Consider the following 257,500-nt stretch of genomic DNA (forward strand, 5'->3'; position numbering starts at 1 on the left):
TAAGAAGGAATCTAATATGTGATACATTGCATTTGTTCTATAATCAATACAAACAGCCCCAGAGCAGCTTCCATGTCCAGTGTTGTGTTGTGTTGTGTTGTTGTGTTCCCTCTGCGTCAGATCATGTGGTCATCACAACCGTAAGCTGACATTCACCCTCCCTCTGAACCACTAATTGGTTATTAGACCTAACTGGGTGTACTGGGGGAGACACAGACGCTTCCCTCTCACATCACGTCTGACCACTGATTGGTCGGCTCTGTTTCCATTGTGTTGGCAACTGGAAATATGAAGAGTGGGGGGGCGGTGACTCATGCTGGTCAATACTCATTTGAGGTTGTGTTGGAAAAAAACCTGTCAAACCTGTGTTGTGTTTACGTTTTGTTTGTGTTGCTCTTCATGTCGACTGTACGTTTTATCGATCAGCTGCTCGACAAACGTTTCAACAACACTAGTTCGATTTGATTGAATTATGTGATTATTAAAGTTGCTTGTAAAGAAATAATGACAATTTTAACCTCTTAAGAGTCAGGTGAGATTCGCCTAAAATGCCTGTCTGAGGAGTACCGAAAGTAAATTGAAAGCTGTTCTTGAACCATTTGGAGTACATGCATCTTGGTCTCTTTTGAAAGGTAACATTCTGAACTTTCTCCCCCAACAGTCAGAATCAGTCTAAGTGCTACTGACATTGAGTCATAGCAGATGGAACACAGTGAAGTAGAAGTTTTTATTTCCGCCTGAATATTTTTTGTTAAACAGATGCCTGCAGATGACTCTAGATGGGACTTATGAGCTGGAAAACACACTGGGACCCGAGGCATGAAGCCTTGACTAGCCCAGGTTCAAATTTGATAACAATACCACAGAAAATGAATATTTCACAGATTTTTTCCTAAGGGCATGTCGAGGCGTTTTCCACAAAGGCCATTTGGAACTATGGTAACCACCTTGGCTAAAAAGGCTACTTTTACACTCAAAATCATACTTTTATATAAAGGAGGCAAAACCGGTCATATGGTTTAAAATGTATACAAATAAACATCTTTCATGTTGTTTACATCTTGATGCTGGCTGCGCTGAGATTACGCAACAGCTGACTGTGGCTATTCTTTGATGTAATAGTGTGTTTTGGACTGATTATGTTACTGGATTGGATCGTTTGGACCTTTGTACCAAGACTGTTTTCGTTGGAATGTTATCGATCTGTGGATTAATATGAAGCTTCTTAGGTGAGTGACGTCGACTTTGTGATTGTTTTTTTTTGTGTTAGTGTCTTGACTGAGACGTTAATTGTACCGGCTGTGGTGATCGGATCTTGAAATGGTTTACATCAGTCGAATCGGAAAAATCTTAGCTTTCTAATGATATGTTGCATCAGTATTTAGCGGTACGAGGCAGTTCTGAAAATAACAATGTTTGAGGCTTATCGGCAGCATCGGCCCGCCCGTGAGCTGGTGCTGCTTAGCAGGCTAAAAAAGGTTGGACCTTTGTGGAGGTATAGAGCTCTTCTAGTGATTCGGAGGAACCAGGTTATAAATACACTGCAGGTCAATACAAGACGAACTGAGGCAGAGGATCGAGGAAGGAAGTTGAGTTCAGTGGATTTCACATGGTTTTCCATGGTCGGATTCACTCAAAGCTCGGATCTGGTGGACAGGGACGTCACAGGCCCGACTGTCCCAGCGTCCTCATAAAAGCCTCCACGTTAATCTGCTCCAAATAAAGCTGGTATTAGTCCTGCTACTATTCCTGTTTGTCTCTGTGGACACGGACAAAACCACCGCCGCTCGCTTTAATTACATTTATTATCTGAACGGTCCTGAGGTGGAACAGAGTGGGCTGGAGACAAAAAGACAGCTAATGGCAGCTGAAGAACAAAAAACGTGGATCACATCACACAGAAAACGATTAACACATCGATGGTTTGATTCTCAAACATGTTTGACCCTCTTTGGAATATTTGAGTGACTCTGTAAGAACCTGACCTGCAGTGGAACCTGCACAGATCAGCACGTAAAAGTGTTTTTTAAGTGATGAACTTTGTGTCAGTGACTGAAAACAAATCACATCAGGGTAAAGACTGATTTGTGTGAAGCTGATTTAATCTTTAAAGTCGTTTAAAAGGCTTCAACATGATCACTATTCAAGCTGCAGTCATGTGAGGTGGAAGTGAAACTGCCTCTGAACCAAATTCTCCTTATCTTCCAGTTTAACACTTCAAAAGCTTCTCGAACAATAATTCATCATTAACAGGAAGTAATGATGCAGCAAACCTGAATTTCATGCATTTATATAACCTGCATAAACTAAGAAAGTGCTGACTCATGGTAAAGGATATGGTAAAGGTTTGCTGAACAGCAACAGAGGAGAGAAGCTACTTTATCCTCACCGGGAAGGAGGTGTGGTCCAGTGTCTGGAAATAAAGATGGACGACGATCCTCCATCTCCAAAATGAAGCCAATTTATCTCAGATACTGGTGCCGCCATCTTGGGCTTGGCTGCACCAGTATCTGGGATGGTTGGTCCAGACCTTCTTCATATCTTGCTTTTGCTTTTTGGTCCCGGCCTCCACACATCAACAGAGATCCCCCCAGAGATCCATCGTGAGCCACTCTTCACCGTCATTGAATGAAATAGCATCAAATCAAAACTAATAAAAATCAAACTGATCAGAAACACAAACATCAGTGTGACAAGAATCACCTGAAATGACAGAAACAGTCTTTCTACAAACTATTATTGACGTGTGTTTTGATTCTTCAGTTTCAGGCATGTCCCATCCACTAACATCTAGGAGTTAGGTTTATGAACTATACTGCTGCCAGCCACTAGGGGGCAAGTGAAGACATTACACAGTCTAAGGTCTTGCTAACATCCCTGCTGGAAAATTGAAGACGTCCATAAACTTCAAACATAATCCGACAGGAAGACTCGTGGCCTGGTGAAAAGAAGAAAACACCATTTTACATCTCTTCCGTCTTTAATTTGAACGACCCTCTGAATCCTCTCGGTGTTGTGTGTGTTGTGTGTGTTGTGTAGCAGCCTGTGTTGTGCCGGGGAGGCAGCATCGCAGCGGGGGAGGCAGGCAGCGGGATGAACAAGCTCTGGACAGCCTGGAGGCAGCGGAGGGGAAGAAGAGGATGAGGACTGAACTAAACTCCATCTTAAGCAACATCTCCCACCCCCTCGGTGGTGGGCTGAGAGCTGCACAGCTTCTCCAGCCTCGGCTCTGGTGTGTTGTTTAATAACACTAAACTCTTATCGAGCTCGGCCTCAACAAGGAGCCGCAGGACAATCAACCGATCGATTAGTCAAAAGCTAATTAATGAACAACAATAGCATCTGATTAGCAGCGAGTTTGATTTTGCTTTTGTTTCTGGGAGTCGACTAACGAACGTGACGCCACTTTCACATCTGCACAACATCTGTAAAGCTGCGTTCAGACACTGAACTCTGGAGCGTGTGTGAAGGCAGACGTCCGAGGGAGAGACTCTCTGGAGTTTCTGGCCCTCGAGTATAAAGTCAGCAGGAAGTCCACAGCAGGAGATCTCCCTTAAATGTAAATTTTACACTTTGTATTAATACTTTAAGAATAATGTTGAAAGATCATCTTCAAATGTAGAACTAAACTTGTTTCCTGTACTTTGGCGAATGAAGCTGGGCCAGAGAAGAGCTTATTTTTAATAGTTAAAGTGGGAAAATACAATAGTTTTTTATTTACTCGAATTAAACATATAACCTACACTCAGTTTATAATTATATTCATATATTAGTAATAATATATCAGCTTTTCATAATTTTTTCTTCTTACTTTTTGCTAGAAATACCTGTTTAACTGAACATCTTGTTTGTGTATCCACTGAAAAGACCAACAACCGTTTTTGCTTAAAAGTTCAGAAATCTGATCAATATAATAACAACTTGAATCTATTTTTCATTAACTATAGTTTGTTTCTTCAACCAAGCTCAGTACCAGCTTGTTCCTGCTGGTTTATCAGAACCTGGTCTGGTTCTGCTTCTTGTTGTGTTGCACCTCTGGCTGCTGCATCTGCTTTGTGTCATTGTTGTGTTGCTTCTCTTCTCACCGCGGCAGCTTTCGCAGTGACTGCCTGTTTGCATTGGTGTTGATCATGAATGAAGGATTTCTTTGCGGCTCAGCTCTTGTGTGTGTTTTGTTTGGCAGGTGCGTTGTGTTGCTTCCATGTTTGTTTCCACACTGGAAATAGGAAGAGTCATATTTTGAATCTTGTGGACACAGTTTATTTCCCTTCAGGTTATTTCCATTGTTCTGAGGCTTTGGTTCATTCCCAGCTCATGTCTCCTGTAGAGATGAATATTCCACCTCGTATTTGCTTTAAGGAATTCGAACATCCTGGCTGTCCTGCAAACTGCCTGTTCATAATTATATCCATATAATATCAGCGTGGAGGAAATCCCTACATCCCATCTGTAAATCTTAAAACAGGCATATCTCATATTCAGCTCAATATTACAGGAAAAAGATCAAATCTATTTCTTTACTTGTCTGCACATCTTGATTAAATGTGAAATACTGAGGAGCCGTGTTAAACCTCACTGAGTGTGTGCTGTGTTACTGGTGTGTCTCATCCTGTCACAGGTAGATCACTGGGTTTAGGTTGATGATGGAGTTGTGTTGTGTTGTTTTGTTGTTAGCTGTCAAGTAGAACATTTAATATTCTGTAAACTGAACAATTCATGCGTTGGTGGAATGAGTTGTTTTATATTTAATTTAATTACTAAACGGCTAGTTTAAAATGAGATATCATGAAGAAAATGTAATTGATTCATGTTCAACACACCACATACTTGCAGGAATCAATAAATTCACATCTAATGAATAAACAGACTGTTATAAAACATCAGCTGTTGAATAAACATCTGATTGACAATGAGAAGTAATGCACTTTTAGCATGTTTTCAGGTTTTCAGGTTTTTCTACCAGCCTCACCCACTTCACTCAAACATGATTCTCCTCGGACCCACGGCTTCTCTCGCTTTTTCTCCTTCTGTCGTTTGATTCTGTCTCAAACTTCCTGAAACTTTGCAGAAAGTCCCAACCGTCCAAAAAATGTGTTTTCACCCAAACCCATGCTTCATTGTGATCCAAGACGAGTCCTCCTCTTTCGTTCTGACTCATATTTAGTCTGTTTGGCTCTTTTCACACTTGTTATTTTGGTTCAGACTAAACAGAAAAAGAAGGAAGGTTACGGACCAAAGACAAATTCAGTTATTTAATTTTTAAATGGCTGGGATTACAGTTATTGTTTGGGTTATCTGTTCTATTTCCAAAGATGTTCTCTCTCCTCAATCTTCCTCAGCCACTGTGGTTGCTGTGCTCGACTTTAACAGATTGATTTTATATTACTTTAGCGACTTACAATTAGCAGCCACAGCCTCCCGAAAGGTTTATCAGTTATCATCTTTTGTTACTTTTGTTTATAAGATACGTCAGATAGTGACTTCACCGAAATGTTTACGTGTTTAAAGATGTATAACGTCGACTCTGGTGGGACTCGAACCCACAACCTTTGAATCACTCCCTCAGTGCTGAGTATGTATGCTAGAAGTCCAATGCGCTATCCATTGCGCCACAGAGCCACATGTACCCTGTGACTCATGTTTGAATTAGACGGACACACAGACGTCATGTGACCCCTCGTACAGCAGTGAGAACGTCTGCCTCCAGTCGGCCCCCCCCCTCAGCTCCCTCACATTAGTATTCCTGTTTCCCGCCGCGTGTTCCTTTCACCAGCTGAGTCGACGTGTGCATTTAAAGTGTGTCCACTCCAGTTATCTTGAGCTATTAGCATCTCGACAGCGGCTTTCACACAACATTAGGCCAAACTCAGAAAATCAGCAACTCGCAGCACGATCATCAGATTTAGTTATGATGGAAATTGTTTCATCACAGGACCAGTTCAATTTATTAAACTTGAAGGAGTTCAGTCAACATACTTCTTCATTAGATGAAGCAGGAAGAGCAAAACGGATTAATTACAGCATCTATAGGGAACTGTTAAGATATTAGTGCCTTGAGGTGAATGTCTGTTCACAGGTTTGATTCCCACAATGATTCCTGGTGGTTTACCTGTGTGAACAAACAGGTTTTCATGTGTCGGCACAACTGTGTTAATATCTGAGTCTGAACAGCCTGAGATCTATTTGAGAACATTTGTTTATTTCAGGTTTTCTTAGTCAAAGAGAAAACTCAGCCTCCCTGTCAAGGTTCAGCTCACGTTGTGTAGAATGATGAGTCAGCATTTCGCTGCCGTTTCCACCTTTTTACTCTAAATGATCATTTCACAGACTCAGTGTTTCCCACAGGTTGAAAATGAACTTGTTTTGGTGGATGACATGGTTTGTGTGTGACTGATGAGCAGAGTGGAAACCAGATTATTTTATATGTTCCCTAAATGCCTGCAGCGAGAAACAAGTCAGACAGATGTGTGGCCAGAAGGGAATTGATATGAAAAGGGTTGAATGAAACTGGTTGGTCTTTCCTGTCTGTGTATTTGAATCTGTACCATCTTTCTTTGGGAATGGGAATAACCTCTCCATGGCTCCTTCTCATTGAAAGTTTCCAGCAGCGTCGACCCAAAAGTTTGACATCATCTTGCAAAGCACAACTGTCACAAATTCCATGTTTGCATCATTAAAAAGGAAATTCTACAACTGAACTATAGTTCTCAACTGGAATTTGTTCCCGATTCCTGCAACAACAAACCTGCAAACACAATTTCCCTCCTTCAGAATGTAATAAAGTCTTCCTGTAGCTGCGAGTCTGACAAATAGATCCGAGCGACAGTGTTTTGCACGAATGCATTTGTTGCTCATGTAAAATACATCAGCAGGTATCAGAGATTTTCTAGATCTGATGGAAGTAGTTTTGTGAAACTAAATGTTCAGTCACAGCAAAGAGAGACGTCATCGGCTTCTGTACATAACTCAAGTTTTAATCTCAACCAGAGATACTCCAGCAGTGAACTCTCAAAATGTTAAATCTGAATTTAAAGGGGTTTTATATAAACTGTTGCAGCGTTGAACGCCTGCAGCTTTGAGCATAATGAGGAAAAAATGATTAAACACGGCTGCAGTCTTTTTCTAATGCTCCATAATTATACATGACACAGTCAGTAATCAGGGTCGAGCTGCTTTAACAACTTTCAACTTTCATTGGTTCGATATCGAGTAAAAAACACTGTCCACCTGGTGGCGCTAGTGTGACTCTTAGCTGATTTACCAACCGCGAATGAACGCTAAATAAGAATCTGAAAGTCAAGCGAGGCGACAATCGGCAAGAAAACTGATTCAAAACAATATATTATAACTTCATCTGTTTCAAATCCTACTTTCCCATAATTTAGTTTTCTTACTTGAAAATCTCAATGTGCGATAAAATGTGATTTCCTTCATGTTTCAATATCTTGCTTTGTCTGACCAGGTAATAACAAACTCTACTATCTATTGCAAAATGTCATTTGTTTGATAAGCTGACTGAAAAAGTGAAAATGTTTATTCAGTATTTATTGAAATAACAATTACAGATTTGTTTATTAGCAATAGATAACGCAACTTATTGACAAATCACTTCAGTTGCTATTTCTCCCTGAACGTGTTCTCTCTTAATTTGATTGATTAGACATCTGACACGTGTGTTTGGAAGATTTACATAAAACTAGATGACTAATAATGGAAATCAATTGATAGACAAATAACAAGCAACTTGTTTGTAATCAATTAAGTTTCAGTTAGTCAAAGCAAAACACTGAAGCTGATTGGTTGCCTGGAATGAGCCGAGACGCAGGGAATGAGCAAACAAGCAAATGCAGACACACGCACACACACACACAGCGCATCAGAAGACACACACACTTATTCATACTCATTAATGCCACACACACAGAGGAGGAAGTATCTTTAGTGTATATGATCTTAAAACATCTGAAAAAACCTAAATACATATTTGACATTTTAAACACACAGGAACTTTGGACATCAAGTGTTTACTGTATAAACAGCTGCAGGGAAATCAAGTGATTAATGATAAATTCAAAATGTTCTCTTCTGCCTCTTTACTGCGTCGATAAATCCATCGGAGCCACGAGTGCGTTTCCTCGGCAGCTTCACTCGTCCCAGTGAATAAGATGCGTCTGTTTAAATAGGTTTTATTGACACAGACTCAAATTCCGTTATCAAATAATAATGAAGAAACAACGAGGAGATGAAAGTAATGAAACACGCCTGAAGCTGGGAACTTGTTTTAATGTTGCACGGAGGATTATTATATTTGTCTTAACACCTGCTTTCATTACAGTTTCTCTTTCAAATTGACTTTTTAAAAAATCGAGCACAGGGTTGGTTGTGAAATCAGATTTTTTTTTTTTTTTTTTTATTCCTCATGTTCCAGGTCCTTGGCTGTGTCCTAATATTCAGTTTGAATGCTGAGTGGGAATTTTTTTGTGTGTCACTTATAAAAAATCTAACTCTCCAGTGCCCGCAGGTGCAGCACATCACACTAATGTGGCTTTGATTTGTCTGAAATGCTTAAATCTAAAATGCAGCCGAGTGTCACCTCCATTCTGAGATTATATGAAACCCTATTTGAAGCGTAAAAAACTGGTACCGGTTATTACGGTCATGAACAGAGGTGATGATATTATTACCGTTTTGGGCTCAGGTGTTATGACCTTCAGGTTTTCAGTGTTTAATTCATAAAGTCGTGTCCCCATCGTACAGAAGGCTCGGCTCTTTGTATCTAACTGAAGTGCGAGTCTAGTGGTTGTAAAAAAACTTTGTAGATTCCTCGATCTGCAACAAATGAATATTCAATTATTTTAGTTTTTTTTAACATTTGCAGACTTAAATCTACACATCTATAAATATATGATCTATAAATCAAGTGCAACAGTCAACAGGCTGTTAAAAGCTTTCGTGGTTTTTTCATTCATTAATATGTGATTTAAGTATTTATTCTCCTTTAATCTGTTTTTTTGGTCTCTGTCACATGCTGCCCCATCAAATTACAAATCATTCAATCAGTTGATCTTATAGAAATGTATTGGAAGGGGAGTTGCAGGTTTGCTTGTTTAAGACTGAAGCCGGCCTGAAATCCAGCAGCCAACTCTCTGAAGGACAGACAATGCAAAACATGATTTGATTTGATTCCAGCACTATTCTTGATTCTGTCGTCCCTCCCACTCCACCCACCACCCCCCCCCCTCCCCCCCGCTGAGCCCGACCACGTTCAGAGCACATTAGAAAAACACACAACACTTTAGTGCAGACGCAGGCGTGTGGAAAAAAAAGGCATTTCTAATCTTTACTGCTGCTGTCGGCTGCTACCATTAAAAAGAGGTAAATTACACAGAGAGAGAGAGAGAGAGAGAGAGAGAGAGAGAGAGAGAGAGAGAGAGAGAGAGAGAGACCGATAGAGCTTAAGTGTTTTCTTTCTTTAGCTCAGTTTGACCAGTTTCCTGTGGCTGCAGCTTTTCATCTCATTTCCCTTGTTTGTCGGAGAAAAGCAAACAAAACAAAACACACTTATTGATAAGTTTCAGTAGAAAAAGCTAATTTACATGTTTGCAAGTTGCAAATACGTTGGTACTGAACATATCAGTAAAATGTTCACAGGCATTTAGTTTTCTATCATAACAGCCAATCTTACAGTTCAATACAAAAATAAACAATCAGCTTCTTTATTTAAGAGTTGGAATGTGAATGTATTTGATATAATGTAAACACATTACCCAGGATTCCTTGGGACAACAGATCATGATCCATAGGGATTGTGAACACTACATTGTATAAATTTGTCCCAATACATTCATTTCCTTGTTGATTCCCTTGCTGAAGATAAAACTACTAAAATCAAATAATGACGTAAATAATCCCAATATCCCATGGTAGAAGAAACACTTATCCAATGTCTTTCATAATGCATCAATACTAATAACTGTTTAATCACAGACAAGAACGGAGTAGTAATAGTTTTGTGCTCCTCAAGTCTCATCTAATGTTTCAGCCTCTGACTCTTGGACTGTTTTTACGCTAGCAGTCTAAAGTCAAATGTCTTTTCAAATGTCGTTTGTAAAATCCTCTGAAATCTGTAAGAAATCGCGAATGTAAAAATGCAAAGTAAAATGCGTAAAAAAACGATAAATAAACTTCTGTCTATGCAAATACAGCAGTGATACTAAAATGTATAAGGATATTCCCACGTGAGCTGGTTTCACTGTGGAGAATACGTAGTTTTTTCAGTCATATACTATCAGTTCAGGTTTATTATCATTTATTCAACATAGAGGGAAACAAATTCAGGCCAGAATCTGAATTTATTGCACAAGGAGCAAAAACATGGAAGATCAATTTCTACTTTTCTAACCAACTTGACATGTCGGCTGAATTTCAGCTGCACACATGTCCTCTTTGAGGTTTATAAAGGCAGCAGAGCTCAGACATTGTGTGCAGATGATGTCGAGAGATGCTGAAGTGAAATCTACCTCAAGTGTTGCGTGACTCCAGCAGACAGGTGCAGCAGCTTCACCAGACGACATACAGCAGAGATGAGCCTGTAGAGTTGGAATTTGTTAACAGAATATGAAGCTGGTATATTTAATAATATGTATTTCATTTAAGAGCCTTTTTCCCCCGTGTCTGACTTTCACTGTGACATTTAGCCGTTTAATATAAAGCTGTGTGATTACAGTGTGTTTTGTTTTTTTAATCCCGAAACTCATTCACGGCTCGGAGTTAAAAATATCTCTTTGGAGTGTTTGCTGCTCTGGAATAAAACTTTACAGCTGCTTCGATTCCAGGCAAAAGTCATTTGGTGCCACTTAGCCGTTCTGATTAAAACACGATTGATCCATTTCTCTCTTTCTTCCATTTCACATCGCCAGCGCCGGAAAATAATACCACAAAGACATCTGTACAAATGGGAGCCGCGGCTTCTGATTCATTTTTATGTCCATCTGTTGTCAGTTGATAGTGTTTCAAGCCGTAAATAGATCTGAGCTGATGGCGGCTCGCTGAAAACGCTGGCGTCAGGCGCTCGACTGCACGACTGAAGAGGCTCAACGCCCAATAACAATAAGATCAATTTCAAGTTTCAGTTTCACGTGCTTATGTTGATTTTTGACACAGAATTGATTGTAATCAACCAGGACTCAGGACGTTTCCCTGCATGTTGACTGTTATTGCATCAGTATGGCTGGTGACTGACGCTCATTGAAAAGCACCAGATTAATATTCAGTGAGCGGCGTTGTGTTCCGTGGCAGAAAGTGTAAACACACCTGGTGAAGTGAGAGTTATTGGTATCGATTCGTCGCCCCCTGCAGGTACGCTGCGGTCAGCGCGTTCTCCCGTCCGCTCAACATCACACTTATTGATTCTTTAGGGGGAAGAAATGTTAATGGGAACCATTACTGTGTAGATTGAAGGCGTTAGATGCACAAAATTACATTTTTATTTATTTAATCCCATTGGATTTTTGATATAACTTCACATACTGATCCTTGTGTACAAATGCATGAAGTTATGCATTTAATCACAATTTAAGTCTAATTCAAATAAAACTGTGCACAATTTCCACAAAAAAACTCCTTTTAATATTGTTGCTCTTTATTGAATTTTCTTAATTCTGCTGCCGCTAGTTTTCTGACTTGTCATTTTTCTCTCTCATTGATTTGGTAGCTTATCATTTGTTTCCTGAGTATCTGAACATTTTATTATTCTGTCACCAAATGCTCAATATTGAAGGTTATAGCAGTTCAACTTTATCTAGGAGGACAAAAAACTCTACTGGGAAATTTCAAATGAAAGGTAATTGACCATTTTGTGTAAATGTCTGAATTGTCCGTAAACCAATGAGCTGCTCAGCTAATGTAAAATAAATGAACTTTAAATAAAGATCCAAGCAAGTTTGAAAATGCAAAACGATGGCCCCTGAGTGGCGAGCGGGGGTCTCCTCTTTGTGGAGCGGGGGGTAATTATCCATTGGTGCAGCAGCTGAAGGCCACTGGTCTCCCTCAGAGCTGTCGTCTGTTGTTCTGTGATAACATTGACGCGTGGTCCTCGTCGTTCTGATGCGTGCCAGACGACGGGGGAGGGGTGAGGATGGCGAGGAGGACAGTGATGGATGAAGCCAGGCGCTGACCTTCGCTCATTAGTGAAGCGACCTTCTATAACGTGAGTGAAGGCGGTGACACAGACTTGACCACACTGTGACGCAGGCGTCTTTATAATATATTCTTAGGGTCACCCCCCCCCCTTACCTCTGTCATAATTGAGACATTTTAACACCTCTCATCTGCTTTATAACATTAGCCACAATTTGCATAACCACAAACTAAAGATAATATTTAAATATATAAGTTAGGGCCTCGCTTCTTGCTAAAGTCAACTGGGATTATATGGGAAGTGAGATAAATGGATATTTGGGGAAAAACCTTGTATTTTATTTATTTCTCCTCCATGAACTATCTATGGGACATAGTTTAATAGTTTTTATATAAGTTTGGTTTCATGTACAGAAAATAAATAAACCAAATCCTCACGTTCAAGACGCCAGAAGCAGCAAACATTTGTCACTTTTGCTCTAAAACACTAATAATCTCCAATTGCTGCCTGTTAATTTTAATTTGCCAAAAAAAACCCAATTGACTATTAGATTAATTGTCTTATCGTTGCAGCTTCGTGAAGAATCTGACTTCAAATGCATTAAATGGCCGTAACACCTGAAACGTGTGTGTTTACACCGATATGCAGGAGTCATGTGAAGGTGCATCTGTTGTGTCTGACGTCAGGTAATGGACTGAATCATCTCCATGTTAAATGGTGCATGAAAACGAGTGTGAATATTCATCTCATCATGATCATTACATTCAGACGTATTCTGCCTTACTGGCCTCTGTGTGAGGACAAACCAGGAAGCACTGGTGTCTGACCTTGACTCACTGGTAAGCACCAGCAGGGCAGAGCAATGGAAATAACCCTGATTGATTGATTTATCATCTGACTGCAAGTAAAGTCTGTTCAGAAGCGTTGACAGGAGAAGAAGAAGCTTCACAATTGAACTTCTCAACATGGACTCAGCGGTAAAAGAGGCTGAAAGTGACTAGTAGGTCTGAGATGAGGGAAAATAACACGAACTCGAAAACCTGACGAGTTCTTAATTCTGGAGGCAGCTGACGAATTTGAGTAATTTCTGAATTTAACCCAATTCAGTTTCATTCTCGATTTATCTCCAAGTGTCGTCATATTAAAGCAAAACCATGAAAACCAACTCTGCTTCCAAGCAAATGGGTTTACCCCTGATCCATCTCAAAATGTTAAACATTGTATTGAGGAGGCATAATATGTGGTCATTGGTTTGAATTAAGTTAAAGGCCAATCACTGGCCAATCAGAGCAGACTGGGCTGTATCAGGATGGGGTCTTGAAGAGACGGGGGTCAAACCAAGTGTTTGTGACAGAGGCTGAAAAGAGGAGCAGTAGCAATGGACAGTGTTGTTTTCTGCTCATTAGAGCATGTATTTAAACTAATGACAATAAGTGTAACTACAATCTTGCAGGGCAAAAACATTACAAACAAACACCTTCTAAATTTTTACAAATTGTTTACTAAACTTAACTATTTGTGAGTATTATCACTTGTTTGGAATAATGTATCTGGACAGCAATATTTAATATAACTAAATATGATAAGGTTTCCCTGCATGTTAATAGAAGATAATAGTGAATTATTACCTGCCCGCATGTTCAATGATTTATTTAATTTAGTCCAAAGAATCTGGATTAGTTGGGTCTAGTAAAGCCACTATGAGATCAATCTCTATTTGGCCGAGTAAACAAAATCGCTTTGATTTTGAATGAGAATTAAGAAGTTTTAGTCACTGCATGAAAAATAAATCCAGGAGCAGCTGCCCAGTGCCTCGATGCTCCTCCCAGACAGATGAGCAATATCTCAGCATCGGTTGGGAATCCTCTGCAGACAAGGAAGGTCCACCAGGCCGGTGAGGTCCACCAGGCCGGTGAGGACCACCGGGCCGGTGAGGTCCATCAGGCCGGTGAGGTTCACCAGGCCGGTGAGGTCCACCAGGCCGGTGAGGACCACCAGGCCGGTGAGGTCCACCAGGCCGATGAGGTCCACCAGGCCGGTGAGGACCACCAGGCCTGTGAGGTCCACCAGGCCGGTGAGGTCCACCGGGCCGATGAGGTCCACCGGGCCGGTGAGGACCACCGGGCCGGTGAGGTCCACCGGGCCGGTGAGGACCACCGGGCCGGTGAGGACCACCAGGCCTGTGAGGTCCACCAGGCCTGTGAGGTCCACCAGGCCGGTGGTGAGGACCGCCAGGCCGGTGGTGAGGACCGCCAGGCCGGTGGTGAGGACCGCCAGGCCGGTGGTGAGGTCCGCCAGGCCGGTGAGGTCCGTCAGGCCGGTGAGGACCACCAGGCCGGTGAGGTCCACCAGGCCGGTGAGGACCACCAGGCCGGTGGTGAGGACCACCAGGCCGGTGGTGAGGTCCACCAGGCCGGTGGTGAGGTCCACCAGGCCGGTGAGGACCACCAGGCCGGTGGTGAGGTCCACCAGGCCGGTGAGGTGATGGGATCTGCTGTCGGCTGCAGCACCTGGAGCCTGATCTGCAGCAGTTTGGGTCTAACAAGGTGGGAATTATAATGCACTTTTAAACTGCCTTGCAGGATGCCTTCAAGGGATGTCCTCATGTGATGCGGCCCTGGGGAAGAAACCCACCCGGACCACTGGCTACCCCCCCGTCCACAGCTTCACCTGCAGCCACAGCCACGGCTCTGATCTCTGTAATGAGCAGCTGATCTGCTCATTCAGCCTGGTTGGGCTGCTCTGTGATGAGAGGAATATAAACTGAATGTGTCAACACGACCCACTTTTAATGAGCTCAGAAAAAAAAGAAAGCCGGACTGAATCCAGGCGCTGCAACAATTCCTGTGACCTATTAAACTTCTTTTTTTTTATTCCGCTGGTATTTCGCGGCCGTGTCTGGTTTTGAAATGTGATTCGAGAACCGGGGACTTGAATCTATTGACCTCACCCTGTCAAGACGCTGATATTTCAACTGTGGAAAGAACATTCTGGCAGTGGCACTATTATCTCTCGCAGCATTTAATAAACTCCTACGTTTTCGCGCTCGTCGGGCAAATCCACAACGGGCAAAGTTTCTCATTCTCGCTCAAGTATTTTCTGGAGAGGGACGTGTCGAAGGGGAAGAGAGAGAGACGGGGCGTGAAGAGAAAGTGGAAAAAAAACAGCAGGAGGGAATCAGAGAATCAAAAGGAGTCAAGGGAAAGGGAAAGGGCAACGGCAGAATTTCTTTATCCTGGGAAAAGGACAGAGGGAGTGAGATGTTGAGGCGGTCGAGGCGTCTGGCCGAGCAGATTGACGGGTCAGCTGGGGGGGGTTTTGGATCAGGACAGTTCTGACCACAGCAGAGCAGCAAGGGGAGCCAGCTGTTATCAACCACCTGCCACCTTTCACAAAGGACCAGACACCACAACCCACCGTGTGTCTCCCTGTGCCCTAACAAATGTAAACCAATAATCCAATTACAGACCTGATTTGTGGATGCAGCCTCGTTAAATGAGAGGACCGGGGGGGGAATCTGCTCACAGCAGGAAACTATAATACAGAAGGACACCAGGGGGACGCATTGTTTTTTGATACGACTCCTCACATGAAAACTGCATTTGACACAAACTCACTCATCTCAGATTCTTCATTAGTTTGTTCATTAGACGTCTCTGACGCAACAGAGTCGCTTATAGCAGCGACGCTTCACACCCGCCCAGGTGGAACTGTTCATGTTACCTCCTACAGGAAGAGCAACTAAATTAAATAAGTTTGTCATGAAAGTCAAAACTTTCAAAGTGTGATTCCTGAATTTACCTTCAACAGAAGCTCCTGTGAGGAAAATAAGACTGAGACCTAGCGCCTTGGAAACTGAAGCCGTTTTTTCCCGACTTGACCTCTGGAGAATTGTCTGCTCACTTTATCCCCGATGCGACACACAATTTATTTCTGATATATTGAAATACAACTCTTTGAAGAGCATGTTACAAAGATGACAAATAGCCTCATCTTTACTGTCTACAGCATAGAACCCATTACACTTCATCTCACCTCTTCTAAGAAGATCTTGTGTTGTGGACCAGGACGACCTTGTCTCCTAACGTCCTCCATTGTTGTAGCAAAAGGACTTAACGTTACTTCACTGGTAGTCAAGAGGACACGATGCATTCATCTACCTCAGATTGTCTGTTGTGCTTCTGTATATGTTGAATTCACCACAGTTTAAATATGAACTTCTCTCCCTCCATGTTTCAATCGAATTTCAAATAAAAGGTGACAGCCCCTCTAATATTACCACGACTCCTTCTTGGACTCTCTTCTCAAAATGACAAATGCCCGTTCAGTCAGTTGCATGAAGTCAGATCAGGTTAAGCTCCCACATGGATCCAGACGGGAAAACCTTAAATCAACCAGACTCTCACGACTCCGGGGGGCTGCATGTGGTTCGAGGAGAAACGTCCCAACTGTTGGACGGATGTCCATGACATTTTGGAGCAGACATCAAGTCCTCCTCAGGATGAATTACAGTAGCCCTCACCAGTTTGGTTTTTTGGGAACATTCTGCTGGCGTCACTTCAGGTTTCAGTTGAGCTCTCCACAGTCGAAGCTCTCAGAAATAACTGTTGGGATAAAATATGGCTGCAGTTCGATTATAAAAGAGGTTCAAGCTGTTTTCTACGACAGCCTGTTGGGATAAGCGATCCCATCCCAGCCGTGGGAGTTATCGCTGCGTTAACGAGCTGTGATGAGACTCCTCATTTCCTGTAATGACCGACCCATTCAGCGGCCGCTAATTCATTGTAATCAATCGGATAATTAATATTGCAGCGCCGGCCTCAACCGGTCCAGTGTCCATGACTCACTCTTTGTCCCTGTGCGGCCCACCCGGCCCCCCCGGCCCACCCGGCCCACCTGGCAGAGTCTCTGGAGCGTGACGCTGCTTCATTCATTCTCTGTTTACCTGCAGTCATTCTGCCACTGAGGAGCTGTTATCCCAGCAGCAGCAGCAGCAGCAGCAGCTCTGTGTGTGTTCTGCTTCTCTCTCAGTGCGGAGTGACGTTGATGTGAAGCTTGGATTGAGGAGCTCATCACCTCTGGAACGGCCTGGTGTTAACCTCGTGTCATAAAGTGACGGCGGCGCTCAAACTTTACTGCGACAACAGACACGGAGAGAAAGTGGATCTGTTCTCCTCCTGTGGCCCAGACGTGACCTCGGCTGGTCTCATCTCCAGTTTCCTCCTTTAACTTAAACTGGACCTGACACCACATCTGCACAGATCCCAGATATACAAAAAGACAATCTGCTACGCAAAGATATGTTCAGCACTTTTATTCTCTGTTGCAGCAGTTTGTTTGTTTTGGGGAAATGTGCAAAACAGAACTGATGCAACCTCACAAGTGTAATGATGATGCAGGTTGTTAAATTATTACGTTAGAAACATCCCCAATCTATTTATTGACCATCTCATTTTGAATATTGAGCCTTTTACTCATTAAGTCAATGTAATTGGAAACTGGACGTGAGATAATGTTTGGTTAATCTCCACTGTGACTCAGTTTTGAAAGAAGAAACAACATTAACGTACGTTTTCCATATCCGAGATACCATATTGTCATAAAATCATATTTCAAATAACTTCTTCTGTGCAGTCACCATGACGATAATCGGAGTGCGATGACCAGCTGATCCTGGATCTGTGTGGGTGGAGAACTGCCCTAATTAGCGCTGCTTTGTGAACAGTGATTAATGTTCCTGAGTCTTTTGTGAGGAAAGTTTTCTTTTCTGCTGCCTGACATGAAACTTCTCAGATAATTGCCCGTTCGGCTTTTGTTGTAGCTGCGGTCGTGTTAAAGTCGTTTTCACACAGAAGTGAGAAGATAACGAAACAAGCTCTCACTTGTTTGTGAGGTAAAGAAAAAAGAAGAGGAGGATGAAACCAAGAACATAGTGAGAAATGAAGAGATAGAGAATCTGGAACTTCTATCTTCTTGTGATTCTGGATATTGTCTCTATAAAATCATGATAAAAACACGAATAAAGACAAAATGGAAGCTTTAACCTTAAGAGAGAATATATAGATTTAATTTGTATTGAATAGTTTCTCATCACATCATTATTTATTTATTTAACTTGAAGTTGGCAGTTACACGCTGACACCTTCCTTTAGTCTCTGTCTTTCGGTTCAGTTTGTCACATATTTGATTCCATCTGCATGAAGTTGACGAGCAGATTAAGATGTGCTTGCTTCAGCTTTTCCTATTCACACTCGGCCCATTCACTGTACACACACAGAGGAATAGATAAGTTCCTTCCAAACCTTTGTCCTCTACTTGTTTATTTTATTCTTTTGTTCTCTTCTTTTTCCTTCAAATAGGAAAAATGATTTAAATTCAATTTGTTTTAGGATGCTGCACTCAGATTAAACTGGCAGTTTGCCCTTGGAGCTTTAACAGGATAACGAGTATATAAAATACACAGTCGGGCAAAAATAAATATATATTTTTATATTTTGAATAGCAATGCGGTCTTAACTATGAATAAAACAGAGGAGGAAGTGTTGTAACCAAAGCAGCATTTTAGTAACAGCTACAGAGAGAAAGGTTGATTTAACTCATGAGGTCATTTAAAGTCCAGAGTTGTTGTGTTATGCTGAATTGTGTGTAAATATATATATTTATATATTCAAATTCAGCAGTTACAAAGACTAATGTTTATATCAGCCTCTGAAACAGGTAAAGCAGGTGATGAGTGTCTCAGTACAATAAACTTTATCTGGCACTTTTCAAAACAGAGCTACAAAGTGCTTTATAAGATGAAATAATAAACGTTAAACAGTTTAAATGTTGAGCAATCAGTTATAAAAAGACGCCAAATAGAAATAAATACAATCGAACAAAATAAAGTATAAAAGTAGATGTTATAATGGGACTTGATGGATCTTAGTGAGTTCAGGACACAAACCCAGACTCGTCCAGAAATCAGAACCAGCAACTTAACGGTAACAAGCCCACTGCTCATGTGTTTGTGTTGAATACTGCAAACAGTGAACCCAATGATGAGCTATAAACAATGCATCTCCTCTTACATAATTAATAGAAGCATCTCTACGTGCACGAGAAGATGAGCAGCATTCAGTTCTTTTCACTTTTCAACCCTCGGCCTCGAGGCTGGTAACATATTCAGTTTTCTCTCTTATCGTCAACAAATCCCATGAAAATCCCCAAAAACCAACAATGACTTGATCCGACTGAGTGTCGCCCGAGCCTGACACAGCTTATCCCTGCATTGTTGTCCACAAACCATTAGAAACACATAAAGGAGCTGTGCTATTGCACCAGGCGACACATTACTTCGTCGCTGTGTTTTATTTTGAATGCCATGTTCATTGTCCTCCTGATAATCCTCTGCAGCAAATAGTCTCCACCACGAGCTGGTTTTACTATTGTTGTATTATGTCTAAATGAAAGCCACAATATTTTCTCAAAAAAACTCTATTTGACCTGTTTTTAAAAGATTACGACCCCAGTGGGAACCAGTAAGCTTGTGTCCGCAGCCCGGGCATCACAGGGCGGAGCTTTCATAGAGATTTCAGATGAGTCATAAATAAACTGGGGTCCATTAGTGGTCCTCTGGGATTTGATGCTGCATTAACTGAAGCTGTTGTGTGGATTTAGAATCACTCCCACAACAGAGCAACATCAGGACATCACATCTGCACTGCTGTCATGGCTGTCACGCTGTTCCAGTTATTTGTATTGGGTGTTATTCAGATTATTGCTTAAAACTTCCCCTCTCTTGTATCTGTAAAAGGAATCGAAGGGTTTGAGTGTGAAGGTCAGAAGAGAATCAGGAGGGTCGAGGCTGTTTGTACCTGAAGCTGCTTCTGTAGATTGTTTTGTCTTTTGGGTAAAACACAACTCTTATTTTAATGTTATATTCAGACATGTTCAGGTGAGATACATATGCCTTGCACAACGGCACCTGTTCCAGTGACGGAGAGTTTTCTATTACATCATTATTCTTCTCAAAATACTGAAATAAACCAGGTACATGAAAAACAAAGTCATAATAAGGAAGTCTTATACTAAATCATTATTTTGCGATACTCAAACAATGTTGTAATATCAGTTTGAAAAGGGGAAACCTGTTTTCTCAGAATCTTGCTCATGTTTATGACCTGACACTTTATAGTTTATAATAACTGACTGTTTTTTAGAATGTGACTCAACTGGCACAGTGTTGATGTCTAATGGAAAGTGGGGTTCCATGCTTTGTGAGCCAATTTTCCTTTCTTATACAGTGAGCTGTACTGTACTAGCCTGGTTGTTGTTCCTTCGAGCTGCTTTCATTTCACCTGTGCTCAATGTGTGTGTGTGTGTGTGTGTGTGTGTGTTTCTGTTGTTGGCCTTTGGGGATAAATTCCAGACTAAAAACCAGTTAATTGGGGACAAAATCCGTGTCTAAGATTGGAAGACAAGTGAATATTATTGGGTCAGTGTTTAAAGTTAGGATGAGGAAGACGGCGGTCTGGATAAATGTATGCCATGTCCCCAAAGACCCACTGTATGGGTGTGTGTGTGTGTGTGTGTGTGTGTGTGTGTGTGTGTGTGTGTGTGTGTGTGTGTGTGTGTGTGTGTGTGTGTGTGTGTGTGTGGCGCCTACACTCGTGGAAAACTTCCATAAGCAGTTCTTAGCTCTCGAAGATGAAATTACTTACTGTACTTTAAGATATGTTTTTACGTCTCCAACTGACTAATCAATAAAACACAAAAAACTGCAACAGCATCTGAGAACATGATTCCCGTCAACTCACACTCGTCGTATATCGATCAACAAACCAAATATGTGAGCATGTTTCGAGCAAATTCAATAAAGTTGAATGTCTACTCGTCGAGTTAAGTTTCTAAAGAAACAAAAGAAGCACAAACAACAGACTTCCCAGCATGCATTGTTCTCCAGAGGGCTCCCGTGCTCTTTGGTTTGAAGTAAACAGAGGATTTAGTCCTGTGGTGTGTTTCCGTGAATGCCAAGGTAAGTCGTGCTTGTTTCTTCTCTCAGTCCTGAAAACAATAGTCTCCGTGACGAGTGTTGGATTCGGTCCCTGCAGCTGTTTCCTGACGACCTGAACAAAGTCCCAGTGAGCAGCGGCGTCTTTGTGTTTTCGTCTTTGAGTCTCGAACAAAGTGACTTCAACAGCTGCAGCTCCAAGTTCCTCATGTGAAACGGAGACGTGAGACATTAAAGACACAAGACCTGTTTGTAACGAGTATATCTGATAGGGGGAATTAAATTAATATTTCATTATGATTTCCTCCACCAAGGAGGTTATGCTTCCACCTGTGTTTGTTTGTTGGATTAGGCAAAATCTATTGAGCAGATTTTACATCAAGGGAATAATGCACAGATTTTAATTAAAAAAAACGCAGGCAGTCCACTGATATTTAGTAATTAAAACAGCTGGGTATTTGTTTGCCAACTGTTGTTCAACCCAATATATATATATATTGTATATATGTGTTTTCAAGACAAATAGATGATTCATGTTATAGAGCGTGACCTCAGCAATGAGTTCGGACAAAGATATTTTAATTATGTTAACAAACTGTTGTGTCCAGGTCAGACTTTTCTCTTTGGCTTTGTCGGGTTCAGACAGAAAGAAATAAAAATCACATATTCTTTTCTTATATATTTTACTTGTAGACAATCACTGTGTGTTGGATTGTTCTTTACAAAGTTTTGAGTCTTATTCTATCTGAACTTCTCAAGCTCAGTTAATGAAGCTCAGTAACTTTTACAATTTCAATCTCCAAACACTCAGTTAACTCACATTTTTTAAAGTCACAGATGGAACTTGTGTGTTTCTAAATTAAACAAGCATAAAAAGATCTAAGAAAACTGCTTAAAAACATAAGTGATTCAGTTCAGAGTCTCCAGATCAGTTCCTATGAGAATAACTCTGATCGTGCACATGTGCTCCCAGAGGTCCCCGATGTTCTGTCTCCATGTGTTCAGAACACAGTGAAGTGTTGTTTTGTGGGAAAAACACGATCAACACGATTATCATGTTTTTGCAGCAATTAGCTGTAATTACTTACAGAAATAAATAAATATAAATTCTGCTCGTGTACTGCATAACCCAACCGTAACAAAGCAGCAGTTGTTGTTTCTTTCACCCTTTATTTCATAATGCTATTCTCCAGCGGTTGATGTGTGAGTCATCGCTGCCCCGTGTCACAGACGGAAAAAAACAACCGATACTGAGATCTTGTGAATCCGAGCGGCTGCCAGCTGCTCAGTCCTCCTCTTAGGTAATAAGACTCTGGACCCAGCGCCCTGCTGTCTAAACAGCCCAGGGCTCCGGGATGTGTGGGCCCGGTGCGTAGGTGTGTGTCTGTGTGTGTGTGTGTGTGTTTGTGTGTGTGATGAAGTGAAGGGTGCAGGGTCGGTTGCCATCAAAAAGAGACAGTCCGGCTGATTTTCTGCTGTCGCCTCTGGTCAGCGGAGACTGCAACTCATTCCACTTTCTAACTGAGGCAATCACTGCCTGGAGACTTGCCGAGGCTCCTGGGGACCTGCTAATCCGAACAGGATATGCCAGCGGTGCAACCCCCCCCCACCCCCTGCTGGTGTCGAGCACTAGTAAAGGTCAGGGAGCGTCCTCGGGGATTTTCATGCAAATGACTCCGCCGCCGACGCCATCGGCTCGACGGCAGATTAAGATTTTTTTGTTTTCCTACTTTTTACATTTTCAGAGCAGTTTTGCGATTCCCCTCGGAAACATGAATCCTCTGCTGCACGCCGTGTTCTGAATTATAGTTTTGCTCGTTTATAGCAGAAGCAGCTGGAACACACCCACACACCCGACTGCTCACCTGTGACCTCAGGTGTACTTGTGTATTTACTCGTAATCATATTAAACCCATTATCATACTACTGCCACCATGTTCCTGTGGTTTTCTACTGCACAGCTGCTCAGTTATTATTATTCTGTTGTTCAGTGCTCTTCACATTTGACTTCTTGATATTGAGACCAGACGCTGGACGAGAGAAAACGAATCAAGCCCGACCAGAACCCATCAGGCGTTTTGTTTTTTGTGTCCGAGCCTGAAGTTTTCCCTGATTACAGGGACATGCAACTTTAAAAAATCAAGTATGACCGAGTCGACATGACTGAACCCGGCCTGAACCGGGATATTTCTACATTTCTGCCGACCCGATTGGCTCAGGTCGGGTTCACACACTTTAATGTGAGTGCAGCTTGGTCCAAATCAATTAGTTCAACCTGGAATATGATGGATTCTCCTGTAGGTCTGTGTGTCAGTATGTACAAGTTTCAATCAGACGTGTCGGGTTCAGATAAGCTTTTATCTTTTAGTCGTTATTGTCATTTCATGAATCATTTCGTTTCCCACAGTTCCCACAATCAACGAATCAAATTATAATTTCACCAGTTAATGAACAACCTCTTTAAATCTGAGGCACTGAATCCAGGCTGTGTAAAATGCAGAGGAATGTTTTTTTGTTTTTCTCTTCACTTCTCAATAAAGGCCCAGACGTCACTGTGAGATTTCATGAGTCACTGCTTTGAGTCACATGTGATTTCCCAAAATATCCACTTGTAATAGTCATTTACGAAGCCGCTCCTCTTTCCCACTGCACAGCAACAGTCATCTGATCCCACTGAACAGATTCATCTTCCCATTCGCCTGCTTGAAAACTTTGATGACTTATGCCAGCAGATTAAATATCAACAGACACGTATTTACGGTGCACGACTGTGTTTTCAGTTCCCATCGATCAGAAGATAAACCCGTCTACGTGCCGGATGCTGCAGTGTTTGCAGCTCAGAGACCAGTTGATGATAATCTGTTCCCAGTAGCGCTGCACCACTGCTGTGTGGGTAATAAGACGTGTCAAAACAAATCCAGCCAATCAGAGGCCAGACGCACAGGGTCTCCCTCGTGAGTGCATTCGTACCTAAACACCATCTGTGGTCATCGTCTTATATAAACTCCCTCGTTGTGTGTTCCACTTTCACTTTACCTATTCATTCGGAGGAACATTCTTCTACAGTTAACGTGTGCAGCAAATCAACAGCAAACACAATCACAGTTGTGATGTGAAAATGCGAGAAATTCACAACTCAACACAAAGGATCGAAGTCCAGCAGCAGCAGCAGCAGCAGCACACAACTCATCTGACTCCCTGAGACACATGCACCACAGGGAGGTATTTCCAAATCGGTGACACAACGCGTATCATTATGTGGGTTTGGTGGAAAAAATAGACGGCACATTTGATTACTGACAAAGGAAAGTTCTGTTCTGTAACTCACTGCTGTCAAGTGAGCCATCGTTTGTGGGAACCAGGTCGAGGCAGCTGCTGATTAAAATGTGATGCTCGTCTATTTGAGGTTTGGAGCTTTCAGAAGACAAACGTACGTGTGATGTCACAACTTTTAATTAAAATGCATTGATGGCTCACTGAAGGAAATCTGCTCGTTTCATTGGCAACATCCATTGTAGCTCATTTCCTTTGTGGTTGTGTTGGGGTTCTTGTGTTCGCCTCTTCCCCTAACCTACTATGGCCACCGTTCAACTGCGCTAGTTGAATATGACATCGTTTTATAGACTTTCTCTCAACATCCTCAACTAACTCAAGCATGAGTTATCAGCAGATAAACTGAGAATATGTGTAGAACTGAACCTTGACCTTTACCTTCAGTCTAAAACTCTCAGCTCCTTTGCAAATGAGGGAAAACGCTCTCACCAGCTCTGATTGTTAATAACACAGAATTAGTCAAATCACTGATAAACAGAACCTCATTGACCTTATCAGGAAACTTTCATTTATTCTTTTGTTAATGCGATTGAACAGAAAGATGATGTCATCAGGAGCAGTGACCCTGATGACATCACCCTGGTTTCTGCTGGTTTAACTACAACAAACCTGAATTGTTGCTTTAGAAACAGCAGATGCAGGTTTCTCCCCTTTGAGCATAAAAACAGGATTTTAGTGCAGGTCTGTTCAGCATTTGAAGAAGCATGAGTTTGCATTTAAATTTCTGTTTAATCGACAGGGAAATGAGTCTTTAACATTCTGAGTATAAACCAGAGGCTCTTGGGTAGCAGCACCTCAAACCAAGACACTGGCCTTTTAAAGCTAATTTACTATGTTGTTAATTGGGCTAAGTGTTCTCCAGGTTGGCAGGTAGAGGATACTACATGATGTGCCAATTATAAAAAGCGGATTCCCGGCCTGCTCCTCTTAAATCTGAGCAGTTTCTCTGCCACCAACACTTTTCTGCCAGTAATTGCACACAAGCGTTCAGTCAGAAGAGCTCCTGGCGTTTTCCTTATTCTCATAAAAGTCTGAACTTCAAATGTGAACCACTGTCCAAACTTTGAAATCCCAGATGCCTGGAAGCAGAAACACACACAGGGTTTAATGGTATGCTCGCTCACTTGGTTTGTCACTGGACTCCCCACAGATCCTCACCCTGAGGAGTGACCCTGTGCTTTGTTTGTGTTCACACTGGACAATGTGCTGTCAGACTTCTGTCTATAGACACCGGGTAGTACAGCGGTCATACACTGGAGAGAGGCTTTAGAGTCAGGGTGGTGGAAAAAAATATATAACCCTGTAAGATGAAGGGAAGGAAAAACAAGAGAAAGGAACATCTTGATGCTGTAGGTTAAATCCATCTTGAATTCTGGATAAATACTTTAAAATTTATAATATAATGTAATATAATTTATATAAAGATCTGGCTAGATTTTCACCCAAAACAGTTTCTGCCTCTTGTTGTGTCACATATTGTTGAACATGGAGGATTTTATATTCCTGTGGTCACTGAACGTAACAGACAACCTTTAAAATCAATTCACAGCCGGTCGATGGTCAGTTATTGATCATTTATATATAATGTTTTATCACTGCTGCCGTGGAGGTTATGTTTTCACCCCCTGTTTGTTGGTAGGTGTGTTTGTCAGCAGGATTACGAAGTAGGATGAGAGATGACTGGACATTTTTTGGACATTTTCACAAATTTCCCAGGGAATAATAATTCATGGTACGTGTTGAAAAGAGAAATAAAGCGCATTTAGAGGACCAGTATCTACGAGTATCTGCAATTTGCTGCAGCTTCATTGGATTTAAGATGTCTGTCGGGCCTCGTGGATGTGTACACTGCATCTTGGTAGCTTGTGCCTGATTTTACAACTTTATATCCTCAGATTTAAGTCTAGGTAAAAGACAAAAATGCTATAAATCAGTGTATAGGGAGAAAATGGATCCCTGTCCTGCTCCAGACGTGTTGTTGACCTGCAGGGATCGTTGTGTGTTTGTGTGAACGGTTTGTTCACATCAGCCTCCAGTCAAACACAACACTACCGCTCGTTCATCAGCGAGAAAAAGGATGTGAGCTCACGTTATTAAAAACACAGCGTGGACCAGCGTGTGAGCGTGACGCTGCACTTTGTCAGATTCACAGGTCGGATCTCAGACTGGACTTCTCTCTCTGTAACAAGAAATCTCTTCTGTAATTTGTCATCGTGCTCGTTTCAACTGATGAGATTGAGAGACAGAATTTCTCTGCTGGTGTTTAGCCTGTGGTTTTAATCTCCAGTCCCCAAAAAAAACTAAAGAAGAAAGATCGACTGCATTTTTAAAAAAGGTGTTTGAAGCAGACGTCATATTTTCTGTTTAGCTTATTTTAGGTCGGATTAGTGGAGAGTAAATTCACAGTAATGCTCTTAAACACAATTATAAAAGCATGATTAAACATATTTGTATAGCAAGGGAGGGGCCATTAGAACTTCAGCACTTTCCTAAAAACATCTAATGAAAGTGAGTATTTCAACCAATTCAAACTACAAAAGTTATTTTTTCACATTCAGCTCCACCGGCTGCTACAAAACCCATGTGAACAGTATACAAACATATTAACAGCCTCATTTAAATCTATCTGAGGACTATCTACAAAATTCACTGTGCTGTTTAATTCTTATTGCGGCTCCATATCTGTGAGGAGATAAGCACTCGCTAATTGGCTGTTTCTGCTCTCTCGGATAAATGCCACAGATCAGCAGCCAGTGCTGGCTCCCCGGAAAATAATGAGCTAATAAAGATAAGGATCATGGGAAAATTGCAGATCGGGGACCACTCATATTCCCTCTGACTCACATCATGTGCTGTGAAGTCATTGTGGACAAGCGGCTCTTTCTTGGAAAGTCGTCAGAGAAATGAAATCCGTGGCCACATTTCCCAACCTCGAAAACTCTTCTGTTCTCAGCTTGATATCCATCTAATAAACGTATGTGTCTTATATAAGCTTTAACATTTATGTTTTGCCTTTAACACACCTGTTGTGTTACAGAGTTCAGTAGAATATACAAACCTGCAGCAGGTGTTGGAGCAAGTGAATCTGCTTTTTATTCCTTTCCCAGCAGCCTCAGTGCTTCTGCTCTGTGATGCAGGGAATCGCTTTTGATTGTGATACAGAGAAGTCAATATATTGTGATATAAAGAAATGCCTCTCATGTGACAATCAGCCAAACATCCACTTTGAGACCTGACACAGATGAAAGGACGAAACCTGATTTGCTTTTCAGACGTCTTGTGTGTGTGATAACGATTTATTCACACAACAAGGAGGCGTCAATGCCAAAGAAATACACAAATATTCACATTTCTGAAGTGTAGCATCTTCAGGGTTTGATAGGAATTCACCAGGAGGATGTATTTGACGTGCTCGGTTTGTATTATGCTTTATTTATTTTCCAGATGTATTGGTGAGCACTTATAGATTCTCCGGTTCAGTCCCACCTTGTTTGGTTATTCAGTTGTCTTTTATCATACTGTCAACATGCAGTACATCTATAGCCTCACCTACAGTGCATGTTTAAGTGTTGGGTTATATAACCCTGTAATACTCAGTTCTATACCTGTACCTCTAATCTACACCATTCATGACAAATAACAGAACCTCAGAGAACTGCATTAAAGTAGACTTTGTAAATGCATAAATATATTTACCCCATGAAAACACTGGACGTTGCATATAAAAAAATCCAATGAGGACTATCAGGCATAATTGCTTGTTTTCTGTTTGACATTTACTGCTTGTGACTGTCGGGGCTGAGCACAATTCTACCACATTTAGAAGCATATTGGGTTTTCAGGCAGTTAACAGGTTTGTGTGTCAGAGTCGATCCAAAATTTGGAAAAATGGCATAAACTGACATTTTCTTTGAGCTAATGTCAATTAATCATCCAAAATAATGGGAATTCTAAACAAGTAAACAAGCTGCAGAAGCTGGCGTCCAAACACCAGTGAGCGTCGGAGAGGTTGTGTTTAACGTCCAGTAAAAAGTGTAGCCGACATAAACACCGTTGTTCACAACACAAACCATAAAGTTTGAGATATTTGCAGCTAAATGCTCATAAACCAGTAGATTCACTTCCTATCAGCACGACTTCCACGAGGGACACAACAGAAGAATGTCCAATAAAGTATCACAAGACTTTTTAAAAGAATCAAAGTCGTCCAAAGTATCTCATGGCAGATGTTTAATTAAGTCTTTTATTAACAAACCTGATTGATAAAAAACAACGGAGCTTTGGCAGAAAGCTCAGTGGCCTCGTTAAGGGATTTTAATCATGGTGTCGTTTCCGCCTCCTGTATTTTAACGATCATAGAAATGAAGGAATTCATCGTTGTAGACTCATGTAATCAGTCATTCTGTGATCCAGGTTCACAAGTAGAAGTGCAGGGGCAGGACTTCAGGAACAAAGCGATATAGGCGAGTACGTTAAGTCTCCACGGAGCTCATCAGCACCCGGGCGAGTCCTGACCCGTGTAATCCACATCTGATTCCTCTCATTCAAGTCGGGAACTCGCTCAACTCGGTGAAAAACACCTGTTTAGAGTTTTCAGGACATCGTGTCTGACGTGGTGAATCTTTCCTCACGCAACTCAAACGCATCCATATTTAACCTCCGTGACACGGAATCAGTGGAGATGAAAAGCACAGAGAGAGAGAGAGAGAGAGAGAGAGAGAGAGAGAGAGAGAGAGAGAGAGAGAGAGAGAGAGAGAGAGAGAGAGAGAGAGAGAGAGAGATGTTTCATAAAGACGCAGAACAAAAGGCTTGTGAAAGAATAGCAGTAGCATGATGTGGGATTTGTAAGATTTGATATATCCTGATGATGTTTTCTTACACCTGACATCTATTGCACTTCTGTCCGTCCTGAGAGAGGGATCCTCACATGTGGCTCTCTCTGAGGTTTCTACAGATTTTTACCTGTGAAAAGGGGTTTTTAGTAGTTTTTCCTTACTCTTGTTGAGGGTTAAGGACAGAGGATGTCACACAATGTTAAAGCCCTATGAGACGAATTGTTATTTGTGAATGTGGGCTATACAAATAAAACTTGATTGATTTATAAGATTTGATATTGCACACACTATTTTTTGGGTTAAATGGATGATTATTAAAGAGTGTGCTTTTTGGATTTGCCCCGAGGAAGACGTGTAATTACAGAAGTTGTGAATGATTTGCAGTTCGGGGCATCAGCTATAACGATGAATTATTAAATCTGTGAATTACAATAAATGGAGGGAAATGTGCCTCTCACAAATTCTCCCACGACAAGGTGATATCTCCTTATAGCTGCTTTTCATTGAAAAGCCCCAAATGAGTTTCAGTTAACAAAGGCATTAAAACAGAGGAAAGCATTAAATCCTCTCGTCTGATTCGCAGGAAACCAGCTCACGTTTGATAAATGATTTTGGCCGATAGTCGCTTTCCGAGCACTAATCTATTAGTTTGTCTAATTTTGCAGAGTGGAACATTTTTCTGTGTGCGTCGCCTCCACACTCCAGCTCATCGCTTTGGAGATGAAACAATGAGTGTGAGTTGACAGTGCTGACTCGCCACTTTCCTTTTTGGAGCGTTATCGTCCACATTGTGTTGCCGGCCGCGTGAAAAAGAACATCCTCGCACTCTTCTATAGCCGAGAGGCGGCACTTTAACCTTTCGTTCTTTCAGAGCGCTATAGAAAAATGTGTCGCCGTCAAAACACACACAGGAGGCTGCACTGTGGACGCGATTGTTTAGATCTGACCCAGATCTTCATCGCTGTAATGAGGCCCGTCCAGCAGACAACATGGGCCGGCCTGCTTTTAATAGTTTTTCTCTTTTAGCTCACAGTTGTTCCCAGTGTCCACAGCAAACACCTTCTGACGGTGTGAAGCACGCAAGGCTTTCTTGGTCCGTGTTTCTCTTAATTAGAACTTCAGTAAAGGTGCGTTTGGGATTTAGAGATGTGTGAGCGTGTGAAAACAAATGAATTGTCTAGTCAACACAAAACAGCTGCCAACCAGCAGCAGCCTGCGTTTTTAACATTGTCCTGTTTAATATTCAGTTTTACTTTAATTGCTGTGTGCCTGAGTTGAGCTGCTTGGTGGAAATGTGTTTGAAGGACCAACACAGAAGCAAATTGAGTATTTGATCTGCGGCTCTTTGTGTTTGTCATTCAGTCCACAGCCGGAATTATTAGTCGTTTGGTGCGTGGCCCGTTTTAAAGCTGTCCGCTCTGGACTCCAGGCATTTCTGGAATTGGTAGATCATTTTTCAACAGACAATTAGTGGTCAGCTATTTTTATAATTGATTAATCGCATCAGTTGTTTTCTGCAGCGAAAAATACAAAATGTTCTGCAGTACCAGATTCTCTAATGGGACTTTTTCTATGTTCTTGTTCATATGCACCAATTGCTTATTAATTACTGGCTTTTTAATTATTTCTGTGCATTTTACAGACAAATCAACTAATTGAAAAGATAATCAGTTGTTTGATCTATAATGAAATTAAGATTATGTGTTGCAGTCATAATAACTCCCAGCATCGTTCTGTGGATGTTCCCTTGTGTCTGCCACAACAATTTCAGTTAATAACCCTTAAGATAATAACTTTCAGGCTTCAGATGGTCTTGAGCCTTAATCCTGGAGACATTCGATCAGTTTGATTGATATATAGATTTGTTTTTGTGTTTATAAACATCAGAAAACACTGAAAGATGCTTGTACATGTCAGGAGATGCAGCCAATCCTTCAATTTGAAACTCTGTGGTCGTTTCTCTTTCAATCGGTTAACAAAATAGTTTCAGATGAATGTTCTGTAGACCGATCCATTAAACAGCTAATGGTGGCGGCGCATATCTTCTGCTCTTGATTTAATGTGCAAAATAGTGAAAAAGTTCCCAGAGCCAAAGGATTTTTATTGTTTATCTCGGCCAACTGACTAAACCCTGAATCATCCATTTTATTCTTCCACACGTGATGAAGAGAAGAAGGAAATCCTCACATTGTAGAAGCTGAAAGCAAAAAACATGAGTAATGAAATCCTGAGATTATTGGAACGTCAAACTTTTATTCGTCTTTACTGACTTTGTGCTTTAATCTGCAGTTTTACAATTTGAATTTGAGACATAACCAAATACCCCAAAAAAGAAAATGAGGTCCTGAGCTTTTGATGGACAGTAGATCTGAAAAACTTGCATCTTATTACTCTGTGCTCTGCCTTTGGAAAACCTCACCATCCATAATAGATGCTCATCTCCGAGGGAAGTTCTTAAGCCAGTGGAAATTAGTTTGCTCAATGCATCCTCTAGAATCATTAGGACTGTGCAGAGTCACTCGGTTAAATATGATTTTGTCTCTCAGGTTTCACCACAGCCGCCATTACCTCCGGTCCCGTGACGTCAGTTGCAGGTTTAATTCTGTCTGGTTAAATTTGGTCTCAAAATTAACAATCTCCCGACTGCTGTGAACTGTTCACAGAACTCCTGAAGCCTCCTGTTCTGCAAAGATTTAAAAAAACTCATTAAGAACCAAAGCCACGATGTGTCCTCTGTTGCAATTTGTCCTTTTATAGCTTCTCCTTCTTTTTTTTAACTTAACACATTTCAAAGCAGATGGGTTACACCCAAGGATTTGCCGGCTGCTATTCATTCTCATTCTCTCTTTTAGCACCTCTTTCCACTCGGGTTGCTCCTGCATTGGGGTAATTACCATCCGGCACTCTCCTGAAGGCTCTCACTGTAAAATTCAATCAGCAACCAAGCAAGATTTAACTCCCAAACTCCCATATGTTGAGGCAGTAAAGCCCTGTCCATTGATTTAGTGGGAACATCCTCTTTCTTCTTTGGCTGTTCAAACTGCTGTGGCCCTGGCTTTTACGTGATTCAAAATAATATTGGATATAGATGAACTGCAGGAAGGGTTGAGGTATAAACTTCTCTAAACACACTCATCGCCAGAGTTATTTGAGTCGCTGCAGTTTGGCCCCGACTGCATCCAGCACGTGATTTAGTTGAAATATTTTCACGACACTTATTAGTGCTGATATAATAGAAAAATACTCATTATATTGCCATGGAAATTAGCTTTTTAAAGAAACGTTCCTTGGTCGAAAACTTGTCAAACTGTTACTAAAAGCTAATTTAGACCAAATTAAAGACCAAATTCTCCTCAAAGCTCCAGAACTGGACGTGAGTCAGATTTCTGGAGTTCGTTTGAAAGCTAAAGGATCTTCTGTTGCCTGTTGTTGTCACAGAGCATGTTTTCGTTGCAAGGATTAAAACATTCGCTAATGTCACATCGCCCTCGACTCAATTCCCCTCCTCTCTCTCTCTCTCTCTCTCTCTGCAATAAACCACTCGCCCAGGGTGCTGCTCCCTCTAAAAGGTCTTTTATCAATCAGCGTTAACTACCTGCCAAGAGCTTATTACTCCGGCCCATATGTGACACAGTAAACCTTATTACAAGTGAACCGTCGCTGTGCTGCAGAGCCAACTAACATATACTGTAAGCACCTGCTTTAGCTCCAATAAACCTGCAGCTCAAGGTACAATCGATGGTCTGGAACGATGGGAATTATCATTTCCTTTCCTCCTCTTTACTTCTCCGCTCCTCTGATTATTTCCAGGTAATTACAGATTATAGATCTTTGCACAAGCTCAACCTCTCTTACTTTTTCTTTTGAGGAAAGTTTTGAAATGGTATTGTTCCTGGTGCTGTATTCGATGCAGATAAGCAGGAGAGAGGTGGGATGTCATGGTGATTTCACAGCGGAGTCGGCGGTCCGCTCCGAATGTTATTGATGGTAATCTTTAGAATCAACAGAAGGCAGCATCTCTAAGTTCAAACATGCATATTTATATATTTTTCTTTAAACAGACGCACTCCGAGATATAAACCTATCAACCCACGCCCCTGTTGTTTTACTCCCTTGTGGCCAAAGCAATAAGAAACTAACATCCTGCAGAAATGAAACTTCATTATCATCTTCTTTAAACCAAGTCCTGATGAAAGTCAAACATAAAATCGCTCTCCATTTGACTCCAGTTTGGCCTCAACCAGCTCGGGTGGGAAGTTTGGCTTGTAAACTTTTTCACCAGCTTGATATCAACTTTGTTTGTGTTTATGTTTTTTGATTTAACTTTGAACTGTCTGCAGGGAATTCATATGCAGTGGCCAGCAGCAGGTTTATCAACTGATCAGCCGAGAGCTGCTGGGAACAAGGTTAAAGAAAAGAATGGGACAGATCCACGAGCTTAATTTGATTTAATCAAAATATCTAAAAAGGGCTAAAAAACACCTGAAAGTCCAAAAGTCAAAGTTCAGCTCATTATTCTATTGTACCCACACTAAAGACCTTTTGTTTGACATTTGTATTATTTCCTTTTGAATGAGGAAAATGCATCCATAAATTAATTTGGTTAATATATTGGCACAGTAACATAGGTGTGATATCATTATTCCCACCATCTACATTCCCACCAATGTCAGGCTCAATAAAGAAATCACTTTACATCAGTAGATTTAACATCAAACAACATTTAGCAACAGATAAAGTTTTGGGTGATAATTCTCTGCTTGTCCTCTTATCATATTGCTGTTGTTTTAATGTATATAAATTAGGGATGGGCAAGTTAACTTGTTTCAATCGAGTTAACTCGAGTTAACTCAAGTGATGAGTTAACTCGATTAATTATTTTATCTCGCATTCACTCAGGTTTGATTATTTATTGTTTTATTGTGAAAGTCAGGCTTTTATTTTGTGAAAGTCTGTTGCTGACTGCTGCAGAACAGGAAAAAAGAAAATAATGCTGCAGAACAGGAAAAAAGAAAATAATTGGCGGATAAACAATCAAGTTAACTCATCACTTGAGTTAACTCGATTAAAACGAGTTAACTTGCCCAGCCCTAATATAAATATAAAAAACACTATTTGTTCAGTTGATTATAAGAATCGAATCGAACAGTTTTGCTCGTTGTGACATACAACAGAATTTGACAATGATGTACATTCTTCAGAGTTTAGACCCCAGTGATCTGTGGCTGTTACTGGTTTGTCAGAATCCTCTTCAGTGTTTCCAGTGACCACAAGACGCAGTATATTTCTAAACTGTAATAATGTTAATCATCATAATTACTCTCCTCAAAGGCACCGACTGCTGCTTTGAACTGTTTCCCACACCAGCAAACATTCACTTAACCCAGTGGACAACTTCAGGTCAGCAGGCGTCAGCGGCTCTATAGAGCACAAGCCATAGATTTTAATAAAGTCATTTTTCTTTATGAATAGAAGGTCAAACAGGGCTTCATGTCAGACAACTTCACTTGAGTTTAACCAGGTTGGATTTAACACAGGGCTGTTTTATTTGGGGGGGGGGGGGACACATCACATTCGTAGGTGGATCAGTTTAACCAGAGATTCAACCAGTGGCTCGCACACAGAAGCTTCAGTACTTTCTGAATCTCTCAGAAGATCACATCCTAGAGAAAAACTTTAAAGGTGCTTTGAGCAAAAGGTCGGCTGACGCAAGTGAAGACCGAGGCTCTGAAACGATCCAGTTCCATTTCCCAGTCCGGGAGAAACCAAAAGCCAGAGAACAGTTCGTCATGACACCACTTTGATCTTTAATTAGCAGATCTCATCTGGACTCTGCCGTGAATCCTAATGCACAATATCCAGGAACTCTCCACCCTTCTTCCCCCCCAACGTAAAAACACTCTGTTGTCTATATATTTGACTCCCTGCAAAGGAATGAGTCGCGATGGAAATCCACTTGAAAGAGGTTGCAGTGCATCAGATGTCATAGAAGACGCAGCCTCTCCGCAATACAAGAAATGTCAAAAAATAATCAAATATAAAAGATGACATGATTAAAACAATAATATTTAGCATTCGCTCGGAGCTTCACCCAGCAGCCTTTCCATCCCTGACTCCCTTTTAATGAGAGGAACTCCCAGAAGTCAGTTACAAGGTAGAATGTGTACATCACCTCGGCTAATAGGCGTCAAAATGTGTCTCCTGATGCATAAAGTCTGTTTGTACAGCGTCTCCGTGCACGACACTGCAACATAACTCATTAAGATATGGATTTTTTACACTAATTGCTTTTCCTTTTTTGACAGTGGGATGTTTATTGCGGTTGTTATTAATCAGTTTTAAATAACTTACAAACAGCTGAGATTAGCACAGATGGATGAATAATCCTTGAGTAATGTCTCTTAAAATCTTTTTATTCTGTAACCTAGCATCTCCTATATTTTATTTTCCCTACTTTGCATTGAAACACCAGTAGAGTCGAGTGTGCAGCCTGTTTACGGCTCAACTCTCATCAATAATTTAAAAGAGTAACATGTTGATGCTCTACAAAAGAAAACAAGCGTAATGATCTAACCGCAAGAGCTGATCAGGGTTTATCGATCGGCAACAGTGACTCAAGAGATGCTTTGCCAGATTCTGACATTTCTGGCTCCTCTGACCCATTTAGATATTGAATCCGCCCACGAGACTTTCACAACTGCCGGTTAAAGACTGAACATAAACAAATGCATTAAACATGAAATGTCTCTCACGAAGCCTTCACTTGATTATTTGTCTTTAAAAACTGGGATCAGACCTTCATCAGGTGCCTCCGGGTGTAGGTTACATTTGAGAGAAAACTGTCTCGGCCCAATTATAAGAAGCCCACACACTCATCAGTGCAGGTCTTTTGTTATTGTTTTGATTGGGAGACCAAAGAAATCATGAAACACATTAATTTCCCCCCGACACCGATATAAACAAACCACTGCATCCAAGAAGGGGAAACAACTTGGTTTATCAAACATAAATGAATTGGATTAAGCGTCTTGAACCTGAATTTGTCTTTGGCTTGAGGATTACACACAACAGCACTGGGATGAAATTTATGCCATAATGAAGAAAAAATACAGAATTCCTCCAGCCAGGATGTTGCATCATCCAGCATTCGAATTGCAGAGGCAGCCGGTCGGTTTCATTCCCTCCAAAGGAAACCCCGGCCTCCCCGAAGCAATAACGTCTCAAGTACGCCGTGGCATCTGAAACTTGCTACTATGAGCGATAAAAGAAATTCATAACGTCTGATAAGAATCTAATGTCTTGTCATGGGCGACCTTAAATACGTTCTGCTATGCTCAGTGGGCCTGAGTTCATCTGCTGTCGATCCTTCCTGTAACGTGATCGATCAGAGCAGGTGCAGTGCTTTTTTATTTTGTTTGTCCCGGCTCATCGCTGCTTTCATATGTTGTTCTGAGCACGTGGATCCTGGTCATCGATTGTTCCTCAAACGTCCTGACAGTGCATTCAGTTCTGCAGTCTCTTCTCTCATGTCCTCAGCATCCATCCAAACCAATGTCTCGCTGGATTCTTACTAAATAGTGGCTTTTGTTTTTCACGCTCTATGGTTCTGACTGGTTTTAGTGGACGCTGCATCGCCTCTCAAACTGGAGGTCAGGTCTGAACGATACAGAACACAAGGCAGCTTTGGCTCGGTTGTGTTTTGTTGTTGGGAAATTAGACGGTGTCCATGGCTTCTGCAAACCTGTAACCTTTGTTTACCCAGTGAAAGGCAAACCAAATATCCCAGACATCTCTGAGAACAGCTTCAGTTTTATTTGAACCAAATCTTAAACCTAACTGTTTTATCAATGTATATAAACAAGGCAAACAACATTAAACATTAATATTCTTCTCAGCCTTGGCTGCTGAGATGAGGTTTGACACTGTATGTGCTGTAAGTTAAAAGTAATTACTCTGCGTTATCACATCTTATAGAGTTACGGTGCATTACAGAAATCTGTGCCGCCTCTCACATTCATAATTGAGCTACAAATCGCCTCTTCTGTGAAAACAACACAAGCTGTAAACAAGCATTATACATTTTTGCACTATATTTTTTATATCATGAATTTTTCAATTTCAGTTCCTTCGGCGAACATAATGAAAATGTCTGACATCTCCACCTCTGGTGCTACAGTAAACACGCTCATTTAAACAGCAGGGACTTTTTTTGACATCTGGTGAACATTTAGTGCAGAAATATGCACACATTAAATCTGAATTCTCCTTTGAAAGATTCATATCCCATCAGACAGAAAACATAAATAAAAAAAAGAAATCCAATCCCATTATGTAAGATCGACATTCACAGACGCATCCGTGGCATAAATATGCAGACTGCATGTTCCTGCAGGAAATAAATACAGCTGTAATAAAAAGATATAACCCAAAAATGATATCATATACTGGGTAAGTGTTATGAAATCCCATTAGCAGCACATATAGCGCTATCATATTGCACACCCAGCGTGGTTTTGGATTCAAGCTGATTGCTGCATAATTCGCTTTTTCCAAACTAAATTAGCCGCTGTGCATTAGCAGGTAATTGTGGGTTCAACGGGATCCGGCCTCACGGGCTGAGGACCTGGAAGCGTCAGAGCCAGGATGGAGATATTAGTCTCCCGCCAGTCGCAACAGGGCACAAATGATCTGCTAAAAAAAAGGCTCAACGGGTCCAAGTCTCCCTCAGAGGTGAAGATTTCCCGCGGTAAACCCGGTTAATGACCCCCCCCTCCATTCTGACCTTATTGTGCTTCTCAGATTTATGTCTCGCTCAAGGAGGAGAGTGAAACCGTGGGTAGAGTTACTTTATTTGCTGACTTTCCACAAGGCCGATGCTGTTTATTGCCAGAGCTCACCAAAAAAAAAAAGAAGAAGAGTGGCAGTCAACCCAGAGCGTCTCCAAGAAGAAATATATTTATGGGGCAACGGCACCGAAAAAGCTCGGAAGACGAAGAATATTTATTGGCCGTCCCCGTGTTTGAAGATAACAGCGAGAATGCAAATCCCGAACACGGCGCTCCGAGGTCGTAAGAAGGGTTTCTTTAGCCCGGGAGCATTGTTCGTGTAAAGTTAACGGAGCGTGGAGAGGAGGAGAAAAATGTGAATTTGCTTTTTGTTTAATAGCTTACAACAAAAACGTACGCCCTCTACTTTTACAATTGAATGTTAAGCTTAAATAAAGTTGAAGCCAATCTTGCGCCGCAGGTCCCAGAGAGGTTGTCGCCGGAGAGAGGAGCCGTGTTAAAGGTGGAATGGAGGATTTTTACAGTCACAGAGGACGAGCACAGTAACAAGCAGAGTCCCACCCGCTTCACATAAAGAGTAGTGGAGGTTGTCAAGTGTGACCTCAAATCTAAGTAGGGAAGGGAATATCTGTTGAGACACTGGTCCGTTTATCCACCGGCCACACAGGCTGCTTTTCAGTCACAAAAAAAACCTGTAGTACTGTGGAGATGAATTTGAGTTACTGACAAAAATAAAGTGATTTCACAAAGTGTGAGCAGAATAAACTTTAACTTTAAAATGTCTCAGTGAGTAAATAACTTGCATTTGAAAATCAAACAGATATTTATTCATCTGAAACGATCAATATGTCTTCAGATGTTCTTAAACTCGCAAAAATCAATATCAGCGTTTGACTTGGACTAAAATAAACAAATGGATTTTATAGTTATGTTGTATTTAAAGAATGAGCAGCTACATGTGAATGAATTAAAACGACGATGTACGGTTAAAAAAGAAGGTACAAATTCAGATTGTAGAAAAACGACCTTGATAATGGAAATAATATGACTGTGAAAAATAGCCCAATGTAAAGTTTTGTTAGTTGTTAGTTGTTACCTGTTACATTGTGATAACTGTACATTTATCAGTCAGTAAAACGTGTTTACAAGAAAATTCAGTCTTGTGTTAGTGATTAAATTACTCAATAACTCATCTGTCAGGGAAAATGTGGAAGTAGCCCGGTCTCATTATTGAGCCTGATTGGAAAACAATGGTGACATGAAAGAATTGACAGAGCATGTGACTGACACAGTGGTTTTATTTTTAAGGTCCTACCAATGGACATCAGAGTTAACGTCTTTTAATCAAGACCACGACAGATTCTGAACCATCAAAGGGAAGTTGTTAATGATCTCTGCCTAATTTAAAGATTTGTACCTAAACTTGTTATGAATACATGGAGTAATTTAGTGTGACTGAATTTTTTCACATGAATTATTCTCTGATAAATCAAGGAAAATTATGAAAGATCTAGGTCCATTCAGCACTCGAGGTCTGCACCAAAGTTGAATGTAGTCTTCCAAGTCTCTAGGGAAGGTCCATTTAATCTATTTTGTGTAATTATACTTACAAACAAATCCACCAACAAACAAACAGACAGGGGTGAAAACATAACCCCCAAAATATACGATATCAGAAACCTCATGAATCTAAACCACTAACGTCTAACTCTGTGAGCTTTTCATTCGAGATTTGAATGCAGTTGAAAATACTCAGCATGATCACATCATCATGAGTTGATTCAGAGTCAAAGCCCCCGTGGCCCGGAGGCCCTGGTTCTGCCAAACAAGCACCGCTCTTTATTGTTCTTTATTATTCTCAGGTTTGGAGAAGCTGTAAAAAACAGCAGATAAACACGTCTGCAGGTCTTTGTATTACCTCCGTGCAGTCGCCACTTTGCCCTGATGATCAAGTTATTTGTTCAGACGCCTGGTTTCCCCCCCGTACCACAGCCAGCTGTAACTGTAAGCCAGTGTAACCTTCCTGCTATTCATTAAAGCACGAGGGCAGGAATCCATGCAGGAAAAAGAGCATTTGACAGATTTAATGAGAGTGGCTGCGAACAATGAGCCGTCGGGTCTATGGCAGGAGCGAGTCGCACTTACTCAATTTAATGGGGGATTCAATTCAGCGGACAGACAAAGGTATTAGTGAGAGTTTGTCACTCCCACCTCCCTTCACACATCGATAAGATTCTGTAAATGAAGTTGGGAGGGACTGAAAGTTGAGCAAAGCAGAGCGTCCTCAAAAAATTACTGTACGTGGACTTTTGTCACAAAAACGTAAACTCCGACGTCCTTATCGTGCGGTACAGTTGGATTTAGTGGAGGAGGAGGAGGAGGAGGAGGAAGAGGAGGAGGAGGAGGAGGAGGAGGAGGAGGAGGAGGAGGAGGAGGAGGAAGAGGAAGAGGAGGAGGAGGAGGAGGAGGAGGAGGAGGAGGAGGAGGAGGAGGAGGAGCAGGAGGAGGAGGAGGTGGAGGAGGAGGAGGAGGAGCAGGAACTGTGTGGGTGTCATAATTGCGTTTCATAAGAAAGAAAGCTTCTCAGATTACCCTCTTCATTAAATGTTAATTAGTTGTCATACATCTGTTCTCGCACGTTGTGAAAAAAATATTCAAATTTAATAAACACAATTGATGGAGTCATGTATTAGATGAACTTAATTTCCTCCTCTGATCTTTGGTTCTGGCTTATTTTCTTGATAACGGCAGAAATTATGGTTTCATTAAAATGTCAGACAGACAGCCGGCGGTGATGAGATGTTATTGCCTCTGATCTGCTCGTGTTTGATTGAGGAAGTCGACCAGACATTCAGACCGGATTCCTTCATGGTTTAATCACGTTGGAGAGGACAGAAAATGAGTTTCCATCAGGTTTCTATTCATTTTCCTGCTGTGCTGCAGCTTATCAGACGTGATGAAGTCCAAAACTAATACAGGGAATTAATAAAACAAAACATTTATAAATATTCAAATATATAGAAACAGCTTTTGTATTTATTTTCGATGGCAGTGCTCAGTTCCTTAGCTTTGCAAATTTAATTAGTTATAACCTCTGCTGTATTCTTTATTCTATGCTCCGCTCAATATATACAGCTCTTTGACCATTAAAGACCATTTACCTTTTTGGGGGAGGAGTTAAATCATCGAGTGGATTCAGTGGATTCAGTTGAATTAATAAAGTAAAGTAAAAACTTCAACTGGTGTTTAGTTAATCTCCAGGCCCACTGAGAGGAATAGTGTTTCTCTCCTGAAGACTGAGTTTCCCAGTTCAGAGTCCCATGATGACCAGTCCACACAGACACACTATCACTGCACTTGGGTAAAGTAGGCGTGTATTAGCCCCGCCTCCCAGAACTGTGTTTTTTTAATTTCCCGAAAATGATGCACTTGTGTCAAACCTCAGGGGGGAAGTTTCTGTAAACCTGTTTGATTTCACGCAAACTGACTGAACTGACACTTGTCATTAGGACATGTTCTGGTAAATTAATAAACTGGTCCACATCAGGAACACGTCCCATCGGTGTCTCAGAGCTCAACTTGTTTTGCAGAAGTGATACGACAACACTATTAACATAATTGTACGCTTGTTAATCAACGGGCTGATGGATCTGACAAACTGTGTACAGTTCCCTGGCAGGTCGAGCTGACAAAATGAAGATCAGTTGTCAGTGGACGTCTGAAGCTCAGGATCAGCGTCTGACTTGACTGAGGCGTGCGTCACAGGATTTGAAAACCCTTCAGAGTCAAAGGGACTTCAGCTGACAGCTAGTACAGGTCTGTGGGAGAGAGATGAATCTTCTGTAGTAGATAGACGTGACGTTCTTCAAGACAGAATCAAAGATCTGGTCTGGCTGTGGACAGACGGTGTCTTTACTGAGTTAGCAGCTTCAGGGGAGAGGGTTAGGAGAGACAGTGGCAGTTTCACTTTTCAGTCTTCTTAAGTGAAGCAGACTGCTGACGACCCTGAGGACGCTGTTTATCAGTATCACACTGTAGCTGTGATAGACGGGAACGTGAAGGTGTTCGATTGACAGAAGTGTGGAGTGAGAGAAACAGGTTGGTCGAGGAGAGAGGGGAAGATGTTAAAAGTTGATGTACTGCTTTAGCTCACGTCTTTTCTATGCAGCTGAAAACAGAAGCTGCCTAAAGAGACTTAAAGGTTCAGTGTGTAGAATCTAGGGACATCTAGTGGTGACGTTGCAGATTGCAGCTAAATATCCCTCACCCCACCCTTCCCTTCCAAAGATTAAAGAGCCTGTAAAAAACATGGCGGCCTCTGTAGAGAGGACCCGCTACTGATGTAAATAAAAAGAAAACAACAATAAGTACAATTTATATGAAACACACTAGTTGAGACATCACAAGGTTTATTTTATATTCAATGTCTGCCAATAGATCCATTTCACCTAAATCTTCACTCATTTTTAAAACCCTGAACAAATGGTAACCTCTGCCACGGAGGTTATGTTTGTCCTTGTTGTTGTTTTTAGGATCAAGGAATGTTGCATCATTCATTTTTACCTTTTCACCTGTTTTTCAGATATAATTCCTGAAACTTGATGAAAGAAATCAGACCTGTTTATTCTATCATTTCTATAATTGTGTGCAATTTGGTGCAGATCCAAACAAAAAAGTGCTTTTGTAATGTTGGAGATGATGATTGTTATTATTCTCTTATTACCAGAGAAATAAGTATGATGCATAATAATAGCAGCTCTAAAAGAAAAGGTGAAATGTTGCTACACAGCTGAAACACCTCCGAGCGCCGGGTGTTTGCTCATACTGTAACACAGCCTGCATAATTTAGAAGATGAAAATGTCATTAAATGTCAGCGGCAGTGTCAAAAACTCCCAGTGGATGTGAAGTGTTTTTTTATTTTTTGCAGAGTTGAACATGAGTAATAAAACCCAGCACCTCCCAAGAAAATTTTCCTTTTTCAGTTTTACATATTCAGCCACTTCGCCGGCTGCCTTGTAGTTTCTCTTGTTGAGAACACGAATACACAGAAAATATCTTAGTGAGGTTTTGTAGCTCAAGTTGTTGACAATTATCTCTCTCCTTTCCGAGGAGTCGTATCAAAGGTTTGAGCTCACAGAGGAGAAAAGACCAGAAAATGTCTCGTCCATGTTAATAACAGATCAAACATGGATGGATCAAGCTCCTATAATGAAAGGTCAAGGGTTTGATGCCGTAACAAGACACTGGCGACCGTTACATCCATGTGCCGCGTTAAATGTTGAGCACACATCATTTTAAAGACATTGAATACTAAATAAATCATTCCCCTCGCCTGTGCTTCTGCAGCCAACATTTATTATTCATTCTTTATATATTTATTATTTTTCTGCATCGATCAATCTGCCGGTGATTTCTCACTATGGAGAAATCCATTTTTTTCTCGATTAAATGTCAGGAACTATGTAAAATGACCCATCACATTATTCTACTATTACCTTTTATTTTAAAATTATATGATATTTCTAGCCTCTAAAATCGACTCCATTTGCCACAATGACTCAAACCATTGATTGGAATTTTAAAACAGTTTCCTGCAGAGTTTTTAATCCTCTTATTTGAACCAATTGTTTCAGCTCTACATCATTCCACTCAACTTTTTTTCAATTTATGATTCAGGTTTCATTAGATGATTGAGCGAGTGAGTCACCTTGGCTTCCTCGGACTTAACAGCTTCATTATGCCTGAACTACATGCTGTCAAAATTCCTCCTCTAACCTCAAATAGAAATAAAGTAATGTGTTTGGAAGACGAAGATGGAAATTTACGTTTTATATCGTCGGTGTGAAGTTTCCATTTGAGGTACGAGCTCCTTAACCGGCCAGTGTTTGGTGTTTTAATGGAGACAAACTGAGAACTGATTCAGCCTCACAAGGGAAATGTTCCAGAATTCTGCGTCTGTCTGTCACATGTCCAGGATGTTGCTCTCCATGTTCTGGGGTTAGGGTCGTGGATCTTGTGTATTTTGGGATATTAGTCAGTAGATCCGACGTTTTGGTTCAGAATTGTCGTCGTTGATGTTCCTGGTCCTCAGAGGATGATCCCTGTAGACTATGATGATCCCAGTCTTCTCTACTTCGCCCAGCAGGTTGACATTTTGTGTTTGAAGTGAAAATTTGTACCAACAGTTATGGTTCCCTGGGGATTGAGTCCCGCTTCCTCTAGCGCCAACATCAGGTCAAAGACTGACCTCAACTTCTAGAAGTAATAAATTGGCACATTTAGTTACGGACATCATGGTTCATAGAGGAGATATCCCTTAGACATTTCCATTAGCGCCACCTGGAGGTTTAAATTGACATGAAACATTTAATAAATGAATAACAATCTTTCTGGAGTTGGGTTACAAACGTGGACTGTGTTAATGTAACGGGTCCGGCCACTCTATTGTATGTACTTCAAATTAATTGACATTCTATATGTCTGCAAAGAGAACCCTGTGGATTCATGATCGTGTCTAAAGGTTCTACAGGTTCTATAGGTTCTAGTCAAACAGACTCCACTGGCTCATTTTAGTGAACTTCCAATTAATATGTAACAAATGTAGGTGTTTTCATGTAATATGATTATTATACATTCCTGAAAGAACATAGCTCAGGAGGGAGCTTTTTAATTAAAGTTCATGCTCGCTGCTTGTTATTTACAGAAACAAATGTGTGCGTGCTCTTATTATCACAGCTTCCATTCCAGTGACTGCAGACGTGTCTCTCCTTGTGGATTATTTTGTCACTTTTACTTTGGTGAGTGATGAGTTTGTCTTACACTTTCAAATAGAAAAGGCAGAGTGAGACTTTTCGGGAAACCAAAGTAGCTTCAGGCGGTATTCATGAAGCTAAATATTACATTATATCACCGTGTCATTTTTGGGAACATATATGAGTTAAAAAAGGTTAGTTTAGGAGAATATACAAGCATTCATAACAATAGTGTGGTGGTACCTACTCTCGGTTTGCCTCCCTAATCTCATTTTAACGATATTTTCAATGCAAATCATTAAATAATGAAATTAGGGTTTTTATGTGCCAGTAAATGATTAATGTCTTATCTCTGAACGATGCACATCTTGGAGAGCAACTGCTTTAGAATTACACGCTCCATTAAAAAAAGCGAATGGGAGAAACCTAAACCTACAAACTCGTCCTGCTGCAGAAAGTGCTCGACTCTCCGGTGCAGCTCGGTGAATATCCACTGAGCTGTCTGAGAAACAATGATTCCAAAGCACAAGGAGACCACTGCATTCCCCAATTAGGTGATACAGCAGCGATAAATACAGTTAATTCTCTAAGTCCTTTCTCTCAGTTCAGGGAAATTATTACATTTATTCACCTTTTGTTTCCCAGTGGAAGAAACACAGTCGATTCAGCTGTTATTTAGTTTCCCTTTCCACTGAATATATTGACTCATCAATATATAATGTTATTGATTTTTCTACGGAAGCCAGAGATGGGGTTTTTGCGAGTCTCTGCAGTTTTCGGTCCAGTATCTCAATTTGTGACACAGCTAAGCAAAGTATAGAAATAAATTGTCCTTGTGTGTCTCTCCCCTCCTCTGCTGCTCAGTGATGGGTTTTTTTCTCAGGCTGCTCTGTGTTTATATTGAAGTCGCTCTCTTTCGGGCTCTGTGCTGATAGTCCTCTCTCGGTAACAGGTCACTGAAGCTCAGCTCCAAATGTCTGCCTGTCACAACCGGTTATTATCTCTGTTAAACCTTCCCCAACGCTTCCTGGAACGCACTTTATGAAATCATGTTGCAATGCTATGAACGAGGCAACGTTACATTAGCATTTCTAACGTTTCCATGTTCCTTCCCTCCACCAAGGAGATTCTTCTCACTTGTAATATGCAATATTAACCCAATATTTCCACGAAATGTCATGAAGGAAGTTTTTAGTCTCAGAAGAGAACTTGGTCCAGATCCTGATCATTTGAGGAACTGATATCTATGAGTTTGTGAAACTTGGTGCAGGTCTTTCTCCTCTACCGAGTCTAATTTAGTCTGTTTATATTCACGTGTAATATCTTTGTTTAATCTGTTTTCAGCTGCATTACTTCTATGAAAGGTGCTGTGCAAATAAAGTTTATCGTCTGCATTATTTTCACACAACAACAATAATGCGATACATGTTCCAGGTTTTATTCTCGTCGTAAAAACGGAATAGCTACCGTTAAAACCATCTGCTGACAGCAAACACTGTTAAAATCCCAACTTGTTTGAATTTGCCATCTGTTCTTATTTTTTCTTCAAAACTCCCTCCTGAGAAAAAGCTGTCGTCAGATTCTTTTAACACTTTCTGCCTGACATAGTGCAACAGGCATTGCTCCTGTTGTGGACCACCTCAGGATGATGTATTTCCTTCTGACATCACCTCCCAGTCAGGTGTAGCCTCACATGCACCACTGAACCTCCGGAGGGACTTTCATTTGCAGACGTTTCAGTCGTCCATTTCTACTTTCTGATACCTAACTTTCACATTTTCCTGCTCCTTACATCACTCCCAGAGAGCTTTATGGTCCACTTCTCCTCTGCCTCTGTACTCTGGGTTAAGAAGGGACTCAGCCGGAGAGTTTAGAGTAGATCCAAGAGGCTTTTTCATACAAGAGTTACTGCTTATCAAGTGACTCCGTGGGCCACACACTGTGAGGCCGGTGCACTGTGGCTGAAATCAATACCTTTAAAACCCGTAATCATATTTTCCTCCGTAGTGATTCAATTAAATTGTAATGGTGTTATGCATTACAAAACCTGGCGTATCGGTTATAACAAAAAGTGACAATAACGTGAAGTGATCAGATTTAAAAGCTGCTCGTGTTTCCCTCTATGTAGGGAGTGTGTGTGTGTGTGTGAGGGAGCTGCCGTGAGGAAATGTAAATAAAACATGAAAGGTGAAGTCAAAAACATTGGCCCTGGCTCATCCTTGCAGCGAGCGCTTTGTGAAGCCGTCCATCCAGGGACTCATCAGTCTTTTTAAACTCACCGCAGTCAAACATTTATGCTGAGCGTGCAGGTGACAACAATTAAAGTGGTTGAAGGTCACGGACATGGAGGTCGGGCCCCTGACAGCCTCCTTCTGGGTAAGTTACTCTGTGATTTGCAGGCGCTCACGTCTGGCAGCGAGCGCGGAGGCTGGTGTCGGACGTGTCTCGCTGAGAACGGCGACGCGGTGGAACAGAGGTTTGACAGCAGGTTGATTTCACGCCGGTTTAAGTTCAAGCCTGGTTTTGTGTTGCAAATCAACTTCAGTCAGTCGTGTTAAATCAGCGGAGAGACCTTTGTTTTTCAGATTTACGGATTTAAATGATGACTTATTGACATTTATAGATTCTTTCATCCACCAGCTTCATGTTAGAAAGCTGATAATAAAGGACGATTGTCTCTGAGGTCCATACTGTGAAATGTAGTCAGGAAATTAAGAGGAACTTAACTGTCTTTTGTCGTTAAATTCAAAGATATAAAGGTTTATTAATCAACTTTCTTGAATTGAAACTTAGAAGACGTATGAGAGTTTGCTTCCCCAACTAAATTAAGTTTAATGATCAGCAGTTTTGGAGTTTGAAGAAATCTTAGAGTGATAACTTAGTTTTTATTGTAATTCAAATGTATTTCATCAAAACATCTTTGTCTTAGGACATTCAAGAAAAAGATTTTGATTGAAACATAGACCTTTTAATTTCCTAGACAGTGAAAATGTATTATAATACAACACACTAATAATATCATAGACCTATAAAGATATGATAAATCCTGGCTGTGTTATTCCAATTTCTATGCTTGCGTCTGTTCAAACATTTAGTCTTTCTTCATATTAAAACTGAATTCATGAAAATACGCTAGGAAGCCATTTACTTAGAGGAAGTTATTTTATAAAGCAAACAATTTACTCCAGACGAAACGATTGAAACCTTTCAAATTAAGTTCTTCTGCAAAGTGTTACTTTTTAAAATGAGAGTAACACAAAGACTGGGAGTGAAAATGAGAAACACAATCAAGAGGGAATGTCTCGAGAACCGAGTTTATCATAATAACGGAAATGGAGGAATATTGCGTTTTATATTGCGAAAGTGATTTGCTTGTAGGCCCGAGCCAATCACTTTCCGTTTTAATCAACATGTTGGCCGAGACATCAGAGTAAATAAAAGTGAATTTAACTTTAATGTCTGGAGCTTTATTTAAACCTCGCAGTGCTTCATCCATCTGTTTGTGTGTCTGCTGGAACACGCTGAGCCACGGACGCCCGGGACTCCACACTCTGCAAATGCGGGTTTCTCTGGATCACATGCCCGGAGATGAGGAGTCATTATAATTCCTCCCGCCTGTGTACGCCTCAAAAAGAATTGTGTACTTCTGATTGAGGCAATTACAGAGTGATATTGCCTGTGACGACAGATGGCTTTGAACATCGGCTGTTTTAAAGAAATGGGCGCGATTGAATTTTACAAAGCTGAACGATGACTCGGCTCCAAACGCGTTTCTGTTTGAACAAAGGTAAGTTTCAGTTTTTATTAAGAAAAATACAGAATGAAATTGATGTTTACTGCACATCTGGGGGTCACACACCAATCAACCTTCCCTTCCTGCCACAGTTACAGAAGGAAATGACCATGTTCTATTACCATGACGATGATTTGAACAATGAAATGAGTCTGAAAGCGTCCTCCATGTGTTTATGTCTGCGCTGGTTCATCAACTTTAATACAACGTTTTATTATCAGGCAAAAATAACATAACAAGATACAGCACATATCCAAGATGAAAAGTTCTCAGAGCTCAATAAAGCTCCTATTTTCTTAATTTTCTGCCTTGAAAACAGAGAATGAAGTTATTTCCTTTGCTACTAACAGCTGACCACTGACCCTAAAACATCCAGACAGTGACAACCAATTTTATGACAACCAAACCGACCTTAAACAAATCAAAAACCTAAACAAAATATTTCTACATTACCTAAATTTGATTCTAAACGATTTATTAAACGTCTGAAATGATTGCATGTAAACAATGGGGGAAAGATCCTTCCCACTAAAAAACTACAACAGAATAAATGATACCAGCAGCTTCTCTTGTTGTATATTTATGTCGGAAAACCTCTGTATTGTCAGGTTAAAGAAAAAAATATATATTTTGTATTTATTAGAATTCCCTGGAAGTGCTTGGTGTATTATTACATTATATATTTTTCTGTCTAACATAACAGTTCTCAGTCCTCGAATAGAAACATCAGAAAAACGACTGACACGACTGCAGAAGAATATGAACGAGTCACTTCTCTCTCTCCCACTTCCTCTCCGGCCCATAAGCAGGTTAGTGACATCGAGCGTTTCTGCATCGTTACGACCGAACTTCACTCTCGTCTCGTCAAGATGCAAGAAAAAGAAAATCTCAATTATCTGGCACATCACTGGGAGGAGAATTCCGCTCGGCAATATTGCATCGCAGCACTAAATGGATTTCCGAGTACTTTCTCACACACATTACCACGTCTTTATGCGTTTTATGTAGACGGCAATATTACTGCCGTTGGAAAGGGTTGTGTTACATTGAATTATCTATCGACACTTCAATCAGTTTACTGGTAATGAAGTCGCCAGTGGTTGAGTAATTTATTAGCGTGTTTCCCACTATGCTAATGGAGTTTTGCCTCATTAAGCCACACAGTGTAGGCAGATATTTCGTCCTCGGGGTTAGAGGCACAGGTTTCACTTCGGCTCCAGGTGATAATTTCCCTCTATTTTCTCGTGGATTTGACGTATCCGCTCCCATTACGTGTCGTTATGGCGCTCATAATTTGGTTTATAATTCATGTTTATTTTATCTGCACATCAGCAATAACTTACCGCAATGTACAAGCCCATTTTCGGCTCATATCATTATGGTTTTGACAGCGTTCATATATCAGTGTTACACAGCGCTCCCAACGCATAAAGCACGGGGAGTTGATAGTGTTAAAATTCATTACCCTGACAACCCTGACAATCTTTTCCTTCATCTGTAAACAATACCCTCGGCCAACTTCTTCTGTGGCGCTTGAATCACGAGGCAGCTCAACAGAGGTCATTACTTTTAATGGCTGCCCCGATGATTGATGGTGCCGGGGGCAGGTTGATGGGGTCAGGGAAGGATGTGAGTGTGAAAACACCTGTGCAGTCCCAACAGGGGAACAAATTGTGTTAAACCCTCGACTGTATATGTGCGTCTATTGTTAGCTGTTGTTTACGAGAAGTAGTTGGTGTCATCACACACACTAATGACCTCGGTGTACTTCCTGCAGGAACCAGTCTTGGCAGGTTCGTGCAGGAACTGAAAGGTTACAGCTGCTGGGTAAACAATTCTCTGCACTGGTGTTAGAATCTATAATGTGCAAAGGCTAAATTAATCTAATAGCTTTAAATAATGATTTAAACCTGTGTGCTGCCATCTGCAATTAGTCTGAAGTGTTGCACAATTTGTTTTGTTGCCTTGGAGATCTTGTTTTTAACAACCAACGGAATGGATTCTAAATCTCTGCCCCCCCCTTCAGCCTCTGCTGTCGCTCCTTCCCCTGCAGCCATTGTTGTTATTGCTCAGCTTCATTCTGTCACCACTACCGGTGTTTCCCCGAGGTTACCATTAACGTTTAATAATAAACCCCACGATAAGAAAACATTCAATACAAAAGCTCAGTATGAAACTATATATACGAGTTCTTAAATGTGATGCAAATGAACAGAAAAGAGTTAAATTTCTATTTCAACATGCCTTAATATTCACATCTAGCTAATTTAGCTAATGAAAGATAAGGATATCAGGATAAAAAGAATGCACCTCTGGAAAAGAAAGAATAAATGAGTCGACATCCAGCTGTGACGATCTGCTGCACTTGATGTTGTACAAAGAAATCTCCCAGTTCGACATCTTAAGTGCTTCTCACCATGAATGTGCCTTGAGTCTCCAATTCTCAGCCCACAGAGAGATTACTCTGTGAGGCTCGTATTCCGATAATAACCCAATTTTAATCTGTCTGTCTCACTTAAACTACTTACTGTGCTTCGTGAAAAAATTCCTCTGCTTTTTCCCTCTATGTCTGTGTGTGTGAAATCACGCAGCTTCATAAAAACACACTGATGTCGAATGGGAAAATAAAACTGCCACAACGACAACACGCCCGGCTGCCGGGGCCTGAACAGACAATGCATCAGCGGAAAAAACAATTAATGTCCACTTTTGATAAAAGATACGTCAGAGATTAGAGAGATTAGAGAGTGGAGCTCACATGCAGGGTGAGACCAACCGGCTGCTGAGCCTCGCTGACACCTTTTGTTGTTCTGTTTTGATATAATCGTTCCAGTATTCCAAAGAGAATCAAGGTCCAACGACAAAAAAATGGCATTAAATGTTATTCTTACCGAGCCTGGTGGGTTGACCCCTATTGATTCCTCCAACAAAAGAAAATGTCCTGGCGCTCGGCTCTTTTGGATTCTTTTTAAGCATTTCCAAAACTATTTGTCTGCTTATTTAGAGAAGATTGCACAAATGACTCCCGGGGTAATTATTTCTTCTGCTCTTGAAAGCAATCGATTTAGTCAAATACGGAAGGGGGCAGAGGTGGTGGGCTTATGCGGTATTATGTCGAACTGCTCTGGGACACTCAATCAGCGCGTGATAGGTTGTTTTTTAATGGCTTAATCCAAATTAGACTCTTAAACAGAGGACGCTCGATAGACAGGCTGCTCTTTGCATGCGGAGGAAATAACAGAGCGGTGAAGATGTTCCGACGAGACAAATGGCTGTCGATGGATTTGTCGCCCGCCCGTGGGATTTAACCTGTGACTTTCAAATTGGGACGTGGTATCTTTTTACACCACAAGGGCACCTCCCCTCTGTTCCCCCAGAGAGATTAGACTGGGAGGGAGATTTTCTTTCTCTGGTGTTTGGGACACACAGAGATATCCAGTCATAATTTATCTATTTTTTGTCCTTGTCCTTCACTTTCTCCTCCTCCTCCTCCTCACTTTGTGATTCTTCTCCTCCTCCTGCTTACTGAGATGTTTTAGTGCTTCTAGTGTTTGGGTATCCCATGTCCGCTGAAGCTCGGTGAACAGAGTGTTGCACGGACGCTGGCAGGATTAAGGGTTTTATTACATGTGTGGCTCAATAGATATGGCATCGACCTGACGCTGCCAAGGTCAGGGGTCCGTTACACAGTGTGACAGCCCATCGTAAGCAGGACCCTGTGTGGCTGTTTGGATTAAAGCTGCAGAACAGATAAACCTGGATCTCATGGCTTCACATCTTCCCCCCGAATCTGAATATAATAGCGGTATGAACATAGCTGCCAGGTTGCTATAGTGACAGTGGTGAATAGTACCATGGCCATGGGTATTGTATCGTATCCAGGAGCTTTGAGAAACCTGAGTAGCTTTGGAAGAAAGGAAAGTAGAATGCCCTTGTTGTGTTCCACCAAACAAACTCTTACCATAAAGGAGACATATTATGCCCATTTTACCACAGTTGATATGGTTCATTGGGGTCTTAATGAAAAGTCTGAAACATATTTTGGTCAAAATACCACAAGGATCATTTAAAACAGCACCCTTTATACCCTGTCTAAAACAGCCCTCCTCAGATTGACCTGTTTTGAGTGCCCCGCCCCCCAAGGAACCACAACCAATCGCGGGAGTTGTTTTATTCCAGAGTTTTTGGGACGGTAGACATGCCAGATACCCGAATTAACGTGTAGAAGCACTACAAAAGTGGAATTTTCATAATATGTCCCCTTTAACATGTTTTTCTTTTCTTTTTGTTTTAGGAAAACAATCTCGACGTCATTCTCCTGCTCCAAATAGTCACGGGTGAATGGCTTCATAGAGAATTTATCTTCATCATTAAGATATTAAAACTTGTACAGAGTGACACAATCCCTTCACATTTACCAGTGACCCTGTCCTGGTTATTTTGTCAGAACCCAGACCTGTCCACTTTACGATCACGAATCACCCACACATATCGGAAACTGGTTAATGGCTTCGCAGAGAGTGCGGTTACACTTTTCACAAGTTGACATGGACGATGCTGTCTGGAGTTATATGAAATGTGAAATGCAAAGCTGGCCCTTGGCAACACATCTAAACCCGATGAACCTGACCTCAGGTGTGTGATTCACCAGAACCGTATACCAATGTTTAATGATCTGTTAACCAGCTATATGTTGGCTTGACAGGTGATTAGAGGAGTTACCCTGCTCCTGAACCTAAGTTAACTTTATTTAAAGCTGTGGACTTCATGTCACATGTACCGAACTGATGCCAGAACCCAGTCAAGTGAACAACATGGCTTCTTTTCTGCTTTTCCTGCAGACACGTTAATGTAGTGGTGCTTAACTCTACAGGGCCTTCAGCCAAACGTTAGCAGTTAAATGTGTAAAGTCCTCCAGTGTCAGGTTAATTCAACTCAGTCGGACGACCTCACCTGTTGACCATTTGTTGGCTCGTTCAAAAACCAAACTAAATTGAGTTCTGGGTTAAAAACATGTACAGCATTAAAATATCAGCTCTCGTTGCCGCGAGTATTAAAAATGTGTGAGCGCTTCATTCTCAAAAAGGCTTTTTAACTGGAGCACTGCTGAGAGGTTGGCGATTGGCTCTCCTCTCAGGGCTAACTGGGTATTTAATGACCTGCCAATCACACATCACAGGCGACTCCCAGGTAGATGTAGTTTTCCATACGCTGAAATGTTCTGCCTCTGGGGCCAAGGTCATTTGGAAGTGTTCACAAAAACACTGGTGACACCAGGAAAGAAATACTGGTGTGTAAGAGATAATGAGTGGATTGAGTCCAGCGACAAGATATACGTCTATATTGTAATTTATATATTAATCCATAGCTTTGAATTTAGGTTTTGGATCAATCTAAAAACTCAAAACAAGGTTTTTTTGGGTACCAATGATTTTGAGGATGTCTTCTTCGAGTCTGGATATTTCTTTTCAGTATATAAACAATTTAACCACTTATCTTATAAAACCCGAGGCTACACACAGACTTAATCAAACTCAAATACCCAGAACCGCTGAACTGTGAAGTTATTCTGAGACCAAACTATTGTTTCAGAGCAGATCGATTCATACAAACTATGACAGCCCGAGCTCCCTGTTCTTCCCAGTGTCTGATATCAAACCACCTTTCACTTTCTCTCCTTTATCCGCTTCCTCTCCGCTTGCATGTTGGTGTAACATGAAACAGCAAGTTGTCTTCATCACGGAAGACGCTTTGTACCAATGTTCCTTGTGACCTCTACAAACCATGAGAGAGAGAAAACACAGCTTGTGAGGAAGTTTCATCCGGGGATTAACGGAAGGTAACGACAGATCCTGAGAAGTTCATCTCGAGGTCAGCCGCTGTATTTATACCCTCCACCTTAAAGGAAGGTGCTTCAATCAGCTGTTTGTGTGACAGCAGAGTTACACTGTTTACACTGAGTGAGACCCACAGGCTGCTGTGCCCTGTTCTCTCACCTTGTTTACCTACTTCCTGTGAGGAGGAGAATCAAACCCAGGTGTCTTCAGTGTTCCCTCTTTCTGTCCCCGGACAGAAACGTGTCTGGGACCCACTGGTTTGGCTTGAATTGTTATTTTGTTGAGGGTATTTTTAAAGATATTTTCTGGGCATTGGGTCTTTATTGACAGGAAAGCATAATCGTGAAATAGGAAGTGAGAAGGGGGGAAGGTGTGCAGAAAAGGGCGGCTGCAGGCGGCCAACGCTTCCACCTCACACCCCAAACTCAATGTGTACCTTCATGAAGTTGAGTTTGATGTAATTTAATAAATTAAAATGTTGATTTAGTTATGGTTGATCATCTTAGTTGTGGTCTGAGGGAGCTGGTTATTACACCGTCAGTGTTTTTCTGTCAGTAGTAAACAACATGTTCAAACTTCCCTGTATTCTTTCGAAACTCTTTCCAGCTGAATCTATCTTAATGGTTCTATATTTCTTTCCCCTCCTGTCTTGAAACCCGGCTCGCTCAGGAAACGTATCGATTGAGATTACTCGATCCTCAGCACTTTGAAGTCTCCGCCGTGTCCTGAAGGTCGTCTCTGTCTCCGCCTCACAACGACGTCCTCATCGGTCTCACTGTGTTGAGAGATTGTCTTGCAGCTGGTTTCACTTTTCATCCGATCGCACGGACACATTTCTTCCTGTGGGTGCAACACTGCTCCGAAAATAAAACGTGCTTTTCTGTTAATCAGTTTCTAAAAACAGCAATCATCAAATACAAAGAGAATACCCCAAAGAGATCGTTCATGACAGAAGGCAATTCGTTAAAAGACAACTAAATTACAGTCGCTGACATTGTTCCAATTAAAAATTGTTCCAACAAAAGAAAGTCTGGAATTAAGATGGACACATACATTTATCTGCTGAAGCGGGGATCACAAAATCCACAGTTCCTCTTTAATTAGCTAAGTTGATGTGGGAAAAGCTTTCTCCTTTCTCCACTGACGTCTTAAAGAAAATCAGATTTAGGAAATAAAAAAGAGCCGACTTTTAAAACCCTCAGTGAGAATCGAGAGAAACTCTCCCAGTCGCTATTCAGATTCTACTGGGGGAGAACATTAAGCCCTGATTTATTGTTTTGTGTCTATCAGTGAATCAAAGGTAAGTATGATCACGGTTGGGAAATATTCTCAGCAGCCTTGGTCTTGATGGTGTTGGTGTCATCCCCGGCTGTTTTATGACGGGCTCTAGATTGGGTTTTGTTGGCGAGCCTTGATTAAAAGTGCAGCGGGCGCTCATTTCACAAATGAACAGCTCAGCAGACACCACACCCGGTTGTATCATCGGTGACACGCCGCAAACTGCTCCCGCCGCCGAAAGGTCTCCTCTTGTGGAACCGCACCAGCTGCTCTTTAAATCTTCTGTGCATTAGCCGGATATTGAACTGGAGACGTATCGTATCTGGGAAGACGTGCAAATAGGAAACAGGGAGGAATGCACCCTTTGTTGGTTTTTCCTGGTGTAACCGTTCAGCGGCCTCAGGAGATCTTTACTCCAGCGGCACAATAGCTGTTGGACATGTCACCTACAACCTGTGTTTCCTTCGGTCTCAACGCCACGAGCAGCCGGGGGTTATGAGCTCCCTCCGTCTAATCCACTGCTGGGGTTATTTCTACCGCTGTATTGTCACCGTGGATCCAATCTCGCCGGGAGTCAGAGCTCCAAAAGAGTTGTCATTGTCGTGTGTCATTGTCAGTCGGGCCGCCGCACGCTGCGCCTCGGTTCATCTCCCGCCGGCAGAAACGCCTCATCTTTCTCTTTCAGGCCGGGTGCAGAGGGAAATGCTACTTCTTTTTTTTTTTTAAAGCGTCATAAAGACAAATCTGATGAGGATTTGACCTTTCAACCCCCGACCAAAGGTGTCAAGCAATGCAAAGGGAAAGACAGAGAGGACAGCAGAGGCGGGGGGGAGGCTGCAGTCTGTATAGAGAGCGACTTTAGACTCCCAGGCTGTCTGGACATTACAAGTCTCCATTTGTTCTATTAGTCTCCTCCCCTGGCACGTCCTATTTCTTCAGGGAATTAGACCGTCGATAAGAAAGCATCAAACCCCTCGGCAAAGGAGAGAATCCATTTATCCAGCCCCTTTTGTTTCCGATATTTATTTCAGACTCCATCTGGAAAATGTCATGGCAACCTTATCACAAAAAAAGTTACACTGCAGAGTTTCGACAGCCTCGGATCTGACAGACAGAAAAGTGTCGGAGATGATGAGACGTGTCACTTCATGTACAGGATGGGCCAATCACGTGCCGCTTCACTGAGTCGGTCCTAACGAGCTGTGAGTGTTAATGTAGTCAGCAGTGCAAGAACCAGTTGTTGTGTAGTAACTTTGTGTCTCTAATTTGTTGGTTTATTCTTCTCGTCTTTTCCTTGGCCCTTTTGGTGTGTATTATAATCCTTTCTTTCTCTTTGTGGTTAATTTGTGTCTCTTTTTGTTCCTTTTTTTGTCTCTTTATTGGCATTTTGTGTCTTTAAATAATAAATTCTTTCTCTCTGTGGTCGTTTTGTCTCTGTGGATGTGTTGTGTGCCTTTGTACTCATTTGTCTCTGTGGTCATTCAGTGTCTAACTGAGTTTGTTTCACTTGTAAACATGTACACAATGAAGTATAAGTTAAGTCGGTCCCATGAGAATTTCATGCTGTCTGGCTCGTGTTTGCGTTTTCAGCATTGTAGTAATAATACCGACGGTATTGTCATTACTTGTTGTTGATGTTGTGCTATTCAGAGGATATCCAGTGGTCACAGTAGTAGGATAGATGTAGTGTTTCTGTGATTTCTATCGTGTAATATATACACACAATCGTGTGCAGGTGTTTTTGTGGCATTTCTCAGGTCTGTGGAGGAAACCGAGGCAACGCGCTGCCCATCAGATCCCTATCTCCGGATGTCTCTATTTCAAAACAAGTATCTCTTGGAGACAGCAGCCTCTTTATTTATTAAGTGAATCCTCCTTTCAGCAATTGCAGGATGCCACGGTGCAGCCGACAAGCAATTAGTCCACAAAGGCCAGACAATTACTGAGGCCACAGCAACACTTCAAAGAGTCAAGGGCATAAATCCTTCAGGGCGCAGGATGCAGCCTCTCGCGGCTCCGCTGGTCGGCAGTTTGTTATTTTGTCTGCGGCGAGTGTAGAGAGGCAGCTGGAATGTGTCCGTCTGAGTCTCCGCTGAGCCTCCGGCGAGATAACGCAGCAGAATCGTCCCGCACACACACACACACACACACATATACACACATTCAGAGAGGGGGGGGGGGGCCTGTCAGTGTTTCTAGAGGAAGCACTTAGCATTTGCCTTCCTGCCGCCGCTGTGGTGCCTTGAATATTTAGCCCGTTACCAGGTCTGACCTCCACTGATGCTGCAGTCTGAAGAGACATTTGCATCTGAATCAACGGACTCTAACCCGCATAATATTTGGTCCGATGAAAAAATGAGTCAGGGATGAAATCTGCTCTATTATCAGTGAAGTAGCTACATGGTGAAACGTGGCCGGCGTTTGACGGGAAGGTCACAGACTCAAACCCACAGATGCTAACATGCTTATTAACAGCCTGTTGTCGTTTTCTGCTTCAAAGATGAAACCAGATTTATTTTCCCTCGTCTTTACCGTTGAACTCTTCAGTTCTGTGGAGTGAAAACAAAAGCTCGGTGTTGTCTGATGTTTTTGTGAGAATCCGTAGAACTGCAATTGATGGGAAGCTGCTGTGCTCAGCGTCTGGCCAATTGCTTGATTACACTGTTGTTGATTGGAGGGGGGGGGGGAGAAACACCATCATTACATTAAATTACAATGATTAGGTGAAATTGCAGTCTCTTGCAGATTTTCAAGTATATTAAGTGAATTATGTCTCATATTGCAACTGGCGATATTCAGAGCTCAAGATACACTGAAGAGAACGTCACCAAATAATCCTGTGGTTTCACTGGTGATTTTCCAAAACATGTCTAGTGTCTTATTCATGATAATCTCTGAAATGCAGTGAGAGTCTGCTGTTTTAGCAAAGACTGAACCACAATACATCAACAAGTAAAGACTTCTTTCCAAGTTGATAGAATCTTCTACATGTCAGACACCTTTTTTAATATTTTATTACTGAGATATACAATTCTTGTGAGTTCTTGTGAATTATTTAGATATTAACCTGCTTTAAAGACAGAATCAATACAAGGAATTCAGGAAAGTAAGATGCTGCCATTAAATACCAAAAACTCGTATTAAAAAAAAAGAGTAGTCTCCCGACTCTCCCTAAATTATTGATTGTTGATAGGGTTGCAAAATTCCGGGAATATTCAGAGTTGGAAACTTTGAATATGGGAATTAACGGGAATATACGGGAATTAACGGGAATAAACAGGAATATACGGGAATTAACGGGAATAAACAGGAATATACGGGAATTAACGGGAATAAACTGGAAATGTTGTGGGTAATTTATACTAACTGTATTTACCCTGTCATATACAGACATAAATATAAACATTTTGTTTTGTCATAGGCTGATTTGAGTCCTGAGGAAACTTTGGGCACTTGACTATATGCTTCTGCATCGTTGTGTCATTCTTAACATAGGTCTTTGCACAGTGTTTGCAAATGTACACAGCCTTTCCTTCTACATTGGATGGGGTGAAATGTCTCCACACATGAGATAGTGCACGTGGCATTGTTCTGTAGAATAAGATGAGAAAAAAGTTTGTAAAAAGCCACTAATGCAATGCCAGAGATATAAATAGTTAGCCAACCAATTGGAATCGTCTGTAAACATATTTTACAAATGATGGATAAATGAATGGAAATAGGCTAGATGAACAGATGAACAATCCTCAATCAGCATGCTAATATATTATCCCCAGTAATATCATGGAAACTTACCTGACTAGTCCTTCACTCTACAGCAGGCCTCAATAGTGCTGCTGTAGAGTGAAGGATGCTGGGAGTTATCTGTGCATGTGATGGAAGAATGCACAGTGGAGGGTTGAAACTCAACATGCAGCGTGTGCTGCATTCCATACATCTTTAAAATAGAGTTTTGAATGATGTTTTTATTGCTCAGGGTTTAATTTTGCCTAGTTTTTTTTTTTTTCAAAATTCCCAAAATTCCCGAGCTTAGCTTCCCATGGAAAGTTTCCGGAAAGTTTCTGGAAATTTACCGGAAACTTTCCGCCCCTTTGCAACCCTAATTGTTGATAATTAAATTGCGACGCTATGGCGACTCGCTGCTGTTTTGTACCTTTAACAGCTGATTCCTCGGTTAGAGGATTAAATCATTTAGTTCTACTTTAGCTCCCTCTCTGTTTTTTTGCAGATAAAAGCGTCCTCAAAATGAAATTAGCAAATTTAGACCCATTCTCTTTTCTTCCCCCTCCAACTGCTTGATTGGAGCAGTCATCATGTGAAGGAGACGCATCCCAGAACAAAACCATTTAGCACAAATTAGACATTTTCCACATTTAATCCAGCTCCGCGAGGGAAGATAACTTCCAGGAAATGAAGCCACTCTGGAACAGAAACCCCATCCCTCACTCTGTGGAGACTGAATATTGACATTTGGGTGGTCCCATTATTTTGACCTCACCCTGTATGCAATTTATCATACAAGGGCGCCTGCTGATCAGATCAGCTGTCTGTTTCAGCTCTGAAACATATACATCAAAGTGCTTTTCTGAAATCAGCCGAGCGCAAAATTACAGCTCCAGTTACCTGACAGTCCTATCAGCTTTGTGATTAGGTGTCCAACCCGGACGTGAACCAATATCCAGACGCAATTGTTCTCTCGGCCACCGGGCAGCCGTCGCTTGATGATCGTTGAAATACAGATGAGTCGTGTGTGTCGCTATTCATCGACAACATTTCCATCGGACTCAGGGACCTGCAATCAAAAGGGTGACACACTCTGAATATTCAAAACGATCTTTCCTTTATCTGTCGTTACCACATAATCATTTATCCAGCGCTTGTTGGGTTGGAAATGTGCTGCTCTTCATAGATTTCAGATTTTTCGAGTCACCTTTCTGTGTGTGCGCTTCTCAAACCAGCTCCAATCCCTTTAACTCGCATCTCTATCCATTACCCTGATGCTACCATTACCTTGACACCCCATAGGAAATTGACCAGAGAGGCAGAAAAAGGAGAGACTATACTTCCCTGACTCGCTGCTGCTAAAATGAATAGTCTTACATGTGAGCGCAGTGTTCTGCTTCACTGGATTTGTCTGCCATCTCGCCGTGGCTTTTGTGAGAGCTCGACAGAAACCTAAAGAGAGAGAGAGAGAGAGAGAGAGAGATAGGGGAGGCGAGACCTGGAAAGCCGAGCTCCGCCAGATGCTCGCTTGCCACCAAGAGGAGACAAAAGCCGGAGCCAGAGGGGTCACCACATCGAGATCCTCCCTCCTTTCCCTTCACCTCGTGTCTTCCCTTCACGGCCAATGGCGGAGACGTTTATAAGTCGAGGGAGAGAGAACTTGTGGGGGCGGTTGTTTTATTTTGTAATTAAGCGCTGATTACCACATGGGCAGGCTTTTAACAAAACAGGCTTTCGTTTATTTAGTTAGGGAACCATGTATATTAATTTAGCTGAATGCTGCAATGTCAACAGAACACTGTGTGAAGTGGTAAAAACGGACGGCATTAATAATTAGTTTTCCCTGTGCTTTTTTTTCCAAATTGCTTTCATGAAAATATAAATAAACAAAACAAAAAACAGAAACAGTCTCCAATGAGTTAATTTAGAATCCGGAGGAGTTAGAGCATCATCTCCAGCTGCAGGACGAGGAACCATTCATCATCCCATGGCCGGCTCCATCCTGCCAGTTGAAACCCTGAATGTGGGGTTTCTTGCGGGCCATTACTTACAGGCTGTACAGCGGAGGAGCAGAGAGGAGAGGAAGGAAATGGGGTAATGAGAGAATACGGACTAGATGGGAGAACGATTGGAAAGGAGGCAAGCTGGGGGGGGACAGAGGAGAAACCTGGACACTAAAGCTGCTTTCAGATATGCATTGAACCCCCGACATTCTCCTGATATTATCCAGAGGGGCTGTAGCTGAGAATGAGCTACAGCCAAGTCAGGTTCTCCAGAGCTTTACCTGCGAGCCCCCACCCCAGAGTAAAATGTCAGGAGAACGTCCATGTGAGGATACAGCAGGAAACAGTCTGGATAAATCACAGCAAGGAAGTGGGTAAAACTGATGAAAAAAGAGACGTTATACACCAGAAGATGCAAAAACGAGTGTCAAGTCGGAAAGACGATGAGTTTTGGTTCTAAGCACAGATGCTGGTGGCAGAATTCATACCTTATGTTCCGCCTCCTGCTGCTCCACCCAGACGCCGTCCATCATCCGGATGCTTCGGACACTTTCTCTGACAATCTCCTGCAGCGTTCTTCACATGTTAAAAAAGTTTTTAGACCCAATTGTCAGGACATTTTCTGTGTGTCTGAAAGCGTCTCATGGGAATAAAAGGCAGATGTGACAGTGGGTAGTCAGTGGAGAGGAGGTGGGAGGGAAAGGGAAGGGGAAGTGAAGGGGAGGAGAGGATGGGGAGGAGTTGCAGGGGAGACTTGGAGAATTCTGGACGTCTGCGCTGCTGTTGCTGCCAACATCCGCCCCCCCCCCCCCCCCTGGGCCTGGGAGTTCCTGGAGCAGCTGAAACGACAGCGGGAGGTTCCTGGGATGCGGAGCTGAGGGCACGGAAACATCCACAGCAATGATAAAGAGGCAGCTTATCGTTTTCATCTGGGTATTATTAGATTGCAAGTGATGCATTTTACTCAGCCTTGACTTTGTAGTCAGATTTCATCGCACAGGCATGAAATTAAAAGAATCCGTCAGTCGAAAACTTCGCTCTCTTTGTGTGTTTCTCTCCGAATCAATGTTTCTTTATGACGATTGCATCATTGTTAAGAGAGAGAAATACAATATAACTTGAGGAATCCATGAAGATATGAGCTGTTTACTTGGCCTGTGGAGATGCATGGTTGCACATTTCTTTCTGAAACCTGTGAAAGCAGTAATTGAGCCGCGGCAAAAATAAAGACCGGACTCTGTTCACTGAACCAAAAAGCTGTTCACCTGTTTATTCAAAGTGGAGCTCGGTGCTGAATCCCAAACTGGAGAATCATCATGTCATGAAGACAGAGAGGAAACCTATTATCCTCCAACAGTCCATCTGCTATTTGTTTACCAGCAGGAATACAGAAGCCGCCTCATCCACACATATACTCCCTTATTTCCCAACACCCAAGGCCATGATATGGATAAAGGGCAAACCAGTGGTCTACTCTCAGGGACTCATATCTAATTCACTAAAGGAAATACCGTAGGGACCCAACGTGATTGATGTACTCGTGCTTTAGGTTCAAGTCTCCAATAAGATGGAAACACATACATGTAATATATGAGAAAGCCTCTCTAGCTTTTTATGGACACGTTGGAATGGGTGATGCGAACTGGGGAGGGAAGGAGTTCAGTTGGGGTTGATATTGTTTCACCCTCAGGTCTCATTGGTGAATCAGGTGTAAATTAAACTCTTCTGCTTCCATCACAGTCTCCAATCAGAGCAGTACAGGAAAAAACTAAGCCAAAAAAGCGTATTGTTAACACCTTTTTCTGATTATTTCTTTCCCTCATTTAAGGAGAATCTGTACAGTCTCCAGAGCAGCCGGCACAGCTTTTTTAGTTTTTAAAACCTGAATAACAGACAAGAGACAGAAAGAGCATTCATCCAGTCAGGTGTGGGCGGGACTCGTGTGGATGTCTCAGCAAAGGAGAACATACTTTACGTTGTGAGGATGACGTTATCGTCTCTTAATACAAAGTCTCTGTGTTTGCAGAAAATGTATTTTTCCCCCTGGAGGTTTTCAAGAATACGCGTGAATACTCTGCACCTTGGCTTCTCTCTGCATTTACATATAGTCTATTAATCAGTTTGTGCAGTAACTATATCTCTTAATGAATGAGCTCTGTCTTCCTCTGCTTTCCTCTCTTCTCCATTTTATCTGCAGTCGGATCCCGGTGCTTGACTTGCTGCGAGGACACGTTCAGGCGCCGCACGCAGTAATTAGAGAGTTACAGAAAAATATGAAAAATGGATTTCACGCCCGAGTCGTTAAGTGAACTGAGGAGTGTGATTTACATGGCTCCGTTTTTAATTCATAAGCCTTAAATTTAATTAATTCAGCAAATACCAGTCAGTGAATGCAATGTATTATTCTCCCTCGCTCGTTAATACGGCTCCAGCGGATCTTGTGAGGCGGCGGAGTGCACCTTGCTTTTTATTTTTATGGTGATACATGCATAATTTCCAATTCACCTTTGTTCCTTGAGAGAATTTTAAAAAGCCGGAGGCCAACAGATCTGTCAAGACTGCAGCCCATCTTTGAGACTCATTTTGTATTCTTGAATCGTGTTTACTTCTTATTCACCTCTCTGGTATTCTTACCAGACAATCTCCCGTATGAAAAGTACGAAGCGGAGCTATTACTGTCCCACTGAGTAAAGGATTCACTTTCCTTTTTATTTTAGATGAGCGGAGTGAATTGTGAAGGAAGCTGCGATACAGATTCATTATAACTGACAACAGAATCATTCCAGGTGCTTTTAGAGGCCAAACTCAAAGGGAAATAACATCTGTAATCGGCTTCATTATTTATCTTTTCAAAGCCTCATTTGAAGTGGAGAGGACAAGTAGAAAAGTGTGACCTCCCTATTTCTCACCCTGAAACGTCTCTTCAAGACAAAACATTTTTACTATTTACGATGCGTGAGTAACTCAGCGTCTCTCAGTAAGACTGACAGGTCTTACAAAAACATTGGAACAACAAAGAGGATTACCACAATATCCTTTTTATGCTTTACTCTTTTTAAGTGAGAGTGAAAAGGTTTTATTTTTTCACCTGCGATTTCAACAAACACTGAAATACTCAAGATGCTGCAACTCTCGCTCCAAGGAAGAACAAATCAGAAATCACAACCTAATTGATCGGCTCCTAAACCGTTCCCTTCAAGGAGCAATTGACCAAGAGCTAAGCCCCGCCCACTCAGCCTTCTGACCACACTTCCCAGTTGAATGGCCTTCATTTCCTGAAATGGGTTTGCTACCAGCAAAAGCTTAATCCAGCACATTTGTCTCGGTTTAAATGTGATTCATGAACTGGTAGAAAGTCTTTCCAATAACGTTGTAGTTGCACTCACCCCGTGCACATAGTTTCACCATTTCTCCAGTTTATAGATTAAGAGAAAAATGGTGATTACAAAATCCTTTTCCACAAAGGTTTGAGCCTAGAATGTCAGAGTGTATTGAATAGCTGAGCAACTCTAACTACACGCACTGTAGAAATTCAGATTTCTCTTCATGCCCTATCCTATCATTAGACCTAAGTTGCAATTGTGTCACTTTCAAAAATGTTCTCTTACAGTTAAACGAACAAACAAATATGAGCTTGTCAGAAAGTTGAATTTTGGAATGCACCAACCTGTAATGGGCCACAATTGCATTAAATTCCCTGACATCTTTGAATTAAAAGTGAAAGAGCAGATGTAGCAGCAGACTCTCCAGTTGCCTCAGTTCACTGTAACGTGTCAGGAGAGTTGCAAAGCCTTGCTTTACATCAGAAGCCTGAGTGGGGCCTTTCCCACCAAAGGTTACACACTTCACATTAGTCCAATGAAGTGAACAAGTAATTTAAAGTCATTACGAGCTGCCAAGAGTTTTGTAGCACTCTGGCAGTGATTCAGAAAATGATTCTGATGTTGAGGCAATTCTAGAGCTTCTTTGATTCACTTCCATGTGGCTAAAAGAGAAAAATGCATGAATACTGAAAAGAAAAGTGTAAAATGAGGATGCTTACAAAAGTAATGGCTTGAATAGGTTTAATTAATAACACAAGGTCAAACCAACTGCTCCTGTTACACTAGCTCACACTAGCCCACGGCTCCTCTGTGGATCTACACTGTGGGTTCCATCTTTTCATGTGATCCCATGATGTCGGGATCAGAGCTCAGTGGGAACCAGACCATCTGCTGCAGAACTTCTTTGTTCTACTCGTCTCTGAAGATAGTTCAAGGTCTTTTTCATGCTGCAGAATGAATTTGAGAACAATCTGATGTGTCTCTGATGATTGATACAATTCTGAAAATCCTACAACATTTGCAGGCTACTGAACACATTTGTATTTGCGGTCAAACAAACTCATTCAGTTGGTATTCTTTTTATATACATGTATAATATCTATTTGAGACATCTATCTATCACAATTAGACCAATTAGGGATTCTCAGAATTATTTTTAAAGCAAGTGCGGGAACAACCAAACCAAATTCAATTACAGCCCTAACGTTCCTCAGCTTAGTGGTTTAGACTGGTCAGAAATGTCATCCACATTGACAGTGATTGAAAGAATCGTTTGGCTGAAACAATAAAACTCTACTAGTGGACAGAGAAATAAACATTTCATGGCCTATGCAGTTAAATTATGCTGATAACCCATCAATAATGTAAAAACAAACAAACAAACAAAAGTAAAATATGATTAATAATACATCTCCCGTTGAGAAAACTTTGATTTTAATAAAGTTAAGTAAATCATTTCTCTCTGAGACAAAGAAAGTCACAGCTCCTTTCGAACGGGATAAAAAGACAAACGGGCAACTTGATATTATATAAATAAATTAATAAAACTACCCCAAAATCCATTTCTTTCATCTATTCTTAAACATACCCTGACTTTATGTTTAAGCACGATAAATAAATGAAAAATAAGGTTTATGAATTCAAATACCACATTTACCTAAAAAGCGGCAGCTACATCCCCAAATGATGTAGTTATTATTCAAAGCTGTATATTTCTCTGCCTTTAGGCTCAGCAGTCTCAACAAATAATTTGCATCAATCCAGTTCTGTTATATTTTGGTAAATTGTTGCTTAATGCAAACAATTATTTCGGGCTGCAGAGCCACAAACCTGAATGGAATGTGTAATATTAATTTAATGGAAATGAGTCTTGTCCTTTTCTCTGTAAAGTGAGCAGAAGAGGAAATGTGTGGTAGCAACGATCAGTGAAAAACCCAAACACACATTCAGTTTAACAAATTGTTCCAGCATAAAACTGTCATTTCTGCCGTGTTGCTGTGATGGATAGTTGATATTTATATTAAATCAGATCTGGCATTATTTTCATTGTGCAGAGTGAAGGAACAAATCTAATGAAATGCATTTAGCATGTAACCAAAAGTGCAAAATATGCACTATTTACAGATAAATGCAGATATAACACATCAAGACGATTCCTGGTTTGAATCCTGGCTCAGTCTTGTCCTTTCTCTGGAGATTGTGTGTTTTCTGTGTGTTGCTCGTGTGATTGCCCAACAACCTCGTCCAAGGTCAGCTGTGATTCGCTCTAGCCCCCTTGTGACCCTTAAAGGAAAAACGATATAGATAATGGATGGAGGTGAAGTGAGCAGAGTTGGGTCTAATGTGTATATTTATGCACTATATAAAAGTCTATAAAAGACTGTATGTACACTTGGTTGTATTTATATCTCTGCAGTCAGTGCTTGGACTGATATCAGGGTCTTGCAGATGTACTCTTCGGTTGTTTTTTTTTATTCTAACGAGATGTTTCCTGGAAATGGAGCTTGAAATACAGGTTTAATTGGGACAGATCTCTTTATATGACCTTGTTAATGCTTGTCAATGCTCTGCAGTGACCAATTAAGGCTCCTGGTGCTGAAGTGAAGACTGATATTCAACTGCTGAGTTTTTTATCTCTCTTTAAGGAGAACATATGGAGGGGAAACGAATGGGTAGAGTGCTGGTTTAGTTTTTCTTGTATATGGTGTATAATTGCGTAATGGAGACTTTTGCTTGGTTGTCCTCCCTCTCCCTCATTATCTCTGTAAATGGGCTCTCTGTGTGATAATTAAACGCAGTTCTGCGGCGGGAAAATGCAAATGAACGAGACAAACAGAGCAACAAGTCTCGGTGCTTCCCCACGGACATGCCAAGCCAGGAAGGGATTCAGAGGAAACAAATAAAACAGCCGTCATTGTGATAGCAGTAGAATGGCATTTCATTTTTTCCTGTCTGCTCAGTTGTTGCAGAACATAAGATAGTGCACATTGTTTTGTACACAGCGATCCCTCCACATCCCTGCAATTGTTAGAACAAAATCACATAATGATGTGCGACGTCTGACTGGCAACAGAAGATTCTGTCGTGGAGGTTTTTTTGTGCCGTTTTACATTTTTCCCCTTCAAATATCAAATAAGACAAAGAGTCTTTAGCTGAAGGTTTTTAATCTGATCCATTTCCACTGAAGCGCTTCACATGCTGAGCACGGGACTGTAAGTTAGTGCCGCGGCGGATAATTCTTCACATTTCCATACGAGTTAAGGTCAAACTAATAAAGGAAAGATACAGGCATCACAATGCGATCACAAACAATGGCAGTTAATCACAGTGAATGCCTTCCGCCTCCCTGCGGGTCGTACGGCCGCAGAATTAATGTAGACGGCGGCGCAGCATGTGAAGTAAAAGAGACAGATTTTGACAGATGATGCTCATCAAGTGAACACGTCCGTCAAAGCCAAAAATAATAAAGAGTGACGCAGCTGATCTTGCTGTCGGCTGCACTGTCGATGTGGTTTTATGACTAAAGTTTGATTTGCCTCACAGGAAGTTGTTTAATGAAGTACAAATATTGTTACAGCTGCTCTTATCGGTATTGTTTATATCAATAACATCAAAAATAATTCACAAAGACTCTGAAGATGCTGCGATGTGCTCTGCAACAAATAGTAGATGGGCAGAGTTAGCAGTTAGCTGGTGAGCATTCAGCAGATAAGAGAATATTTCCCTGATAAGCTGGTGGAGAGGAAAACGGAGCTAAAAGCAAAGTGATTGCAGGACACTTGAAAATTAATGTTAACGTTGCTTCTTGTATTCAGGGAGGACGCTGTGAATAGTCACCGTCACAACTTTGCTTTTGATTATAACTTATAGTTTTAGTTAATTGTCAAACATGAAGAGGTCAGATCTCTCATTAAGGACCCGTAGTTCTGTTTTAAAGTCAGGTGACCTGCTGTGGTTGTGGTTATTGGAGGAGAGTTGAAATGGAAGTCATAGTTTGGTGCAAAGTGTGGATCAATGAAACACGACCTTTACAAAGCAGTCGGCTGTTTGTGTCCTTTGTGAAACCAATTGTTGTTTTTCTTTTAACAATAATGTTTCCATGGCTTTAACTGCGAAAGTTGTTATTGTTACCTTGTGTCATGGTTTTTTGTCTGCAGACTGTTTATTTTGGCCTCTTTATGAAATGTGTTTTCAGTTTGATTATTACCTCCTTGTGTTTCATGGCTATCTCTGTGTTTATGTTTGTCTATGACTCGTTTCTGTGTGTCATGTTTTCCCAATCCCTGTGTTCTGTTTCCTGTTTTATTTTTGTAGTTCATGCTCCTAGTGTGTCTTCTTTCTTCACTTCCTGTCTTGGTCCTGTTCCTGCCCTTGTGATTGTCTGCACCAGTCCTCATGTGTTCCACCTGTGTTCAATCCCCCGGCCTTCCCTGTGTGTGTAAGTCGTACTCTGCACCATCTCCGTCTCTTGTAGGTTTCTAGTGTTTTCCTTTGTGTGCTCTTTGTTTTTTTCAGATTACACTTTTTGAGATCTCTCTGTTTGTTGTTTTCTCTGTAAGACACTTTTCATTAAAAGGGAACTTTTTGTTTTAAACTCTGCCTCTGCATCTTGGGTCCACCTGCTCCACTGTACCCTGACGCCGTGAAGACAAAGGTCCAAGTTGGCTGCTGCACTTATTCTATGGGTTGTATTCAAGGTTGGAGACAAACGACCTCAATAATTTTACCAACCCACCAACCAAGGCTGAGCTCTGTTGTTAATTTAGGAGAGTACTGGGCCAGTCCGACCATGCACCCTTCCCCTAACATGCTAATTCACCGCTGTGCTAATTAATTTAAACAAAGTTCAGATTTTTGGCCCAGAAAGTCAGAGAGTACGAGTCAAAATACACTTAAATTGGACAACTAATTAGGTGGAAGTTACTCCAGGCCTCCCTTGAAACTCCTCATCATGGAAGCAGCACGTTGGTGTCGACACACTCCCCCAAGCAAAAAAGTGCAGTTAGCCCTGAAGGGAACAGCAGCTTCCAGCTCGGAGGAAAACAATATCTTAAAAAATAAAAAATTGGAATACAAAACAATAAACCCACTCTGTTCTTTCTATCCAATGCATGGGAGCTCACAAAAACACATAAACACCCACATCCTCCACCCATAAAAACGCACTGTGTGCATACTTTTCTTTACATTTAATCCATAAAACGATCCACACACTTCAGTGCAGCTGTATAAAATTGCAGACATTTAGAATTAGTCGCCCGATAAAAGTCTGCTATAGGTGGAATGAAGGATTGTGCGGCAATAAGTGATGAACATGCAGTCTTCTGAGAGGAAAAGCTTCGTGTTCAATATATTCCCAAGAAAAAACTCAAATCCCCAGTGAGGGGAGCGCTGGGTCTCAAGCCGCCTCTGTATTATTTTGGGAAATATAAGCTTGCCTGCTCCATTGCTTTTGAATTGCCTCCAACTCACCTGTGCATAGCGTTCTCCTGCAGGGAATTACTGTTTATACTCTCACCATATGTGGTATTTTTTTTTTTTCCCTCAGGCATAACAAAAACAAATTTATATTGAGCACCATATAAAGTCTCCCTGTTCTCTGTCCAACGTGTGAACTGTTACTTTGGTAGGGGGGGGGGGGGGACGTATGTGAAAGAAAATCAAAACCTTGTTAGAGCTTCAAACATCAGCGGAACATCTGACAGCTGTGTGGCCTGAAATGTAAATCAAACATCCCAGTGGATTTAAATGCGCACTCAATTTAACCACTTTATTGCACAATAGTTTGTGGTTCTGTTTCCTGCTGCGGGTGACAGAGAGGGCAGTTCACCTCACCAGAATAAAATCACAAACAATATCACGTCACTGTGAGCGAAGCATCTAAAGATTTCAACAAATCTCAGGAGGAGACACGGATCCCTCAGTTTGGGCGGGTCGGCAGAATCAAATTTTTCATCTAGGTTTTTGTTTTCCTTAATGGAAAAAGATAAGTAGGTCTTTCTTTTGCAGATTGCAGATTTGTTTTTATTCCTCCATATTCACCAAGTCAGGATATTGTCTATTCCACCAACAGTTTTTAGCCCACCTGCTTTGAGCCAGGGTCTTGAATGAAGCTGATGGATCATTCACCTCACTTTTCATAGAGTTTGTCAGTTATCGTAATGTTGCATAACCTCAGTCAGATGATCATAGATGACAATGACTTTTGAATCATTCCTATTTGATAATGAGCCTGTTTTTGGTCTGGTGTTAGACAGCTGTTATATCTTCTGTGTCTAAAGTCCCTTTAATTTCCCTCCATAGGTTGGTACTGTCTTTAGGTTGTTCCATCATAGAACTTTTTATTTTACAGGTTTAATTTAATAGCTGATTAATGGGCTATTGAATACTAATATTTGTAATCTGTTGTCAAGTGTTGCCTAGCAACAGCACTGCCGCCTAGTGTCAAGCACGAGACCCAGACGAGAGCCGGGAGAACCAACGAAGTTAAGGTAAAGCAGTGAAGACTGGAGATTTGTGAGCAGCGGAGGTATCTCCTATTATTTTAAATTGCCTTCTCAGAAAGATGAGAAAATAACTGAGGTTCAAACTCAGGTCCAGGTCAGAACGAGCTGCTGTCAACTCCACTGGAGTCTGCTGGATTAATAAACCAGAGCTATATTCAGCGTCCAATCATGTACTTTACATTGTGCTACGGAACTAGAAGGATTTTTCAAGTATGAGCCAAAACTTACAAATTGGAACCTCCGTTTTCATTGATTTCCACGGAACCATATTTGTTGAGCAGCTCTTCTCAACTGGGTCGATTTTGTGATTGTTCTTTAGCTTCTGCTCGTATCACAAGTTCTTCAGGAGTTGCACAGTTGCTTCTTCACTTCTAACTGACTTGTAACTGAGATTCCAGGTTGTTTTACCTGCGTGGGTTGTTACCTGTCTTGAGAGTCGTTATGTTGAACAAGCAGGTTGTCGACCCCCAGGGTTGACTTGTAGGTCGTAGGGTTATCCTGAGTCAAGGTGTTAATAGCTGTTGATACCTTGTTGTCTGTGAAGGTCATTGGGGTCGGATGAGTTGGGGTGTGGATGGGGATCTAGCTGTTGCTTCTTGCTTGTATTATTTTCTGTAAGTAAGTAAGTAACCCGCTCTTGTGGGCAGGGATCGTATATGTTTTAAAGTGCTGGTTTAAAACCAAAATGTACTCGTATGGATGATCCTAAGACCTCCTCCTTTGTTGAGTGATTTCAAATTACCTGAGCACTTCTCATCCCCTGTTGGTTTGAAGGTCAAGGGTCAGAGTTCATTCTTCGTGTTGAAAACAGCAGAACACTCACACCAAGGTCGGTGCAGCTTTTGAACTTTCAAACCCACCACATTGTCCTCTATGTGAACATATCTTTCATTTAAATTCATGATTTTGCAGAGATTAAAAAAGGATTAAAAAAATGAACGTGCAGTCCGTGAATCACTCTGACAAAAATTTAAACATGACCATCTACATTTAAACTGGGGATAGAATTGAAGGCTCTGGAGCAGTTACTGAAGAGACTCTGTTTTCTCTGCTGCTGTTCCCAAGGTCAAGAAGGAACTTTGTCACACACAACTGTCATATTTTCTGCTTCTTTACAACAACACACAAACACAATATGGTGTAAACCTTCTGTATATAGTGCAGTGAAAGCCTGGCCTGTATATAGTCTAAAAACAGGACAGGGCTGTGATGTTCGTCGAGAGCTCGCAAAGCTGAAGGTCTTATGAGTCGGTAAAAGGCAGATGGTGAAAAGAGTTTAATGCTGACGTGAAATTCAGCTGAAAAGTGAAGGAAATGAAAAGAGAGTCCTGGCCAAGCTATAATATCTTCTCCTGCCAAAATAAGCCAAAATTCACAATGACTAGAGGCTCCTAACAGCACAGAATGGACTTTCATCCATGTGTTGTAACTATAGCACAATTAAAATGATTATTATTTAAGTTGCAAATGCTGCATGGAGCACAGAGACAATCAAGAAAGTGGTTTGTTGAATGTGTTTATATTCAGACGGAGCTGAAAGCCAAAATGATTGATTTATAAAGTTAAGTGTCAAAAAGTTTTTAAGGAAGTGACATGCATTAAAGGCTAATAGCATAGACTTGTATGGTTGTGGTTGTGTGTGTGTGTTTGTGTCTATGTGTGTAGACAAACTGTGGTACATGCAGCTGCAGGCAGAATCCCAGAGGGCAAACAGAGGAAAGCTTTGTTTGTGCAAGTGTATGACTTCAGATTACAACACGTTGTTCTCGTTCCAACTTGATAATGTCACGCTAGCTTTTTGTCATTTGGTTAATATTGATGTGACACCCACAATCTGGTGTATTATTCCATCAGCTGTCATTTCTCACTGTGAATGGCAGCCTGCAGGTGAGGTAACGTTCGCCTCTGGGGCTCCGAGTTGGATCTCAGAACATCGCTCAGGTTATGGGTGTAATGTATTATTTAGTTGTTTTGGTTTTCTAAGACACTGCATGTTTCTCTTATGCATCAGGTATGAGGATTGTTTGTAATGTTGATTTGAAGGGGGGCCTTAAACCATAAAGGTTTAATTTGAAAGACTTAAAAAAGCCATGTTTATTAGAACAACGTTTTGGAATTGTATATATTTATATAAAGTTTTTCTACCCTGGATGACTACTCAAAACACTTTACAGTACAGGTTATTGTCATTCACCCATTTAGGGTTCAGTATCTTGCCCAAGGGCACTTAGGCATGGAGATGAGGAAGACTGGGATCGAACCACTGACCTTCTGGTTAGAAGACAACCACTCTGAGACAGAAATACAGAATCATGCAAAAAAAACTGTGCCGACTATATGTTCACAACAACAAAGCCTCTGAGACGCAGTGTGTGTTGATATATTTTGAGTTTAGATTTATTTACCACAGCAGTTCGACAGCCTAGTCGAAATACTCGTTCCCAGTAAGTTTTGCACTTAAAATGACAAATAAAAGCTTAAACTTTTGCCTCCTTTCGCTGTAGCATTCTTTAAGTTGACATTTATGTACATTGCTGACTTTGATGATCAAAACAAACTGTATAATTTACAGAACGCAGTGGAGCCAGTGAGAGAATATGCATTCTTCATGACATTACAGAAAGAATAACCCGTCTGCCACAGCAGAGCGTTTGCCCAGTAACGGTGATATATGCCTCTTGGTTTCCTGCCCAGAATAAAAAGTTGTTTACATCCAATCATACAGTTTCACAATAAAAGACGCACGTTGTTTCATCCTGCTGAGGTGCGTGAGGGCTGGGTTCATTTGAAAATCTGCGTGAGAGTTGAACTCACCTTCCTCAACTTGAACGCCCGGCCTACGAAGTACGTGACTTATATGTTCACATCGAACGCTTCCTACGAGCTCACAAACGGTTTTAAGAGTTTGACTGAGACAACTAGTCCTGAAGCAACTCCAGATTTGTTCTCTTGACTAGTCTCAATGTCCCAGGTAGCATCTGTCTCCCCAGAAGGTTTTCCTCCATTAACCTGAATCTTTGGCTGCATTCATCTTTCCCTCAACTCTTCTCTATCTCCCTGTCTCTGCTGCTAACAACGACCCCCATAGCATGATGCTAACACACTGTGATGGTATAAGCGTAGTATTTGCCAGACGTAGCATTCTTGGTTCAATTTCAATCTCAACAGACCTGTGAATTTTTTTTTTCTCATGCTCTCAGACTCTTCTAAATGACGTTTGGCAAACCCAAGGCAAGCTGTCACATGGCTTTAACTCAAAGTGGATTCCATCTCCGGCCTGATGATGAAGTGCTGCTGAGAGGAAGTGAGTAGTGGTGGACCAAACTCCTGATCTATGCCTCTCCTGCTCCCACTGAGTCCCACGGCCTTAATGGTTTGGTTTTTGTTCTGACAAGCAGCATGAATTGTTGGACCTACACAGGCACTTTCTAAACTACGTTCACTTGATTCATTTTGCCACAGGGCGATCGATCCAGTTCTATGCATATCTTAAGCAATCACAGCATTGATGCACTGACCACAACTCGTGGTTCAGAGGCGCAGAACACTTGCTTTACTGCAAAGAAGAGATTTTAATTTTTGATTGTAAGTAAATAAAAACAAATCTATTCTATTTGAGTGCCGACATATTTTAGATTAATACAAAAATGTATTTGCTTTCAAACCCTTTTAGTTCCTCCTGTCTTTCAAATTGTTTTTTCTTCTGGCTGCGATTACCTCACGTCGGCTGATTAAAGACAATTACCACATTAGTGGTCTTTATTCTTAGAAGACGGGAACAATTTTCACGTGTAGATCCAAACATAATTATAATTAGTAAAACAAATATGCATCAACATCATTATAATCTATATAATATGGCTCCATCTCCCTCCTGTTTAACCTCAGAACATGCTAAACATAGAAGCCTAATTAGTGATGCTGCTGAATAACATTGTCACTATCAGCATTGTAGGTGTTAGGGAATAAAAAATGGGGTGAAATGTCATGCGTACAAATTTGTCATGCGTGTTTATTAGCGGGACTTTACTCTCCCTGGTTCCACAGCACAATCACGACTGAGCAGAATCTTGTTCCAAGACGGCAGCGTTCGAATCCACAATATTGTGGCTTTATTTCTGGATGGTGGGTGGTGGTGGTGGAGAGTCGCCATCCGTCTTTATATAGGCCGACAATCTATGAGCGGACAGCCAAGCTAGGACGTCTAAATAACAGGAATTTATTTGCCAGCTTTATATCTCGTTCTAAGCATTAGGCCGATCGAGTGGATGTAAAGTGCCCTCATTCAGTTCTGCCTGCTCATTCTCCAGTCGAGAGCTTTACATTTTGAAGGAGTCCCTCTTGGCGTAAAAACCACAGGCTGCTTCTCCTCTGCTCTCAGACTTCCTCTCCTAACAGCTGGCTCTTTGGCTGAGAGTCGTCAAGCTGGAGAGAGCTGTGTGATGTTTCCTCCTGGCAGTGAAAGAGCTGCTCTCTAGACCGGTTTCCCCTGGTGCAGGATGCGTCTCACTGTGTTTGGCAGCCCAGGAGACCGGCATCACATCTGGTCCGGCACTCGGCAGCGAGAAGTAAATTCTCCTAATGACGTCTGGCTGGCCAATGGCCCAATCCGCCAGGGCCGGTGGGTGAAAGTGGCCTGCTGCTCTAGTGGAGAGAGAAATCTTAAGAAGGGGACCTTCGTCATTTGTGAAACTCTGAAGAGCTTTCACTCGGAATGGGAATGAGGAAAGTTTGATATGGAACGAGCTGCTGCTCCACGTCCCACTGCTTCGTCTTACGTACTTATGATTTCTCCAAGGTCTCCCAGTGTGGTCGGTTGTGTACAGACGAACAGTTGATGGATGCACGACGTCCATAACGGACTCCAGTAATGATTGATACAAGACAATAGGGAGTGAGTTCACAGCCAGTTCATGCAGATAAGCTTCAAATGATATGTTTTAGGTAAAGACAATGATTAAATAAAATATATTGCTGGTAATTCAATATGTAGACTTCATTGAACACCATCAGGATCATCAAGTGTCAGAGAGTTGCACTGTAATTGGTGTACAAATATTTTAAACAGCAGATTATACAACTCGGGAATTGAAGAAATGTTTTTAGATCAGAGTTTTTCTAAATGTTATAAATATTTCAAGGAGTTTTTGAGAATTTTATGGATATGGATGAAAGGAATGACTTTCTAGTCCTGGTTGTCCTCTGGACAGAAATAAACACAACAAGTTTAGAAGTTGTAATAATTAAAAGAAGCTCAAGTAGCTATGGACCAATTAGCAGAAGCCTAATTGATCTGTGTGTCCCATGTCGGCTTATAGGCTCCGCAAAACATCTGAAAAGAGTTGCCATGTTTTCTCTGCCTTCCAATGCACAGCCACAAAAACTGAAGAGCTCCATCCTCCAACCTTGTTTTCAAACCTCGTAGACTTGCATCATGCCCATGGGCCTCCAGGTGTGACTTGCATTGCCTCCACAAGCCTACAGGTGTGAATTGGACGGGGGGCTAGGACCCTGTTAATACCTGCCGGCAGGTCGAGTTATTAATATATCCCTCCGGAGGCTGAGCTCAACCAAACTGGACAAATACAAACTTAAGTCTCACATTGGGTAGGTCCTCTTCTAGCAGGTGGAGATTCATGCCAACATTAGGAACTCGTCTCACGCTCAGGGGGTAACATTCTATCTTGTAGCACAGTGGATCCTCCCAAATGTCGACAGGTTTAAAGGGAGGAATGACTCTACTTGATAATGTAACCAATACTATGTGTGAAAGTTTGTATTTAACCAGGGAACTTGACAGAGTATTTCGAGGCTAAACCAACTCTTAGACGCCAAACCCTGTGATTAAAAGTTAGACGCTTTCATAAACTTGTTGCAACATCACAATAGCTTTCAACTTTATAGTTTAAGGCTAAATTATAAAGAACAGAGAAATTCATTTAAATGGAAAGATACATTTCTGTATCTGTTGCTACATAGGACAAAAGATGGAAGTTTGTAGAAGTGAAATTTAAGATTATAGATAATTATAATGGGCAACAATTTTCTCCATGGGTGAATAAACAAGATTTTCTCTTTGAAGAAATTCTAACATCAGAGACGTCGCTTAACACCATGTGAAACTGCTGCAGTGACGAGAGACAAAAGCACAATGGAGTCATTTCTCCACAGAACTGTTTGAATATGCTGCAGATTGTGTTTCTTCTTCGGGATTATTAGTACTGAAGTCTGGTTTAAAGTAACACATAGTCAAGTACTGAACTAGCAACTTCAAGGTACTTGAAATATTTCAATATATCTCTATCTCTCAGCATGAGCCAGAGAGTTTACAGAGAGTTTATGGAGAGTTGGAACCTTTGGAAACTAAACGTTGTTAATGAGATGTTTGCAGAGTTTACACAAGAGACTTTCAGTCGCCTGCTTTAACAAAGTTCAGCCTCACTGACGACTGCTCCGTCACTTTGGTGTCACTTGGTTTGGAGGGAACTTTGATTAAACTTTCAGAAAACATAAAATAAGATTAAACTCAGCAGTCTGAGTGAGGTTGGGCGAGTGAAAACGGTTTTACCTCATCACTCCTGCTGCCGAAAAATAATGGCTCCATCCTCAGAGGCTATGGAGTTGACACTCTTGTCTTTATCTTTAGATCACAGGCAGTTGTGTGACCTATGAGACGTTGGTCGGCCGGAGCCTTTTGAGCAAATGGAACAATCCAGAGAAAACTGCCCTGTGACAAATTTACATGAACTATACCTGCATCTCTTGGGACGTCTCCATTTTCAACTCAACTTTATTATTGATTTATCAAAAGTTTATATATTCAATTAATCAATTGTTCAGTCGTCTCGAAATTGAGTAGAAAATGGTAAATTACATCTTTTTTTGGAGTCGGAGGTGACTTCTTTGAACTGTTGGAAGTTTCAAGAACACTTCTCAGCGTTTGTGAAATAACAAGATAAAAAGACAGTGGTGTTGCCTTCTCATAAACACAAATAAAACAAAATTTTTTTTATATAACCTGACCTCTGAGTTTATGGAGGAACACAACAGATAGAATGTGTCAGACGTGGATGTGGACGAGCATCTTACTTTATGGTTGTGAAACCTCTATCGGCTGCTACGCTCTCAGTAACGTGCAGAATCCAGCGCAGCACCACACAAATCAACTTTCTTGATATTCAAACAAAAGGTAGCTGCATCGCTGAGGAAGACCTACGGGTTTAACTCCCCAGGCCATCTTCCTCCTGTTGTTTCCCGTCTCTGCTCGACCTTGAGAAGCGCTCCCTCTGCTGCCTCCTCACACTGAGCAGCGAAAAGCACAGACAAGATCCGTGTTAAGTGCAGGTGGCAGCGCCTGTCATGGTCAACCTGGGCGCTATCGGGACGGGGATCATTGGGCTGTGTCTGGATGACAAGACTCTGCCTGCGTCCCCGTCACTGCTGAGTGTCCACAGGCGTCCTCCGGTCTCCGTGTCATGACAGCCATCCCAGCACGACAATAGAACAGCTAAAGGGGACGAGGCATCTGCTGTCAGTGGGTTCCTCCACATCCCGGGCTGCTGCCATCGCCATATGTCCAAAGATCCCAAATATGAAAACTTTAACTCCAAATTGGGACGTACAGTGAGACCACCTTTCTCAACTCTTACCCCTCACAATATATTAAACATGTGTGTTCAGATGCAAGGTGCAGAGATTCACCAAGTGACATTTTCAAAAAGGGATTTTATTTGCAAATACTGTCTCACCGATCCATGAGCTCCAGGAAAGATGGTTTAACACTTTGTAAGACTTTTTAATTAAAACAACAGACAATATATTGATCATGACGTCTTGAACAAACAAAACATGGATTTGGAAATCTTCTGCCGAATAAACTAAAGACATGATTTCTTTCTTTTCATTTCTGTGGAGCTGTTTCACCACCGCCCACAAGTTGCCGCTCCTCCATTTCCTTTGTGCGTTTCATTGTAGGAGAATAATGTCCATCAACATCATTCTCAATTTAAATGGTTTAATTTCGTCACTTTTCCGGTTTTGAACACACAACAAACACAGCCTGCTTATAATCACTGTGTACCAGCAGCATACAAAGCATAAGAAACGGCGTAAAGCTGGTTTAACTAAGAAGCTGAACACGGTAAACATCAGCAGCTGAGCCTGGGAACACGTCGCTCAGATCAGCTGCTGATGAACAAACGGAAAAGGATTTTGGCAACATGTCCCAACTGTTTCCTGCTATTTAATAAACCCAGTTAATAGATTAATGAAAACAATATATAAAGAGATTAATCAATGAGGGAAAATAATCCCCCAACAGAGGAGCAAAATATAAACGCAAATGTTCCCTGTCTTGCATGTCTGTCTATGTAATTGCATTTCGCTCACTGCACCACCATGACAAGTGAAAGAGAGAGAGAGAGAGGATGCAGGAGAATGCAGGATTAGGACCTGCGGCACACGAGCACCAGTGCAGGACCAGTGCAGGACCAGTGCATCACCAGTGCATCACCAGTGCATCACCAGTGCAGCACCAGTGCATCACCAGTGCATCACCAGTGCAGCACCAGTGAATCACCAGTGCAGCACCAGTGCATCACCAGTGCAGCACCAGTGCATCACCAGTGCTGCAACAGTGCAGCACCAGTGCAGCACCAGTGAATCACCAGTGCAGCACCAGTGCATCACCAGTGCAGCACCAGTGCATCACCAGTGCAGCAACAGTGCAGCACCAGTGCATCACCAGTGCATCACCAGTGCAGCACCAGTTCATCCCCAGTGCAGCACCAGTGCATCACCAGTGCTGCAACAGTGCAGCACCAGTGCATCACCAGTGCATCACCAGTGCAGCACCAGTGCAGGACCAGTGAATCACCAGTGCATCACCAGTGCATCACCAGTGCATCACCACTGCAGCACCAGTGAATCACCAGTGCAGCACCAGTGCATCACCAGTGAATCACCAGTGCAGCACCAGTGCATCACCACTGCAGCACCAGTGCATCACCACTGCAGCACCAGTGCATCACCAGTACAGCACCAGTGCATCACCAGTGCATCACCAGTGCATCACAAGTACAGCACCAGTGCATCACCAGTGCAGCACCAGTGCATCACCAGTGCATCACCAGTGCATCACCAGTGCATCACCAGTGCATCACCAGTGCAGCACCAGTGCATCACCAGTGCAGCACCAGTGCATCACCAGTGCATCACCAGTGCATCACATGTACAGCACCAGTGCATCACCAGTACATCACCAGTGCAGCACCAGTGCATCACCAGTGCAGCACCAGTGCAGCACCAGTGCATCACCAGTACAGCACCAGTGCATCACCAGTGCAGGACCAGTGCATCACCAGTGCATCACCAGTGCAGGACCAGTGCATCACCAGTGCAGCACCAGTGGCTTCCATCCGTCCTCAGGTGACTCGGTGTGGACGTGGCAGAGAGGCTGAGCTGCTGTCAGGCCCCGGCAGCGTTAATGAGGAGGCGCCGCTCCACCTTATGAATGGAGTAATAGAGAGATGCAGAGTGAGGTGCTAAATCCTCCTGATGGAGGTGAGTGGGTGTCGGGGGGAGGGGGGGGAGGAGGGTCCTGGGCCGTCCCGGGTGACCAGGAGAAGATAAAGCACCGACAATAGATAATTAAAGAACTGCCGGCTTCTCTTTTTCTATTCACGTGGCCATTTTATTAAAGGGGACTGGGTAAGGACGAAAATGAATATAAACTACCAGCCTTGGTGACTCAGAGGGGAATATAAATTGGCAGCGGTGGTGGTGGGGGGGGGGGGAGATTGGTAGGGAGCGTTTATCAGGAGTGCAGGTGGGGGGGGGGGCACCATTGCAGGGGAGCTTCAGCTCTGGTGACCTCGGTGAATAACTGTGAACATGTCACCTGCAACAAAGGTGCTTTCACAGACCTGCTTGTTCAGGCATTAATCCTCCAGTGTGTTCTCTGACCGACTGTGTCTGCTCCTGAATTACAGAGGCAGACAATGTAGTTCTCACACATTTTACAGCAGCTCTAGTTACTTTGCAGTTTAACCAATAATGATTATTTTATAAAATCTGACTTAATGGGAACATTTCTGTTGAAATCATTTGACAATGACGACACTTACATTCTCTGGAAGTGCATATTAAGTGTCATTAAAACTTGACATTACAGTTTGTACTTTTTCAGTATATAAGTACACACTTGAAGGACTTTTACCAGTGTTACTTCACTATTAAACTATAACTAGCTAGCCTGGCAAGCTCAGTCAGTAGAGCATGAGACTCTTAATCTCAGGGTCATGGGTTCGAGACCCACATTGGGCGCTTATTCATTTAAGGGAGAGTGGGTGGACTAGTGGCAGAAACTTGGACTATGGGCAGAAAAGGTCTCTGGTTCGACTCCACGGAGAAACAACAAAAAGACGAACCTGGATTGATCTGTCCAAAAATCCAAGAGGATTCTCCCTACCCTGTCTAGTGCCCCTGAGCAAGGCACCTTACTCCCCCAGCATCTGCTCCCCGGGCGCCGTACATGGCAAATTTCCCTCCTTGCATGAATGTGCTTGTGCATGTCTGTGCATGTGTTTGGGACAAATAAATGTATCTTATCTTAGTAGTGGATACGAGGTCACTGGGTTTGTCTCCTACTTAGTTTGGCTTAAAAAGCTGGAAAGACTTTTTGAAATGACGTGTTGTCCAACCAACAATTTAAAACCCACATGTATTCATTATTACCTCTGCCTAAGAGTTTTTTTCAGGTTTTTAGCAGCATTATGCAAATATCCCTGGACGGATTACCATGAAACTTAGAGGAATGATGCATTATGGGTCAGGAAAGAACCTTTTAAACTCTAATGCAGATCCAGGAATTGTTTTTCACTTTGTTTTAACAAAGACGTTTTAAGTACGCGAGAATAATTCATGGAGCTTGATGGAAAAAATCAGGCGTTATTTAGGGCACAAATATCTATGAGTGTTTACAACTTGGTACAGATCCAAATAAAAATCCAAATGTAGGGAATTTATATTAGGTTTTTAAAAGGTGGGGGGGGGGGCTGTTGGGCCTTGGCAGAGGTATGCACTAAGTGTTACTCTAAAAATTATCCTTTACACTGGAAAAATTGCTTTCATGCAGTCATTGGTTGAATCTTATCCGTGTCAATCAAGGCCAGAATATCCACAAAATGTAAAGTATTTGCCAAAACTAACTAGATGATAATTTACTCACACTGCTCGGCTCTCATGGTAATTCACTCGTCTCTATCTTACACAACTGCTTGTTCTTTCTTTGCTAAATATAAATATGACCAGATGGGTTTTGACCTCGGTCTCGGAGAATCTCCTGTGAAATGATTGGCAACCGGCGGCTGTAAAAAGGAAGATGTTGGATTGCGTCTTGAAACAAAAGTTTAATTAGGAAGAGTTGACATCATACTTTTCTTGGTTTAGGTTTTTATTGTTGGATAAAATGACAAGCGTGTTTTCTCTATATAAATAACAATCACATGAAGGAACATACAGGACATGGCTATATGGAGGTGAAAGCAGTGTTGGTGATCACAATGTATTTGAGTACACGATGTGGATAATGACAACTGTGGTTTATTTTTCGCTTCTTAAAAAGGAAAATCAACAAAGGAACCTGCGTGAATCTGTACATTCGTGAGACACTAGCAGGGGAGAGAAAGGTCAGAGGTCGTCATCAGCAGTACAGTCGAGTGTAAAGGTCGGAAAAAAAACAAAGGCTTAAATTAAATTAAATTAAAAGCAAAATTATATACGAGTAAGATCTAACAGGAAAGACAGGGTGAGTTTATATAATCTGTACACATCAAAAGTTCTTACTAAAATTGAAATACAGTTGCCCATCGTGAGTCATAGAGTGCTAGGGTGAAAATGCATAGAAATGTGTTCCGGCAAGGAAACGGTTTTCTTTGACTTGCCGGCTATGAATCTACTGCAGGACGTTCTGGAAAGAGTCGTCATTCACATTCAAAGCTTCTCCTCAAAGACCCTCTACCCACACACACACACACACACACACACACACAGACACACACACACACACACACACAACTATCCCACTCCCCAGTGTGCTAGCACGTCGTTACTTCACATTAAAACATCCACAGGAAACACGCTGTCGAACAGAGCAGACAAAGCGTGTTTTCCAATCTTCATCCTATTAAACTCCACTATTCTCTCTTCTCTTTCCTCCTCGTGTTTGATCCCGGGGATATTTAAGTTGCGATTGGGTTTTCTTCACACACAAGTGCTCTATTGACTCATTGCTAAGGAACAGTTTGACATACTTAAATTTAAACAATGTGCAGTGTATAAAGCTGGTACAGTTTTTAAACATCGCCACTGACTTTCATTTCTTCGGCTTTGGACTAAAAAGGACAAAAAAAAAAGAAAGTGTTTCGCTCGGAACCTTCCAGCGCTGGTTTATAATTTGGGAGTCTCTGTCTCCACTTCAAACGGGATGGGATCACAGCAAGCGCTCGTTTTAATTAGGCCGAGTCGGCTGCGTTTGGACGGACGGGCCAGATTCGGGGGGGAACGACGCTCACTACAAACGGGGGGGGGTCAAAGGAAGAGGTGTAGTTTGCAGTCACACTGGGAATAATTACACTAATTCCTCTGATGGAGGGCGCTTTTCCTTGAAGGCACAGGAAAAAAGTTGGGGATGGGTAAACTTAGACTACAAGAGTCAACCCAGACACGTACAGTATATATATTATATCTAGTTCTGCCAATTTTCGCTTGTTTGTTCAGAGATTATCTACAGCATTCCCACACACTGAACACAACTGACTGTGAATATTAATGCAAAGTTGCACATATTTACGGCTTCATACCAAATTTTTCCTGAAAAATGTTACCAGCAAGCAGCGTCATGTCGACTGAAACACAAACCACCCGGTGGAAAACAATGATTTAAACTTGGCTTCAAGACAATATCGATCAATTCCTCCCTCAGCTGAATTTTTATTTTATTTTTTTAAATTTTTTAAGGGGGGGGGGGCTGATGATACTTCTTCATCCAGCGGACTTACAAACGGCCAATTTGGTTTTTCGGGAATCTGTGGATTTCACGTCTGTGCTCCCACAAAATGAAAGAATCTGCAACAGAATTCAGTGCAACAGTAACTTTGACAAAAACAAAGCTTTTCCTCGGGTCTCGCGGTTGAGACCTAAGACTCGCCGACCCACACCACCACGTTGCCCTTGACCACGTCGGTGATCTCACAGTTGAGCTTGTTGAGTCGGCCGTTCAGGACGAAGAGGGACTCTCTGGACGGGGTCATGAGGTACTGGCCGAACAGTCCGCTGCCGGCCATCACCCGGTTCCTCCCGCTCCACGGCCACTCAAACGACTTTGTGGCCTCTTTCAAGCTCTTGATCATCTTGACTTTGCCGGAGCTCAGTTCCACAAACAGGGCGTCGGTTTGACGGCCCGAGCTCCCGAACACGTTGTACTGGTGGACCTCGGTGAAGGAGCGCTGGAAGGCCAGGTCGGACAGGTGAAGGTTCGTGTGGATGTCGAACGGCTCCTGGATCTCCCCCCCATCGGTGATGGTCTGGATCCTCATCAAGCCGTCGCCGTCGTCCACAGTGACCAGGTAGTGACCGTCCGGAGACACGTAGGGAGTGCCGGTGACGTCGCGGTTTTGTCCGATGAGGCTATCTGTCACACTGTCCAGGATGAGCTGGGGCTGCGTGGCGCCGGTGGAGTCAGGTCGGCAATTGACGAAGTAATAGCCGCCGAGATGTGTGTAGGCTATGGACTTGGGGATGCAGTTATACTCCCACAAACTGATGTTTTTCACGTATGACGTGGTCTCCAGGTCGATCTTGTGGAGGACAGGCTCATTTCGATGAAGGATGAGGCCAAATCTGCAGGGAAGAGAAAAGTCCCAAATTTTAATCAATAACACAGCAAAGACTTGTAAACTCCAAATTAAGACGTATTAGTTGTCATGTTAGTGGCGAAGCTGCCGGGAGACTTTCCTCTCGTCATGTTCTGAACACATTGATCCCAAACACTGTGTCCAAATTATATGTTTTGATTTTGTGACTTTCCTCCGGCTCCACAGTGAGGGTGACATTTGTGATTGACATTTCAGTGAAATGTCATTAAACCGGTCAATAGTGTTCCATAAAATCTGGAACACAATTAGTCATAACTTGACTGTTTTTAGTGCAATTAATTCAAAAGCTAACAGAGAGCTAAGAATATTGTACCTGCCTCACATACGCACCTCAATAAACCCTTACTCTGGACGTGTATTTGATTAATTCATGTTATACAGAGGAACCGAAACTAAATCATTATGACCTTTGGGTCTACAGGGTCCTGATGACTCGGACAAGACGGAATACTGAGTAAAACATTTCTGAAAAGGTTGTTCCCTCCAACAGGGAGGTTGTTTTTTATTTGTTAGCACAATTCTGCAAAAACTAGTGCATAGATGTTCACAACTTTCTGTGGATGGGTGGGACATGAGCCAAGGGGCAACCAATACACTTTGATTTTCAGCATTTGCATTGATTTCTCAGAGAATAGGTCAAACAGCAAGCGGTAACCTCTTATAATACAGCTACATCCACATATCAAGAAGACGTCAACCAGAAATACCAAATCCAAACTGATTTCCACCAGGTAAATATTAAATATTTTTGAACCTGCCTCATTTTAAAGAAATAATCAGGAGAATAATAATGTTACTAAGAATGTTTTTAACTAGCTTAAAGGCTTTGGTCCCTGACCGTCTTCACATCGACAGCCCAGCACCATCCATACTTTCCCCTCTAATAGGAATATATTAGCTTTTTTTATGTGGGCATGGATCTGTGAACATGCTTCTCATTACAAAAACCCCAAAGAATCTCTTAATGGCACATTACGTCTTAACAGCTGAACAGGGAAGAGGGAATGTGCACCGAGCTGACAGGCCTCAATTAAATGTGAATACCAGCTGATCGATGCTGACAGGCACTTCAAGCTCGCCGCTGCTCATCATCTTTTATGCGATTTGAAAACCAAGCTGTCGCGTACCTGTGAACAGAAAATGGCTGTTTGAAAGCCACTGTCCCCCCCCCACCTCCCCCTGTGCAGGCAATCATTGATCCAGAGATCTTTCTGTCCACCAGGTCCAGAGACACCAGGCGACACCGAGTTCGAAAAGACCAGCAGGTGTCACGGGTGATTTGTGGACACGAATCAACGGAACATAACACTGAGCTATTTTTAACATTGGTGCAAGGCTGGCAGGCGCGGAGCGAAACCAGATCTGACTAATTCTCAAATTGAATTTCTGCTGGATTTGTTGTCCTCTGATTTGCAGCAGCTGTTGCTTTGACAAATTACTGGCATATCAAAAAGAAAAATCGGTCGGCCGTCGGGCAGTTTGAGTTGCTCTGTAATCTGATTCCCCCTCATGGCTGCGGTGGACCGATCCGTTCTGAGCCAGGGTGAACTTGTATTATTTCACGTTGACCTTGATGTTGTCCACCGGTCCAGAGTTTTATCTCTATTAAATTCAACTCAACTTTCATTTGAAAAACAGCTTTTTTTATGCCTGACAGATGCAATAATAAAAAAAATTGACGCTGAAGACACTGAGGAAGATGATAGTTAGTGTTGATAAGAGCCGATGACAGTTTCTGTGTGATCAAGTGATCTCCGCAGCAGAGTTAATACGTCACTTCCTGTCTCTGTCTGCTGCACCCGGCTGCTCCACCTCTCGCCTCAGTAGCACAGAGCATTTGATCCTGTTGTGAACGTGTCTGTGCAGAAGACCTCCCGCTGTGTGTAAACTCTGTAGACAAATCTCCGGATTATACCCACAGGTCGTGTCTGTAAACGGCGTTGGTGGATTTATAATTTGTCTGGGAGGAACCTGTTAAATTTTGGTGCGGATCTGGATCACGGGGTGGATTCATTTCTTCCTCATTTTGATAATTGATATCTGATTTTGTCAAATGTGATGCAGCTTGATTGGACTTAATGTTTGTGACCTACTGGGTTCCATTGCTGTTTAATGTGTCAGAGCTGCAGTGTTTGTGTTCTGTGTTGAACAGAAAAGCAGAATAACACCTGAAGGGTGAGCAATATCAAAAGAAAAACTTTTTAACAGGAAAATAATTTTACTTGGACATGATGATTATTGCATTTATGTCTAAATTTTATATTTTACCTTGACCAGGGTACTTTACTTTCTGTGTCATTATAAATATATCATTAAAGCCTCAGGAACGACTGACTGAAGACAGAATTCATAGTTGGTAAATAGTTTTAGTCTTCTTGTGACTTGGAAAACTATTTAAATGTTTTCAAACATGTTGGTTGCTGATCTCACTGCGTCTCACCTGCACTGAAAAAAAAGCTCCAAGACATTTTTGAAATATGCAGTCCAAACATTTGCCTTTCTCTTTCCTCCTAGCTGATGATTTATATATTAACTCTCTGCCTGTGAAACGCTGCTGCAGTTGTTTTGCTATTAATTGAATTCAATATTGTGGCTTTGGGCACAAATAAATGAGTCGTGCACATACGCTGGGATATTTATTGGTAACATGCTCGGGAAGCTAAAGGTCAAAGGTGCCTTTCTCCTGCATGGACCAGATTTTTCTCCACCAGCAGCGAGTTGTTCTTTTTAAATTCCACCTTTTGATAAATTAATAATCCGACCTTGTTTGGCGTCGCTCTGATGTGAACGCAGCTGGGCGGCTTCATCGACAGACCCAGATCGCTCTCAGCCAAACTGACAGCTGCTGTCTGTCGTCTGCACCATCGATTAATGCATTAAAGATTCTCCTCGCTTCTGCACAATGGGGTCACGTCTTTATTTTCATTTCATCATCTCCTCTTCACCTCAGTATTTTTTTTCCCAGTGTAGACATTTCTCGGGTCTTAACACTTAACCCCTGATGTAATGTTTAATCTGCAGTTTGGTTAAAGACCCAGACGCTTGAATTCACGAGGAAAACAGCAGGACAGTGAACGCCTCACAGTGAAGGATATCCATAACACAGCAATTCTTGTTCACCCATCCTCCAGCGTGAAAAACATGGAATCAACATCTCGCTTGGCTTGTTTTCGCCGAGAGGAAATCGGTGCAATGATTAGAAATTTGTGAAGAATAGTTGGAGCGGCCCGAGCTGCAGGGTCCTGTGTGTCTCCAGAAAGACGAAATAACACTTTTTTATTTTGCTGACATGCAGAGCTGCCTGACTGTAAGTCGATGGGTCTAATGAATGACAGCCCCCAGAAGTTCCTGGTAGCTTTACAGTGGCTGCTGAGGGAATCCCTCGTCGTTAAACAATCACCAGAAGTTGCAGAATTTATGTCGGCTGCTCACACGCTGCTCATGTTGCTAAATCGACTGATCGATGCTGCGCTGCCGCCGACGGACAAAGAGCTGTGTACTAACAAACAAAGGAAGAGGCGCCAGGCAGTAGTTAACTCAAGGACTCCTTATAACTGCAATAAAAGCAGCTGACATGAGACGTGGTTTTCAGTGTAATGAGGTGGAGATTCTTGAATTTGTGAGGTGTTGAAGTGGCTGGAGAAGTCGACTGTCATAAGGTTTATCAGTCTGTACTTGATTAATTGCTTTCCTTTAGGTTTTGTGAAGGAAAACTTCATTTCTTTTGGTTTTAGACTTTACGACTCATGGAAAATGCTCAAGTAATGTATTACTATTTCTAGTACATTTTACAGGTTAAACAAATAGAGATAAACCATGAAAAATTTAAGATATTAGTCACTTAATCAATTGACATTAAATCATTCAGCAATCTCCATTTTTTTCCATCATCACCTTAGGTTTTGAGAATTTCTGATTTCTGGATAAACTCAATCAAGAAAATAATCATCAATCTACAAACGGTATAGTAGATTTAAGGGTTTTAAACACTTCCCTATCCTGACACCATTTGTACCTGCAGCACTTTGTGTATTTGAACTGCAGCTGTACAAAGAGAAAGCAAGTTTCATGTACAACCAGTGAAACGTGTGGCCTTTATATTTTACGATGGTATTTCAGCATGTAAACAACATCCACAATATGAGGAGCCGGTTGTAGCAGGAACAATCAGAAAGCTGCTGTCCAGGACAATGATGAGTAGGTACCTGGTGAAGACGACTTTCAAACACAACATCCTCACCGGTCTCAGTGGATCTAATTACAGCTGTGCTAGCAACAGAGCCCCCCCCCCCCGTCGCCCCTCTCCATGAGACCATTAACATCCTGAAATCCTCCAGACCTCCCGCCTGGTCCTGGCCTCTCCATGACATCACCCAAGCGTTTGAAAGCAGCTTTTCTCTGTGCACGTTAAGCCCGAGTGTGACAACTACTCATGACTCGTGAAAAACCAGCCCAGCAATTCCATTCCCTCTGTATTCAGCACGTCTGGGCTTTTTGTTGATGATCAACAGAAATGTCTTTGCTGCTTCGTGGGTTTTTTTATTTCCTCATCTGTCTCAAACACAACTAATCCTCCTGTCCTCACACTGTGTGTTTGTGTGATTCGAGCTGTTTCAGAGGAACCGGCCTCTTTGACACCGGGACTCTGGGGACGTCAGAACTGAGGAGGCGGCTGTTTTCTGATGCGTCTGTGATATCATCAAAAAAATGAAACGTGGACAGATACAAACTCTGTAATTGATTGATTAAGTTCATGTTGACATGTTGATGACCGGGGTCTTTTTTTCTTTTTACAGGAGCTCACACAGTCTGTGCGGCTCTGATTTACTGCTGCTCGGTCCAAATGGTGGTCATCAGCATTTACTTTCCATCGCTGATGCTTAGCAACGCAATTACACCGTCTAACCTTGTTTCAGGGACAGAGCCGGTTCAGAGCTAAGTGCTCACACAGAGAGCACATTGACTAATAACTGCACCAGATACGTAACGACCAGTCGATATGGGAAATCTATTCTTTTATATCCTTATTGTTTTACTTTTTTTATAGGTTACTTTAGTTGTGAGATTGAAATACGACGCAGCTACTTAGTGGCAGCATTAGGTAGATGGGTACAAACACAACTGTTATAATAATAAATACTGTAAATCAGCCATGCAACTTTATTCCTGCAGCACTTTTCCAACCAAGGTCACAAAGTGCATTAGAGTAAAAAAACACAGAGCAAAACAAGACAAAACAAGAAAGATGATGAAAAAGACTTCAATGATGCTAATATTCAGTATTTTATACACCAGCATTAATCTGTTTGGCAAGTGTTAATTGCCAAACAGATAAACATATTATTTAATTACAAATTTATAGTGAGAAATTACCCTTATTAGCTTTGAGGTCAAATTCATGGCAGAGCTGCTGTATTGGGTTGTAAACGATTTTACATGTGCGTATAATAAAGTTTCTGAGTGTAAATTAAATAACTATTTCTCTTGAGAAATGTAATTAAAGTATCTTGTTAAAGATTCAGAAACTCAAATTAACAGGAATTGTTTGAGCTGCAAACAGAATCTATTAAAAACCTACACTATATTTCCTCAGGCTTGTTTACCTATTTAATATAATTCTCACCAATATTCTTTGTCAACTAAAATGTTTGCATCTCGGGTGTGAAGCAGCTGCGGCTGGGACTCGACAGCACAAGTGTGGATCACAACAACAGCAGCAGTGCAACTAAAGCGTCACTACAGGCCAAACAATCCTAAACAGGCAGGTTTAGAACGGTCACTGAACTAGTGTTCTTTCGAATTTGACATTTTAGAAAAGCATAAGTGTCTATTAGGACATAATTAAAGTCTCTGTGCTGACACCTAAATTGGGAAATCTAGAATATTTGACCTTTGACACCTAACCAACAGCATGTAGTGTTTTTAGTTTCCATGGCCGAGGAAGCCGAGTCGATATAATAACTTTTTATGCTGTTGAGATCTATTCATTTTTAATCAATTAAACTCAGCCTCCTGCCAGAGTAACTGTCAGAAGACTGAACCTTTGATAATTTAAAAATGATCGGTTGACTGTAACTGGCTTTGTGGATTCACAACAGTCTGATGTAAACTATTAATCCAGTGCAGCTCATGGAAGAAAGGTTACGCCTATTTCAGGTGAGTGTCCGTGAAACTCATCTGCAGCACCAGATGACCACAGGGACTTTCTCCCACAACCTCCATTGCACACTCTCTCACTTAACGCCCATCCAAATCATTATTGTAGTATTGAACGTGGACATCGATAAATAGTCCGTCTCAACAAAAAAGGTTACTATCTCTGACTCCCTCCCTTTCTGATGCTAATATTCAGTATTTTATACACAAGCATTAACGTGTTAATAGACAAACAGATAAACATATTATTTAATTACAAATTTATAGTGAGAAATGACCCTTATTAGCTTTGAGGTCAAATTCATGGCAGAGCTGTTGTATTGGATTGTAAAAGATGTACATGTGTTTATAATAAAGTTTCTGAGTGTAAATTAAATAACTATTTCTCTTGAGAAATGTAATTAAAGTATCTTGTTAAAGATTCAGAAACTCAAATTAACAGGAATTGTTTGAGCTGCAAACAGAATCTATTAAAAACCTACATTATTTTTCCTCAGGCTTGTTTATCTATTTAATATAATTCTCACCAATATTCTTTGTAAACTGAAATGTTTGCATCTCGGGTGTGATGCAGCTGTGGCTGGGACTCGACAGCACAAGTGTGGATCTCAACAACAGCAGCAGTGCAACTAAAGCGTCACTACAGGCCAAACAATCCTAAACAGGCAGGTTTAGAACGGTCGTTTCCTTAGAAAGAGATTCTGTCTTTCATTTGGAATATTTGACCTTTGACACCTAACCAACAGCATGTAGTGTTTTTAGTTTCCACGGCCAAGGAAGCTGAGTCGATATAATAACTTTTTATGCTGTTGAGATCTATTCATTTTTAATCAATTAAACTCAGCCTCCTGCCAGAGTAACTGTCAGAAGACTGAACCTTTGATAATTAAAAAATGATCGGTTGACTGTAACTGGCTTTGTGGATTCACAACAGTCTGATGTAAACTATTAATCCAGCGCAGCTCATGGAAGAAAGGTTACGACTATATCAAGTGAGTGTCCGTGAAACTCATCTGCAGCACCAGGGACTTTCTCCCACAACCTCCATTGCACACTCTCTCACTTAACGCCCATCCAAATCATTATTGTAGTATTGAACGTGGACATCGATAAATAGTCCGTCTCAACAAAAAAGGTTACTATCTCTGACTCCCTCCCTTTCTGATGCTAATATTCAGTATTTTATACACAAGCATTAACGTGTTAATTGACAAACAGATACATTTATTATGTAATTACACATTTATGGAGAGAAATGACACTTATTAGCTTTGAGGTCAAATTCATGGCAGAGCTGTTGTATTGGATTGTAAAAGATTTTACATGTTAGATAAATAGTCCGTCTCAACAAAAAAGGTTACTATCTCTGACTCCCTCCCTTTGTTCCCTCTTCCTCCTCCTTCTCTCCCTCTTCTTCCTCCCATGTGTGTTTTTTTTCTGCTTGTTGTTGTTGTTGTTGTTTAAAAGACGACTGGGTGTTGTTGTTTTTTTGAACTAAAATGTTCTAAAAGGGGAATCAAATGCCGATGGGATGAATTAAACTATCATGATCTCTCGGATCCTGTGGAACGAACCTGACGTGGTTAACGATGAGGCTGGAGGCGGGGATGAAGAAGTCGTCCACCCTGTCGAAGCGCCGGCCCACCGGCTGCGTGTGCACCGTGTGGTGGGAGGCTCGTCCACTGGCCTGATTGATCACCTGCAGAACAGTAGCAGGGGAGATGGGGGGTTTCAACATGAGCCTCGGTCTTATTCGTAGCTCACAAACCAGAAGGCAGTGATTTCTCAAAAGTCCACCCGAGTAAATCACTTAATTTGTTTTTCTATCATGTTTATCTTTGCTTGAGTCGGGATAAAACTGTGAAATCCTCTTATTCCTGAGATCTTCTCTGTGGGAGGTGATGAGCGCTGTTGTCACAGGCGTCTAAATAACCCTCGTTCATGCATAAGAAGCGAGCAGCCACGTGGTTTGTGTGTGGGCAGCATTTGCTTTGATTATACCACGATGCACAAAGCAAATAGCTTCAGACCAAACCCTGCTTTCATGAATTTCTGTGCAGGCGATGACAAGAGGGATTTTCAAATAAAACCCCTCAAGTCTTGAGCTGAATCTGAGATAAATGTCAGAGGAAGCGATAAAAGCAAAGACACGATATATTTGTTGATTGTATTTATAGTAAATGTGTGTCAGGGAGAAATACAGTAAATTCTGTCAGTGTTTGCACGTTTGCTTTGCTGTGTTTCTGTTACGTTCTGTTTGGTTTGTACAAACAATAAATTATATATTGCTGCTGATGTTGGCTTGTTTGCAGTTGCTCTATATCTGTATCAGTATGTAGGTGCATTCGATGGGGAACTGTGTGGATGCTGCACAGTGGTGAGGTGGTGGGAGCCGTTGCCTCTCAGCAAGTAGGCTAGAACCCCAGCGTGTTTCTGTGTGACATTTGCAAGTTCTCCTCGTGTCTCTGTGGGATTTCTCTCCATATTCCAGTTTCCTCCCATAGTCTGAAGAGATGCAGGTTGGAAGTGGATTGCAGACTCTAAATTAAAGGTGTGCATGTGTATTAATTAGTGTGTGTCTGTACGTCGGCCCAGTGTGACCTGGAAACGGCTCCAGCTCCCCCTTCACCCTTAAAAGATAACTTTATATATCGGAAAATTATATGGAGCTAAAGTTAATGGGTCACCTGTAAAGCTACAATCAGTAAAGGTTGTTGCAATGTATGACAAATGTAATAATTGATTAAAGTGCTAATTATGCTTCCCATGGTTTGACCTATTGGCCAATCAAATGTCAGACTGTGTAAAAATCTAAATTTGTGAAACATCTTGTTCAGTCTCACCAGTTGACAACTTAAAATCTATTAAATGATCAATACACAAGAGAAAGTCCTCACAAATGTGAAGGAGACAATTTAACTACAATGTAGTTTTTCTTGTATAAGCGACTCATTGTTTAATCAACTGATCGCTTCAGTTCTATTCTGTTTATTCAAGTTATAAACAAAGTTACTACGGAACAATACGTGAAATGAAATTGCAGTAAAACATAGCAGCCAGTACACACAGTAGTGCACATCCTGGTCCCAAGTCTTATAACAGCACATTAAGGGATCTATACAAAAAAAACATGTGTATCTATTTAAAAAAACAACTATATAATTCCCCGACTCTGATGGTTTTGATTTCTAAAGACAACAGGCTCATCGTTTTAAAGCTGAAAGTCGGCAGCTCTTCCTAACTGTTTCTTTTTCTATTTAATTTCCACTGTGCTCGACTCCAGAGCCCGAACAATTGAAAATGTGTCACTGTCCAAATACCTGCGTGGCGCTCTGTGAGTGAATATTAATTATCCTCATCAGGCAAGACAAACAAATCAACAACTCAAAATCCCAGAGAGGCTGCAGTGATTAATGCCACGTCCAGGACATATTGGAAAAAAGGGGGAGAAACACTTCAAGTTTAAATTCGCATTTAATAAGATGTCGGGTCTCGCCAGGACGGTGATAATAAGGTTGTTTATAATAAACTGTACATGTGTAGCTAAGGGAAAAGGATCTTGGACCTAACAACATGACTGCAGAGGGTGTTTGTGTATTTGTTGCAGGTGGAATAAAGTGTGTCAGTGTGAATGGAGCTGATTTGTGTGAATTGAATTTCACTGGGTTCTTTGCTGGTGGTTGAACAAAACAAAGTTGGAATTTAAATTTGGGGATTAACAGGAAACAAATTCATGTGAAACACAAACTCTGTCCCTTTACCAACCTGAAATCAAATCCTCTCAAATAATGATGATTTACCTGCAGAGTCGGGAAGTTCTTCTCCGCGTCTCCCCAGCTGAGCAGCCACACCTGGTCGTGAGATTTGTCATAGTGGAGCTTCACAGGATAAGGATCGGTGCTGACCGTCTGGAGGGGACACACACGCACACAGACACACACAGACACACAAACACACGCGCACACACACACACAACCAAACCAAACGGAGCCTTTAAAGCCAGCAGGGTCTGCAGAATAACAATTTAAGGGGAATCTAGACTTTGCGTTTGAAGAGATCCCGCTTTGATGTGCGCTGGTAATGCTTTTGAAAAGTTTTCCTGCAGACTAATGCATCAGGGTTGACAGGAGCCAGGCTTCTCCTAACAAGGCGGACCGGACGGGGGGGTGCCTCTTATGTACAAGGTGTTTTTGGTGTTCGGCTGCATTTGAAATCGAGTGGTGACAGAGACAATTGCTTTACCGCAGCGAAGTAATTGCTTTCAGTCTTTATCCGTTCCCTGACGCACGGCAGCAGTTTTCCAAGTCGGAACAAAGGATGAGTCGCATGTGACAGGAAACGGCTCCTCGTGCATTACCTCCGCAGCTCCCAGGGAATAGGGAAGGTATGAGGGAGAAGATGAAGCTGCGTCACGGAGAAAAGCAATCATGCTGTTTTTCAAGGAAATAATTCCACCCCGGTATTCCCACAATTCCCTTTAACTGCAGTTTACTTTCTATAGTATTTGTTTTTTGCTCTGGAGCCATTATAGTATTGTTTACCCAGGCAAAATATATATCGTTTCATGAGAGAGTGAACAGCTCCTCAGAGGGTTCTTGCTAAAAAAGAGAGGGGAAGATGAGAATATCCTCTGAATCCCAACTAATCTCTGAGCATGTAGTCATCGGAGAGAACAGGTGTTCGTGTTGTTCTTTTCCTTCTTTTGCCTTTTTCTCTATCAACTTCTTTCTGGTGGAGGAAGATTATCAAGATCCTCATCCAATATGCTCTTGTAAATTCAGCTGCGACGGCGGATCTGTCGGAGATGAAGCGCGGAAGAAACACTGCGGCGACTTCAAACATTCATCCGCGTGCACTTTGCATCCAATCTGTTCATCAAAAAGTCCTCACCAGATATTTAATTGGTCAGAAGTTTCAAAATACATTTTTCTCCTTGATTCTATCGTGTGCATGTCAATCATATTTTATATTTCAATAGGACGTTGGAACCAGGGAAACCAGAACAACCTCGTGCTATTTGAGACGAGAGACGGCTTCAGGTAGTTTAATTATCAACTGCTGATATAATGCAATGAAGCTAAACCTCCAGGCAACTGGATAATGAGCTTGTGACAGTGCTGAGGACAACAACCTTTTTACCGGCGGGTCCCTGGGAGCCTTGTGAGCTGTAAACAGTTGTTATGCTGTTGGAAACATCTGCAGGGATTTGAACCCCCATGAATCAACCGGACACATCCCAACAAAAACCCCACTGACACTGATCATTTAGCCGAATGCTGCTCGCGGAAAATGTGCTGAATGTTGTCATGTGGGAACGGTTCTATTTCCTGAGCTCGCCTGGCGAAAAATAGAACTCCCTCAGGAGAATAAACGGTGCTGTGAGGTGGCCGGGATTTGGAGGGATTGCCACTTCCACTAGCTGTGAAGAAAACGGCAGGGGTTGCCATGTAACAATATCTGTGAGAAGTTGCCGGGTGACGGTCTCCGTGGAGGTTGGTCTCAGGGTGACTCGCTCGCCACATCGACGCAGAGGTTAAGCGTGAGTCTCGACAGCGGCGGCATGTACGAAACGGAGCAGGTCAGAGGTAAGCAGCTGAGTTAAAGGAGGAAGTGGAACAGAGTGGAACAGAGCCGGGGTGATGCAAAGCTTTCAGACGAGGGAGAAACCCGAAAAAGCGACGAGCAGAAAACTCCAACGCCAGAGGAACCAGACACAAAAGTCTCCTGTCGTCTGTTGCTGTTTTTGTCTGCAAGTAACTGAAATGATAAATAATCCTAACAAATCAAATTGAAATATGTATTCTGGGTTTTTCTGGCAGAGAAGCAGTTTGAATGGCAGCTTGATTCATGTTTACCACAGCACAGCGGCAGGAAGACATGTTAATTCAAAATGTCTGACACATTATTCTTACTGGTACAGAGCCATCACACCTGCCTCCTCGGGTCCAAACCAAAATGAACAGGTGGGAAAGGTGCTGTGACCAACGGGCTATTTTTTAACCTAAGTTCTGCAAAATCGAGTTCAAAGGGCCATATCATAGCATAGTTATGACCCTGGATCCCCCAGTGATGGTTTGAAAGGAAATGACTGTAGTTAGGGGCAACCAGGACGTCTAGATAATTTTTCAACATTATCTAATATTTCCACAAACCAAGAACCGAGAACAGATCAGAATATTTTGAAAGGCACTAATATCATTTGGGCTGTGATTTTATCTTATACATCAATAAACTGACTGTACTTTTTTTCGAGTTGAGCAAATTATGAGATTAAAGTTAAAATCTCAACAAATAAATGCACAATAATTTCAGCTATGAGTCAAATATGAGTCCAGAAACTACAGTTGCATTCATTGCCAGTGGCCAAATTCCTTTAAATCCTCAGCTTGCTGTTCAGTGTGTGGGACACAGGCATTAACGAGTGATTTTGGACTCTACATTTTAAATGGCAGCCATGTACTTACTTTAAATCAGGTCCTTAATTATGATTGGCCGGAGTCTAAAGAATGCCACTATCTGTTCACGTCACTCAGCCACATTGTACGTCCGTTACCAGGCAACCAAGTGATTCAAAGCCCCCTCGTTAGTTACCGTTGCTGTGTTTGCCCCTCAGCCTCGTGTGGCCCACCCGCTGCTGAGCTTTGTCTTCCTCCTGCTTTTGTCTTTTTAACTTCCAGTTATTAAAGTGTGGATCATTTCCCACATCACTGACATTAGTGCCAGTCAGAGTCGACCGACTGTCAAGCGTGTTGTGATTTATTCAGCCTCCTGCCAACACTTGATGTTCGGAAATACACACACCACAGCTCTGCCCCTTGTGTATAAGTATCCTGCTAAATTATTACTCAAGTAGAATATTTGAAATCCGGACATATCTGATAATTCTAAAGAGCCTGGTTGAAGTTTCACAGGCACTTTGATTGAAAAGCTGAGGTCCTGTGCTTTGAAATTATTGTTTCTGGATGAAGGACAATGCACAAACTGAATCCTGAGTCTGTATTGTACTCTCAGAAAAAAACGACTTCTCGAAGGATCTTGTGAAATATGTTTCCTTTGTGTCAAAGTGGTAACACATTTTTTTTAGGGGAAGGTAAAGAAACTCTCTTGCTTCCTTCAACCTTGAGGTTTGTTCTGCCTCCGTGTGACCGTGTTGTCAACTTCCCTCACATGAACTATCTCTCATATATTGTTGTGGTGTCGCTGGCACAGGTGGACGTGAACCCCGTTTTCCAATTTAGCCTGAAAATTACCTGGACGGCCTTCTGAGTCTGGACGTCAACCAGCAGCACTCGATTCAAGGTCGGCTGTGTCACATAAATAAACTTGTCCTTGACGTTGACCGCTGACGACCACACACACCTCTGGACCGCCTCCCCCGGCGAGGTGGGGCACACCTCCTCCTGGGGGGAAAGAAAAGCAGAAACACACAAACACACTGGGTCAATTAATTGTTTTCTCACATCACGGGGAAATACGGCTCGTTAAAAAACAATTATCTCCATCCAGTCATTATTCTGCGTTTGTTTACTCCTCGACCGTCTTATCGCATGTTGGCAACTTGGATAAATGAGATTTTTGCCAGGTCCTGCACAGATCTCGGTAATCGCTCACATTTGTCGAAAACACGTAATCCCCGGGAAACAAAAACCCTGCCGACGATCTGCGGATGTTCATCCTCCAGTCCTGGCAGCGCTCGCCTCCCCCCCCGGCCGCTGGGAGCCTGAACCAGCCTCCCGACTCTGGAGTCTTCCTCCCTTTCACCCCCTCCCCGGCCCAGGGCTGCATTAGTGTGGGATGATTTAAGGAGCCGCTGGCCAGCAAGGATGAATGAAGGGCTCCTGCGTGTCGGGGAGAAACTCTCTCTCTCTCTCTCTCTCTCTCTCTCTCTCTCTCTCTCTCTCTCTCTCTCTCTCCCTCTCACTGTATTTACAACCGCCGAGGCGTTGGGTGACAGGAACCTTCCCACAAGCCAATGTCTTTTAGTTAGAAGGACATTAGGTAATGTATGAACTCCACTGAAGTATGTAAAGGATCGGAAGTGGAGGGGGTGGAGAGGCAGAAACAGTCTCAGAATTTATATCTGCTGCAGTTTCCCGCTCGTCCCCCGCCTCCCGACTCATCCTCTTCCCCTCCTGTGCTTTCTCTCTCCAGGGGCGAGTTAAACCGGCTCATTTGGGCGTTTTAAAACACTGACAGCTCTCTGGCTCTTTGGTCCTCGTGGCACCTTGTTTTTTAATCGGTAGCATCTTTCCAGGTCCAGTCGCTGCACCATCTGTCAGCGTTTCCCATCCAAAACAGGTTAGAGGAGTCCCAGCGACCAGAGCCAGGAATCCAGGCAGTCCGCTGAAGCAATCATCACTGGTATTGAACTGTATGAATCCCCCCACCCCCCCTCGTAGACCCACACAGGGTCATTCTGTGTTATGTGGCTGTAAAACCGTACTTATTGCACCTTTTAGGAGGTGAGAAATCGAACATCTGACGCCCAGCGGAGGGTGTGAATGGAGGCGGTCGTAATCCTCCTCGTGTTTACGTGTGTTGCATATGTCTGTATGAGTGCGGTTACATTGCATTAATGTGATTTACGGAGTATTCGGCAGCTTCAAACGAGTGTAGATATGTTTCACCCTTTGTTATTGATATTCTTACCCTCTCCTGATAATAGACCAGTGTAATGTTTTTTCCATTGATCCGCTGAAATCCCTTAAAAGAGCATTTTATAGGGATTTTGCAGCTGAGCGATGACATTTAAACAGTCCTGCTGAAAAAATACGAGTCCTCTGATAGTCCCTCAGTTTAGCCAGTGGATGATTTGTGGCGTTAATATATTTGTGACACATCATCAGCCATCTGAGGGCAGGGAAACTGCAGGAAGCAGCGGAGCAGCAACATCCAAAGTGTCAGAAAGAGAAATTCTAAAGCAAAGTAGCGGCTCACTTTGACACTTACTGTTCCCTCAAGGTGTTTCTCCAAGGTCTCAATCCAAACTGCTATGAACTGGCAATGTGAAGCAGAGGAGAAAACATCTGGACGTTTGTCTCGCTGCTGCTTTTCAAATGGTTGACAGGTCAGTTGGTCGAAGAATGATATTTATCCCTTCTTCGGATACTTCTCTTGAATATTCAGTCTCTGTATAGTATGAGGCAATTCTTCTGTACACTGGCGACACTGAAACGTCATTAACTTAAAACCAAAGTCTGTCTCTGTCTGTAGCCGAGACCTAGATTAGATTTCTTTATTTATCCACACAACGGGGAAATTCACTTGTTACAGCAAAAAAGAGAAAAACATAATTTAAATAACAGTGCCGAAGCAACAATAAAAAAGAAAGATCAAAATATATACACTACTAAACTACACATAATGAGAGTAAAAATATACAGAAAACAAAAACAACCTGCAAAACAGACACTGTGCAAAAGCAGGTACTGGGGAGAAAGTGGAGTGATGTAAGTGTTATTGTAATGAAAACAAAAGTATTATAAGTAATATTGCAACAGTAGTGACCATGATACAGAAAAAATAATTAAAAGTAAGTGACCATAATATAAATAATACTACAAGATAGTATAAAGGAAAATATAAATATTGCAATGTAACCATTATAAGTGACCATGATATAAATATAGATGTAAAGTGTTGAATATTATTGTGCATAGTAGTGATCTGAGTAAAAAAATAAAAAATAAATAAGAAAAAGAAACCTTTCTGATACCACGGATAGGACAGGACAAATAATTGAGATATTTGCATTACACGTCGTCCTATATATTTTACTAACTTGTTGATGATCACTTTAAAGGAATGAGTCTTCTCAGACAAATTAAAGCGCCTCCAGAGTGAAACACTGAGAGAAACTGCTTTAAGCTGTTGATCATGTTCCTTCAGGGACACGACAGGATTTTCAGATTCTCCTCTGCCGCAGAGGGAAGTCGGCTTTACTGCATTTGGACATTGGAATGTTTTCCCTGATACTGAGCGTATCACGGTAAAACACTCTATACGGTACTTAAGGATAATGGATCGGCCGCGCCATTACCATAAACAAATCAATCAATGCTCCCTGGTGATGGGGGGAACTTGAGCTTGGGAGCGGCCTAGCGTTCACGCAGCAATCCCCCAAGACAGCAACTGGAGCTGGCAGCGCAGCCCTGGCGGTGATTGATACCCTAATACAAACACACCTCTCCCAGGAGCGCTCGGCTGATTGTTGTGCATTCACCGCACTGCATTATGTATAACAGCCGTCCAATCAGTGAGCGGCTGGTGGATGAGAAGCAGCTCGGAGGAAACCTGTCCTTTGGAGAACACGTGTAAATCTACCAGGTATCTATCAACGAGCCTCTTGGAATATTTTGCAGCTTGAGAGGTTCGGTGATAAACGGTGAGTCAGCGAGGGAGGCTCCACGGAGAGGTGAAGCCCCCCCGACTGCAGGTGGTCCGCCAATGTATGGAATTAAAGAGAGTGGCTGTGTTCACCCTGTGTTCACCCTTTGTTCAGCCTGTGTTCATTCTTGGGTTACCTGGGTAACCCTAGATTCGCTCTTAGTTGAGTGCACAGGCCCAATTTTGGTTTTTTTGATATTTTAAAAGTCAACTATACATAAAAAAGAACATATAATTATAGGTGGAAATTAGGGCATTAAAGGTAAAATATTTGTAACTAAAAGATTCAGTTTCTCCAGTGTGAAGAATGGTTGATTTTCATTGCCACAACTAACAACTAGAAGGAGTTATACTTAGTAGAGCATATAACTCCCCCAAGGCCCACAGTCCCATTATGAAACCACATTTAAATTCAATACATCCAGATTTGTATTAATATCTGCACCAAATTGCACACACATAAATATCTGCCCCCTAAACAGACCAGAATTATCCCCTGGGAAATGTTAAAAACTATATTGAAGACAATGAAAATATAAAACCCTGGATTTGCCCCCTAATCTGGATCCAGACAGAAGTTTATTGGGTTCTTGGCCCGCCCCTCCACTAAGTTTGATGGCAATCGGTTCAGTACTTTTTGCGTATTACTGCTAACAGAGATGAAAACACCTCAGTGGAGGTATCACTCGAGTGGCAGACAGCAGATCTTTCCTCCGAGGCCAAACAAGCCTGCACATCTAAGCCACATTGTACTGAATTGGAGACACTCTGAGATCTCAACACAATAACATCTTCTTTTTTCCCTCTGACATCCGATCTATTTTCCAACTAGCTGACGAAAATGGTGGAAAATCTCACAACTATAAGTAAACTTTAAGAAACATTCCTGGATGTGTAAATTTTGGTGTAAATTGGGTTCAGCACTTTGTGAGTCATCCTGCTGAGGAACACAGTGGATGAGAGTTGTGTTGTTTACAATACAGCCTGAGAGTTAGCGGAACATCTGGTGTCAGTCGACTGGGGGTTTGATATTCAGCAGCTTCAACAACACAAAGTTACCTGATCCACCGATATAACACGAGAAGGCATCTGTGAAAACTCTGAGGCCGGCATAACTCAACCTGAGAGGAAGCTCCTGTAAAGCTCCTGATTTGTAATAAACCGACGAAAACATTTAATTGTTTCATTTGGCTTTTCAGTTCATTATTATATGAATCCACAAGTTTAAATTTGCTGCTTCACTGGTTCTGTGACTGTGACTTGGTGCCTTTGCATAACAATGGAGAATTGTAACAAACCAAACGTGTTTCTATGCTGACGATATTAATACAAGGAAATGGTCAAATGAGAATTTACAGTTTGGGGGAAAATGCCGCCCAGCTTCACACCTTCAGCTCCATCGTGCAGATGAAATTATGATCTACAGCAACAATAAAGTCAGAGTGCTCGTTCTCACACAGGAAAAGTGCAGCGAGTCAAAAATAACAAAGCTGTTTCTTCTTCCCCAGCACTCACCTGCAGAGCCAGCAGCTTCTCACTGGGCTTAATGTGTCGTTGTATCTCACACGCCACCGGCTGAATGACTTTTATACCGTCTTCATAGAACACATAGAACATGTTGCCAATGCCGAGACCTACAGGAGAGAGAGAGAGAGAGAAAGTGAGAAACAGCTCCGTTACACACCTGAAGGAGCTGGTGCCTCTGCACAGTGTGAATGTTTGCAACGGAAATAAGCCTACAACACTGTTATCTACTTCCAAAGCATCACATTATTTAATCCCTCTCATCACAGTTCACCAACCCTATTACAAAAATTCAATTAACTCCGAATAATGAATGCTAGAGTGGAGCAGGCGCCGCAGAGACGTACCTTCTTCTCGCCACAAAATGTTCGCCACTGTGAGGGAGAGAGAGAGAGAGAGAGAGAGAGAGAGAGAGAGAGAGAGAGAGAGAGAGAGAGAGAGAGAGAGAGAGAGAGAGAGAGAGAGAGAAAAACAAGGATGAAAATAAATGCAAGAATCAATAGTGTCCCCTTTTGTGAGAGCTAACAACCGAACACTAACTCGTATCGGGGCCGAGAGGAAGGGAGGGCCCCATGAAAGTTTTATGGAAACTGTCTCCCTGACACCGATGGCAACAGACAATCGATGGAGCACTCTGCTTGGAAATAATTTGATACCAAACACTACAGAGTGGAGCACAGTCCACAAACTACAAGCGCTGTAAAACGCCTCATGATTTTTGGAAGGCGGAAACGCTGAATCGGTGAAATAGGAGAAAATAAATATATATATATATAGAAAACATCCAGAGACATCAGATCATCACCCTTCAATACGAAGAGTTTTATGGATAAGCCGCCTTAGACACACATGCACAGGTTTCAGGCTCAGATGATTATCATACATCATTAGCTGGGATTAGTGCGCAGATCCTTCAGTGTTGGCTCCTGTTCTGGGTAATTTCTCGTTAAATTCACTTAGAGGTGACTAATGATGTGAGATGTGGATTGAAAGCCACACAACACCCTGAGTGGTTTAATGGGTCGACCCCAAACCCCCGATCCGCTGGCTTTCAGAGCACTCGGAGAATAAGAGACACAACGGTTGACGACTAAATAAGTGATGTGGTGAGAAGAGAATCTGAAGCCAGTTTGCAGATGGGTCCAGATGTTCGGGAACCTCTAGGGGAACTGTTGACTTTTAAAGTAAAAAAATATACAAAAACAATGAAGGAGACATATTATGCTTGTGTCGTTATGAATGTACAAGCTGTCAAAGTTAAAAAGCCCAAAGTTGGCCTCACAGAAAACACAGTTCTCTGTCAGTAGCCAGACCGATACCACCTAACAAAGCCAGAGAAAGCCAGATTGTCGGCTGAAGTTTCCTACACATGCTGCAGCAATGGACAATGAAAAGTTCATTTTTATCATTTGAAGATAAAGATAGAAAAATGTGGCTTTAGGATTAGTCTGAAATTAGTCTGTGTTAGGCAGATTGAGAAAATGTAAAATGAGGAGAATTCCAGAGCTGATAAATTCTCGACTGACTCTCCTCTGACTCTTGTGCTTTGTGAGACCCCAACCTTGTTTCTTCTATTGTCAAGTCATTGCAACTTCACTTCTTAAGAGATAAAGTCCAACTCAAGTACTGTATTATATTGTATTATGTTTTTGTATAAAATATGTTATATAACACAGCAGTGATATATGAGAGTATACAGCCAGAGATGTTCTGCCTGTAAGGGAAATTCAAAGTCATCCTTCAAAATGTACAATTTTGTTGGAGGTAAAGATGTTTTTCTCCGTAAGGACATAAAAAAACAGCAGGAGAGTTGAAACTTGTTCTCATAACGGAGTGAAAAGTGTGCGTTATATTGCTTGTACGTTAGTAAGAGTAAACAATGGCCAAAATGTTTTGTTCTGAACAAGACTGGAAAAATGATCTGTCTTTAGAGCTTTGGTTATGACCAATTCTTTATTAAATCTCATATCTGACTTATAGTTTGTTATTTCTATACATAGTTTGTTGTGCTTTGTCTCAGTTGAGAACAAACAACTTTGATTGGTATCAATTTCAATGATTAATAATTAGCTAATTTGCCCAGAGCTGCTCACACGTTTGCACACAACTGTATCGTCTAAATACCAGAGCAGATTTAACCACTCAATCAGCTTTATCCTCCAGCAGCAGCAGCTCGATCCTCTCACGCTGCCTTTTTAACCGTGACCTTCTCTCTCATTGTTCATCTGTCACCCAGTCCTCCCTCTGCTTTCCACCCCATCTTCCATTTTCAGGCATTTTCAGGCTACAAACCAATCTCCAGCCCAATTCACATCCGATTCTAATCTCACCTCTAATGCGGCGCTCGTTCCTGCCGCCTCTTGTTCGGGCGGACGGACGCAGAGAGGAAAGAAAGAGGGAAAGAACGAAGGAGACAAAGCCAACGAAACTCCACCGTGCAGTCAGTCAGCCTTAATCTTTCAAAAGTGCTTTGTCATGTGTTTCCTATGCACTCCTGCATACCTTTCAGCTCATTAAAAGTTACACAAAGGGAGTGGGGATCTTAAGATACAGGGACAAGGAAAGGAGGACGTGAGGAAGGAAGGAGGCAAGGAAAGGACACAACAAAAAAAAGGGGGAAAAACAATACCATTTATTTGAGATGTGCCAAAAAATGGAACATGGAGAAAATGGAAAAGAGGAGTTGAGATGAGATCTGGTGTGCCCGGGTCTTTTCCAATAGCCCACAGTATTGATGCTATTCATCACTCTGCAGAGAGACTGTAGCTGCTCTGCGAATACAAGGGGCCCATACATCAACTTCATCATCCATAAAACAAAACAAGCTGCTTGCCACTGTAGGCGGTGAGTTCACTCTTTTCTGCCCGTAATAACTGTGTTTCCACCGGGCTCGGGGAACGCCGATGCGTGTGCACCGGGCGCCGCCGACTCTGCGGTTCCTCCCCGTCAGCAAGGTTACATAAATTCAATTTGTTTACAAGAGCGCGCCGCTGCGTCAGTGGGGCCAAACAGCCGGTGGCGTTCACCGGAGAAGCGTGGCGGGAGACGGCGAATGCATAATATCTGTAGACTAATTGGGTCAGAGAGTGGATGCAAATGTGAAACGTAACGCAAGATGACTGGCGCGGTCGTGCACATTTGTTTGCCGCACTTTCCAGATCCTAGCCAAGAGGGTTTCTGGGAAAATATTGACCCCTGCAGTGTGTTGAAGTTATGCTTCAATTATAGGCCCCGCACAAATACTTTATCACTGACAAACTGCCGCGGCTGTAACAGGCTGAGTGCCGCGCTCGCAGTCACGAGGAAGCCCAACGGAATGACAAATGAAACGGAAGAAAAATCTTTCCCCCCTTCCTCATCTGCATTGATACAAAGCAAATATCCCGTCTCTGCCATGATTGATAACATGCGGAGCTGGTACAACTCATATCCATTACTCTGGCAGCAGGATTATGCTTCCACCTGCCAGCTCCCACTTACAGTTCGTCCAGGACGGAGACGCCTCTGGACCCCTGCGTTGGTTCTTAACTAGTAGACCTGAAGAAACTTTATAGATTACTTCTATTCTGCTTTCTCGAATGAGTTCTTTGTTTGAATACTTCTTATTAACTTGATTTAGAACAACCTCTCATGTTATCTCTATTCTTGTCTTGAAAACAGTTTGTAAATTCAGTAGAATCTGGTGATACTGAATTTCTTTACCCTTTTTCCGGTTAGGCCTCATTCTATAAGTGTTTATCAGTCGTAGAAGGTTCCCTCAATTGACTAATATCAATATTTCTTGTTCATTACTGAAATTAGGAGAGTTCTGTTTATCTTTTATGGGATTTCAGCATTTTTGTGTGTTTTTTTCCCTTTGCTTTCCTGTTGATAATTGGCACCAATATACAGAAAATCAGCAGCAAATCTTAAAAAGATAAAAACTTTCCAAAGAGAGTAGAAGTCAACTCTAATGTGAGCTGAGGTCATGAAGTTGAAACTCTTACAAGCCAAGCAGATCTAAAAAATATATATATTTGTCTTGTATGATTTGAAAAATGGAGAAAATGACAGATTCAGCAGTGAAGGGAAAGTCACGACAGGTCATTTCAGACACTGGCGCGCTGCATGCTAATTCAAAGTGGCGACCAACCGGTTGTGAGTTGCTCTCCGTCGCGTTGAAGGGAATACTGATGAAGGGAAAGATCAGTTTCAGTCCTTTGGCCTCACTCTGCACTACACAGCCATGACTCAGAGATTCAGCTTTTATATATTCACCTTCTTTTCTGCAGCCAGCGAATTTGTCTGATTTCATTTTCTGTTGCCGTGCTGCAAAGATTCGAGGATGATTGATGATTGAGGGCCGACTTCAACAGAAAGTCCCACACACTACGATTTACAGTCAGGTGCAGTCGGAGAGCCTTCAGGATGACAGCTCTGCCTGCACTGGAGTTAGAGCTGGAAGCCTGTGGGGGGGGGACTGACTGAACGGCGTATCATGTCTTTAGGAGGAAAAGTTTCGAAAAGACTTAATCCTTGAAGGAAAAAAATCCCTGAGAGTTTCGAGTTAATGGAGAGAGCATGAAACATCAAAGCCTGAGAAATAAAACTCTCCGTCTGTGCTCAACAGAAACAAAAACTGCTACTGGACACATGGAAAGGTGAATGTCTGTCCGTGCAAAGCAGGTAAGCACTTTTTTGTACGTTTCATTAAATTTTAAATTTTAATTTTAATGCTTTATAAAGACTGAAGTCAATAAATCTGTTTTCAAACGTGCACTAAACTCACAAGAATTCACTGTGAGCAAGAACCGATGCTGGTGCTATAAATAAAAATCCAGATATTTATACGTCTCGTCCTCCAGACAATTTCCTGCTGTTCTGGAAACATCCGACTCTGAACAGTTTAAATGTCTGAAAATGGCTTAAGGGTGACTAAGCCTTTTAAGAATTTCTGTTAATCTTTTTTAGCTGGTTTTCTGTTAGCTTCGTTTTGTAGTGATTCACCTTATTTTGTAAATTAAAGCACACTAGTAACAGGATAACTCCCTTTTTGAAGCACGTCCATGAGGCCGATGAAGATATCCACCTCTTATAGTCACATTGGGATAAGAAGTGAATCTTGAGGTGCCTGGAGGTTCCCACCTTCTAATTCCTATCAATAATATTCCCATTACAACAGGTTTGTTACAGAAAGCATCAGCAGGAAATATCCATAAGCTGTCATGTTGGAACCGCGGCTTTAAGGCATTTAAACTTTCCGCTGGATTTACGATAATCGCTTCACGAGGCCTTCAGCATGAAACCCAGTCGACAGCCACTCGGCTCCTGGCACTGGAGATGGAGTCGCTGCCTGGTTAGAGCCGCTCGCTGCTGGCAGCTCGTCCGACTCTGTGTGAGAACCTGCTGTGATGGGAGGGACGGCGCTGATGGAAACATGGACGCTGTTTTGGCACCAGCTGATCTCTATTCAGGGGATATGGAGCAGACAGTTTGCCAGAGAGCTCAGAATGAAAAGAGCTTTGTGAAGACTTTGGTGTGAAGTGGTCGTCCTCGTCCGTGTGGGATCAAAGCGCAGGAGATTGCACGGCTCAGGTCCAACCAATCACTTCACCCGCATTGATTTCACTTATTAGATCCACCTCTCCTGAACCAGTGTCCTGTCTGATTGGAACCAGAGCTGAGGAACATCTCAATATCGAAAGGTGGCGGGAGAAATAATTTAGCAGAACATAGAATAAAGAGGTAAAGAGAATAAAATAAAGACATTAAAAAGCTGATTAACAAGGTCAAATCAATAGTTCATTGACCCTGCCTCCTGCATGTTAGCAGATGGGACATGGAGTACAAAGTTCAATAAACCGTAGGAAGCTGTTCTCAACCTGATGTATGTGTAAATTAAATTTTTTCGGAGAAGTTTGGTTTCGATAATCTATTTAATGCAATAGCAACAATGTGAAATGTCAAGTTTATTTGGATTGTAGTGACTCCAAATAACGGCAAAAGTGCAAAATCGCGGCTCGAGTAAATATATATAGTGTCATTTGTTAGAAGAAGAAACACCAGAGAGAACAGGGTGATCTACATTTAAGGGAAAGCAACCGACGCAATACTTTAAAATAGCCAAAATAAAGGTACAGTCCATATGGATTGGAAACGGGTGAAGTGACCTCAGCCCGTCTGCAGATGTGTCACGAATTCAATAACTGATCACGACTGAGTGGAGATGTTTTTCAGTATAAAGGCGTAAACTTGCTTCCCTGCCCACTGAAGTGTCAAGATCCCTTCTCCCTGCTGAAATATGTAAAGGTAATTTACAGTGAATCATAAACAGTTAGAGGACAGTATGTAGGAACAGAGAATGCTAGGATATAAAGAACTGACTGTAAATCATGGTAACTAAATCCCTCTTAAGAAATATTTTGGGGCCAGAAGTATTCTGGATTTTGTCCTTCTCGTTTGAGGAGGTGGCAGAAATAATTTAGCAGAACAAACAACTAAGAGGTAAAGTGTCATATGTCGATTTTAGTTAGAAGCAGAAACACCAGAGATAACTTGGTGATCTACATTTAAGGGAAAGCAACCGACGCAATACTTTAAAATAGAAAAAAAGGTACAGTCCATATGGATTGGAAAGGGTTGAAGTGACCTCAGCCCGTCTGCAGATGTGTCACGAATTCAATAGCTGATCACGACTGAGTGGAGATGTTTTTCAGTATAAAGGCGTAAACTTGCTTCCCTGCCCACTGAAGTGTCAAGATCCCTTCTCCCTGCTGACGTATGTAAAGGTCATTTACAGTGAATCATAAACAGTGAGAGGACAGTATGGAGGAGAAGAGAATGCTAGGATATAAAGAACTGACTGTAAATCATGGTAACTTAATCCCTCTTAAGAAATATTTTGGGGCCAGAAGCATTCTGGATTTTGTCCTTCTCGTTTGAGGAGGTGGCAGAAATAATTTAGCAGAACAAACAATTAAGAGGTAAAGTGTCATATGTCGATTTTAGTTAGAAGCAGAAACACCAGAGATAATTTGGTGATCTACATTTAAGGGAAAGCAACCGACACAATACTTTAAAATAGCAAAAATAAAGGTACAGTCCATATAAATGGAAACGGGTGAAGTGACCTCAGCCCGTCTGCAGATGTGTCACGAATTCAATAACTGATCACGACTGAGTGGAGATGTTTTTCAGTATAAAGGCGTAAACTTGCTTCCCTGCCCACTGAAGTTTCAAGATCCCTTCTCCCTGCTGAAATATGTAAAGGTAATTTACAGTGAATCATAAACAGTTAGAGGACAGTATGTAGGAACAGAGAATGCTAGGATATAAAGAACTGACTGTAAATCATGGTAACTTAATCCCTCTTAAGAAATATTTTGGGGCCAGAAGCATTCTGGATTTTGTCCTTCTCGTTTGAGGAGGTGGCAGAAATAATTTAGCAGAACAAACAATTAAGAGGTAAAGTGTCGTATGTCGATTTTAGTTAGAAGAAGAAGCACCAGAGAGAACAGGGCGATCTACATTTAAGGGAAAGCAACCGACACAATACTTTAAAATAGCAAAAATAAAGGTACAGTACATATGGATTGGAAACGGGTGAAGTGACCTCAGCCCGTCTGCAGATGTGTCACGAATTCAATAGCTGATCACGACTGAGTGGAGATGTTTTTCAGTATAAAGGCGTAAACTTGCTTCCCTGCCCACTGAAGTGTCAAGATCCCTTCTCCCTGCTGACGTATGTAAAGGTCATTTACAGTGAATCATAAACAGTGAGAGGACAGTATGGAGGAGAAGAGAATGCTAGGATATAAAGAACTGACTGTAAATCATGGTAACTTAATCCCTCTTAAGAAATATTTTGGGGCCAGAAGCATTCTGGATTTTGTCCTTCTCGTTTGAGGAGGTGGCAGAAATAATTTAGCAGAACAAACAATTAAGAGGTAAAGTGTCATATGTCGATTTTAGTTAGAAGCAGAAACACCAGAGATAATTTGGTGATCTACATTTAAGGGAAAGCAACCGACACAATACTTTAAAATAGCAAAAATAAAGGTACAGTCCATATAAATGGAAACGGGTGAAGTGACCTCAGCCCGTCTGCAGATGTGTCACGAATTCAATAACTGATCACGACTGAGTGGAGATGTTTTTCAGTATAAAGGCGTAAACTTGCTTCCCTGCCCACTGAAGTTTCAAGATCCCTTCTCCCTGCTGAAATATGTAAAGGTAATTTACAGTGAATCATAAACAGTTAGAGGACAGTATGTAGGAACAGAGAATGCTAGGATATAAAGAACTGACTGTAAATCATGGTAACTTAATCCCTCTTAAGAAATATTTTGGGGCCAGAAGCATTCTGGATTTTGTCCTTCTCGTTTGAGGAGGTGGCAGAAATAATTTAGCAGAACAAACAATTAAGAGGTAAAGTGTCGTATGTCGATTTTAGTTAGAAGAAGCTTTTTTAAATAATCTGCTTTCTTATGCAAATAGCTTCTAATAGAGATTAGCCAACGGGTTGTCTGGACCTTAAACACGACTTGTAAACATTAATAAGTGGACTGTAAAGAGGCGGAGATGGAGCCAGATATCCAGAAAACAGGATACTTTCTAGAGTTGATGGATTTGCATGATAATTTGTATTCAAGTCTCCTGCACCAGTACAACCTGTGCCACCACCACATGGAGAACAAAGCATTGACTGGAGATAAAGTGTGTAAAATAGCTGCTGAATATTTCATCCACGAGGATTCGTCTGTTATCTGTCTGTGTTGAACCAAGTTTGCAAAACAAGCCTTTGCCTAAGCTGCCTCCTCCAGCTTCTTGTCTCTCTCTCTCGACTTTGTTTCATCTTTTTCAGAGAGCACCATCCCTGTAAACAACGTGGAGCCAATAATAAACTTTATTTTGAAAGACACATCAACCGTAGCCAAGTGATAACCCATTAAAATATTCTGCGGAGGTATATCGCTTATGATAAAGAGTATGAGCATTTAAACAAAACGTCCACAGATCCTAATAAAGGCTTGAAGGGTTCAAGGGGAACAGTCACAGTCACAGTGAGAACAAACCAGATAACAATGCTCCTGTTCTGTCCTCTATGCTAATGAGCTCTGTAAGGAGAACACAATAAAAGTGAATTATACAGTGAAGTCCTCCTGCCAAGTGAGAGAGACAGGTCTAAATGGAGTTTTCTTTCCTCCTCAAGTCAGAGACTCGACTGACAACGATTCCGTCACCTTTTGAACTGCGGCTCAGCAGCTCGGTGAATAACTCCCGTAATTAAAAGTTCTTTATTTGGTCCAGAAGGGCACTCGAGTTTAAAAAAGGGCAAAAGAGCAGCAGCCAGAGCGACTCCCAGCCTCAGTCCACTGTACGGTCCTCCTGCAAATCCCCGATACCCAGTGGTGGGAAGTAACAAAGTAGAAATACTTTGTTTCTGTACATAAGTAGATTTTTCACATATCTGTACTTTACTTGAGTATTTCTTTTCCTGACGACCTTTTTACTTTTACTCGTTACATTTGAAAAAAATATGTGTACTTTCTACTTCTTACATTCTCAAACTGGCTCGTTACTTGAGCAGGGGAGGTTGGTTCTCTCTCTCTCTCTCTCTCTCTCTCTCTCTCTCTCTCTCATCTAGGGTTCAAAATTTGTAAAATTATACATTATATACATTATATTCATATTGTTGTTATAATTTTTCAGTCAGTTGAGATAAATCTTGAAGAGAAACATTTTGGGTTGTTTTGTGTCTGTATAGGCCTACTATAAAAAGCACTTTGCATTTTTAATTTTGGTACTTGTACTTTTACTTTTGATACTTAAGTACATTTCAACACCAGATACTTTTGATACTTAAGTACTTTTAATATGAGCTACTTTAACACTTTTACTCAAGTCATTTTCTGACGGGTGACTTCTACTTTTACCGAAGTCACTTTCAGGTAAGATATCTTTACTTTTACTTAAGTATGGCTTTCAAGTACTTTATACACCACTGCCGATACCAACACGGACTGCAGCATAATGTGAAGACGTGAGAAAGTGAAGAGACTACAGCAACAAACGCTGGTTCTGAGCCTCGGTGGATTCCTCTGACGCCGCAGAAATAATTGGCCCATGGCGAAGGGGCAGATATTTATGCCAGTTTAGCAGCAGCCTGTCAGAGACGGATGGGGCTCTGCCTGCTGGTGACAGACGGTTAAAGAGATCTCAGAACAGTGACTGCTCAGGTTTCTCCCAAACAACGAGGCGCTTGGGTAAATCTGAGAGAAGAACGATTCCGCCGCTGTGTAGGCGCCCGCGAAGAACAACAAGGTTCTGACCTTCACGCTCCTCTGCGGTGGACTCATCTTAAAGAGGCTCATTTATGCCTCGCTCATCACATCATGTTCTCCTGCTCGGCTCCGGCTTTGCTTCCTTTGACAGCTGAGCTCAGTTTGTTATTCAGCCCCCTCTCTCTCTCTAATTCGAGTGTTTTTGAACGAGTGGCCCGAGGCAGATCATGAATACACTTTCCCAGGAAATTAGATAATTACTTTCCACAAAGTCAGATACAAAAGAAAATGTCATGTACAAATGCAACGTGTCATTTGAATCTGTATCTGCATCAGATCAATGGGACCCCCCGTTTTTTTAATATCAGTGGTACATGTTCGCTGTGCCTGAGGATAACTCAGTTGGCACCAGAGGGTCCGACGCCTGAACACAGGGCCGCTGTGACAGGTTGCAGGGAATCGCCCGAGGCCCCTGAGAACGGCTGCAACAGCAACTGCAATTTCATGAGCACATTCTGGTGGTAGACCCCTTAAGAGGGCCACATGCCGCTATACCTCTCTGCCTATAGCCATGTAATGTTAGAGGTTTGAAGACTAGCACATCTATCATGTAGCATGTGTTTCCATGCAATCTCAGAGCCCATCTGCTATTGTCTGACAACAAATTAGCCTCTTGGGGCTACGATATTTCTGAGGCTACCAGTGTAGACGATCTGTGCCACGGCTCCATCTTCCCTTCATTGTACTGTGTTTCCAGTCCGACTAGTTTCTGTTATCTCGTACTTTTTGAAGGTGTTTTAGGTCCAGATGACATTTGGCTCATCCCTATTAACAGTAATTTGTATGCAAATGCAGATAAATCAAAAGGCTGATGTCGGTCAATGTGTTCTGCTTCTTTTTCTCTCCACACACACTGTTTACCTGCCGGGGAAGTCGACTACAGATGAAAACCAGACGCCTTTCGGCCCCAAAACCTGGTCCCTCATCTTTATCTCCTGCACATTCACATGCAGAGGCTGTTTGCAGAGATTAGGGTTTGATGTAGGGCCTCCCAGATCGCTTTGGCTCTGGAACCTCCAAAGACTGTTGAAGGTCTTCTGCTCGGAGGCGTACAGTACATGATAACAAGCTTCTTTTAGGTTGTGAAGACATTGCTTTCCCCTGAGATATGATCATGATTGATGCTTCAACTCCTGATTGGTCAGTTCGTCTTTAGAGAAAACTGCATGTGTTGACAATACACCCGCAGTATGACGTCCATTCAGCAGCTGCTCAGGAGCTCTTGATTGTATCCGGAACCATCGTCAGCAGATGGAATCGGCCCAGTCACTGAATTGCACACGCTCTCATTTCCATTTTTATGAAAAGATGAGACTGCATGTTCCTCCTTGACCTTGGCAACTGCAAAAGCTTATGTGTGGTTATTGTTTTAGATTCATAATTTGGGAAACAGACTTTGAAATAGATGAACTAGTGAATCATTTCGTTTAGATCTAGAATTGGTACGTTTAAGGTCTGAAGTTTGTTGGTTAAATGATTTCTCTCACATTTTGCCTCTGTCCAGAAACCAGGCTGTAAAGCAAATGTTCTGAGGTAATAAGTGAGCCTGTGAGAGTTTCTTTCTGACCAGGACATGAGGCCATATGGAGGTTTTATGGATTCACACACTCCATGTTCTCCAGTCTGTGATGCAGGATCAGGATTTATACACAAGTGGGCGCACAGATGTTATAAATACATGTGTTTTTAATCACACTTTTGCAGGTTGTTTTGCTTTTTAATGGCATTCATGTACGACCTCAGTTCCTGCAGCTGTATGTGCAAAGTGGGTTTTAGTTTGACTTACTGTACTTAGTGATCGTTATCTCCACCAATCAGGTTGTGTTTACACCCTTGTCCGTCTTTTTCACCGCTTTCTCACGGAATAATTCTTTCTTGATGAAAATAAATCAGGCACATTTAGGGACCTGATCTCTATGTGTGGTGCGGTTCAATTGAATTTAAGTGTGTCTAAGTGGGCTGTTGGGCCTTGGTGGAGCTCTGCTGAGTGCCATTCTAATGTGAAGTGTTTCCTCATGATTTTTCAACAATTGGCCAAAATGTGCTGTAATTACTTTAGAGGCAATATGACAGAATGTAGACTGCAAACTGAACTTTTTTCTGAATAACAACTCCCTGTGCTGGAATTGAACAAACCTTGAATATCTATACACACCTGGTGGAAATACATCTTACTAAGCAAGGTACATGGACAACCACCCACGTACGTTGAACACTACTTTTGCAGCTGCTCGCCTCAACATACACAACGGTGAAAATAAAGTATTTTGTCAAGTTTGTTTTATTCTTGTTCTGTTATTGTTGGATCCGATATTTACTGATGTGACAAAACAAACCTGTTTTCGAATAAAACTGTCTTCAACTTGCTGCTGAGGATTTTAAGACATCAAATATCGATGCACTTACAAATTTGACATATTTTGAGAAAGAAAAAGGCTGTTTTCTACAAATTTATTTTTTTCCCTAAGACTATGGAACCATAATTCACTTGTGGTTTATAATATTTCTCATTTGCAAACTGACTTGTGCTGTCATGTGACGTAACAGGGTCTGACAGGTACTGTGAGGAGAGGCCAATGCAGCACATGGGCCACGCTGGTGAAAAGCTCTTAGATGAAAGACACTGCCAGGTTTGATGTACTCGTAAGAGCTGGCTGATCGTTGATGAAGACGAGTGGTCGAGGTCAGCGAGAGGCCAGCGCTCATCGCGACTCGGGGAAGAAGCGAGACAGTGAAACAAGAATGGATCGCTCGCTGCAGATGAGACAAAAGGTTGATATCGATGTGAGGTGAAGCTCGGCCGGTTGCTTCCTCAAGTTCGTTACTCGTTCATAACGCTGCCTTCTCCCTCAGAGAACTGGGTTATAATGATGGGAGTTCACTGGCTGCATTAAGCATGTACTTCTTTACACGTTAATGCAGGTGACGTCTGCCTTTCACAGATAAAATGCAGGTTATCTCCACTTCATCGAGGTTGAACTCCATTTCCAGGAGGGTGGTTAACGGCAGCAGAGGATGAGAGTTGAGGTATGAAATGAGCTGAAAGGGGAAATGTGAAGAGCAGGACTTTGTAGAAAAAGATGAATACGTCCATACTTTAGAAGAAAAATACTTCAAAAGCACCAATGAAACTAACAAAATTTATCAGAGAGTGCTTTGAATACAGCGAAGGAGTAATTATTGGGCGACCTACATCACAATCAGCCTCGGAGCAGTTTGTTCAGGTTACCTTGACCCAGAGTTGGGGACATTAAAGGAACATGTTCTTATTTGTTATTATATTATATGAAAAAATAATTAACTTGACTTCTCCCTTTTCAATATTTCATATTACTGCTGCCAAGCAGGTCATGGTTTTAACCCTATCCGCATGTTTGTTTATCAGCAAAAACTACTGCAGCGGTTTCTACAAACTTTTGATGGAAGTATGAGACAAAGGCCAAGAAAGAACTCATCACATTTTGGTGAAGATCAAAATGTGAGACAGACTAAGGAGAGGATCCAGGAATACGTTTTTATCAATAACCTATTTTTTTTTATATACATTTTCTGTGGTTTTTCAGGGATCTGAAATATGTAGGGAACTGATGTCAAAGAGTTTGTGCCGTTTGATGCAGCTCTATTAAATTCCAGGGGACCGTTGGGCCCGAGCAGAATTGTTCTTGCTGTGGGAGAACAAGGTCTGTTTTGTACAGCTTGTTATTCTGCTTGCTTGTTGCAAGATAAAAAGGTATTGATTAGAAAAATATACCGGAGAAAAGCTCTGTGAAAAAAACCTAAACTTGCAAATTGTCACTTCTCAATGTGTGAAATGAATTCCCTTTAATTAATGGAAACGCATACTTACATACAGGTTTTTTATCAATTGGAATTCACACTTCTATGAAGTTTGGAGGAAACATGCACAGATAATTTCCCGTGTGAGATTCATAGCACATGTGAGTGTTTTGCATGGAAACATTGGCCGACTGTGTCTCCACGGAGCCTGAGAGCCTGGAGCCGGCTGCACACACTGTGTTGTTATAGCAAAACACACAACAACTTTAATAAAAACCCTCACATGCTCTAAATATTCAGCACAAGATCATCTGTTTGCATTTGGCATTAAACCAAAAGCAAATACACTGGTGCTTTGTTTTTCCGTTGTACATTTTTTTTCAGTAATAACAGCTGCTTGTTAAACATATTAATAACCACAAACAGGAGAAGAATAATAGCTCAGGTGAAAAATCAAAAAACAGCTGCAGTGCACACTAACGCTCGCCGTGCCTGATTAAGTTTGCTTTGTTAGCGCACAACCAGCAGAATACACACCCAGTCGTTCTGTTCTGCCCTTAAACGCTGACGTATTGACAACAGCTGGCAGCTTTCCTAGAAAATATCATCCAGCTGCCCCCTTATTGCAGCGGCCAATCAGGATATCTGTCCATCTGCGGCGGCTAATCAAATGCCAAGACAATGCAAATAAGGACAGAGGGTCAAAACTCCAACCTGCAGCCGGCTCACCGAATTAATGAGTTTGGTGTTTGGTTGTTTGTTTCACCTTCTGACTTATAAGCAGTTGCACAATCAAAAGCAAGGCTGGACTTTAAGCATATGAATTTCTCTCATTTTCATTCCGATGTGAATGATGCGTTCTCCATGTCTGGATAACAAAGCTGTTCACACATCTAAATGTCATTTGATCAAATATGTCCCTCCCAATCGCTGATTAATGAGTGTATGGATATTTCACATATTCGAAATGGTTTAACCTTCAAACGTGACATTTGCAAGTTTTAAAAAAAGCTGAAAATCTGACTTTTTATTTAGGTTGTTGCTTGAAAAGGTTTACCTGCTCTAATGTTCAGAAAACACATAACTTCCGTTGCTGCAGCTCCTCTTTTCAGCCTCTGTCTCTGTAAGGCCTCTCCTAATAAAGTCCAGAATGCTTCAACAAGTAGGACTTGTTCTGTGGCTTTGTTACGAAGCGTTCCAGACGAGCTCTATGATGCATTTGGAAACTCATAAACATCGGGGCCTGACGAGATATTACATTTTTTTTGTGGGGGAGAAAAGCTGCCGTTTAGTTACTTTTATTTTGAAATTCGAGCATTCATTCGAACGTGAGGAAATGTTTTTATTAAACCTGTAATGGCCTGATTGAATTTAAAAAAAGTGAACCAGTGGATGCATTTGTATTGGTATTCCAATACAAATCTTCTCTTTTCTGCGGTCTTTGTGCTTCTTAACTTTTCAGAGTTTTCACACAACTTACACAACTAACCTATATAACACACTGGAGGAAACAGGCTTAAGAATTATGTCTCCTTTAGTTTAGTCTCCTTTGTCACTCTGCTCTCTCTCTCTCTTTAGTCCCTCACACTCAAACACCCAACGTTTGCTGTGAAGTACTTTCAGGTCGACCTGTGTTGAAAGCACTTCTTAAAACTCTAGAACTGCAGAAATAGATTTGACTTGACATCTTGTGTGGATTAAACTAACAACACTTGTCTTTTGTTCCAGTCCTCATTACTGTTTTGTACGTCCTGATGTCTGATGACAGCAGAGCGCGGCGAACATGTCAAACACGTCTGATACCAAGGTCATTATTAGTTCCTCTTTAAACCTCATGCTCTATATTTAACAGAATTACAGAAGGTAGACAAAGTGAAATAACTTGCTGCTGCAGAGTTGAATTATTTTGGATTCAGAGCCAATTAGCAGCATTTTTCAGGCATGAAAGGCGGCAAAGAATTCACACTTTGATCAAATGATTTCAAAGCGACATAAGACGACTCACACATCTCGAGAGAGACTGAATCTCCTCTGATCAAACCAGCAGGTGCATCAAACTCCCCCCAAAAAACTGAAATTGATTAAATATGCAGAGGGAAACAATCTGGAAAGTCATGGCAACATAGACTCTGCACAAAGAGCTGCAGTTACAAATAGGAACAGCTGCTATTAGACGGAATCTAACAGGAACATGATGAGGCTGAAAAATACTCTTTAGCTGGTGATCAAACATAAAGGAAACTGAGGCATTTACATTATTTTAATTATCCCCTGTAGTACTGAATGAGTGTTTAAACATTCACCAGATAATTCATATACAGTATGTGCCGCCGATTATTAATCCTCCTGTGAAAACACATTCGGTATAATTACGACTGTGCCATATTATATTCATGTGCTGTATTATATTCATGTTCATTATCATGTTGTACAGCAGCCTGCACATGAGGGGGCCACAGGAGAAGCTAGAGTTAGAGACGTTACATTTATCTGAATATAACACTTTTATTATGTTTTTCTAACCTGTTTATGGGGCTAAATAATATTTAAATAGGTAACAAATGTGACCCTCTCACACATGCATTTCAATTTAATATCTTTTATATGGTACATTTGTATGCCTTGGCTGAGGAATACACTCCACTCAGTGCTATTCTGCTTTGTGATATAAAACTTTTTAAATCTAAAATCTGTTGCTTTCGGGCTTTTAGTTGGAGAAATATGTTCTAGTGTTAAGTATAATACATAATGTTTGAGTATTTTGTGACATAATCACAAGATTGCGTCATGCAGTACTCAGTACTATCATGTACGTTCTTTGGACAAAATCCACAGCATTTGTAAACGCTGCATGAATCTGACATTATAATCCTTCCTGCTGAAGTGAATGTCTCGTCAGAATGTATATTCCCCGGCGCTGCGTTGAGGGTCTCTAGTATTTCATGGCTGCAGGCGGTGTGACCTAACATTAGCCTCAGGCTCACAGGGAATGCTAATCCATGGAAAATGAGTAGTCGGCCTCTAAGTGACTCAACTAGTCTTGATAAAGGTGATATTCTCATGTGAAGACTAGTCATGGACACAGGGAAGTAAGATTCTCAGGCTACGACAGCGTAGTGAAGTCTGTTTCTTCCCTCTCTCCGTTTGGTAATGTTGTAGTGCAGCCACGTCTGGCTGTCTGCTCATATCCCTTTGAACTGCTGTCCTGTGGGGTTGCTCACCCCCCCCCCAAAAAAAGGGGGGCGGGGGGGTCTGCAATACCCAACTCCTCGCAGCATTTTGGCCCACGGTACGGCATCAAAGGCTTCAAAGGACACAAGTGACATCTGACCTCGCCGATCGTGATCCTCTAATGCGCGACAGGCCGGTGGGGGGGGGGAGTGTCGTACTGCAGGGGTGACATCTGAAGGCGTCGGGTCCGGTGTGAGGTGAGGGACCGAGCGCACCTGGGCTGTGTGACCCGACTGCAGAGTGAGTGGCTGTGTGTGCTGTGTGGGAGCCCTAATTACCCACAGGCACAAAAACAAACACACTAACAACTGGCCTCAAATCCCAAAGACAGATTCTGACATTTCGGAGAAGGTCAAAGTTAATTACGGGGAGAGATTCTAATAAACAGCGAGAAACAGGAGGAGATTGTTTGTGCTGGAAAATGCTCCCAAATTTGAATAAGACGGTTTTTTTTGTGGCACAGCTCCTGATTTCACAAAGACATTTGGAGCAGTGACAGCTTAGGAACATCCCTGATGTGGAGTCTAGCATATGCAGCTTTTATATCAAGATCAGGGTAAAGCATGTTTCTTCTAACACGGTTAAAGCCCCTGATGAAACAAGAAAGTATTGACCTACACATACTTTAACGTGTGGTCAGATACACATACCATGTCCTTTCATTGCATTAACTACACTCTGGAGCATAGTCAACACTTTGTAATACACACATGGCAGCAGCTCCGTGCTGAAGGAATCCAACAGCAGGGGGAGGTGATGCAGATAGTGAATAGACCTTGGCCAAAGCCTTCTCCCCCACAAAGCAAGTACAGTAGGCACATCACACCACTTTCCAGGAGGATGAGACACTGTCCCATGAAATATGAAAAAACCTCTGTCATGCCAAGTATATCAATATATATGCTATGTACGCACTTTGTTTAAGCGCCATTTTTCCTGTGCAGCTTACTGCGTAGGAGTAGTGGTCCATGCATGACTATTTGCTGGACACCGCAGTTTTCCTGAACTGTGACCTTTGAATAAACCTGCTTAATTTTAACTTGAGAACGACGACTCCTGCCATTGATTTCCACCGGCAACAAAAGACAACGGTTTTGAAGTGGGCGGCTCGTAACCAAAATAATTGTTCCTGCGACGATACAGATTAAAGACAGTATCGCTATTTCTTCCCTTGCAGAGGCTCCATCGTTGCACCACAGGATATAAACTATTAAGAACTCACAGGATTAATTATTAACAGATCCATTAGCGTGTACATACGGGTTTTGCGCGCAGAGTCCTCCACAAATAGCGAAGAGATGTCCTCGTCCACGCCGGCCTGGTTCTTGGCGATGCAGGTGTAGGCGCCGGTGTCCTCGAAGTGGACGTTGCTGATGTGCACCTCACTTCCATTAGCTTTGAGGAGCAAGACGGAGAGAGAGACGAGATAAAAGGTGACTTCATGCTACAGTTACTCTGTTACATAAGTGTTCTCTCACATGTTGGGAAACAAGGGGGAGAGGTTTGTTTCAGGGAGAAGTCAATAAAGTGGGAGTTCAGAGGGAGAAGGCAGCACAGGCCTGCCTCACGCTGCGCCTGTCATTTAGTGTTTTTGTGCACAACCTCCCCAAAAAAAAAGCATTTGTCTTCCCTGTTCCACTGAAAAACCTTCAAACAGCCAAACTCTGACTCTGCCTGTTTGATCCTGCAGCTTCACAACACACCAAACCTATCAAAATACAGATATTATGGTTCTGTGGATGACCTGAATACATTCACATCAACATCACCATTTCAAGTCTTTAAACTGAAAATAGCAACAGCGATCAATAACGTCTATCCGGAGGCAGCCAATCAGCTGCGAGGGACATCAGACGTGAGTCGATAAGTCAGAGAAAACACATTCACCATTATCGAAGTGCGTCTGATCCTTATTCTCCATTACTTTGAATTCCTCAGCCAAATGTTATTTGTGTGAAATTAATCTTTGCAAACAGTATTAGTCAGAATTTACAGTAATATAACAGCAATGATAGTGACATTTATGGAGGTGGTAGAGTTGAAGCAATTGCAGGAGGATTTGTGGCAGAGATAGTGTAAAAGCAGTAGTAAAATGATAATGGAAGCAATAGTAGAGGCAATAAAACTGTACAAGTGTACACACAGTGAGCTGTAAACCCTGGACTCCCGTACCTTGCAGGGTGAGCTGTTTGGACAGTTTGCTTGTGATGTCCATGCCGTTCTTCAGCCAGGTCAGCTGGGGGTTGGGTACACCCTCGGCGTGGCAGCGCAGGCTGGCGGTGACGCCCGGCTCACGGGCTTGGCTCTCTGGGTAAACTCGGATGACGGGAGGAACTGAAAACACGGTGGAGAAGACGAGAGGAAGACATGTGAGAAGGGAGAAGGATATGAATGCTGTACAATCTTCAATCAATCAATCAATCAATCAATGACATTTCAATTCTACAGCCCATGGTCACAAATCCCAATCTGTCTCATCGGGCTGAACAAGGTGCGACTTTCCTCGTTCTTAATCCTCACGAGTGAGAAGAAACATCCACGATAAAAACATTTGAACAGAGAAACTAAACGTAGAAACGTTTGTGCAGGATCCCTCTCTCTGGAAAAGATAGTGTCTTAAAGACAGGGAGCAGTTTATCAGTGTTTAAAACAAAGAAAAACTCTGACAGAGATGAATGCAGCAGTAATTGCAATTGTAATTAGAGCAGTATTGGCAATAATGGTACTAAATGTGAGTAGGCGTATTATGTGTATAAGCAATCTAGTTGTCATCACAATCCACAATCAGCTGCCACCACGATCATGATCCACAGTGCAAACAGCACGAGTGTCACCTGAGGAGAGAGGCAACCGTATTAAATGAGAAGTTTTCGAGAAGATGCCGTGTTAGTAAACACTATCAACGGTATCAAGTGTATTCTCAGTCTTACTCAATACCTTCAGATAAGGTTAACACGCTGCTGCGGAGCCAAACAAATCAGATAAATAAGGGAGAGAACCTCTGTTCGGACGTTATCGATTTAGCCTGGTAGTCATTGATTTTACGTAACCCCTCTGTCAGGGAGGAGATGAGAGGATAGAAGCGGACAAAACAAAATCTGTGAAGAAAGAAAAATCCCAGACTAAATGTCCCTTTTATTAAAAAAATAAAAAACTTGCCCTTGTTTACTCTTCCCTGCAGCAAAAACAAACAGAGAAACCCTCCTACTGTACTTCCAGGAACTGTGAATCAACATAAATCAATGAAGCAGACAAATACATTAATAATATGCATTTATGCATTGGCTGAGAATATGCCACAAGTTTTGCTCCACACCCCGGGGGGTGAACTTGTTAGAGTCTTGCTCCGCAAAACATGGAAAATATATCAAAAGACTGAATTTGAATAATCCTTTAAAAGAGGAAGGAGCGTTCTCCGAAATAACACGACAATGATAAAACCTTTCAAAGGGACGGTCGTATCTCTGAGGAGACGCTGGTGACTGAAACTTGGACGGTGACAATGAGCTGTTTACGGAGCGACCGTGAAATAGCAGCTGTCACATATAAGGATGACAACCTGGCGGTGGTTTAAATAGGGCCATCGAGTCTCTCCATCACGCCATCTTGATTAGAACCATCTCTCGTAGCCTGAGTGGCCCAAATCAGTGTCCTCTTTTCAGAAAGAGACTTCAGAGACGCGAGCGGAGGATGGAAGCTTGGCAGACGCAGAGAAAGGCAGACGTGCTGTAGAGACCGTTTCCTGTGGGCGCTGGGTTTGGAGGAAGTCTTCACTCAGCCAGGTGAGTGAATGGACTGGAGATCGCTGCCACGGCCATCTGGTAACCATGGCACTCCTGGGCTTTGGCGCTCGCGTCCACCTGACTGCCAGCGCGGCGCCCACAGCGGCCCGCCGAGGGCTCTCACGGCGCCCAGGTTACTTTACCAATCACAGTCACAGAGACACTCCAGCTCCGCCGATGCCCCTCAGCTGTAACAAGGTTGACTGAGCGGAGCACACGGAGACACTTATTTTGTACGATCTTCTGAGTGAGGATTATTACTCACACTTAATTTCCTCTCACATGCCCACAGAAGCATTCAGAAGCTCCGGCCTCATTCCTGAGTGTGTGTGTGTGTGTGTGTGTCTGTGTGTGTGTGTGTGAAGCTCATGGTCTCACTCCAGATTTACTTCTCTGCCTTTTATCTGTTTTTCAAATGTGAAACAATTTGTTATCAGAAGATTATTTAATGCTCGACTGGAAATCAACCTCCCGAAATGCACATGAAGAGAAATAATTGGTCTTAACACATCTAAAGAAACCTGTTCTTCTTTAATTCTCACCTAAAAGGATTTGATCCAGGTGTTCATATAACATCTAAATATTTATAAAACATCTCCTGATGGTATTAACCAGAATAAAATAATCCATTACTATCCATTGTACGTTAAAAACCTTATTGTTGATTACGTTTTTGGCACATAACCTCCACCAAGGTTTTGTCTGTGTTTGCTTGTCAGTTTAAAGGATAATAACTATACATACCTGATCCCAGTTCATGCAACTTTCTCTTTTGAAGGAAACAGAATGAAATATGTTTTAAACCTTAGATTACGAGTTCTGGTACTTAATCACAATAACAAATGTACAAATTCAAACTTTTGGTGATCCAAACTTGTGAAACATGAAGTTTGCAGCCTTCGTCTGTGAAAGTTAAGTGAATAAGAATAAGGGCGGAAAAGCAATATAGAAAACTTCACGTCTGACTCCGGGGAATTGAAAACCTCATATTGTATAAGAAAAGCAATAAATCGAGGAAAATAATATGCAGCTTAATCAACAGAGAAAACATTTTAGTTGCAGCCGCACTGAGAATTATTGTTGCTTCTGTCTTCCATTACTGAGGATTAAATGAAGAAGCTAAATTCAGCAGAGTGGTAGATGCAGCGGCGTCCGTGCAGCCGGGCCAGGACAGAAATAACATATTGTCTGGATGTGAAAGAGTCAGAATCAAAACCTGCGCTGACGCAGATAATCAGAAACTTGGATGATTAGAATAATGTCTCCAGGTTTCTTTATATTAAATATGAACTTTGCATCCCAAATATGATCCAAAAGACGATACTAGAATAAAGACTGGTGATGGTCTATCAGTAGAAATAAGACACGCCCCCATTTTCATCCATGTTTTGTAGATTCAGGGCAATTAAATCTTTCATTTTGACATATTATACAATCATGAAACTTCTCACTGTGCAGAGAACCAGGTGGAATCACACCCAGGATCTGGGACATATGGAAGCTGTCGATTTGTCTCGGGTGTGTTGTGTCTGACGCTGAACGGCAGGATGTCTGGGTGTGTGTCTGTGTGTGTGTTTGTGTGTTGGTGTTACAGGAAGATTTTGAGGTCATGGCAGACATGGAACGTAACTTTTTTTTTTTTGTCCTGGCACGAAATCACAACAACCTATTAATCAGCGGCCGTATCCTGCGAGCGCCGATGAACCAGGTTCCCTCGAGCGCATCATTAATAAAACCTCTCAGGCAGTCTCACAAAGTTGCGTTGATTAGTGTGTTGTAATTAAAACTTAGGCTGTATCCACAAGCCTTTTTATTCCAGAAAAAAAAAGAAGTGTTACTACAACAGCGGTCAGTGAGGGGGGGGGGACTCTTCAAAAGCTTCAGCAGCAAATGTACAATGCAGCATGAGCACTATATTAGGAACAGCTCAATTCTGTCTCAGTTCTTTGTGACTCCACAATAAGTCGGGAACTTTCCTTTGAGCTCCTGCTCTGTGTCGACAGGATTGCATCATTATTTCTGCAGATCACATCCAAATCCCACAGATTTTCTGTCGGATAACGATGTGATGACTCAGGAAGCTTTAAGTTCCGTTGTTTGCTTTGTGACACGCTGCATTGTATCATTAGAAGATGTTAAATTAGGGTCATAAAGGAAGAAACACATGGTCAGCAACATCAACAGAAAAACGGATGAAAATGATCTGGGTCCACCCGCAGCTTCCCTGAGGGAGAGCGTCACTTATGGTTTAATACATCAACCCACCCGCTATTACTAATTAGAAACGAATTACATTACATAACACAGTTAAATAACATTATAACATCTATTAATATCATTCTTATTCACACTCTAGCCTCACAGAGCTAGAGGTTTCCTCCAGTTGATGAGTTAAATCTCTCCCCCGCTCAGTGTGGGAGCCGCTGGGTTCCTCCACAGTTGGTTCAGCGCCTCGGGATAATGTTTGTGGTGATTTTTCACCATAGAAAAATATTTGAATTGTAAATTGAATTCGAAATGAATGTTAGTTTATGTTTAAGTAGAAGTGACATTGGAGAGTAACCCCCAGCAGAGACTAACGCCTAATCTCAGCATGTAAAGGAAAGTGAAATGAATGTATTGTACTCATGCCCCACCCTTACACGCATCTTTTGTTTTTTTTTAATTAAATATATATATATATTCGTAACTTTTTGGGTTTTGTTTTAGTCTAAAAAATAATTGAAATAGTAGTTGTTATATTGAAACAGGTGCAGAGAGTCAGAGCAAAGATCTTCCTGTGATCACTGGAGTGTTTTTTCGGGGCCAATGTAGAAATATCTTGTGCGGCTGTTCAGACTGATAGAAAATGGACGGCACGACACCGAGCCCACATCTCATCTCATGCACCTTTTTGGGTAAAATGCTTTTTGTGATTTGAGAAAATGGAACTGGTTGTCACTTTGTGCTGAAGTACTCTGCCTATGATCCAATCACGGCTTGTAACACCACATCGGCTGCCAGATGGGTTACAGTAAAAGTGTAGGTGCAGCGAGAGCCGGTGTACTTACAGAGGAGGTAAGTGCAGGTCTAATCAGAGCTGAAAATGGGTGTTTAGAGGCAGAGCAGAAGCTGAAGTCCTCTGCAGGTTTCATGATGGACCTAATTCAGCCAAACATCTGTGATGTGAGAAGCCCTCCTGCCAAAAAACACTCATAACCCGGCCTCGTTTCCTCCAAGTGAAGCTCTTACGCAGGTATTCCCCAAGTTCAGCATGAGGCTGAGGCTGAATTTACAAAGGCTCAAGAAAGTGTTTGACCCTTTTTACATTTTGTATTCTTCCAGTTTCACATCTGTTCCGTTAGAAATGTCAACATGAAACTGCCTGGTGGAAGGAATCAAAAGAATGAAATAGAGAATATTGCAGAATGGAATGAATTAAATGAACTACTACGTAATTAGAAGAAGCTCCATCATCACCGGGAGAATCAGGTACAGTTGCTGAGAGCCCAGTTGCATCCGTTCAGCTCTTGATGACCTGTGTCCAATTGTTTTCATATCAATTAGATTTAATTTGTTGCTCGACAGAGTGAAAGTCGCAGTGAAACACGAGTCAGAACGTCTTTGTCGCCGTTAATGAGACGTCTTCATGAGCGAGTGCAGAGCAGGTAGAAGTGTTTATCTGTCAGTTTAAATCAAATCCTTCAGATTCAATAAATCAACATGACGATGACGGAGAATTAACAAATTAGACCTCAGCAGTAAAACACTGAAAGAAACTGAAAAAAACAAACCTCCTGATATGATCCTGATACTTTTTACAATGTATTTCACCCATTCACACAAATTCATACAGACATTAACATACTGATGATGCAGCGTCTTACTCAAGGACACTTTGACACAGCCCGGAGGAATATGCGTCTCCTGATTGAGGGAAATCTTGTCTATCCCCCAGAGAACAAGAATGTCATTCAAAGTGTTCTAATAGTTCACAGGAAGAGGAATTTTTGATATCGACATTCTGTATCTGGCCCATATCAAGGTTGTACTGACACGTAACTGAGCCCACGACAAATTTCCCCCGAGGTCCGGCAAAGGACATCTTGATCCACCGAGACAGAGCTGAGCGATTAACACAGGGACAAATCCTCACCGAGTTAAATAGGAAACACCCACATCAAAAAAACCTATATGCTTTACATCCCACCCCTGAAAGGCCATGACTAGGGTTGCAAAGGGGCGGAAAGTTTCCGGTAAATTTCCGGAAACTTTCCATGGGAAGTTTAGCTCAGGAATTTTGGGAATTTTGAAAAAAAATTAAAATACGCAAAATTAAACGCTGAGCAATAAAAACATCATTCAAAACTCTACTTTAAAGATGTATGGAATGCAGCACAAGCTGCACGTTGCATTCTAACCCTCCACTGTGCATTCTTCCATCACATGCACAGATAATTCCCAGCATACTTCACTCTACAGCAGGGCTATTGAGGCACGTGCACTATCTCATGTGTGGAGACATTTCACCCCATCCAATGTAGAAGGAAAGGCTGTGTACATTTGCAAATACTGTGCAAAGACCTATGTTAAGAATGACACAACGATGCAGAAGCATATAGTCAAGTGCCAAAAGTTCCCTCAGGGCTCAAATCAGCCTATGACAAAACAAAATGTTTATATTTATGTCTGTATATGACAAGGTAAATACAGTTAGGATATATTACCCACAACATTTCCAGTTTATTCCCGTTAATTCCTGTTAATTCCCGTTTATTCCTGTTAATTCCCGTTAATTCCCGTATATTCCCGTTAATTCCCGTTAATTCCCTAGAAAGTTTCCAACTTTGAATATTCCCGGAATTTTGCAACCCTAGCCATGACCCATCCAGGATTCGAACCTTCATTCCCTGATTATATAAACACTCTTATTTAGCAGCTGTTTCAGTAGATGTTCCATAACGTGGCACTCTTTTAAAAACAGGAGCTGACTTTAACAACAGGAAGGCATCAATTCAATTATAGGGGGCATTGAAAAAAGCTTTTAAGTCCTCAGGCACTATGAATCTGTATCGTTCTCCCGGTCCCTGAACACCTTATTAGCCACAGAGAACCTGGAAACTCTTTTGTTTATTCTCCACCTGAATTGTAAATGTGAGTATTCTGCTTTTCTAAGAAACACCTCACTGACACGTGGAAACCCGATCCCTGCGTGCGAATCATTACTCTTTCCTGTGCCTGGACGGTCGCTGGGAATGAAAGGCGAGAGCCGGTCGAAGGGGTTCTTTCCACTCAAAGCACGATTCAGACAAGATGTGAAAGAAGTTGCATTCTGATGTGTTTCTGAGAGTGTCAGGAGAGCCACTGCCAGGAGAAGGTGACACAGCAGGGATGACAGCTCCATCATACAGCTCCCCAGCCAGTCGTCAATCACTCAGCAAGGCTCCCGACGGCCACGGCGCTGGAGAAGATGAGCAGGCGTTCAGACTCACCGACACACACATGCGACACACAAACACACACAGGCGGGGTACGACACACTAGCGGGAGATTTCCAACTAAGCCTGGCAGACTCGTTGGAACTCTTCAGTCAAATTGAACCCGTGGCTGCTGCTAAACAACACGGCAGTGGATTGTGAAAACAGACCGAGGACCTGTGAACATCTCACAAATAACACGCGTGCTCCTGACACACACACACACACACACTCAGTCATCCGCGGACAGACACACACCATGACGGAAGGCTTCCTCTCTCAGTTGTGATTACACTCTCAACCGAGCGTCATGCCTCCTGTGGAGATTTGGGAGAATCTCCACAGAGTCGTCCGGAGCACAAATCCGTTGCATTACAACTGCATCACATAGCTGCTGGAAGGAGAAGTTTTCAAGGGTAAAACTACAAGAAACACACAAAAACTACAGGGAACGTTTATATAACAAATCTGGGATACAAATTAAGAGGCATAATGAACGTCCAGGGAAAGTGCTGTGCCGTGTTTGTGAGCTTTCTCTGTTTTATACCTCAAAATAAGTTTTATTTTACACAGGGGCTGGGAATTTTAGCATGCAGATACATTTTGATATAATTCTCTTATTATTTATTAAATTATTATAAACTGATGAAAATTGTAATTGCACAGAGTAAGAGGTTAATAATACGAGATTTACAACATTCACTGTTTCTTTTGTCGTGAATTAGATTGGGTTAAGGGAGGTCTTATTTTATTAAACCCAGCAGCAGTAATATTGTATTCATAAACAAAAATCAATACACTGTTATGGATTTGTTTTGGGTCTAGTTTGAGGATTTAGTTTTCTTCATTTTCATTTTATTATGTTTTGTCTCATTTTGTGGCCTCTCTAACAGAGGGTGACAGCACAAAGAGGAAATTCACCACATATTTGTGATATAATACCAAGTCTCTCTATTGCAGTATTCATAGGACCCAAGGTTCAGGTAGAAAGTTAGACAGATAAGAACTGGAGGAAGGTACATAGAATCTATTTGAGAGGACTCAGAGTAGACAACAATGGTTTTGTCTAGATGAACCAATGTTTAGATATATTTTTCAAAAGCTCCACATGTAGACTAAAGGTTCGTGGCCACTGCAACTTGCTGAGATTATAAAACTCCTTTTTGCAAGGGCAGCTCAGATCTGTGAACGGTTAAGTTGTTAACTTCTCATCAGCCTGCTCTCCCTAATGCATCCTGCATTGAGAATAAATACTTATGCTTAAGGCAGTAGAACACAAAAAAATCACTACAAGCACTCGCAGCATGCTGAGCTGGTGGGCGGAGATGAAGTCAACATCCAGGATCCGTCAAAAACCAGAGAAGAGCGCTGTGATCCAAGTAATACTGGGGGGGGAGACGCCTATGAATGCTGGTAATTTAGTGCAGTACACTTATTGTTGACTTGCATTTACATACAGAGCAATGTGGAAACAAGGCGTTACCCAGGTCTCTACAACAAAAAATATCACATCCCAAGGGGGGCGCCTCCCAGAGCCCCAACCAAACCCTGCAAGTCTGCAAGCCTGTCTCCTGTGTCTGCTTAACCTTGCCTAGATACAGCAACGCTACCAGCCATGAAGTCCCATGTGGGCAAACCTCTCCCCAGGGAAAACTGCTGGGGACTTGTCAGAATCCAAACATTCACCCAGCAACTCTGGGAAAAAAGGAGACAGTCCAACCCCGATCAAGGATTCTGGTTCCAGAGCGTCAAGGTGAACCCGACTACATCTACCACATCCAGTTCTGACACCTCCACACTGGAAATGGCATTCCAGCTCCCGAGAGCCTGTTTTGTATCGAGGGATCAGCACATAAAGGCCTCTTCTCCTTCGCCTGCTATCCACTGCTCACCTTGCAGGGGATGGGCATAAATGGAGGCGGTGTTGCATTTCTTCCCGGCAAGGCCCCATGGGAACAAGTCTCTGACTCACTCTCAGTGAGGCCTTCCTGGGATAGACTCGACCAGGAGCTGCTGACACGATGGCAGCCAAGTTGCTTTTACTGATATTAACGTATACTGCATAAGTACTGTGCAGCTTTCCAGGGTAGAAAACTATATATACACAGTTATTATGTGTATATGACCATTCCACAACACCCTTTATTAATTTGCCTCTAACAACAATATTTTCTACTAATGTGGCTGTTTGACTCTAAATCAGACCAGAACACTTTAAATAAGACTTGAAACTAGCATTCGAGACCATAAACTCAGACGTTATAAATCAAGTGAAAGTGAGTTATTTTAATTGGCAACCAGTGGAGTCGCCCTCTGCAGGTTTTTTCGAGAGAAGCCAAGTTTCAGGCACTTCTGCATTGGCTTCACTTTCCAGACCCAGAGTCTATTTTTATAAAAAGTCAATGGTAGAGACCAAAGCTCAGAACCTCTAATGATCCTCCACACAAACTCACACAGTCATTTAGAATCTTCTTCCTCCTTCACAAGGAAATATAAAGTTCCTCTAAAACTCTGTCCCCGTCTAAACTACCATCAGCTCTTCTGAATAAAACTCTGAAGGATGCATCATCAGTCTCTTGTGGCTGCAGACAGCGATTCTCAATCCACTTTCTCAAAAAAGTTACTCTACTCTTTTTTAATTGAGTCGTGGAAAAATCTCAGTAGTCATCGCAGGGTGACAGCCGGTCCTCCGAGGCTTCACCCAGACTAAGAATGTGAAATTCATAGTCTGAAGTAAAAAGGTCATCTGGAAGTTTCAGTATCAATTACGACCAAAAGTCACCGGTCTCATGGGATTCACTCTGTTTCCATTAAACAAAAATCCTGGGTATAATAAGACATGTATATCACTGCAATTAACCCCCAAGTTTCTGATGAATGATAATGAACCGACTGTCTGTCAACGGTAATGCAGATGCTGAGCAATCTGCATTGACACATTGTGGTTTATTTATATTCAGTTCATTAGAGCCCGATCGGGAGAAAACAGACTCATTCCCACTTCACCTCTGCCCTGTCCAGACGGCCCCTGATTCACAATCCACCTCATCGGTTCCCCATTAGAGCCTGGAAGCTGCTCCCCACCAATTAGCAAGAGGAGGACCCAGAAACTCTACAAGGGGTTATTCATATTGATGCTGGTGTGGTAACAGTGGTTTTCAGGCAAATTAACGTGGGACTTGGAGTGGGAAATACATATAAGACAAATATCTCCACCATCCGTTCAGGAGACAACTTTCTTTTATCACACAAGTTTCTCCAAACAAAACACAAACAATGGTGCAGACGTTCTAGGTCCAGACGACATTTAAAGTAATCGCCATTAACACGTATCTGCATGTGAATTCTGTGTATTCCAAGATTATATGATATTAATGTTGTGTCTATGGTCTATATTGATGCAGAGATACCTAGAAAATTGATATTTACTGTACATTTTCTGGCTTCTTTGTTTCTTTCTTTATGAGATATCTTATCATTTGACATTGTCAGATGGAAAATGATACTGATCCAGATACACTTTAGATTGTCTCAATAGTCATTATTTTTGTTGACCTTACCCTCTTTGACAGATAGGCTCCAAAAGTAGATAATCTGAAGATAACCTCAAAATATTCCTCATATTATTTTGTAGAAACACACGCTGGCATTATAAATATCCTGCTTTCAGCCGTAGCATGCAGAGTAGAAACATGGTGGTGGTACAGTGTTTCCATGAAGTCTGTGGGTTGACTATGCAATTCACAATGACATTTTAACAAAAGTAGGATAATTTCAAGACAATTTCAAGAGCTGAAAGTATAAAAAGCATCAGTGCAACCTGAGATGTTACCATATTGCTTAGATCATCAAATCGAAGAACAAGATATAGAAAGCTACTTGGACAAATTATAATAATAATAAATCCGATATAACAAAGTAATGACAAGAGACTCGCAAGTTGAAGAAATTCCAGTAAATACATGTATTTACAACATGAGCAAAGTTTTCTATCTTCACATTGAGGAACCTCCCATGAGCTGCAGTCGCTGATGGATTCCACAACATAACAATAGTTTACTCATCAGAGTTCTAGGAGCAGAAAGAGACGTGAAGTTGATGTTTCGGCACCGACAACCGTGGCATGTATTACACAGAAGACAGGAGATGAAGTTATTTTAATAAAAAAAGTGAGTTGTGTGGAGAGTATGTGCCTCTTACCGTGCACTTGAAGAGTATGGGTCTGAGAGAGTTTCTCATAGCCATCGGCATGACAGGTGTAGTTGCCCATGTGGGTTGTTGTCACCTTGGTGATGTACAACGAGCCATCATCCCCAAAGTCCTACCAGACGGAGACAGAAAAACAGTTTTGACGACTTGGAGAAAGTCCCCGGCAGCTCAGAAGTAGCAGTGACGGTGTGAGAGGCGTTGGGAGATGGGAGTGAACTGTCTGAGTGGGGATGCAACAAGCCCGTGGTGTGCAGATGGAAAATATAAACATGTTTCATAGCACAGGGAATGAGAAACACAACAATAATTCAACAAGGCACAGTGTGGATAAACGTCCAAGTGAGAAGTGGAAGCCATGTGGTGCCAAAGAAAAACAGCTGAGGGACATAACGGCGAAAGTGCCAGTTAAGAAACTGTGTTGATCTGATGAAAGAACTAAAAAACAAAATATGAAAATGCATTAAAACATTGTCCCTGAAAAGGATTTAATGTGAGTTCATTTACACGCATGACACACATGCACAAAACACTGTAATTCTCACGTAGCCAATTTAAACCAAAACAAAGCTGTAATCAAACCAAAACCGATCCACAATATGAATTTAGCACCAACAAAAACATGACTTATTCATGTCATACTTATTTATTATTAAGCCAGCAAACAAGACAAAAAAAGAAAAGATAGAAACGGTGAAAAGACAAGAAAAGAGAGCAAAGAAAAATAAATAATTCAAGCTGTGGCAGAAGAAGAAGCCCGCAAAGCTAATGAGCCCACTGACGGCGTGGCGCTGGGATAAATCCCATCTGGCAAAGAGCAAATGTCGGGCACCTTGTTAAGACCATGTCGCCATGAGATCTTGACAAGACATTGTAATAAGGTTTAGAATTTTAAAGTCTTAAAGGAGGATTATATTTGTCTCTCAAAAAGGGAATTAACTGTATGAAAGTAAGCGTTGATTCTTTAAAATGAAAGTCAACCTCTTATATCCTGGGTTAATATGGTCAGAGGCGTAAAAGTGAAAAAAATCGTACTTTATCCTTTTTCTTTTCTCTTATCAAAAATTAATTTACTGATGTCAGGAGGCTTTTTTAATTTAAGAGTCTCAGACGGCTGCTGAGAGCTGAGTGTGTCCTTGGAGACATGTTTCAGAAAGACTGGTAATTATTGAAGAGTTTGGCATATAAAACAAAAGGTTAAATACATAATGGCGAATGAATAGTGACTTGCTTTATTTTGAAATTACTTGATGTTTGTTTTACCTTCCTCCCCTTGTGTTCTACCTGTGTCTCTTCACTTCTAAACCATGTGTGTGTTCAGTCTCTTGCTGTTTCTGTTTTTTTCCATTTCCATCGATTGTACATCAGCCGTGTTTGATTTGTGAATCTGGAACATGTCAGATCTCCCGTGCTGCTCCAGTGAGTATAGCGTGTACTCGGTGTACTCGGTGTACTACACGTGAATGCACTGACTGACCCACTGTCTCTGTGCGTTCGTCTATGTGTGTGTTATCTCAGTATCCCCTGGTGCATTCACTCCACGTGTTTCCTCGTGAGGCAGCAACCTACACACTGCGTCCTGTTGTCTGTTCCTGCCAGCTCACCTGCCTGTTCACACACAGGCCGGCCCATAAGCCTGTTTACCTCAGGTAACTGCATCAGCATCTGTGGCTCTGAGATTGGGTCCAACCTGCCTGCGATGCTTTAACTCCTACTCAGCTCTACTTTCTGCATTCGTCTTTGTGATGATAACAGCCTGTTTTCTCTGATAAAACCTATCTATATATTATTTTGTATTGTTTAATACATTACCATCGATTTGTATTCATCGTTAATAATGATAAAATAACAAAGTTTGATTTCATATGCTAATATTAATGCTTGAAAATGTTTACATGTTCAGTTTCCTCAAACTCTCTATTGCTGCAGCTCCTCTGGTCAGCCTCTGTCTGAAAGCCCTGGAATTGGCTCCTGTCTCTTTAAGAACCCCTCCTCCTGATAAAGCCCTGTGTGCTTCGTTGTGATTGGTCAACTGCTTGCTTCCCAGCTCATCTAGGAAATCTCAAGTTTTAGGTGTCAATTAGGTGTTTATTATATAAATTGTTTTGTGACGACAACATGAGCCGGAAGTTTCAGCCGGATCCAGAAGATTCAGGACCAGTGTTTTTTGTGGAGGAGACACGTTTGCCATTGATTTGGGGCTTTTTTAACTTTGCAGAACTTTTAAATGAACATAAAACCATATAAGACACTAGAGGAAAGAAAAAGTGATAAAATATCCTTAACCTTCAGCAAATATCTTGTTAACTTCCTAGTCATGTTTCACGTTACATTATACTTTTCACCTAAAGTCACGAAAAATATTATATGACAATAATGATTTTAGCACATTCATTGTATCACATAGATTTTATCACACGTTTTCAGACACTGCTTTAGAATCTAAAGAGCTGCCTGTTCTCACAATAATGAGCTTCACCACTTTCCGATGCATAGTGGCTTTCCAGAAACCTGCCGGACGTGCTGCAGCACTCATTAGACTTTTCTTCAGTCTCCGCTAACTTGATGAAGGCCAAGTGCCAGAACGTGTTCTTTCCTGATTGCCGCCGTGTCATTAAAAAAACATTCAGATATCTCTCAGCCACGTGAACTTTCCCGTGATTCTGCCCCTTGCTCCTGGATTCTTCTCACCGAGCACAGAACATCCTTACAGAATCTGATAAAGCCGTGTTTACCAGAGGAGGGTCACAGTAAGAAAAATGCTTTTTCTCATTAAATAGCTCTTAGCATTTGGATCACATCTCCACTGGCTGTTTACATCGTGGCTTCTCCTTTAAAGTCTACAAACAACTAAGGGGATCCAGCCGTGGTGTTTACAGGCGTACAGTGTGTTTATCAGTCCTGATGTGCTCCGGTCTAACCCACGAGCCCGGTGCCGGGCCGGGGATGAGTGAAGCATCAGAGCCTCACAACACGAGGGGAAATCGATGGTGCGTTTTGGCCCCTTGGGCTGAGAGCATATTGTGTCACCTTCTTAAATGAAAAATGAATTGGGGGAGAAATGAAACTCAGAGGGGTGGAACGAGCCGCGGCGGAGGCTGTCGACATGATTCCTCCACCTCCGCCCGGCTATCAGCGGCGCCCGGCTCTCTGCAGACGAAGCAGGACCCGGGCTGATTCTGCTCGGGCGCAGGGGAGACAAGGGCAGGTAGAGGTGGAGTTACAAATAGGCCATGGCCCTCAAGAAAGTATAATTAATAAAGCTGTCAGCGGGGGGGGTCACCCCTGAAAGGACAGGAAAGTGCCACCTCATTGGGTAACTAACCTCCAGTAGTGACACGGCGTTGTAGAAATCGCCTTTGAAGAAGTTTCCAGTCATTTCCCATGAGACATAGTGAGAGACACAATATGTGGAGTGAAAATATCCTCCAGTGTAGAGCTTGTGAGGAAAACATGTTTTCTTACACTGAGCAGGTAGAGGTTCATATTTAAAGGGGCAGTTCACCCAATTCATGAAACTATGGCTCTTGATAATGAGACCAGTCTGAGCTCACAGATGTTCACAGATGTTTGTGTGTGCCTTTGAATTTGGTTTGAGGAAGGACTTTAATACCAGGTGTGAACAGGCTCATAAAAGAAAGATTCTTCTCTTTGCGTCTAGTTATATCTAACCATAAAATGATGCAGTCGTTGCAAAATCATTCTGCAGCACTACAACCTATTATTTGCATTTGTGTGTTTGTGATATGGATGAAAGCTTCATGCATCCGCTGCAGGCACCTCACTCCATTTCTGGGCTATTTGTGGATGAGATGAAAAAGGAGTGAATGTATGTCAGTTTGTTGAGACATAAAGAAAATATATATCAAACATCATACCTGAGAAGGGATCTGTCGGGGGGGGGAGGAGGGAGGGGGGAACAGATGTTAAACATTTAGAGGTTTAGTTAAATATTAAGGCATTAAAACACAATATTAAGGCATTAAAACACAATATTAAGGCATTAAACATAATATTATGGCATTCAAACACATTGTTAAGACATTAAAACAGATTTTTCAGCTCAGCGGTCAAACCATGTGGGTGTTATTGTCACAAATGAAATCCGATGTTAATAATTTTCACCTTTTAGAGAAAAGATACCCACTGGTTCAGCTTCTCATATTAGCTATTTCTGAGTTTCACACTGTGTTCTAACAAAAGAACGCATTTTAATCACGTTCTTCAGAAAACCGTGAAGGTCATTTAACACCATTTTCTGGTGATAATTAGCAAGATAATAAGCAAATTACTTGATAATTAGGTTCATTATTAGTTGCAGGCCTATGAGAGACTAAAGTACAGTGTAGGTCAGAGCTCAGGACGACAGAGGAGAGGTGGACCGCGTGCTTCTCGGCTCCCAGACCCTGTGATTAATTCAACAGTAAAACCAATCCTGACAGAAGCTGCAGATATAATAAAACAGGCCAGTGTGATTCAGGCAGATTCATGTATTATCTGCCACATGAGCTTGATTTGTTTGTCCTCCTGAAACAGCACGGCGGAGAATTTAAATTGCATCAGATGACGAGGTTCTAACTGATCAAAGATGAATGTGGGTATTAATAATAATCTCGCACATTTAATGTTACACGTCTCCTCTGTGCAGGGATAACATGAAAACAACCAGCGCGGGCCACAGAGAATTATGGGAGATGAAAACACACGTATTCCAATGGACGAGATAAGAGGACGAAAGATTCAGATCAGATTTTACCGTTTCCTGCTTCATATCTATTCCTGTTGTAGCCGCTGCCTTCAAAACACTTTCTCTATTTTTAACAATTCCACCTTTCCAAGATTTTGGGGCCGAGTCACAAATTTTATATTTTAAAATTTGACCTCGCAAGTTCCCTTTATGATATGATACAACTTTAACAAGTAGTTGTTGAATTCTTCGGAACAAACTTCAGCGTTTTAAACCCATTATGCATTTTTCCCATTGTTCAGTCCAAACTTTCTGAGAATTACGAAATATCAAATGCAGTTTTCGTCTTCCAAACTCTATCCTGCACCACTGAGTCATCATCCCCAGACACACACACACACACACACACACACACACACACTCACACACACACACACACACACACACACACACACACACACACACACCCACACACACTCACACACACACACACAAACACACACACACACACACACACACACACACACACACAGCGAGCTCTTGACTGGGTCTTCTGCTCGGCCACTCGGGGAGGATTGAAATACTGACAGCCTTGGATGATGATGATGATGCAATAGCCTGCAACTGTCAACTTCATGGAATTACAGTAAGCTGCTTTGTCAAAATTTAGAGCGGCTCCATTGAACTCCGGGATACAAGCACATCGCTGGGATTAATGCGCAAGTCGGAATGTCCACGAAAACAAAATTCGTAAAAACAGCCGCGTTCTAAATTGGGAGGGCCTGCGAGAGTGGACTGTGGAAACCTCCCATGTGTACTCACAGGAATATGACTCTAATTAAGGCTGGCAGTGGATGCTCACAAATATTAACAGCCAGCAATTATGAAGAAATTGTCTGCAAGGCAATTTAGAATGGGCCTGTGGATGCCAGGTGCGGGCGGAATTCATTCTCCTCTCTGGAAGCAACAACAATGATTGACTGGAAGTCTCAGAGCCAAATATAAATCTGGATTAAGCCGGCGCCGGGTTGTGCCGCTCGCGCTCCAGCGGTAGTTCTCTTTCGGTGATGTGTGGTTTCCACAGTTTCCTGACGAGCCACGGCGGGCTGCTGGTGTTTGTGCTGATTCACTTGCTGCTGGTGTCTGGTGTTAGTGCAGCTGCTCCGAGCGTAATCTCCGCTCTGGCAGAGATTGTCAACTTGAGCTTTGTGAGGCACAAACAACACACACAAAAAAAAAATCAAATCTGACGATTGCAGACTGACAGGGTCAAAGTACAGCGAGTCCTCTCAGGATGAAGAGACAATCCTGCTGGTGGTTTTACTCACTCTCACTTCATGAGGCTGCACTGGCATCAAGCTGTGTGCTGTCTGCACCACAGAGAGAGAGAGAGGAGTCATCTAATGCAGCATTAAACACAGGTAGCATTAAGATCCTGGGGGGGGTCCTACCGAAGTGGTTTAGAGTTAATTAAAATTAAAATACTGTTATTTGCTTCCTTTTTTAAATTCTGCTTCAATCTGCCGAGGAGATTATGTTTTCACTCCTGTCGGTTTGTTTATGAACAAAATACTATTATCACGAAACTTGGTGAAAAGATATGGAAAACGGTCCGAACTGGTTAAGAACTGGTGCAGATCCAGGATTATTTTTCATTAAGGTGATTTTTGTATATACTTTTGGGGAATTTCTCAAGAAATAGTTTAACGATCTTTATGAAAAAATCTATTATAAGTTAAATTTGGTTTGCATCCATTTGCTGATCTGTATTCAGTGAGTTTACAGTAAAAAATATTACTTTCATTTCTGTGTATATGTGTCTGATCTCCGTGGAGGTAAGTTCCCTCCGAGTGTCAAACAACAAAGTTTGAGTTCCGCGGACTGAAATTAAAGTTTGATTCTTTCTCCAGGAGCACGACGGTTGCAAACCCCCGAAAGGCCAACGTGTGATTGTGTTCTCTTCTCCACCGTCTCAGTGATGGAGTAAAAGAAATGAAGACCCAAAGAAAAAGGTGGCCAAGAAAAATATAAACTTCTGATTGAAAGGATGAAAGGTCAAATTCTTCATCTATATGAGGCCATTATCTGTTGATCAACCTAAGACGAAGCATTTTGGGGGGGGGGTTACCGAGTCTGAGGTAACATTTGAATTGAAAACACGCCCGAGTGAGATCATCAGATATTGTTTACGAGGGGAAGCTGACGACGGACCACCTGCGGCCAGGACCCTGAACTCAGCTCTGTGTCCTCAGGCAATGTGAGGAGATGAAACAAAAACTAGTTCCTCTGCCAAAAAGAAAAAGAGGAAAGAAGTAAAACACTTCTCCGAGAGAGTCCATATGAATGATAGATCAAAGCTGACCTCACAGGACCTCACACAGGTATCCGTCCTCCGGTAAATCCTCCAAAAGATATTTAGTGTTGTTCAGGAAATAATCCAACTTGTGTCTTTGTTATAAAACCCAGTTCTTGCATTCAATCTTTTTTCATGAATAAAGAATCAGCCGTGATACATTAACAGGAAACGTCAAACGATTGGAAAAAGCTGTGAGTCTGGTGTTCACGTTTTAAACTTTTTTACTTTTACTTCACTTTTTATAGCTTTTATCTTTTATATATTTTTATATAGATACGTTTTTGTCTAAATAAATGCTACCTTGTATAAATATATGAAAAAGTGAGTAAATAAGAAGTAAATAAGAAGTAAATATAAATTGTTTTTTTTATATTATTACTATTGTTTTTCTTATGTGTGGTGTATTTATTGTGTTTTTATGTTTCTATGTTCATTGTATGCACCAATAACCAAAGCAAATTCCAGGTAGGTGTAAACCTACTTGGCAATAAATACTTTCTGATTCTGATTCTGATTCTGATTCTGATTCTGAAAAAGTCACCTCTGAGTTTCTTTATGTGGAATCACACATCACCAGCAACCAGAACCAGGGCGCAGGTTCAGAGCGGGTTGATGGTGCCAAGGATGACTGGAGACAGCTGGGCGCCTCTTACTCATTTTAAGGGTCATCAACATTTAATGTTACATTAGCGGCTTCGCTGGCTCTCCCTTTATCTACTGCGACAGTGTTGACTTAATTATGCGCAGCAGTATCACACTGATCTCGGCCGGCCCTGACACGGAGCCGAGGAGAGGCAGGAGGCTGAAGGAGCTCCGGCTCCTCTGCTCCTCGCCAGCAGAGGAATCCTCCTCTCTGCTTTTGATGAGGATGAAAGTGACACGGAGCTGTCTGGAGCCGCGGATGTAGATTAATACACACACACAAACACACACACACACACACACAAACAGTCTTTCAGAGAGTTGTTAAAGTAGGTCCTTCCTCTAGGGCTGAACCCCTTTGGTCCCCCCTCCCCTCCCTTTCCTTTATCTTTTCTTTATTTGTCGGAAATCCCCGTCCCCCCCGGCGAGTCTCTAAACACAGACACCAAGAATACAAACTGACATCCTGGATTACCGTCACGCCCGACAATACAAAAGCCAAATGCATCGACAGTCAGATAAAAATGTGCCGGCAAACCGGAGCCACCGCCAAATGAAATAAATCTGGAATATGATGAGAGGGAAATACGGCATGAAATGATCTGAAATTTACAGCTCGTGCTAAAAAGAGAGAAAAGGTGATGTTTCTGAAAGCGTCTCGTTGAAAGAGTGACGATGCTTCACGACGCCAACTATCGGTAATTAGACGTGTTCACGGCATCGTGGTTGTAACTCAACGATAAATCTCATTAACTATTAACATCTCTCCGTTGATTTACCCACGAACATGTACGTCGACCTACAGTATATAAATTAGAACTGCTGACGGGTGGTTCTTACGTTGATGTCCTCCAGGTTCAAGGAGTTCAGGTATTGATCGTTTCTCTTCCACAGGATCGGAGGCCGCCGCTCCCCGGTGATGGCACAGGTCAATACGGCGCTCTGGCCGACAGTTACCGTGGTGACGCTCACTTTCTGGTCGTCAGGCAGGTCGAGCAGGTAGACATCTGTAGAGAAGAGGGAAAGAAACATGGAGGTCAGACGGAAGAAGTTTCCAGTTCCGGGTTAAAAACCTAAAATTCTAGCTAGAACAAGAGAAGAAAATCGTGTTTTTTGGAAATTTGACGAACTCCTTCTGCATGTGATGACTAGTAATTCACACAGCTTCTCACTGAAGTACTTGAAAATTAAAAAATAAACATGTTTCTCCTCTTAATGCCGCTTGAGAACCAGAAAATCAAAAACACGAGAGAGTCTCAATTAGCTGCTGGTGAGCTGAGGCAAACGTTTGTTTAGTTAAAGATTCACTGAGGCGGCACAATTATTGCAATTTCCAAAGTAATTGGGGGGGAATTAAGTTTAATGTTGTGTAAATACTTTGCATAATTTATGTGATGATAATATAAAGGAAGTTCTGCTTTCTCCCGGAGGATCCTCGTCTCTGTACTGCCTTTTTTTTTTTTTTTTTTTTAAGCGAACAGAACAAAACAGGCGCATTTGGGAGGCGGGGGGGCTGCTGCTGGTCTGCTGACTGCTGGGATCCCATCTGAAGTGCGCTGCTTTGCAACCAGGAGTTGGAATATTTTGAACATGATCAGTGCTCTGAGAGTTTAAAACAAGCTCCACTCTCCTCGCTGCCTCCCCTTCAGATGAAACTAACATGGAATCAAACAGAAAGAACCTGTGCTGCCAGGAGAGGTTCCCCATGGAAACGCAGCCCGAGACCTCGATCAGAGCCGGTGCTTTGCTCGCCTCCGTATTCCTGCAGTACCTCAACATCCTTTCAAGCCAGTTCCTGCTAACGACGAGAAGTGGTCTGTGATCGCTTCATTTCTAACTAATCCTGAGAGCAAATACTGGCACAAAGAGAAGCCAGGGGCCGGGTGCCGAGGGGTCAGCGGGGCCACGGTTGGTTAACGTCTTTTGTGCGTCCAGTATTTTGATGAGACAACCAGCACAATGTACACTCGTTCCCGTTTCTCCGGCAGGCATTGTGTAACGTGGCCTGTGAGAGAATGCTTTTTAATCTTTTCTCTCGGGTAATGAGCAGCGGAGCAAAAGGAAACAGAGACTCAATTTGTTCTGCTCCTAAGGGCATGAAATACAAAACGTAATGAAAGAGCGGGTCCAGCAGACAGTGTTCGCTCGCCACGGCCCAGAGAAGAAGGACGAGAGCACCTTCAATTACAGCATGACTCCGGTGGCCCTGTGAACGCGTCCTTAACCGGCCCGCTCATCTGCTTTGTGTGCTCCACTTGTTGCGTCTGTGAACTGTGAACCGGGCTCAGCCATCACAGGTCCGATCGGACGCGCGGCGCCGAGGGACGACACGTGCTTTATTTTTTTCTTGGTGGGAAACTCGGAGTTAAGACTTCTAATCTCCCGTTTGGCCCGAGGCGGCCCTGCTTAAGCCCGGGCAAATCACTGCCAGGATTACATCAAAATTAGAGGATTAATTTCAGCCGTTTCTTCCCGAGTGGAGTATAACTCGAAGTGTAGGTGATTATACTGGAGGCGGAGAGACGTTCAAACTCTCTGGTAGTTTTTAATTTCACATTTCCTATTTTTCTCGCTGTAAAACTGATCAATTTGCTCCTCCGGCAGCTTTACAAGTTTTGGGCTTTAAAGGTCTAATGTGTAAGATTTAGGTGAAAGGGATCTGTTGGCATAAAATGAATTTAAAATAATTCATAGTGATGTTTTCACTAGTGTGTTGAATACAAATTGTACAAATTGTTGTTCACTTTATCCTAGAATAGGCCTTTTATATTTAAATACTTTATATTTACATCGAGAGCAGGTCCTCTCCATGTTTTGTACGGTAGCCCAGACTGGACAAACTAAACACCTTTTGAGCTTTTATGACAACTGAAGCTGCCACAGATTCCCTCTCTCTTTGGAAGGGGAGGGTGAGGTGAAGGGTATTCAGCTGCAACATGCAACCTCACCACTAGATGTCACTAAATTCTACACACTGAACCTTTAAAATGTAAGAAACAAATCTCACGTATCTTTTTCGTATAAATCTGTAAATTACATTAAAAGATATTTCAACCATTGTTAATAAAACCCAGACATACAATAAAAAAGCTGTTTCTGCTTCACCACTTTCTGGAGAGAACAACAGAAACGTCTTCCATCGAAACGTAATTCAACACAACAGAAATAATGTTTCCACCTGGTTGAGCCAAACGTTCTGTGACAAACACCGAGCGTCACCGGCTCCATGAAACCAGTGGATGTTGCCCGGCTGTTGCATCACATTGTGTGATAATATACAGGTGTCCACTTGTCCATGTGTGTTGAAATATCAAGTTGCAGTGAATCTTATAATTAATATGAAGATGATTTTAGTGAGAATTTATTTAAAACATTAGTTTTTGTTGTGTTTGTATAATGCACAATCTTGTATTTATTCATTAGCTATAAGACATTTCTGTGCATTTCTCGATAATATTATATAATCTCCACAAGTGTTTTGATTTAGTGAATGTTGGGATTTGGTGCTTTATAGACAGTCATTGGATGGAAAAAAAAATGCAGTTCATTTGTTTATTTGCACATTTATCCATGTAGCAAAATAACATGTAACCGAGCTTTGCAGTGTATTTTTTTTCTCGCCTGCATGGTCACACTTGGAGTCGCAGTGTTACACAGCACATTTATTCCTCCTTCACAATAAGAGCTGTGTGCATGTGATAGAGGCAGAGCAGCAGAACTGGGCAGGAGCGATATCACAGACACAAAGAAGAGAAACGACTGAAGGGAAATGAACTGTTCTGGTTTCACACGGCCTCATTAGAAGCACAACTGAGGAACTTCTGTCCAAGTTCGGGCAGAAAGTTCAGAAAACTCTCGACAATAACATAATTGTTTCGGGGGGGTCGCAGACACGCTGCCGGCTCGAGCTGTGATTTGAGAGAAAAAACAAACAGAGTCACCACTGGTTGGAGCAAATCGATTAATGAGTAAGTTCTCTTTCCAGCTAAAGGGGAACTACACAGGATCGGTGGTTTGTGTTTGTCCGGTAAAACGTCAGTGGGAAAACAAATGGTCCATCACAGCTTTGAGAGTTTATTTTATGAACCCAGTGATGGTCTGAAAATGCATTCAGGGGATAAGCATTAAACATAAAGGTTTCATAATAACCATGTGTTGAATCTAACGCCTTGTGCCGTTGAGAGGATCAGAATCTGTCAAGATCCGACGAGTCAGGTGATGTTGAAATGATTTAGAGTTTGGGTTAAAATATCTCCTTGATTTTTTTTAGACTGCTCGTTACGTCAGATAAAACATCGGGTTCGACTCAGGTTCGGACATGAAAAATTTAATTTTTGTCGGGTTCGGGTCAGGCTCGGCTGATCGTGCTTGGTCGGGGTCGAACTGAAAACTCCAGTGTGCAGAACTCTTAGTGTCCGTGTCACTCTCTCTCTTTGTCTTTATTTACTCGCACCTGAGGTCACAGTTCAATCTCACATGAGACATTAGCTACAAGTTAGTGGATTTAATTTTAAAAGAGCCAAAACAAACAAAAGCAAGAAAAGCAAATCCTGAACCGAAACTTAAATAATACAAAAATAAAAACTAGAACAACACAGCAAGAAATAATAAAACACAGTCCATCAGTCGTGCATCCTCCTCCTCCCCCGACAGTAATAACAGTAAAGCGTGCAGATCTCCACACCAGGCAGCCACTTGGCGCCCGGCGTGCTGGTGGTGGGCGGATACGCTGACAGAAATCTTCTTCAATAATGTCCTCCCTAACCATTCAATTACAGCCCCCTTGTATCTTAATGCTTTTGGAATTCGCTGCGAGCGACAAACTCGATTTACCGCTGATCCCCACGGGATAGAAACGTGTGAAGTAAGAAGGAGAATTTTTACTGAAGAAAGTGGGCGACAGACGGCTTTAGCTGTTGGATGGAGGGAGTAGAGGGGGGGGCAGGAAGGAAGGGATGGCTGGAATACGACCGGAATGAGAAACTCCTCCGGGAGGCGGGAGTCTGAGCAGTTTGGAGGCGACTCAAACACTTTGAGTCCGGCACCTCTTCTGCGAGAGATTTATCCGAGGAGGAAGTGGCCTTGGCTCCTCTTTCTGGTCTGATTTGAGGCCGGAGGGACTCTGCCTCCCGGGGAGGATCAACCTTCACTGCCCAGCCCGTAATTACTGATTAACGGTGAAGTCCCGGCTTTTGATTTACTCTGCTCTTCTCCCAGACTGGGATGTTGACCAGTGACACGGCAAGAGCTAAATCACCGATTGCACTGGAGGCAACAAGCTTGTCAGGGAGAATAGCCCGGGCCTGCAGGACGGAGCGAGAGGGCCGGGCGCATGAAGACAAATTGCACCAAGGTTGCTCAGCCAACCACCCCCACCACCACCACTCCATCCCCTATCATGCTCTGTCGCTCGCTTTCTCAAACACATGCTCACTTGCTCTGTCTCTCTTCACCAAGTCTTTCATTCCTCCAGCACACTCCCGCCCTCTCTCTCTCTCCATCTCAGTGATGTTCAGTATTACCGAGGCTGAACGGTTGTGTAGCCCCCAATTGCTTTGGCTTTGACACTCTGAAGTGAAGATAAAAGTGCTCTCCGTGATGCAGAGTATTCATAGCCCGTACACAAAGACACGAAAGGCAGAAGAAAAAACATCCCGAAAAAAACAGCAAACACATCCGTGTGAACCCTCTGATCTTGGCTCAGTTGATTTGTGCAAAACTCTCTCCCGAAAGAAAGAAGTGTTGTGTCTCTGCCTTTTTTTTTTGGATCCTGCAAATGAGTGACTCTGTGGACCTCAACGTCTGATGGAGACAGAAAATAGTCTCGACTCTGAAGCTCACAAGCTCCGTATACTTTCTTGAGAGAAAACACTTATGTCTGTTTTTATCGTTGATCTTCTACCACGAGCCACACACACAAACACACACAAACACACACAGTCTGGGTGTATTTTTGTTTTCTAATTGTTCTCTCATTGCACATGGAGCCACTCTAATCATCATCATCAAGCCTTAGCACCACTCCAGGTTGCATTTCCTCTTCGCTATTAACCGATGCAGATTCAGCCTGGTGAAGAGGAGCGGTTTAATATAGTAGATATAACCTGAGGGTGACGTTAATCCAAGGAGACACACATGGAAGCATGTTTCGCTTTATCATTATTATTGCTTTGTGTGCAGGGAAATGAGAAGAGTACGTTGCACACTTTATATTTAGCTCATATGATAAAGAAGCAGATACAACAACAAACATCCAATCTTCCAAAACAATCAATTTTATAAAATACATATGAAAACAAATCAAGAGTTCATTACCTGAAAAGCAGTTATCTATTATAGCTAAGGCCCAGATATGAAACTTTCACAGAAGTATCAGGGAACTTTGTTTTGTTGAGGTTTTGTAGTATTCATGTTTTTTTTTGTAGTTTATAGATATTCAATATATGGTTTATGGTTTAAATATCGTGGGAATAATTGGTAATTAAAAAAATAATTAATAATAATATAAAAAATATTCACTAAAACACTGTGTAGCACTTTATATATTTTTTGAAGTTCTTATATATATCTATATTGATTCGATTTGATTAAATCTGTTCTCATTGAATTTGTCAATCATGGTCTTGTTTTATAAAATTCCTTCATAAGACCATTTGTATTATTATAATCAAAACAGCACTTTTCTTTTATATGACATGTTTCATAGCTTGTGGGAAACAAAGCAACCGAAGCAGCTCTGCTTGTCGTAAACAAGACGGTAAGAAGAGTGTAAACATGGGAGGTTTGTTATCTCGACATCACAGCCGTGTGATGAAGATCCTCTGAGCGTCTTCCAAGGAAACGACTTCAGTCAACATCGTCTGAGTCGTCCTCACGTCTGCCCGAGAGGATTCATCAACGTAGACATGATAGTGTTTGTTGATTTATTTTGGAAAAACTAAGCAGTTCAACTTTTACAAGGTCGAAGAACTTTTAAATTTGAATCTGAGAATTTCCACTTAACTATTATGAATAAATGATTATTTCAAATGGTCCAAATAAATACAAATTCTCAAAGCAAGAACTAATTGTGCTTTTTGCTGCATTATTGCTTTAAGAAGCTTTTAAATAATGCACTGATTTTTATTAGGTAAGGATAATTATCACCTGCTTTTTCTCTCCTACTACAAACACTACAAAACTGCACTCTCTGCAATAAGTTAACCAAAGAGCACTGAAGCCGTAGCATCTATTCTACTGAGGCTGTCGTGTCGAGTGAAGCCTTCACGACTCTGAGACACATCACTTTCAATCTGTGTGAAAGAGGCCAGTATATTTAGCACCTGCATCAACCGAGCTTCACCTGTTGGAGATGCAGAAAGCCTCTAATCGCCAGCCTGCGTGTTCTACTGGGTTTAAACCTGCAGCCGCCTCCCATCCCACTTGAGAAGCTGCACAACTACAAACGGTGCACGACAAACACCTTAGATTGGTTGACAGGGGCAGTTAAATGTTGAGAGAAGAGGAGCGCTGTGTTTATACTGCACTGCTAAGCAGTCCTGACAGCCAGAGAAGCCCCATTGAACCTCTCCCAGTGAGAGGGCATTAGATATTTTGAGGGAAGGTTTCACCGAACTTAGAATTCAAACCAGAGCTGAAGCGTTCGTTTGTTGAATCCAGAAAAGTCTCTGACCTCCAGTTGTGTAACTGTCCTCAGAAGCAGCTGCACTGACGGGCTTGTGGGCCGAGTAGCACAAGTACTTTATTCATTTTACTGTATTTACTCTGCATCATGTTTGTACAGGGCAATAGTGAGACTAAAGATCCCTAGAGATCCTTCTCAAACATAGGTCCAACATCTGCCTGCCTAAGATACTAAAAACTTGTCTACGTGTGTGTGTGTGTGTGTGTGTGTGTGTGTGTGTGTGTGTGTGTGTGTGTGTGTGTGTGTGTGTGTGTGTGTGTGTCTGTGTGTGTGTGTGTGTGTGGTGATGAGTGAACCCAATGTTTCTACTGCTTCTACTTTGCTTTTAGACATTTGTTTGAAGCATCTGGTGTCTTTTGCAAAAACATAATGTAAAGTGACGGTTACATAAATAATCCATAATTCTGATTCTTATCTGTGCTGCAGAATTGAAGGCATTCAGGGTATACAACACAAATAAGTAAGTGGTCTTGACAAAAAGCTTTTTTGGATGAATATATATTAAACGTACTGTTCAAAAATACAATGCGATCCCTTTATCATCCACTTGAATAGGAAAGAGCAATCCCCTGTTGAGAACCACTGAGTGCATTGGCCTGTGCACTGGGGTTTAGGATCATTTCAAATAAAAAAAAAACAAAAAAAGCTAATTCAAGTTCTTTTAAATCTCTCTAATACATTCCAGATATAGAAAAGCTACATATTGGAGAATGAGGCATGAATTATGAAACCATTCTAAGACCACTTGTGGCAGCATGTGAATAGGATCCTCAGCAGGGGTTATGACAAGTAAAAGCCTGAGTATCCATTAATTGTGGCTGTGTCACGACACTTGAATATCACTTAGTGGAGCGAGCCGTCCTGTCTGTTTGTTTAGATCTCGAGTGCAAGAGGAGAGTGTTGGTTAACTCGTATTCAGAGCAAAGCACAATTTCTGCTACTGCGAGGATTATGTCAGACTAAAATTGGCAAAATGATGATTTAAAATATAAATTAAACAAAGGTAAACACATGCTTGGATGAAACCACAGGAGCTGCATGGAGGCATGTTGTGTTTTTTCTGTTGTTTTATTACGTCTAAGGTGTGGGTCACCATCGACTAAAATTGTGTTGGATACAAAGTTTACTGCTGAGACTCCAGAGTTGTTTTTTTGGACACAAACACGTCTCAAACACGACATAGTGGGGAGTAGATAATGAGTTCATTTTCATTTTTCGGTGAACTATATATACTGGCCCAAGGCCCTAGTCAAAAATCTCCTGTCTTTGGCTTGTTTTCATTTGCTGAAACCAACTCAGCCATTACCGTGTTGCCAGAGGCAGACACTGTATACAGAGTTAATGGCAAATCATTGCTGATGTGAACATAACGCTCAGTTACAGATGTTGCTCTTGATATAACAACACAGATGAAGATCCTCTGAGCATCTCCTCACGTCTGCCCGAGAGGATTCATCAATGTTGTCATGTTAGTGTTTATGGATTTATGTGGAAAAACTGTGCAGCTCAACTTTTACGAGGTCAAAGAACTTTTAAATTTGAGAATCTGAGAATTTCCACCTAAAAATTATAAATAAAAGATTATTTCAAATGGTCCAAATAAAAACAAATTCTCAAAGCAAGCACTCATTGTGCTTTTTGCTGCAGTATTGCTTTAAGAAGCTTTTAAAAAATGCAATGCTTTTTATTAGGTAAGGATAATTATCACCTGCTTTTTCTCTCCTGCTACAAACACTACAAAACTGCACTCTCTGCAATAAGTTAACCAAAGAGCACTGGAGCCGTAGCATCTATTCTACTGAGGCTGTCGTGTCGAGTGAAGCCTTCACGACTCTGAGACACATCACTTTCAATCTGTGTGAAAGAGGCCAGTATATTTAGCACCTGCATCAACCGAGCTTCACCTGTTGGGGAGTAGATAATGAGTTCATTTTCATTTTTCGGTGAACTATATACTTGCCCAAGGCCCTAGTCAAAAATCTCCTGTCTTTGGCTTGTTTTCATTTGCTGAAACCAACTCAGCCATTACTGAGTTGCCAGAGGCATACACTGTATACAGAGTTAATGGCAAATCATTGCTGATGTGAACATAACGCTCAGTTACAGATGTTGCTCTTGATATAAAAACACAGCCAACTCTCACCTTGAACTCGAGCAATCTATGGCGGCCACTTTAAAAATTACAATAAAATAGATCTTATTACAGCCCATCCTGGTTTTCCACCAGTACCCTCCTCGCCTCAGCAGAAATCAAAGAGCTGTATCTCCTACAGCCGTGTGTTCTGTCAGGAGGTGTCAGGGTTCAGATCAATATCTGGGCTCCACGGAGCAACGAGCAGGGGCAAGATGGATCCTGAAGTACAGCACCCACAGCAGTTATACTCCACTTGATAGAAAAGTACAATTAAGGTCATTACTGGGAATCAGTTGAATAAATAATGTGTCCTGAATAAATCAAGTTTACAAGGAAGAAACAGTGGAGAGAAGCTGAGAGGAGGGAAACTAATGTACATAGAAATAGGGATAACGTCTTTCACTTGGTGGGTGATTTAAAAAAGTTGCCACAATAATGAATGAGCCCTATGCGGTGGGATGTGGAGTGGGGGTTTGTTGGTGATGTGGTTAAATGCCAAATCAACCCGGAGGGAGCATTCAGACAGATTCTCTCCGAGCACTCGCCCATTCATTTCCATCGATGTCTGTGAAGCAGCACGTCCGAACGCTCGGAGACTGGTTTAGTAGGTTCATCCAAACTAATAACATTTAAACTGTGTGGTGCACAAGCAGAGACCGAGCTGAAAGGGCTCAAACAGCACCGGTCACTGTCTGCCTCACAGTTAGAGGCTTTTCCAGAAATGCAACCCAACCTGACTAATGTAAATCTACCTAATAGACCATGTGCATTGCTTACAGCCTGGGTGTGATAGCAGACATCAAATACACTCAGCGGTAAGTCAAACATCAGGTGCACTACGCTCCAGACGTATTTTTGTACCTTCACGTTGAGATATTACTTGCAGCGAACCGCGAGCGTGACCTTTCCTGAGTTTATTTGGCGGTGATCACAGATGCTGAGCGGTCGGCTGCAGACGACAGAGCTGCCTCTCTGCGCCGACTGAACACAAGTGCTTTTCAGCTATCTTGTTTTTTAGCAGAGTGTGCAGCTCTGGAGGCAGTGGAGAGAGAAGTGGATGCAGAATTGTATTTACAGAGGCACAAATGTGTACAACACAACGTAGCCTGTAATCACTCAAATGCAATAATTGCGGTTCAGCTTCCAATGAGTGACTGGGGCACAGGATGAGGTTGAAGTGCCGAGCGATACTCGTAGTTGTGTTTTGCAGGAAGCTGCTGTACACACTCACATCAATGATGAGTTATTTTTTTATAAAACGTTCGTGTATATACGAGAGTGAACAGTATTCAAGGTCGCCGCCGTGCGAGTTTATACAGTCACATTGAACATTTACTAATTTGTCCGTCCCTGTCTCTCGTCTCGCTCGTGCAAATGAAAGATGTCAGGGTCTGTCAGTCAGTGCCCCCCCCCCCCAGTGTGTCCTGACACTCCCACCAAAAAAGTTGATGACGTGCTTTCACACCTTGATGGACGGCGCCTTATCTGTGTACCCATGATGCACCGGGGCCATCACTCACCAAATGATTCAACGATGACAAGGGGCCGACTCTCGGTAGCGTGGCACACATCCTTCATATCTGTTACATCATCTAATTAAAAGACATCACTTGTGCCAGACAGTTTCCTACGGCAAGCTAGGAGGCAAATTGATTCTCAACACACACACCCCCACCCCCACCCCCCCCCCCCTTCCAGTCCCTTCTAATGCAGGAATGAATAATGCATCGACATTAACGTCTTATCTTTTGTCCTGATAAACACAGTTGCCACACTTTGAGGTGTGCAGCAGCGCGCCCTTATTAGCCCAGCCGTCAGACAGGTGGGGTTTTCATCGGGGGGGGGGGGGGGGGGAATCAGGCGGCGTTTACTGCCGTTGGTTTTTCCAAGCTGCGCCATAATTCGGATTTACTTTATGACGGCCCTCGTTTTGTTTACGACAGCGCTTTAAGTATTTGCATGGATTTTTTTTTTTTTTATAGCCGCCACTCACAGATTATGTCGGCAATGAAGTGAGAAACTATAACTTGTCAGGGGGTGTTAGCCTCAGGCTCGGCCCGTGTTGCTGCTCGGCGCCGCTCGTCTCCCGGCTGCAGCTGCTGCAAGCCACTGTAACGCATGTTCAAAGCCACGGTTCAGGCCATTATCCAGGACGCCTGTCACTGGATTATGTCGACGGCTCCGCACACCCGTCCACTCAGATGAAACAAATTTGGAAAAGAAAAAAAATGCAGCTCATGGGTGAGACGCTACACGGTTGATTTATAAATACATACAGAGGAACCTCAATGGATCGTCCATGCAAAGGAAACCTGAGCAACTACTGTTTTTTAACTTATTGTTGAGAGAGAGAGAGAGAGAGAGAGAGAGAGAGAGAGAGAGAGAGAGAGAGAGAGAGAGAGAGAGAGAGAGAGAGAGAGAGAGAGAGAGAGAGAGAGGGATGCATGCCACTTGTGGGTTAGTGCACAACTGCAGCGGAAATTGTGCAATCTGACTTTCTGCGTGGACGGTAACAACTTTATGGATGATACAGCGAGAGATCACGCTTCATATTGGGGTTGGAAATAATGTTTAACAAAGCTATACAATGCAGCAAAACACCAAGTTAGAGATCTTGTATGTTATAATGAGAAGTGTAAAAGAAATCGGCCTTGACGGAGGTATGCACTGTAGGAGCATCCATCTTGTTTCCTAATTTAAAAAAAGGAACAGATCCAGTGTAAATCCAGATTCAGCGGTAGATCCATTTGGATTCATCAATTTCTTGATATGACATTTCTGTTAATTCATGGATTTAGATTGTTTTTAAACCTGTCATGTTTTGGGGACTGATATTTGGTGTAGATCCAAATAAAAATCCGGATCGAATGAACTTAAATGTGGTTTCATAAGAGGACTGTTGGGTCTGGTGGAGGCATGACCTCCTTCTTTCCTGGAATCCGACCACACGTGATTACGTTTTGAAAAAAAGCTGCGTCTCTGCATCTGCTCATTTGCACCAGGATCATATCCCTCGGATGCGTGGATCTAGTTCTCATGAAAGTGGATGAGTTGTAATGTTTCGGTGCAGCTGTCAGTCTTTAGTCTTGGATTTGTGACCTTGTTTTCTGCCTCTTTCTTTCTCAGCTGCCTCACAGGCATATTAAGAGTCTACCTCCAAAGCACTTAAGTAGTTAGCAGAGTAGAAGTAGTTTCACCGTGAATTAAATAAAGAAGACAAAACCTCCAAGAATGTAAGACTCGTCTGAATTCAGTATTAGACGAACGGGGGTGAAATGGCTTCGAGTGTCGGAATATCTGGAGTCAAGAAGTTGACAAAGACACAAAAAGCTCCTCAGTCGTAAGAAGCACATTATTGCTTAATTAAAAAAAACACTTCATTTGTAAAAAATAAAAAAAAATTCCACCTCACTATAGAAGCAATTCCAGAGTTTTAATGAATTGACATAAGCGGTGAAGCATTTACATAAAAACATTAATTAATAACGACGTCGTGTGGCAGGTAAGGACAAAGAGCGGAGGAGAGGAGGTGGAGGAGAAGAATGAAACGGGTTTGAAAGGGAAAGGAACTCAGAAGCCACAGAGGGAGAGATTTACCGGCGTGAAATATTCCATTTCTTTGTGAGCGGTTAAGCTGCAGGATCTGAAAAAGTGAAGAGGAGGAAGTTGGAGTTGGAGCAACTCAACTCTTCTTCAAGGAGACGCAGGCAGCTCTCCACGGAGCGGCTGAGGTCCCCTCACACTTCATGAGGTTCTGCCAGGAGAGCTTTGCTCCCACACATCCACGTGTGATGTGGAGATTAACAGACGAGACCAGACTTTCTTCACTCTGCCATTTGCTCTCGTGATGTCTTTTACTTTTATTTATAATTACTGCCTCTTCAAGGAAAGGCTTTAAATACAAAAGGGGCTGATGAAATGACGGTTGATCGTGAATTGCCTCCCTCTGCTGAATGTGTCAAGCCAGCCAAATGTCAGAGGATGTTCTGCGAGGGGATATCGAGCCGACTGGAAATGTCAGAACCATGAAAGAGATCACGAGGAGGAAACAAGGGAGACTCAGATAGAGAAGAGCACCTGTCGTCATTATGTCTCCTAATGAGGAGGAGACAGGATGCTACCATTTCATAATATTTGTGACCTGCTTCCTTTCCCTCCACCGTGGGGGGGTTTAAATCCTTCATCCATCGCTCGCGGTGGACGGAACATCTGACGATCCCACAATACACAAACAACCTGCAGTTCAAAGTGAGTGAACCTCTGGCAGGAAATCAAAGTCTCCTCCGAGTTTATCGCCGTCGTAAACTTTGAAACGCACGGCCCACGGTTTCCACGGGAACGCGACAGACTCACGGTTCAGATGTTAAGAAGAAGTCGCTCCGCAGATTTCAGAGACACAATCAAAGTTTAATTAGAGAACCTTTGCTTTTTTATGGAGCCCGCGAGGTTTATACATTTTAAGACACGCAGCTTATATTTCATGCCGTTAAATGTGCAGCAAGCCGCTCGTCAGAGGTTTGAAGTAAATGTATGTGAATTTATTATGATTATAAAAGATTTTCTGCTGCTCCAACATATTTCTGTTGTTTGAAGTTTTCTTTTTTCTTTTGAAGATTGATAAGTATTATAACATTAATGTCCCAGTAAAGATGTTGCAGATACTTCTTCCTCAATGTTAATTGATTGAGACGACAAGAGCATCAAATTCAAAGTGTGCAATTAAACACTTTATGAGATAATGAAGGTGCTGGTGCACATTGTTTCTCAGACGATGTAAATGACAAATGAAAAAGGTAAATATCACATGTTGTTGGTTCATTCTTTTTCAGGGACAGTATTAAATTAGTTTGTTCCACAATTTCAAAACTCAAAATGCATTTTTATGGGGATCACTCAAACATATTGTTTAGAGTCATTTCTTTTAGTTTTGCAAACCAAGCTGAGCACTCACCGAACGCCGTGTAGAACTCCTCTTTGGTCAGGTGCTCGTCGTCGTTGACGTCGTTGTACTTCAGCAGGTCGAACAACGTGCACTCAGAGAAGTCCTTGGACAGACCCTCTTGTTTGATCACCTGAGGACACAATGATGTTTGGTTAAAGTTTACACTGTATTTCAGTCTAAATGTCCGAATTAACACAAGCACCTGTCGTCAAAACATCAAATTACATTTATGTATCAAGAAAACATGTTTTGCAGGACGTGTTTATTCAAGGATTTGTATTTAAGTCTCAACATTTTTGATACGGAATGAATTGGTAAAATATTCGCTGAAAACATCTTTCATTCGTTTTTCACCCAAATATCCATTATTGCTTGGGGAATATAATACCCTAAAAGTCCAATTGCTTTGAATATGGTTCACTATGTGTTTATTAACCTCTCTTAATCAAAGCAGCAGACTGGACTCATGATGGAAACTCGCAAATATTCCTTTCATCCATATCAGAGAGAGGATATTTTGCCTTTTCATATAAGTAGTGTGCAGAAACCTCCTCTCCTCCTGAAGAGGCCGATAACCCGACGCTGAGGTTTGTGATGTCATGTTTAACAGGCATTTTACTATAGTGCTTTTGATCTTGTTCTGTAAACATCTTATATATGTGACAACCTTGGCCCCCAGAATAAGACAATATGCATAATGTTTTACAGAGTCTTGAACCCTGTATTTTTCTTCTAAATAGATACGAAAAAGTACATGAATTTCCTCTGAAACGCAGTTCAACCAGCACCGTGCAGGTTTGTCTCCTCCTCCCTTCAGCTTCATGCAAAAACATGATCCTGTTCCTCCGCCCGGCACTGACACATCCATCATTCTGGATCAGCTGTCAGAACACTGATCACAGGAGACGGCTCTGTACATCACATCCCGTCCATCACATCAATGCTCCGCCCTTCATCCAACATTTAGGAGTCACCTGTAATGGCATGTCTTTAGCGGATCCTCCTAACACTGCAGGAGACAAATAACTGTGCAGCTGCCTGTGTCTTCCATATCTCATCTTTGTCTTCTTGTATTTATTTCATACATTTGAAGCTGATCTATATCTAAATTTATCTAAATCGAAACTTAGCCATTAGATAGAAAAGAAAGGTGTTGAATCGTGACTATATTCTTCATTCTCCGGTCCGTCTTTGTGCTCGGACTTGAGGGTCACAGTCTTTATTGCTTTTCAGTGCTGAAGGGAAAACTGATGTCCAACTGCAGCTAGACATCTCACCTGTAGAGAGATGTCTAGCTGCGTCCCTCCAGATTCACACATTGAATGAACTGTTCTATCCTTCCACCTTACTGTACGTGTGAGAGAAAAGGTCACTGGTTCTAACACTTGTTTCAAAAATAAACTCGGAATCTTTTTTTTCAAATTATGACGAGAACTGCAGGAGAGTCTGCACATGTAAAGGGAATAAATGTTTAAGATAAATGTTTCTTTAGTTGCAGTGCGAAAATCTGAGATAAGGAACTTTAAACAGAACACAGACGAAATCTGTATCTTTATCCTTTGTGGAATAAATACATTTCTAGACACGGTCTCTCAGGTAAACAGAGCCAGAGCTGACAACTTCATATATCAGTTTTTTTGGGGTAAATAGTTTGATTTTAAACTTTATATCTTTGTTTAGATGATAAATATGAGAAACGCACATGGGGAGGAAAAAATGAGTTTTGATTTGCCATTTTAAAAAGGGCAACTGAGACTTAAAGGTCAGTGACAATTGTGCACGATCCAGTAAGTCAAGTGAGCCAGGAGGAGGATTTCCACCCTGGAATTTCCAATGAGATCAGAGAGCGCTCCGATTATAAAGGAGGCTTCAGGACACAAAGCTAGAACAAATTAAGTTCTAGCTTTTGAGCAATAACTTCATTTGTAAGAATCTCTTGTTTTCTTTCACTTTCATCTTTCATCAATAAGCAAAAAGAAAACATGCAGAATGTCAAATTTATTTTAGTAAATCTGAACTTTTAAGTATTTTAAACTCACATTTTTTGGAGAGAAAATGAAACAGTGTTCTTCTTAGCTATTAAAAAACTCAACATCAAAACTCATTACCGGCCCAGTGAGCAGGATTTAAGGGCTGTATTGGCAGAAATGGAAGAAAGATTCATAATTAAGTTTTAATTGGAGTATAATCACCTGAAACTAAGATGAATTATTGAGTTTTCACTTCACAGCGAGCTGGTCCTCCTCCGCTGAGCCGAACATGAAGCACCAGCAGCCAACAACACACTAAACCAAACCCTGGCTCTGAGATGGTCTCTCACATTTTTAAACTACCTGAAGAAAACCATAGATTCTCCTACATATGCTGCTGAGGGAAATTATAATAACTGATTGCATGCACACTAGTGTTGAGGGACAGTGAAACTATCATCAACCATCTTCAACTCTGAGATCTTTTGGATTGATGAAGCACTTTCCCTCTGACTTCATCGTGCAATTATTCTTTGCTAATGCAGTGTCAGCTCTATACCTGATGGATGAATGGAGTAACTTTGTTGTGAGGTAGAAGAAAGAAAGTTGTTTCTTGTTTATGATGTTTGTGCCGTTTCCCGTATTTTGGATTCCGTGCAGAAGCCAATAAGTTTTATTTAAATTCAAACCGTTCCTGAAATCCCCTCCTCTCTTGCTGTCTTTTAAAATATGATTTTGTGATGTTACTGACAGTTTATGAAATCTGTCAACCGTTCCAGAGAGGATGTGGATGTTAATTGTTGCCGACTTGCTCGTGCCACTCAAACATCGAGAGGAAAACGCGGAACAGAATAAACACATTAGCTCCTCAAGGTCTGAAAATCAGCCCCGAGTAATATCCGATGGGTTGAAAGGTCTTATTCAAATTCACTCTCGGAGCAAACTGACAATATTATTCCACGAAACAGAGCACAACACTGTTGACTATGCATTTCACCCGCTGAGCATTGATTTCTCTCATTCTGGCCCAGTTGAACGTATAAAACATGGAAAAATATGGAAATAATATGAAAATATGACAAAAATATCCAAATTTCTGAGGCGTCACTTAGCAGCTTTGAGCTCAAAGTACAAAGATTTATTCACATGAATCTAATGAGACCACCCCTGGCTCACCAAGGTGCCCCCCCCTTCAGACAGTAGATCCCATTGAATCAGCAGGAAACTGACCCCAGAGCGGGAACTGCTGCAGTGGATCTGAAAGAACGCTGCAGGATGCTAACACGTTCCATTATTCAAATTCTTTCTATATTAAATCAGTCCTCGGGTCCGGGCCGGAGTCATTGTTATGCACGGAATATCTTTCTTCCAGCGAAAAAGCTCCTTTTTACCAGCGTCTCTGTCGGCAGCGCTGGTCAAAGGCTGCGGCCTCCCATGAGCACCAGGCTCCTCTGACCCACATTGCTTTTCAAAGGGTTTTACCTGCAGCTCAGCGTCCAGAGGGGGGGGTGGGGGCAGACATCAAAGTGGGCAGTTTAAACACCTGAGTGCACCGGGTGTTTGTTTCCTTTTGGTTCTGGCTTTTGATTTTGTAAAAACATAACGGTGGTTTTGACGGCCTTGAGAGGATTCTATAAGAGGAAAGGGAAGCAGCTCTTTCTTCTGCCTCCTGTATTAATATACAAGATGAGAAGCTTGACTCCGAGATCAAGTTGTTGTGTTTACCTTCATGTGAGGAAAGCTGCTTTCAGACAAGGCACTGAAATGATCAGTAGGGGCCGGAAGTGTCGAGGCAAATGTCCGAGTCTGTAAACTATCCGACTACTTTAAGAATAAGTGGGCGAGTTGATGACGTTTCTATCGCACAACGAACACAAAACTGAATAAAACAAAATAAATATCTCAGGAGGAAGAAGAGATGCCACTTTGAAGATGATGAGTTCAAGAGTTTTAATTGATAAGTCAGTGTCCCTTTGTGCAATAATTCAGAAGTGCATTGTCTATGTTAGATTTTGTGTATTTATTTCATATTTTGATATATTTCTTTACCTGATATTGATGTATTTTGTGTATTTATTAGGGCTGGGCGAACTCGTTTAATCGAGTGATGAGTTAACTCGATTAATTATTTTATCTCGCGTTAACTCAGGTTTGATTATTTATTGTTTTATTGTGAAAGTCAGGCTTTTATTTTGTGAAAGTCTGTTGCTGACTGCTGCAGAACAGGAAAAAAGAAAATAATTGGCGGATAAACAATCGAGTTAACTCATCACTTCAGTTAACTCGATTAAAACGAGTTAACTTGCCCAGCCCTAGTATTTATTAATAGTTAAACATCTATCCATCTATCTGTCTAATTGACCAGACGTTTTCAGGAGAACATCTCAACTCACCCACTCACTATCTCGTTCTGTTCTTACCTGTGAGAGCTCGCTGGATTCGATCTGACCGTTACTGTCCGCGTCGAAGCGTTTGAACATCATATCCACCAGTTGCTTCCTGGCAGCCATGTTGTCCTTGTGGGCGCCGTGCACGCGAGAGCCCGTGTACCTCTTGTCATGCAGATCCAGAGTCTTGCTTTTCAGCCGGCGGTAATCGCTCAGTCTGCAGTCGTCATCTGGGAATAAAGGGGAAAAAGGGGTCTGTGAGGAAAAATGCTTATTCTTTGTTTGAATAAATAAAAATATTCAAATGTTAAGAGGAAGTCTAAATGTATAAATATCTCCTAATGATTCCCCAGTGCAGAGAAAGAGCCCCCTGATTAAAAGCACTGAACTTAAGAATTGGATGCTGTGTTTAAAATCTCCGCCAATTAGTACCTGTGAAAAACCACAACCCCCCGGTAGACTCACATTATTTAACAATAAGCTGCTGTTTATATTCAGCAAAATCCAAAATCTGAGCCTGTGTGCCTCACAATAACAACAGGATGACAATAATAACAGGATTATTTCTCTCCCAAGGGGGGGAAGCTCAAGCAGCATCCCACCGCCTCCGACTCCGAGAGAGGAGCAGTCCCGTCTCCACAAAGGAACTGACGAACAAATTCATCACACAGGTGTCAAGAGCCAACGCTGACAGCAACAGAAAACACGGCGCCGACGTATTTACAAACCGCCATCAAAGGCCCCGGATCAAAGAAGTCGACTACATGAAAGCTTCGGCGGGGAAGAGTCGGTGCAAAGAGAAAATAATGACTACAACTACAGGTTGACACATGTCACGTCAAATTCTCATTGTGGGATGAGGAAGTGTTTTCTTCCGCTAATAACAGTCGTATTAGCTGATGTCATGGAGCCCAGAAAGGGAAAGTTTCTCGGGCTCGGAGACGCTTCCTGCAAACCTCCGGTGGGGGGGGGGGAGGTGACATCACCGCTCGCTCTGGTGTGATCACTGACTTTGGGAAAAACAGCAGCTGCGAGACAAATGAACTCTGTTGCAGGGGGATGATCAGGAGAGAAGGATTTGGGTGAGAGCGGTAATGAGATCTCCGCTCGCTGGGAGCAGGTGACTTGTTATGCAGAAGAAGAGCGATCGCAGAAACCGGTGACGTGTCATTATCCAACACGCAGGATATTTTTATGTCTTATAGGTAAATTTACCACAGAGGTTTCCATCAGAGAGATCCTGACCCTTCACCATCATCTGGGTTTGAGAGGCTGGAAGCAACTCTCCCAACAATCTGCCAGATAGAATCAAAGAATCTTCGTGCCCTCGTTAAGTCGCAGGGAGAAGAAACTTTATTTCTGGAATTGAAATATTTAGAATTGTGACTGAGGAGTGTTTGAGACGCAAGGTATCGTGTTTATTTTGGCTTAAACTAAATAAGTCACAAGTCAGGAGTTATTTATATTCAGAATAATCTCTTTTTTTCCAAATAAAGAGAAAAAATGTGTGTAAACAGGAGAAATATCCATAAATTTAAACTGATCAAAGATGATTTTTGACTGGATGATTTAAAATATTTTAGAAAATTGATCCAAACGCTTTCACCAATGTGTTTGAATGACGTCTCAGTTGTTTATCTGCTGTTGAAATGTCACCCAACAGAAACCTCCTCTTGTCTGTTTCTCCTTCTCTAATAACGACTTGGAGAGCTGAATAATTGAGAGTGTACTTCTCCAGGTGGAGAGAATTAAACACAAGCGAGGAAACCCTGGAACAACTCTTGGGTTTGTGGTGTTTTTGCAGCTCCACCTGACAGAGAGAGACAAACTGACTCGTTGACAGATGTTCGGGCTGAACGCTCAGTCTGGAGCTTCCTGCAGCCGGCAGCGTGTGAACGACAACTGCTACGTCTTCTCCACCGGCCGCTGCACACAACCAACCAAGTGGAGAAGCTATTGAATTACACAATTTAAAACCGGTGAATGTGGCTGGTGAATTTCTTCAGGAATGGAACCAGCGTGTTTAATCACCACACCGGATGAACTTCTGCTGTTTTGACAAGCGTCAGTGCCAGACAAGCTGCCTTGGTCACAAATGGCAGAATGAATAAAAAAACAAAATGGCTGCTGGCGTACCCAGGAGATATGAAGGTCACCGACGTCAAAGGAACAAGCTCTGTCACATGCACACGCACACACACACAGCTGTGGACTCACAAATCGCTACGCACACAGTCTACACGTGTCCTTCATATCTAAACTGCACAGGAGAGCGTCAGCAGTAATTAGAACAAGGTCTTCTTTCAGATATTATCTAAGCCAACATGTCAAAACTGTCCAGTTCAGCTCCACAGAATTCTGTTCACAGTTCAATCCATTTAGTTGAGTTTAGATAAAGATTAATATTGTCAGTCTTATAAAACCCAGTGTCAAGTCGTGCTGCACATTCAAACTGGGTCCTTTGAAAGAAAGATTCCTCAAAAGCCAACCTTTTTAACTTCATATAACTTATAAAGTCTATCTGTAAACTGTTTCTAAAGATGGATGACATGACTCCACAATCATCTACATCGCCCCCTGGTGGCTGTCTGCATGACACCTGCCTCCCCCATGTTAGTGACTGGTGCATCGGCCAAAAATCCAATAAATATTTTGTCGTCAAAGATGGTTTCTGTCGAATACATGTGTTCAAATGCTAATTTTCCCCATCAGTTAGATTTTAATTTATCATTTTACATGATAAAAACAGTCTCATCAGCAGGACCTTGATATTGCAACTTAATTTCTGGGGAAGTGGAGATGCGTCCTCCATCTTTACATACAATCACTAACCAAGTAAAAATGTTTAAATATCTAAAAGTGAACTGATTCAAATCATCAGTGAAGAAGTCCAGATTTGACCTTCATTGCAGTCGAATATTCTGTGTTTTTTAAGGAGAATAAAACACCCAGGGAAACACCATGTTGGGAGCAGACCAGACATTGGCAGGACTGAATCACGACTTTGTTAAACCGCACACACTGAATCTTTCACATCAGAGGTGAGGCTCCTGTTCGCTGCCAGCAAACACATTTCAATCTCTCACATATTCTTCCAGGCTCAATTTAACACTTTAAATAAAGGTCTGTTCTCATTATAGCAAAGAGGAATTTGGGATAATTTAAAGAAAACTTGATTAGAAAACAGCATGTTGAGTATGTTTATTTAAAAATAACAAAGATGGATTAACTTAAATCATACAAACTATTCTAAGGATGCTTGTTTATTTGGCTGGATCAATTTTGAAAATGATCCAATGCCGATTTCAAAGTCTGAATCAAAGCTGCTCTTTTCAAATGTGTCGGACAAACCTCTCGAATGTTTGCACAGACCTAAAAAAGTTTGACTTTTGCAAGAGTGAAGATAATAACCTGCACTGTTCACCCGAGTGTCCTCCTGCTCATTTCACTGCACATTCAACACCGCAAACACTTTGACCTTCACACAAGCTGCTCGAAGAAAAACAGAGTCCTTGGATCTAAAGGCAAATGGGCTAAAGTTTGTGTTTGCTTGTGTTGTTTTTCCACTTGCTAAGAAAGATGAGAGTTCCAACCAACCGTGCAGAGTCTCCTCTCGAACTGCTACAGCTCAATTACCACATATGCCAAAATCCACCTAATCTTCCACTTTCCCCATGTGTAATCTTAAATTTTTCCATTTACACTCATCTCAACTCCGCTCATTTATAACACATACTAATGGCAGCACAGTCCTTGTTTACAACATCCAATTACAAGCTGAGTAAACAGCGTTCAAGGAGAGCTGACAGAGTTAGTAATAGAACCATCAACTGTAAGGCTCCCACTAGAACGCTTTGGCGTAATGATATTTTTTTTTCCGCAGTGTTCATGGATGAAACATGACATTCTGCAGCTGATGGAACTCGAGTGGTTGATGTGGAGTCCGGCTGTGAAACTTTTCCATTTCTCTCACAGGAGCTTTTGCACTCGAAGTGTCATCATCCCTTTCGCTGTTATGAGAGAATCCATTACTGCTAAAACTACTTAATACTTAAAAAGGAAAGTTTCTTTTCATTACAGCTGTTACTCTGTCAGAGCGACTTTTAGTCAAAACCTAATGGTATTTCCCTGAATCTCTATCACTGCTTGGTTATAGCACATAACGGACACAGACTTATCACAGTATGTTTTACTGTACATTTTTGGACTAGTCAATAACCAAACTTTACTTCTGACAAATGTTAATGATCACTAAAGCTTCATATGTACTTTAAACAGCTCGTCAGGTTCGACCATGACAAGCACCAGCGTGTCTGAGGTCAAGTGTCAACTCTGTCAGTGAATGAGGTCATGTGTTGTTCCATGTCAGACCATTACACTTTTGGACCACTGATATTAACAAGCTGCACCAAATTTCACGCAGTCGTAGATATCAGCTTTGTTAATATGTCGTAAAAAATAAGACCCATGAATGTCAACAGACACTTGCAGCATCCTTCCACCAAGTTGTAGTGATCTATCAAGTGGTATTAGCGTAATCCTGCAAACTATACTAACGCACAGGGGTGAAAACATAAGCTCCTTGCTGGACGTTACTTTGTTCATACAAGAAACCCATTCAACAAAAAGTTGTAAGCGTCCAGATTAAGGGAGAGATGTGCTAACGAAGCCTGAGCACCATGCACTGTTGTTTTGCATGTGTTAGTGATGTGGAGCCACTTCAGGTCAGTGATGAAAATTCAACAACAACTCAAAATCTTCAAAAGACCAAACACTTGCACATTATTAAGTAACTCTGGTGGAAAATTGACGATTTCTTAAAGCTGTTATTTCTTTATATCGAGGAGAACATATTTCATATCTCCCTTAATTACACTCTAAGAAAGACAAATTATTTATTTCATTAACACCATTAGTCAAACAGAGCGGCACACTTACAGGAGACGTTGTTATCAAAATTCAACAGATTTGCTTTTTACCGTTAACTTTTGAATTACTGCTTCACTTTAGCAGGGTTTTGCTTTCTCAGCCGTTTGTGGTTAAAATAAATAGTAATTCATTAGCGTATCGAAGGAGCTGTTTACAGGCGTCTGATTAATAAAGAGAATAAGTGAACGCTTTGGCAAGAAAAGGTTTTTTAAATAGCGTCTTGATGTGCTAGAGTTTCATCTCGGGTGAAACCCACGTCAGTGTCTGTTTGCAGATTCAGGCAGTATACTGCATATGTAAAAAGAAGAAAGTAGAAAATGTATAAACCCTTCTTTTTCTGGTGGAGCAGACAGAGCCGCCTGAATCTAATAAATTGCCACGAGGGACGGAACATGAGATGATGCTGGTTAGGAGTGAAGCCTGGAAATGAAATGCAAATGAAATAAGTCTGAAAAATATAATCTGGCGGCGTGGAGCGGTGAACTTAGCAGACCTCTGTAGCGTCTCCGCTGGAAGAGAGAGCGCCTCCGGTCGGCATTACTCACTCAGAGCTTAGCACGGAGCAGGAACTCTGACAGAGCTGTCGGTGATCAGGTTGCATCGTGGGTAATAGAAGCACCAGGATTTGACATGGGAACCGAATCTGCTTCTAATGCATCAATCGTTTGTAGTATCATTGATAGACCACTGGTGCAGGTGAAGCGAGAACAATACCGTATTTTTCTTGACCTTGAAATTCACTGTTTGGTATTTTTGCATCGTGGTGAAAAAAGGAGAAATTTAAACAGCTAGTTTTCAGAGTGAATGGATTCAGTGACTGTTCAGATTCAATGTGTTTCAATTGTGTTTCACTTGCATTTGATGGAACAAACACAAAATATGTTTCAGTCACTAACTATGTCCACACGTGAAACATGACAGTTTTAAATCTCACTCTGCATAATTCTACTTCCTGTTGGACAAAAACACAAAACATGAACTTATCTGTTTCGTTTCCTTACAAGCTTAATGTAGCCATATTTAGATTTTTTTTATTTATTACAAATACTGAAGAAGAAATCCACAGCTATTATGAAATGATGCTGTGATTGCAAATGGATTCTTGATTAAACTCCAACCTGATGAGATGTAATTAAAATCAGTATCACAATAAAAAAATGTTTTAATGCACAAACATCTGCACAGTGATCTATACCGATCCATACAGTAACCTTGATCCTTTGAGTTAATTAAATCCCTGCAGCCATTAACATGGAGCCAGGAAGTAGCCGACACTGTTGCTGTGGTACAGTCGTAACAGCTCGAGATCTTCTGCAGAGCGCAGAGACCAAACAATCTGAATAATCATTACACAAAGAGGAATCCATCAAGGTCAATTGGAAAACTTCAGAGATTCAAGAAATTCAAAATTCAGCAGGTACAATCATGGAGCTTCTTCTCTGCTTCCTTTTCCCTCGGCTGTGCCAAAGAAAGGCGTTGCAGAATAGACAATGACTCACTTCAACAATGCAGCTCCTTCCACCGACTATGATGTGGAAAAGGTTTTTATCGCAAGCAAAGGTTTAATCATCGAGATTATAAATCCACATGTAGCTGTGTGGCTAATGCAGGATCATTATAAATGCTTACCGGTCTGAATACAACTGTGTGACCTACCGGTTTGAAACCAAAATAACCTTTATTCCTTAACTAGAGACACTTAGATCTTTACCATTTATTCCAATTTACAATCCCTGCTAAAACTCTTCTTATATATAACCAGTGCAGAGTCTGTGGTAAACCTGCCTGTGAAGAATGGGCTGTTTGTTTTGCCTGTGGTGAAGCTGGCTGCAGCATTTCTTTCTTAAAATGTAAAAGTGACCTGCAGCTACTGAGCCACAGCAGGAGAAGATCTGCTGCAGGACTCGGAGCACGGAGCCATGACGCTGCAGCACAAAGAGCTGCTCGCCTGTTTATACAGAACAGAGCTCTGAACCTGTTTATTCAAGGTTTATCAATATCTAACGTATTGTTTGTCCATATTGCACCAAAATCCACACAACACCTCCTTGGGCCCTGTACACTACACGTCCCAGGTATGGAGCTGATAAGATAGTCAGTTCTCAAGGCAGGTGAGGCACATACAGACGGTTTTCTGGAAGTGGTTGATAGATAAAAGTATATGTTCGAGTTGTGTAAAAATCAAGATATGTATACAAACATACTCTGTTTGTGTATTTAATCTTTCAAATCATAAAACTTTAAACTGTATTGATCCATTTGCAGCTCTTGTAGTAGTTTTAAAATGGGTAATATCTATAAAACCTATATTTTACACAATACAATGCAACTTAAATATATAAATGTGATTTGGAGATCTGATTCTGATCAAAATCAGAATCAGGAATCTTTTAATTGCCAAGTATAGTTGCACATACAGGAAACTGCCTTGGTGTGGTTGGTGCACTGTACATAAATAACAATCAGACATTAAACAACAATATAAAGAAATATTAAACAAAAGAATATATACAGTAACATAGTTATGGGCATGTACAGTACTAAAATGATGTGAAACATGGACAAGCATTGACTTTTTTTGATGAACCACGTCTGGGTTCAGTGCAGCACAACTGTTTGTTATTCATCATTGGTGGCACAGTGATTTGTCTCTGAAACATCCAACATCTGGACTCAGAACTGAAATGAACCCGTGAAGAAGAAGTGCAACAACAAGTCTCTGCATGTAAACCAGAATGTTCTCCTGGGAACGACAGCTAACCCGTCCACAGGGAGACGCCCTGCGATGGTGACGAAGCATGAAGGGCTAACAGCGATCTTTGCATGTGTTGCTATACAGAGCTTTATATTCAGATATGTAAAAAATATCAGTCAGCACGCAAGAGAACATTCTGATTAGTCTGCTCTCTCAGCACCTGAGGAGAGAACCGCTGTGCACCACGAGTTGAGCGACGCGGAAACAACTCCTGCATAAGTGATCACCAGCTGGCGCTCGACTGTCACAAGTTACTGTAGAGAACAAACCAGATCTGTCCCACATCGAGCAGACCCACGTTTCCCGTCGCTCCACCGCCCGGGTCCCTGCTTTCGTTTGAGCCCAAAATACACACGAGTCATTCCTGGAATACACATTAAACTCAGTGAGGAAAAAAAAGGGAAGCAATCTCCATCCTGTCCACCGAGGCCATAACGCTGAGTGAACCACCCCCCCCCCCCCACCCTTTAAAAGCACTACTGGTTTATTTATACAAAGACAGAGAGTGGTTCGGTGGAAAAGCTGAACTCAACTCCGGCTGAAACCTTCCCCCACCTCTCGCCTCCTCCTCCTCCAGCTTTCCATCTCCAGCTCCGCGGCCCACAATGCATCAGCACGGCTCAGCGTGGCAACTTGCTTAGCCAAATCAGGGGTCAGTGATTGCAATCTTAAAGAGCAACCAGAGGGGCCACTGCTACAACACCTGAGTGAACCTGAGATGTATATACGTGGGCTGGAGGGACGCAGACTCCTCACACACTCCGGGGTGAGACGAATGCAAAAATAAATAAACTCACAGCAGAACCCAGGAGGAGAGAAAATACTTCTACTTATGTTCCAGAGTTAGAATCAAACAACATCGTCTTTAAATAAAACTAGTGAAGACATTGTTTAAAATATGCAGTAAACATGTATTCGCTGATTTCCTCAGGTAGAAAGTCATTGTGAGTAGAGTCTGCTGAACAGCTGGAGTCAAATCCAACAAGGAGGTTGTTTTTGGCCCCGTTGGTTTGTTGGTTTGTTGGTTTGTTGGTTTATTGGTTTGTTGGTTTGTTGGTTTGTTGGTTTGTTGGTTTGTTGGTTTGTTGGTTTGTTGGTTTGTTGGTCAGCAGGATTCTGGAGAAACTACTGAACAAACTTAAACTCAACCTGGTGGAGGGATGGAACGGTCAAGAAAGAACTCAATACCTTTCGGGGGAGGATCCGGAAAAAGGGAAGATGGTTTTGACATTTTCACTGATTTCCCAGGGAATAATTCAGGATCTTATTTGGAGAATTGAAATCTATGATTGGAGACATCGGTGGAGCTGGATTGAATATAAGTGTCTGGTGCTTGTTGCAGATGTGCTCGTTTGTAGCATGTTCGTTATTTTCCCAGGGAATAAATCATGGATCTCGGTGAAAAGAAATCAGGCACATTCAGGGAACTTTTGAGTTTTTGCTATTTGGTGCAGCTTGATTGAATTCAAGGGCACTGTTCTACTTAATGAATGTTAATTCTGTAACTGTCCCTGGGTTGATGTGCCTGCGACAGGCTGTTGTTCAGTGGAGACGAGGTTTGGGCTGATTGACGAAATGTTTCATTAGAACATGATGCTACCTCCATCTTTTCTCAGTCCATACATATTCGACTCTTTGAGAACTTGACTTTCTCTCTGCACATGATAACTTTCCGTGTGTGTGAGGTAACGTCTCCAGACAGACTCTCTCCCCCTTCACTCGCTCTCTGTCACTACCGCTTCGTCCCCAGATGCAGGTGTAAGTCTCTCCCTCCCATCCTTCATCGGCCCCACTGCTCTTCCTCGTGTCTTAATCTTTGATGTATTGCCCCCGCCCGCCCCTCCTCTTCTCACCTGGAAGGGGGATCATTATCATCCAGGAGACTCTGCACGAACTCACAGATTCAACTCACCCCCCCACCACCTCTGCCTTCTTCTCCGGGCTCTCAGAAGCCTCCAGAGGAGTTCAGAGCCGTGGAGTCTCCTTGTTAAAGGATCTCCTCCTCTCTGCCATCTGCTCCACCACAGCAGCATGAAACTGCATGAGGCTATTTCCACTTTACTGAGGCTTTTGTTCCCACTGTGACAGATCCACGCTGCCTGTGTTCTGCTGGCTCCTGTTCGGTCTTTAATGAATGGGAGGCATGACTCATCTTGAATTCTGCATTGAATATTCAGTATGACATTGCAAAAATGTTTTTTGCCAGAGTTTAGATAAAGTTATTGCAATGCATGAATGAATTAGCGAGGCTGCAGATTGGTAAACATCTCTGAACTTTTCAAGGGCTTAACTTGTTTTTAAGCCCCATTGTTTGAGTTTGAGTCGTTTATTGGAAAGTACCCAGAGTTTTTAAAGAATGCAAATTGTTTTAAACTCATTTTTACCACTTTCTACATCGACTCACCCCAAAGAGAGGGAGATGGAAGTAGACTGAGGCCATTCTACAAAATATCTCCATTCAGACAAGAACAAAAACTTATTACAATCATTTAAACCCCCAAAAAAAATCCTCTCTGTCTTAGTGTCTTAATACGTCTTTCAGGTGTGGACGAGCAGCTCAGAGAGAAAAGTTTGTTCTGCAAAACATCCGGTATTAGTGTGGACAGAGTCGTGAGCGGAAAGTCTGAGAGAAAGGAAGGAGGAGGAGGAGGAGGAGGAGGAGGAGGAGGAGGAGGAGGAGGAGGAGGAGGAGGAGGAGGAGGAGGAGGAGGAGACCAATGAGGCCCTGTTCAACTCCTAAATATGATCCCAGAGGAGTTGATCACAAGGAGCTGCCTCTAGTTGATGAGCTGATGGAGGACAGTGACCCGGGGGACAAACACACCCAGACCAAGACATGAAATCAACGCACGGCTGCAGCTCTATATTTGGACGAGGTGCAGACACAGAGTTTGTTCACTCTTCTGTCTGTTGACAGACTGGAGCTTCACACTGAGCACGGAAACTTTTCTCAGAGTCACAGGTTGATTTAAAATGGACAACCTCCGAGTCCTGGATGATTCGGTGACAGTTTCCACCTCAAACGATGTAAACTATTGTCCCTGCGACACATATATCAGCCAATAACTTTTTATACCTTGAGCGACAGAGGTCTCTCATTTTATGCCGTCCACGGTTCTAGCCGGCGAGCGGGGGGGCAGAGTGAAAGGTTGCTTACGTCGCTGTGAAGTTGGAGGTGTGCTGCCTGTCGCCTGCAGCTCCTCGTCTAACAGTTCACTGTGGCGGCTCCTTCTCCTTCCATGAGTCACTGCAATATTTCAAACTCTGATCTGCTGTCAGAGAAACTCGGCCTTTGTTTTGTAGACGCATTTCTGATGAGGAGTGGTAAGTGCTAAGCTCAGTGGAAAGGCGACCTGTGGTTCCCCAATGCTTTCATGCAGCAGGAGGAAATTTACAGAATACCAGAAAGATTTTTATTTTTCCCAGAAACGTTGCCACAGTTTGTAATACTGAAAATATACAAAAATACTCTCATATATGAATACATTCCTTAGCGGCCCAGAGGTCCAATAGCTATTTTATATAAAGACTGGATGCTACATATCCACATAAGTCAAAGGCCGGCACCTGCATGCTTGGCCTCATGCATGTTTTATATGATGTGGTTGTCCTGGGTTCCGGATTTCCATGTCAAGCTGGGGGGAAAATGCATTATGGGTAATGTATTCTGTGAATCTTTGTGACAGCTTGAGCCTGCAAAAATAAATAAATAAAATGTCTTCACTTGCAGTTCAAACAATGGCTGACGAACAGAGTGAGAGGAGCAGTAGAGAAGCAAAGTAGCACAGTTACCGAGATGAAAACAACAATGACAACGACGGAGAAAACTCAGACTTAGACTTCGATGCTTCTGCTGAGCAACAAACTGCTGCAGAGTCTGAGAAGTCAACGTGGGAAGTCAAGTTTTTCAAATATTACTTTTAGGAGGGTGTCTGAGTTTCTGGCATTCTTTGAGATTGACACTTTAAATGCTTACTAATGGTAGCCTACTTAAACCCAGGGGAAATACAGTAGAAGGAAGAAAGTACAGGATGTTTAAATATATAATCTGAAGTTGTTATATTGTTATATGGTCGTGTTCCTTGTTTCGTCAGTGTACTTTACAGCCCAGGTGGGTGGGCTACCTACCCTGACTCAGGGGATGTGAACTGCTGAGATAAGCTTTGCATTCGCTGACTTTACATTATGCTTCTCTTATCTCGTCCTTCTCAGCCATTTCTTCCCATTCCCATTGAAGAATATTTAAAAAATGGCTGCCTAAGATGGATGTGCCTGTACTTTTCCTCGTGGGTTTACTGGATTTCAATTAGCAGTGCGCACATTTTTCATCCAAGGACATTTTTTTGAGCGCTTCCACAGTTTTAGGTTGTTTCCAGAAATACAATGAGAACAGGAGTGTGTCATACACAATACAGAGTTGATGGGAGATGTTGACCTTGAATCGAGGTTACGTTTTCAAGTGTGATTATCTATAAACCAAATCAACCAAAAACAACCATGCAAAAAAGTTGAAATCTCCAGAAAAGGCAAAGTAAGTGGCCTTTGAGCAGAAAACATAATTTAGTCACTCATAATATAGAACAAGATGCTGTATTCCTCGTACGTCTGCAACAGATATTGAGTGATAATAGCTCTGTTGACCTGGAGCACCAGTTTGTTGATTAGCAGTCTGTTGTAAACTAACATTTACCCTGAAACCCTCTGTGCAATTTGAAAATATTTGCTTCTTTCACTCAGCTCGACGATGCACAGGAGTTGATTTCCTTCTGTCTGGTCGGTGTTGTGATCCGAAGAAGTGCGAGCCTCTATTCAGCTTCATGCAACGCTTTAGATTATAGACATTATCGTACACAAACACACAGTGGGAAGGAGACTCTCAGACTGACTTGCAGAAACCCTACTGATTATCTCAAAGCCTCCTGAGTCCTGCTTCTATTCCCACAGTGGGGTCACCATTAGGTTAACACATTCTATTATCATCTATCCAGCCAGCGGCACCATAAAGAGCTGAATTCCTATAGATCCACTGCCCTAGATATGGCAGAACGCAACAGCCTGTATCGATTGGTTCATAAAGCATTCAGGTTCACAAACCAGGATGGAAAACGAGACTGTTTTGTCCCCACGTCCACCGGCCGCTGTGTCCCACACGGACTCACTCTGGAGTTTTATGACCTCTCCAAACGCTGCCCGGTGACGTCCCAGTGCCACTGGAAATGCAGCAAAATATCAAGCAGCCTTTTACCATTACGGCTAATGTTAATTTCTTTAATCTATTCCATTAGCGTGGCCAAGAAGCTGAAAATGAGAGGCTAATTTGATGTTTTCTAACCCTCGGGCGACCTCGTAATATCGACCATTTCGGGTTCAAGAAATGTTTAGCACTCGTTTCCATTAGTCTTGTTCCTTTCTCTGCTGAGGAGCTCTGTGAGCGTCAGAGGGGACGAACACAACGAGCCCAGGTCAGCGGCATCGTAAAGCTTTTCTCCTTCAGGAACGTGCATTTCTCTTGCTGATGTTTTGTCAGGAATCGGAATGTTTTCTGATGTATGGTGTAATCGGCCCTATTGGCAGCCAGCTCCGTCATTTCTGCTTCTGACAAGACTCTCATTCAGACTGATAGAGCCGTGGAGAAAAAAAAAAGTCCCCGTACTGTGAAATCAAAGAGAGGCCTTGATGTGCACTGAGCTATACGGTGTAAATATTTATCTGGGTTAACGTTCATTTCCAAATAGGAAGAGACAGAAAGACAACAAAGCATCTAAAGGAATATAAAGAATATTGTAGTATTTCTATACGTTCTCTGCACGTTAACCTTAACTTATTTAGGTCATGAAGCATATTGAGTTTGAGATTCCTGTTGAATATTTAAAAACGTTCCTGCAGCACATCTTAAGCTGCAGTTTCTCAAATTACCTCCACTTCACTCTGCACTCGCTTGTTCTGAGGCTGTCAACCATGTGACCATTACGCTCAATAACAGAAGGTTTAGAGCAGCAGTTTTCAGAATGTCAATGTGGAAGGTGTCGCCCGTAATGAACCCGCAGAGATTTATCATCCACATCCTTGGAGTTTTACAGTGAGCTGGTGGATCAGCTGTCTGGACCCGAACGTCACTACTTCGGTTAGTTTGCTTCGTGTTGTTTTTTCTGAGTACAGTAAGGACAACAAAATCTGTAAAAACACAGATGAATAACAACGAGCAGGGAAGCTCGTACCATGTTTTTTTCAGAAATAGGAGAAAACCCAGGTACAAATTTGTGTATATTTGGCATATGTTTTCCAGATGGACATAGACAACTTCAAATAAATGTTAATTTTGCTCTGTACTTTTTCTGTCAGTGCAATTAAGTGATTTATGTGCAATACATTTCACTTCATATTCTGACAATGCACATAATAGTTTTTTATTCCATTTATATTTCATTCCATTTATAACATATTATTTTACTGACTGCCCTTGCTGCTGTCTCCGTTGTGTGACTAATAAAGGATAATCTTATCTTATAATTGCTAAATGTGTAAATAAGCAACTGTTTGATCACAGGTTCCTCATAAACATTTTGTTTTCTTCTTCTGCTGCTTGCTTTTATTGGAGGTTTAACCGACAAAGACAATGTGATAAAGTCAAACCTTCCAGTGCACAGAACAGCTCTGTGACAGATGAGAAGCACAATGGACTGAAGAAGACCTTGGGACACGCTCTGAGTCTGTAGGACGAGTGAACGAGTGGATGTTGAGCGGTGACGGCTTTGTCAACTGCTGCTGTGTGGACGTCTGTTTCCAAGGTCGGGAAGGAACAGTGAAGTTTCTCAGACCCCTCGTGGAGGCAGAGGAGTTGGATGATGGAGAGAATCAAGATGCATGTGAGAGAAAGTCCTCTGCTTCGCTTCAACTTACTCTGACTTGGACAATGTGGCCAGCAGATGCAGAAAGGAAACAACTAATAATACAACTTCTCAGTAGATTTGTCGGTAGCACGAAGAGAACACGTCATACAGTTACAGAATTAACATTCATTTACTAGAAGGACACTTAGCAGAGCTCATACCTCTGCCAAGGCCCGAGAGTCCACTTCAATTCAATCAAGCTGCACCGAATTTCACACTCTCATTGATAGCAGCCTCCTTTAATGCCTGATTCCTTTTTCCCATCAAGATCTATGACGTATTCCCTGGGAAATTAGTTGAAATGTCCCTATAAAAATCTCGCAAAGAAAAAGAAAGTAAGAAGTCAAATTTCCTGGATCCGCTTCAGCCTTGACCCGTATCCCATCCCTGAGGGTTCAGTAGAAATCCACTCTGGTAGTTTTTTTAATCCTGCTAAATAACAAACAGTTAAACGCCGATGAAAGCGCAACCCTCCTCGGAGGAGGTAATTATACGATCTCAAATCTCAAGCACAAAAGGGTTTTCTTTCTATTATCAGGCTGTTAATGCGAACACTAATTATGTGCAGGATCCTTTCCCCCCTCTGGTCGAACAGAAAAAAGCACAACCTTCAACTTGTTTTATCCAGAGATTAGTTTTTTCTTCTGTACTTTAGCTTTTTCTTCCTCAAAAGAGATTCATGTAGTTTTTTTATCACATTGTCCAGAACCTGAAGATCCAACACATTTGTCAGATGGGTTTTGTTTTATACATAGAATGCAGTCGACGCTTTGATATTATAAAACGCCCACAACGCTGCAACCCAGTCACCCCTCTCCCCCCCCCACACCCTCCTCCTCTCTCCATCTCTCTCGATCTGCGACTTACTCACAAGCCCACTGCTCCGAGCGATGCTGGCAAAGATTGCTCACTTTTTGTTTCACCAAATTGTTCAAAGGGCCTGATATCCAGGAAGGAGAAAGTGGGTGGAAACAACAGAGAGCGAGAGGAGGCAGAGAGCAATAAAATGGAAACTTCTCAGGATAATAGCTTGCACAGCAAAAGAGCTTTTAACCAATTCCTTTAATGAAAAAGCCACGTTGTGCAGACTGCGAAAAATTATTCTGGAACCTGTTCACTCACCGTGGACTCGCCTGCAACAGAACACAATTTGGACAATTCATCACGAGTCTAACGCGTTTTTAAGGGTTTGTGTTAATTTACATATTTATTGGAAAGTCTTAGAGGAGAGTCACTTTAATGTAGTTTTAATTTATGGGCCTATTATTTATACACCTGAGCGGTAACTCTTTGGAACTACACAACCATAACACAACAAATCTCTGCAGGAAAAAAATCACTGAGTAACAGTAGAGCAACTTTTTGCCTTAAAGTCACAACTTCAGAATTCATTAAATGGAACAGGAGCCCAGAGAACACGTCCTTGCTCTTCGTTACTTTGACGAACGTGTACGATCTCTTGTGAGAAGTTTGTAACTGACTGACAATCGCAGTTTAATTGCAAATCAGGCAAAAGAAAGTTGAATCATCCCAACTTTGGATCAGTTAAAAGATTTTAATAGTCATTAAAAATCTCCGATATTCAGGTAGGATATGTTTTAAATGTTAGAAATCCTGGTGTAATTGTTCAGGGAGCCAGGGATCATGGGTAATATCCATGATTCAGTTCAGCGCTGTTTCTCAGTAACAATCAAATAGTGTTGCTTTAATATTTTAAGTTTCCAAACTATCGCTTGTTAAGTAAATGTTAAATATCACTTTAACTCGGTCCTATCTACTTCGATTCCTCTCTTAAACTATTCTGCAGCGTCAGCACAACATCACACATGTTTAAATTGGCTCATTTGTCACATGATTGTTCGAGGATCCGTGGCCCAGTCGAGACTTTGATGCATTAATTCACCATTTTAGGCTCATAATGAACACGCTAATGAATCGGATGCTTTGAAGCTGAGCTATAAATAAACCCATCGATCAAAGACTCACACGTTTTGTCTTGAGGTGTTCGAACCTGCGGGGGGGTTGTATCATTAGCTACATCGAAATTGGACTCAACTAAGTTATAACAAATTATTTAGAATTATACTTTAAAGTTTCTGTGAGTTGGAGTCTATAAATAGATTTGCTGTGTGTGTAATAAAAAATGATCCTTCTGGCAGCGTGATGAGCTGTAGGATGAAAATATTCAAACATTCCTCTCAAAAGGATCATGTTCATGTTTTAGTATCAAAGCCTCGAGTTTCTTGTCCTTCAAATCAGTGCAGCACAGAGTATTTTTATGTATTATTTATGATTTGCTGGTCGGTTTTCTTTGAACACGTCTAAAAATAACAGCTTGACTGCAGTTGAACATATTCTCTGAAAAAATATCCACAGTGTATGTTTTGAACTTCAGTCCAAGGGGGGGGGAAAAGTAACCTCCACCCACACATATGTTTGTATTGGCCTTGTTTGCTCAATATCTATGTTTCTGTTCCATTCATAATTTATAGTTCTACCTGAGAGAAACATCCCTCTTTGGTCTCCAGCTTCTTATTTGTGGAGTTTCTTTTTTTGCGGCTAGTCAGTCAAAATATAATCGTAAATATAACATGTAAATTCCACAAAGGACATTTTTATGAATGCAGTTGTGTTTTAAATCACATGTAGTTATTTCCCTCTGTCGGAGCTCTATAGACTAACAAGGTTAAATGTTTCACCGTCTCAAACTTACTCAGCAGAGCACAGATACCTAAATAATAATTTTTGTGCTAATTGTGGTTATAAATAGGGTAAGTCGGGCCTCAGGTGTCTCGGCTGCTGAGGAACAAGCAGGAATAATACAATAAAACAGGCTTGGGAGACACACAACCCTTAAATGCACACTGAATAAATTACAAGTCTTTGTGGGAATATCCTCAAGGGTTCCTTTTCTTCACTGAGAGGAAAAAAAATACATGTACTTATTTATAGATACACGCAGAGGGACGGTGGTACTGGGACACAGTTATTCCAAACTGTAGGAAGATTTTAAAATAAACACAACGCGTGCATTCAACCTCAATATCGGTTCCACCTTTATCACAATAAAAGACAATATAGTTCACACACAGCTGCAACTTCTGCGAATGCAAACAAGAACATTAAAAGAATTGGAAATGCTGCAATGGCGACAAAAGGATTTATTTTTGTATTAACATAAAGCACACTAAATAAATTAGATTTTAACTATGCACAATGTGTAATATTGGTGGTGAAATAAGCAGTTTATAAACGTGGGGAGATTAAATTAGCATGGTTGTTGTTAGAGGTAGATTTTTTAATTAAACACTGATTAATATCAAGCCTCAGAGAGATGGTTGTTAAGTTTTCCTGTGTTGAAACACTTCCAACAATTTACACAGATGTTTACAACCTGTTATAAAATGAAACTTCCTCTTTAATTCTCTCTAATAATTAAAGCCGAGAAGCCCCAATGGTAAAACAGTATTTATATCGATGTTTGTCAAGACTCATAATATTTTTAAATAAAAATTAAAAATTGTGATTACAGCATTTATCATCATTTTTTTTTGAGCACAACGAAAAATCTGTTCATCCACATGTGCACAGATGTTTGTGCCAGAAGTAATGAAATTCACGAGCCTCCCGACAACAGGCCAGCTGTGCCCTTGAGTGACCTTGACCTTCGACTCCCAGAATCATATTAATTCATACTTGAGTACAAGTGAACATCCTGAGATAGCGAGTTTTTCAGAATGCAGCAGATGGTCAGACGATGTCAAAGCACGACTCCCCCGGCCCACACTCAGAAAATCCATATCTACGTGACTCAATGAACTGCAGTCGGAGCAAATGCACAAAAGAACAAACATATTTCAAATCAAATACAACATAAATGTGCTGCAAATTCATGCAACACAACCGAAGAGACGCAAAACCGTCTGCAGCTCAACGAACTGCAAATACAGAAAACTTCACAACACAACACATGCTAACTCAAGAAAACTTCTTTTTGTAAAGTTATCAAAGTCTGAACGTCAAACAGCATTGAACTACAGGTTTGTCACTTTTTTGGGTCCCTTGGAAACATCTCTGTTGTCGTTTTCACATTTTGTTTCTGTTTTTGAACGTGTTTTGACTTTTTGCAGCTTTCTCAACCACCGTAGATTTGTCTATTCGGTCAATACTGGTAGTGAAGCTCAATGTGGATGTTGGATCAAATGTAAATATATGGATTGAATATCAACAACAATATCCAGTTTCCCGACAAATCTCTTAATGACCCTAATGAAACGTTTGGGATTTTTCAGATGTTCCTAACCTTGTACAAGGAGGCTGCTGATGTTATTTTTCTAAGTCTTTCTAAGAACCTATTTAGCTGAAAAGTTTTTTGAAAAATATCTCACAACTCTAATCCTATTTCAAATGTGTCAAACGCTGCTGGCTGCTGTTTGGATGAGTGGAAACTCACACAGGCATAAGGGGAGAATAAAAAATACCCCAGGCTCCCGAACAACATGTGCCACAGCGAAGGAGCCGCTGACCACCAGGGACTTGAAAGATGCTTCTGGCAAACAGGCGTCCAACATGGAGAAGGTGAACAGCTCGGGTCGCCATAATTTACTGTCGCTACCGAAGGAATCGAGCTTGTTACAAATCCAATTGACGACAGGAGCTGCCATATAAACCCTATAACCGATGACTTACCAGCTAATTTAGGTGACATGATGGTGGGGATGGGGAAGGGAGGGGAGGGTGGGGGGGGTTCGGTGTTGTGTCACTTTGACAGGAGTCAGGGCTGTGAATAAACAAACAGGAACCCGCAGCCTTTCAAATTAGACCAGTGCAGCCGCTCGTCCCTGTCAGGCAGCTCCAGGCCTCGTCCTTCAGTAAATATTAACCGTCCTCGCCATCTGCAGCCACTTCCCCGACCTCGTTTCCCCTCTGAAACCCGACCGTACTGCAGATCCTCACACCGACTCCCGCAAAGTTTCTGTAATTTCAGCTTTTGATCAATAGCGAAAAAACAGGAGAACTGCTTGTTTTCGTCGCTGCGGTTGCGATGATGGAGTCTGGAAACATTCTGTCACCCAGCACAAGGCCGGTGTGAAATACAAAAACGACACCGAGAACAATAAGAGAACAGATTTTCCGGCGTGTTCACGTCCGGGCAGCTTTGATTCACCTTGACATAACATTTCACCCTCGTCTTATTTTCCATCTCTGCACCTCATTTCATCTGTATTAATCCTGGTTGTGACCTGTCCCTCCGAGTGCCGGGCGCGGAGAGCTGCTCCGGCTCGCACCAGACACAAAGAGTGATGACGCCATTGTGCACAGAACATTTTCCCCCTTACCATATCACTTTTTTTTTTTTTTTTTCCCACAAATACGCCTGCACACAGTCCCTGCAGCGATGTCACGCATCTGCACTGTTTCCCTACTGCATCAGTCTTCATTCGGCTGTAATCAGGAAAGCTAACGTCGCCACGCAGCCAGCGATGTGACGGCCATTAGCAGACGCCCGTGTCAGAGGGGAAGAAGGGGGGGGGGGGGGGGACCAGAAACAGACAAAATCAATGACAAAAGAAAAACAACATCTTGGATTTCGCTGTAGCAGAGGGTGCGTTCTTTTGTTACTCTGAGAATTCCAGTAAGGATTTTCTTTGTCACCACTCGAGACAATTAACCTTTTGTTAGAGGCTTTTTATTAAAACATGCCAAGGTGAGTCATTGGTGGTATGAAAAAAATGACACAAAAAGTGAATTAATTGCATTCTTTTCCAGTGTGATGCGGTTTGAGCCCGGCCTTGCACTCGTCTTCTCGCTACCATCATGTCAAACACTCATCACGTTCCCTCTCTCACTGACCGCTTTTTTCTGGTTTATACAAGGTGAAGATAGCCGCACGCAGCCTCACACTTGTATTTGTGTGTGTTACAAAAAAAACAACACAATCTGATCCTGGATCAACTGATAAACAGCTGATGAGCACATCATCTGGAGCGACTGGAGAGGATCATTAATCTCCTTTGCCCTGAGCAACATTCAACCGCAGCTCGTGTCAAATTCAGGATAACATGTCAGCGAAAAAATTCAAGGTTGCTCTTCAATATCTTGAAGAAATTATTCAACGTGTAATTCACCACTTGTTCACCTACATAATAAAATCAGCTTTCTGTTCTCAAAGATTTTATTTTACCTGTAAATTGGTCTCATATAAATCCATCTGTGAATCTCATTTTGTTTATTCAACAAAGCAGATCACAATATACTGTAGGTAACCTCTTAGCTCAGGAGCCTGAGCTCCTGCAGGTAACAATGGTTTGGACGTCCTTGCAAACCTAATGATCCGCCCGTCTCGATTTTAATGAGGAGCTTGTTCCTTGGCACGGCTGTCGATGACAACGCCAGGGTCTCCTACGGAGGCTTCAGCGTTAATGGTGCCACCGGAGTCATTAAAAGGAGAGCGAGAGTGCAAGGGAGGTTCTGAAGCCTTTTCACTGTACACACGCTCCTCTCACTGATCTCACCGGAGCGACTCTCCGGAGGGAGCGGCGGCGGCGCGGAGACATCGTTAAGGTAGAAGGTCTCCGGAGGCCGGGCGCCACGACGCCTCATGATCATGTTGTTCCTGGCGGAGCCCAGGAGAGTTGTCCACAAAGAGTTTGCTCTGTGGAGACGGCAGAGAGGCAGCCGGCAACAAACACTTCAACAAGCTCTACTTTTATAGAAACAAACTAATTACAGATGTTCAGAGTTGCTGTGCTCAAGTTGGCGCAAAATAAAGAACGTAACCATGCTGTGCTGTGGCAAAATGACGATTTCAATTAATATAACCTTTCAAAATTAAATTATGAGAAATTTAGGAGCGACAGACCAAAAATTTAGATTTAAAATAAAGCTCATATTACAAACATCTACAGTTTATGTCTGAGATCTGTCAAATTTACAATATTTTACCATTTACCGAGCGCTAACTATGAACTTAGAAAAATTGAAATACAGCCGATTACTGTGTGTTACTTTTGACAAGATGAAAAAGTCGTGCGATGCAAAATGCTGATAAAGATGAATGTTTTTTGGCATTGTATTAACAATGGAGAAGAGATACATCTGGGAAACCAGTATTACAGTCTCTGATTTAATGTTGTAAAATATGGAGGCTTGATTATATAAATGCCTACTTCATAACCCAAGTGACATCCAAACCTCCTCCCCTGATTACACAAACTGTCGATAGATTACACACTGAGACGTCTCTGCTTCACATTTGAAGATAAATATTCACAGAACGGTCGGCGGCTAACTCAGCGGCTAATACATCTCAACAGAGTCGGGTTGCATGGGGCACACGTCCTCGTCTGGTAAATATTACAAACATTCAGAAGGTGTTTTCTCTTATGACAAAATTATTAGATAGATGGTGTCAAAACATGTATGACACTTTTTATTTGTTTTATTTGGCCGGGTGATTTAGACCAAAAACAATAAGTCTTATATGTAAATTTGAGCATAATTCTTAAGGTCATCATTATTTTCGAGTGAAACCTGTCAAATATTTCAGCTGGTGATCTCTAGTATTATGATTTTTAAGATTTATAGCTTTTTTCCTGTTTCTATCTTCTGAAGACGCCACTTTGTGTTAATCAGCAGATTATCACCAGTCAGCAGAGAACTGATGATAAAACCAATCGTCAGTTTGCATCTCAACAGGGAGGAGGTGACTCACCTTTGATTCGATCATAGCTCCGACCAAAGGCACAGGGACTTGAGCAGCGGGGGTGCAGGTGAGATCATTAGCACCGTGCAGGTCAACAGGCAGCTGCATTCACCATGTACGTATGACAATTAAAGGGCTATTCTAGGCTCTGAGATGTGAGTCATTCATCATATGTTAGCAGTGATTCTAAAATATATTCAACACCTCATTCTTAATTTCAAATGTGTCCCTTCTCAGCTGCATTAATCTTGAAACTACACCGATCAGCCACATTTTTAGAACCGCTGACAGGTGATTAACGGTTGATCATCTTGCTACAGTGGCACCTGTCAAGATCTGCAGCAACTGAACAGTCAGTTCTTAAAGCTGATGTGTTAGAAGCAGTAAAAAGGGATCTGAGAAACTCAAGGGCCAAGCTGTGATGTGTACAGGAATGCAAACTGCAGGTGTGGTGTGGAAACCAGTGAACCAGTGACAGGGTCATGGGAACCCAAGGCTCACTGATGCAGAAGAGCCACTGTGCCACAAAGTGATGATAAAGAAGTTCAAGCTTGTTATGATAAAAAGCCGTCAGAGCACAGAACACATTGCATGTTGCTTGGAGTGGGAGAATGTCACTGCAGACCTGTTGGAGTGTGAACGTTGACCCCTGGCAGCTGCTGCACGCGCCTGCAAAGGGCAAGTGAGCATCCACACTGGACAATGGTGTGACGGGAGAAAGTGGCCAAGGCTGATTCTTCTTTTCTTTCCTATCCTGTGGACAGCTGGGTGCTTGTGCACCATTTACAAGGGAAGGAAATGACAGCAATATGGGATGCACCGGGCCACAGCGAGAGAATGTAAGTACAGTATGCATACCGTGTCTATTGTATACCAGGGATGTGATACTTCTTTCTGCCAGACTATAAGAATTGTAACATTAAAGACTTTAAATCAATGGATATCCAAACCTCACAATTTACAGGAGTTGGAGGATCTGATGCTTGTACCCAGTAGCATCACCACTTTCAGAGGTCTTGTGGAGTCATGCCTGAAAGGATAAGTGCTGTTTCCACTATGCAGGTTAATACTCCAGGAGTAAACACGGGAAATACACATTTTTGCATTCAGTGTGTGTCAAGGTACCTGAAGGAAATTACCTTAAAGCTCTGCATGATCTCTCAGAACTCTGCATTACTATTCTGTTTGTGCAACCGCTCGTGATGTAGTGGGATTTATCTCCTTCTGGATTCACTATATTTGGATTTGTTTGGGTTTGGACCCTCCTCTTAAAATGTCCAAACCAATATTTCAGGAAGATTGCAGGAAGCCATTAGACTTTATAAAAGTCTGATGCAATCTAACAACACCGGCTCATCTCATTATTAAAAACAGAGCCGATGCAAATCTTGGATCCATCCTTCCCCAACTGCATGATGCAACAGCAAAGTAAATGTTGCAGTGCAGCCGTACAGTAAGCGGTAAATGAAAAAGAATGTGACACACTCAGGAGGGTTTATTAGGATCTGAATGTCTGAGGGTTTTCTCTAAGTGTGAGATCTCTCAGATAACTGGACATGCTGAATGCACTGGATCCACTCGCCTGATGTGCTGCGATTTCCTGATTGCCTCCACTCGTGGTGGAAGTTGTCTTCTGCAGAAACCCGCTCTCCTCCATGCTCACGTTTGGATTGGACAGGCTTTTTGTGCACCACTTAATTTTCAATCAGATCCGATCCTGGCTACATTGCCATGCGGTACAAAGGGAAAATGGGGGTCATATGCTTTCCCATAGTGCTAATGAGAAGCTTCAGTCAACACATGGCTGTCATTTTTTATCCTGTCTTCCATAGAAGATAAGAGGCACTCGAAAAGGCCTGGCTGACAAGTCCTGTCCATTTCCCACAGAGACACATCCAACTGGGACCAGAACCAATAGTGGCTCGGCTGACACGCGTATGGATGGCAGATGAAAAGCAGCCGCTTTAAGTTCAAGATTTTCCCACGGGATTAATTGTGTGTCCATCAAATGAATCTGAGGCAGAATGGTCACTGATCATAAGATGCCAGGACTCGTCTGCTGATGGAACGTATTAAGACGTCATGATGACATGTGAATAAAGTAAATAATGGAGTCTGTTTAAGTATGGACCCAATGGCATTGAAACGATTATATTCTGCTGAAGCACTTCCATTCCTATTTCAAACTAGCATGTTTAATGTATATTCCAATTTTGAAATTACTAGCAATACCATATATTACCCAAGAGAGCTTTAAATATGCAAATCCACTTTACACGCACACTAATGGTAAATGGGACCCGGCTCCAATAACCAACACATTGTTTTATGAATATTTGAAGTTGTGGAGTTTAAATCAAGTTGACCTGCGATTTAAATAATTAAAACTAGGTCTGCACTGATTGGCCACCGAATGCAAGTGGCTGATAAATGAGGGAAAAAGAAACTTGGTGACCAACTGATTTCATTCAATTCTGTGAATCTATAAAAAAGTCTCAGCCAATTTGTGGCAGTGGGCAGAGTGTTAAAGTCGCGGCTGGCATTTCATTTCACTGGCACTGACAGTTCAGTTGTGGCATTTTGTTTTGAGTTGAGTTATATATAACTCCTCATTTAATGTGCTGGACAGAAGGGAGACCTTATGCTTCTGTAATGAGAAGCTTCCCCTGCTGGTGAGTTGGAAACAACTGAGTGAAGAATTCAACATAAACATAAAAATGGGATTATGATTATAACGTTAGGGAAAAAATACCTATGATCATTGTTTATATCAGGGTAACACGCATCAGTCTTTCAGGGATTAGCTTGCACCACTAAACAGGCAATAAGAAACCCATAAAATCCTTTTTGAATGCATTACATTTAATGTGCTGGCAAAGTGCACATACCCCCTCTGAAAGAAATGGCATAATATTTCTAATGACAGCTTCAAAAGATTTTTAAATAAGAGAGCACTAAGCCAAGGCCTGTGTCTGCCGAGTGATGAGCGAGTGAGGGACAAGACGACCGCACCAGACACACTCTGGAGAGGAAAGTTTCCAGAGAGAACATAATCCAACCTGGACCCAAATGTAGCATTGATCTTAGCATTTAACAAATATTAAATCCATCTACTGTCTTCTAAATGAGGAAATCTACATGAGGAATGTTCCTGTGAATCGTATGGCTGCCATTGGTGTCACACATATATAAACCAGATGTATGCAGGATGACATCACCAGATAGTCAGAATTACCTGTCTGTCTGTACGACTTCATGTTCACCAGAGCCTGGAGACATGTTCAGACCTTAACACCCACCCCTGGTGAGTTGATGACAAAATGACAGGTGAGAACAAATCTAAGACCCCCACACACTTTCTAGTCTGCTCCAATCAGACTCTGGTTGGTTTTCCCCCATCGTGTGATTCATTGAGGCAGGTGTGAACACAGACATCACACTTGGCAACTCTCAGAGTTTGAACTAAAAGGCTCCTGCAACCGGGTGTACTTTGGCTTCTGGGAAGCAGCAGGACGAGCAAACTGTAGCAGCTCAGGTAGCAGCAGCTGTACATTACATTTCATTGCTGTTTCTATCACAATAAGATGTGCCAGTCCAGAACATGGGTCCTTCTTGATGTGTTACTGTCGTGATCTCACCTCTGACACATCCGACCAACAGTCTCACCCGGTTTGAAGTGATTCATGTTGGGTTGCTTGGATTTTCCTCCATTTGAAAAGCAACCAAACCAAAGAAGAACATCATCTGATTCAGACCACAGCAAATAGAATCACAGGTGAAAACACCCAACGAGACTTGCAGACTAGGGAGGATGTATTCAAGGGCAGAGATGTGTTTGAGTACTGTCAGCATGCTAAACATGCTCCCAAGGACAATGTCAACATGTTGATTTGCAGCACGTTTAATGTTTAAGTCTCTGTTGCACTGCTGGAGCTGATGGGAGTTTTACAGGTACAGTATTTGGTGATGAAGCAAAGTGACAGTAGAGTTTTTTTATCAGATCACCAGAGCTGTCAGAACCCATTCTGTTGATATCCATTTCAAATTGTACAGAAGTCTATCCAGTAACCAGTGTAGAGACATGTCACTTAACAACCAAAAATGACAACTTCCTGGTTGCACAGGAGGAAAGATGGTAAGAGCTTCATGCTGAGGAGGAGCCATTAGAAGGTGTGAGGGGGGTGACGTTGAGTGTTAGATGTAGAGCGGGCTGGTAGGGAAAGATATTTACTTCCTTTTTACAGATCACGTGGCAGCAGCACAGACCTGAGACTCCTGAGATGTGCACCAGATGATGGCGGGTGACGACCTGAAAGACCCTTGATCAATACAATACTCTAGAGACTGTAACTCAGAGTAGAGAGACAAAAAATCACGAATAATCCATAAGCTCCCTAGTCAGTGCAGGAACTAAATGTTATCAGGTGAATGGGAAGCAGATGAGCGAGTCTGGTAAACTATAGTTCATCTCGTAACAATGGTGATCAGAAGTAAACTGTTGCTTTCCTTCTTTTCAGTCAGTATTCTACACCTGACAAGGAGAAGGAGACAAATGGGACCAACAACATATGGAGGTATGGAAGAAACAAACACTGAATTGCAGGAAATTCATTATTATGCCGTGATAAGGAGGAAATATCTCCAGCTTGCCAGGTGAATTCAACCCATTACCTGGAGGACAAATAATCAAGTGACACATTAAACATGCCACCGAGGGCACATTCCCTTCTGCTCACTAATAACCTCTGAATCATAATGACATCTAGATTTGGTTTTAAGCTCTATTACATTTGCTCAATTATCCATTTCCTCTGATTGCCACCGCGGATGCAGCAAAGGACACAAATCCTCTGCAGCTGTTTGTATTTCAGGGAAAAACGCTTCTGTTTTTCCTCTGTTCAAGTTTTTCGACTGTAAACATCGTTTTCTGTAATTTATGGTTTTAAATGATTGGAAAGTGGAGAGAGGGAAAAAAACAATGCCTTTAGGAGAGATTACTAATCACTGCAGCAGGTTCCCGCGTCCTCCTCCTGGAGCTCTCATCCAATGTGAAATTGATTACACATCAGTCAGAGTACAAAGAAAAACCGTTTGGACCGAGCTAGGGACACGATTCTTTTTTTTTTTTTACTCCTTCTTTTGGCTGCTGTTGATCTGATATCGATCGCCTGACATTGGTCAAATATCCCACTCTGCATTGCGGGTAGATGCTGATTGGGTGTCGAGGGGTCGTCTGACAGGACAGGACAGGGCGCATGAATGAGGCTGATTAGAGCCGTCACCCACCGGGGATGTGCCATTGATTCGAATGCCTTTTTCTGTGATTGGGATGGAACAGACGCTGTGATTGTGATCATTGCTTCACAGACACTGTCTCTGCACAGGCTGCTCCCTACGTATACCAAGCAGTGAGGCCGCTGCCGCTTTAAGACGGCTTGTACTGTATTTTGTCTCTTGTGTAGGGAATTTACTCCCTGTAGTTTGGCTTTGTTCGTCTATAAATTCAACATTCCAGCAGCGGAAGGAACTTGGCAAGGACGATGTGCCGTTTCTTTCTCAGTTAATCCGAGGATGTGAGGAGGACCACACAGAGTTTTTCATGTGCTACAGTAAAGAGATCCAAAGACGCCCTATGTCTCCTGTGAAGTTACTTTTCAAAGTTAACAAGGTAGCGAAGACACCCTGTCGAATCGATGCAGAGACTCGGTCAAGTTGCTCATGAATATCGTGACTATGCCGCCTGTGAGCAGTCTGCCACTGCTCGCCCCCTTTGGCCCTGAATGAAGTGGATGAGTGTCGGGAGCTCTCACTTCACCAATATCCACCTTCACGAAAGAGAGAGCGGCCTTGTTTCCAGGGACTAAGAATAATTGGCGTGTTTATACAATCAATGTTAGAGAGCAGTCATCCTTCTCTGGGGAAATATGAACACCAGAGCAATACCACCTGCTCCCGCCTTTAAAGCGAGCTGTGCATTCTACAAAGGCTCATATGACTGGTTTCAGATCGCGCCCCTAATTGTGATTCATGTTGCATTTACGATGAAACGCTGCATCGTACGTGTCAATTCTTCACGCAAACGGCTGTGATATGTTTTACACTGTCTTTTGTGTTAGCGAAATGATGTTGTTCTGTGACAGTACAGCGTGATTTCATGTCACTTAATGCACTATGTGTGCTTGTATTTTGACATTAAGAATTAAGATGTGCAGTAAAATATGCATTTGCTTCAGACTCAATTGTTTTTGCTGAGAACATTAAAGAAACCGTCCCTAATTATCATGCAGCTTTTCATGTTCGTCCTCTGTATATTACTCCCACATGGATTCACCCACACCATTATTTCTTCTCTTTGCCAAATGAGACAGAAGACGCCTGATGGATCCACTTCCACGGAGCACAGTGATTCCAACAAGAAGCACGTGTTGTTAAACAAGAGGCAAAGTAAACGGATTTGCTCACATCTGCTGTCTGCTGTATGGAGACGGTAAGAAAATCTGCACAACAACAACTCAAAAATCTCACTAATTAACACATTATACCTTTTTTGTGCCTTTTTTAACTCTACAAAAACTAAGGAATAAAAATGAACATTTGTTTTGACGATAAACAGCAACTTTCCAAAACTGACGCTGGTTCCTTGGAAAATACTAATTTACTGAGACTCAGAGATGTTCGAAAGAGGAGAGCTGATATCTATTGTTCTCTTTTTAATCGCCACCTGAAAGCAAACACATAAGCAGAATTTGTTCCTGTGAACCAGCTGTCCTCATATAGTCAACAATTTCTTTGCTTAGCCAATTAAATATATAGTCTGAGTTCATAACTTTTGCTTTGCGGGTGTTTTGATGTATTTTTGAAATCTTTGGGAGTTAGGTGATGTGAAAATGGATATTTTACCAACCAAGTCAAAGAATCAAAAGGGAAATCCCCAATGATGGGAGAGGGCTGGTGGTTCAGACTTTCTTAGCAGCCGCTATTTGGCGAATGGTCATTTCCCACCTTGAGTCTCTTGCTCAGTGATGATCCAGTTATCACGCTTCTTCCATCTTGAAAAAACTTTGTTGAATAACTTGTTTTTTCTATTCTTCAAGGTCTTCAATAACCTAGATATCGTCCTGTGCTCAACATGTCAGGCAGAACACTTACACCGGGTTAAGCATTCGTGTCCCATGGAACCAACTGTACTACACAGGATGAGAGCAGACGAGCAAAGGGCACCGAGCGAGACTCCCAGCATCCCCTGCTCCACACATCATCCTGCATTAGAGAAAGGTCACACGAGCGCTCACCTTTGTAGAAGCACTCCTCGCTGTGCACGATGGTGATCCTGTGTCCTCGGAGGCACGAGGCCCGGTGCAGCTCACAGTGGTTCTGGTACAGCTTCCCGTCGGAGCCGCACACGGGCTTGTAGTGAGGTTTACAGTGATCCAAGCACTTGCAGTCCCCTTGGCCGGTCTCATGGTCCACCACGCAGTGACGCCCCAAGCCACAGTACTTGTGTTCACAGGGACCTGGAGAGCCATTGTGTCCCATAAACCCTGCAGAAACACATAAAGAGAAATTAAGTACTTTTCTTCTGTCCACAACAAAACCAGGAAGTCAGGGCTTCAGTTCTTATTACAGACTTGGTCTCATTTAGGCTATTGCACGTTATTTGGTCTCAAACGTAGTGATGACTGATCTTATTTCGTGAAGTAAATCATAAAAACATGTTACTATCCTCTTGGTTGTAATTATTAATAATATAGCAATAAAAAATAAAGTAAAACACAGGAAGGTTTAAAGTTTATTTAGCTGAAGAACCCAGGGCACTGTTCCTCATGCTAGGTGATGCATAGAATACACTACAGATGTGTTCATGTTTTTGATAAGTTTGGTGTTACTAAGTTATTTGGTGCCATTAAAAACAGGGTAGATAACGGCATTATTGAAAGCTTCGACTGACTCATGATTGGTTGAGCTTTTATTTTGATACCACAGCTACACACTGAGATCACTACTCCACAGATTCTGGCTCTTATGACCATCAGGGCGAAAAATGGCCGTGTTCCTACACAAATATACATTCATCTCCAGGTTAAGACGGAGGGAGCAGTTCTGTTTGGGTTTCACAGTGTCCAATATGCCCTCACACAAAGTGACCTCTACAATGACACAAGGTTAAATGTCATCAAGTATTCATTAGATCCGAGGGCTGAGGAGATGAGGGTACGAAATGAAAAGAAAAGCGAAAAAGTGAAATGTGGGAAAAGTGTCCTTGAGTGAAACGTTTATTTGTGACTGGCTCCGGGATTGCGGTTCTGCAGCGGACCCTGAACTCTGACCACAGCGGGGGGGAGAGATTCCCAATGGGGATTAGTGGAGTGGCAGGAAAAATAAGCTAATCACGGATCCAAACACTGCAGCTTGTGGGGTTTTCCAGCAGCAGTGAATAGTAAATAGTATCGGAAATAGTATAAAAACTTCATAAGAGAAATGAGAAGTGCTGTTGGGCCGTGAAGTGGAGTTCACACTTTACGAGGACGGGACTTTCCTTTGAGAAATCATTAGAGTGAATTTGTCAGAGTTGAAGATTCTGCCTTTTCAACCTGTTTGGACACAGGCCACAGATCAGTCTGCACACTGAACTACATCAAGTATATTGGCTTTGTAATGGCTGCCGTCTCACTCTCACATCGCCCTTTGGAACAGTCCTCCGGGATCGGGGGGGGTGGGGGCCAATGAGCCGAGAAAAAAAACACAAAAACTCAACCATCGGAGCGGAGGTCTCTCAGAGCTTTCACGAGCTGAAGGGACAGCTTGCGATGAATACACACGGAAAATGATTATAGGTTTGTCCACTGCTTAATCCCTTCTGTGCAAAGGTCATTGTATTTGCAAACTGTTAGTGTGCAGTACTTTAGAAAACTGCCCGTGTAATGAGAGAGCAATAAAAGATATACATTGCAGCATTTAGTTTTTGTGTCCCAGGACAAACGGACAATTTAACGACCCGCAGTGAAAGCAGAAATGTTGAAACTCACATCCTGACACACTGAGCGTTACACAGACACACGCACAGGGATGATGAACAAAAGCTGTGACACGACAGACTCGCACTGCACAGGCTCATCGCACAGTTTCACAAATTGTTTTTTAACGAACTCAGTATAAATCAATTATCATGTCCCTTGCATATCAAGTTGAGAGCATATGTTTTATTGCTTTCAAAGAATTAGACAGAGGAGACGAGCGTAGATAGAGACATGACTGTGGTCTAAATCCTTGTTGGGTTCAATTGAATGAACACAAGCAAAGACGTGTCCAACTGAGAGTTGTTTTAATGTTTTGCAAAACTTTATTCAGCTAAAAAGAATAATCCATAGCCATAAAGAATCCAAACCATTCAAAGTCAGAATATGTACAAATTTAAACGTCTGTGTTTTTCATTTGTTCCCCCTCAGTATCAATTTAACCTAAAGCAAGATAATCATGGATTTATGGTTATGCAACTCAAAGCACTTGTGTGAGTTAATGATCATTCTTTGTAATATATCAATCAATTCTGACATGAGGCATTGTATGGAATGTGAACCCAAGGCTCAGGTGAATAGTTTTTTAAATCCAGGCGTCCAGAGCAAACTCCTCCAAATGCTGCCGGCGCAGTTTCCTCCCGAACAAACAAGCCAATGCAAACCATTTGCACTGCATTTACTTAAGATAAGTGTCCAACTGATATGCAAATCTCACGGAGATATAGAAAATTAATTCAACTGAGGTGCACACAGATCGGCATCCACAAACTTTACTCTCACGCTGCACACACTGGTTCACCACTGACCAATAAATATTGACTAGGGCGCAGAGCTTCGTGGCATTAATTACAATCTATGATACATTCGGCTTCGAGCACCGCGGTCTCCTGATATATAAACTCAGTGGAAAAGCAAGATGAACGGCCATTGTGCTCAGCCTAAACAGATGGTTATGGCCGATGCGTTCCAGCAAGGGAATCGCTCCTGTGGACGAATAGATAACACACTAAGGAGTCAGCATCCGCCGCTGTTGTCTCCATTTTAAAACACACACACAGAAAAAAGTTTCTACAGAGCTGTGTCTAATCACACCATCATCTAAAAGCCACATAATTGCAGGGTTTGAGTTTTTTTTCTTTCAAATGTGTAAAGGATGCATTTCAAATCCTCCTCGACACCACTGAGAAAATCTGTATCATTTAACCCGCACTCATTTCTCATTTGACAGCTATGTGGCTTTTTAAATTAAAATGTCTTCATGGATTTCTCTGAAGCTCTGTTTCAGCAGCTGGACGTTCGCGGTAAACAAGCCGAGTCAAAGCGGTAAGCCTTGTTCACATCCAGAACACCCCCCTCTGCATTATCCCTCCCGCCATCACGGAGGATTTAGACGAGATACAAGCGTGGACACTGTGACCCGATTGGAGCCAGTCAATTTGCTAGTTTATTAATTCCCTGCGGTTCCCTGGCATAATGATTATTCAGTGAATTTGTGTCGGCCAGCCCGGCCTCCTCTGCCACCAGCAGGGTCAGCGAAGGGCGCCGGCATCTGTCATCGGTATGCACGTCCAAGCGTCTGGTCATCAGCTGACATCGGGGACAAATGAGGGATCGTGCTCGGCCTTTCATTCATCGATGACCTACTACGTTTTCAGAGCGTGGAGAGAAATACATGATGTGCGGTGTGAACCCGAGGGCTGTTCATGAGAGTTTGGGATTGTAAGGATGCAGTTGACACACCTTCAAGGAGAATAGATCATGGTGAGGCTGGAGTGATTCAGTGTCTTGCTCAAGGACACTGCAGCAGCAGCAGCAGTAGCAGCAGATGCTTGTTGTTGAGGCAGATGGTGGGTTTGTTTATACCGTGCATCTCAGTTGATCAACAGATATGACAAAACAATGGTATATAACCATTTGATATGTTGTGATACAATGTGGTTTCAATGTAGAAGGCTCTGTTATAATAGTTCTTCTTTGCACAAAAGAAAAACAGTAACACAAGGAAACCAAAAAGACAATGCAGCAGAACCAGGGTTCAGGAACACTAGCATATTTAAAATCTTAACAGCAAAGCAGCAGAGGTGGAGCCTCATTGTCTGCTTGTTGCAATGACACTGAATATGTTTCATTTGGAAATCACATATTTTGCTGAGATTCAGGTAGAGAGGGTTGTCCAATAACATGAGGGTTGGTGGTTATTGCAATAATGGCAAACTACAGGTTCATGTCTGATGTTTTGATATGACTGACAGATCTATGCTATACTTGAAGACTAGACATTCACTTTGGTTATTTATTTGTCATCAGGAAATGACATAACTCTCTACACCCAACAAAAACCTAAAAGTTAAAATCAGTCGGTGCTATGACAGTTAACCTGAGGCCGTAATATTTCTCTCAGGAAACCAACAGTATCCAAAAGCTTCACTCACGACCCGATAAACATAATTCTGAAGTTTAATGAGAAGGTTCCAAATGTTTTTTTGAATTCTGATACTGGAGCTAATTTATTACAGATGGAAATTATCCCTGCGGTGTTTGCTGAGGGGATGTTTCAAGTAGAAAATTCTTATTTAATATTATGAAAATCTGCAAAAACTCCCAGTGTGAATAAATTCAGATGCAGAACAAATTAATCAAAATCTTCAGTCTGAGCATGTAGCCAACAACAAAGGTCCAGACATATGTTAGTCCAGTGTGCATCTTTTGAAGGGCATCACCCCTCCATACATGCATAATGTGGAGCACACGGTGTGAAGGGATAACTGAAGGCCGACATTATCAGATTGTCATTGCAGATGGATCAAAGCCTCGAAAATATCGCAGTAGACAAGCTGCAGGAGAAACACAAAACGGCCTAATGTAGAAACTGCCCTTCACCAAATGTGTAACAACCTGCTCTCTTTGTAAAAAACATTCCCAGTTGCCTTGACATCTCCACCGCTCAAGCTGAATCTAAATACTCACAACCACTTAACGCAATATGGCCCAATATTCTGAAGGATGTTTACTCTGATTCTCAACAAGTTCTCTATTTCCTTTCTCTGGCAAAAAGGAGAATGTTTGTTCGGTGCCCATCTGATGTTTTCCATTACAGCTTCACAGAGTCCTGGGGAGGGGGGGGGCGAGCCGAGAGTGGTAAACAACAGTCGGAGGCACTGAGCTCCCTCCATGCAGCGAGTTAAGCTGGCCCACAAGGCCCCGTGAAGGGGAACAAGGGGGGGGTGCAAATCACAATAAACAAATACTGAAACAATACAGAAACTTCTACATGGCACATAAACAATGTCACGATCCCTCACAAAAACTGACACGTCGCTGGATCAAGATTTTTTTGAAAGTACAAAGGTGCACACGGCTGTGAGGAGAGAAGAAGAAATACGTTTAAAGTTTAATGCATTCATGGCTAAAGATCTGAAATTATGAAATCTGCTATTTTCTATAACAATCGCTGAATTAGACCGTGACCATTAGGACTGCGTCGGAAACACTGAGCCTCTGAATGTCGTCGATTTATTGACAGCGAATTATTTGTGACATATTTATGGAGAGAGGAATTTAACGGCCAGTTCATTTTCCCCCAGCTTGAGTTATTGGTTTGCACAGTTTTGCAGATTTCATTTCAGATTTGCAATAAGGGAACCACGATTGTTTTTTACGCTTTTTTTCCCATTTCATAACAGGTAACAACCATCGGACGGTGTTTTGAATATGCAGGCAACCCTGAAACATGACATGTGAGGTTAAAAAATCAAAGCACTGTCTCTACCACACAATATCCAGCTGGTAAAAATAGCACCTCCATGTATTCAGTAATGAAAAATTCTAATTTAGTTTTGTTTGGCTCTGTGTAGTTATCCTTGGGCCATCAATTTCAAATTCATGCCCAAAAAAGCTGCTGCACCGCCAGAGGACACACACTCTGTAAGGGAAATAAAGCTTCAAGCTATTTCACAACTTCTGTTTTACTTCTCTTCTCAAGGTTTTTACTCAAAATCCGCAGCTCCCAACACAAACGCCCCCTGTGTCAAATGGAAGGTTTTCCCAGATTAAGCCTGTTCCGTGTGTACGAGTGCAAATGTGCATAATCATTTCTGCACACTCAGCTGTCAAATCAGAGAAGCTCCCGCGTTCTGAAATTCTGAGATAGATGCAGGAAGATTCTCCTGGAGAAGCCTCGGCAAAGATCCTCGGCAAATTTCGGAAGATGCAGCAACTAGCGGCGTTGTTATCTTCGGCTTTACGCATGTCAATTCAATCTGCTTTACCTGTCTGCCTCCCAGGTGCAGCCGGGTCTCCATCACCTGCTGAAATGCACATCCCCCCCCCATCTCCCATCATGTGCTAATTTGCAGCACTGTGAAAACACTTTTACTCCTGGTGGCATAAACAACTCGTGAACATTTTATGAGAAGCTATTTGAGGCACAGGGCGAACCCGCTATGTTTAAAACATTGATGACTTCCCTTCCACCTCGATGGGTGCCTTTCATCGTCCTCCCTCTGAGATGCAAAGCACAAGTAACATCTGTTGTGAAGCCATTCCTCAAATTTCAGTAATTTCACAAAAATCAATCACAATTTGCATAGTGGACCACTGGAAGTAGAGAGAACAGAGCCAGTTTCCTGCTGTAGTGGATACTGTCTTTGTAATTAATGTGGCCTTGTTCTTTCTTTTGCTAGTTTTGTTTTGTTTAATGAATTCAATCAAGTCCAGCTCCGTGTGAACAGAGGATAAGTCCTTGGTGTCATTAATAAAGAAGAAGGCCTTCTCCTTTTTAATGAAAGCTGAGCTCGGCAACCTGCTGATGTGAAACCTTGCTTGCTTTGCTCTGGTTCTTTCTGCTTTCTAACTATATTAGAAAGAAAAAAAAACATTTGATGAAGAGAAAGTGTTGGTTTTATCAATTCAGGCATTTAACCCTGACATGAGGTGACTGAACTGCACTTCGCTCTCGCAAGAAGCAGCCAAAAAACTTAGAAGGAACGGTTTTAGAATAAGAAAACACAGGCAGAGAGAATTTGTTACACTTAAACAAAACAGGAGATTTGTTAGTGCAGGTATAGGAGGCATACAATCCATGGAGGGGTTGTTTACCACTCAGCATTCATCTTGTGGCGCTCGACAAACACAACTGACACTAACAGACTGGGCTGGTGTTTGTGGAATCTAACACAAGTTTATTCATAATTTGCCGTCTGACACTTTCATCATCACAAACCAGACTACAAAAGATGTAAATAAAAATTAAACTGTATATATATAAACTGCTCATGGGACATTCTGCAGCTCGTCCATAGTCCAAGATATTAATAGTCATATCAAGGCTGTACCATAGTGTGTCTAGAAAAAGAGCCCTCACCCGGTTTTCTTTTTCGTATCTTATTGTTGCACGGCTTTGAATCAGAGCTGAGTTATTAGGCTTCTTTGACATTCATCCACAAGGAGACTCTTTAATGTTGCAGATAAAACATTTATTTTAGAATGAAAACATAAAATCTTTGTTTTCCCCCCACAAGGTTTTTCCATTTTTGCAGAAAATAGGTTCTGTTATCTCTGTAAACACTTTGTTCTGGGACATAAATTACACCCATTAAACCCCTCAACTGCAATTTGTGATGTTCTGAAATGTTATTTTTGTGTTTGCACTAATTGCATGTGTGGCTCAAACAGGGTGGAAAAAATAATGATTTGCAGAGATCCTCCGGTTGAGCAACCTGTTTACCTACATTCTTCCAGTGTAAACCCACTGAGACAAACAGGTAACATCCAGATTGTGTTTATACAAAAACAGTCGTCACCTCACAATTGTTGTGCAATAATGGTTAGGAGTGATACCATAAGCTAGTGTGCCTTTAGGCGTTCAATAAATGTGGTTATCAAAAATAGAAAATAAAACATTAATATTTAACATATTAATATTAAATCATAACTTTAGTTTGACTAAGTTCTCGCGGGGCACCACCCTTCATAGAAGGGAAAGATAGCCAATTTATTGATTAAGATCAGTCTCATTTAGATCTAGTTCACTTAGAAATCTTAATATTTACTATTAAAGATTATATAATGAACAGTTAAGGTTTATCGAGTTCTTGACAGTGTAGAGGTTGGCAAACTTCACTTATGCAACATTAATGACAGGACAAGGTTAAAAGAAAGCATTTATTATAAACATAATAAGTATAAAACACCAATTACTAAACAATATACTAACTAATAAAGATGGGTGTGTGTGTGGGTGTGTGTGTGTGTGTGTGTGTGTGTGTGTGTGTGTGTGTGTGTGTGTGTGTGTGTGTGTGTGTGTGAGGGTCTCGGTGGCTAACAAAGAGAGTCACACCTTCCTGTGATCTTTTAAGATCTCTAAGCTAGCAGGCCCCTCCTTCTGGTCGGGGGACGTAGCTAAGTAGGTGAAGAGATATGCGGGGTCTGTGAGAATGCTAATCAGAAAATGGCAGGGTCTTTGTAGAGCCCAACTCACATTAACCTTGATTTAACTTGTAACACAATATCACCACATATATCAAACTTATAAACACCACACATAATCAATTAAACAGTCTTGCTTAGCCTAGTAAAATTATTAAGCCCAGATAATGTTACCAGTCCAAGGACAGGGAGAAAGTTGCTGTGCAGTTCGGGTAGCAGTTCTGGCTTTTGAAGTCTCTGGTTCGTGTGGTCTGTGCTTCCGCGGTTCTGTTGAGCTGTGCAGTTCAGTTGCTTATTGAATCTGTAGTTCTTACCTGCAGGACACCGAGTCGCTGCAAGGAGTTTAGAAGAAGCTTGAGATGCGTGGAGGTTTTCTTGAGAAGATGAGCTGGAAGCTCGACCTTTGACCTCCAGTTGTTGGAAAGAGAATATTTGAGCTGGAGGAATCCGGTTCCTCCACTCGCCGATGCAGGAGGAAAGGCCAGCGGCCTGCTGTCCTCAGTGGTGGTCGGTGGAGAAGAGCGCTGCTGGAGCAGCCTTCGGCCCTCCGAGGGGTTGGAGAAAGAGAGAGACTTTGGGGGAGGCCTGCTATTATATAGGCCCAGTGGCCTCCAGGTCATGTGGCCAGATTTGACCAATTGGCAGCTGATCCTGGTAGAAATTCGCACCTATGTGCGAAGATGCTGAAACAAAGGGGACATGTTGCCTCCTGGGAGACGGAGTTATTTGACCTTCTCAGGACAAAGAGAACACATTGCACTCTGGGAGATTGAGTATTCTCCAGCCCATGCGGCTTGTGGCTTTCTCAAGACAAAGGCCATGTGCTCTCAGGTTTTGACTTCCAATACAGGCCTGAAAGAGAGGCCTGCCTTTTTGCACAAAAACCATGTCCCAACACAATATTATCTTCATTGTGTTGCCACAGCAAAAATAGCTGGAAGACAACCAAGTGGAAATACATCAATAAACCCTGGAGCCAGTGGACGTACACAATCACAGAATCTAAAACACCATAAAGAGCATCCTCCTGCCCCTGCCAACAGAAAACGTTTGATTCTATAAGTCATGCACATTACCCCCCCCCCCCCCCATGGCAGCTACTACACCACCAACTGTTTCTGTTGCTGCCTAAATGTCATTTGAATCATAAAACAATGACACATGGATCTTTCAGAGGACAGTTGCTCACATTCAACCTTTTCCTTCGTTATTTTTGCATGATATGAATTATTTAGAGAATCTCTGGGTATCATGCTGTTGACTTCATATTTTTTAGCCAATGTTTATCGTCACTTGCAGGCGTTGAGGCTCAGGCGACGCTGGTTCAGTCAATTCATGGAAAAGAGGGAACAGTAAATGAACCTGAATCTACTTTGATGATTAAATTATAATTTGTAAAAAGCTTAATATTTGCTGTTTCCATCCTTTTAAATGTGAGGATTTGATGATTTTCTGTTGCTGTGCATGAGGATAAACTGAATGTTTGTGTGCTAGTGGAACAAAAACATACCTAGAAACTTGAGATAAGCATTAAACAACCAACCAACATGTTCCTCTACACTCTTAGCCAGATGTTGTTGACTATTTAAGGGCGTTTCAATTATTTATGACGTCCTTCAAGAACCATACTAAATTACTGAATGCATATTTACTACGTGTCTTTCCTTAATATGTTGTAAAATTAACTACAGCTTGTGATCTTTTGTCTCTTCTCACAGAGGCGTCTGATGTCAGATGGTATTAAGGTTGGTGATGACAATAATGCTACTCATGAGGTTTTAGCCAAAACAACTTGCTCAAGCACTTCTCACCCTCGGTATTGCAATGTATGGTTTGAGAAGACCATTACTCCTCCCTCGTATCAAACTCTGCTGTAACCCGACATGTAAAAATAAGTCTTGGAGCCCAGAGGCCCCCCCCTTAGCTCTATGAGACACAATGCGGCTGGGACGTCTGTTAATGGGATAAAATCGACACTGCATATCCATCACTCTAATGTGCACCTGCATTTTTATTGAGTTACTATTCTTGTTACTCTCTCCTTTTAGATTTTTCAATACACGGCCATAAAGATTACTGAACTCCACACCTGTGCATAAACGTCAGCGGATGATATGATATTTATATTCATTCACCTTTTACTAGACATTTAAAGAGGTTAGGTGACTTACTATGAAATGCACGGGACAGACAATGCATCAATGTGACACACTTAAATCCTTATAACAGAAAACAACACAAGAGTTTATTCCATTTCAGCAACAAGACTGACACCCCAGAGTGTGCGGATGTGTGTGTGTGTGTCTGTGTGTGTGTGTGTGTGTGTGTGTCTGTGTGTGTGTGCTAGTCCTTGGCTGAGTGCATGTGCTGCAGAGTGGATACGAGAGCACCTGGCAGCCACTTGGCAACTTTCCGTCCCATTTCATTCCGAAGGCCTAATGACTGAACGTGGGCCTGGCTCCTCTCTCATTCGCTCCACATCGGGATGCAGCACTGAGAGCATTTCCACCAACAAGCCCATTTATCAGAGACTGCTGACTAATTGTAAGCGCCCCACGCTTCTCCCATTACTACTTCACATTACAGTGGGCTGTCTGGCTGGGGAGGCAAACGGCAGAAATCAAGCAGTGTCTTGTTCCATGTTGGATATTTGGGGTTTGCTTTATTAGATTTGTACATGAGCTTGCATGTAGTGCTTTCTGTATTTCCTTTTTGTTTAAGCCTAAAATCCCAATGATAATAAGGTAACACAGTGCTGGGAGTAGATAGCTCCAGGTTTAGCTCTGGGGTGAAACTCATATCGAGGCTGCAGGGTTGCAGATAGGATTCCATTTATCTCGTGAACAAACACACAGCTGTGTTGTGGAGAGGCTGAGTTAGTGAGGAATACTCTCCAAAGGTAATTCAAGCAAATACCTTGTTTGTATAAACAATGAATATATTTAGTTCAATTGGTTTGAAATGTCACTGAGCCATTTAAAGTAATTAGCATTCAATGATAATTGCAAAGCATTAAAAGCTCCTCACAGAAACAGTTATGTGATTATGAGGGATTCAATGGTTTTAAAGGGTCAACAAATAAGATTATCACAGAGGAGAATGAACAGAGAAAAGGGCAAAGATTCATTATATTACAGTCATAATGGATTTATACACCTGGTTGTTCCTTCTCTGTTTGCAAATGTTACTGTCAAAGCATTCATTTTGAATATAAAATCAATTCATGTTTATTCAAGCCTTTTGTGTCGAGCAATCAAATAGCAAAAAGTAAATTATTATTATTATCTATTTCAAGGACGGTTATGTTTGTTAGCAGTATGATGCAAAAACTTGAAACTTGGTGGAAGGTGAACTTATGGAAGAACACATTAACTATTGGAACAGACTCATTTAAGGGGGCAGAGTCAGGAAGTGTCTCATTTTCTTTAACATCGTGGGATAGGCGTTTTTTGACATTTTTGTTAAAGCATGTTTAAGTATAATCTTTATCCACAAATCTGGCTTTCAAGTACATCAGAGGATATATAGTTAGTTGTATTGAATGTGAGCAATTTCTAAGTATCTGGTCTAAGAACATTTACATGCAATGGAGTGTTTAAGTGGCCAATCAGTCTCGATGGATGTACATGTAAGTGCTCTCTGTGTGTCACTTTTAAATAGACGCTCAATTCTTGTCAACGTAGCTGTCCTTGAAATGGCAGCAGGAGTAAATGATTCATTGGATATCTCTTTTTGTAAAGGCACTGAGATTGTTGCCAAGTTGAAAGGTTGTGGGATCAAGGCTCTTGTCAGAGAGCCTTCTGAGGGTTATGCTGTTTAAACTCCACAGGAGCCTTTTTCAAAGGGCAAAAGAAAAACATGTAGTGCCACAAAATAGGACGATTTTTTTCCCCATCACGTATTGAAAAATCAAAGCTCACATTACTTTTGCTCGAATAATAAAAACAACAGCAAGAGAGTCGGCTACGATGAAAACCACAAAATAACCGTCTGAGACTTTAGCTCTTGAAGGAAAACAAGAAAAACACAACTTGCAGTTTTACCCCCAAACTGCCGTGATAAGCTGGACCCCCTGCTGAGAGCCAGACTGTACACGGCAGCCAGAGTGTTCTGTCAGTCAAACTGACTTTTTATATCTCTGTATATTCCACCAGTGATACTAACAGTCCAATAACAAAGACCTTTAAAGGACAAATCAGTAATCTGAGTAGGTTACAGAGAGCTCTTCATTCATTTCATCTATTCATGCCTTCTAAATTAAATTGGTCCATTCATGCTTCCTAAGTTCAGCTCTATTGCTGCCTCGGGTATTGAAGCTGTTGTCACTGCTGTGAAACTATTAATGTCAAGATCCTCGGGAGAGCTGGATAAGAATCTTTAAGAGGATTCATATATATGTTCAATGAAGTTATGAACCAGGGAATAGAATAATGTGAAAGGGCTGACTTGCTCTCTCGTGGAGTAACTCTGTGTTTGTCCACTGAAGTGGTCCTGTCATTCAGATAAAAGCTACATTAAAGTTAATCTCGGTCGAGAGCGAGGAACCGTCCTTCAAGATAATGCTCCTGCCTGTGATTACTGCGTTGACCTTCAGATGGAAGAAGATTCCACCGCCGCTGCCAAGCTTTTATCACTATCCACTGTAAGTACCACCGGTTCATGCAGATCACTGGGAATTATTGATGAATCTCAATTAGATTTGTCTCACTTCATTTGATACTACATATTTGGGATGCGGTTTGCCAAAAATGATGGGCATCAACATCCTGGGAGTCGTTTATACGCTGAAGATGAGTTTTGACGGTAATATTGTTGATCTTGCTAAGTGTGCAGCGCGTTATGCTTCCTCTGGCAGAGCTGATGGTCGCCGTGACACCTATCAAACACTTTTCTGCCCTTGCGTGTGTTATTATTTTCAAATAAGCAGTTTAACGTTCTTTGCAAGTTCATTAAGCAGTTCAAAGACCTTAAAATGAATTGCATGCCATAACAGTACAGTGCTGTACGCCTCATAAATGTTACTCTTACGGCCGTCCGTCAGCATTTATGAGCTTGATAACCCACCGCCCCCCCCCTTCTCTATAGCTTCAGCCAGTCAGTCTTTAAAATCTATAAAGTATAAAATCTGTCAAATTAAAACCTAATGATGTAGAAGTGATGTTTTTCCCTTGAGGTAACAGGGAAATTTGCACAATCGGAACGGATCAACAGAAACGTTCTTTGGTTTTCAAAGAAATCAGATGTTACAAGTTCACTAAAATCTGTCTTCCATTAATTTTCACAGGGGCAGTTTGAAAACTTCTCGAGTAGGAGCATTACTTTGATGCTAAAAATGGGCTTTCTATTACAAAAAACTTGAAACCAGAGGAGCGAAGCTTTCAAAATGCTAACTCACCGTTTAAAACTGCGTATCCAGGGGTGAGAGCAGCTCATTTAATCTGCGTTGAAAGATTCATTATTTGAAGAATAATTTCTCACAGATAATGGCTCATTAGGAGTCCTCGCCCAGGCAGGAAGCATCTCGGCAGTTCAAATTATTGCTCATGTGATTCGGGCTCCTGCTGGTTCCTGTTCTAGCCGTGTAATTAGGAGCTGACTCACCTGGGAGACGGGTCAGAGTAGTTAATGAGCAGGTGGAGACGGCCGTTTATCACCATTTTCAAAAATCTAACTAATTTAGGATACGCACTGATATCTTTTGAGGGTTTTGCAAATTGAGATCCCTTGTGATCACGGTTAGTTATTATTTATGATAAAATGAGGACAATTAATCTAATATACAGAGATATGTTGAGAACACACTGGTGAAGCCTATATGATAACATCACAAAAGGTTCTGTTAGACAAAAGTTGAAGCAGAAAGTGTAATCATTGAAGCAACATGAAAGACAACAGGATCCTGCCGTGGAAAGAATCTATATTGAATTGAGCCGTGATTAAATATTATGACAGCATCTGTTTCTTCTTCGTGTTGAGATATTCACAGTGAGAAAGGTTTACACGTTTAACTCTAGCAGGAAGGAAAAGGCCAAGGTCACTTTTATGCCATTGTAAATGTCATAAATAATTATTGACTTATTATAAAAGAAAAGCTGAAATCATCAGGAGGGCTGTATAATCACAGTGTTGGTGGCATGAGGTTAACAACTGGAATGACAACATAACAGCAGGGTCATTACAGGCGTTTGAATACATAGAATTACTCACTACTTTTACAAGGACAGCAATATTCCAACTATTCACCTCCGTCTGAATAAGACATTATTTTCATTATGATGCTAACATGGGCTGCTGGTATAATATTCCATTGATATTGGTCTGATTATCACATCAAGCAGTTGGCAACTACCATATGTCAATGTCAAAAATTCTGTTTTAGAATTTTAAAGTTTACATGCCTACATGAAGCAGCTGAGGTCAGAATACTCAACGTCTGAATATGTATTAATCGGATGGAGGTCATCAGAAAATGCTAATAACATAACAGTGTCTTATTCAATATGTCAATTTAACTTTTGACAAAGGTCAAATCTAACTAAGCTCATGAATATACTGTATTTTATTACAGGTGACAGTTAGAAGCAGCCTGAACCAACACGCGTCCTTGTTATGGACAAAAGACCAGTTTCAGATTCTCGTGGTGTAAATAACGTGTTAGAGGCATTTTCACCTGCTGCTTAGTAAAAGCCTCAGAAGAGAACTGACGACTAAGAGCTGGACAACCAAGTCATGTTAATCTTTCCGTGCATGTGTTTGGGATACAGCCCTCATGCATCCAAATATTTCCAAACAACAGTTAAGAGCAGGAAGTGAGAACCGAGAATACAGATCCGAAGAGCAAATGCAAGCTTCTAAATGCAGCGTGACCGTGAAAGGTAGATCTGGTTCTCTCCCTGAAGGAGGTGAAGAGTTCTACCATACAGTATTTAGGCCAGACACAAGTGTCCTCTTATGGCTTATTAGGTCAAGGAGTATAAGTGGCCTGTAAAGCTCATCAGACAGTCCTGTGGGATTTCAAGGAAAATCCTACAGGTCTATTTTCTTTTTTAACTCCTGATCTGAGCCTGTCAGTGTTGCTCACAGGCAGATGGTGCAGTGCGGTCCCACAGCCCTGTGTTTAAAAACTACTGCACACCCTCTAACTTGATTAAGACCCACTGTATGAAGGATTGCAAATTAAAATGTGGCCAAACAGTGAAAGGATAGACGGAACAACAGGGAGTCTTCCAGTAATCCTTTCTGAGAGGAGAGCAACTCCTGAGTGCAGCCGAGACGAGTTATTAAAAGTGTAACCTGAGCCCAGGGGGTGCTGTGTAATTTTAGAATTAATATACAATTTAGAGCTCGGTGTTTGCAGCCTCTGAATTATTCAAATGTGCGGCTGCAATAGGCTTAGGTCTGGTTGGGCGAGGGCGGCTCCGATGCATACAAATTAATATATTATGTCAGCATAGGAGAGAAGAGGAGATGACATAGATCAGGGAGACGTAAACACTGGAGTCAATCAACAAAACAAGATGCTTGTTCTTGTGCAGAGTTCAACCTGAGAGTTCGAACCATATGGAAATAGACTCGGGTGTTTGATTCGTATTAAAGTTTCTGTCTGTGGGGAAATCTTTCTTTAGTGGCCGTATTTGCATGTACAAAATAAACCTACACCTCCAGTTTGATTTAATACACTTGCTTTGTTCTGTGTTCAATCTAGTGTGGTTCATGCAGCTTTGCAGATAGACTTCAAATAATAACTAAAGCACAGAACATATTGATTGTTCAGTTGTTACAGTGTGAGTCACAAGATGCTGGGTACACACCTTTGTTATTCTGTTCAATGTTGTTCACATTCCAGGCTTTCACTTTGTGTTATGGTGCATTGTTATCCTGGAAGTAGCCTTTCGAAGATGGCCATGAAGGGATAAATGTGCTAATAAACAATATGCAGACGCACAATGGCGTTTAAACCTTGGCTGATTTGACTCAATAGGCCATCACACCGCTAACATTACACCCTGAACTGGTGACTCAAGTCCTGTTGGATCCAGGGTTTCATGCTGTTGACACCAAACTCTGACCCACACATCTGCTGCCTCAGTAGAAATCCACATTCATCAGACCTGGCTGTGTGTTCCAATTCAACTGTCCAGTGTTGGCGAGGCTGTGCCGACTGCAGCCACAGATTTATATTACACATAGTTCTAGTTATATGAGTTACTGTAGATTTTCTGTCATCGGTCTGTTCATTCTCCACTGTCCTCTCTGTGTGATATCCAAAACCAATCTGGCACTAACAACCAGGCCTCACTTGAAGTGACCAAATGTCCCCAGTCCTCCTAACCCATCATCCGCATGATGTCACACATTGCACTGCTGCCGCACGATTGGCTGGTCGGATCACTTCATGAATATTCAGGCCAACCTGCGACAGCAATGTGAACACAAACACATCATTTTCCTGGACTCATGAAGTTAGTCCGCCCTTGGCACCGTCGACTGGACAGATGTGACCCGACAAACCTGATCAGCGCCTGTGCAAAGGAGACAATGATGAGCTTCCCCAGATATATTAAATCTGCCTTGTTTTCACAATCTCAACCACATCTGTGAAGATTCATCCGTCAACAAATTGATTGGACAATATTTTGAATTCCAGCCGTAAATTGACACTGGTTTAAATGGTGTTTTGGCAAAGACGAATATTCTTTAGCTGTATGTTTTGATATTGTTTGCATTTACGGCCACGGAATCTATTTATAGTTTTGTGGTATAACCGCAAGTGATAAAAGTGAAATATCAACGGTTTTCAGTACTGAACCTGATGTGTAAACACCGACATAACTGCGCTTCTATTGTCTCTCGACGCTTCCTCCGATGAGCCCGACTCATCCTTCACGCCGCCTCTGACACTTTTTACACGTAATGAGGATCGTAAGATTGTCTCAAAAAGTTCCATTAGATATTTCACGTGGCTAAATCAGGCTATTTATTCCGTTAAATTGCATTTCACCGGCAGCCCAAGGTCTCGGCGCAGCCTGCATAACAAGCTCGGCCGGCGTGGCACCGGCTCGTTCTGGGACTCCAATTACAGAGCATCCTGGAAAGCGGCTGGCATTTGTCTGTCTTTGTCTCTTCCGTGCTGACATTCGGTTCCAGTTTATAGGCCGCTGCATTCCTCCGTCCCCCACCCCTCCCTCCCCATCTGTAATTATTTTTTGTTTTCTCATCCACACTTAATGTAGCAATATAATATCCCTCCATCCATTTCTGAAATTGCTCACCTCGCTCAGGGTAACACATTAGGTGGAGACGGGTTGCCGGTCCATCATGAGGTGAGGAATATAACAGTCTCAGACAATTGAACGCTGAAGGGGGGGGGCAAGTGAGTGTAAGTGCCGGCTGTCACCTGGTTTTAGATTTTGAGGGAGCAAGGAATGTTTAAAATATCAGACAGGAACATATTGCTCTAGGTTATGGACGTGGTAGAGGCTCTATAACAAATCTATCCCCACTCATTCTCCATTTTTGCAACTTTTCATGAATGTGAACTGACTCACAGTTCTCTGTCCAGCTCCTCCTCTTGTGTCTCCAGCCGTCCATTCAAATTGTAGCTCGTGACGTAGCTTGTAAAATTGAAGTTTTAATCCCAAATTGGCCTCAGTTGTGTAATAATGAGAAGTCCCCCAACGAATCGGGTGATGCCTGAATTATTTATAGTTTCCTCCACAGTTCGCTTGCCTTCTTGTTACTGGGGCTGTAAATGAGTTTGCTGAAAACTGGCCAAAGTGAGATCTCCCCCCTCAGCTTACTGAACATGGCGCATTAAAGTGAATCACAGCAGACAGCTGGGGCCGCCCTTTATGGTAATGCACCCTCTACAATTACTGCTTCGACCTTCCCCGGTGAAGAAAAATGGGTAGACGTCCATTTAGAGGCCCTTTCAAACACTTAGTGGCAGACATGTTGGGCAGCAGGGCCACCTCTTGCCTGACATTGACTCCGGTTTAGAGGAGACAGAGAAGGTATTAGAAAGGTGACAGGTTGACAGATGAGATGCATCTGTCAAACAGCGAGAGGACCACGGCGCGTTAATGCAGCCGCACCAGCCTCCACCAGGCTGCTGGAGGAAGCTGGTGGTGGATAATGGTGCAAACTACTGCTAAAGGTTAATTTTATTAAATATGAATATTGATTTAGAATCTTATCACTTAATAAATTACCTGGCAGAGTGTATAAAGATATAAATCTCATTGAAAATATCAATCGCAATGTTCCAGTGCCCAAAGCCACATTTCCATATAGTTTAAATTGTCAAAATTCATATCTGTTAAATGTTATAATGACACCCATTAAGAAAGGCCACCACTGAATATGGAGAACTCAAGCAATTTGAGACAATAACAATTTAGTCAAAGTGACATTTGTGAAAGTGCAAAAATTATCTAGTCCAGGTTCACAGATCTGTTTTCTTATTATTCTGTGACAGCAAATTAAATATGTGTAGATGTTGTACGAAATAAACAAAATACTATTTAATATGTCAACTTAATACGAGGAGACGATAGCTGGCAAATTGAAAAATAATGATCATGAAATTACCGGTTTCAAGTCTAATGTAAATTCCGCTCACAATCAGAGCACTTCACTCTCACGTTATGATGTCTGTTATTTCAGCAGAGTGATTCTCACTCAGCCTGAAAGCAGAACGATGAACCCGACATTAAGAAACAATACGCTTGTTCAGTGGGGCACAGAATTTCTTTTTTTTTTCCAACCCATCAATCATAGATACCTGCTCGCCTAACCGAGATGTTTCATCCACCACGGATCACTGCCCAGGCTGAAGCTGAAGACATGTTTTCTATTGCTAAAATTGCCAAGTATACAGTAAGTGAGGATAGTTCTTGATAAAAAAAAAGAGTCTACTGAAGTGGCTGTTCTAAAGATGCCTGATTAGAATGGGCTGTTTTGTAATTGAGCAAGTGAAGACCGGACAAAGAGCTGGTCACCTGTTTATTCAAAGTGGGAAGCTATGAGTTCCACAGGCAGACAGAGACTCTAAGAGATGGATTAGATAGATGATATAGATGTTTGCTTGTCCCACAACTAGGTTTCTCCAAAGCTTGGTCCAGACACTACTCTACAAACAAAGCTTTATCTACATGCAGCAGTGGCTGGTGGATTCCAAAGTGAGAGACTTGCTCTGTTTCCTCCATCCAGCATTTAAAATGTGAAAAAAACCTAACAAGCTGCCACCACAGCAAACGTTCTGCCCAGAGGAGACGGGTTGGCTGCCTGTGTTAAGATGTGATTATCAGGTGAGATATCCTTGTTAAACCTAATAAACTGGTTGCAGGAAAACATGTGGGTGCCTTGCTCCAAATGAGTTTCCCAATGCAGAGCTTTGTTAGAGGCTCTTTCTGGAGCTTTCCAATAAAAAAGTTAAACTCTTGAATCTTTTAGACAACGGGCAGTCCGGTCCATTCTGCAGCAGACGAGCTTCGGTCACACTGTGGCCTCCATCGGACTACAACCCTGATCCTAACCTGCACGATGCCTGTGCATTGCATGTCAGGGAGGAATCGTACAAGAGAGAATTGGAAACTCACCTTTTATCCTCAAGCTCTCGGGGATCCCATCCTGCTGGAACAAAGACAAAGACAAGACCACAATTATAATAAACCGCACGATCACAGCATCAACAACATGGCAGAAGGATGAAAGTGAAATCGTTGGAGCGTGCATCATAGATTTTTAGAAGTGTTCTACGGACCACTTAATACAATTGAGTTCACACATCGATATGTGAAGAGATGTTCTGAGAATTTCACTCTGAGCTCGTCTGCGGGAAAATCCAGTTTGACTGGCAACAGATGCATCGATGATTTAGACATTAATGTACGATTGTAGTATGATAAGAGGTCCTTTGCCTCATTCAAATTAACATTATTAATACATCATTGATTGGATAGCTATCAGCTTTATGATTTTATTTTGTCAACTACCCACAATTCAATTATTTCATTGAGGTGTCTCCTTTTCAGATTTACTGCGTTCTGTTTTCCAATTCCTAATTTCCCCTTTATCTCCATCATATTTTCCCTCACTCCATTTTTCATAACAGCACTTATGGATCCCCATGCCGGTCTTGTTTACATCATGGTTGTTGTCTTTCTTCCTTCCAGTTATCTCCATTAAACAGTTAGTTTAACAGGATTTAATAAACATTACCTCACGGATTGGAAACTTGGATAAAAACTATTACGAATAAACAAAATGTGACTGAACTGTTTTACACAGAAAACAGAAATAATCCACAATAACAGTGGAGAGACATATACAAAAGTGTAAATGCCCACAACCACTTGAGTAGTAGCACTATACAAAATTTAGAGCTGCACAGCGATTACGGCTGCAGAAAACGCTGCTATCAGGATGACTATTCTAAGTAGCTGCTCTCCACAAATAATGAATATGAAAGAAAGAGGCATAAATATTTGATTTCCCTACAGTGGAATCTGCCGAGCTCATCCCTCTCGTGCTTGTGCAGAGAATGCAGCCTCCCTCGTTACCAGCTGCAGCCGATAGGTGCTCGGAGGAACATCCGCCGTGCAACAGGTCGCCTGTCGATAATGAACAGCGGTCCCTGACTGCCTACTGAAAATAGATTGCCCAGAAAATCTGCATACTGTATATTTTATATTTTCTTATACGAGTTGATTAATCGAGTACATTATACATTAAAAGCATTTTACTTCTACTGTAAAATGCTGCCTGTAACCTAGAGATCTGGTTAAAAATGAATTTGGACTGCAGAAATATTTCAGCTCACTCCAGCGATTGATTACACACACACTCAGTGTTAAGTGTTGCTTATGCAGTTCTTTACAATTACTAACTTGGTTGTACGGGTCCAGTGAGACCGGAGCTGGTTTAAGCACAGAGCAGAACACTGTCAGGCAGACAGGGCTCCGGCCCAGTGGCACCAGTCCCAGTTAGTTCACACAGGAACAATGTTCTCACCATGGACTCTATAAAAGATGGACGAGGAATTTCCACTTTCTCACACTATCCACACATTAAACAATGAAAGACCACGCTCTTGAATAAAGATAATACAGGCTCCATCCATCAATCTGTGTGCGTGTGTGTGTGTGTGTGTATGTGTGTGTGTGTGTTTGTTTGTGTACTTGAGTGTATGGTGGACACATGAAAAACATCGCCTGTCTGGTACTGAAAGTTCTTATAAGAATTTTGTGAATGCAGTTTTGTTATTGGTTCGATACTTTACTAATTTCCAAACGCGGTTTTTTCATCTTTGCATTTTGTCACATTTGCATCGCAATGCACTCAGTGAAATATCAAAGCACTCCTATTGGTACAACCCACTTTCTGTTTAGCCAATGAATGAAAAGCATTCCCCTTTCTGGTGTAAGCATGCTACTTTAACAAACAGCAGTCCGGCATACTAGGGGTTTGTTTTCCTTATGTTTGTCTCTTTCTCTGTTATTTATTTTTTCTAAATGTAATTGCAGACATGCAATAGGCAGACATCTATTCTACCTTGATGTCAGTGTTAAAGATAATTATTTATCTTTAAGGGGGGGGGGGGGGGGGGCTCCCTTCCTGCGCTGTAGGTTCCACGTGAGTGTGTGCCGAGTCGAGACGTGTCAATCTGAACCAAAGTTGTCACTCGGATCAAACCGACATCGCACGGAGCCGCGCGGCTGTCATGTCTATTAATAAGATAAAATAATTCTACAAACTAGCAGACAGCTAAGTTTAATAATTCATCAGGTGAAGAACTAATTTTTTCTTTTACAAAACCTTGTTGAAACCAATGAGCACGAAACACCTGTGGCTGTGTGACTCTGTATCCCCACGCTTCGTCTGAAGGAGGTGACATTTAGAAGTGCACTACAGGTAGGAGGATATCAAATGAGGCCTATTTGCATACGGCAGACAGTGTTCACACTTCATTTGTCTGAGGAGCGTGATTCCCCCCCCGGCGGCGGCTGGCAGCCCCTGTCTCTGCTGCCCCGAGACTCCGGGGACAGTGAAGCACCCAGCTGTACAACCCGTGGCTCATCTGCCCCTGTCATAGCGAGCTGGCTGACCGCCCACATCTCTCTCTCTCTCTCTCTCTCTCTCTCTCTCTCTCTCTCTTCATCACTCAACACCCCCCACACTCCACCACCAGCACCCCCCCCCCACACTCCTCCTCTTATACACCTTCAGAATCCACATCCCACACTCGTGCATTTCCACCAGCTTCTGAGAACACTTCAACTTGTAATGTATAACAGCTGTAAATCATGAAAAGACAATTTTCCACACCGTGATTTATTTCCAGAGTCGAACTTGTAGTGTTAAAAAAAAAAAAAAAAAACTGAGCCGTGTTTCAGCTTCTGGTTAAATATCCTGTTTGGGTCAAAAATGTTGCATCCGCTAAAAAACTATTGGAGAATCTTGCAAATTTGGATTTAGTTTAGATGATGATGGTGTGAACTTCACTACGTTTGTGGTTTATTGTGACTCCTGACTGGACAGATGTGACAGAGAGGAAATCAGACGATCATCATTATGGTCTGGATCGTGTCATGAGAATAGAATAACTGTTCTGTTGGGGCGGCATTTCCTTCTTTCTTTTCAAACAGGATAGTCCGATGTTTCCTATGCTAAAAGGACATAAGTTAGGAAGCATTGAGGCTCCTTTCCTTATCCTTAACAGAATTGGAACAGCTCTTATAATGGCGGCCACTGAAATAGTTCCTAGTCATTTAACTCAGTTTGGGGGGATCCTAAGAAAACTGACCAATCAAAACAAACATGAAGTATAATCTGATAGATCTAATTTAATTGTTGATGGGTGTGAACTTGTTGTTTCATAGCCGATGGTGTCTAGACGCTGTTAAGGTTTGTTTGCTCCAATGTCAGCCCAACTCAGAATCAACTTGTTTCTTTCTCCAACTTGTATGATGAAAATTAAACAAGGAACTTGAGAGATGAACATTGAGACGTCTTGCCTTCAAAGTTAAAGATTCAGGTTGTAGCCGCCAATTTAAGGAGAACTAAACTAAATAAATAAACGAGTAGCCTGAGTAATGAATGCAATAATTGATTTACAGTTGTATATATGATTCTTTTACAAAATGCCATAAATGTTTGTCGAGCTCGACCCCTGAATTCTAGAGATTCCCTGTGTAGTGACTGTTGCCTGTGTGGTTGGCTGAATATTGCAATAAGTCTACATATCAATAACACACTAACGACCCATAGAAGAGCAGAGATAAAAATAAATAAAAATGAACATCAGCATCTGCATTGACATGTTGCTGCAGCAGATTGGCGCCATGCAGCGTCTGCTCCTTCAGCTCCCGTGGAGACTTTACAGGAGCTGGTTACCGCCGCTGTGGGCTCGCTGCCATTTGAAAGTAGACAGCTCATCAAGATGAGTGACAAGGGCTGGGGCTAAAGCTGACCAGGAGGAGGAGGAGGAGGAGGAGGAGGAGGAGGAAGAGGAGGAAGAGGAGGGTGGGAATAATCCCGACAGAAGCCACATTTAAGACAAACATTGCAGCTTTCCCAGCAGCTACGCTACATAAAACACTGTCTTCTGAATTGTGTGATTTGTTCTTGTTATTTCTAGCGTCCCTTCTCTCTTTATCTCAATCTCATTTACTCGCCCGTCCTCCCCCCTTTGTCTCTGTTTCTCCCCCACTCTCCCTCTCTGGGTTTATCCCCTGTTAATCTAGATTTGTCATGTGGCCAAGCCGGCCCTGGACGGATGGGGCTTTGCACACAGTCGTCGTCCTTGCCTCCATTTTGTTTGTTGTGTCATAACAGCTTGATGTCAGAGCGACAAACTCTCAGAAATTGCTTTTGTCCCTCGCGTCGAGCCGGGCCTGGCGACTTCTCCACCAAATTTTCACAGAGTACACATCAAGCCTCTCCGTCACTTTCACAGCGGAGCTCAGCGGGAGAGAGAGCCCGAGTGAAAGAAGAGGATTGAAAACGAGCTCTCTGTGTTTCAGGATCTTGAAAACACCAAACGTCACATTCTAACCATTTCTAATTTGGGCTGAGTTCTGATGGACGGGATTCTGTGTCCTATACTTGACCTGATGGGGAGGATTTCACAGCGACTTTCTGAAATAATACCATGGGAATTATGGGTAGAGCATGTGACCAGCTGTTTATGGCCGAGTGCCTCCTGGTGATTGAAGTCTTTGTGAGGGAAGCTTATAAGGTCGTATCCTATCCTGTTACCCTTGTCAAACACTCTCCTTCAGAGCTCAGGCAGAGGCATACAGCTTTAACTCCGTCCCTGGCACATTACAGCATGAAGTAGAGCACAGTGCTGTGAGTGAGAGCAGGAGGAAATTAATGCAATTATGTTGCTAAAAGTATATTTGGGCGTTTCTTGCATATCTTTAGATGGAGAAAGTGAGGGAGAGACAGGAAACTGGATGAGAGAGAAGTGAATTTCTGTCGGGATCAGACCAGCATCTTCAGTGTTTTTGATGAGTTTCTGATACATGTTGTGTGTAACTTCTCTTTATTGGTTCATGAAGTGAATCATCTTTCTCTTGTTTTGATTGCTGTGCTTGTTCCATTTTTATTTCATTTGAGAGATTTGATTATTATTGTTATCTCCTCCGCTGGGGTTATGTTTTTTAACTCCAAATCCAGATCTAATAGATTTCCGAGGACTGTCGGGTCTTGACAGAGATTTGTCTTCTACTCAGTGCAGTTAGAGTTTGTTGGTTTATCACCGGGGTAACACAAAAACTAGCCAACTGACTTGATTTCGACAAAACTTGGTGGAAGGACGGGACGTGGGCCAAGAAGGAATCCATTCAGCTGCATAATTAATGAATTTCATCCATTGATCTTGATTCAAAAATATCTTTGCAACTGATATCTATGAATTTGTGCAATTTAAGGCAACTTGGACCTTGGTGAAGGTGTGTGGAGTCGAACCAGGGACCTGCAGCTCAGTTTCCACTTAAAAATACATGAAATTATTAAATTAATATTTGTCCACCTCCTAATATCCTTTCAAAAAAGGTCAGAAAACTTAAAATCCACTTCTCTGTGACCTCTGTTCTAAATCTTGACATTGCGTTTCTGAAACATCTCATTTTGAAACAGCTGTATTGACAAGTGGACGACCCGCTCCTCTCTGGCATCGAACCACCGGTGCAGAACATTCTCTCACCAACAAAAAAAGGCCGATGACATATCTTGGAACTAAAAGATCTCCCAATGTGGCCATCTTTCACCGGAGGGCTGTAAATCTCCACCGGCTGGTTTGACAGGCGGATGGATGGGCCGAGTTTACCTCTGTCCCCCCCGCAAGACGAATTGTAATGGTATGCAGATGCCGTAATGACATTCCTCTGCGATGTAATCACAGAGCCTGGCACATTAATTTCATCCGACCGGAAAGGCACATACATCATTTTTGTCGCCTCTCGTCAAATCCTGCGCTGCACGTGGACTGTACATTACTTTAATTATTAAAGTCACACTGGTTCCAGACCAGCGCCGTAAAGAGAGAGGGTGTCAAAGAGAGTGTGTTTGAACAAGAGGAACTGTATCATACAAAAGATTAAATCCTGTCTTTTGGAAGTTAACTGTTTAACCTTATAAACGTGCCCGTGTGGAGTTTTGTCTTTATACGATCGGAGACAGATCATGAGTCAAACAAGCAGTTAAAGTCAGGGCCGAGTTTTTCCACCTTGGAACGCGAGGATTCAACGACAATGTCAGAGTCGTAAAGGGTTTTTACGAAGTTGCATCACAAAGGTCAGTCTTAACCTCTGGCTTACAGTGATACTGGCTCTTAGTCGCCTTATCCCCCCCACCCTCCTCCTCCTCCTCTCTCACCCTGAGCTTTGGCCCAGCAGGCACGGCAGAGTCTGAGTCTGAATCCTCTGGGTTCTAAAGGTTAATTTAAGCTAATCAAGACGCATTTTAATGAGTCACATCTTTTACGAAACTATAAAACAAAACCTACATAACGCACTAGATGAAAAGTGAAAACTCCTAGGTCTCCTTTTAACACAGGAGCACATGTGTTGCCCTGCCCATAGATAATCTTACATCACAGCCATCTCTAACACTGTCCTTACAGAATGAAATCTAACACTGTCTAAGCAGAGGTAGACATTGGATTATTTGCCTCTCTCTTCCCTTCTGTGTACAGCATCCCGGCCTGGAAGAAGTGCAATCTCTGCAGTTTCCAAAGATCATATTATAGGATTTTTGGGTAAGGAAGTTTAAATCGCTTTACTTCCCTGACACACGTAATTTTCTGGATATAGTGTTGGCTGGAAAAGAAGCTGAACTCTTGCCCAGTTGCTATCTGCCGTCCTCGTGTTGTGTCGAGCGTCTCCCTCAGCAAACGGTTGGAAAAGGTCAGCGTGTGTTTGACCGTCGTGTCAATTCAACAGCTTTGCATCGCGCCCGGCTTCTCACACAACTCTGAGACTGTCTAATGACTTTCCTACCATCTGTTTCCACTGTGTCCCTCTCCTCCTTCTATCCACCCTCCCTTTACAACCACTATCAGGGCATTTTATTTCCACGCAGATGTAACTTAAACCAAAAATGTGTTTGTGTGAATAGGGTTGCAAAGGGGCGGAAAGTTTTCGGTAAATTTCCGGAAAGTTTCCATCAGAAGTTTAGCTCGGGAATTTTGGGAATTTTGAAAAAAAAAAAAAAAACTACGCAAATTAAACGCTGAGCAATAAAAACAACATTCAAAACTCTATTTTAAAGATGTATGGAATGCAGCACACACTGCACGTTGAATTTCAACCCTCCACTGTGCATTCTTCCATCACATGCACAGATAATTCCCAGCATCCTTCACTCTACAGCAGGGCTATTGAGGCCTGCTGTAGAGTGAAGGACTAGTCAGGTAAGTTTCAATGATATTACTGGGGAAAATTTATTAGCATGCTGATTGAGGATTGTTCATCTGTTCATCTAGCCTATTTCCATTCATTTATCCATCAATTGTAAAATATTTTTACAGACGATTCCAATTGTTTGGCTAACTATTTATATCTCTGGCATTGCATTAGTGTTTTTTTACAAACTTTTTTCTCATCTTATTCTACAGAACAATGCCACGTGCACTCTCTCATGTGTGGAGACATTTCACCTCATCCAATGTAGAAGGAAAGGCTGTGTACCTTTGCAAATACTGTGCAAAGACCTATGTTAAGAATGACACAACGATGCAGAAGCATATAGTCAAGTGCCCAAAGTTTCCTCAGGGCTCAAATCAGCCTATGACACAACAAAATGCTTATATTTATGTCTGAATATGACAAGGTAAATACAGTTAGTATAAATTACCCACAACATTTCCAGTTTATTCCCGTTAATTCCCGTATATTCCCGTTTATTCCCGTTAATTCCCTTTAATTCCCTTTAATTCCCATGGAAAGTTTCCAACTTTGAATATTCCCGGAATTTTGCAACCCTACGTGTGAATATGGCAGACTTGAAGCAAACGGCAAAACCATTTCTATATTTTCACCCCTAATTTGTTATCTTTGATTGGCTAGCGAGGAAATGCGTTTGCCAGGGAACTGACTTGCAAAAGGGTCACATGGGAAATATGTAGTGGACGTCCATAAGCCAACTAATGCCTCTTGACAAAAGACTTTGCTTTACTCGAGTCCCCGTCTGCCATTACAATCCGGTTTGTTTTTTCACAGTCTGGCTTTAATTGATCCAACTCGGTTACTCTTGAGTTTTGGAGCCAAATCAGACAAAACAAAAACAAGAGGACGCTTCTGGTTTAGAGGGCGAAACACTTCTTTGAGTCGCTGTAGAAGGAGATAAACAAAAAGATTCTGCTCGCGGGGTTCTGCCCTCTATCAGTAAGATTCCAGTGACATCTTTTACTTTAAACTTTTCCGCTTTGGTGCCATGTAAAAAAAAAAAATGCTCATTTCATTCAGAGCTCATTTTCATCTTCGCTCAGCTGTGGCTCGCAAATAATCTGATGCTGTCTTTGAAAAGACAGTCCCCTGGCACAGAGGGAGGGATAATGAATCATCAAGTGTTTTTTCAGTGGGCAGAAAAACAACAACCACGGGAGAGTCATCTGAAGCGAGAAGAAAGTGCCACTGTAATTAGTTTTATACTTTGCAAAAAAAACGCACATAAGTTCTCTTGTTACGGACGGCAAATGGAAAAAAGAAGGCGGGTCAATACCTTGTGGCGGAATCTCACGAGCGGTCGATAAGGCGGCGATCCGAATCCCTCCTTGTCGGGTCTCCCGTCGGCGCCGAGCACAGCGAGACCCAACAGGAAGATTGCCGCCGACCACCATCTGTCCGTCTTCATTGGTCTTTTCCTTTCAGAAAGAAAACAACAAACAAGAACAGTGAACACTCATCACCAGCACTCCGGAGGCTCAAGACAATACATCACGTCAGCAGTAATTAGTGTGGGAACAATGGGAACCACAAACTGTCACTGGTTTAGACTCGCGCCATCAATATGTGCCCAGCACCAGTCCAGATTAGATCTGCTTTTGAATCTATTACATGGGGGGGGGGAAGACATGATAAAATCAAAATAAGGAAGACAAAGAGCCAATATATTAAGACAATTAGAGTCGAGTGTCTAAGTTGAGCAGCCGTGATGAAGCTCAGGAGATAACGTCTGAAACAGTTTTGCTTTCCCTCTTAGAGATGTGGCCCAGGACACGTTCCCATAGAGGGTGAATATTCACTTCTCACCTCCGACACAACTGCATCTTCAATTATTCATTACGCTGTGTAAAAACCAGTTTGACCTCTGCGTGACATGAATTTTACACAACCAGGTTTGTGAGGCAGGGGTGTGTGGGGGGAGAAACAGCCCCTGTGAGAATGTGTGACCCATAAACTGATGTTCAAGGAAAAGCAAAGAGCAGGAAAATGCAGAGGAGGGCACATGATGTGTTAGCAGTGACATCATATTGCCTAACACACAAACGCACACACACACAAGGGCGGCTGTGGCTGAGGGGTAGAGTGGTCGTCCTCCAACCTGAAGGTCAGCGGTTCGATCCCCAGTCTGAACCATCTGCATGCCGAAGTGTCCTTGGGCAAGATGCTGAACCCTCAATAGCCCCCCATAGAATAACAAAGTGCTGCAAGTAGATGCACTGTGTGAATGTGTGTATGAATGTGAAACTGTACTGTAAAGCGCTTTGAGTGGTCTTCATCAGACTAGAAAAGCGCTATATAAATACAAATCCATTTACACACAAAAACATGCACACAAGCATTTTGCCAAAAAATCTGCATCGCATTTGCTCACTTTTTTATTTTTAACCCACAGCTGCATCTGCTTTTATCCCCGAGGTTCTTTTTGTGCAACCACATAACAAAAACTCCCCTTTGCCAGAGTCGCTGTATAAATACATTTGACTCGACTTGACTTGTTGATTTTCACCGGGCGAACGCTGAGCTTTACTTCTCGAGTCTCTTCAGGCCACCGGTGCCTTGTCATCCTCCTCCGGCCGAGGCAGATGACTGACGGCAGGACGCTGACCCGGCCTCCTTGTTCTTCTGGAGTGACACTGAGTCAGACAACACTGGCCCTGCCGTGGCAGCTCTGTGGGCCCACTTGCTATTCACCAGAGGTCAGGAGGTCGTGCCGGGGTGTCGGCATGTCACTGTGATGTGCCGGAGAAACAGGGAGCAGTGAAACTTTTATTTCCTTTTGACTTTATGTATGGGAGTTTTTTTATTGCCTTCCTGAGCCGCCCGACACCGACTGCTTCCCTGCACGCTCTCTCACTGTGAAACTCCATCTTTTAATATCTTCAACAAACAAGTTTTCTTTCTTTTTGATATGAAGAACTTGGTCTGTTTACAGTATATGATTATAGTATTATTCTATAAGAGGAAGGAATATAAATCGAGTGTATTTATAGGGCGGCTGTGGCTGAGGAGGGCGGCTGTGGCTGAGGGGTAGAGTGGTCGTCCTCCAACCTGAAGGTCGGCGGTTCGATCCCCAGTCTGAACCATCTGCATGCCGAAGTGTCCTTGGGCAAGATGCTGAACCCTCAATAGCCCCCCATAGAATAACAAAGTGCTGCAAGTAGATGCACTGTATGAATGTGTGTGTGAATGGGTGAATGTGAAACTGTACTGTAAAGCGCTTTGAGTGGTCTTCATCAGACTAGAAAAGCGCTATATAAATACAAATCCATTTACCATTTATTTAATTGTCTGCATCATTTTGAAACAACTTCTACAGTCTACTGGCTCCTGCACAAACCACCTGGCCACTAATGTCCAAACATTAAAGTAAAATTCCCAGGAAAACGCTAATTAGAGCCGACACATCTACAAAGACACTCATGTACAAGTCAAAAGCAACATATTACAATAATGCTGCTGCATTAAGACGGAGTCTTAAGCCTATTTTCCTTCAGAACAAAGCTTTGAGGCTGTTTGTAGTTGAAACATCTCTCACTTCTGTCATGAAAAGGGAGGGGGGTGGGGGGGTGGAGAGTTGTTTCATAATCCAGTTCCAGTGGGCAGTGTGTGGTTTTGTCCCGTCGTGTGAGTCTAGAAATTCAAAAGATTTCCCAAAGCCTGTCAAAAGTAATTGTTAAAACGTTAATGATGATCAACAGCTTCACACGAACCCCTGCAGAGACATCAGCGTCATTTTGTGCAACCTGACAAAAATCCCTCCTAACGCCTCTTAAATATATTCATCATATCGTCGTATAGTTTTCTACACTCTCCAGTCGCAGGTAGGAACCCTGCCGGCACTTTGCTGCTGCTGCTGCTCCACTTCTCTTCTCTAACAGTCTTTCAGCCACTCGGGGTGGATTAACATATCTGCTTCACAATCAATCAACTTCTGTGCAGCATCCCCGTGTTAAATGGGTTATTAATGGACTAACTTCTGCAGGATGCTGTGTCAGAGACAGAGACGTATGCACAGGTTTTCAGGAGTCTAACTTTGTCACACACACACACACACACACACACACACAGTTCCTCGCAGACATTTAACTCATTATCATTCATACAAGTGCAATGACTTCCCAGCTCTGCTCCGACTGACGACTGAATCATGAGGTATCTTACTGGGAGTTTCCACATCTCAAACCGGGCTGCTCCTCTTTTCCCCACAAGCTGCCTTCACTGGGGTCTGAACAGAGCACATTTAAATAGTTTCTCTTCGGAACCAGAGTGCGTTTCTCTGAGTGTTTGTGTCTGTGGGTGAGTTTATTGTTCTGTCATTCAGTCCCTTTGCTTTCATCCTGTGCACCACTGCTGTTAATGAAGCTTTGGCACGATGACAAACTACAGAGATGTTGAGAGATGGAAGGAGGTTCAAACAAAAGCAAAAACTACTTTTTATGAATAATAAAATCAACAGCGAACACTCAGTTTGTGCTGCTGCTGAACTGCAATACGTTACACTGAGGGATCATCTTTCTGTTATGTCAAGCATCACATTTATATCAATGAGTGTAGAATAGAAACAACTGTCAGCAGTAAAATACTTGAGATTAATCAGAAACTAAACTTCCATAAAGCAGTGAGGGTGGACGTGGCTTCAGTAAAACCATTTATAGTGTTTGAGCTGCAGCAACGATTCGATCAATAGAAGATTTTGCTGTAATTTTTAAAGACATTCGTTATCACCAAAGTTGTGAATAACCACTTCCTCCAGATTTATAATTAAGAGGTTTTGCTTCCTCCACAACTTTCTGATCATAGTCTGATTGTTTTCAGGACATGGACCTTGGGTTGCGTGAAGAAAATAATTTCAAGACAAACCATTGGAACCTGTGACAGGAAGTTTCACATTTGTGTTGCTCAAATGATTGCTTCATTACTTGTTAGACTATTTGATAATTAAAATCATCATTAGTTGCAGCACGAAAACCAAAAATCTGAAAATTAAAACCATAACTGATAAATATGATTAATTGTCTATCTCGTGTTATGTTTCTTATCAGACACAATTTTCTGTATCTCATGTTTCCAGTTTCCTGCTCGTTGCTAGATTTATTTTTGTTTGCTTCTTTCTATGTAAAATTGCCTCTAAACTGAATTTGTTATGTAAGTTATTAACTGGGATCAGAGTTTATAATCTGACTAAACAGTTGAACAGTAAAATTACTTTTAGTGCACAAGCCTAAATTCCACTCTTGTCCTTACAAACGTCCTTCAGTGACAATCAGAGTGTTTTCATGAGTAAATACTGTAAATCTTGAGTCGTATTTACTCCCGTTGAAAGCACAGGAGGTTTTCCCTTGGACCCCCCCCCCCCCCCAGGGAGAGCCATCAGAACTCCAGCCTGTGGTTTTTAGTTCCCCGGAGCACGTCTGAGCTTTGGCATTGACTTTCAAATGAAGACTCCCAATTTCCCACTATGTACACAATGCATCATGTCTTGACAAGCTCATAGCCGCCTCCCCCTTCCCCTCCCTCCCTCCATCTCATTCAGTGCACGGGACAAGCATAACAACATATCCATACAATACAGCACAGGCTGGAGATAATGTGCACGTGCACCAGCTGACTGCACCACACTGGGCTTTAGCAACGTTTGAATTAATACGCACATTTGTAATTCATTTGGCTGCCATGTATGTTTGGCGAGTCATAACTCTGTAAAATGGGAATACATAATTAAAACAAGTTATTCATTTTCCTGATATTGTGCATGAATTTCCCCCTCGAAAAACGCCCTCCGGGAATATTCCTCTCCCGTGTGACTCTAATGCTGTAAGTCAGCTCGGACTAATTCTGATTCATAGCTGATAACTCTTCAATTTACAGCTTTCTAATTACAGTCAGCTTGTCTCCAATGTAATTAAACAAACTCCTGAGAAATGGGGAACGCTGAGTGGATGTTGGTTCTCTGGGGAAGTTCTGAGCCGAGGTTGTGTTACATTTTCTCGCCGTCCGTCAAGTTGATGGACAGCGAGAGTGAAAAAAGAAAATTCCATCATAATCTATCCTTAGCTGCCGTTTTATTTAAATTAGATCATAATGAGACATGGCCTATTTAATAGCATTTAATTCTCAATTATTTATCATGCAGCTATAGATTATGTTGAGGAAAAGGATGGAGGAAAAGGAAAAGACGGAAACAGAGACACGCACCACACAGTCAGGTTTCTTTCTCTGCTGTGACGATGGAGGGCAATAAAACAACGTGGTCATTGTGCCTTAAAGGGAAAATATGAAAGATGAAATCCGACAGCATTAGACGGTTAAACTGAAATACAAGCTTACAATTTGAAGATATTAAACAAAATTCAATTGACCTGCAGTGACCCAGCCCGGATTCCTCCTGCACATAAACTGGACTGAACCTGCGTCCTCATTTTTAACTTGATGTAACGTCAAAAGACATTTCTGCAAAAAGGCCCGGTGTCATTAGATTTGGTATCTCTTCTTTTTATGGCCATTTTAGTTGTTTTTTTTCATCTGAAGGTTGCCTCACTGTAAACTGGAAATTACCAGCACAGCTTCCAGCTTTCAAGTCTTCAATTGGTGGAACATTTCACTCAGGGAAACAATCAGAACTCAGCTAGACTCTGTGAACGTGGGATTTTTCTATATCCTGCAAGCAATCGCTTCAACTGGGAGCAAATCCCACAGCAGGGGAGCACCCCCCCCCCCCAACTGCACCAGTCACAGGTCTCTGTTGTTCTTGATGCTATTACGTTTGAATGACTTAACATTACAGTAGATGGCCTTCAGTGCTCTAATCTGACAAAATGACAGGTGACCTTCACATTTTTCCATCATTGTTGATAAAAAAAAAGTCAGTTAATGACAAAAATAAAATATTCAGTCCATGCAACCACTGCTTCTGTTTTGCAATTTCAACAAGCAGAGCAGCACAAGGCTGAGGTTTAGGACATTTGATCCTTTGCTACACTGAACCTTCCAAAAGCAAAAATATTTTAAGCAACTGCCACAGTTAATATTTCGCACTATTTCGCATTATGAAATAATAAAATATAGTGATGTCGATGCTCATTGCCAAAGGGGCAACAAGTCTTTTGCATGTGAGGGTAGAAACACAAGAGATAAGTCGAAGCATCACATGCAGGTGAAGAAATTCAGATTTCAACTCTATAGTTCATGTGTGGTATGTCAGCCAGCAGATTGTTGTAGGTGCATTCATAAATTAAATCTGCAAAGACTTGAGTTTCAGTATCAGGTCGCTAAGAGCCGGAGCAGATTTAGTGACTTGTGGTCTGAGGGCGAAACTGCTACAGAGTAAAAAAGTCCACCATTTATTTGTATCTATACCACTGCACTTTAAAGGTGGCAACATACAGGCTGCGGTGTTCTACACTTTGCAGCTCTTAAGTTCCCAATGAGTTGCTCAGCTGGAAACACTTAAAGTGGCTGCACAGTACAGCTCCCAAGTGTGAGAGGGGTAAACATCTATGAAGGAGAGCAGGGCGATGCTGGAGGGAAAAAGAAAAACACGCAGGCTCAGTCAAGCGACTGTTGCCAAACAACCAGTGGGACGCTCTCAAAGTGAAGCTCAAGACTTCCTCAAGGTCACGGCGCTGCTCTGCAAAGCATGACACTCCATCACGATGACAATTAAACTACTAGACCTGCACACTTTGGAAGCTTTTCATTTAAAAACGGAGGCTACGTTGCTAATATATTCATCTTTTGTCTCCTGTCACATCTTTCAAGTGGATTTGTTTGTGGAACACACAAGGTCGCACTCCTGCCACAGTAGTTTTTGTTCTTCTGCAAACACGAAAATGAATTGATGACAGATACAAGAGAGAGAAATCGCAGAAAAAGGCTGATTTAGAGAAAATATGTTTTGCAGCATTCACGATTTTCAATCTACCAACATTATTCTTTAGGTGCAGACTGTGTTTGAGACCTGTCATGTGTTGAAAAGACGTTTAAAGCGTCATATATAATTTTCTTATGGCAGCTACTTCTACCTACTCTGGCAGCAATTTTTATATTTCCATCTTGAGTGTAAAATGCAGAGTCCAGAGAGGGAAAATAACTATTTTTCCATTTGTTTGCTTTTATTTATCCACTTTGCTGAGCTTGCTTGAGGTTTTTCTGCCGTCGCTGATCTTCAAAGTCAGCTGGTCATTGAGATTTACATCAGGCAGCAGCAGAGCTCAGTGGGAAATGCTGCAAAATCAAGCAGCTTACTGAAGCCTCCGTGTCTTACTCAACAATTCTACTTTAGTTACTGATGAACAGGATGATGACTCAAGGGGTTTTGTGTCATTTTATGGTTTTTTAACAAGGATTCTGCAGGATTCAGCCGTTTCCGTGTGAGACTTTTAAACATTAATACCAAATTCCCTCAAATACGGATGAATGTTAAAAGCTGATAGAGCCAGAAGTGCATCTGTATCACACTTGTGCCAATTCCTACAAACACCTACAGGCATGACCTGGATGAGCAGAAGAACAACTGAAATTCCTCGAAGAACCTTGAAAAAAACCCCATCTATTTCAAGTCTTCATATTCAACATTAGGTCGAAGGTCCGCAACAATAATTTACTGAATATTTTTAAGACAGATTTTTGTTAGTTATAAAACATTTCATAACTCACACCACTGCCTGGAGTGACTGCTAGAAAACTGCCAGCAGCCGTTCTCCTGGATTCACTTGAATCCAATTTTAAAAGGTGCTTTGCAGGTTTCAGTTTGAAGCATCTTCGAGGAACCTGTCATAGTTTGTGTGAGGATTTTTGCCGTCTCAGCATTTTTAGTTTCTTTATGTGACACTGACTGACTCCATGATGCTGAGATCAGACCCTGTGAAGTTCAGACATTCGGTTGTGACTCCTGTTGCCTCATGACTCTGACCTCTGACCTCATGACTGGGGTTATTGTTAGGCCACAGATTAAATATAGGCACCACACACGCATTTGGTGGTTAAGAATTGAAACATCTTAGGTGTCTAAATAAGAATCGTTGGTATAGAATCTAAGGATGTAATAAATTATGCATGTTGAGCTCAGTGTATTATACCAAACTTGACAGTCACATACAGGGAGAGTGTTTTAATTGATAAACTGGACTTTTTTAAACAGTGGATCATGTCCTCGGATGACAGCATTGAAGTAGAATCACAGAGAACAACCTCATTTACATTCTGTTCGGTATATTCAGTTTTATGCAATATGCTCAGGATGTCTTTCAGACTTTGCTCTTCACGGCTGTTCTCAGTTTTTTATATTCAGTCACGCATCCAGCAGGAGCCTCTAGGTTAAACTGCCTGGGAAGTGGGAAGCAGGTTTTTAAACAATTCTGCAGACATCGTGTCCTAAAGAAATGATTTAAAACGTTCAGTGGCGTGAAAACATAAACAAGACGGCCACATTTTAATGGTTGAGTAAGTGGAATTTGTGGTTTGAGATCTGTTTTTTAAAAGTTCTGAAAAAGCTCCTCTGGAAGGTCAATGCATTCAGAATAACTTTCTTCACCAGGTCCATCTTCAGTCAAACTGGAGCTCACCTGTGCAGCTGAGACCATTCATTCAAACTTCCTGCGAGGTCCTTCGAGGGGAACTTGAAGTCAGCAGATAAAGAACTCTGCTTACCTCTGTCCCCCCCGCCCCACACTTCTTTCACCATATGCTTCAGTTGACACCTCCCTGACCCCCTGCAGGCAGATCCCCTCCAGCACGCTCAGCGGTATCCCTGTGTACTGATCAATTTGGTTGGAGTACCACAGTTTGTCCCTGAGATATCTGGAGAACACTGGAGCATCTGCTGCGTGTCTGCTGCCCGAGCATCCCTGCTGCAGCGCGTCTTATTTGGCAGAGTTATCATGGCACCTCTCATACTCGTACATCCCCGGCAGCACTGTACACTGATAAAGGACTCCTTCAAGTTCAAAGCACGTCCAAAACCACGGGCGACACATTTCCCCCCCAAGGGTAGTGCTTCCGTTCGGTCCTTGTTCTTTCCTTACAAATGCTGGAAATGCCGTGCAAATCTCTGAGATGGAGCAGGTCCTTACAACAAAGGCGCAGTGGGATGACTCTGAATGTCATACATGCTCAAATGAGTGTCTCGTATAGATTTTCATGTCATGTCCCTGAATTGCTCCTGAATGAATCGTTTTTAAAAAATTGAAACTCCTTCTAAATTGGTGGTTTTATATTATTTTGGTGCATAAAGGCAACAGCAGCTGCCTCTCGTCCACATCTCCGTGATGTGCAGAGAAATGAAAACCCCTTCAGGTTTGAACAGGACCTGCTGAGCGTGTTTTGCATTGGGTTTGGGGGGGTCGGGGAAAAAAACCCTGGAATTCGCCACGGTTTTTCTTGTGCTTCTCTGCAGGAGCAAAAAAAAACTCTAACAACTCAAACGGACCGTGCTATATTTCTTTCTGCAAGAGTTGCAGTCAGCGAGTCAGTTAATAAACGGCAAAGTGGGTTCATCAAAAGGGGGCAGCACTTGCCTGGAGGTGAGAGGAGCTGGCTGCTGAATGTTCGAACCAGCTCAGAGAAATAAGGAGTTTCAAGGGGCAACAATCCCTCTATCCTCACAGCCCCTCACAGTACTGAAACCCCCCCAAATACCTGCTGTGAAACTACAAACTGTTCAACAGCATTAGAAAGGGAAGTAGAAAAATCCATAATCTGATATTTCAGCCACAAGCAATGGCAAGAAAGATTTGAACTTTTATTTTGTGTTAAGCAAATTTCACTTATCTACAGAGCCCATAACATTCAGCTGTAAACCGAGCAGGTGCATTATATATAGAGGCTGTAAACCAAAAATTAGAGTTGAACTGTATATTGGCTGTAAAGCTTTTACAGGATCAGATTTTTTATTTCACCTTTTAAGGATGAATGCATAAAACATGTCCCGGCTCACTCAGGGCGATGAAGCCAGATCCGTTGGATTCTCTGCCAGACTGTGCAAATCAAAGCTGCTGATTACAACACAGATAACAGGCCTGTGCTGGTAATTCATTAATGCTGCAATTTAAGATAAATGTGAGATTGTAAATTTCCAGAGTAACTGCCAGCCGGTCGGGGGTGTTGCCAAAACCGTATGAATAACTCATATTCTGACATTCAGCTATTTCCCATTATTTAATGCTGAGGAATCAGTATGGGACATTATTGTTATTAAATTAATATACAATATAATATAAAATATATACGTATACTCTATATATAGACAGACAGCCGCAAATTTTATACGGTAATTTTTTTAAATTATTCTCTGTTTTATTGGACTTCATTGATAGGACCACAATTTAATCATAGAATCGTCATTATTGATAATGATAAATACAAAAATCTGTGTTGTGTGACTGCATTATTGTCATCACTTTTAATTTAGTGTAAATATCAACATATTTCAATAAAAACTCATTTAAACTTTCATTTAATTCACATATTTCCATGAACAACTGGTCCGTGGCTCAAACTAAAAAGTATGAAAAAACACTGAGCGGCTTTTGCCAGAGCTTTCATCCATTGAACTTGGTTTTCATCAGCAGATCAGTGGAAGTTGTTATGGTGATGGTTGTGTATTGTTGCTGTTACATTCTCCTCTGGAGCAGTTTTGGGAGCGTCTGTCGTATATTTGTTAGAGTAGATCATTTTGGCATGTGTTTAAAACACAATGACAGGCTTACATTTATGATGCCTATCTTCTGGACTCTTAGACATTCTCAGAGAGTCCTCCAGATGTTTATCTTAGAAGTTCTCTCCCTTTTTGAAATGATCCTTGATTTTGGGAATGACCTCTGACCAGCTAATGGATGGCTGTAGAAGGAATGTTCTTGACCAATGTGTCTTCATGTTCGGACACAAAAACATGTCCTTCTTTAGTCAGAAATCCCATGGGGGACGGCATTTACCTGAAGTCATGGGCAGAACCAATCTCTCTATGTATATTGTGTGTCCGACCCCTGGAAGTCAGACTTCACTATTTGGCCTGGGTGATTTCTCCGAGTTCTAGAGCTCGTCTTGACCTTTACTACTTTTGTGTAATAAACATTATTATACTTGTAAGTACTGGGTCCGCGTTCCTCTCCTTCATCATCAACTTCTACAACAACATCGACCTCTCGGCTGCCCAGAATATATCACACGTCCCTTTGACTTTGCCGTGGTTTTGACTTGTTTCTGTGAGCGTTACCGATGATGGAGGCCGGACGTGGATGAAAGCTCCAGAGAAACGTTGACATTGAGTCAGATCGTTTCCAAGGTCAGGAATGAACTTCGATGCAAAAAATATATAAATCTGTCTAAAGGTCACCTCTTGCAGTGAGATATTGTTGTGTTGCTTTCTCGTTTTGTGTTTTATTACCGGGGTTTTATTGCCGTGCTGTAAAGCATAAATACGGCTACTGTCTTTTCTTGGCAACATCTTGGCAGCTACATAATCACAGTTGTAGAATTTTAATGCTGCACTGCCAGGGATCACTTGTCTATTAAATGTCCCGTCCAACATTGTTTTTGCATCGTTGTCTGAAGTTGTGTTGACGAGGCTGGAACGTGTGTAGGTTGTAGTGTTTCATCTGTTCAGACTGTCGCTGCTTGTCACAACTGCCCAGTCCCTGTGTTTATCCCAGTCTGTTGCAGCAGCTGGAAAGATAAAAACCCATCACGGCCCGTGTGCCAGTGGATTTTCTTCCCGGGAAACAAACAACAACAAAAAAAAATATAAACCGGGTGGAACCTTGAATATGAAAGTTGTTATGATTGAGATATTCTCGGAGTCACTATCCTCTACCGTCGTTGGGAATAAGTAAAACATTTTACTGCAGCATTTCCATGAACCCAGGTTGTGATGTTTGAATTTAGAACCTACGATAAGTGTTCATCTGGGTTTTTAGACCACAACATGTTTTGACAAATTAGTTGTTTGTGCCAGAGAACATCAGAATGTTTAGATAAAGACTCGGAGAGAAAATGTGTTTACTCAAGATTTCAATTATGATGCAGAGGCAAATTTGAACTTAACTCAAATTTGATTATTAATGTAGCTTGATGTCTGAATTTAATTTCTGTACTAACAGATGATGCATTTGACTGTCAGCATCTTTGGGTCAAGCTTATCTTCAGTACTTGTGCGTGTGTGTTCATCTCTCATCCAAGTCTGGTTCAGTTCAGGTGAAATGTTTTCAAGAAACACAAGAAAGTCCAGTTGCCTCTGGACAAAACTCCTGAAGATACTACGACCTGGAAGACGGAGAATCTTCACAGATACACAACCCAGTTAAAAGTCTTGAAGAGCATGAACTTTAATACTTAACTGAACCAGAACTTATTTCCATTCCGCTCAGAGTTTGTATCGATGTCAGATTCTGACGTGACACATCTCATCAGTGCTCCCTTCTCTCAGCACATTGTGGCAACGTGAACAGCCTTCTCATGTACCTCGAATTAGGTTGGCTTGAAGCCACCTCCTGACAACCATTGTTGTGTAATCACCGGCCATTCATCTGAAATGACACGGTGACAGATGTTTTGGGGAGAGGATGTTCAGCATCTTTTTGTTACGAGAGCTCTTCCTCTGCAGAAGCCCAGCTGTGCCGGCAGCTGGATGTTCTGGATTCTGCCTCGTGTGCAGCCTCTAGTTCTCCAGTCATCTCCATGTGTGGAAGATACATCTCCATTCTTCCTAATTAGCTTGTGTTTCTTCACAGGGCAGCTGCAATGTAACCTTAAGTTTATACAGCTAACCCACTAACAGTACGGTCAGCTGTACACATAGACATACACACACATATATGTATATATATACTGTCTCTTGAAATATACAGCTGTTGTCATGGTTACAATAATGAACACTTGATTAAGCTGGTGGAACAGTCATGGTTAATAGACACAATGCATATTGGTTTTTGATAGGAAACAAATCCTGCTGGACTGGGTCAGGGTCTCCTGCTAAGTGGATCCATTCATCCACTCCAACCTCCTCCTGCTCTGGACTCTATCGCTCAGTGTACGTTATGATTTGATTCTCACTTTGCTCCTCTCATCATTAATATGGCAGCGAGAAGCCACCTAATAAGTCTCTCTGTGTAATAACAGTCCACTGTCAAATGGATGAAATGCCAACAGAGGTGTTACACTTCATTAACTGCATCCCTGGTCTGTGCTATTCACAGCGAGATAATGAGTAGTAGTAGTTAGGGTAGTGGAGAAAAGGAGCACTTAGAGAAAAAGTTTATTTCCTTCTTCTCATCTTTGGAGTGGTTTTCAGAAAAGGTGGATTTCTTTGTGGGGCTTAAATTCAGCCCAAACGTTGGAGCCGGATCTGAACGGAAAACCTTAAAATGCTGAGACTCAAACCTGGCTGGTCCTTAATCATCCCTCAGACATTCTGGATCACGTCCAGATGCCTAATGTTCCCTCATAATCACTGTAATATATTAGATATGACAAGTCATGCTAATTGACTAATTAATTAAACTAATTAATGCACTAATTTGTATACATTCTACGTCAGTGTTACTCTCTTCATAGAACATGTTAATATCAACCCTGTGCAGCGTGGTAAAGACGTGAGGAGTCATTTGAAATTAATATAAAATGATCTTTATTTATATGAACATCTAGGTGATGAGGTGCTTCTAGATGGAGGTGAAGACTTCCCACTTCTTGAGACAAGCTTTACTTTGAAAGTCTGGGAGGCTCTGCCAGTCTAAAGAGGGATCTAGAGCCATTAACCCCGACTGAGCACGGAATAAGATTCTCTGGAACCTCCTGGTGAATACAGAAGATACAACAACTTCATCCATCACTTCCTCCATGTCTTACACATCAATGTTCTGCTTCAGTTCCTCCTTGACATCTTCTGCCATTAGATCACACTGCTGTGTAACTGCATTCCAGGATAACTCCACATCCTGAATAGAAGTTTTGACATCTGATTTATTCTGAAAGTGTCTCAAGCCTCGACGAACGATTCCTTCACAAATTGACCTCGTAGCACTTCTTGTGTTTCTTGCCGGAAAGCGTCCGGTGCGATGAGATGATTCTGTTGCAGCCTCACGCTCGGTGTTGGGTCAGGTGAAGATTTACATGCTGCGCTGCTCATTGACCTTTCCCACAATGTTTGGGTTTGTGGAAATGTTTTAACAAAAAATTCTGGTTTGAAATGCCACTCAAAAGGAACCCCTCTTACTTTCTTATGTTAGGCGATCCTCATTATTTAGAACAGACAGACTGACTCTTTTTATAATTTATATAATCCAAATGAAAATGTTAAGTTTTTTAACCATATTTGTGTTTTGCCAACTTAGCTTGTGCTGCTGTCACGGACCTCTCAACTCAAAGCCATGTGCCTAAAGCAACAACTGACCAGTAGGTTGGAGGCTCATGTAGCCTACCCAGAATGCACTGCCAGAACTGTGATCTGTCATTGAAAGGTTGCCCAGTGAAAATGCAGAGCAAAAACTATTTTGCAATTCTATTTTTATTCATGATTTTAATTCGAAAGTCTTTCCTCCTGTTCCTATCAGACCATTTATTTTCCATATAAAGAAAAAACCTTTTTCTGTTTTGGGAATCTCTGTTTCCATATCTAACCGTCCAGGAAATGATGCACTTCATATTCCAACCAGGAAACTGTTCACTACAGTCCAAGTCCACTGCCGGCCACTGAGCAGTTCCTAATCAATAACTGGGAATTCATGTAATGGTGAAAGTTGTGGAATTATTTTCCCATTCGATTGGTTGATTAGATCTGTAACGAGTTCAGTGTTAGATACAGAATATATACGTTTCCTAACAGTATCATGCATATTGCTTATGTTCATTTTGTATATGAATTAAATTCACACGTTTGCTGTTTATTTCTGAGCATTGTTTCGTAATCTAGCACATTCCCTCCCAGTGGGCGTCCTGCTGTGACTTAGAATAATTCAACCTCATAAGTTTTTGTGTAAATAACATCTCCATGTGACTGAGTGAGGAACTTGCTGCTTCCTCATTATCCTCTATTTTGGTGCAGTTAACCCCCCGCTGCTCCAGTGGCTAAACGATGTAACTGCTTGTTGTAGGCAGCTGTCAGGTGGGACTCCGTGTTGTGAAGCCTGTTGTGAACTCTGCCTGCGTGAGTTAGAACTTCAGGACGTGTTCACTACTGAGAGCTCACGACAGAGACTTGAAACTATCGAAGTAAATCAAACCTGTTTTTGTTTGTTGTAATTTGCTTAAAATGTTTAGATTAACCATGAATCTGGTAACTGTCTTTCACCACAGTGGCAGCAGTGCCAACAAATGATTCACAATAAACATGGACAACTGAAATAACTAAAACAGAGTCTAAATGCACTAAAAGCTCTTAAAATCCACATTGTTAAATCATAGGTTTGTGTATGGTGTGCCTACTGATAGATTAAAATACTAATTTGTATTGAATTGATGCAACAAGTTGTTGTCATGCTTGTGTTGTTTCCCCCTTTACTGATTTAGGTATTTAAAGCAATGAGAAAAAAAAGGGAAAGGTATATTTCTCAGGTAAACTCAATCTATTGGTGAAGATTTTGCAATGTGATCAAAATCTCTAGAAGAGCAACTAGATGTTACACAAAAGTAAAACCCAACTTGACAGTCACAGACAGAAGGAGCAGAAACCAGAAGACAGGAAATTTCTGCACCAGTTGAGGCTGAGGAAGATCTGCTTGATGGACCTTGTTATGATTATAGCTATTTCAAAAATCACCATCACTGGTTTTTAGTTTGAGGCTGGGAAGCCGTGAGGGATTGAGTCTTTCTTACTCCTCCATCAGAATAGTTTGTATCAATCCGTATCAATCAGCTCCTACGACTACAAGCCTCTGAGTTCACTTACTCCCTCAATAATTAGCACAGATTTCTTGAGGGATTTGTGAACCTTCACTTTCGCTGGACTACAAAGAACCACTGTCTGCCCCCCACCCCCCACGCCCCCCCCTTCTCTGAATCCTCTGTAGGACACCACCACCCCCCCGATATCCCAGTCTCATTAGACTCCAAATGCCAAGCCGATAACAGCAGAGCACCAGATAACAGATAAAGAAGGAGATAGGACCTTGTGTGAATTTGTTGGCTGCATGTTGTGATGCCCCCCCCCCCACACACACACACACACACAAACACACACACATCCTTTTTATGAGGTTGTTATCTGTTTCATTCAGATATCTATTCAAATGCATAAAATGTGATTACAATAAGCTTTGAACCTGTGCTGGTGCTTTCCCACTGGCTGCCTGTTTCAGGTGATTTCCTCTTCCTCTTCCTCTTCCTCTTCCTCTTCCTTCATGTTACCCTTTTATTGAATCCTTTTTGATACAGGAAACATCAACTGAACTGGTAACCTTCATGCTGAGAATACCAAGTTTACGACAGTGGTCGTCTCCACATACGTCCAACAAAACTTCCTCCTGCACCCTCGGTTTTACCGTCCCCCAAAACAATTGTGAATGGTTTAAAGAAACACCCCAAAAAATGAAATGATAATATGTGAAGCCAGACGATTGCTCCTGCGCTGACACAGCACTGTGGAGATAGGTCTGCCAATAAAAGACTATGTGTCTTCCCACTAAACCCCTGGTGCCCCATAGTTACATTTTTATACTCTGGAATTCATTTATTGTGTTGTGTGTGCACGTGTGTGTGTTCAGATAACGCCTATATAAAGCTGTATTTCCGTATTCATGCCTACATGACTGTCACTCGTCTCTTTTTACACTCAGACCCCCTCTAATTAGGGTTTGATATACTGCCACTGTTTGGGGTCACACCAGACAGATCACATTTCACAGGTTTGGAATATTCCTGTGAGCGAGTGGGGACGGAAGAAGTGAATGAGAAAAAGCTATTCTTTTCTGCCGCGGTAGCAACTGCAAGAACCAAGGAGCTAAATCACTTTCAAAGTTAATCTGCTATAAATCCAGGCAGGAAAGTCCAAATCTAGGCAGAGAAACTTTTAAAATCAAATGCGGAATTTCAATGATTCTTCCGTCTCCACAAAGTCGCCGCTTCACTCGGATTCAGAAACAGTCCTGGAAGCAATTTCAGTCCTGAGAACACGAGCATCTCATTTCATTCCTGCTCGACTCTAATGCAGATATGAAATACGAAAGGACTTCTGTTGGAATCATAAAAGGTGTCAACGGTGTGAGACTGGGGCAAACACAGAGAGGAGGCTGGGGGTGGGGGGGGAGTAGATCAAGGTAAACATTCAGGGAGTCGTGAGGGGAACTGGAGTTCAGCTGGTCAATCACTGGAGCATTAATGAGCTTCTGATGGTTTTCTGAGTTAGCTGGCTGCTTTGTTCACAGCGGGACGATAGATGTTATGGACTCAGGGCTTTCAGTCGAGCACTGAGACTGGTTCAACGATCCTGCCGGGACTCAAACATTACTCTCCTAAATAGAAAACAGGATGTGTCAGGTTTAGATTAGCACAGTTGCCTATTCCGACAATAACTCCGGACCCGAACATGATGCAAATGCAGAGGAAATGTGTGTTTTGCACACGGGCGAGATAAATCCCACCCCACCGGAGATTACTGAAAATGCACTAAATTAGCTTCCTTGGTTAGAGGAAGAAGAGAAGATCGATACCACGCTTGTGTTTCTGTAGTGAACCCTACAGCTAGTTAGCAGAGCTTAGCACCAACGCTGCAAGTGGTCGTGGTGGAGGGGAATCTCTCACATTAAAAGAGGATTAGAATCACTGATCTGAGCAGAATCTTCTACGAATGAGGCTCAGGGCGACTTAATCAATCTACTGGAGCCGGGTCGACAGTTTCCTGCCTTGGTGATAAGTTTTCACTCTGCTAATGTGGCTTTATATGTTATGAACCACATTTAACTCCCAGCAACATGGCACATTAGCGTGCTGAGCTGGAACAATTTCTTGAAATTGCTCCTTGAAATTGAAATTGAGTTTCCATTAAGACAACTGGTCAAACTTGATCTATGAGGATTGTCCGATATGATTGAAATCCCCAGAACAGCTACTGAATCGACCTTGTGGCGAGATTTAATGTTTATTATAAGTCTTTTACCTCAAAATTAGCAATTTTATGCAAGTTTTAAATGTTTTAAACACTCTCCTCCCATTGCCAGTGGAGAAATTTGGCTTTTTATTCTATTTCATGTTTGACATCACAAACGAGCCATAAACCAGGGCGTCAGAAGTGATAAACATTTCATCCAACAGAGAAAAGTCCCATGTGACCAGTGTCAATGTTATGAAGGTTACAGTTCTGTCCCTCTTTCAAAACAACGTTTAGAAGTTCTATGCGCATCATGAGAATGCGCCAGAAGAGGTGCAGTGTCAGTGACTAGACTGCCACAATGAAGAAGAAGAGGAAGAAGAAAAAGAAGAAGAAGGGTCTATTAAAACTCTTCAGCGACATGTGTGCAGTAGCATGTTTTTTGTAGATTTCTATCTCTCAGGAACACTGATGATTGTTTTTTAATCTTGAATATGTATAAATTAGATATCAAAGCCAGTAATAGTAATTTATAAGTACTTTATCTTTAGTTTAAAGCTTGCGAGCACTTGTAAAGAGGTTCCTTTTCATCGTAGATCACATGATTTTGATCCACCCGGGCAGTCCTGTACGAAGAGCCAGATAACGCCCTGTGACCGGACCCCTCCTGCCAGTTTGGACTATATGAACATTTGAGCTAATTCATCCTCAGTGTGTGTGTGTGTGCATTATAGATCCCAGCGCCGAATAACCACCCAGTGAGAAAATTAAGTGATTCTAATATATCTTTTGTCATGCACAGGATTTCTGTCTAGCTTGGCACGACATCTGAGAATTATAAACAGCCTACTGTGTCCTATCAGCTCCAATTGTACCCTCAGATTATTCCATAAGCCACAATTATTAACAATTGGGAGCGTGATTACGCAGCAGAACACAACGTATCTCCAGCAGTCTTCCTGCACAGCGGAGGTCGGAGGAGGCTTCTCCTGTAGCCGCTCCGGAGTGAACCCATAAGTTCTGTGAGACAGAGGTCCGGCTGCTGGGACTCCATGGTCCGCAGTACAGTCATTTATGATCGCAGGAGTCTCTACATACAAGCCCGTGGCGGGAAGGACCTTGACTTGTCTTTTATTGCTCTTTAATTTATAGACCAGTTGAAATGTCGTGAAGTACAGGCTGTCGCTACAACTCTGCGGGAGGAAAAAACCTGGCAGAGGCACGCGGCTAACAATCATTACACAATCAGACGGATCTGATCGACTGCACTGTGCCCGGAACAATTCCCTCACACTTGGCCACAGAGGCAGCAAACACTGAACTGCGACCCGCGGTGCCATTAAAATGCAAGGCATGGCCGGACCACCCCGCCGCTCTGCTCCCCCGAGCATCATACGTTTCCAGCAAACAGCAAACAACAGCGTTTGTATCTCAAAGACTGACTGCTCCGTCTCCTATCTATCCTTGGCCGGCCCTGCAAACACCCCCCCCCCAACCCACTCAGACAGATTTTTACAAGCCACATGTGCCACCATCCGCGTGCTTGCGGGACACTTACAGGATTAGCACAGACACCTCGAGCCTGTTGACCCTCACCCTCAAGGTTCTCCCGGCCTCTATTACGGTCTGACCATCTGCCAAAGAGCACGGAGCGAGACTCGATATTTCACCCGGGCTCAGCTTTACAAGTGGCCACGAAAGCCTTGTTCTGGTGTAGCTACTCCATGAAATGGGTTATGACAATAACAATTTAACAATCCACTCGCAGTTCAGCCGAGACACTGGAGCAGCGAAGGTCATGCTTCAGAAATCCAGAGCTGTTTGAAAAGTCAGGTGTCACAGCCTCCTACTGTTGCCTTAGATTGATCCACGAAGCAAAGAAAAAGACGAAATAGAAATGTCACCAGTTCGACTCCACAGAGTAGATATTCTGAAACATCATCAGAGCAAGTTGAGCATGAACTAATAATCTGAGCTACGTTATAACTGTTCTAGTGTGTTCTCGAATGCGTCATCTGATAGAAAGGGGCTTTTCTGTTTGTGTGCACGCGTTCGAGCTGAAGTAAAGTCCTGTAAACGAGAGAGGCAGCGCGCACAATGGAGGGAACATCATCAAACAGACTTCCTGTTTGCCAGGAGATATAAGAACGTCAGGAGATGGCGTCTCCTACACACGGCAGAGGCAGAACATATCTCAATGTGTGTGGGTCTCACTGCACAATAAAGATTCAGCGCATTGAAGAGGGGAACAACAAAGCCAGACACAGATGGGAGTTGGCAGCGGTTAAAGCTTAAAGTGCGAGGAGGGAAGATGGAGAAAGGGAAAGGGAAGGCAGCGTTGGAAGTGTTACTGCTGAGGAGAGCTGAGCGCTGAGAGATGTGATACCTTAATAGTTTGGATGATAAATAAGGTAAACTGAAAACGTTTAAAAAATGAGATATAGATTGTTTTGCAATGTTAAATATGAGTTGCTGGAAATATCATACAAATAGCACAGATGGGCCGATTATTGCTGTGTATTTCTGTCCAAATGGCTCCAGTGGAGTCGCTCCGGCTGTAATGGGAAACTCCCAGTCAACTATAACTGTGAATGTGAAACCAGGCATCGCTTGGAAAGAGCAAGTGCACTCAACGAATCTTCTCAGGGTCGTTTCTTTTTATAACTCAAACACAATCTTACATAAGCTGGATATTTATGTAGTTTTGCCTGCAGTTAGGTTAGACAATCGATAAACTTAATTATGTGTTTGTGCTTAAGGTTTTTCATATTTTCCTACATACAACAAAACAGCTTGTGTTGTTGGCGCTGAAGCGTTTCCTCGGTGAGCAGCAGCTGGGTGCAGCCATGTCTCAGAGTTTTGTCTTCACCTTGAGGTCGCCAGGCGAGCAGAGGAGACGCTCTATAGAAGCGCCAGGCGGACGCACAAAAACATTACTCATTGCATTACATAATAAATCTTTGGATTTGTGTCTGTGTTTCCAACAAACAAATGAAGTACAACAGGTATCGACTGTACCCTTGGGCCCACACTTGTTTTTGGCTCGATCGCAACTATGAATGTCTGTCTCTGGCTGACTAATGGATTCTATAGTTTTCCATCCATTATCTTCACAGTGCATTCTTGGAGGGTTGGTGGGGGGGATCTGGAGCCAATCCCAACAGACACTGGGCGATTGTACAGCCTGGACCGGGCCAATATATAGAAACAAACAACCAATCACTCTTACGTTGACACCTACATATTCAATTTAAAGTCTCCAATCTCTTTGGAATGTGGGAGAAAGCCAGAGAAGCTATAAAAAACTTTTGCAAAAACAAGTAGAACATACAAACTCAACACAGAAGGACCCCGGGGAAGCAGGGATTCGAACCTTCTTAGTGTGAGATGCCAGGATAACCACCACAACACTGCACCGCCCTTTTTTCTTGTTTTGAAATTTGAAAATCAGCTCTAACAATCATCTCCCCCCTCTTTGCTGAGTCTCCTCCCCAGGTTAAAAGATTTATGAACTTTAGACAACCGCAAGCTACCAGTCTTTATGCTAAGCTAAGCTAACCCCACCGTGACTCTCACCTGTACATCACAGGCTTTAGATTGACATGTGTTTTCTTGTGAGTGGAGTTTACTACGGATAAATTATCTATAACAAGATGCTTCAGAGGAATGTTCAGTTTCTCACTTGGTTGCTCGAATAACAAAGAACAACAGTAACCTTATAATAAATAACTGCAACATGAAAAACAACAACAAATTCAAGTGGGTACATATAAAATCAAACCATCAAAACCATCACGTGAGCAAATAGTGTGAGAAAACACATTTAAGTGAACTGACCCTTTGCATATGAAACGCAGCTTTGCAAAAAAATCTGAAACGATGATTGAACTCTGATGTGAAGGGAAGTGGAAATCTCTCATCTGAAAGGACGTCGCTCTTTCACCGTATAAATCCATTAACATGGCCACATGCTGGCACAGAACACTATGTCACCTTGTTCCATTATATTCAGTTCAGTAGCATTATGTTGGTACATATTTGAAAGGCACTTGAACATGATGGATTTTGTAGATCCCGGCCTTCAAAAGAAGTTGGCAGGCTGTGGTGTAGTTGTTTGATCTCCCATGTTTATTCCAGGTCCCAGTAGGAGCCACTGGGAGCTTAGAATAGCCCAGCAGCCCTAAGAGGGCTAGTGCCGGATCATAATATCAGTGATGGAATGGGAAAACCTCACGGACCCGACTTGGCATTGAAAAGTGCTCTGCAGCATTTGTGGAGGAATCTGATGTTGGTACAGAAAGCTGTGATAGCAGCACAGAGGAAATATGCTCTTTAAAACCAGTTTCAGAGGGAAACGGATACAGATTTTGGGAAAACGCTGGGACGCGAGGACACTCGTTATTTTTCCAGTGGCAGCACAATTTTCCTCCCGATAGGTACATCTTCATTGTCATATCAACCCTGCTCTGCCCCCGACTACCTGCTGCTGCTGGGTGCCGACACCTCTTCTCTTCTCAGATCCGAAATACTTTAATCAGTTCCTTCTTCCTCTAGTGAAAAGTAATATTGAGTCGGAGGCCTTTTCCTCCCCATGGCGCTCGAGGGAAGTCATAATGAAAAGAAGAGCGCTCCATTAACACTGCCATACCTGCTCAGCCGCACACACCATCTCATACCTGTTGTTAAATGGCTTAATTGGACTTTTTTTTTTGTGTGTTAGTGAGATGGAGCACAATGTTTTTCCTTGTGAGGATGTTCTGAACTAAGAGGATCAGTATCAATTCAGTGCAGAAAACCTCCAGAGCCATTCTGAAATTGAACATTGTCTTATCTGTCTCGCCAAGTCCCTCCGCAACACTCTATGTTTTTTTATTAAGATGAGCACATTCATCACGTAGCCGCCTCTACACTGCACGCTATACATATCGCTGCAGATATCGCCTATATTGATGATCTTTTATATGGTCCCTGGTTTGTATTCAAGTGGAGAATCAATTAGTTAGTGCAGTCTTGAAAGACGGATGCACTCATTCATCCTATGTGCCACTTGAAATAGATTCTATCTTGTGGTTTCAAAGAGCTTTTATAGATAAAATGAATGCATTGTGGGACTAAAGGGGACTGGAGTTGGATTGTAAAGTTCTACAGATGGCTGAGCACCAGCGCACGCTTTCTGTAGCATTCACACTGTCTCTTCAAGAATTTCAATTACTGTCGCAATTAGTATAGAAATGCGTCGGGTCTCCTCGATGTCTGTGCTCCCTGCCAATCAATCCCTGCACATCTATAGGAAAAACAATATACAGACGAGCCAGGAGTTGAAGTGGGCATAGAGTCTTTTGATCCCCTGTCTTGACCCCTGTAAAATAATAGAGTTGTCACCAGACTAATTAAGATTTGGGCACCTCGCCCACCCTAAGGCTCATCATGAAGGAAGTGCTTATCTCACAATCGGTGATGAATGAAGTTATCAGATCATTTGCAGCTTTAAGAGCAGTGATGTTACACTATGACATAAAAGTTAACGCTGCATTGATAATGTTTTATGCGTGAGTATGATGCACAAAATCGACTTAAGCTGTCAGGCAGACACAGTGACTGCAGGATAATGGCTCCTATATGATGTCGCCCTATTGTATCATTAAGTCATTGATGTGCAAAACCTGTGTTGTTGGCAGATCGGAGGCAGTTGTGACAAAATAGAAAATGCAATTTTGTACTCGAGCACAGAACTCCAGTGATTTCCTCATAATGCAGAAAGCATGTCTATTAAAAATTCAAGAAGATGACATTTTTAAAGTCCTTAAGGCAAATGTCTCACTATACTATTTGTATTTGTATTAATTGTCCTGTATTGATTGTATTTCTACATTCAGCATAAGGCTGCTTCACTCCCCCACAACACAAACCCCCTCACAGGATTTCCAGCCTGTACATCTGAGTCCTATCGGTAGCACGACCTAATCTGGTTTAAGGTTATAGCCTTAACTCCATCTGCTGCAGAGGACCCCCCCCCCCCCTTCTCCTCCCTCCTCCCCCCTCTCCCCTTCCCCAAAAAAAAAAAAAAAACAAATTTCACTCGCACACCATCATGCAACACAATTAATGGCCAGAGAGCCTCGGCTGTACGCTGCCAAATGAGTCAGGCGCAAAGCTGAGGATGAAAAACAAAAGTATAATCCCTCTGCTGCTAACGGTGTCACTCAAGGATTAGTGTGGCGAGGAGAGAAAAAATAACACACTAAGTACTACGCGGATAAATTAAAAGCTCTGGGGCGACGCAGCGTGCAGCCTCCTGTCGTTTAAGTGCGCTACAATGGGGACGTGTTGTTGACCGAATAACAGCAACTACACAATCTACAACTTCACATGTCCTCCTGATAGCAGGTGATTCCGAGCCTCCAGCACCTGGAGACGAGTCAATTGAAACGGGCGAAAGCTTAAGGGCAGTCGATTGGAAGATATTCTCCGAGTCAAGGAGAGTGACCTGGTGGATTATTAGAGAAAGAGTTGTGTCGCCTCGCCGATGATGAGGGTTAAGCTCGGTGTCTGATGGCGAGTCAGGCGGAGAGAGAGAGATAGAGAGAGATAGAGAGAGAGAGGGGGACTTCTCTCCGCGGATGGAGCTCCGGTCGGATGTGGCTTAACAATTAGTTCACGCACAAGTGAGAATAACACATAAAATAAATCCAATCCTTACCTGTGTGTCCAGACGTCAACCATCCAGGGAAAATAATCCAAGCCCAGGGACGTGAGGACGCAACACTTCTCAACAAACTATTATTTAGGAAAATCGCATCAAATCCACGGCTGGTGTAATTTCCCGATGTGTGCGGAGCGAGAGACGGGGATGGACTGAGAGAGGGAGAGAGAGGGAGCTAGAGAGAGAGGTAGAGAGAGTGGTAGAGAGAGAGGTGGAGAGAGAGAGAGGGGTAGAGAGAGTGGTAGAGAGAGAGAGAGGTAGAGAGAGAGATGTCCTCAGGAGAAGTTTGCACCTATAAGCAGCCAAAGGGGGAGTTCAGCACCACGGCGCAGTGGACAGCTCCGACGCGATCTCACCTCGGTCTCCTTTGCGAGGAGAGCGAGCCCCCCCCCCCCCCTCACCCACCGGATCCGACCCCACGGGATTTACATACAATCACACAGGAGGGAGGGAGGGAGGAGAGGACCAATCACAACCGGCCCGTAGTAGGCAGTATAAAGCAATCCCCTCTCTCCCAAAAAAAAACAAAAAACGAGAACAGACAGACGAGGAAGCGGTCCAGTCCCGCCGAGCCAAACATGAAGTGTCCTTGAGTGAAGAGGGAAGGAGAGAGAGTGGGGTTTCTTTATGGCTGCACACACACACACACACACACACACACACACACACACACACACACACACACACACACACACACACACACACACACACACACACACACATTTAAACTATTTATTTGAATCCACCAATCATATTCGTACAAAAAGGATTCAAACATTTCTCAGAGGTTTAATACAGCTTAGTGACTCTTCACACAGACACACACACGCACACACACACACGCACACACACACACACACACACACACACACACACACACACAGACATGCACATGCTGTATATGTGAATACACACCTATGTGTACTCATAAACATGCAGTGATGGAGTGGTGAATAAAAAGCTGCTGTATCCACCGTCTCATCCTCAGCACTGTAGTGTCCCTGTGTGGGATGAATGATCAATAACAATCAATCAGAAATGAGATTTTAATCATTTATGTATTTATTTCTTTGATTATAATTGCTGTGTTTCATTGTACAGCGCTTTTGTCGGTCACCCTCTAAAGAGGAGAAATCTATCTCTAACTAGAAAGAGCATCGATTGGGTTTTTCAGTGACGGTTGCAAGAAAAAAACGTTTTCAATTATTGATTTCAGACGGTTATTGCTGTAATCAGCTGTAAGGAAGTAGCCTGGTTGTATTCAGACACACTGGAATGCTTGCAATTAAGTGCAATTCAGTACAATTATACAGGCTCAGTATAATTGTATGTACTTTTTTCCATTTCATGCTACTTTTCTTTTAACAATGTTATAGGCACATTGAAGTCACAGTTATATGAGGCCTACTGACACTTTAAGACAGACATATGATGCATCTGAAACTAAAACATGATGTATTGTTTTAAATGTAGCTGCCAAATAGTAGATTGAGCTAAAATCAGCTCTGTGTGGAATATTTATAACAGTGATCATAATAACGTGTCTTAAGATATATCAAATAATATAAAACTCTGGGACCAGTCTGCTTTTACTTTTGTTATTTAAGTTTAATTCAAAACCTTGGTACTCAACACAGTTTTGAATGCAGCACTTGTTGTGCAAAGTGGCAGATTTGCAAAGCTACTGAAGGGTCGTCAGAGCTCATCAAACATGTGATTCATAAAGGATAATGCAGCAAAAGCGTTCACATGAATGAAGTGGAGGAAAAAGCAAAATATCTATCCTTGAAATGTAGGGGAACAAAAGTACACAGTCACATACAACTCACGTAAAGTACTAGAGCCGCTCTCAGTTGAGCAGGAAGGCCAAACCGATCCAGGGTTCAAACCATGAACCTCCTTTCATCGAGGTGACAGTGATAACCACTGTACCAAACGTTAAGGGAAGTGATAAAGGCAGATATTCCCCTTTCACCAGATCTGCACCACAATATAATGAGTTCCTCCCTGAATCATGCACCATCCCTGAACTAGTTTGGTACAAATCAGTACTTTCTGTATTTTCAGGTTGATGCTATTTCTGAAGCATGAACGTGTGTGTGCTACATTTACAGGGCGTCAAAAGCCGAGTTTGCCCTATATGTGCAAATGTGGTTAATTATGCATTTGTATCATCACGTATTTATGTTTTTGCTTCTATTTATTCTTTTGTTTTTGCCTCATTTCTATTTGTGTTGATTTCTACATTGACACCACGAGAGATCTATGATGCACGGAACTGCAGGTTTCTAATGGTGCTAAAACTATTTATACGTTTGTGTTGATTTTCTCTTTTGTGCAATACACATGTTGTTATGCACAGTAGCTCATTCTGCAAGATGTACAATGTACAGCCCTGGCAGAACAGTAGTTATGTATAACCTCTATTAAATCTATAATCCCCCCTGCAGACTGGGGGTGAAACAGTAGTTAATTCATTTGCTGTTTCACCTGGTGGCTGCTGGGTCCTCTGCTGATGCATGGTAGCCGAGCAGGAGCTGCAGCAGAGGAGGAACTGTGCAGCTTGGGAGCATTAGTCACCATGACTGAACAAACAGAGAGACACCACCAGCAGGAACTCGGGCTGTGTCTCAACCCTTATCCCTGGTTCGGTATAGACCGCACTGTCCAGGGAACAAGACGTTTTCCTGAGTTGTCCCGGTAAAAAACCCTGTTCCAGTGCAGGGACGGTTCAGCTCCATAGAAATAAAAAATGTCCAAATAAATGAATGCATGCTGTCTGTACCTGCTCCCTGGAACCACAGCACTCCTACTCCAGCAGAGTGAAGGTGTAGCTGAATGCAATTAGCTTATTATTGATCAGGTACATTAATCAATCTACTAAGTTTACTGCTCCTTTTTTATTTACAATGTTGAGAATGTGTCATCCTCGTAGGTTTTCAGTGTGATTAAATGATTTGATATTTGGGTCGTAGACAAGGTCTTTGTTCCATATTGTTGCAATAAATATGTTAAACTGCCACAATTTGGCAACGTGCACTGTGTTATATTGTCTCTTCTACGACCTCGCTGCAGATCTGACAAGTTCTCAAGCAATAATTAGAGCTGAATAAGTCATGGACTCATCAATTTGCAAGTGTTCACTGGAGTGTTGTTATTTTCATCCTCACCTGCTGACAACTGGAGCTTCAGCCTGTTGCCAGGCGTGTCTGTTGTTGTGTCACTGTATTTGTGTTTGGTGGTGTTGTACATCTCTGCGTGACTTGTGTCCTGTCAAGTCTCACTCAGTGCTGCTGCTGGCTTTTATGGTGCTTTGTTGTTTTGTTTGGATTTTATCACCCAGATGGTTTAAAAAAAAACATCAGGTTGAAGGACTGCAGTTGGAAATTTGCCAGATTGTCACAATTGGGGGTGTTGTTTAATGTGTGTTGTCCCTTTGCATGAATACAAGAAATGAAAAACACAAATATGTGTGACTCTTTGTTGTATTGTATGCTACAGTCAGAATGTAGAACTATGCAATGTCGAAAAGGTTCTTGGTTTGAATCCAAATTTCAGTCAAGCCTCTCGGTTGAAGTCAGGAGAATTTATTGGGTTTTCACAATCACAATGTCAAAGTCCTTCCACTCTTGCTTGTAGGATGAAGGGCAGAAACTTCATCACTTGTCAGGGAAATATAAACAGTATTTAAATATGTGACAACAGTTTTCCTCGGGTAACAAATCAGCTTTCAGATGATTCAAATATGCTTCACCTTGCCCCCTAGTTATCAAACCCCCAAATCAGCCTCATCTGATCATCTCCTCCTTCTGCATTCATCCCATTTTCCTACATTCAATCAGTGGAGCCTGCATTGTTCCTCAGATAAGGAATCTCAGTCACCCACAGAGCAGAGAAACCAGAATAATGAAGACACCACCGGAGATATAAAAAAGAAAAAAAAGCAGAAACCTGGGACTTTGGAGATTAATACCGTAGTTAAACATCTGACATGTTTTCATGTACACACTGAAAACCAGTCATCGGGTTTGTGCCGACGTGTCACCGTAATCAAACGTGATGTGTGTGCTGATTTCCACTCAGCGCACACGGCAAATGTGCTGCTGCTCCTGCAAAATGAAGTTATAGCATGATTCATTAGGGCAAATGAGAGAGAGCTCTCCCTTGACATTCTCCCCATGAATCCAGAGATTATGTTACCACACCTGTGCTTATACACAACCCATGTGTGTGTGTGTGTGTGTGTGTGTGTGTGTGTGTGTGTGTGTGTGTGTGTGTGTGTGTGTGTGTGTGTGTGTGTGTGTGTGTGTGTTTGTGACACATGGATGCTGCTGAAATGGCTTTAATTTATCATGCACACAATAAATGCCCGGCTCGCTGAATGGGAGAGAGGAGGAGGGAATTGTCTTCATGGGAAAGATATAGCACGTCCTAGTGTTTTGTTAATACAAGCAGGGAATTCATTTTCTTTGTGTGTTATTGTGTACATGAGTCTGGGTGTGTGTGTGTTACTGAGTTTCTATGTGATTTAGTGAGTGTGTCTGCACACAATGAGGCAGCAGAAAGTTCACTTGTGAGTGTGAATTCTGACGCTATTTACATGCATCTGTGTGTGTGTGCATTACACAAAAGAATGGGAACGTGTGTGTGTGTGTGTGTGTGTGTGTTGCAGGGACTGTAATGGATTGTGACATATTGTACGGGGAGCGTCAGCAGGAGCTTGCTCACACAGATGTGATATGTGACCAGTTTCACATCCCATTATCCGGTAAACCACGCGGTGTCGTGCGCGGCTCCAGATTGCGATGTCAACCCGAAGTCGTACATTCACTGCGACTGCCGCATTAGGACCGAGCATATGGCTCCTTCTCCCCCCCGCTCTGCTCGAGGAGAGTGACTTTATTGTGGATCCATCTTCCCGAGCGGAGGCTTTCCATTTGACCTCTGTGAACGAATGCAGCAGTCGTGCCGGAGAATCAACCCCCGGCTTTCGCCCCCGAGAAAACTGAGAGATGAATTCTGTCAGACGCCTTTATTGTTACAAACTTATTTTTGAAGAAAAAAAATGGAGGAAGCTTTAATAAGTCAGTGATTTAGAGACTAGTTGGAGAATCTAGAGCAGATTTAAAAATACTGAAGGAACATATCGAGTCAATCTATGTAAACCATAAATATGATATATCAGATGAAGTTGAACTCATCAATGTGTTTTCTAGCGAGCTGATTAAATGTTTGTAACAGGACACTGGAGCTAAAACCAAGTGTTTCAGACAGAGGCTGAACAGAGGAGCTGCAGCATTATACAGTGATGTGTTTTCCGAGCACGTAAACCTGCTGGAGTAATATCCTAACTTAAAATCATGAACCTGAAGATGAGCATCTTGCCAGTAAGAGCTGCACAGAAGCACATGTTATATAAAACAATGAGGTAACCTCACCCAGTAACAGTGGAAGCTGAAGAACGTTGCTCAGGTGATCCTCTCGTAAACATCCCAGCTTTATCTGATGTGTTCCAGGACTCCTGCACGCTTTCAGCAGGCCCCTCTCACAACTGATTTCCCGGAGTCATTTATGCACAGCATGATACTTTGAAAATGAGTGGAAGTCTTTGCTGAGTCACTCCTAATGGAATACTCTGCTGCCGGCACATTCATAATGCAGCAGTCGCAGCACTTTGAGTGAGAGCTTTTGTCTCGGGATGGAGGTCGGAGTCCAAACATCGCTCTAATGTCAGAGACTGGAAATCCAAACAAGTCCAAGTAGGACATCCCACCACCTCTACTTTCATGTGTGGCCAGTTGCACTAAGAATGGAATCTAAGTATTTATTTTAATTAGAAAGACAACTATAAAATAGATTGAAGCAGTTTGCAAGCAGATTAGTAATTAGGATCATTATTTTTTTCTGTCTCCTGCTGCTGCCAAATGTTCTCCCCGAAGGATCTGGACCAAAAAAGTGGATCAGCACTGATCAAAACCTTTAAAACAACCAAGAACTTTTGAAGTGTTTCTCAGCTGAGCACTGTTTCCCAAAGGATGTGGACTGGAATCTGACACTGAGGGAACAAACACATGAAACACTTCTTTGACATGAAGAGACACGGTCCAGATTTAAAACAAGGGAACAGTCATGGAAACATTTTTACAATATTCCAGTGCAGGTTTCTCTTCTGGCCGCACCTGTTGACTGCATTTAAATGTCGTCTGACCACAGGAGTGAAATCACACCAACACGGTCTCAGAGATCCCTGTGATGCCCAATGCATGATTACACAGGACGAGTGTGTGGAGTTGTTTTCAGCCGGAGCTCAGACTGTATATCAACAGCAGGAACCCATAAAATCCACACGTAAATGCACTTAAACATCCGCAGAGCGAGGTTCTAATATTTCACAGCATTAGACCAATTAACAACAAAGTGTAAATGCAGCGAGTCTCTAAAATCAACTTATAGAGCTGAAAATATGATAATAAATAAGGAAAATCCGCCCAAAAAAAGGATGCAAAACAAACTGGTGACAGGAAAGTACAGATTGTTTGTCAACACGCGACCGAGAGGCTGATTGAGGACGGTGAAACAAAGCAAGCTGTTAAATCTAATGAAGTAAACAGAACATCTATTTTACACCGAAGCTACGTTTTAACACGAGGCTGTAAATGTTATCGCAGAAAATGATACCAAACAAGCTGTGGTTTCAAAGAACCAGTAAAACATTGTGAAAAAAATAGAAGAAGAAGTTATTTATTCAAAAGCCTATTTAAGAAACAGCACAGAAGCTTTTGATGTGGATACAAACAACGTGTTAAGCAGCAATTTACTGCTGCAGCTGCGTGAGGTGGAGCCGGGTTTGAACTGCTTCACAGTTTGATAGCTGGAGCCAGTGATTCATAGGTGTCCGACCGTCTTTGAAGGGTCATAAAATAAATTTGAGGTGTTGTGAGATGATTCATGGGAGAGAAAATAAGAGAAAGCTCAGCTCACTAATGGGGGTCTGGGTTTCAAACTGTAATTTGCTGTGTATGAAACAATCACGGATGGTTAAGTGGAAACGTGTCTTTGGTGGACTGATAAACAATTCACAGGTTCCTGAAACAAAGATGTTGCTAAGTGGTAACTCTGCTAAGGCCAAACAGCTCTCTTATTAAACCACATTAAATTCATTACATTCACAGTTTTATTTGGATCTGCTCCAAATTGCACAATCCTATCCATATAAGTCGCCTAATATTTCAGATTTTTATAAAGATCCATTCAAATTGAATTTCTGGATCTGTTCCCTGATTCGGATTCACACCAAAACTTTATGAGTCAAGTTCATTTAAGTTTCTTAATCTTATGTTTTCATTTATGTTCTGAAAAGTATCCGTCACAATATTTGTGTTACAGTATAATCGACTATTTAAGTAAATGGAAATGGAAGCAAGGGTATTTCCCTCTGAAATGTAGTAGAATAAAATGATGAAACAAATATGTACTAAAGTAAAGTACGTGAGTGATTTGAGTGAAAGAGGAGGATGAGTTAGATAGAGGCTCTGAGAAGTGAAGAAGCTGATTTGGATCAATACCAAACTCTGACAGGAAAAGAGAGAAAGATGAAATATCTTCTTTGAGAAGGATTCTGGACTCAAGTGCACAAAGAGAAACCATGAGTACAGTACAAGTGGATGTGTGGAGAGGTTTTCTGTAAATCAAATTATCTTGGGCTGCAATCATGTAATTTCTGGTCATATTCAGGACTGTAGCTTCTTTAAAATCGTGTGTTTCTGTAATTAATCTGAACATATCATTGTGTTCGACATCAGAATATTCCCACGACGTGTGTGTCTGTGTGTGTGTGTGTGTGTGTGTCTGCTTTGTGTCTAATGAACAATCCAATCACGCTGCTACACTTACATCTATGATTTATATGCACGCCTGCATCCTGTCCATATTGTGATCACATCTCATTATGCAGAACAAGTGGAACATGGCAGCTCCTGCTCTACAACCTGGACGTTCTTTAGCTTTCGCTGCAGCGGGGGGGGGGGGTCGGAGAGCATGGGTGGGTGGGTCGGGGGTGCGGTCATGTCTGATAGAAGATTTGTGAGTTCTGCTTCGGTTTCACTTCACTGGGGGACAAGAGAAAGAAGTCGTGCCGATGATGCTTCAGGTTTTCTGAGGATAATTCTCGACAAAGATTTTGAGCAGCACTTGATTCAAGGTTTGCTCGAGAGCAACATTTCACGTTTCCCTCTCGTAGTCGTAACGTCTGAAAACCAGATTCCAGCTCAGTGACCCTCTCGAGATCGGGTACATTCATACTTCTCAACCCACTTGAAGTTGATATTGTGCTGGAGTGGTGCATGTTTCCAAGATTTCCAATTAAATTATCACAAAACAGCTTCGAGTTACCGTGGAGTTCAGGGGCAGAGGCTCCATTCTTCCCAGTCCAAGGACCATCACTGGGGTTTTCAGCAAATCTAATACAAATCTATCAGGAAAATGCGCAAGAGACAAATTAATATGCAAAAGTGAAATATTGAAGTGAGATACTCTACACAGTATATTTCTTTATAGTTTTAGTTTTCTTAAAGAAATATTAAGACTTTTTTCCATGAACAATTTCCAAAATATAGTTCAATATATACATTCAGTCTATTATTACAATACATCATACGCTGTTTAAAGAAAGAATTGTACCAAGACTCTACTACTGACCTAAAATAGGAAAAAGTCAAATAATTAAAGTTTTAAGATTCTGATTCAAAATGCCTACAATACATCTTCATCCTATAAAAGAACTGACTGTGTCATATTCACTCCACCTATCACAGTCACACACAATATTATCTTTTGAATATTGTTCAAAGATGTATTTCTCTTCACACAATCTTCCTGTTCCTCGACTTGTTCATCAGTTTCCTTCCTGCTGTGTCCTGCGTGTTTCGTTTTCTTGCCCTCGGGCTCGATCACCTTCACAGAGAGAAGAGTTGATGATTAAAGGATTCGGGCTGAAAAGCATCTCAGTGGATCTGGTGCACAGGTCGTTGGACAAATATGGCATGAATTCACATGTTTCCTGAAGAAGTGCGTGAAGAGAATAACATCGTATTCAGGTTATTAACAGAAGACGAGTTCATTTCAGTTCATGTAAAGTCAGTACGTTCCTGTTTTAAAGTGTTGAGTGATGTGAGTGAACACACACACTGACTTGTTTGTTTCTCTTCTTGAGATTCGGCTCCAGCTGAGTTTTAGTGATAAGTGAAAAGCTTGATATCGACGCTATAATTCAAATTCTAGTATGTTTGTTTTTTGGAAAGGATCAAAGCTTTAATGATGTCGTTGTCGACAATATCTCTTCACAAGAAATGATGCTGCTCTTCAGTCTCATCTTCACTTTTGGAAAACGAGTACAGAACAACATTATTAATCGATGACATTTCAGAGCTGCATCATGAATAATTATTATCGTCTGAGAATCACACAGAACCTGGAGTTTGTGGCTTTTAAAGATTTGCTTTTTTTTCCAGAATCAATAACTAAAATAATCAGCAGTGCTTTGATTCTATTCATCATCATCATCTCAGTTTGGTTTAACAGATTCAAGCTGAAGTTCTTCACCAAACCTACTGAGGGATTATATATGAATCATTATTGATTTGTGTGATATTAATAACACGGCTGGAATAACAGTTCAGCCCTCAACCTACATGACATTATATAGTCCTATTTTTATTTATTCCCAAATCTAAATAATTTCCTACTAAATGAAATTCAGGTTTGTGTGAGTTTTCTCTTGAATGCATTATTAATTGAAGCTGCACAGGAGCAGAGAACGAGCCTGAAACATAAAATGCTGTTAAATGTTTATATCTGGTCTTGTGCTATGGTGTCCAAAGGTCAAAGGTCAAGGTCACTGTGACCTCACAGAGCACATTGTTTACCTTGTGGATGCAACATCTCCGAATCGACTGGAATTGATTCTTTCACACTAACATTCACTTGAGATTCATCTTGGTAGCCTGAGGTCAATGGTCAATGTATATGTTTCCCTTGAACATGATATGTTAAGATTTCTTCTAATTTGGTACAAACTCTCAACTGAACTCGAGGATGAAAGGATTTGATTTTGGTGCCTAGAGGTTTCAGGGGTCAAAGGTCACAGTGATGTAGAAATATGTTCACCAAAACTACCCACCTACATTTGTTTTCCATCACATGTGGCTGAGCTAGAAGCCTTACACTCAGGTAAATGTGAGCGAATAACACGTGGTAGATTATTCTAAACGTTTTGATGACAAAGATTCAAACATGAAGATATGTATTTTATAACTATATGCAAAAATATGTCTACCTGAACTGTAGAACCACTAAAGACTTTTGCTGCTCGATTAATCGCACAACCAAAAATCTGTTTCCCTTTTCCAAAAGTCAATATTCGTCATGACCACGATGGTTCCAGAAGCTGAATAACTTATTTTTCTGTTGTAATATTCTTCTAAACCTGAGAGCAAGTTGTTTTTGTACCACATCCTCAGAGAAATAGATTTATAACAAAGAGGTGCTGGAACAAACAGACTAACTAAATGTTTTCCGACAACAGCGGTGTTTCCAGGTCTGGGGGCGCACCTGAGTCAAAGCTGATATTTGGCTCTAAATGTCAAACCTCAGCCGCAATCCCCCGTTTTATCTTTTAACGGTTTCTGACTCTGAACACAGCATCAAAAGTAAATAGGATATATCTTGTTTCATCAGTTAGAAAACCTTTGCAAGATAAGTTTTATTTATCTCTCTTTACCTTCTGGTTCTCTATAAAAGAATGTGTTTGTTATCTTTGTGGCTCCTTCAGCATCGTTGAAAGTGAACTGAAAGAATCTGAAGCAGCCACATAATACTTTTCTCAACAAGGGATTTCAAGGTGATTTTAAGACGCTTGGACTTAAAGGTGACTTTTCTTTCTTGGAATGTTTTACACAATATCTGCGAACGTAACTCCACTCTCCCTCAAAACAAACTTTGCTCTTATCATCACAGCTTCTTTTCTTTTTTTCAATTTAATGTATCATCCAAATTAAATAAACAGAAATTTACGATTCTATTTAAACCCTTTTTTTTTTTTTAATCACCGAATCATCTCCAGTTAAATAAGCCTCATCAACCAAGATGCAGTGTCGTAAATGAAGAAGCAGATGCCGAGAGTCTGAGGCTAAAGGCCGGTTTCCTCTTGTGAAGCTTGAAATGCTGATTTGCTTGGTTACACCTCCTGAAATGAGTTTACTAGAAGATCCAGGTGGAGAAGAACAACAGGCAGACATGGCGTCGGCTCAATTAATCATAACTACAAGATGTAGACAAGAGGGAGTAGCCGCACTTTTGCAAAAGGCTTCCCAGACGTTTTCCATCTTTAAAGCTCAACGTCCACGGCACAGACGGATCAATCCCGCTTCGCTCTCTTCTCCCCCAACTCCCAGCTGTGATTGTTTCCTCACTCCCATGAAAGTAAGACTTCAATAAGCACCTGCACAGACGGAGGTTAGTCCCTGGGATTTTACCTCCAATCTCTCTCTAATCACAGCTTCACCCTCCTGTGAAAGCTCCTCCTCCGGCTCCCCCACTCCCACCCTTCACTACAGTATCACACTATCGCTTTATTGCTTCTCCACGTGGATCTTAAGTCTTACTGGAGGCAAACTGCACTTTCATCCTGCATCAGACGCCGCTGTCTCCTCCTCTGTCTACCAACAGATTACCTCTCTTTCCCTCCCTGCGTCTCGCCTCCCAGTAAACTCCTGACACCAATATCATTTCATAATCCACTTTCGGGCCGAGCGGCTGCGAGATCTGAGACATTGCAGCCCTCGAGCTTTGCTATTCCTCCTCTCTGTTTAGATCACCTGTCCCACAACACACACAGGGTTTTGTGTCTGGAGCTCAGACTTTGTGTACAGGCCTCTGGGATGCACAACCGCACTGTGATTTAACAGGATGCCCTGCTGCTTAATTTGGGTTTTTATTATTTTTGCATAATCTCTGTGTAATCTCTTAATTTGCATTTACATCATTTCCTCTAAAAAGGAAAACAAGGCATATTAAGATTCACGTTTGCCATCATCCAAACATTGCACAGGCTCAGACTCATTTTTATTAAAGGCTCATGGGGACATCTAGTGTTGACTAAGGAAAGAAAAAAGTAATATTGTCCCTGTATGAAAAATAGACTAACATGGACACGATAAATCCTCTTTCAGAAGAAGCAGGACACAGATTTACAAGGGAATTTATGTCGGATATAACGTTGCACATATAACTTGTCTCAAGCAAAGATAAACCCTTTGTGCACAGAGAGGTTGACGCCCTGTATTGTCACTGCATGTTGGAACCAGAAGACACACAGGTGATGAGGATCCAGATGTCCTGCATCAATATTTGCATATATACTTGAAAAAGTGAATTTTCAAGATCAAATATTTATAAGAACAGAAAATGTTGTTGTAATTTATACCAGTTTTTAAGTTTTCATGGAGGTGAAAAATAATGCACCAAAATCCTCATATTTTCTTTTCTATGTATAACAGAGGATTCATTTTACTCTACATATCTCTCCTCTGTGTTTGTGTAGTTGATTTATGATTTGTTTGTGTTGTGTTTCGCTTCCCTTTCTGTCTTTCTTCTTGGTTTTCTATCTTGTTGTGGGCAGCTTCCATTTCTGTGTGGTCACTCTGGGGTCGGCTTCAAAGAGAGAAGCTTCCTCCTGGGCACCGGCCCCGAGGCTCACAGTTCAAACGGGTCCCCGGGGGCTGTGGCCCGCCAGGTCCATCCATTTAGCCTGCTAACCCTCCTGTTTATCGTCCGTCTCTTTCCTCCCATGCTGCTCTCCGCTTCCCCTTGTTTTGATTAGCTCCCATTCAGAAACCCCTCCAAGTCGCACATGCAGCTTTCCGACATATTTACAAGTCATAAAGCATCGCAATCAACAAATTTGCACCAGACGACTCCCTCCAAGCGTCCATTTGGAGGACGTCACAATGAATCTGAGAGTTCAAACGGCAACAAAGTGGTGCTTGACACAGCTTTGGGGATGAATGGAAAATCTGCGGCAGATTTATGTCTCAAAAGTCTGTGAGTGAGAGCGAGAGAGGGTCCCTGGGGAGGGGGGGGGGGCAACTGTGTCCTCTGTCGGAACTGAGGAAATCAGTCCAAACTGCTTGGCTGCATGAGGAGCGGCTGCTCGAGAGCAAAACAACTGACAACACTCGTCAGCGGCAAAGAGGACAAGTGCAGCTAACTGATTTTTCAAGGTTTAATCCGCTGCTACATGAAATGAGCAGAGGAAAATGTGATAAAAGTGTGTTTCCGAAATGATTTCACCTTGGGTTTGCTACTGTCTTACGCAGGATGGAGCGTTTTCATTAGCTTTGGGGACAGTACGCTCTCGATGCTGCGAGTGAAGGACCTGTCATTGAAACAAAACAATTCTGTCTCTTTCGCAAGAAAACTTACTGTAAGCAGAGCATTTCTTTAAAGGGATGAGGTGTAGCCTAGATTTTAAGGCATGATTTGGGTCATAGCAAATCAATACACGATTATTTTGACTGATCATCGTTGTCCAGTGATGAAACTTTCCTCTCCTGTTGAGGCCGAGATGGAGCAGATTCATTTTGCTTTTATTTCATCCTGTATCTCACCGTTCCTGGCAAAACATGCAATGACCTGTTGATCCTGCAGATAGAGGTTTACAGAGAGCATAACACTTCCATCTTAAATTAATTGTATGCACTTGTAATTAGGTGCAATGAAAAATGGGAAAAAACTAACATATCACAAAAGAAACAGCCCATGTTGTGCATTTGGTATAAACAGGAGTGTAAAATCAGTCTTTGGAAAGTATTCTAAACCCTGAACTTCTTTGAAGATTTATTTTTAAAGGTTAAGGTTCATTATGTTCATTTTGTGAACGCGGCTACTGGGTTTTTTCACTGGGAGGTTCCTGTTGTAGGATTTCATGTCAGGCAGCACCTAGAGTTCCAAGAGACTGAAACAAACTGAAACAATATCCAGCAACATCAAAAAACAGGGTTTGAATTTTCAACCAACAAAGGTGATGTTATATCAGTGTTTGTCCACAGCTTGTTTTTGCTGTGTTTCCACTTAGATCCCAAATTGACAAACAAAGCACTGGTCATTGTTTTCCCAGTTTCCAAGACTTCAGACGTCTTCACTAAAACTTGATTGAATTTGATTGAAAAGTCGT

The 257,500-nt window shown here is 42.0% G+C and overlaps 1 protein-coding gene and 1 non-coding gene across 2 annotated transcripts; both read right to left on the minus strand.

Annotated features, from left to right (window-relative positions):
• Nucleotides 1-5,519: 5,519 nt before the first annotated feature.
• Nucleotides 5,520-5,619, minus strand: trnar-ucu (transfer RNA arginine (anticodon UCU)). Its single transcript has 2 exons — nucleotides 5,583-5,619; nucleotides 5,520-5,555 (listed from the first exon to the last, which is right to left on the minus strand). It is a non-coding gene; the product is annotated as a tRNA-Arg (tRNA).
• Nucleotides 5,620-84,497: 78,878 nt separating this feature from the next.
• Nucleotides 84,498-219,375, minus strand: fstl5 (follistatin-like 5). The gene is made up of 17 exons (XM_061079209.1): nucleotides 219,359-219,375; nucleotides 218,829-218,970; nucleotides 210,200-210,230; nucleotides 190,449-190,697; nucleotides 160,911-161,107; nucleotides 156,530-156,650; nucleotides 142,601-142,767; nucleotides 137,954-137,965; nucleotides 134,070-134,190; nucleotides 122,804-122,965; nucleotides 121,892-122,026; nucleotides 103,649-103,675; nucleotides 103,293-103,411; nucleotides 98,642-98,791; nucleotides 95,192-95,299; nucleotides 92,966-93,090; nucleotides 84,498-85,200 (listed from the first exon to the last, which is right to left on the minus strand). The coding sequence occupies exons 1-17, from the start codon at nucleotides 219,373-219,375 to the stop codon at nucleotides 84,498-84,500; spliced, it is 2,586 nt and encodes an 861-aa protein (XP_060935192.1).
• Nucleotides 219,376-257,500: the final 38,125 nt, after the last annotated feature.

The sequence above is a fragment of the Limanda limanda genome, chromosome 10, assembly GCF_963576545.1.
Source record: "Limanda limanda chromosome 10, fLimLim1.1, whole genome shotgun sequence".
Classification (NCBI taxonomy): Eukaryota; Metazoa; Chordata; class Actinopteri; order Pleuronectiformes; family Pleuronectidae; genus Limanda; species Limanda limanda.

Excerpts from the sequence above, each read along its gene's own strand:
- fstl5 (XM_061079209.1), bottom strand. Across the intron at positions 103,412-103,648 it reads CATTTTGTGGCGAGAAGAAG|GTCTCGGCATTGGCAACATG; the intron begins GTACGTCTCTGC and ends TCTCTCCTGTAG. Across the intron at positions 98,792-103,292 it reads AGAAGCTGCTGGCTCTGCAG|GAGGAGGTGTGCCCCACCTC; the intron begins GTGAGTGCTGGG and ends CTTTCCCCCCAG.